The 278,702-nt window shown below is 40.3% G+C and overlaps 61 protein-coding genes and 2 non-coding genes across 68 annotated transcripts in view; 26 read left to right on the top strand and 37 right to left on the bottom strand.

Annotated features, from left to right (window-relative positions):
* Positions 1-619, top strand: part of MRL1_1 (Cation-independent mannose-6-phosphate receptor CI-MPR) — a 1,728-nt gene extending 1,109 nt beyond the window's left edge. Inside the window, exons 2-3 of one of the 2 annotated variants that reach the window (XM_007816678.2) lie at positions 1-194; positions 251-619. The exon at positions 1-194 is cut by the window's left edge and continues 335 nt beyond it. In XM_007816678.2, the coding sequence (XP_007814869.2) occupies positions 1-194; positions 251-397 (341 nt within the window). In that variant the 3' untranslated portion in view covers positions 398-619. The other variant, XM_066119134.1, reaches the window with a different exon arrangement.
* A 1,353-nt stretch (positions 620-1,972) lies between these two features.
* On the bottom strand, positions 1,973-4,658 carry J3458_006960 (uncharacterized protein). Its single transcript, XM_007816680.2, has 2 exons — positions 4,371-4,658; positions 1,973-4,303 (listed from the first exon to the last, which is right to left on the bottom strand). The coding sequence occupies exons 1-2, from the start codon at positions 4,644-4,646 to the stop codon at positions 3,344-3,346; spliced, it is 1,236 nt and encodes a 411-aa protein (XP_007814871.1). The 5' UTR covers positions 4,647-4,658; the 3' UTR covers positions 1,973-3,343.
* Positions 2,333-2,794, top strand: J3458_006961 (uncharacterized protein; the record flags this gene model as incomplete). Its single annotated transcript, XM_007816679.1, has 1 exon — positions 2,333-2,794. One exon carries the CDS (start codon positions 2,333-2,335, stop codon positions 2,792-2,794), a length of 462 nt encoding a protein of 153 aa, XP_007814870.1.
* A 2,995-nt stretch (positions 4,659-7,653) lies between the features above and the next one.
* On the top strand, positions 7,654-8,691 carry J3458_006959 (uncharacterized protein; the record flags this gene model as incomplete). The annotated part of the gene is made up of 3 exons (XM_066119133.1): positions 7,654-7,683; positions 7,732-8,463; positions 8,524-8,691. The coding sequence occupies 3 exons, from the start codon at positions 7,654-7,656 to the stop codon at positions 8,689-8,691; spliced, it is 930 nt and encodes a 309-aa protein (XP_065975769.1).
* On the bottom strand, positions 8,681-10,087 carry J3458_006958 (uncharacterized protein). The gene is made up of 2 exons (XM_066119132.1): positions 9,931-10,087; positions 8,681-9,832 (listed from the first exon to the last, which is right to left on the bottom strand). Exons 1-2 carry the CDS (start codon positions 10,060-10,062, stop codon positions 8,957-8,959), a joined length of 1,008 nt encoding a protein of 335 aa, XP_065975768.1. The 5' UTR covers positions 10,063-10,087; the 3' UTR covers positions 8,681-8,956.
* Positions 10,088-10,264: 177 nt separating this feature from the next.
* J3458_006957 (uncharacterized protein) lies at positions 10,265-11,555 on the bottom strand. The gene is made up of 2 exons (XM_007816682.2): positions 10,555-11,555; positions 10,265-10,504 (listed from the first exon to the last, which is right to left on the bottom strand). Exons 1-2 carry the CDS (start codon positions 11,446-11,448, stop codon positions 10,403-10,405), a joined length of 996 nt encoding a protein of 331 aa, XP_007814873.2. The 5' UTR covers positions 11,449-11,555; the 3' UTR covers positions 10,265-10,402.
* A 1,478-nt stretch (positions 11,556-13,033) lies between these two features.
* Positions 13,034-15,131, bottom strand: J3458_006956 (uncharacterized protein; the record flags this gene model as incomplete). The annotated part of the gene is made up of 5 exons (XM_066119131.1): positions 13,034-13,509; positions 13,579-13,745; positions 13,817-13,927; positions 13,987-14,840; positions 14,897-15,131. 5 exons carry the CDS (start codon positions 15,129-15,131, stop codon positions 13,305-13,307), a joined length of 1,572 nt encoding a protein of 523 aa, XP_065975767.1. The 3' UTR covers positions 13,034-13,304.
* Positions 15,132-57,806: 42,675 nt separating this feature from the next.
* Positions 57,807-59,328, bottom strand: J3458_006955 (uncharacterized protein; the record flags this gene model as incomplete). The annotated part of the gene is made up of 1 exon (XM_007810472.2): positions 57,807-59,328. Exon 1 carries the CDS (start codon positions 58,968-58,970, stop codon positions 57,807-57,809), a length of 1,164 nt encoding a protein of 387 aa, XP_007808663.2. The 5' UTR covers positions 58,971-59,328.
* A 1,144-nt stretch (positions 59,329-60,472) lies between these two features.
* On the bottom strand, positions 60,473-62,210 carry J3458_006954 (uncharacterized protein; the record flags this gene model as incomplete). The annotated part of the gene is made up of 1 exon (XM_007817978.2): positions 60,473-62,210. The coding sequence occupies exon 1, from the start codon at positions 61,748-61,750 to the stop codon at positions 60,473-60,475; it is 1,278 nt and encodes a 425-aa protein (XP_007816169.1). The 5' UTR covers positions 61,751-62,210.
* An 11,897-nt stretch (positions 62,211-74,107) lies between these two features.
* On the top strand, positions 74,108-75,796 carry J3458_006953 (uncharacterized protein; the record flags this gene model as incomplete). The annotated part of the gene is made up of 2 exons (XM_007817671.2): positions 74,108-74,278; positions 74,340-75,796. 2 exons carry the CDS (start codon positions 74,108-74,110, stop codon positions 75,261-75,263), a joined length of 1,095 nt encoding a protein of 364 aa, XP_007815862.2. The 3' UTR covers positions 75,264-75,796.
* Positions 75,797-76,923: 1,127 nt separating this feature from the next.
* Positions 76,924-77,673, top strand: J3458_006952 (uncharacterized protein; the record flags this gene model as incomplete). The annotated part of the gene is made up of 1 exon (XM_066119130.1): positions 76,924-77,673. One exon carries the CDS (start codon positions 76,924-76,926, stop codon positions 77,671-77,673), a length of 750 nt encoding a protein of 249 aa, XP_065975766.1.
* A 3,217-nt stretch (positions 77,674-80,890) lies between these two features.
* On the top strand, positions 80,891-83,723 carry J3458_006951 (uncharacterized protein; the record flags this gene model as incomplete). The annotated part of the gene is made up of 3 exons (XM_007817672.2): positions 80,891-81,016; positions 81,074-81,192; positions 81,251-83,723. 3 exons carry the CDS (start codon positions 80,891-80,893, stop codon positions 83,721-83,723), a joined length of 2,718 nt encoding a protein of 905 aa, XP_007815863.2.
* A 926-nt stretch (positions 83,724-84,649) lies between these two features.
* Positions 84,650-85,543, bottom strand: J3458_006950 (uncharacterized protein). Its single transcript, XM_007817673.2, has one exon. It carries the CDS (start codon positions 85,459-85,461, stop codon positions 84,814-84,816), a length of 648 nt encoding a protein of 215 aa, XP_007815864.2. The 5' UTR covers positions 85,462-85,543; the 3' UTR covers positions 84,650-84,813.
* A 1,493-nt stretch (positions 85,544-87,036) lies between these two features.
* Positions 87,037-88,863, bottom strand: J3458_006949 (uncharacterized protein; the record flags this gene model as incomplete). Its single annotated transcript, XM_007817674.2, has 1 exon — positions 87,037-88,863. One exon carries the CDS (start codon positions 88,861-88,863, stop codon positions 87,037-87,039), a length of 1,827 nt encoding a protein of 608 aa, XP_007815865.2.
* A 3,305-nt stretch (positions 88,864-92,168) lies between these two features.
* J3458_006948 (uncharacterized protein) lies at positions 92,169-92,701 on the top strand (the record flags this gene model as incomplete). The annotated part of the gene is made up of 2 exons (XM_066119129.1): positions 92,169-92,366; positions 92,516-92,701. The coding sequence occupies 2 exons, from the start codon at positions 92,169-92,171 to the stop codon at positions 92,699-92,701; spliced, it is 384 nt and encodes a 127-aa protein (XP_065975765.1).
* A 773-nt stretch (positions 92,702-93,474) lies between these two features.
* On the bottom strand, positions 93,475-93,930 carry J3458_006947 (uncharacterized protein; the record flags this gene model as incomplete). Its single annotated transcript, XM_066119128.1, has 1 exon — positions 93,475-93,930. One exon carries the CDS (start codon positions 93,928-93,930, stop codon positions 93,475-93,477), a length of 456 nt encoding a protein of 151 aa, XP_065975764.1.
* Positions 93,931-94,196: 266 nt separating this feature from the next.
* On the bottom strand, positions 94,197-94,661 carry J3458_006946 (uncharacterized protein; the record flags this gene model as incomplete). The annotated part of the gene is made up of 1 exon (XM_066119127.1): positions 94,197-94,661. One exon carries the CDS (start codon positions 94,659-94,661, stop codon positions 94,197-94,199), a length of 465 nt encoding a protein of 154 aa, XP_065975763.1.
* Positions 94,662-94,773: 112 nt separating this feature from the next.
* J3458_006945 (uncharacterized protein) lies at positions 94,774-96,320 on the bottom strand (the record flags this gene model as incomplete). Its single annotated transcript, XM_066119126.1, has 2 exons — positions 94,774-95,244; positions 95,481-96,320. The coding sequence occupies 2 exons, from the start codon at positions 96,318-96,320 to the stop codon at positions 94,774-94,776; spliced, it is 1,311 nt and encodes a 436-aa protein (XP_065975762.1).
* Positions 96,321-96,790: 470 nt separating this feature from the next.
* J3458_006944 (uncharacterized protein) lies at positions 96,791-99,085 on the bottom strand. Its single transcript, XM_007817677.2, has 2 exons — positions 98,218-99,085; positions 96,791-98,147 (listed from the first exon to the last, which is right to left on the bottom strand). Coding segments are annotated over exons 1-2 (1,080 nt in total). The 5' UTR covers positions 98,220-99,085; the 3' UTR covers positions 96,791-97,069.
* A 579-nt stretch (positions 99,086-99,664) lies between these two features.
* On the bottom strand, positions 99,665-100,727 carry J3458_006943 (uncharacterized protein; the record flags this gene model as incomplete). The annotated part of the gene is made up of 2 exons (XM_007817678.2): positions 99,665-100,196; positions 100,294-100,727. 2 exons carry the CDS (start codon positions 100,725-100,727, stop codon positions 99,665-99,667), a joined length of 966 nt encoding a protein of 321 aa, XP_007815869.2.
* A 696-nt stretch (positions 100,728-101,423) lies between these two features.
* On the bottom strand, positions 101,424-101,900 carry J3458_006942 (uncharacterized protein; the record flags this gene model as incomplete). Its single annotated transcript, XM_007817679.2, has 1 exon — positions 101,424-101,900. One exon carries the CDS (start codon positions 101,898-101,900, stop codon positions 101,424-101,426), a length of 477 nt encoding a protein of 158 aa, XP_007815870.1.
* Positions 101,901-102,180: 280 nt separating this feature from the next.
* Positions 102,181-105,763, bottom strand: J3458_006941 (uncharacterized protein). Its single transcript, XM_066119125.1, has 2 exons — positions 105,727-105,763; positions 102,181-105,654 (listed from the first exon to the last, which is right to left on the bottom strand). The coding sequence occupies exon 2, from the start codon at positions 105,497-105,499 to the stop codon at positions 103,157-103,159; it is 2,343 nt and encodes a 780-aa protein (XP_065975761.1). The 5' UTR covers positions 105,500-105,654; positions 105,727-105,763; the 3' UTR covers positions 102,181-103,156.
* A 3,801-nt stretch (positions 105,764-109,564) lies between these two features.
* On the bottom strand, positions 109,565-113,728 carry J3458_006940 (uncharacterized protein). The gene is made up of 2 exons (XM_007817681.2): positions 111,579-113,728; positions 109,565-111,514 (listed from the first exon to the last, which is right to left on the bottom strand). The coding sequence occupies exons 1-2, from the start codon at positions 112,682-112,684 to the stop codon at positions 110,539-110,541; spliced, it is 2,082 nt and encodes a 693-aa protein (XP_007815872.2). The 5' UTR covers positions 112,685-113,728; the 3' UTR covers positions 109,565-110,538.
* A 773-nt stretch (positions 113,729-114,501) lies between these two features.
* On the bottom strand, positions 114,502-115,156 carry J3458_006939 (uncharacterized protein; the record flags this gene model as incomplete). Its single annotated transcript, XM_007817682.2, has 1 exon — positions 114,502-115,156. The coding sequence occupies one exon, from the start codon at positions 115,154-115,156 to the stop codon at positions 114,656-114,658; it is 501 nt and encodes a 166-aa protein (XP_007815873.2). The 3' UTR covers positions 114,502-114,655.
* Positions 115,157-115,450: 294 nt separating this feature from the next.
* J3458_006938 (uncharacterized protein) lies at positions 115,451-115,663 on the bottom strand (the record flags this gene model as incomplete). The annotated part of the gene is made up of 1 exon (XM_066119124.1): positions 115,451-115,663. One exon carries the CDS (start codon positions 115,661-115,663, stop codon positions 115,451-115,453), a length of 213 nt encoding a protein of 70 aa, XP_065975760.1.
* A 1,055-nt stretch (positions 115,664-116,718) lies between these two features.
* On the top strand, positions 116,719-117,693 carry J3458_006937 (uncharacterized protein; the record flags this gene model as incomplete). The annotated part of the gene is made up of 1 exon (XM_066119123.1): positions 116,719-117,693. One exon carries the CDS (start codon positions 116,719-116,721, stop codon positions 117,691-117,693), a length of 975 nt encoding a protein of 324 aa, XP_065975759.1.
* Positions 117,694-117,707: 14 nt separating this feature from the next.
* On the top strand, positions 117,708-118,195 carry J3458_006936 (uncharacterized protein; the record flags this gene model as incomplete). Its single annotated transcript, XM_066119122.1, has 2 exons — positions 117,708-118,032; positions 118,083-118,195. 2 exons carry the CDS (start codon positions 117,708-117,710, stop codon positions 118,193-118,195), a joined length of 438 nt encoding a protein of 145 aa, XP_065975758.1.
* Positions 118,196-118,307: 112 nt separating this feature from the next.
* J3458_006935 (uncharacterized protein) lies at positions 118,308-119,131 on the top strand (the record flags this gene model as incomplete). Its single annotated transcript, XM_066119121.1, has 2 exons — positions 118,308-118,368; positions 118,425-119,131. Exon 2 carries the CDS (start codon positions 118,463-118,465, stop codon positions 119,129-119,131), a length of 669 nt encoding a protein of 222 aa, XP_065975757.1. The 5' UTR covers positions 118,308-118,368; positions 118,425-118,462.
* J3458_006934 (uncharacterized protein) lies at positions 118,985-121,565 on the top strand. The gene is made up of 2 exons (XM_066119120.1): positions 118,985-120,714; positions 120,787-121,565. The coding sequence occupies exons 1-2, from the start codon at positions 119,970-119,972 to the stop codon at positions 121,068-121,070; spliced, it is 1,029 nt and encodes a 342-aa protein (XP_065975756.1). The 5' UTR covers positions 118,985-119,969; the 3' UTR covers positions 121,071-121,565.
* A 273-nt stretch (positions 121,566-121,838) lies between these two features.
* On the bottom strand, positions 121,839-123,506 carry J3458_006933 (uncharacterized protein; the record flags this gene model as incomplete). Its single annotated transcript, XM_007817684.2, has 3 exons — positions 121,839-122,565; positions 122,624-123,225; positions 123,285-123,506. 3 exons carry the CDS (start codon positions 123,504-123,506, stop codon positions 121,839-121,841), a joined length of 1,551 nt encoding a protein of 516 aa, XP_007815875.2.
* Positions 123,507-128,861: 5,355 nt separating this feature from the next.
* On the bottom strand, positions 128,862-128,941 carry J3458_006932. The gene has a single exon. It is a non-coding gene; the product is annotated as a tRNA-Arg (tRNA).
* Positions 128,942-129,630: 689 nt separating this feature from the next.
* On the top strand, positions 129,631-132,861 carry LKH1_1 (serine threonine protein kinase CMGC group). The gene is made up of 6 exons (XM_066119119.1): positions 129,631-131,034; positions 131,182-131,257; positions 131,322-131,669; positions 131,721-132,183; positions 132,235-132,322; positions 132,389-132,861. The coding sequence occupies exons 1-6, from the start codon at positions 130,024-130,026 to the stop codon at positions 132,572-132,574; spliced, it is 2,172 nt and encodes a 723-aa protein (XP_065975755.1). The 5' UTR covers positions 129,631-130,023; the 3' UTR covers positions 132,575-132,861.
* A 1,253-nt stretch (positions 132,862-134,114) lies between these two features.
* On the bottom strand, positions 134,115-136,537 carry J3458_006930 (uncharacterized protein). 2 transcript variants are annotated; one of them, XM_007817948.2, is made up of 2 exons: positions 136,092-136,537; positions 134,115-136,027 (listed from the first exon to the last, which is right to left on the bottom strand). In XM_007817948.2, exons 1-2 carry the CDS (start codon positions 136,344-136,346, stop codon positions 134,738-134,740), a joined length of 1,545 nt encoding a protein of 514 aa, XP_007816139.1. In that variant the 5' UTR covers positions 136,347-136,537; the 3' UTR covers positions 134,115-134,737. The 2 variants fall into 2 exon arrangements, with proteins under 2 accessions (XP_007816139.1, XP_065975754.1); XM_066119118.1 differs by having other exon boundaries at positions 134,115-136,491.
* A 526-nt stretch (positions 136,538-137,063) lies between these two features.
* J3458_006929 (uncharacterized protein) lies at positions 137,064-137,834 on the top strand (the record flags this gene model as incomplete). Its single annotated transcript, XM_007817949.2, has 3 exons — positions 137,064-137,076; positions 137,138-137,380; positions 137,455-137,834. The coding sequence occupies 3 exons, from the start codon at positions 137,064-137,066 to the stop codon at positions 137,832-137,834; spliced, it is 636 nt and encodes a 211-aa protein (XP_007816140.2).
* A 52-nt stretch (positions 137,835-137,886) lies between these two features.
* Positions 137,887-141,512, bottom strand: J3458_006928 (uncharacterized protein). Its single transcript, XM_007817950.2, has one exon. The coding sequence runs from the start codon at positions 140,587-140,589 to the stop codon at positions 138,121-138,123; it is 2,469 nt and encodes an 822-aa protein (XP_007816141.2). The 5' UTR covers positions 140,590-141,512; the 3' UTR covers positions 137,887-138,120.
* J3458_006927 (uncharacterized protein) lies at positions 140,629-141,006 on the top strand (the record flags this gene model as incomplete). The annotated part of the gene is made up of 1 exon (XM_066119117.1): positions 140,629-141,006. One exon carries the CDS (start codon positions 140,629-140,631, stop codon positions 141,004-141,006), a length of 378 nt encoding a protein of 125 aa, XP_065975753.1.
* A 15,012-nt stretch (positions 141,513-156,524) lies between the features above and the next one.
* On the bottom strand, positions 156,525-159,343 carry DRS1_1 (nucleolar DEAD-box protein required for synthesis of 60S ribosomal subunit). The gene is made up of 2 exons (XM_007817951.2): positions 157,601-159,343; positions 156,525-157,540 (listed from the first exon to the last, which is right to left on the bottom strand). The coding sequence occupies exons 1-2, from the start codon at positions 159,206-159,208 to the stop codon at positions 156,806-156,808; spliced, it is 2,343 nt and encodes a 780-aa protein (XP_007816142.2). The 5' UTR covers positions 159,209-159,343; the 3' UTR covers positions 156,525-156,805.
* Positions 159,344-159,472: 129 nt separating this feature from the next.
* Positions 159,473-161,140, top strand: BIM1_1 (microtubule integrity protein mal3). 2 transcript variants are annotated; one of them, XM_007817952.2, is made up of 4 exons: positions 159,473-159,845; positions 159,917-159,988; positions 160,131-160,243; positions 160,333-161,140. In XM_007817952.2, exons 1-4 carry the CDS (start codon positions 159,832-159,834, stop codon positions 160,863-160,865), a joined length of 732 nt encoding a protein of 243 aa, XP_007816143.2. In that variant the 5' UTR covers positions 159,473-159,831; the 3' UTR covers positions 160,866-161,140. The 2 variants fall into 2 exon arrangements, with proteins under 2 accessions (XP_007816143.2, XP_065975752.1); XM_066119116.1 differs by having other exon boundaries at positions 159,917-160,243.
* Positions 161,141-161,879: 739 nt separating this feature from the next.
* On the top strand, positions 161,880-163,307 carry J3458_006924 (uncharacterized protein; the record flags this gene model as incomplete). Its single annotated transcript, XM_007817953.2, has 1 exon — positions 161,880-163,307. Exon 1 carries the CDS (start codon positions 162,207-162,209, stop codon positions 163,305-163,307), a length of 1,101 nt encoding a protein of 366 aa, XP_007816144.1. The 5' UTR covers positions 161,880-162,206.
* A 729-nt stretch (positions 163,308-164,036) lies between these two features.
* Positions 164,037-167,100, bottom strand: J3458_006923 (uncharacterized protein). Its single transcript, XM_066119115.1, has 2 exons — positions 165,042-167,100; positions 164,037-164,982 (listed from the first exon to the last, which is right to left on the bottom strand). Exon 2 carries the CDS (start codon positions 164,965-164,967, stop codon positions 164,536-164,538), a length of 432 nt encoding a protein of 143 aa, XP_065975751.1. The 5' UTR covers positions 164,968-164,982; positions 165,042-167,100; the 3' UTR covers positions 164,037-164,535.
* Positions 167,101-167,738: 638 nt separating this feature from the next.
* Positions 167,739-171,197, top strand: J3458_006922 (uncharacterized protein). Its single transcript, XM_007817043.2, has 2 exons — positions 167,739-168,165; positions 168,233-171,197. The coding sequence occupies exon 2, from the start codon at positions 168,377-168,379 to the stop codon at positions 170,432-170,434; it is 2,058 nt and encodes a 685-aa protein (XP_007815234.1). The 5' UTR covers positions 167,739-168,165; positions 168,233-168,376; the 3' UTR covers positions 170,435-171,197.
* A 170-nt stretch (positions 171,198-171,367) lies between these two features.
* Positions 171,368-171,459, top strand: J3458_006921. Its single transcript has one exon. It is a non-coding gene; the product is annotated as a tRNA-Gln (tRNA).
* A 1,040-nt stretch (positions 171,460-172,499) lies between these two features.
* J3458_006920 (uncharacterized protein) lies at positions 172,500-173,840 on the bottom strand (the record flags this gene model as incomplete). Its single annotated transcript, XM_007817044.2, has 1 exon — positions 172,500-173,840. The coding sequence occupies one exon, from the start codon at positions 173,838-173,840 to the stop codon at positions 172,500-172,502; it is 1,341 nt and encodes a 446-aa protein (XP_007815235.2).
* A 2,316-nt stretch (positions 173,841-176,156) lies between these two features.
* J3458_006919 (uncharacterized protein) lies at positions 176,157-176,432 on the bottom strand (the record flags this gene model as incomplete). The annotated part of the gene is made up of 1 exon (XM_007817045.1): positions 176,157-176,432. One exon carries the CDS (start codon positions 176,430-176,432, stop codon positions 176,157-176,159), a length of 276 nt encoding a protein of 91 aa, XP_007815236.1.
* Positions 176,433-202,018: 25,586 nt separating this feature from the next.
* On the bottom strand, positions 202,019-202,570 carry J3458_006918 (uncharacterized protein; the record flags this gene model as incomplete). The annotated part of the gene is made up of 1 exon (XM_066119114.1): positions 202,019-202,570. One exon carries the CDS (start codon positions 202,568-202,570, stop codon positions 202,019-202,021), a length of 552 nt encoding a protein of 183 aa, XP_065975750.1.
* A 280-nt stretch (positions 202,571-202,850) lies between these two features.
* Positions 202,851-203,003, bottom strand: J3458_006917 (uncharacterized protein; the record flags this gene model as incomplete). The annotated part of the gene is made up of 1 exon (XM_007817046.2): positions 202,851-203,003. One exon carries the CDS (start codon positions 203,001-203,003, stop codon positions 202,851-202,853), a length of 153 nt encoding a protein of 50 aa, XP_007815237.2.
* A 303-nt stretch (positions 203,004-203,306) lies between these two features.
* GAD2_1 (Glutamate decarboxylase 2) lies at positions 203,307-205,410 on the bottom strand. The gene has a single exon (XM_007817047.2). The coding sequence runs from the start codon at positions 205,189-205,191 to the stop codon at positions 203,602-203,604; it is 1,590 nt and encodes a 529-aa protein (XP_007815238.2). The 5' UTR covers positions 205,192-205,410; the 3' UTR covers positions 203,307-203,601.
* A 599-nt stretch (positions 205,411-206,009) lies between these two features.
* On the bottom strand, positions 206,010-222,983 carry J3458_006915 (Nonribosomal peptide synthetase). Its single transcript, XM_066119113.1, has 5 exons — positions 218,999-222,983; positions 214,810-218,933; positions 214,285-214,763; positions 209,643-214,214; positions 206,010-209,547 (listed from the first exon to the last, which is right to left on the bottom strand). Exons 2-5 carry the CDS (start codon positions 218,093-218,095, stop codon positions 206,128-206,130), a joined length of 11,757 nt encoding a protein of 3,918 aa, XP_065975749.1. The 5' UTR covers positions 218,096-218,933; positions 218,999-222,983; the 3' UTR covers positions 206,010-206,127.
* A 325-nt stretch (positions 222,984-223,308) lies between these two features.
* Positions 223,309-227,362, bottom strand: J3458_006914 (putative NRPS-like protein biosynthetic cluster; the record flags this gene model as incomplete). The annotated part of the gene is made up of 2 exons (XM_066119112.1): positions 223,309-225,920; positions 226,012-227,362. The coding sequence occupies 2 exons, from the start codon at positions 227,360-227,362 to the stop codon at positions 223,675-223,677; spliced, it is 3,597 nt and encodes a 1,198-aa protein (XP_065975748.1). The 3' UTR covers positions 223,309-223,674.
* Positions 227,363-227,372: 10 nt separating this feature from the next.
* On the bottom strand, positions 227,373-229,970 carry J3458_006913 (Nonribosomal peptide synthetase; the record flags this gene model as incomplete). The annotated part of the gene is made up of 1 exon (XM_066119111.1): positions 227,373-229,970. One exon carries the CDS (start codon positions 229,968-229,970, stop codon positions 227,373-227,375), a length of 2,598 nt encoding a protein of 865 aa, XP_065975747.1.
* A 124-nt stretch (positions 229,971-230,094) lies between these two features.
* J3458_006912 (Nonribosomal peptide synthetase) lies at positions 230,095-234,648 on the bottom strand (the record flags this gene model as incomplete). The annotated part of the gene is made up of 1 exon (XM_066119110.1): positions 230,095-234,648. One exon carries the CDS (start codon positions 234,646-234,648, stop codon positions 230,095-230,097), a length of 4,554 nt encoding a protein of 1,517 aa, XP_065975746.1.
* Positions 234,649-235,309: 661 nt separating this feature from the next.
* On the top strand, positions 235,310-236,817 carry J3458_006911 (uncharacterized protein). 2 transcript variants are annotated; one of them, XM_066119108.1, is made up of 3 exons: positions 235,310-236,104; positions 236,174-236,365; positions 236,447-236,817. In XM_066119108.1, exons 1-3 carry the CDS (start codon positions 235,511-235,513, stop codon positions 236,594-236,596), a joined length of 936 nt encoding a protein of 311 aa, XP_065975744.1. In that variant the 5' UTR covers positions 235,310-235,510; the 3' UTR covers positions 236,597-236,817. The 2 variants fall into 2 exon arrangements, with proteins under 2 accessions (XP_065975744.1, XP_065975745.1); XM_066119109.1 differs by having other exon boundaries at positions 236,174-236,817.
* A 687-nt stretch (positions 236,818-237,504) lies between these two features.
* On the top strand, positions 237,505-239,403 carry J3458_006910 (putative secondary metabolism biosynthetic enzyme; the record flags this gene model as incomplete). Its single annotated transcript, XM_007817050.2, has 1 exon — positions 237,505-239,403. The coding sequence occupies one exon, from the start codon at positions 237,505-237,507 to the stop codon at positions 238,792-238,794; it is 1,290 nt and encodes a 429-aa protein (XP_007815241.1). The 3' UTR covers positions 238,795-239,403.
* Positions 238,860-240,447, bottom strand: J3458_006909 (uncharacterized protein). The gene is made up of 3 exons (XM_066119107.1): positions 239,940-240,447; positions 239,707-239,871; positions 238,860-239,643 (listed from the first exon to the last, which is right to left on the bottom strand). Exons 1-3 carry the CDS (start codon positions 240,126-240,128, stop codon positions 238,993-238,995), a joined length of 1,005 nt encoding a protein of 334 aa, XP_065975743.1. The 5' UTR covers positions 240,129-240,447; the 3' UTR covers positions 238,860-238,992.
* Positions 240,448-241,666: 1,219 nt separating this feature from the next.
* On the bottom strand, positions 241,667-243,634 carry J3458_006908 (uncharacterized protein; the record flags this gene model as incomplete). Its single annotated transcript, XM_066119106.1, has 4 exons — positions 241,667-242,798; positions 242,873-243,005; positions 243,086-243,199; positions 243,283-243,634. The coding sequence occupies 4 exons, from the start codon at positions 243,632-243,634 to the stop codon at positions 241,823-241,825; spliced, it is 1,575 nt and encodes a 524-aa protein (XP_065975742.1). The 3' UTR covers positions 241,667-241,822.
* A 2,800-nt stretch (positions 243,635-246,434) lies between these two features.
* J3458_006907 (uncharacterized protein) lies at positions 246,435-250,229 on the top strand (the record flags this gene model as incomplete). Its single annotated transcript, XM_007817053.2, has 3 exons — positions 246,435-249,188; positions 249,266-249,451; positions 249,510-250,229. Exons 1-3 carry the CDS (start codon positions 248,619-248,621, stop codon positions 250,227-250,229), a joined length of 1,476 nt encoding a protein of 491 aa, XP_007815244.2. The 5' UTR covers positions 246,435-248,618.
* On the bottom strand, positions 249,896-253,447 carry AKR1_1 (palmitoyltransferase akr1). 2 transcript variants are annotated; one of them, XM_066119104.1, is made up of 5 exons: positions 252,841-253,447; positions 251,922-252,731; positions 251,518-251,864; positions 251,350-251,462; positions 249,896-251,295 (listed from the first exon to the last, which is right to left on the bottom strand). In XM_066119104.1, exons 1-5 carry the CDS (start codon positions 253,141-253,143, stop codon positions 250,667-250,669), a joined length of 2,202 nt encoding a protein of 733 aa, XP_065975740.1. In that variant the 5' UTR covers positions 253,144-253,447; the 3' UTR covers positions 249,896-250,666. The 2 variants fall into 2 exon arrangements, with proteins under 2 accessions (XP_065975740.1, XP_065975741.1); XM_066119105.1 differs by having other exon boundaries at positions 251,922-253,447.
* A 319-nt stretch (positions 253,448-253,766) lies between these two features.
* Positions 253,767-257,054, bottom strand: CYS4_1 (cystathionine beta-synthase). The gene is made up of 2 exons (XM_007817056.2): positions 256,669-257,054; positions 253,767-256,601 (listed from the first exon to the last, which is right to left on the bottom strand). Exons 1-2 carry the CDS (start codon positions 256,929-256,931, stop codon positions 255,311-255,313), a joined length of 1,554 nt encoding a protein of 517 aa, XP_007815247.1. The 5' UTR covers positions 256,932-257,054; the 3' UTR covers positions 253,767-255,310.
* On the top strand, positions 254,145-255,002 carry J3458_006904 (uncharacterized protein; the record flags this gene model as incomplete). Its single annotated transcript, XM_007817055.2, has 1 exon — positions 254,145-255,002. One exon carries the CDS (start codon positions 254,145-254,147, stop codon positions 255,000-255,002), a length of 858 nt encoding a protein of 285 aa, XP_007815246.2.
* Positions 257,055-257,728: 674 nt separating the features above from the next.
* GLN4_4 (Glutaminyl-tRNA synthetase) lies at positions 257,729-258,157 on the top strand (the record flags this gene model as incomplete). The annotated part of the gene is made up of 1 exon (XM_066119103.1): positions 257,729-258,157. The coding sequence occupies one exon, from the start codon at positions 257,729-257,731 to the stop codon at positions 258,155-258,157; it is 429 nt and encodes a 142-aa protein (XP_065975739.1).
* Positions 258,158-258,525: 368 nt separating this feature from the next.
* On the top strand, positions 258,526-259,953 carry GLN4_3 (Glutaminyl-tRNA synthetase; the record flags this gene model as incomplete). Its single annotated transcript, XM_066119102.1, has 3 exons — positions 258,526-258,829; positions 258,882-259,719; positions 259,818-259,953. 3 exons carry the CDS (start codon positions 258,526-258,528, stop codon positions 259,951-259,953), a joined length of 1,278 nt encoding a protein of 425 aa, XP_065975738.1.
* Positions 259,954-261,697: 1,744 nt separating this feature from the next.
* Positions 261,698-262,468, top strand: J3458_006900 (uncharacterized protein; the record flags this gene model as incomplete). The annotated part of the gene is made up of 1 exon (XM_066119101.1): positions 261,698-262,468. The coding sequence occupies one exon, from the start codon at positions 261,698-261,700 to the stop codon at positions 262,466-262,468; it is 771 nt and encodes a 256-aa protein (XP_065975737.1).
* Positions 262,469-262,821: 353 nt separating this feature from the next.
* On the top strand, positions 262,822-265,547 carry J3458_006899 (uncharacterized protein). Its single transcript, XM_007817058.2, has 2 exons — positions 262,822-263,221; positions 263,280-265,547. The coding sequence occupies exons 1-2, from the start codon at positions 262,860-262,862 to the stop codon at positions 264,358-264,360; spliced, it is 1,443 nt and encodes a 480-aa protein (XP_007815249.2). The 5' UTR covers positions 262,822-262,859; the 3' UTR covers positions 264,361-265,547.
* Positions 265,548-278,702: the final 13,155 nt, after the last annotated feature.

Below are 278,702 nucleotides of genomic sequence, written 5' to 3'. Positions count from 1 at the left end.
ACGCATGTGCGCATGCAGAGCCACACAAGCCAGGAAGTGTAGGCCCTGGCAGTGTGTTTGGCATCATTTTAGTTGTCGCTTTCCTTGTGTACGTCCTTGGTGGTGTATTTTATAATCGAACCATCTCCAACGCACGAGGATGGCGCCAATTGCCGAACTATAGTCTGTGGGCAGGTATTTGGAGTTTCTTTAGTGTGCGTATGCTTGGCAGACACCGCCTGGGGTGCACGACACTAACCACGATCCTTAGGATATGTTCGTTATTGTATTTTCCTTGTGCGCAAGGTGCCTTCCTGGCCGACGAGGCTACAGCCACCTGAGTTCGAGCCCACGAAATCGAAACTCTGACGCAGAAAATCGACTCATTGACCAGTTGGACGAGGAATGGGACGATTAACTGTTTCAAGTAAGAATTCTTCTTTGGGTCACATTTCTCGTATGTACTAGTGTAATCCTTCTTCTGTGACGGTGACGAAGCGCGTGATTTGTACCGTTTTCTGTCAGCATATTTGGCGTTTTTGGGAAGGCTTATGAAGAAAGACCTTTTTTTTTTCTATTTATTTGACGGTACTAAGCAGCGCAGATCTAAGAATACCAGATAAAATTTTGCAAAATTTCCTCCAAACATGTTAAGCCACGTTCTGCCCGGAGGCGTGACATGGCTGTTTTGCGAACGTAGTATCCTTCCCGTCATGTGCCTCGTCCTTGGAGCAAGGACACTGTCCCGTGAGAATATCGGCGATTGATGGAACCGAAACTGGTGCGAGCAGCATGCGAGATGCCGTTTGTGGCGTGGCATCGTGGCCTGCGCTCTGAACCCTAGCGGTACACCCATGCGCTTGACTGGTGGTAGCTGTTTCCTCGGTCCGTTTGTCTATGTGGCATTTAATGTCAGTATCCCTGCTCTCGATTAGAATGTTCTGGAGTCATACCATCATGTTGAACAATTCGATGTTTAGCTTTCGAGACGCCCTGGCTGTTGCGGCTCGACAGGGTCCTGTCGGAGCCCGAGCTGTTATCTCGGACACCATTCGATGGACGAATGGAGCCATAGCGATGCCGATGGTGTGACTTGTTATTTTTAACATGATTCTTTGGACGACGGGCATTACCGCGTTTTCGTTGGCGGATCTGACGACAGGTATCGCAGTAATATCGATGACAGATGTTCAGGTGTTCTTGTTGGTGAGCTGAAAGATGATAATCCGGGTGCTCTTGTTGTTGGCGAATTGTACAATAGGTATCCCTGGTTTGTTGACGGGGGGCTTCATTGCTTGTATTAAAATTTGAGGTCCAGCGTTGCGAATTCATCGCTGGACGATGTACAAGCGTGATTAGGTTTTGTCCACCGGAGGGATTCTGGTTTGCATGTGCATCCAGAGCATCGGCTTGCGCAAAGCTCTCTGCGGAAGCTTTGGCGTCCATTTTCGGCGACATATAATGGCCTTATCGGGCTGAATGGAAGCGGAGTCTGAAATATGCGACAATGTTGGAAGGAAAGGAATAACCATCCGGCTCCTTTTATACAAGTTTGCTCCGGTGGTGCCGTGCGTAGGTAAAGCTGGAAGGGCACCGGCTGTTCATTGAATGAACATGGCATTCGTTGGACATGTAGCCGCTCGACATCTGCCCAAGTCTTGAACACTTTGGAAACAGAAGCTGAAGGAGACAAAGGCCACGGGCGTTGTGTGGGCTTCACAGGGCTTGGCAAGAAGGCTGCAACAAAAACGAGGAGGACACGAGATCCATATCGCAGAACAAAATATACGTGTCGTGCTGGAGTGTCTTGTCTGTTCAAACACATACGATCCATTACACTTGAAATTCGCAATTAATCGGTTCTCTCCACCAAGGGCAGCATGCAGACTCACGCCGTCCTTCTTTGTGCGGTCTTGGAAATCGACGCAGAACCAGGGATATTCTGCGCATGGACGGGTTTTACTCAGTCACGTCGGACATGCCATGACAATCATGGGAACGGACCTTGTTCAGCAAGAGACTTCTACGGACTCCCGCTCGTTATTGAAGACCTGCCCGGCCTCTTAACAAAGCTGGCTTTTGTTCCACAGCAGCCACACTGCGTCAATGGCGGCCGCTGTCTTTGAGCGCAAGGTCTTTGTGTAAAACGCCTGTTCACTCTGAGTAGTCACCATCTATCTGAAAGGATTGCTGGAGCCGTAGAACCTGACTACTACATCACGCTGGACAATACTTAACCCCGGAAACGGGCCTGACGCAGTCATCACTCCCATTGATACTATCAAACACCAACCACCTCCCGCCATAGGTCAACAGCATACCCGGAACTAACAAGCTAGAGTCAACATCCAGCATGAGCGATAAAAAATCTCAATCACTCGTCCCCGTCATTGTTGGGGTTGCCAAGTTTGCTGCTGGTGTCTACGCTGATGTCAAAAAGACGAAAAATGGCGACAAAGCTTCCCAGCAAACCTCCAACATGAGCAGCAAAGACATGAAAGAAGCCATCCCCGCGGTTGTCGACGCCATAAACCAGTTTGCTGATGCCAAAACCAATAATGGCGATAAAACTACGAAACAAACCTCCACCAAGAGCAGCGACCACATGACAGAATTCATCTCATCGCTTGCCGCGGCTGCTACTACACTCTCTAGCACTGGGGCGGAAGACGGCGACAAAACTACCGAACGATCGGGATCGAGGCCGAAAACGGAGATGGTCAAGAAATCCATCAAGTTTGGGGCTAGAGTGGCCGGGATCTGGGCCGCACAGCAGAGTAATGCGTCGCAGGAAGCGTCCAAGAAAGCCAAGTGATTTGGTGACGACTCTGTCGAAAGCTGCTTCCGCCCGTTTGCGCAATGTCATTTGGTCATGCTGGCCCTGACAACAAGAGTCGTTGGCATTACTCCTTGGACGAATCAATCTACCTCCAAGCTGGCCGGTTTCGACGGGGGCTTTCACGGCATGAATCATCTTTCACGTTACCCATCTACCGTCTTCATGGTCTTGTCTGATCTGCTCTGTACTCTGGAAGTACGCGATTCGGCAGATTGATATGAATCTCGTTTACGCATGGCATTGTGCAAAAGGCGTCACTGGTTTCGCGGCCATGTTGAGTTTCAGGCTTTGGCTTTGCGAAAAGTCTTGTGTCGGAGGTTCCAAGCATACAGGATGAGAGAGTGCTTGCGCGTCTGCTTTCTTTTTCTCCACGTCTTGGCGGGTAAAATTTGTACTTGGAGTTGTACTATTTTAAAAGTCGTGTATATACTATCATGAGCCAATGTAAGGCTTCTCAATCGTTTGCTTCAATAGAATATCCGCTCGAGGACGGCTCGTAGACTCATACTCCCCGCGTGACAACAACTACCGTCGAACTAGACTGCCGAGTAGTTCATGTGCGTTGCCAAATCTAACGGCCTGGGACTTTTCTGTATCGCCAAAAACTTCCTCCACGCCTGCGTCCAAGGCAGATGATCCCGCGGCCGCGACGGCCCAAGGTGTAAAGGGAGTATCAGATCCCCACATGATATTCGTGTGATTGACCCATCGCAATAGAGAAGGAATTGCAAAGTTGACGGGCCACGGCCCTGCCAAGTCGAAATAGAAGCTCCTCGCGAGCGTTTCCTTCATCAACGATTGCGTCAGGTTAACGCCAGGGTACAACGTGGTGAAGGCAACTATGCGGTCAAGGGTAGGAATCAGACCGCCCCCAGCGTGTGGGATGATCCATTTGATGCGTGGGAATCGCCCTGGCACCTTTGAGTAGAATAGGTCGGCAAATGTGCGAGCCGAGTCGAACGGAAAGTCTAGCGTAGGCGCGGGAAGAATCCTATTTGGCACAGGCCTATTCAGCGCCTGCCATTCCTTTTGAGTGACGAGCGGAGCTTCGCCATTCGTATTAAATTGTACATGATTATGCTCGGTGCACGGCGTCGTAGGGTGCTCAAAGACTGTCACATTCAGCTCATCCAGCGCCTTGTAGACGGGACTAAGCCCCGGGTCACCGAGATACATGCCGTAGTAGTTGGACAAGAGGACGACGCCGTCCGGTTTTGGGTCGAGCTTGTGGAAGCAGTGCTGGATTTCGTCCAGGGCGGCCGGGATATCCGGAAGCGGAAGCGATGCGAAGAAGCCGAATCTATTGGGGTGTTGAGCCTTGAGGCGCGATGCGTATTCATTGACTCGGCGGGCTAGCCTCGTAGCATTGTGGGTTGCGATTTTCGAGGGCACGGTTAGATAGACTCCGGGACTCGAAATTGACAAGTAGGCCTTGGTGATGTTTTGCTCCTGCATAAAGTTCAAGTGTGTATCGGGATCCCAGGCCTAGATGGTGGAGGAGAGGGTGTTAGGGACGAAAGGCGTCTTGGTATTTGGGATGAGGGAAACGAACCGGTATGGCTGGCATGCCATCGGGACCGGGTATGTGCCCGGCATCTCGAAGCGCCTGGGCGTAGAAGTCGGGAATGAAATGAGCATGGACGTCTATCTTGCTCGTTGATGGACTGGAGACTGCCCCCAAGGAAGATGCAGCCAAGGAACAGGTTGCGAGTGCAGAGATCTTCATCACAGCCCACGGTGATGGGATTGACCCAAAGATGTGTGCGGGGTCAAGTTTGAAGGCCCCCAAATCTAAAGGATTCTTATCTGGCCCGATGTGTGATGCCATTGCAACCCTGTGCTGACTCATGTAAACACCACGTTGGCTCGGTGATCATCTAAGACATCAATGAATTCTCGCCTCCATATCAATAAACCAGGGTATGTGACGCGGCAAAATGCTCGAGCACCTGACCTCGTGGAAGACGGCGGTTTCTTACTAAACGCTGTCATTTGCGGACATCGAAAATGGCTCACGTCGAAAATGGTGTCTTTACTGTCGACCAAACAACAGGGTGAGATGTAGGCTCATGAATTATTGAACAGCACGGCCGTGACCCATGGAATAGACCTTGTAACCGCAGGAAACCTAAGTATGTATTCCACACCGCCAAGTGCTGTTATTCATGTGTTCGCCTTCGAGGAAACCATCCAAGGAGGCAACCATGGCACAGCCCCAGTTTCTTTACCACGACTGTATCTCAAAAACTAGAGCCTGACGGTTGAACAACTACTTCAAGTATTGAGGCCACCTTCTCAGCAATAATTTTAGAGTTGAAGTGAATTTGCACGACGGGACCAAGGTGGTTGGGACTTGCGACTGGATCCAAGGCGTGTCGTGCAAGATTCAGTCTCTTTCCCCCCTTAAAGGTATTCTAAAAAAGAAAGGAATTGTACCGGTACCACGCTTCTACCAAATCGGTACATCTTTGCGTAGACATGACGGAGATGGCATGTTCTGTTTGTGTGAATTGCCAGAAAAAGAACCGCCGCGTCTATATAGTGCGCCACCACGAACGCCGTTCCGTGGTAGAATTTTCTCGCAGACCGTTTCCCAGCCACGCCATTCGCTAAACATGGAAGCTTGCATGGTTCAAACAAGATTTCCGACGCGGGAAATCTGGGTCTCCAGGTAATTTCTGGATCAGAGAACCGTGCTCTGGGTAATTAAAGATTCCCGGACTAGCGGTTACCGTTTGGATTGGTCGCCCTATGTGCCAGGTCTAATGCAGCCCAACCCTTGTGGCATGACATAAAGACCCTTTTTAGATGCTGCATACATGCAATGTCTAACTTTGAAGCAATTCCCACAGTGTTGGTTCGGTCGTTTGCGGTTCGTTTTCGTCGTGTCTAATATCCTTGTCGAGCATATATTTCGGTTCTGGTCAGCCGTTCACGTATCTGATACGTGTAAAGAAGAACCCACAATGAAATCAGCGCGACCATGGTACCAAGATGAGAAGACATGACTGCGAATTGTTTGTCAGGAGACGTCATCGGCCCATTTGTCTGGCCATAGCTCCCTTCCCGGCAGCCCCTTGTACCACCACTGGAAAGAATGACTTGCATAGTGGCCATTTCGAAATCCACTTACCGCAGTTCCGGAATCCCTAAGTGGGAGGGAAATGTCCCGAGTGCCAAACAGGGATCATGGCCGTTGGCTGTGGTGCAACGCACAAGACGATTTCGGGCTTCATGGGTACGATTCGGTATCGCCACCCGCGAGACATGGTGTAACGAGGGAGACGCGATATCTTCCAATATGGAAAACGGATTTTAGAGAGCTTCTCTGTCAGAATATTTTGAGTTAATGTGTCACACTATCTGTCTGTTGTGTTCTGTGCAAGAGGAAAGACACGCACTCGCAATAAGTCTAGCTGTGAAACACCACAAAATGGTGATGGAAAAAGCGGCCAAGCAATTGACTATCCGGTTGGCTGGCATTGTATTCTCCTGTGCGAGCAAGGCAGGAGGGACCAGAAGCCGATACTCCAATTCGGCATGTAAAGTCCCTGATCAGTGCAATGAATTATATGAATGCTCTGAAAATGATTCATAGGAGGGTTTGTGTAATCAATTCGATATCGGGCCTGTAGAAGCCGTGGTAAGTACGTGGCTCGGGTTGTCTGTGGCAACTACGGTTTAGCTGGGTGGCATATCCCACGAGACAACTTTGCAACTTTGCTTGAAACATGATTTCCCCTATTTCATATAATACAAGAGGTCTAGCTCTGCGGAATATAGTCTATGTGATAACAGGTCCGCTACTATCATGCCTAAAATCGCACGAGGCGGCTGAGTGCAGGGCTGTACTAGCGGCAAGAAAAGTAAAACGTATTCAAGACAAGGTTAGTGGCACTACATGGATCCCATGCAGTTCACACTGAAATCGAACTGTGAACCCTCAGCTGCTATGATTCAATGAGTACCCTAGCCACCGGTGCATGCCAGGAACAGAGTCGGCAATCCATGGGTTACACAACTCAACCATCCCTTTGGGATCTTCGTGCCTCGGCCCCCCAGCATCTGCCCAAGCTTCTGGGGCTCAATGAATCAAAAAAGGCAAAGGTCTCACTTGGAAAAGCAGCAGAATGCTATATCAACCCAAATCACTCTATTGGCCTGGTGGAGAAGGCGAAAAACAGGAAACAGAGGGGGACCACGAGGAACGAAATGGTTCAACGCTGCATGAATAATACCGGAGCAAGTCAGACAACCGGTGAATGGAACAGCAGCAGCAATGCAGCTAATTGATATGAATATGACGGCTGGGAGCACAGGATGCACTTGAGGTCTAGGGCAGACTCACCCCTGCAGCTGCCAGCTGCCAGCTATACAAGTGAAAGTTCACTTTACTTTCTGCTCACTTTGCTTTCTGAACTTACTCTTATTTAAGCTCAGCCGCCCAGATCTTTCATCTATTTTATTTCTTTCACTCACTTAATGAACTCGCGGTGATTTTTTACTGTCTCGCTTATCACTTCCTCATACTCTTTCATCTTAATCTGGGTACGAGCTACGATTATTATAATGTACGTGTAGAGTTTCTTTATATTCCCCCGGCAAAATCATTCATGACGGCAGATCCAACAAATTTGACCCACGAAAACACTAAATTCCCTCCCATAACGGCTCGGTTTATCACGAGCACCTGTAGTTGTCTCAATATTGACTTTCCTAGCAGAAGCCTGAATCACCAGCACCAGCCTGAGCCTGCACATTCCCACATCGCGTCAAGACCTCGACAGTGGCAACCGACGTGTAAAGAGCTAGTTGCTTTCCCAAGCAATATTGACATGGACTATTATGAAGAGAACCCCAACCAAGTATGTCTCGACCTCCTTAGGTGTATTTCTAGCACTAATAGAATCTAGAGCTTCGACGAAGCCTTCTTTATCATGAACCAGGACAGGCTTCATTACGAGTCACTGAACAAAGACTCAAATCCAGAGGGAATGAACATGCACATGCCGCAGGTTCCTGGCCCTGTAACTAGTTACCAAAACGGGCTTCCATTTGCCTATCAACCCGGAGCCCTCCTTAGTCTCACTGACGGCACCTTTGTAAATTCTGAGGCCTACATATCCTCAATGCCATTCTTTTCCTACGGCTCAGACACAATTGATTCAAACTTCGGAATCCAAGCCCCAAGAGAATACCTGATGAGACCGAGTGTCGTCCCCAGGACAAACATGACCTATAATGCGGCTCCTAGCTTGTCTGGTTTGGGCACATATTCCACCGTCCCTAGTTACTTCAGAAGGCCCTCGTTGACGCCTATCTCAAGTACTGCAACTACATCTCTCGCGAGTCCAGGCATTCCTCCAGCCTCCCTCGCTACTCTCCTATCGCGTCAAAATCAACAAAATGAAGAGTCTCGCCCAGAGACCTTGACAGCCCCTTTACGGGCCACTAAGTCTTGTACCACTCGGCGGATCGAAGAAGATCGGGCCTTGTTGGAATACAGAGAGCAGGGGTTGAGTTATGCGGTCATCAAGAAAAAGCTAAGGTCGAACGTTGCCGAGTCAACTCTGCGTGGTAGACACAGACAGCTTACCTTGGCGCCGAAGGACCGGGAAAGGAAACCGTCATGGACTGATAATGATGTACGTCTTTTCCTTTCACCATGCTCTATACCTCGTCATATTCTAACATGCTGGTGCTAGGTCGGTCTTTTACTCAAGGCCGTCCCGCTTTACCGAAAACCTTCCGGCAAGTCCAAGGTCTTTTGGGAGCGCGTAGGACAATACATCCTGGATCATGGAGGCTCTCGAAAATTCTCAGGCAAGACTTGCCATGCGAAATATAGAGAGAAGACAGGGAGAGACTACTAGCAACGTAGCCAAGTACAGGAAGCGGTTTCTGGACGCTACGGGATAGAGGGGGATTTCTCTTATTACATGCTGGAGAATTGCTTTTTTATTCGGCTCACGGCTGGTTCTGTATACTCTCAGATGATACCGCCAGGAAGGCAAGGTATCAAGGACAATACCCATCATGTTATAACACTGGGGCTAAGAAACCCGCATAGCTAGCATGACACACGCTGATTTCACACTAGGCCCGTCTTACGCAGGTGTAAGATATAAGGCAGCAAATCTACAGCCTATTCGCACCCTCGTCTCCGTAGACATCTCTCGGGAGCCCAATCCCTCTCAGCACATCCGCCAAGCAGGCGGGATTCTCACGCAGCGCATCCCACTCGGCCTCGTTCTTGACAAGCGCCGTCCCAGCAAGCAGCGTCCCGTTCAGCGCAAGCCGGCCCATGTCCTCTCCATTTCTGCCGCGGACTGGTCCCCCCTCTGCCAACCTCGGACAAATGACGAGTCGACTCTTCGTCATGGCCATATTGTAGCTTATCTGGCTGGGTGCACCAGCGGTAACTTGTACCGCCGGTGCATGCGCCCCATTCCGCTCGCCAATGGCCTTGCAGGCCTGGCCGTACAAACGCAGATAGACGCTGTATACTTCGGCACCCGACATGCCTGGCGTGATGGGCTCTGAAAACACCACAAAAGGCGTTTCTTCGAGATGCTCTCCGTCCGCCAAGACGTTCCACGGGTGATGTCCGTTTTCTGACTCGAGCCCGTCTCTCATTCTGTCAATAGGGAGCAGTTGGATATGTCTATGGGGCTGGCTCGCACCCGAGTGCTCGCCGCAGTTGAAGAAGGCGAACAGCCCCCCGTCCTCGCCTTCATCCTCTGACTCAAACGCCTCCATGCATGCCAATGTAGCCTCTAGATCGGCCTCTTCCAACACATCAGTTTGTTGCTTGAATTCCTTGGTGGCAAGGATGAAATGCTCCGGTACTATGGCGAATTTATTTAGAACCAAGTAATGCGATGGGCCGACGTCAGCAATGTATAGTGCCGGCGGGGGGTTGGCAAACGGATCAAACGGCTTTTTAGGGGTTAATGACGCATCTTGGGGTGGCTTGGGCTTGTTGGCTAGTGCTGGTGAGAAGCGGAGTTGGAACTTGAGGCCCGTTCAACGTTAGCATTTCGCGAATACGGGCGTGGAGAAGCTGTTTGATGCTGAGGACGGGCATGGTGAAGAACGGGCGGGCGACTCACGGGGACTGAGTTGACGGGTAGGATGGTGACTTTGGTCGGGAAGTAATGCAGGTCTCCACCAGAGAGGGCCTTTGCAAACGTTGTTTTAATAAGTGACGGGAGGTTGGATGGCACGCCGAGTGCGCGGGCCATTGCGGTAAGGCGGAAATGAATGAATGGCGTATGAGCCGGAGGTGAGAATGAAGCTGGACATGATGATTTTAGGGCGGCGTTGTGTTGGTGGGGCTCGCACGTGTTTGGACTTGGTGTTGTTCGCATCACGATATCTTGGTACATGTATCAATTGATGCTTTAAAAAAATGCGGGGGGCGGGGGGGTTGAAACGTTCAACTGCTCATTACTTTGAGATGATTGTACATTATTATTCTACTTGGTCTTGGTCTAGGTCGTTGGTTGTGGTGCGCGTCCTCACCCGCAACGGGCTGCTTAGGCCACGGTTCATGCTCTTCATACAACAAGTCCATCCATCTCCTTATACTCCAGGCAATCCAATTACAGATCTCATAGCGGGTACAAACCGAGGAACAATATATACGAGATAAACTCCGACAAGGGCTGTCAGCAGTCCAGTAAGCTATCAGCAGTTAGCCTCATCCACCCAGTCTTGCAAAACCGTCCACGTACCTTCTCAAACCATGTGTGGAAATAAATTGCCGTCATCAACAGCATCCACAAATTCATGCCCACCACTCCAAGAGCCGTCTTCGTCCCAATTCCAAGGGCATATCCTCCTCCCTGTCCGGCGGCCGTTTCGGCCTCGATATTGGCGCTCTTCACCGCTCCATCAGGCAAGATGATGCATCTCTCCTCGGCTAGTCTGCTCTTCCATCTGCTTACAGCCCACCCAATCTCCTGAGCCAGGAAACACGTACCGAGCACTAGCAGAAATACATGTCCCGAGATGTCATGTCCACCGTTCCACTTCCCGCCGGCTGCCTTGCATGCCACGGCGGTGAAGGCCTCGCCCATATCAGAGCTGCCTTGTAGAACATCCCGTTCAGCCACGTCGCATTTTCCACCTGTCCATCTAAAGCCGCGATCAATCATAGGCGGGCCAAAGCACCACTGCGTGACCAGGAACCACCATGCCGTGACGGCCGCCCAGCGCAGCATTGCCCTTAGTCGTCGGGGCGTCATGTCCAGCCCGCCGGCACCACCACTGGGGTGCGTGAGCAGGAAGAAGTAGAATGCGAATGTAGTCCAACCCCAGCCGCGCTTAACAAAGACCACGTTAAAGATATTAGACTTGCGGGCAAAGTAGCTAGGCGCGGCGGAGGGGTCTTGCGAGTGCGACTGCGTTAAGGGGTCGTAGTGCGCGGAACGGGTTTCGGGAGACAGGACAGAGAATAAAGTGCCGAAGATGAGGACGAGAGGGAAAACGGCGAGTATGAGGCGCTCAGTCGGCGTTGGGAGCAGAGGTGGGTTGCGAGGCGGCGAGGAGTTCTGTGGTTGCCGCGTGGTTGGGCCCGTGGCGGTCGGTTCCATGGACGAGCCTGCGCTGCGTCGCGTCGTTACCATGATGATTGCAAAGGAGCGAGTGCGGGTTGGGAGAGAAAAACAAAGGTCAAAAGTTGGAGCGCAACTTCATGGCTTGAATGCAATCTCAGGTACGGCATTGATTTATGAGAGTGGAAAGCGGTGGAAGGCGCAAGATTGTTTAGAGCCGGTGACGTATTAGACGCCAGAACAAGGCCATTGGAAACTGTGGCGCAAGGCCAGGTTACGCCACAAATCACTCGCCACATTTGGAAGTCTGAAATTTGCACAAAATGTTGAACCTCGAACCACCACCGAGTCTGCACTGGTCACTGGCCACTCCGTCGATGCAACAGCCATCTATCCAGGGACCATCAAGGCCATCGTTGGCCCCTTGTGGTCGCCGTAGCGCGTTCATAGTTCAGATTTTAGTAACAACCATGTGTTTGGATTGAGCAGATCAGCCCCGCCATTAGACTTTAAAGCGTCATCACGTCGACAAGTTGCCACGGCTGCCTGACCCTACCTGTTGTGGTAGGAGGAGGCACAGAGCTCGTCATGACGGGTAGTTAAAAATCGCATCCGATACTTCCTACTCGGAATCTAGATGCCGTGGCGGCAACAAGTGGGGAAACTCGGCCGTGACGACATCATGGTGACAATGTCACCGCTGCAATTGTATGTCCCTTTTGTCGGTTCATTTTCGACGCCACAGGCTGTTCTCTGATGCGACAAGAGGTAAAAAGACCACAGCATACATACTCAGTACCATACAAAACAAAGCCCCTTTCCTCTGCTCCGACGGTGTACTGATGGTACCCTGTTACCGCCCTGAAGCGGCATGACGGCACGTGTATCAAGTTGTCAGCCGGCCGCCGTTGACAGATTCAAACCATGCCCTATCAAGGCTCCCCACGTGTCAAGGTCGCGGCCCGGTTGACAATGTCGACATGGAGACATGTGAATCACGGGCTAGATACCCTGCTAGCGTGCTGATGTGGAAACATTCAACGCCATGGCGGCATGGACATGTCCAACACAACAGTCGATATCTCTTGTTAGCCATTACCATGGTGTACACGAGGCAAAGGAATAAGACACCGCAAGGACAGTTCCTACTCGACGCATGTGAACCACGTCTGAAAGGTATGGTTAAAGTGGATTTAACAAAGCCTTCTTTCCTGTAGTCTTTCTACATACTCCGTAGAGCTCTCTGAGGGGTCTCGAATGCTGCGAGTGGCCTTGTTCAGCTGGTGCCCCCACTACTACCAGAAATAATATGACTGATCAGTTTATTACCCCGGACGCCCTCCATAAATGTAGTCCACTAAAACGTTGGGAACAAAGTACTCCGTACGTTGCCTGACTTCTGAATGTCGGATAATTCTAATGTAGTGGGCCTCGCTTCCACAAAGCATGATTTCACCTCTCACGCAGCATTAGAAGGCACCAAGTACCATGGTGCACATGTCGTACTCATGAGCCAATCTAAATGCCGTTATCTTTCTACTGGCCACAGGACTTCCGAGTATCTGGACTGGCATTGTGTCATGCACATCCAAGTCGGCCGGTCGCCTTGAGCACTGTAAAGCCCCTGACCCCCCTTTACTTCCCCCAGAGCTGGTCACCGCCTCTCCAGCCTTTGTCCCCGATGCTATTATTGTTCAATGGCACCATGAGGCTTTTCATTATCCATAACCTTCGGATATTCTCTGGATAGTAACCATAGCAAGCAGCAATCTCTTATCATAGACCCAGGTACAATCTCATGAGCAGTCCGAAGGCTGTACAGAATCTGACAAGCGTTCCACACAAGTCAGGACCATGTCAAGCACCTTTGCTGAGATTCTGTTCTTGCAATATATCTAAGCGCAATAAGAATCGCCCGCATCATCATCCTACTGAGCGGTTTCCGCCCTTACCTTACGCTTGATCTTGACAGTAATCTCCCCCCTTGGATTCTCCATATTCTTACACTTCCTTGGATAACCGACGGTACGAATGTGGTGAATGCGGACATGGTCTATTGTCGTGTCGTGGAGCTCCATGTTAAAGGTGCTAACAAGCGTTGCGATTGTTAAATAGATCTCTGTATACGCCATCCTGCAGAAACGCACATAAGCCAGACTACCTTTGAACAATTGTATAGGAGAATTAGTATACGACACTTACTGAAGGCCAATGCACTGCCTGCTGCCTTTTGTAAAGTTGACAAGATATTTGCCGAGTGGGAAGCCGTCTTTGGCTGCTTGTATCCATCGATCGGGATTGAAGGAGTGCGGGTTGGGGTAGATTGTGGGATCGGTATGTACAAAGTATGCCGACTGACTAACGGGGGTCTATGCTCGGCATCAGATACTGTTTGTTCTGGAATGATACAGAAATATAAACCAGCAAGTATGAGTCTTACGCCTGGTGGAATTGTAAACCCGCTGTACTGCAGCGATTCATGGACTGCAACGCGGGGAAGGCAGGCGACAAGGCCAAATGACAGGCGCAAACTCTCGTGGACAACACCGCTCTAAAGCATCGTAAACAAGAATCCTCGGCTCTGTATCGTGGAGCTGGCCCAAGGCTCACCAAGTATGGAAGTAGCTCGAGATCTGACGAGGAGTACCCACGGCCTGGAGTAAAGACCACGGAGCTCAATTCTTTGCGTATCTTGTCCACATGTGTTTCATCGTCTAGAAGATAGAACATGCCGACGCTGAGGGCTCTCGAAGTAGTTTCTGTACCGGCGAATACGATGACGCTTCCCTCGTCCAATAAACGATCAATCTCCCTCTCCGCAGCCGGGATCTTGCTATCCATAAGGGCCGACATGATGACCGAGCTTGACTTCGAGCCATCTTCTGTCCCGGAGGATGCAAGAATTTTACGCTTCATCTCTTCCCGCATGACAAGAAAATCCGCAAAAGGCGGCAATATCATGCGAATGACCCATATTGGCGTCATTTGCAACATGGGTAGCAGCCAGGGGACGAATCGAATGAGATTGGAAATGTGTACAACACCTAGTATAGCTTCAGTGACTGCATTCCTGTAGTCTGGAATATCAAGATAGTTGAAATGCTCTCCGTAGAAACGCTGCGTGATAATGTCTGCAGTCAGTGACGAAAAAGCTGAGTCGAGGGGCACCGTCGTTCCAGTTTCGAAGGCAGATTCGAGCCGTTGACAGAGTTTGGCAATACGCTCCCAGATCAGTGGCTCCATGGCGACAATGGCACGCTTGGAGAAGAAGGGGCTCAGGTAATTTCGTCGCGCGCGATGTTGGTGGTGATCGGCAGTTGCCAAAAGCGAAGACGGCACAGCAGCCATGGGGCCAACCGCAGAAACATCTTTGTTGACGATTCGGCCGCCCCCAGCGTAGATATTGTTGTAATAGTTGGAGTCGCGTATGTGCAGTTCGTTTGCGTTGATGCGAACTATTGGTCCTGAGCAAGTAGCTGTTAGTTTGTAGGACGGAGACGCTGGTTGGAGGGCTTTGTACCGTATTTGTCGTGCATCTTTCCGATTTCCCAGAGAAATTGGCCGTCTTGAACGACGTCGAACCAGAATTCATGGAACCTTCCCAGAACCGCCAACTTGGGGCCGGGAAAGTGCCTCAACGGGTGCAGGTACAAATTGTAAAGGCATATGCAAATGTACACCCACACGCTTATCCCTAGAACAGCCCAGAGTAGAGAGCTCAACTCCGTCTGTCCACTAGTAAATATACCCAGCATAGCGAGGATTGTTTCGCAAATCGCTTAGGGAGCCTGAAAAACTGAGCGGCAGATAGACATTTTTGCTGGGGAATTTGCCGGCTTTTGTAGTTTTTCAATTCATGCCTCATGATACATGTATGCAAAGCCAATGTTTCATTAAGCTAGGTGCCATTATGATGTAACATGCGAACTGCTGGCTGCCTTGATCTATTGCAGATGTGTGGAGGCAGCCCTGAAATCATGGCAGTCACCAGCGCCGACCAAGTAACAGGTTCCCATACATATCCATGCTCTCTCCCTGTTACAGAAGAGTGGTGACGTGGCATTTGTGGCTGGCCCTCTGGTTGGGTTGTAGTTTTCACAAGCTGGTACTCACAGGGATATTATTATCTCTTTTTTGCATGATTGATTGGTGACACATGGGGACGTAACCTTGTCAACTTGCTCATATCTCTTATAGCACTTAGGTCTACAACAGGGATATGCAATATAGTAGAGTGTCATGAAAAGGAATGATGTAATGATATTACACGAGGCTTGTGTCGACGTTGAATCGATCAGACACGGGAGTGTAAAATCAACTTAGTCCCGCCCTGGCCCGTTCTACGCCCATTTTGGTAGGGATGTTCCAGGGTCCAAAGACTGCACTTGTCTTAGTTTGTCTTGATCTTGCATACGGTGAGGAGTAGCCCGTACACCGCAACATGGCAAGAAATGTGATCAATCCCTTTGTGAATCAAGTTCTGCAGCAAAAGCAAAAACTTCTTTTCTAGCTGGCGTTGACTCACGCAACCATGACGCCTATCCTCCTGTCTGGCCATTATCATACAGCAGAAGCCATTCGATCTATTTTCCGTCCTACTTGACAGAAGACCTTCACAACTGCCTGTCCCCAAACCAAGTGTGTCTCTGTCCCGCGTAGATTGCGAGCCGCTCGATGGATTCCATCAGCCGACGCCCTCGACGACATGCTGCACGATAAGCGAACTGAGTTGGTAGCGTACGATTGGCATCTACGAATTGATTTAACTGTTGATTGGCCCTGATTGAATCAACATAGCCACCGATTTGGGTAAAGAGAAGATTGATTAGAGCAGTAAGGCAGCTAATGACAGTTAGCTAACATTTTCACTCTTCTTCCGATCTCTCTGCGACGAGAATCGTCTAGAGACCTTGCGTGACAAGGGCAGGATAACTGGGCTTGGAACAGAGGGTTCAAGTCAATCTTTATAATCGACTTTGAGACATTAAAGGTCCTTGATTTTCCGCGAGGCCTTGAGGGACTGAAGGTCTCTGTAAATACAAGAAATCGGCATGTATTTAAGGCCTAAGGTAGCCCTTACTTAGGTCCGACTTCGGGCCTCGTGATATCATCTCTCTTGTTGTGTAACCGTTGTTGGCCCAACGCCCTTTGTTGTGGCCTGATCGTGTGGCAGCTATAATCAAGACAATGCCTACCGGCTGATTATGACTCAGTCCTTAGAATTGCTGCAACGACAGGCATGGGGAAGAAACCGAAGATAGTGTCACAAGAAATGCAGACTTTTTGTTTTCTGGACAGAATCTTGTGGCCGAGACGGCATTCCTGGGAACAGATAACTGGTCACATTAAGTCTCAGGAGCGTGCGGTGTAGCGTCTTAAGTGCTTGCTTGTCATCGACTTGCGTTGAGCACTTATACGGCGGAGACCAGGTGGGACAGAAACAATCATTCAAAGCGCGATATTGTTGTCAGGGTATTCAAGATGATGTGGGACATAGATGCGAGGTACGTGAGAGGACACTAGGCGTAGTTGGGGAGATGCGGGATCAATCTTGACACGGACTCACCACAAGTATATGGGGCAGGAAAGGCACCGATCATATTAGTTTTCCGAGTCTGCACCGTGAACAGCCGTTGCTATAAAGGATGGTCATTCTCTTATGTGGCTGTAGCATTCAGTAGGTAGGCTATGAAAGGTTGTAGTTCTCTCAAAATTCGACTTATTGCATCCTCTTCCTTGCTCTGTTCGCTTACGGTTAGATAGCCGGGCAACATTACTGAAAAGTTTATTCTTTTGGATTCTCGCTTACCGTGATGTTGAACATTTGTCTCAATAAAAGCCCAAAAGCCCCGTAAGGAGATGGAGCCTGATTTAAAAATACAGACGGCCGCACTCCTTGCGGAGAACCTGATCACTCATATGAGTCTTCTTTTTCCTCTGGGAAAGCTCACTAGACTCCTGAAGCAGCGTAACAATCTCCTGATGTTCAGCCTTCGCCGCCCACGATAGAGGGGTATGACCATCACGGTCTTGCGAGCCAACGTCGGCGCCGAAGTCTAGAAGCAGTCAACAAGAAGCAGATCAACAACATCCTCGTGCCCTTTCTTGGCGGCCCAAGATAGCGGCGTCCGTCCGTTTTTAGTATCCTTTGTGTCAACATTGGCAAAATCTTCGAGCAGAAGCTCTATGACGGCCCCATGTCCCCTCTCAGCAGCCCATGATAGCGGTGTCCGACTGTCTTTGCTATCCTTCTCCTCGATATTGCGGTTCCCCTTAAGTTAAAGCCCAACTATAGTAAGATGGCCATAGTATGAAGCTAGCATAAGATCCGTCAAGCTCCCAGTGATTTCCGCAGGCATAGTTTGCCTGTAGATTTCAAACCATACGGCATTTGAATTCGAATCGTAAATTTTCAAAACAGAGGGTATAATTGCAGCGTCGTCGGAAATATTGGCTTCGCGAAGGTGAGATCCCCAATTTTTGGCTGAGTAGTTTAAGAAGTCGTACTTGGGGGTGGATTTGTCTGCTTCCTCAATGGCCTCTTTTGGAGGCGTAGCATCGGCATTAAGCAAGTTTAAATACAGCACGCAGGCCTCCGCCAGAGTAGCATGTGCTTGCCTGAGACTGATGGAATGGTAGTCTGGGCTTGTAACCGTTTCTCCGATCTGACGTACTAATGGTCTTGTTAAGGTTAATGACGAATCAGCGAGAAGGAACTCGCGAGCAGTCTCATGGCGGAAATAAATACTGCCCTCATAAATTAAGATGAATGGTCCACACATAGATTGAAGGTGTCTTCAAGTTCTCTTCGTCTTCCAAGTCAATATCGTGAAGAGACTTTACTGTATCATCTACTCTCATGGCAATATTCACCTCTGAGTGAATTAATGGCCGATTTGCTGCGAGGATAAGACTTAGAAATTTCCGAGCTGTTAGTTGTGCCTTGGCCTCAAGCAAATCAAAAATTTGTCCATGTATCCTTACAATCTTTGTTGGAAATGTTGCAAATCCAAACTCGATCCCCCTTGGTGAAATCTTCAAGTCTTATTTTTTTCAAATATTCAAACAAAAGGCGTAGCCAGGGCTGGAAACCATCATGTTTCCCCTGTATAATCCACTCTAGGCGACATTTAATATTAATCGAGAGGTCTTTTGTCTCTGATAGCTGTCCAACTCGGGCAGTAATAATATGGGTCACGTCGTCCATAATACCTCCACATGTGTCATCTTCGCGTATAGTGATATGTGAAGAATCTTGTCGTAGTTTTTCGTAGAAGGGAAACAGAATACTTTGATCAAGCCGACTCGTCAAGAAATATTTTAGCTTGTTGTAACCTATCCGATTGCTGGTAGCATGGCTGTGTATATTTTGTGCCAGGCTCCTCAAATCCGAGTTGCACATGCGTCCAGGGCATCTAGAACAAAGATTATAGGCCCAGCCTGAGAATGTTTTACAGCATTCCGAAGAATGCCCCAGAGATTCTGTAGAGTTAATTAACCCCTGCTTGTCTCTGCGAAATTGTAGCATAGCATAGTCAATGAGGGATGGATTTTGACAAAAGAGCTGATGAAGGAGGGCGCAAAGTGCCTGGCGAGCCTGATCCTGAATGTTTTCCTCAAAGAAAAAGTAACAGATGGTTGATGTTTTGGGTAGAACGTGGTCAACTACATATTTAGCCAGCACGGACTTTCCATAGCCAGGACCCGCCAAGACTAGCAGTATACCAGAGTCTCGTTTCAGCCACTTCTGGAAATAATCCTGTTGAACGAACCACTGACAGGTCTCTTCTAATGGGTCTTCGACGCGATTCTTGTAGCACTCGTACGCGGTGTTCTCGTTCTTTCCCGCAAGACGAAGTGATTCAAGACACTGTAATTCTTCAGAGGACCAACTCCGACAGGCTCCCCTCTGCTTCGCTCTATGCTGTGCCTGCGAGGCGCCTGCATCTGATTTTGCTGGATCTTCGGTGGCTATTGTACTTGCCTTGATTAATATGTGACAATATTACAAGACTCCCGAAGACTCACCTCTCAGAATATCGCTGTTTCTCTTCACAGACTTGACCGTAGCTATAGGTATTAGATCTATCGCATATGCCGCTGCTGTAATGGCGGCACAACGCCGCCAATCATCATTAATATGGGAGTCTGCATAATTATATGGCCCTGATCCTATAAACCGCGGCTGATTGTTAGCCGGCTAAAGAAGATACATTACGATAATAGGTGTTTTCCCTCGTATTAACTCTACTAGGTTTAGCTGATTAGTAGTATGATAATGTTTAGCACGTTTTCGCGAATTACTTTTAGCTCCTAGAATTAACTAAAAACTGTAAGGTAGTGTAACGGTGGCTTAGGTTCTAAGACATAATAGGTTTATTTCTTAGGAAGTAAGTTAAGTTAAATGTTATAAAGTAGCTCTTAAGTAGTATTATAATAAGGCTATTAAGAGTATAACTCTTAATAATAAGACTATTACTTAAATTAATTAATAAAGAATTAAATTATTTAATTATAATAGAATATTTTCTTCTTAAGTACCCGTTTATTTCTTTATTATAATCTTAGATTAATTAGCTTAACTATTAATCCCTTTAACTTCTTAGTTAATTAGCTTAATTATTAATTCTATTAAGTCTTATCTTAAATTATTAACTTAATACTTTAAGTCTTTAATCCCTCTTAAGTTACGTGCTTAGTTACATACCTTTTTTTTCCTTATTATACCTATAAATTATACCTATTTTAGCTAGTATAGTTTTATCTTATATCTTATATAATATAATTTATAATATTATACCTCTTCTTAATTAATCTTATTCTTAAGGCTATTAAAATAGGCTAATTAAAAGCTTAAGTAAATTTTCCTTTCTTTATTATTATATACTATTATATCTATTAATTATATTATTAAGTAAAGGTTAAGAACGCGTTCTTAAAAGTTTAAGTAATATAAGACTTTATTATATTTAATTCTTTTTAACTTTAAGGCTATAAAGAAGGCTTCTTATTCCTATTATAAGGAAAAGGGTATTATCTCTTATTAACTATCTTCTTTTAACTCTTCTTATTACGCTTAATATATAATAAATTATAAGTTCTATTATAACGTGTAAGGTATCTTATTAGCTTAGCTTTATTAAATAGCTAATTATTATATATATTTTAAAAGGGAGCTTAAGTCTATTAAAGAAGAGTATTATTTAATAGACATAAAGATAAAGCGTTTATAAAAATAAAAGAAATTATAATTTAAGAAAATAATACGTGTAATTACACGTGATATTAATAACGTTAAAAAGTTAAAACGTGTAAAACGTAAGAAAGCGAAATAACTTTAAAAGATTATAAGAGTTCTTTTTACTTCTTTTAAGAATTTAAATTTTACTTTAATTTATTTCTTAAATATTAAGTTTAATATTAAGTTATTTAATAGTATTTAAGAAATTAATTAAAATGCGTTTCTTAAAAATAAAACTATTTAAGTAACGTTAAGTAATTTATAAGATTTTTAATTAATTTCTAGGTATTTTTAAAGTTTAAATATCCCTTTTATTTAATAAAATAATAGTAATTCTTTATATTCTCTTATACTTTAAGTATTCGTTTAACTTTATATTTATTAATATCTTTTATTATAATATTTATAATAATTATAAATTTATTTAATACTTTCTTTAATAATAATATATAAAATATAAGGTAGATTTTCATTTTATTTAATAATAATAGTTTATAGTTAATATTTAAGATTTTTCATTTAATAAGAAATAGTTTAATCTTCTTTTAATTAAGTTTATTATTAGATTACTTAATTTTAATATTTTTATAAATAAGGTATACTTTATATCTCTTCTTTAGAATTAATACTAATAATCTCTTTTTATTCGCGTAATATTTTATTTAATTCTATAAAAATATTTATTTCTATTATAAGTATTTTTATATTTCTATTATAATTACTATATACGTTATAATTACTAGCGCGTTTATATTTTATATTACATATATCTTAATAATAGAGTTAAATCCGTAATTTACCTTAAATAATAATATCTTTATATTATTAATTTTAAAGCTATTATAAGCCTATTATACTAATAATAGCTATTCTACTTAATTATTCTATTAATAGTTAATATAGCTTTATAAATATTATTTAAGTATTTAATTTAAGATTTTTATTTATTTATTTAATTATAAGTGAAATACTATTAATAAGCTTTATTTAATCTTTATAGTTTTTATAAGGCATTTTTAAAAGTTTAAGGTAAATAATTTATTATAATCTAATATAAGCTTTATTAATAATTCGTATTATATAATAACTATTTTAAAGAATATATACGCTAAGTTCTTAATATTACTTAATTCTTTATATAAAATATAATAGGCGTATTTTATAAGTTTATTTATAATAATTAAAATATTATTATAAGTTACTTTTATTATAGGTTCTTTTAACTTTAATAGTTTAATAATAAAGTCTATTATAATAGTTTATTATACTCTTTTAGGTAATACTATTAGTTATAATTCTTCGTATAATACGTATTATATTAATTTTACTTTATTATACGTATTATATTTCTTAATAACTTCTTATATTATTTTTTTGCTTTTTAAAAAGTTATATAATCTTTTTAATTTACTAATTATTTTCCTTATACCTTAATATTCGTGTAATAAGTGCTTATATATTTCCTTAATAAGCTACTCTTAAAGTATACTAGAAATATACTATTATTTATTATATAAGAAGGTTTTACCTTTCTTAAATAAATACGTTTTTATTTCTTAATTATTTAAGTAATTATTATTCTTTATATATAATATAATTTATTATATTTATATTTTATTTAGCTTAACTTATTATATTATATTAATTTCTTAAATACTTAATATAAGGTTTTTATTCTTAATAACGTGTAATAAGAGTATATTATTTACTTACTTATTTAATTTTAAGTTCTCTCTTTAATTAAGCGCGTTTACTCTTTTATTTTTAAATTCTTTGTAGTATATAATTTTAAAGTTATAATTTATAAGCGTTTTATATGATTTAATTTATCGTTTATTTAAATCCTTTATAATTAAAAATAATATAAGATTCTTATAATTAATATAAACCTTAATTTAATACTTTACTCTTATAAAATAATATTTTTATTCTTTAAAGCACTTAATAATAACTATAAGTTTTTCATTATAAATTCTATAATTAAGTTTAAGTTTATAAAGTTTCTTTAAGAAAAATGTAATTAAGTGTAATTTTCCTTAATTATCTTATTATTTAAGCTATTTACCTAATATAAAGTTTAAGGTATTTATTTTAAGCTTATAAGGTTTATTTTAATTAAGTACTTTTAATATAGGTTCTAATATAATTAAATCTTTTATCTTTTAAAATATTATAACTTTTAGTTTATGTTATTAAAAGTTAACTTCTTTTTTTATTAGGTTTATAAGAGGTTATAAGATATCTTTATATTTATTTAAGAACTTATAATAAAAGTTTATAAATACTATAAATCCTTTAACTTCTTTTAAATTCTTTAATATAAGCTATTTCTTAATAGTTTTAATCTTATTTAAGCTTATTTATATTTCTTTATATATAAGTATATACCTTAAAAAGTATATAATATTCTAATAAAATTAATATTTTAAGGCTTTAATTAAAAGTTTATTATTCTATAGAGTTTATAGTACTTTATATACGTGTTATTTATATTCCTTAAGGGTATTTAAGTAAATAAGAATATTATTAAGGTATATAACTATAAATACTTTTAATTATTTTTATAAGATTATATTAATTATTCTTTAAAAGGTTATTAATACGTTAATAAGCCTAAAAGGTATTATTAAATATTTATAGTATTCTTTATTAGTTTAAAATACTATTATTTACTTATAGCCTTTCTTTATTCGTATAAGGTTATAAGCTTCTTTTAGGTTAAGTATAATAAACTATTTAGCTTTTTTAACTTTATCTTTAATTTCTATTATAAGCGGTAATAAATATTAATTCTTAATTATAATTTAATTTAAGTGTTAATAATTAATATATAATTATAATTTCCTATTTTTCTTTAATACCTATAGAATTAAGTATTTTATTAAAGACTTTAATAGTTTTATATATCCCTTTTATAATATATTCTTTAAATACTTCTTAAGCGCTTTATTTTACTTAAGGTTTTAGGGATAAATTTTATTAAACGTTAATTTAATATTAAGCTAAAGTTTAATCTTATAGTTTTAACGTAAATGCTTTAATAATCTTATTTTTAGCTCTTTATTAAATAGCTTACTATACTTTAAGTATTTCTTAGGAATCTTTATTATCTTAGCTTTTAGCTCTCTAGTAATTACATATATTTTTAAAGGCCTATTATAGTTTAATTAAGGTACCCTTTATAAGCTACTCTTAACTTTATAATTATATCTTAATAAATTCTATTAAAGTTAATTAGTTCTTTAATTAACTCGTAGATTACTTACTTATAATTAAGGTATTCTTAATATAATATTATGTTTTAAGATTACTATAATATTTAATATAATCTAGTATTTTATACCTTATATATTAATAAGAAGTTATATTACTTTCATATTAATTACTTTTTAACTATACTTTATTATAATTCCTTTTATAGTTATAAGTTAATAAGGCTTATCTTTAGGTATTTAAGGTAATTATAATCTATTAATAAGATTTAATAAGATAAAATTTTCTTATACTTTATTATTAATTATTACTTAAATCTTTTATTCTATTATAATTATATTACTTATAAGGTATATAGTGCTATTAATATTTATAGTATATAGAGACCTATTAAATCTCCGTTAAGAAATTAATTTTAATTATAATAATAGCTATTATTTCCTAATTTATTAATTCTATTCTTATATTATTCTTTAACGCGTTATTTTAGGCGCTATTATTAGCGGTTATCTTTTAACGTATTATTAAAGCTTTTTTAATAATTGCTTAATCTATTATTTATATTAATTAAACTTAAGTTAAGCGAGTTACTTATAGTTATATAATTCCCTTTCTCCTTATATTATAAGGTTATAATTTAAGTAATATATACGTTATTCTTAATATAATATAACTTTTTATTTAATATCTTTAAATTAATTTATCGTAATTTTAATTATATTATAAGGGTTCTCTTCCCTTATTATTCTTATAAAAACTATTTGCTTTCTTACTTATTATTAAGATACGTATAGTAATTATTATTATAATAAAAGGTTTAATTAAAAAGTCTATATTTAATTTTAAGTTTATCTTTTTTAATTAAATAATTCTCTTCCTTTTAAATTAGCTTTAATAGAGGTTTACTTTTTAATAAAAGCGTTTAATATTCCTAAAAGTTATTAGGTATTAATTAGGTTTTAAATTCCTAATCTTTATTTAAACTAATATTATTTATTAATGTAAGGTTTTCTTTTTTACTTATTATATTAAGATTTCATGTAAGTAAGTCTTTTTAGTTTATAATATAAAGCTTCTTACCTTTAAAAATTAGCTTTTATAGCTTCTTTAAGACTTTATATTTATTTATAAAGTGTTTAGTCTTATTATAATTATAATAAGTCTTTCTCTTTTTCTTATTTATAATATTAAGTTCTATAAGTTTAATATAATATTTATATATAATAAAGGTTTATTATAGTTTATTATTATTAGCTCTATTATACTTAATATAAAATTAATAATTCTTATTACCCTTTTCTTAACGTTATTTATATAAATAATTATTTACCTTAATAATTATTTTAATAAAGTTATTAAATAGCTTAAAATAATCTTCTTAATAAATATTATCCTTTACTTTTTCTTTAAGTTCTTAATAAAAAACTTTTATTTTAAGTTTAATATTTTAATTAAGTTTTATTATAATACGTTTAAATTCCTTAATATAATAAGTTATAAATTTAATTTACTTAAGTTAAGTAAGTTATTATATAGCTTTCTTATACTTATTAGAATTTTTAAATATAATAAGAAGTTATTCTTTAAAGGTTTTATAATTAAAGAAAATATAAATAACTTTTACTTTAACTTTAACGTTATACTTAAGATATATGTAAAGGGTTAGCTCTTATTATTCTATTACCTTTTTAATTAAGAGGTTATTAATATAAAGAATTTATAACTTAAGCGTCTTATAAATTTTCTTATTAACTTAAAGGTAAGCTTAAGCTTATATAAGAAAGTTTTTAATATTACTCTTATAATTATTATATAGTTTTAATTTAAGAAATTTTAGTATATTATAAGTATTTATAAGGGTTATAAGTATAATTTTATAAATTATTATAAGTTTCTCTTTTTACTTATTAAGCTTTTTATAAAGGTTATTTTATTATTTAAGAAGCTATTAATTTTATTTCTTTATTTTAATAATCTTATTATAAAGGTACTTTATTATCTTCTTAAAGTTAATAATCTTTTTACTTAAAGTAAATATCTTAAAAGTTATTATTACTTATAGTTTTAAGGTAACTTATTAAATAAAATTAATTAAAATATAATAATAGCTTAGATTTTAAGATATAATAGGTTTATTTCTTAAAAAGTAAGTTAAGTTAAATGCTATAAAGTAGCTCTTAAGTAGTATTATAATAAGGCTATTAAGAGTATAACTCTTAATAGTAAGACTATTACTTAAATTAATTAATAAAGAATTAAATTATTTAATTATAATAAAATATCTTCTCCTTAAGTACTTATTTATTTCTTTATTATAATTCTAGATTAATTAACTTAATTATTAATCTCTTTAACTCCTTAATTAATTAACTTAACTATTAATTCTATTAAGTTTTATTTTAAATTACTAACTTAACGCCTTAAGTCTTTAATCCCTTTTAAGCTACGTGCTTAATCACGTACCTCTCTTTTTCTTATCGTGCCTACAAGTCGTGCCTATCCTAGCCGGTGTGGTCCCGTCTTGTGTCTCGTGTAGTATTATTCGTAACAGGTAGTTAGGGGACCTCGCTTACCTGTAACGCGATTAACAACGTTACGTGAAACAGGGGCTTTAAGACTATATTCCCTATACCTTATATAATTAAAAAATAAAATAAGCTTTAATTATTATAATATAATTACCCTTACTTTAATTACTTAACTTTTAATCTCTCTTATAATCTTATAATTTTTAAAGCTTCTTAAAAAGTTACTTAATTAAAATAATAAGAATAAGTACTTAAAAAACCTTTATTTTATAAGTGCTTTTACCTTTAATAATAAAGAATTTAATAAAATTATTAAGTAATTAAGAGAATATAATAGCTTTAAGTAAAGGGAAAATACTTAAGTAATTAAATAAAGCTATTATAATTATTTAAAATTAAATCGCTTAATTAAAGAAGCTATAAAAGCTTTAAAAAAAGAAAAAAAAGCTATAAAAATTAATTCTTAAAATCGCTTACTTAATAATAAAAAAAAGGTATAACTTTTATAATTTAAAGAAAAGTAATAATTAAAAAGTATAGGTTAAAAATATTAACTTTCTTTATTATTTAATTGTAACGCGCACACGAAGTTACCTGTGAAGAGGGACCGAATCGGGTTCGCTTATATACTAAAACGAGGTATAAATCCCTATTAATTTTAGCTTAAATTCTATAAGTATTATCACGTGAGAAGCGGGTATAAATTAAGGCTAAAACCCTTAATAAATAAGTATAAAAGAATTAATTTAAATATTAAATAATTTAAATAAGTTTTAATCTTATATTATTAAAAGACTTAAGAATAAAGTTTTTCTTTAATTTCTTACTTAATTATTTTATATCTTAGATTTATTTTAATAATTCCTAAAACTTCTTTATATAATTACCTTTAAAAAGATAATAAGAACTTAAGATTAAAGTTATACGTTATATAATAATATATTAAAAGAAGAGATACTTATTATTCAGCCGAAGGCTGACTCTACATTAATCCATAAGTTTTCCGAATAATGAGGGTTTGGTGCAGGCTTGACAAATAAGTTTCTATTGGTCCAAATTTTGTATGGGAAATCGCGAAAGAAGGCTGGATTGGTTGGTGGCTCTAGAAAAGTGGGTAAAGGACAGCCACCGTCTGTCGGTGCTTCTTTGTTTACTTCTCTGTTTACAATCGTTTACAATCGTTTACAATCGTTTACAATCGCTAAATTTGCCCAGCGATCTGTTCGTTTGCTTGGCCAGCAGCCTTTCTTCCATTATTGAAACAGATGTACCGCATGGTTGGGTATGGATTATGATTCTAGGGGTAATATTAGTCCTAGATCTGAATTGGCAGTCCATTGCCCGTCTTGCGACCGAACAAAATCACCAAGTAATTTCGTTAGCAGGAGGAAATCTGCCAATCCAACTACAACCTGTCTGGAATGCCGGGACCACCGCAATTCCGAGGTAACTGACACCATTGATATACTATATATGCCTCCCTAACCTGATCAAGCGTGCCAGGTCCAAAGGTGCCGTCCTTGCATTGAGAAAGCTGGCTGTCCGTCCTACCTCAGCTGAGAGATCTGCCCCGAAAAGAACCGACAGAGACGCTGGCCTATCGCCTCCTAACCAGAGATCTGGAACCCAACCTACATCGCCAGAGAAGCTACGGCAACAACATACAGCTAGGAGTTTGTTCGGAGAGCCAGGCAGCCAGCCGCAGATAGTGCTGGGGACGCCGATCCCACCAACCCAAGCGAGCTCGCGGCTCTTCCGGGCTCTAGCTCCCTCACCGCCTGTGCCGCCCTCGACCGATCCTGTCGCCTCACATTCTGATCCATCTACTGTCCGAAGCAGCACGACTGGTGTGGACTACTCTTACCTGGCTGTTAGGTTCCACAAGGGCGGGAAGGACTCGCAAGATGATGCCTCCAAGGCCGGCGCCAGGGCCAAGCAGGCCACTATTCGGCGCGACCATCGTTCACGACGCCGTGCAGGGGAGGCTGTGTCACTAACTCCCACAATCTCTCAACTCGGCGTCTTTGAAGGTTCTGATGGTCCTGGAGAAGGTATCCTTGTGCTGTGGTCCCGGCAGTTTGTTCAAGCTAACCACGGAACGTAGCTGGGAGTCAAGATCGACTACAGGCAAATGAGCTCCCAGATGGGGATGGAATGACCAAGGAAGCGGATGACAGGGGACAGTTCTCTGAATCTGATGTTGACGTCGAGGACTATTTCAACTTGCTGCTTTCACCTGCTCGACCACGGAAGTACCTCGAACACCTAGGGGTAGAGTCTGATTCCGATCTAGGGGACGAAGACGGGAACGATAATAGCAATGCCTTGGACGAAAGCCCTCTTCGCTATTGCTCGCGGCAGCCTTCCAGAAAGTCAGGGCCTCGTCGCCGTGCTCGCCGTGGTCCTGCCCCTGGTACAGGAGGGCGGCCAAAAAAATCTCAAAGGCAAACTCGATCGTCGGGGCCGCCACGACGGTACCGGAGTCCAGTGATGATTCCACCTGAAGAATCGGCCGTATTTCACGCACAAGATCCGGTGTGGAATGGGGACCTGGACGCTTGCGCCTTGACCTGTCGTGATAAAGCAATCCTCCGTGAGTTCTGGACAAAGCTGGACAATGACCAAATGCAATTTTGTGGTCGATGTCAAGAGCGTTGGTTCCAGATGAAGATCGATTCTGATGGCATTTGTGCGCGTTGCTGTCGAAAGGATGATAAACGCGGCCCTGAAGAGCCGTACTTCTTCTCTGTGGACAACCAGTTGGATTTTGGCTCCGTACCGACTCAATTGCCTCAGCTTACACCTACTGAAGAGTCTTTAATAGGCCGTGTTCACGTCCACGTGAATATTATGCTTGTGCGGGGCCAGCAGTACAAATATCGGGGACATGTTGTTCACTTTCTCCGCGAGGTTGGCTTGGTGTACAACCAACTCCCGCTTTTGCCGCGGGAGTTGAACACTGTATTACTCCGTCCTTCCAATACGTCGTCCCATGCAAACCTTAGCCGGCAATTCACCCGCCAGTTCCGTGTACGCCGCCAGCCAGTTGCCATATGGCTTAACTACCTCCGGCGCCATCATCCTGGCTATCGATGCATCGTCATCGACGAAGAGCGGCTGAGTCAATTGCCTCAAGATGGCAATGTCCTGGACGACATCCCCCAGAGCCAGGTGGAGGCTGCCGAAGTTGGACCCGAGGAAGATGAGGAGGCAGAACCGGACCTGGAGGACGAGGCTGCGGTGCCGGACCTTTTGGCCAAGGACACGGAGCTCGATGCTCTGCGGTCTATTCTTGCCGGAGAACCAGAAGCTGAACCAAGGCTTTCCACAAGCTTCCAGGAGCAGGTGCAGCACGAGCTGCAGCTTCCGAATATACGGCGCACACCCATTAATGAGTTCAATCGCTCTCATGCCCTACTCTCCTTAGCTTTTCCCTGCCTCTTTCCTGACGGGAGAGCCGACTTTGTTGAGCCTCGGCTACGGTCAATCGACTACAAGGACTACATCGAGCACGCGATGCGCTGGCATGACGGGCGTTTTGCACGCCACCCGACCTTCCGCTTCGTCGCCTTCAATACTCTGATGCGGTCACAGGCCCGTGCACGGTCCAAATTCTTCGTGAAGCAACACGATGGTAGTCATGAACCGCTCACACGGGAGCAGCTTGTTCAGGCACTGGAGCACAGCGAGGACCCTGAGGCGCAGGTGCTAATCAACTCAATCACAAGACATGCGGTACCTATTCGCGGCACGCGCCCCTTCTGGAACAGGAAGAGGCAGGACCTCGAGGCCTATGCCTACAACCTTGGATGTCCTGGTGCATTCATCACATTCAGCCCGGCAGATTTACACTGGCGGAGTCTCTACCAGCACATGCCCCGATATGATGAATGGCTGGCTGCGTCCGAGTCCGAGAGGATGGGTCTCTCGCGCCAACTTTTGCGTCAGAATCCTCACATTGCTGCTTTCCATTTCTACCGCCGATACTGTTTCTTTCGAGATATCGTGTTAAGCAAGAAGTTCAACATTACGGATTACTGGGATCGGTATGAATGGCAAGGGCGTGGCAGTCCGCACAACCATGGCCTGTACTGGATGGAGAATTGCCCAAGAGTCGACATGGTGGATGAAGCCGCTCGTGATGTTTTTGCACGCACGTGGGGATTCCACATCACTGCCATTAATCCTGAGCCGACTAGGACTATGCCCCAGGGTGAGGGTAACCCCCTGAGCGTAGATCCACTGAGTACAGAACTGACATTCCTGCGTCTCTCACAAATCGTCAACCGCTGCCAGCGCCACAGATGCAATACCACATACTGCTTACGCGTAAGGAAGAGAACCGTTGATCTGGCGAGGGATATGGAAGGCGCTGCTGCAGATATCGAGGCGGCCAATGCGGCCAATCCAGAGCGGGAGTGTCGTTTTGACTTTCCTCGTGCCTTGCGGGAGCTGGCCGCAGTGATCAGGAAGGAAGGCAAGTCGTACTATGTCTTCGAGGCGGCGCGGAATGACAACCTCATGAATCACTTCAATCCCGCCATTATACTAGGCTGGCTAGCCAATATCGACATATCTCCTTGCACCAGCCTACAGGCGGTTATTACGTACGCTGCCAAGTATTGCAGCAAATCTGAGAAGAAGACTGAGCCTTACTGTAAGCTTGCAGACCAGGTTTTGCCGCACACGGCACACCTTCAGCCGCTATTATCCTTCTCCTCTCGCCTGATGAATAAGCTGATTGCCGAGAGAGATTACTCGGCGCAGGAGATTTCCCATCTTCTCCTTAACATTCCTCTGCAGGAAGGCACGCGGATGGTGGTCTCTGTCGACTGCCGTCCTTTGGAGCAACATGCACGTTCGTATCGCGTGGATGAAGATGTCAACGAGACCGTCGGCAGCTACAGGAGGTATCTCGAGAGAAATGACCAGCACGAGGATGCAACTTACCTCGAGTACCTGCAATCGTATAATCTCAAGACGTGGAGGAGACTCGCTGCCAACGCGAAGAAGAGAGTCCTGTCTTACTTTCCTCGATACAGGTCCGTGGAGGCATCTCCCCAGTTTGGTGACTTCTGCCGTGTTAAATTGATGATGGCTCATCCGCATCGCTCTCCAGAGGAGTTGCTCACCGTGGGCGGGCAGCGGTTCGATTCCTTCGCGGCTGCGTACAGGTTTTGCAGAGAGCAGCACCGTGACACCCATGCGGACGATCATTATGGGGAGCCAGATACAAATGAATTGAGGGCTGAGGACGACGAATTTGAGCTTGAGGTCCATGAAGAGCCCATTGTGGATGAAGACTGGCATGAACTCGCCCGCATGCTTCCCGACCGCCCGCTGGAGGAAGAGGATATCGACATGCTCGGCCGCCGAGACATCGACATCAATTATGATTGGACCCCTCACGTTGGACGGTATACTGATGACGGTATTCTCAAGGGCGACTACTGGAAGCAACGCAAGGCGGCAAACCGCCTTGACCTTGATGTGGATCATCAGCCCTTGGAAGCTCGAGATTCCCTAAACCGGGATCAGCGCTTAGTATACGATACCGTGATGGACCACTTCCTGAATCAGGAACCCTCTCAGTTGCTGCTCCATGTGGATGGTGGAGGTGGTACCGGGAAGTCATACCTCATTAATTTGCTCTCCGCGCACCTCCAAGCCGCTGCTGCCGGGAGAGGGACACCTGTTTGGCGTGCCGCGCCCACTGGCGTCGCGGGAAATCAGATATCGGGCACTACTTTGCACTCCCTGTTACACCTTCCAATCAACAAGGACTTCAAGCCCCTCTCGCCCACTGACATGGCCCAGCTCCAGAAGAAGCTGAAGGACATCAACTACCTGATCATCGATGAGAAGAGCATGCTGGGACTGCGACAGCTTTCTTGGATCGATGACCGCCTGCGCGAGGCGTTCCCGAGTAGGAATGAGGAGTTCTTTGGTAGTCTTAACATCCTTCTGGTTGGCGACTTCTTCCAGCTTCCACCCGTGCTACAGAAGCCGCTCTATTACGATAAAGAGGTGCAGGGAGTGGAGATCAAAGGCAGGAACGCATATAGACGCTTCGATAAATCAGTCTTCTTGAAGGTTGTCCAACGGCAACGGGGCGACGATCAGAAGGCGTTTCGCACAGCTCTCGAGGAATTGCGGCTCCTCCAACTGTCAGTCGAGTCCTGGAAACTCCTTTCCGGTCGAGTACAGGCGAAGCTAGATGATCTGGAGGTCGCCAGGTTCGCCAACGCCTTGCGAGTATACGCCACGAAAGATAGGGTGAACGAATATAACCACTACCACCTCGACCGCCTCGGCCGGCCAGTCATTCAGGTCAAGGCTAAGAATGTCGGCCTTGGCGCGGCTGCGGCGCCTGATGACAAGGCGGGCAACCTTGCGAAGCAGATCCCTATATGCATTGGCGCCCGTCTGATGCTGACATCTAACCTTTGGCAGCCAGTTGGTCTCTGCAACGGCGCTCGCGGTACCGTTTACGATATCGGCTGGGCACCGGGGGCTGACCCAGTCCAAGACCCTCCCTGTGTTATCATGATGGAGTTTGACAAGTACAGTGGACCTGTGTTCCTGACCACCGCTGATGGCAGAAAGATTGTCCCGATTCTCCCAGTAGACAGGGACTTCCTCATCGGAAGCACTCTCTGCACTCGCACGCAGTTTCCCCTGATCGTATGCTACGCCATTACGGTTCACAAGTCGCAGAGCATCACTGAAGATGTCATCGTGACAGATCTCTCCTGTCGGGACTTTCAGACTGGTTTAAGCTACGTAGCTGTCTCTCGCGTAAAAACGCTCCAGGGCTTGATGCTGGATGCGCCCTTTGATCGTGGTCACCTGTTTTACGAGTCTCCACCAGAGGGTATGAAGATGAAGATGAGGGATGAGCGGCATAGAAGACGACAGGTCCTTACACGGAATCCATATAGGTCAGACCACGGCTCTGCATAACTAGATAGCTAGCTAAATGTAATGGCTTAATAGTTGCTTGGCCCAAGGACTCCCAGCCTTCGGATGATCGTACCCCTTGCACCCACAGCTCTAACGTGCAAGGGGTGGCGTAGTATTTTATCTCTTATACGTAAATCTTTTACTCTTTTAACTCTTATTCAGTACTTTATTATTATTACGTAAGAAGCGTAATTAAAGAAGTACTTACGTAAACTTAAGTGAATTTAAAAACTTAAAGCTTAAGAGTAAGAGTTACTTTAAGACTTATTCTTAAATAATAAAAGAAGATTCTTAAAATAATAAGACTTCTTTTTCTTAAAAGAAAATTAAAGTTTAAAGATTTAAATTAAGAATCTCTTTAAGTTATCTCTTAATATAAATTAAAGAAAGAGAGATAATTAATTAAATAACCTTTAATATACTTTTAAGGGTATCTTAAGAAAATTTAAGAAGAATTACTTTTAAATCTTATATATAATTATATAAATAAAAAATAAATATTACTTTTAATAAAATTAATATATTAAGAAAGTAAAGGTATGTAATTTAAACGTGAATATTAATTAAAAACATTTAAAGTATAAACCTTAAATCTTATTTAAGATTCTATTAATTAAAATGTAATTATAATATAATAATTAAAAGGTATATATTAAAGGGAAGATTAATCTTCTTAAGACTTTTACGTATACTTAAACTTATTTAAAAAGTACTTCCCTTATATCTTAAAGGTATAATAAGTACTTAACTTCTTTATAAAACTTTACTCTTACCTTTAAAATTATATTAAAATATATACCTTAAGTATACTAGAAACTTAAAAGAAAATTATAGCTCTTGTTACTTATTTTTAGAATATTATAAAAGGTAAGCGAAATAATAAGTAGCCTTAAAATAAAAACCTAAATAAAAGGCTTTTTAAGGTATCTTAAAGAAACCTTAAAGACTCTTTTTTTAAGAGAGAAAGCAATTAAAAAAGGTTCTTAGAATTTAATTAAAAGCGCTTTTTACGCTAAAACTTATTTTAAAACAAAGATAAAAAGAAGGCTAATAATAGAGAGAAAAAGAATTTCACTTATTAAAAGTATAATAATAATAAATATCTTTAAAATAAATACCTTAAGAGAGAAAAGATTAATAATATAAAAACTTAAAAGAAGAAAAGGGAAAATAAGAAGAATACTATAAAAAAAGAGAATTAATTGTAAATAATACCCGATTTATAATTAATAAAGATTATATTTAAGTAAAAGCTAGCCTTATAATATAAGCTATAATTTAAGAATAAAAATTAATACTTATTAAAGTAACCTTAAATATTAAGGCTAAAGTAAACTTAATTAATATTACCTTAATATAACATATAAAATTATACCGCTTAAATAAGATTCTATTAAGCCTTTAAGTACCTAATAGAATTTATTTATAAAAGCTAAAAGTATAAAAGATACCTTTAGCTCTTATAAATTTATAAGGGAAATAAAGAGAGTTTACTTAAATCTATTATATAATATTAAATATAAGTAAGAATCTTCTTTTACTTAAAATACTAGCTCTTAAAAATAAGAATATTATTATAAACGTAAGGTTATAATAATAATAATATAATATAAAGAAGAGTAAATATAAGATAATTTTAATATATAAGTTTAAAAGAAAAGCGTAAAATTACGTATACGTTTTTATTATATTTAAAGTAAAAGAGATAGTATTACTATAAGAAAATAATATTAAACCCTTTTTAAAAGTAACGCTTTTACTATTAGTATTATAAGAATATATTAACGTTTTTAAAGATAAAAAGGTAAGAGAGCTATTATTATACCGCTTAATTAATTATATAATTAACCTAATAAAAGAAGAATTACCTTTATATAAACCTATATACTCGCTCTTATTAAAGAAGCTAGTAATATTATAAGATTATTTAAATAAAACCTTAAAGGTAAGCTAGATTTAATACTTTAAAAGCCTAATAAAGGTATTAATTTTATTTATATTAAAAAAGAATAAAACGCTTTACCTTTACGTAAACTATTAAGAATTAAATAAAGTTAATATTAAGAACTAATATTTACTTCCCTTAATTACTAAGATATTAGATTAAATATAAGAAGTTAAGGTATTCTTAAAATTAAATATTAAGAAAGCTTATTATTAAATTAAAATTAAGAAAAAGAATAAATAAAGAATTGCTTTTTAAATATAATATAGGTATTTTAAATACTTAATAATACCTTTTAAGCTAATAAATACACTTATTATATTTTAAAGTTATATAAATTAAGCGCTATAAGGCCTAAGTAATATTATTTATATTATATACCTTAATAATATCTTAGTATTCTTTAAGATAAAGGAGAAATATAAAAAACACCTAATATAAGTATTAAAATAAATAAGAAACGTAAGGTTATACATTAAATTATTTAAGTGTAATGTAACGGTGGCTTAGGTTCTAAGGCATAGTAGGTCTATTTCTTAGAAAGTAAGTTAGGTTAAATGCTATAAAGTAGCTTTTAAGTAGTATTATAATAAGGCTATTAAGAGTATAACTCTTAATAGTAAAACTATTACTTAGATTAATTAATAGAGAACTAGATTACCTAATTATAGGAATACTCCCTTCTTAAGTACTTATTTACCTCTTTATTATAGTCTTAAATTAATTAGCTTAACTATTAATCCCTTTAAACCTTAATTAACTAGCTTAAGGTTCGGTTAATTTAATTCTCCCTAGTTAATGTATTTAAATATTAACCTCTTTAATTGCCTCTTAGATTACGTAGCTAGTCACGTGCTCTTACCTTTTTCTTATACCTATAAGTCGTGCCTATTCTAGCTGGTGCGGTTCTGTCCCGTGTCTTATATAGTGTTATTCGTAATATTATACCCCTTCTTTATTAGTCTTATTCTTAAGGCTATTAAAATAGGCTAGCTTAAGTATTATACGTTTTCTTTCTTTTATTATTATATACTATTATATTAACTAATTGTATCTTAAAATAGTAGTTTAAAGCTTTATTTACTTTCTCTCTTTACTAGAATAACCTTTTTTCTATAATAATTAATAATTTATCTTTATCCTTTATAAAGGCTTATACTTATTACGCTCGTATAGGACTTTCTTAATATAAAGCCTTTATTTCTAATTTAAGTTATTATATAAAGTGTATAATAGATAAGTAAGGGAATTATAATATTATAGGGGTAACCTCTTAATAGCTTTATAGTATTATAAATTAATATTATAAGCTTAAGAGAGAGCTTAAAGAAGCTAAGAAGCGTGTTTTAGCTAAGAATTAAAAGGTCTTACGTTTACGAAAATAAAATAAATTATAATTTAAGAAAATAATACGTGTAATTACGCGTAATATTAATAACGTTAAAGAGTTAGAACGTATAGAATATAAGAAAGTGAAATAGCTTTAAAAGACTATAAGAGTTCTTTTTACTTCTTTTAAGAATTTAAATTCTATTTTAGTTTATTTCTTAAATATTAAATTTAATATTAAGTTATTAAATAATACTTAAAAGATTAATTAGAATGCGTTTCTTAGAAATAAAACTATTTAAGTAACGTTAAGTAGTTTATAAGATTTTTAGCTAGTTTTTAGGTGTTTTTAAAGTTTAAATATCCCTTTTATTTAATAAGATAATAATAATTCTTTATATCTCCTTATGCTTTAAGTATTCGTTTAACTTTATATTTATTAGTATCTTTTATTATAATGTTTATAGCGATTATAGATTTATCTAGTACTTTCTCTAGTAGTAATATATAAAATATAGAATAGATTCTTATTTTATTTAATAATAATAGTTTATAGTTAATATTTAAGATTTTTTATTTAATAAGAAATAGTTTAATTTTCTTTTAATTAAGTTTATTACTAGGTTACTTAGTTTTAATGTTTTTATAAATAAGGTATACTTTATATCCCTTCTTTAAGATTAGCGCTAGTAATCTCTTTTTATTCGCGTAGTATTTTATTTAGTTCTATAAAAATATCTATTTCTATTATAAGTGTTTTTATATTTCTATTATAATTACTATATACGTTATAGCTACTAGCGCGTTTACATTCTATATCGTATATATCTTAATAATAGGGTTAAATTCGTAATTTACCCTAAATAGTAATATCTTTATATTATTAATCTTAAAGCTATTATAAGCCTATTATACTAATAATAGCTACTCTACCTAATTATTCTATTAGTAGTTAATATAGCTTTACAAATATTATTCAAGTATTTAGTTTAAGATTTCTATTTATTTATTTAATTATAGGTGGAATGCTATTAATAAGCTTTATTTAATTTTTATGGTTTTTATAAGGTATTTTTAAAAGTTTAAGGTAAATAATTTATTATAATCTAATATAAGCTTTATTAGTAATCTATATTATATAGTAACTATTTTAAAGAATATATACGCTAAGTTCTTAGTATTACTTGATTCCTTATATAGAATATAATAGGCGTATTTTATAAGTTTATTTATAATAACTAGAATGCTATTATAAGCTACTCCTATTATAAGTTCTTTTAACTTTAATAGTTTAATAATAAAGTCTATTATAATAGTTTACTATGCTCTTTTAAGTAGTAATATTAGTTATAGTTCGCTATATAATGCGTGTTATATTACCTTTACCTTATTACACGTGTTGTATTTCTTAATAACTTCTTATATTATTTTTCTACTTTTTAAGAAGTTATACGATCTTCTTAGCCTATTAATCGTTTTCCTTACACCCTAATATCCGTGTAATAGGTACTTATATATTTCCTTAATAAGCTATTTTTAAAGTATACTAAGAATATACTACCATTTATTATATAAGAATGTCTTACCTTCCTTAAATAAATGCGTTTTCGTTTCTTAATTATCTAAATAGCTATTATTATTAATATATAATACGATTTAATATATTTATATTTTATTTAGCTTAACTTACTAGGTTATATTAATTTCTCGGGTATCTAGTATAAGGTTCTTATTCTTAGTAGCGTATAATAAGGGTATATTACTCACTTACTTATTTAATTTTAAGTTCTCTCTTTAGCTAAGTGCATTTACTCTTTTATTTTTAGATCCTTTATAGTATATAATTTTAAAGTTATAATCTATAAGGGTTTTATACTATTTAATCTATCGTTTATTTAAATTCTTTATAGTTAAAAACGATATAAGATTCTTATAATTAGTATAGACTTTAATTTAATACTTTACTTCTATAAGATAGTGTCTTTATTCTTTAAAGCACTTAATAATAGCTATAAGTTCTTTATTATAGATTCTATAATTAAGTTTAAGTTTATAGAGTTTCTTTAAGAAAAATATAACTAGGTGTAATCTTTCTTAATTATCTTATTATTTAAGCTATTTATTTAATATAAAGTCTAAGGCGTTTATTTTAAGCTTATAAGGTTTATTTTAATTAAGTGCTTTTAATATAGGTTCTAACGTAATTAAATCTTTTATCTTTTAAAATACCGTAACTTTTAGTCTATTCTATTAAAAGCTAACTTCTTTCTTTATTAGGTTTATAAGAGGTTATAAAATATCTTTATATTCGCTTAAGAACTTATAGTAAAAGTTTATAAATGCTATAAATTCTTTAACTTCTTTTAAATTCTTTAATATAAGCTATTTCTTAATAGTTTTAATTTTATTTAAGCTTATTTATATTTCTTTATATATAAGTACGTACCCTAAAAAGTGTATAGTATTCTAATAGAACTAGCATTTTAAGGCTTTAACTAAGAGTTTATTATTCTATAAAGTTTATAGTACCTTATATACATGTTATTTATATTTCTTAAGGGTATTTAAGTAAATAAGAATATCGTTAAGGTATATAACTATAAACACTCCTAGTTATTTTCGTAAGATTATATTAATTATTCTTTAAAAGGTTATTAATGCGTTAGTAAGCCTAAAAGGTATTACTAGATATTCGTAGTATTCTCTATTAGTTTAGAATACTATTATTTACTCGTAGCTTTCTTTTATTCGTATAAGGTTATAAGCTTCTTTTAAGTTAAGTGTAATAAACTATTTAGCTTTTTTAACTTTATCTTTAATTTCCGTTATAAGTGGTAATAGGTATTAATTCTTAATTGTAATCTTATTTAAGTATTAATAATTAATATATAGTTATAATTTCCCGTTTTTCTTTAATACCTATAGGATTAAATATTCTATTAAGAACTCTAATAGTCATATATATCTCTTTTATAACATGTTCTTTAAATACTCCTTAAGCGCCTTATCTTACTTAGGGTTCTAAGAATAAATCTTATTAAACGTTGGTTTAATACTAGGCTAGAGTTTAATCTCGTAGTCCTAGTATAAATGCTTTAGTAGTCCTATTTCTAGCTCTGTTAAACAGCTTACTATACTATAAGTATTTCTTAGAAATCTTTATTATCTTAGCTTTTAGCTCTCTAGCAATTACATATATTCTTAAAGGCCTATTATAGTTTAAATAAGGTACTCTTTATAGGCTACTCTTAGCTTTATAATTATATTCTAGTAAATTCTATTAAAGTTAGCTGGTTCTTTAATTAACTCGTAGATTACTCACTTATAATTAAAGTATCCCTAATATAATATCGTGTTTTAAAATTACTATAATATCTAATATAACTTAATATTTTATACCTTATATATTAACTAAAAGCTACGTAACTTTTATATTAACTACTTCTTAGCTATACTTTACCGTAGTTTCTTTTATAATTATAAGTTAATAGGGCTTATCTTTAAGTGTTTAAGGTAATTATAATCTATTAATAAGATTTAGCGAGATAAAATTTCCTTATACTCCGCTATTAATTATTACCTAAATCTTTCGTTCTATTATAATTATATTAATTATAAGGTGTGCTATATTACTAATATTTATAGTATATAAAGACCTATTAGATCTTTATTAAGAAATTAGTTTTAATTATAATAATAGCTATTATTTCCTAATTTATTAATTCTATTCTTATATTATTCTTTAACGCGTTATTCTAAGCGCTATTATTAGTAATTATCCTTTAACGTATTATTAGAGCTTTCTTAGTAACCGCTTAATCTACTATTTATATTAATTAAACTTAGGCTAAGTAAGTTACTTATAGTTATATAATTCCCTTTCTTCTTATATTATATTATTATAGCTTAGGTAATATATATATTATTCTTAGTATAATATAACTTTTCGTTTAACATCTTAAAATCGGTTTATTATAATTTTAGTTATATTATAAGAGTTATTCTCCTTCCCTTTTATTCTCGTAAAAACTATTTACTACCTTACTTACTATTAAGGTGCGTGTAATAATTATTATTATAATAAAAGGTTTAATTAAGGAGTTTATATTTAATTTTAGGTTTATTTTTCTTAGTTAAATAATTCTCTTTTTCTTAGATTCGTTTTAGTAAAGGTTTACTTTTAATAAGAGTATTTAGTATTTCTAAAAGTTATTAGATATTAGTTAGGTTTTAAATTCCTAATCTTTATTTAAACTAATATTATTTATTAATGTAAGGCTTCCTTTATTACTTATTATACTAAGATTTCACGTGAGTAAGTCTTTTTAGTTTATAATATAAAGCTTCTTACCTTTAGAAATTAGCTTTTATAGCTTTTTTAGGGCTTTACATTTATTTGTGAAGTATCTAGTCTTACTATAATTATAATAAGTCTTCTCTCTTTTCTTATTTATAACGTTAAGTTTTATAGGTTTAGCGTAGTACCTATATACTATTAATATTTAGCGTAACTTACTACTATTAGGTTTATTAAACCTAGTATATAATTTAAATTTCCTATAACTTTTTTCGTAATATTACTTATAAAGACAATTATTTACCTTAATAATTATTTTAATAAAGTTATTAAATAACTTAAAATAATCTTCTTAATAAATATTATTCTTTACTTCTTCTTTAAGTCCTTAATAAAAGACTTTTATTTTAAGTTTAGTATTTTAGTTAAGTTTTATTATAATACGTTTAAATTCCCTAGCGTAATAAGCTATAGATTTAGTCTACTTAAGTTAAGTAAGCTATTATATAGCTTTTTTATGCTTATTAGGGTTTTTAAATGTAATAAGAAGTTATTCTTTAAAGGTTTTATAATTAAAGAAAATGTAAATAACTTTTACTTTAGCTTTAACGCTATACTTAAGATATACGTGAAGGGTTAGCTCCTACTATTCTATTACCTTTTTAATTAAAAGGTTACTAATATAAAGAATATATAACTTAAGTATCGTATAAATTTTTTCGTTAACTTATAGGTAAGCTTAGGCTTATATAAGAAAGTTCCTTATATTACCCTTATAATTATCGTATAATTTAAACTTAAGAAATTTTAGTATATTATTATTATTAATAGAGAATATAAGTGTAAGATTTTAAACTACTATAAGTTTCTCTTCTTATACCTTAAGTTTTTCGTAGAGATTATTCTATTAATTAAAAAGCTATTAATTTTACTTCTTAAGCTTAATAATCTTATTATAAAGGTACTTTATTATCTCCTTAAGGTTAATAGTCTTTCCACTTAAAGTAAATATCTTAAAAGTTATTACTACTTAAAGTTTTAAGGTAACTTATTAAATAGAATTAATTAAAATGTAATAGTAGCTTAGGTTTTAAGGTATAATAGGTTTATTTCTTAGAAAGTAAGTTAGGTTAAATGCTATAAAGTAGCTTTTAAGTAGTATTATAATAAGGCTATTAAGAGTATAACTCTTAATAGTAAAACTATTACTTAAATTAATTAATAGAGAACTAGATTACTTAATTATAGGAATACTCCCTTTTTAAGTACTCGTTTACCTCTCTATTATAGTTCTAGATTAATTAGCTTAACTATTAATTCCTTTAAATCTTAATTAATTAGCTTAAGGTTCGGTTAGTTTAATTCTCCCTAATTAATATATTTAAATATTAACCTCTTTAATCGCCTCTTAGGTTACGTGGCTAGTCACGTGCCCTTACCTTCTTCTTATACCCACGGGTCGTGCCTGTTCTAGCCGGTGCGGTCCCGTCCCGTATCTTGTGCAGTGTCGTTCGTAACATGTAAATTCTTTTAACCTTAAGTGGAATTTCTAAAGTTTATTTTATTAATAAAAGAGATCTTTATAAATTCCACTTAAATTAAAACTATTATATCTTAGTTAAAACCTAAAAGTTATTATAATATATAAGTATTCTTAAGGTTTTATAACTTCTATTAACGCTTTATTAAAGTATACTCTTACGTAATAGCTTTATTAATAGCTTTATTAAAAGAGAGTAAAAATAAGCGAAAACTAAAAAGTATAAAACTTAATTAAGAAGAAATAAAAGCGTTTTACACCTTAAAGAATACCTTTATAAAAGCTTTACTATATAATATTTTAATTTTAATTAATAAACCTAAATTAAAATAAATATATTAATCTTTATAATTATAGTAATTTTATTATAATTTAAAGATAATAAAAAATAATATTTTATTGCCTTTTAATCGCGAAAATTATAAGATATAAAGACCTATTATAGCACGCTTAATTAGGAGATACTAGTAATTAAGAACGCATTTGAATATTAGTAATATTATATAAATAATGTAATAAAGCTAATTAAGGTCTTAATAAACTACTATAACCTATAAACGTTTATAAGTAATAAGTAATTAACTAAGAGATAATTCTAATAGTATTTATACTTAACCTCTTTTAACTTTATAATTAAGTATTAAGTAGAGAAAAGAAACCCTACTAATACGCTATTAAGGTAATTAAATTACGTAAAAAGATTACGTAAAGATTCTATAATTCTTAAAGGAATTTATATAAAAATAATACAAGTAAATAAAGCGCTTATTAGATTTATTTAAGTATAAAAATATAATTTATTATTTTTAAATAAAGCACTTAATTAAGAGAGACGTAATAAAAAGCCTTTACTAGAAGAAAATTCACGAGTCTTTATAAAATCTAGTAAGCGTAGCGAGACGCCTTTATAAGGGAATTCACCCCCCTTAAGCCGCCGATTTAACCTAGAACTAAGAGGTAGGTTATAACCAGAGCATTAATAAGAAAACTACATTTTTATTTTTTAAAAAAGCTTAAATAATTAATAACAAATCTAATAAAATACTTGAATTATAATAATAAATACATAAAATAGCTAATATTATAACCAATTAGCTTATATAAAAAGGTGGGTCCTTCTAGCTAATTATAAGCCTAAAAACTAGATTATGTAATTTTCTAAAAACACACTATACTACGTTACACTATAAAAACTACATTTTATAGTTTTTGAAGTTCTAGGCTTATAAGAGCTTATAAGGACCCACTTTCTTATGTCAGCTTATAGTTTAAAATTCATAGTATTTATCCGTAAAACTTATAATCTTATTAGTATTTTATTAGATTTAATATTATTTATTATATTAGAAACTATAAAAACTACAAAACTATAAAACTACACTACTTCTAATGCTCTGGTTATAACTACTCTCGCTTTAAGAGAAAATCTAGGATACCGTAGAACGAGAGAACCCTTACGAAACGAACGTAAATACGCCTCTAAGAGATATAATCTTAAATATATAAAAAAGAGATTCTTAAATAAAAGCTAAATGTATAAGAATTCGTTTTAATTAAGATTTAATTAATAAATAGCACTTAAATAATTAAAGAATCTTAATATATTTAATAACGTGTATAAGTTCTATTAAATAAGGCTATTATTTAAGAATTACTTAAGTTATACTATAATAACCTATTAATTAAGTACTTTAATATAAAAAGAATAATTAAGGTATTAAAAAGAAAATTCCATTAAATATATATAAATATAAATATAAAAGACTACGTAAAGTCTTATATAATATATTAAAGAATTATAATATAAAGGTATTAGTCTTATAGTAAACTAAAATCCCTATTAATTTCCTATAGCTTATAAGTTAAATTATTAATAGACTTTATAATAGAATTATTAAAGACCTAATATTATAAATAAAACGTTAATATTATTCTAGTAATAGTAAACTATTATATAAAGTACTTACTATTTTACCTAATATTAGATATAATTATAGCTAGTAAACTAATAATATTATTCTATAAATAGGTTAAATATACCTATAATATTCTTATTAAAATCGTGTTTAATAAAGAATCTTTATTTATTAATTATTTTTAATTAAACTTATATTATTTAATAAAGATTTAAAGATAACTCTTTACCGTATATTACCCTTAAATAAACGAATAAATAAAACGCGTTAATTAAATATTAGAATATTATCTTTAAGCCTTTATAATAAAGAATTAATTATATTAATTACTTTTATTACTTATAATATAATTCACGTGTAATAATACTATTAATTTAATAATTAATACCTTATTAAATTAACTTTTAATAGGGTTTAAGCCTTATATATATTATAATACTAAAGATAATATTATAAAAGAGAGAGTATTAAAAGTAAGAAATTAAGTTAAAAAAATGCTTTAAGTAAGATAAAAAATAAAAGAATATTAAAAGTAAGTAATAATATTTTAAGTAAAATATTATAATAATAAATATAAACTAATATAATTTTAAAATAAAAGTCTAATATTACTTTAAATTAAGAATATAAGATTTAAGTATAAATAAAATAAATTAATTTTAAAGTATATTAGCTCTTTTTGAATTCTTAATTAAGTTAAATAATAAGTATATTATTTAATACTTTTAATTTAATATAAGAAACTTTATAATATCTTTTACCTAAGCCTATTAGAATAATAATATTAATGTAAGAGTATTATAAACGAGTTAAAAATACTTTTAATATTAAAGCTAAAAGATAATAAGAATAAATAAAAGGTAAAAAGTATTAAGAACTATATTTAAAAGAGAGCTTAATTATATTACCTTATAAAGTAAAAGAGATAATTATATAAGTATAATTAATAGCTTAATAGTAAAGACCTTATAAGTACACTTAATATTATATATAATTATATTACGTTACTTTTAATTATAAAAAGAAATGAAATTATATAAGAACCTTAAAAGAGAGGTTAATCTAAAAAAGTATAAGAAATAAATGTTAATTAAATTAATTAAATAATATAAATAAGAAGTGCGGTATTAAAGCTTATCTCCCTTTAAAATAAGCTAAATATTCTAGGCTATATTAAACCTAAGATAAAGAAATTAAGTATTAAATAATTAAGCTTTAATATTAAAATTAATGCTCTTATAAGCCTTCTTTTTCTTAAAACCCTTAATAATATTATTTTATCTTAGCTTAATTAAAAACGTTTTTATAATCTATTAAGTTTTCTTAGTATCTTTTAACCTTTTTAAGCATAAAAATAAGCTATTATAAAAATCTATTAAAGTAATATATTAAGAGTAGTAATAAATATTCTTAAAAAGAAGATAAGAAATACGCTTAAAAGCGTATTTAAAATAATACTTAATACTTTAAAATAAGAAAGGTTAATAAGAAAATTCTAAAGAAATTAAATTTAAATCTTATACGTATAGTATTAATTAAAAGTAAAAATTACTTTTTTAATTTAAACTTAATTTTATTAACCTTCTTTATATAAATAAAAAGACTCTATAATTTAAGTTAAAAACGATTTTAAGAAAGTATAAACCTAAGAATTACCTATAATATTACTAACTTTTTACTTAAAAATAAGTTATAATTACTCTAATAAGCCTTTTAAGTTAATAAAAACTTAAATATAAGTTAAAGTAAAAGAGTAAAGATCTTTATATAAATATTATGATTATAATTAAAATTACCTATAGTTTATTCTTTTAAAAAGATAGCTTAAATAAACTTTAAGACTTAAATTAAATTAAATAAATCTCTAGCTATAAGGTCGCGTAATATTTATCTTTAATTAATAATAGAATTAAAAAGAAATTAAATCTAATACTTACGCGAATATAAAGACCTTCTTAAAAGATATAATAATTATAATTATTCTTAACCTCTTTAATAAAGTAAATATAACGTAACTTAATTTTAATTAAGAGAGTAAAGTTAAAATTAAAATTAATTTTAGGTAAATACTTACTTAAGTATTAAATTATATAATAGTAATATTATTAATTATTATTACGTATATTAGAATCTTTCTATTAAGCTTTAACGTAAGCTTAAATCTTTAATATTATATTATTACTTTTATAAGGTAAGCTAAACTTACCTCTTATTATTTAAGCTATTTAAGCTTAAGTAATAATATTAATAGGCGTAAAATTAAGTTAATATAAAGTCTTTTAAGTGAAAACCTATTTTAATTTAATATTAAATACTTTAATAATATCTCTTTTAAAGGCCTTATATTTAATTAAAGTTTTAAAGGGGTTATAAGTTAAGGTTTAACCTAATAAAACTATAAGTATAATAGTTAATAGCTTTAAAAATAATATAATATTTATAATAATTATAACGTTCTTTAAAGAATTACATTAAAATTAAAATCTAAGAGAATAATAATAAATTACTTATCTTATTTAATAGAATTATTTAAAAAGGTAATTTAATACTAGGTTAAACTTACCTTATTAGAAAAAATATACCTATAAAATAGGTAAGAAACGTTAATACGTATTATTATTAAATTAAACGCGCTTTTTTAAGTATAAGGGTATAAGAACGTAACTTACACTTAAATTAGCTATAATTTATAAGATAAAAGTTAAATGTAAAAGTACGTATTAAAGAAGGTAAAAAAGAGTGTAAAGAAAGCTAAGATAAAGTGCTATAAAAAGGCCCTTAATAATATACCGCGTTATATAAATTAAAATAGCTGTATTTAAATATAATAATTAAAAGGTAAGATAAAACGTAATTAAAAGTAATAAGAGTTAATATAAGAAATCTAATAATAATAATAATAATAAGATTTAAGCTAAAAATAGGTTAAAATTAATAAATATATACCTGTAATTCACGTTAAAGTTTTATTAATTATAATAAAATATATCTTAGCTTAATATACTTAAATAAACTATTATTAACCTAATAATAAAACAATTAATTAATTATAATATTAATATAACTTTAAGTTAAAAATATAACTTATAATATTAACGCTTTATTATACTAAAAGAAAATATAAATAGAATATTATATTAAGTATATATTTAAAATTTAAGCCTAATAAGTATTATTATAATCTATAAGTTAAGAAACGTATATAAATTATAAACGTGAGATTAAATAATAGTTAAGTATAATAAAAATATAAAATATACGAAAACTAAAAAAAGAATTTATACTTAAATAATAAGAAATAAAGCTATTAAAAGGAGAAAGAGAAGAGAGATAAAACTAAAATAAAAAAGAAAAAATAAGAGATAAAATTAAAAATTTATATTAAAGTGAACTTATAATTACCCTTACCTTAAATCTATAAGTTAACCTTTAAGGTAATTATATTTATTAAGATAAAGAAAAGAATCTACAAAGCTCTTTCTTAAAAAGTATTAAACTTAAATTAAAAGCTTTATTAAAAATAAAAATAAGTAAGAGTAACACGTATTAATAGGGTAAACGTTATAGTTAAGTAATTAAAAGTAATAATTATAACCTAATAGAATAAAGGTATAAAACCTTAAAAGAATGCCTTAAAATATAAGAATAAAAATAAAACTATAAGAATTTAAAGGGAATAATATTATTACTCTTTTTCCTACTAGATTTTAACGAGAATAATACACCTTTAAAACCCACTTATATTAATAATAATTAAGAACGATTATATTAAAAGAGAGAGATAATTATAACGCGTATATAAAGTTACCTATAAAGAGAGACTAAATCGAGTCCACTTATATATTAAAATAAGGTATAAATCCCTACTAATTCTAGTTCGAATTCTATAAGTATTATCACGTGAAAAGCGATTATAAATTAAAGCTAAAACCCTTAATAAATAAGTATAAAAGAATTAATTTAAATATTAAATAATTTAAATAAGTTTTAGTCTTATATTATTAAAAGACCTAAGAATAGAGTTCTTTTTTAATTCCTTACCTAATCGTTCTATATTCTAGGTTTATCCTAACATTAATAAACCCTTGAAAGTATAAGATTTAAATAAATAACTTAAATTATACTTTTAATAAAGTAAAATATAAGTATTATAAAAATTATTAAAAAATTCTTTTTACCTTAAATTATATAAACTTAAAATATAAGGTAAAATAAAATTAATACCTTAATAAATAACTAGTAAATAAAAAGAAAAACCTTAAGAATAATTAAAATATATTTTAAAATTAAACTCTTATACTTTTAAAGAATATAAAAAATTATAAGGCTTAAATAGCTATATAATTAAAATAAGTAAAGTAACGTGAAAATTAAAGCTTTATAAACTTTAATATTTACTTAAATTTATTAAAAAAATACTTAAAAAAAGCTAATAAAAAGTTATAAGTACTTACTCTTTTTATTAAGCTATAACTTAAACTTTAAGATTATATAAATTTAAATATTTTAATCTTTAAAAAAACTTAAAAGAAAGGAATTTAAATTACTTAATAATTCTAGAATATTATATTAAAGAGAAATAAGTAAAAGGTTAACTTATCTTAATTAAAAAGCTCTTTAAAGATACTTTAATAAAAAAGAAGTAACTTATTAAAAGCTTACCTTAATAATAAAAGATTCTTATAATTAAATTACCTTAATTAAAACCTAAAATTAATTAAGTAAGAAAAGCTATATTATTATAATTATAATAATAAGAATTACCTTTAACTTACTTATAATAAATTACTTAAAAGTAACTTAAATAATTAAAGAAACACTAAAAGGTTAAAGTAATTACTTTTACTTTAATTTTAAGTTAAAAAGTATTAATAAGCTAATACTTTAATATAAAGGTTATTATATATAAGTATAATACTATAAAAACTTATATTAATCTTAACAATTATATAATACTTAATCTTATTAATATTAACTTTATAAGATAATAAGAATTATATTAAGTAAAGGTAATAGCTTTTATTTTATCATTAATTAAAACCCTTATAATTCTTTAATATAATATATATAAAGTACTTATTTAAGCTATTAACTCTTATAAGTATAAACGTATCTTAAAGTTATTATATATTACTATTAAAAGAGATTTAAACTTAAAGGGAAATCTTATTTTAATAAGAATATATATATTAATTAAATAAAAGATATATATAATTATATATAATTAAAAATAATAATATAAGTTTTAAAGAGAAAGCTTTTTATTAAATAATCCCTATAAATTTATTAAGAAATACTAAAACGTAACTTAAATTTACGCTATTATTAGTATACTTAAAAAAGACTTTTTTATTTTAAGAGGTAAAAAGCTAATAAAAGAGTATAATTTTATAAATAATATTTTAATAAAGCTTTATAACTTTAAGAATATTATTATAAATAATTATTTTAAGACCTTATTATTATATAAGAATATTAATTATAATATTAATCTTTTACCTAATATTATATTATCTTATAAACTTATTTATATATTATTTTAAGTTAAGTTAAAGAAACTTTATTAATATATTAATAAAAACCTAATAAATAAACGAATAAAACCCTTAAAAAGCTTAATTAAGATATTAATTTTATTTATATTTAAGAAGAATAAAACCTTAAGATTATATATAAATTATAAGAGATTAAATAAGATAAATTAAAAGAATTATTATATATTACTCTTAATTTTAAAGTTACTTAATAAATATTAAAAGATTAAGTTCTTCTTAAAGATTAATATTAAGAATACCTATTATAAAATATAAATAAAAGAAAGAGATAAGTAAAAGATAGCCTTTTAAACCTATTATAAGTATTATAAATACTTAATTATACTCTTTAATCTTATAAACGCGCCTATTACTTTCTAAAATTATATTTATTAAGCCTTATAAAAGTTAATTAATATTATTTAAATAGTATATTTAAATAATATCTTAATCTTCTTAAAAATAAGAGAGAAATATACCTTTTATATTACTTAAATATTAAAATAAATAAGAGTAATTAAGCTATTTATAAAGCTATTTAAGTGTATCTTTTATTAAATTTTTATAGAATTTTTAAGGTTTATTTTATTAATTAATAGCCTTTTAATAAATTTAAAATAAGTATAAATTATTTAAGAATAAAAAGAATTAATTACGTATTAAAAGGTATAAGTATTTTTAGAATTCTATAACTTTTACTAATAATTTATATAAAGCTACTTTAAAATAATAGTACCTTTAAACGCTTTATTAAAGGGAAGTTAAAATAATAAGAGCTTGATTACTTAACCTTTATAAGTAAAGAATAATTAACGTTTAATTATTTAAAGAATACCTTTATAAGAGCCTCTTTTCTTTAATATTATAACTTAAGTAAGGTAATTTAAATTAAAATAAATGCATTTAACTTTATAATAATTAAAATTCTCTTATAATTAAATAATAAAAGGTAATATTATCTTATTATATTTTAGTCTTAAAAGTTTATTAATATAAAAAGAAATTATAAAATATTAAACTAAAAACTATTTATTATAATAGAATTATTTAAATATTAATAATATTATATTAAAAAGATAATAAATTTAATTAAGGTTCTATTAAACTAGTATAACCTTTAAATATTTATAAGGTAACTTAAGTTAAATAAGTATTAAGCTTATTAATATATATTCTTATTACCCTTTAACTTTATTATTAAGTATTAATTTAATAAAAGTAACCTAAGAAATATATTATTAAGGTAATTTAATTATAAAGATAAAGTTATATTTAATAAAAAGCTATTATTAAACTTATAAAAGAAGCTAATAATTACTTAAAAAAAAGTAAAGAATACTCTAAGAAACTTGAAAAATTATAATAAGAAATTAACGTTTAATTAAATATATAAAGCTTTAAAGCCTTTAAAAAAAAGGTATTTAACTTATATAAGTTAAGTAATTATTATAAGTTTAATAATTATTACTTATTTTATTAATAGATTTAAGAAGAAAGTAAGTATAATAAGTATAATTACGTAAAGTTAAGTAAAGTATATAATAAAATAATAGTTAATTTATAAGAATAAATTAATTATATTACTTAAAGACTCTTACTTTAAGCTTAAAGCTATAACTTAAATATATAAAAGTAATTTATTAATAAATTAATAGTAAAATAAGAAGAAAAGAAGAATTAAATAAGAGATAAAAGTAGCCTTTTATTATATAAGAATAAAGTAATTATACTTTAAGATTTAAAGATATATTAAAAGTTACTTAAGTTATATTATAATAATTTATTAATAGGTTACTTTAAAATAAAAAGAATCTTAAAATTATTATAATATAACTTTTATTAATTATATATATAAGGTAAAGTAAAAGATTATATTATAAGTTATATAATTTATTAAAAGGTAATAACTTAATAATATTACTTATATAATACGCTTAAATTATTATTAATTTTATAATAATTTTAAGTTAAAATATTAATAAACTTTATAATAAAGCTATTTAAGATAAAGTACCTTAAGTAAAGTATTAATATAATATTAATAATAATAGATTAATTTATCAAGTATTTCTTTTTTTTAATAATTAATACTATTATTTTATGTAGGGAAAAACCACACATAATATAAAGGATCGTAAAAAACTATTAAAATACCGGTTAAAATACTGTGAACATAATAGCTATAAGGGCTAAGAAGGTTAAGGTTCTATTTTTCTAGGAAGGCTTTAAAAAGCTAGTTATATAATTGTGTGGCACGTGACATGTCACGTGATACGGCACGTGACTAGAGGCTACGTTGCTAGCTAAATCGAGCTGCGATATACAGTTAAATTCCTCGCTGTAATATACGGCCGAATTTCTCCACACATTATTAATACTATAAAACTAACAAAACTCTTTTATTATAAGGTTAAACTTTAATTTAATATATTAAAAGATATTATCCTTAATAAAGAGCTAGTATTTATTAGTTAATTTTAATTAAACCTTTATTACTTATTTAAGATAAAAAGAAGGCTTTTAATAGCTTTTTACTTATAAATAAACGAGTAAATAAAAAGAATAAATTAAACTATAAAGTATTACTTACGTTATTTTATTATAAATAATTAACTAATATAAGTATAATTATTATTATAAGCTTAATTCGCTTATAATAATATAAAGAGTAATATAATAAGTTACTTACTTAATTATAATTTAATAAGATATAACTTAAAGTTTTACTTTTACCTTAAAATTAAAGCTTATTAAAAGAGAGCGCTTATTATAAAAGCTTATATAATTAAGCTTAAAAAAGTATAAAAATAACTTTAAATTAATTAATAAAAAGCTATAAAATTTTAAGTAAAGTATTATAATTAATAATATATACTCTTTACCTTATATAAGAGAAACTTAATAGGCTTAATTATAAAGAATATTAAATTTAAGGTAAGAAAATAAAAGCTTATTCTTTATTATATTAAACCTTTTTAAATTTTAAAAATTATTAAAAAATAAATATATTACTTAATATTATTAGAATAATATAATTACCTTTATAATATCTTTTATATTAGCCTATTAAAGCTATAAAAAAGGTAAGAAAATACTAATAAAAACTCGCTTTTAATATTAAATCTTAAAGAGAATAATAAAGAGTATAAAGTTAAAGAAGTTAAGAATTAAAGAGATTTTTAAGAAAATATTTATTATTTAATAAAGTAAAAGAAATAACTCTTTAAGTATAATTAATAAATAATTATTAAAGATATAATTAATATACTTAAAGCGATTATTATATTTTAATAAAATAAAAATAAATAAAAAGCTAATAAAACGTTATAAGAAAACTATAAGTAAAGAATTATTACGTGAAAATTAAATAATTATACTCTTATTATTATTAATTTTATTTATTTTAACTTTTAAGCTAATAAACTATTAAATAAAAATTAAATAAAATAGCGCTTAAAGCGTAAGAAAAATTAATAAAAAAGCACTTAAAGCGCCTTTTTTAAGTAAGTTATTATTAAATTTATTAATAATAATTACCTTTTTTATATTATTATAAAGATAATAAATTATTATTACTTAAGTAATATAATTTAAGTTTAATAAGCGTAAATATAAGACTTAAATTACTTTTTATTTATTAAAGACTTAATTATAATTTACTTAATAATAATTAATAAGTAAAATAATAAGAAGTTATTAATAAAAAAGTTTACTTATATTATTAAATTATAAAGAGAGAATTAAAATAATTAAAAACTACTTTTAAGCTATTATATATTAATAATAAATACTTTAAGTAAATTAAAAGAAGAGAATTAATTAATAAATATATTATAATAAATTAAGGAAAAACGCACTTATAAGCTCTTTATTATATTAGTTAGCTTATAGGTAATATAGTAAATAATTTTAATATAATTAAAGCTATAAATAATTTCTAGTAAAAGCTAGGTAAGGTATATATAAGTTACGTGTAAAAAAATATAACTAATATTATTATTATTATTATTATTCTTATCCTTTAAGATTAAGGTAATTATAAGCTATTAAAGATAGCTTAAAAGGCATAAAAGATTAATTATATCTTTAATTATAATAAGAATAAGCTATATAAACGTTAATAAAAATATAATAAAATTATAAGAAAACCCTTTAAAGTTATAAATTAATTAAATTATACGTATTAATACGTATAATACACTATTAATAGCACTTAAAAAGGCTAATATTTAAGCTTATATTATTATTAAAAGTATAAAAAATCTTAAGAAGTTTAAGCTTCTTTAAAAAGCTATAATAATAAGCATTTATTATTATACGTAAGTAATACATGTAAAAATAACGCTTAATATTAATATTTATTATTTTAATAATAAATAATAGGTAATTAACTTAATAAAATAAGGTTTCTTAAATAAAAAAAGAGAATTAAATAAGTAACGTAAAAAAGAATAAGGTAAGTAATAATATTTAAGAGAGAAATAATTCATAAAAGTATAAAGAGACTATATTAATTTATATATATAATTAATCGCGTAATAACGCGATTAACCTTAATTAAACGTTTAAATTATTATATATTAATTAATAATATACTATTATATAACTAATAAGCGAGTATTAAGGCTATTTAACGCTTAATTAAAGTAAGGGGAAAATAATTATAAGGTAATTAAAGGACTTTACTTACCTATAACACGATTAATAATATTACGTAAAATAAAAGCTTTAAAATTATATCCCTTATACCTTTTATAACTAAAAAATAGGATAAGCTTTAGTTATTATAATATAGCTACCCTTACTTTAGCTACCTAACTTCTAGTCTCTCTTATAATCTTATAATTTTACATAATTATATAGCCCTAATCCTATAAACCACGGCTAATTATTAGCCGGCTAAAGAAGATATATTACAATAATAGGTGTTTTCCCTTATTCAGCCGAAGGCTGACTCTACATTAATCCATAAGTTTTCCGAATAATGAGGGTTTGGTGCAGGCTTGACAAATAAGTTTCTATTGGTCCAAATTTTGTATGGGAAATCGCGAAAGAAGGCTGGATTGGTTGGTGGCTCTAGAAAAGTGGGTAAAGGACAGCCACCGTCTGTCGGTGCTTCTTTGTTTACTTCTCTGTTTACAATCGTTTACAATCGTTTACAATCGTTTACAATCGCTAAATTTGCCCAGCGATCTGTTCGTTTGCTTGGCCAGCAGCCTTTCTTCCATTATTGAAACAGATGTACCGCATGGTTGGGTATGGATTATGATTCTAGGGGTAATATTAGTCCTAGATCTGAATTGGCAGTCCATTGCCCGTCTTGCGACCGAACAAAATCACCAAGTAATTTCGTTAGCAGGAGGAAATCTGCCAATCCAACTACAACCTGTCTGGAATGCCGGGACCACCGCAATTCCGAGGTAACTGACACCATTGATATACTATATATGCCTCCCTAACCTGATCAAGCGTGCCAGGTCCAAAGGTGCCGTCCTTGCATTGAGAAAGCTGGCTGTCCGTCCTACCTCAGCTGAGAGATCTGCCCCGAAAAGAACCGACAGAGACGCTGGCCTATCGCCTCCTAACCAGAGATCTGGAACCCAACCTACATCGCCAGAGAAGCTACGGCAACAACATACAGCTAGGAGTTTGTTCGGAGAGCCAGGCAGCCAGCCGCAGATAGTGCTGGGGACGCCGATCCCACCAACCCAAGCGAGCTCGCGGCTCTTCCGGGCTCTAGCTCCCTCACCGCCTGTGCCGCCCTCGACCGATCCTGTCGCCTCACATTCTGATCCATCTACTGTCCGAAGCAGCACGACTGGTGTGGACTACTCTTACCTGGCTGTTAGGTTCCACAAGGGCGGGAAGGACTCGCAAGATGATGCCTCCAAGGCCGGCGCCAGGGCCAAGCAGGCCACTATTCGGCGCGACCATCGTTCACGACGCCGTGCAGGGGAGGCTGTGTCACTAACTCCCACAATCTCTCAACTCGGCGTCTTTGAAGGTTCTGATGGTCCTGGAGAAGGTATCCTTGTGCTGTGGTCCCGGCAGTTTGTTCAAGCTAACCACGGAACGTAGCTGGGAGTCAAGATCGACTACAGGCAAATGAGCTCCCAGATGGGGATGGAATGACCAAGGAAGCGGATGACAGGGGACAGTTCTCTGAATCTGATGTTGACGTCGAGGACTATTTCAACTTGCTGCTTTCACCTGCTCGACCACGGAAGTACCTCGAACACCTAGGGGTAGAGTCTGATTCCGATCTAGGGGACGAAGACGGGAACGATAATAGCAATGCCTTGGACGAAAGCCCTCTTCGCTATTGCTCGCGGCAGCCTTCCAGAAAGTCAGGGCCTCGTCGCCGTGCTCGCCGTGGTCCTGCCCCTGGTACAGGAGGGCGGCCAAAAAAATCTCAAAGGCAAACTCGATCGTCGGGGCCGCCACGACGGTACCGGAGTCCAGTGATGATTCCACCTGAAGAATCGGCCGTATTTCACGCACAAGATCCGGTGTGGAATGGGGACCTGGACGCTTGCGCCTTGACCTGTCGTGATAAAGCAATCCTCCGTGAGTTCTGGACAAAGCTGGACAATGACCAAATGCAATTTTGTGGTCGATGTCAAGAGCGTTGGTTCCAGATGAAGATCGATTCTGATGGCATTTGTGCGCGTTGCTGTCGAAAGGATGATAAACGCGGCCCTGAAGAGCCGTACTTCTTCTCTGTGGACAACCAGTTGGATTTTGGCTCCGTACCGACTCAATTGCCTCAGCTTACACCTACTGAAGAGTCTTTAATAGGCCGTGTTCACGTCCACGTGAATATTATGCTTGTGCGGGGCCAGCAGTACAAATATCGGGGACATGTTGTTCACTTTCTCCGCGAGGTTGGCTTGGTGTACAACCAACTCCCGCTTTTGCCGCGGGAGTTGAACACTGTATTACTCCGTCCTTCCAATACGTCGTCCCATGCAAACCTTAGCCGGCAATTCACCCGCCAGTTCCGTGTACGCCGCCAGCCAGTTGCCATATGGCTTAACTACCTCCGGCGCCATCATCCTGGCTATCGATGCATCGTCATCGACGAAGAGCGGCTGAGTCAATTGCCTCAAGATGGCAATGTCCTGGACGACATCCCCCAGAGCCAGGTGGAGGCTGCCGAAGTTGGACCCGAGGAAGATGAGGAGGCAGAACCGGACCTGGAGGACGAGGCTGCGGTGCCGGACCTTTTGGCCAAGGACACGGAGCTCGATGCTCTGCGGTCTATTCTTGCCGGAGAACCAGAAGCTGAACCAAGGCTTTCCACAAGCTTCCAGGAGCAGGTGCAGCACGAGCTGCAGCTTCCGAATATACGGCGCACACCCATTAATGAGTTCAATCGCTCTCATGCCCTACTCTCCTTAGCTTTTCCCTGCCTCTTTCCTGACGGGAGAGCCGACTTTGTTGAGCCTCGGCTACGGTCAATCGACTACAAGGACTACATCGAGCACGCGATGCGCTGGCATGACGGGCGTTTTGCACGCCACCCGACCTTCCGCTTCGTCGCCTTCAATACTCTGATGCGGTCACAGGCCCGTGCACGGTCCAAATTCTTCGTGAAGCAACACGATGGTAGTCATGAACCGCTCACACGGGAGCAGCTTGTATTAACTCTACTAGGTTTAGCTAATTAGTAGTATAATAATGTTTAGCACGTTTTCGTGAATTACTTTTAGCTTCTAGAATTAACTAAAAACTTTCTTTTATAAGTATTTACGTGGTCTCTATTAACGTAATACATTATAAATAAAGGGTTATAAATAATATAGGTTTTGTTTATAACTTAATGTGTAAATCTCTTATTAAAAATGGGTAAGCGCTATACTTATGCGTGTTATATAGTGTTTTCAGACGGCTGACCGTTAGCCGCGGTTTATAGGATTAGGGCCTACGTGCTACGAATGACTAAGCATGAAAAGTGGCTTATTAAGCCAGCAGCTTCCATTTCAAAACAAAGAATATTCTTCTCTGCTAACTTATCGCGAATAAAAGCATTCCTTACTACCTGGCTTGCTGAGGCAATCACCCCATAATGAACAGCCGGATCGTTTTCGAACGGAACCCGCTCATGTCGCAGCACAAGCTTCATCGGTTCGTTACCGCGGGACGTCTCACAGCTCGCTGTACCTGGAGGATGCGTGACTTCAGCTTGATACAGCCTGTCCGCGCTGGCATGTGGTCGCTTAAAGGTTTGTAATCTGGGGTTTCTGCTGAGGATATTGTTGATAGTTAATTGAAGTTGCTGGCCTGGAATCTCATACTGGAACTGGAGTCTGTCCACCGCATTTCGCAGAAAGATTGGCGGCGGATTTAAAAAGCCTGTTATGTGGAGGCTTCCATCTTGCATGGTCTTGCCCATATCGTACTGTAACACACCATGTTTGTCACCACGAGGGACACCAACAACAATATCGCCAAGGCGTATATCATGTTTCTGACTCGGCGCCCCGCCTCCAATGCCAACCATGAGACCGAACTGGATGTTGGGAAAGCTATATGAGAGATGTTGAGCGGCAATAGAGGCGGCATTTGAACATGCCTCAGGCATGACAACGATAACAACGTTGTGTTCTCCCACTCTGCCTAAGGTATATTCGAAATCTCTAATACCAGTCAAAGCTTCTGGCCCTACGTGCTCCTCATCGAAAAGTGGACGCGCGGCAAAATGCTCTATTCTCAGAGCGCAGATCCAGCCTACAGTGTAAGCTGTAGGGTCCAACTTTCGTTTCCGGGTGTTGACTGCCGGCGTCGGTGCATCTTTAAATCGTGCGCTCATCGCCTCCCGTTGACTCGAGACATCTCCATGTCCCGAAATTCTGTCACCAGTTCCTGGGCTCTTGTCGCCTTCATCCCTCGAAGTGCCACCTCCGAGTCCTGCGGCTCGTGTGACTCGGAAGCTCCGATGGCGCTGTAGACGTGAAGCCACTTGCGACCAGAGAAAGTACGTGGCCGTTAGCAGATGCAGAAGCACGCGAACAAACATGCTATATGCCGGACTATGCGACCGGGCCAGATTCGCAGCGAGGATCGGCCTTGGTAGCGATAAAGGCATTGCGAGGTGGTGGTGCCGTCTGGTCGGCAATTACGGACCGAGCTAAAGTGGATTCAGTTCTTAAGGCCGCAATATTAAGCAGCAGCAAGGAATGGTCGATGAGATGCTTGCTCCTGAGAAGCAAAGATAATTCTGCTCTGTATTACAGACCAAGCCGGTTGAGGTCTCTTTCGCGGGGTGTGACGAGGTTAAACCAGACAAGAGAACATTCGCCACACGGAAGCGACATATCCTGTCATGGGCCTGCCAGCTACACTACCAAAAGTGAAGGACTCTCCTGGTAGTGTATGCTCGCTATCGTGCCTCATATATCACATATCCCTCCGAAGACGGTCAATATATCCTGACACAGCCGGAACCGGCTGAATCAGCACAAAGGATGCATCGCGAGGGATCACAAAGAGGTTAGGAGGGCAGACCAGGCTCCTAGAGCGAAAGGCCAAGCCAGCTAGGACCCGGATGCCTCAGTTATCCAGGTCGGGTTACACACACCTAGAATATCGTATATATATACAGGTTAGAGGTCAGATCCCTAGATTGATTGAACCAAGGACCTCTGAGCCCAAAGATAATTATGAGATTAAATTTAAAGCTATTCACAAGCCCTACATGGATCGCTTGTCACTACATTAAAGCAAGTTGGCCACGCGTAGGTGGAGGGTGAAGCCACATGGCCAAGGCTGAGCTGACCAACGCATGTGCAGGGCCGAGCTTCAAGCGATCCAATGACCTCCATGGCCGTCAATTTGGTGTAATATTTACAGAGATGAATTTTAATTGTGGCTGCATAATTGCTCGGTTTACTCCCTAGCTACTACCAACCAGATCGGTGGGTAGTTTTTGCTGATAGATATCAGCACTAGAAGCCCATCGGAAACAAGTCCCAACAATTTGCCTACAGACGTCATTGCAGCCTTGAATACTCTGAAGGGAATGGATGATGCCTTGGTACCCAACCTGCCTGCGCGCGAGCGGGAGGGGGATCTACAGCAAAGTCCTGGTGCTGAAGAGCCTGCTAACGATGCTGATACAATCTTGATATGGTCCTATGCACTTCACTGTGTGTATGGAAAGGCTAGATGCAAAGGCAAGGGCTAGCGAGATCATACTGTGTTCAGAAGGTCTTGACTATGCTGAGAAATAGGCTGGAGGAAAAAGGTGCCGATGGGTTTTCATCCGCACGAGGCAGGGTCCTCATTACGCCACCACCCTCAACAGTCTGCAGACAGTTGGATAAACTATAAAAGGCAAGCGACAAAACCAGAGAGATTCATTTAGTAGCTTCATATACATTCATGTGCCGATACGCTAATCTCCGCTATATACGAGTCGGGAGACTTGATCCACTCCACCGGGCTTTCCTATTGATAAGACAAGGAAGGATTCATCAACTCCTCATTGACCGACCTTGAGTGAATACTGGCATCGTGACCAAGGCATCCATATATCAGACCAACACCAAATAAAGACCCAATTTTGTCAGTCCTTCACACTAGCTACAGTCAAAAGTCAGACATTTGGTTGAGTGGAAATGGATCACTGCACGTCGGGTCAATGTATGCCGAGAGAAACAGCGAAGAAATCGAGCCGTTGACAGCATCATAGTCAGTCGACGGTCCCATCATGCCGCCATCAGCGGCAAGCAGGTTTCTTGTATTGGCGGGAATAGTACTTGTGTCCTGCACAGGCCGTCCCTCGGGTCGGATCGTGCTGGTTTGCCTCGCCGCGACTTTGAGATGCCGATACGCTTCTTGAGCCAAGTGCCACTTTGTCCTCAGTATGTTGAGATTGCCAAGCGCAAGCACAACTCTGTTGAGATGATGGTCCGAGCATTCCGATGAATGGGCTTCGCTGGCGGCGAGTTGCACCAACCCGCAGAAAATTGTGCCAAAGACGACAAAAGGGCTGTAGCCCTGCGGGACGCAGTGCACGGACAGTAGGTTGGACAACTCCTTGGAGGCGCCAATGGTCTTGACATCGTGGACATTGCGTGTCAAGGACGGCGAGAGGCGGACCGGCGTCACGGGACAGATGGTCATGGATTGCTCTGGAAACCTGGGCCGGAGGTTGCTGCGAGGGAGGTGGAGGAGCATGGCTGCGTAGTGGATGATGAACTGCGCCTGGAACAACATTTCGTCGATGCCGCCGTAGATGTCCACAATGTCGATTTTCTGAGGAGGTAGTGGGTGTGCCCAGCTGACGAGCGTGTTGGCGATGGCTTGTAAGCGGTCTGGATGGGTCTCGGGGATGCTGTTGAGCACCAGCACGCGCGCGAGTATATGAAAGGCTTCGATACGATAGCTGAAGGAGGAGTATTGACAAGGCTCTGGTTCCTCGTCGTCGTCTGCAAACACCCTCGCTCTGAATGCGGCCAGGGACGTGGGCTGCGGGATGGCCTGGAGTGACGCGTATGTAGACTCCTCGCAGGGAAGTAGAACCTCGTTGGGAACATCGCTGCATCGGAAGTGAAATTTCTGCTGTAGTGTGCGCATGCAGATTTCCCAGATGAAGAGTTCCCACCAGGTCCGCCGCAGGCTCTCGGACTCGAATTCGTCGTTGTTGGCAAACAGAGTCGCAAAGTCCTTTTGGTACATGCCAATCTCTATCGCGATGGAAATCGCCTGGGCCAGAGATGTCTCGGCTCGCGGACGCTCGTTGCGAGCGCACAACATAATGGAATGAAGAAGCAGGGCCTGGACCATGCTGGATGACTTTTCCGCAGAGTTGGCGGACAGGGTAGAAGCTGTAGCGTCATAAAACTCATCGCCGGATAGCACCATGGAATAATGACTTCCTATGAATTTGACGACTTGCTGCAAATACGCAGGTTAATTCCGCCTCTCGTACTGACCTGGAGGTACAAGTATGGGATGTGCTTGATGAAGGTTCTCGTAGAAAAGGCGAACTAATCGAACCTCGGGAACATAAGGCTCGGGCTTTCTCTCGCGAGGCGTCGGCGCATTGCTTGACGGAGGAACATCATGTGTAGATGGTTGGGGGATTTCCCCTGGTCCAGTTGGGAGGTGGTGAGGGGGCCGGTGAGGCTCATGCAGTTGCAACTGCAGGCCCGGAGCTGTCTTTGTACTGCTGATGGTATCTTGGGCCTGGCCGTGACTATTCACGGCTTTTCGCTTTCCACCTCTGCGCGAGGGAAGATACGTGCATGAGGGTTGAGTAGTTGCGCAACGCGAGCAGCACGGTCTTTTTGCGTCACACTTGAGATGGTGACGTCGACACTCGGTACACGCGAGCGCGGAGGGGCGCATTTCCGCAAAGAAGGCTGGTTGTCAAGGCATTCAAGGCAATGAATGAATGTGTCAACATGGAGTGAGTGGTTCAATGTTGTCGGTTGTCGGTTGTCGGTGTGTCGGTCAGTGACTATCGTGGCGCTCGGCAACTCGGGAAGCCACGCGGTTGAGTGGAGTTGACATGATTGACGGGATGAGATTGTCCAATAGGGTGTCAGCATCTTCGGACAGTAAAACTCAATCGGGCGACCGAAATGCCGACGGATCGGCTCATCGGCGACTATTCAAGCATAGAACACAAGAATGCGCCACAGCCGGACTGCACTGGTACCGCGCGAATCGCAAGAATTATACAGACTCCGCTACGAAGCCAAACACTACATTTGAATTATGGCATTAACTTCCAACTCTCTTCTTAGGCGGCAGGTGATGCAATGCCTGCCGAGAGCCTCCCAGACGCTGCGCCCCCTTGCTGGCATCTCCAAATCTCAGAGCTTTCCACAATTCCGGTCAACATCAGGCTAGAAACATAACTTCATATGATTCGCTATCCTTCGAAAGATCTCAAGCACGCCGTTTTGCTGTGGCATCCAAAGGCACTCAGCACTGGGCCGAGTTGCGTCCCGCTGTCCCTACAGCTTCTTATCCAGCGCAGGTGCGACAATTTTCTGCTGCGCATCCTGCAGAGACTACGCCCACAACAGATCCGAGTTCTCGGCCTATTACTCATGATGTATTTGAAGAGAAAACAGGCACCTGGCAGTATGTAGTCGCTGATCCAAGCACTCTGACGGCTACTATTATCGATTCGGTGCTGGAGTACGACCCTCTAACACGAACCATGTCTACCCATTCAGCCGATAAGATACTTTCGTTGATCAAAACAATGGGCTACAGGGTGGATATTATTTTGGAGACGCATATCCATGCAGATCATTTGACAGCAGCCCGTTATCTCCAGACCTCTCTTCACAAAGAGCAGGGGTATCTGCCTCTAATCACTGTGGGCAAACGGATCGTACATATCCAAGAGCTATTCCGTCGAAAGTACGGTCTATCGGAGGAAGAAATCCAGGTGTTTTTGACAGATTCCTCGACGATGATGAAAAATTCCGCATTGGCGCCTTGGAGGCCCAAGCAATCCATCTTCCGGGCCACACGCTAGACCACATGGGATTCAAAATAGGAGGTAAGCGTCTACATCTCATGCTTTGAGCAGCTTTTGCTCAAAGAAGGCTTTTACTCACCATACACTACAAAGCCTCCGTGCAGAGTTGTACGTAGTAGGTAGTTGGGCATCCTTGGATATCTCACCACAAAAAATACTTGGCAAGTTCACCAGTTAATACAAATGTGTCTCCTTTTGAAAATGACCGTGCTGTGGATTGAAGCATTTAAACATTCCTGTAAGATGTTACCCAGCAGGAGTAGTGCTATCCAGGCAGCAACCAAAATCGTGCGCCCACACGCACACCGTCACCCACGTGGAGTAACAAGTGTATCGCATAAACACAAAAAAATAAAAGACATAAGCAATAGAATCTATATACAAGAGAGAAAATTATTGAAAAGAAAAAATTCTCTCCCTTCCCGTGAACTATTATGAACGTCAACTGGTAGAAGTCAGCCACCAGACGTGCCGAGTACGTCTGGTAGCACCAGCATTGACGTCAATGCTTGGTGGTGGAAATTTGCGCTGTAGATTGATTTGGTGGAGCACCGACTGCGCTGGCAAGTGCTGTCGCCTAGCAATGCTTTGCAGTGCCGCGTGGCTCCTTTTTCGTCTGGTGTCTGGTTACTAAATCTGGCCAGAGTAAGTTGTCCAGGTGTGTTGTAGCCACAGCCAGCCGGTGCATTTCAATGTAGAGCCGTGTACTAAGTAGATAGCTAGCAAATTGAGGGCAGCGCTACTATATCAGCCCATGCCCTGAAACCCTGAAATCGGACGAACCAGTCGACATTTGAAGCATGAGTACGGAGTACAGTGGGTTCGCAGTAATTCCGAAAAACGCCCACTTTTACACTAAAACTTACACTTTTTAAAAGCTTATAACTCTATTAAATAATACATTAAAAATATAAAATCCTTTATAAATATATAAATAAATAATTAATAATTATAAATTTTATTTTTATAATATTTTTAAAATTTTATTTCTTATTTTATTTAAGTTTAAAATAATTAAATACTCTTAAAATTTTAACTTATTTTTATTTTTAAATTTTACTTTTAATAAAATAATATAAAATATTTAAGTATTAAATTAATAAATAATGATTTTAAGATAAAAAAAACTTTTACTCTCGCTCTCGCACCGCGACGCTAGCTTAAAATCGCCTCTAAAATAAAAAATAACCTAAGATTTAAATTTCTTACACTTAATTACCTCTTATTATAATGCTATATTAAGGCTATAATAGGGGCGGTGTAAAGGATATAATGCTAATAGTAATAAATAAAGGAGAAAGGGGGCTTATATAAAGCTATTACCACTTAAACGTAAGTAAAGAATAGTTTATAAAATAGGTATTACGTAACCCTAAGTTAAATGTAATTTAAGATAAACTTAATAATAAAAAACGCGTTATTTATAATAAACTAGTTAATCTTATTCTAATAGCTTTACTAAAGCGTGTATAAAAACTATTTAAGAAGTATATTACCTAAAAAGTAATATAATACTATATTAAAGCTGTAGCTATTACTAATAACACCTTAATTATAAAAGCGTAGCTTTATAATACGATTATAGCTATAATATAAGAAGTACTTTACGATACTACCTAATAAAAAACCTAGGTAAGCGTTACAGCTAGCCTAGCTAAGGCGTAAACCTAAAAACCTCCCCTCTTAGCTATTCTTAACCGCTAGTATTATAAAATTATTATTAAAGGTATTATAATTATTAAAGCACTTTAAAACTAAACCGCTAAAGACACGGTAAAGGCCGTAAACTAAGCCCTAGAAAGCAACGCAGTAGTAGCCACGCGCAGGCTGCCTAGCGGAGACATAGTTATTACATTCTGTAAGATTATAAGAGGGACTAAAAGTTAGGTAGCTAAAGTAAGGGTAGCTGTATTATAATAACTAAAGCTTATTCTATTTTCTAGTTATATGAGATATAGGGGATATAGTCTTAAAGCCTTTATTTCACGTAACGTTATTAATCGCGTTATAAGTAAGCGGGGTTTTTTAACTACCTTATAATTATTTCCCCTTACTTTAACCGAGCGTTAAATAACCTTAATACTCGCTTATTAGCTATATAGTAGTATATTACCTATTAATACATAAATAATTTAAACGTTTAATTAAGGTTAATCGCGTTACCGCGTAATTAATTATATATATAAATTAATATAACCTCTTTATACTTTTATTAGTTATTCTCCTCTTAAATATTATTACTTACCTTATTCTTTCTTATACTACTTATTTAATCTCTTTTTTTCACCTAAGAAACCTTATTCTATTAAGTTAATTACTTATTATTTATTATTAAAATAATAAATATTAATATTAAGCGTTATTCTTATATATATTATTTACGTATAATAATAAACGCTTATTATTATAGCTTTTTAAAGAAGCTTAAACTTCTTAAGATTTCTTATACTTTTAATAGTAATATAAGCTTAAATATTAGCCTCTTTAAGCGCTATTAATAGTATATTACACGCGTTAACACGTGTAATTTAATTAATTTATAACTTTAAAGAGTTTTCTTATAGTTTTATTATATTTTTATTAACGTTTATATAGCTTATTCTTATTATAATTAAAGATATAATTAATCTCTTACGTCTCTTAGGTTACCTTTAATAGCTTATAATTACCTTAATTTTAAAGAATAAGAATAATAATAATAATAATATTAGTTATATTTTTTTACGCGTAACTTATATACGCTTTACTTAACTTTTATTAGAAATTATTTATAGCTTTAACCACGCTAAAGCTACCTATTATATTACTTATAAGCTAACTAATATAATAAAAAGCTTATAGGTACGCTTTTCTTTAATTTATTATAATATATTCGTTAATTAATCCTCTTCTTTTAAGTTACTTAAAGTGTTTACTATTAGTATATAATAGCTTAAAAGTAGCTTTTAATTACTTAAATTCCCTTTTTATAGTTTAATAATATAAGTAAACTTCTTTATTAATAACTTCTTATTATTTTACTTATTAATTATTATTAAGTAAATTATAATTAAGTTTTTACCAAATAAAAAGTAACTTAAGTCTTATATTTATACTCGTTTAACCTAGGTTATATTATTTAAGTAATAATAATTTATTACCTTTATAATAGTATAAAGAAGGTAATTATTATTAATAAATTTAATAATAATTTACTTAAAGAAGACGCTTTAAGTGCTTTTTTATTAGTTTTTCTTACGCTTTAAGCGCTATTTCACTTATTTTTTATTTAATAGTTTATTAGCTTAAAAGTTAAGATTAATAAAATTAATAATAATAAGAGTATAATCGTTTAATTTTCGCGTAATAATCTCTTACTTATAGTTTTCTTATAACGTTTTATTAGCTTTTTATTTATTCTTATTTTATTAAAACGTAATAATTACCTTAAGTACATTAATTATATCTTTAATAGCTACCTATTAATTATACTTAAAGAGCTATTTCTTTTACTTTATTAGGTAATAAGTATCTTTTTAAAACTCTCTTTAATTCTTAACTTCTTTAAATTTATACTCTTTATTATTCTCTTTAAGGTTAAGTATTAAAAGTAAGTTTTTATTAATATTTTCTTACCTTTTTTATAGCTTTAATAAGCTAATATAAAAGACGTTATAAAGGTAATTATATTATTCTAATAGTATTAAGTAATATACTTATTTTTTAATAGTTTTTAGAATTTAAAAGGGTTTAATATAATAAGAGATAAGCTTTTATTTTCTTATCTTAAATTTAATATTCTTTATAATTAAGCCTATTAAGTCTCTCTTATATAAGATAAAAAATATATATTATTAATTATAATACTTTACTTAAGATTTTATAGCTTTTTATTAGTTAATTTAAAGTTATTCTTATACTTTTTTAAGCTTAATTATATAGGTTTTTATAATAAGTACTCTCTTTTAATAAGTTTTAGCTTTAAGATAAAAGTAAAACTTTAGGTTATACTCTATTAAATTATAATTAAGTAAGTAATTTATTATATTACTCTTTATATTATTATAAGCTAATTAAGCTTATAATAATAATTACACTTATATTAATTAATTACTTATAATAAAATAATATAAATAATACTTTATAATTTAATTTATTCTTTTTATTTACTCGTTTATTTATAAGTAAAAAGCTATTAAAAGTCTTTTTTTTATCTTAAATAAATAATAAAGGTTTAATTAAAATTAACTAGTAAATACTAGCTCTTTATTAAAGATAATATCTTTTAATACGTTAAATTAAAGTTTAATCTTATAGTAAAAGAGTTTTATTAGTTTTATAGTATTAATAGTAGTATTAATTACTAGGAAAAGAGAATACTTAATAAATTAATTTATTATTATTAATATTATATTAATACTTTACTTAAGATTCTTTATTTTAAGTAACTTTATTATAAAGTCTATTAATATTTTAACTTAAAATTACTATAAAATTAATAGTAATTTAAGCGCGTTATATAAGTAATATTATTAGGTTATTACCTCTTAATAGATTATATAGCTTATAATATAATCTTTTACTTTACCTTATATATATAGCTAATAAAAGTTACGTTATAATAATTCTAAGATTCTTTTTATTTTAAAGTAATCTATTAATAAATTATTATAATATAGCTTAAGTAACTCTTAACGTATCTTTAAATCTTAAAGTATAATTACTTTATTTTTATATAATAAAAGATTACTTTTATCTCTTATTTAATTCTTCTTTTCTTCTTATTTTATTATTAACTTACTAGTAAATTACTTTTATATATTTAAGTTATAGCTTTAAGCTTAAAGTAAAAGTTCTTTAAGTAATATAGCTAATTTATTCTTATAAATTTATTATTATCTTATAATATACCTTACTTAACTTTACGTAATTATACTTATTATACTTACTTTCTTCTTAAATTTATTAATAGTATAAGTAATAATTATTAAACTTATAATAATTACTTAACTTATATAAGCTAAATACCTTTCTCTTAAAAGTTTTAAGGCTTTATACATTTAATTAAACGTTAGCTTTTTATTATAATTTTTATAGTTTCTTAGGGTATTCTTTACTTTTTCTTAAGTAATTATTAGCTTCTTTTATAAGTTTAATAATAACTCTTTATTAAATATAACTTTACCTTTATAATTAAGTTACCTTAATAGCCTATTTATTAGGTTACTTTTATTAGATTAATACTTAATAATAAAGTTAAAGGGTAATAAGAATATATATTAATAAGCTTAAAGCTTATTTAACTTAAGCTACCTTATAAATATTTAAAGGTTATAATAGTTTAATAAAATCTTAATTAAATTTATTACCTCTTTTATATAATATTACTAGTATTTAAATAATTCTATTATAGTAAATAATTCTTAGTTTAATATTCTATAATTTCTTTTTATATTAATAAACTTTTAAAATTAAAATATAATAAAGTAATATTACCTCTTATTATTTAATTATAAGAGAATTTTAATTATTATAAAGTTAAACGCGTTTATCTTAATTTAAATTACTTTACTTAAGTTATAATATTAAAGAAAAAAGGCCTTTAAAAAGGTATTTTTTAAGTAATTAAACGCTAATTATTCTTTACTTATAAAGGTTAAGTAATTAAGCTTTTTACTATTTTAACTCCCCTTTAATAAAGCGTTTAAGGGTATTATTATCTTAAAGTAGCTTTATATAAATTATTAATAAAAGTTATAAAACCCTAAAAATACTTATACCTTATAATATATAATTAATTCTTTTTATTCTTAAATAATTTATACTTATTTTAAATTTATTAAAAGGCTATTAATTAATAAGATAAACCCTAGAAATTCTATAAAGATTTAATAAAAGGTATACTTAAATAGCTTTATAAATAGCTTAGCTACTCTTATTTATTTTAATATTTAAGTAATATAAAAGGTATATTTCTCTTTTATTTTTAAGAAGATTAAAAAATTATTTAAATATACTATATAAATAATATTTACTAGCTCTTATAAGGCTTAATAAATATAGCTTTAAAAAGTAATAAGCACGTTTATTAGGTTAAAGGGTATAATTAAGTATTTATAGTACTTATAATAGATTTAAAAGGCTATCTTTTACTTATCTCTCTCTTTTATTTATATTTTATAATAGGTATTCTTAATATTAATCTTTAAGAAGAACTTAACCTTTTAATATCTATTAAGTAGCTTTAAAATTAAAGGTAATACGTAATAATTCTTTTAAGTTACCTTATTTAATCCCTTATAATTTATATATAACCTTAAAGTTTTATTCTTTTTAAGTATAAATAAAATTAATACCTTAATTAAGCTTTTTAAGGGTTTTATTTATTTATTTATTAGGTTTTTATTAATATACTAATAAAGCTTCTTTAACTTAGCTTAAAATAATAAGTAAATAAGTTTATAAGGTAACGTAATATTAGGTAAAAGCTTAATATTATAATTAATATTCTTATATAATAATAAGGTCTTAAAATAGCTATTTATAAAGATATTCTTAAAACTATAAAGCTTTATTAGAATATTATTTATAGAATTATACCCTTTTATTAGCTCTTTACCTCTTAAAGTAAGAAAGTCTTTCTTAAGTATACTAATAATAGCGTAAATTTAAGCTACGTTTTAGTATTTCTTAGTAAATTTATAGGGGTTATTTAATAAGAAGCTCTCTTTTTAAAACTTATATTATTATTCTTAGTTATATATAATTATATATATTTTTTATTTAATTAGGGTATATATCTCTATTAAAATAAGGTTTCCCTTTAAGTTTAAGTCTCTTTTAATAGTAATATATAATAGTTTTAAGGTATATTTACACTTATAAAAGTTAATAGCTTAAACGGGTACTTTATATATATTATATTAAAGAATTATAAGAGTTTTAATTAACTATAAAATAAAAGCTATTACCCTTACTTAACGTAGTTCTTATTATCTTATAAAGTTAATATTAATAAGGTTAAGTATTATATAACTATTAAAATTAATATAAGTTTTTATAGTATTACGCTTATATATAATAACCTTTATATTAAAGTATTAGCCTATTAATACTTTTTAGCTTAAAGTTAAAGTAAAAGTAATTACTTTAACCTTTAAGCGTATTCTTAATTATTTAAATTATTTTTTAATAGTTTATTATAAGTAAATTAAAGGTAATTCTTACTTTTATAATTATAATAATATAGCTTTTCTTATTTAATTAAGTTTAGGTTTTAATTATAATAATTTAATTATAAGAACCTTTTATTATTAAGGTAAGCCTTTAATAAGTTACTTCTTTCTTATTAAAGTATTTTTAAAGAGCTTTTTAATTAAGATAAGTTAATCTTTAACTTATTTCTCTTTAATATAATATTCTAGAATTATTAAGTAATTTAAATTACTTTTTTTAAGTTTTCTTAAAGATAAAGGTATATAAGTTTATATAATCTTAAAGTTTAAATTATAGTTTAATAAAAAGAGTAAGCGCTTATAACTTTTTATTAACTCTTTTTAAGTGTTTCTTTAATAAATTTAAGTAAATATTAAAGTTTATAAGGCTTTAATTTTTATGTTACTTTACTTATTTTAATTATATAATTATTTAAGCCTTATAATTTTCCACATTCTTTAAAAGTATAAGAGTTCAATTTTAAAACGTATTTTAATTATTTTTAAGATCTTTCTTTTAGTTTATTAATTATTTATTAAGATATTAATTTTATTTTACCTTATATTCTTAGTGTATATAATTTAAGGTAAAGAGAATTTTTTAATAATTCTTATAATACTTACGTTTTACTTTATTAAAAGTATAATTTAAGTTATTTATTTAAATCTTATACTTTTAAGGGTTTATTAAATAATAAAGGGAGTTAATATTCTTAACTTATACTTTTTAATTATTACTTCCCTTTAAATTATAAAAGTTATACCTTTTTTTTACTATTAAGTAAGTAGTTTTAAGGATTAATTTTTATAGCTTTTTTTTCTTTTCTTAAAGCTTTTATAGCTTCTTTAATTAAGCGATTTAATTTTAAAAAGCTATAATAGTTTTATTTAATTATTTAAGTGTTTTCCTTTACTTAAAACTATTATATTCTTTTAATCGCTTAATAATTCTATTAAGTTCTTTACTATTAAAGGTAAAAGCGCTTATAAAATAAGAGTTCTTTAAGTGCTTATCTTTATTATTTTAATTAAGTAACTTTTTAAGAAGCTTTAAAAGTTATAAGATTATAAGAGAGATTAAAAGTTAAGTAATTAAAGTAAAGGTAATTATATTATAATAATTAAAGCTTATCTTATTTTTTAATTATATAAGATATAGGGGATATAGTTTTAAAGCCCCCGTTCCACGTAACGTTATTAATCGCGTTACAAGTAGGCGGGGTTTCCCAACTACCTTACACATTCTAAGACGACGCCTCCTCCTTTAAGGAACGTACCTTAAGGGTAGCGTCAGGCATAACCATTTTAAAAACGATAAGCTTCTGCGAAATATTAATGGAAAGACATTAAGACTAGACTAGAGTTAGGTAAACGTATAAAGTAAAATAAACTAATATACGATTAAAAATAGTGAATAAGATAAGGGAGAGAGACGCTTAACGCTAGGCTAGTATTAGGTAAGAACTTACCTTAAATTAAAAAAAGCTTATAAAAGCTATAAAAGATAAGAAAAAGCTTAAAAAAATAACGCGTATTAGCTAAATTTACCTAAAAAACGCTTAAAAAATAAGCTAACGTAAAAATAGCTTTAATAAGCTTATAAAGAGAGCTAAAAGCTATTATAAGGCTAGCTTAATATTAAAGGCTATAAAAAGAGGTTATACGTATGAAAATTAAGGGTTTAAAGAAGAAAGAAAGAAAGGAAAATTAATAGCTTAATTTAAAGCTCTTATAAAGGCTATAATAGGCCTTAAACAGCTAATAATAGCTAGCTAAGCCTAGCTAGGTAGCTTTAAAAGTAAGGATAAAGTAAAGTTTACTATAACTAGAGCATTAATAAAAAAACTACACTACATGTAGTTTTTTAGTGTAGTTTTTAGTATAGTGTAGTTTTTATAGTTTTAGTGTAATTTAATTACACTATAATTACATTTATAGTGTAATGTGTAATTATAAAGGGAAATTTTAATTATAAATATAACGTTAATTATAAGACTTATAAGGTTATAATTATTATACTTGAATAAAGCTAATTTAACTCTTTATAATACATTAGTTTTTATACGTATAGCTTATAAATTAAGCGAGTTATAATAGGTTAAATCTTAGCTAAAAATTAAGATCTACTTTTTTAAAATAAGAGATTAAAAGCTTAATATCTCGCTTAATATTTATATTTAAAGGTTAATTTTTAAAGATTTAAAATCACGTGATTTTTAGCTTTATTTTAAAATATAATATGCTTATATAAGCTTTTTTTTTATAAAACCTTTTTTATAATAAAATTTAAAAATAAAAAAGTTAAGTAAGAAATATAAAATCTATTATAATATAGGAAATAATATATATAAAAAGAAAGTATAAAATATTATTTTATATGAAAAATTTTAAGATATTTAAATATATTATTTATAACTTTAATATATTTCTTATAACTTTAATATTTAATATTTTATATTTAAGTTATAGGGTAATATTATATATATTATTATTTTATAAGATATTTATATGTAAATAATAGGAATTTTTAACTTTATTATATTTAGAATATTTTACTTATAATAATAATATAGAATAATACTTGCTTACGTAATATAATTCCCTTATAATTCCCTTTTATTTTATTTTTATTTTATTTTTATTAGTTTTTAAATCCCTGTTTTTAGCTTATCTAAGCTAACTAATACCTGCTTATTAATACTAATTCTAGTAAGCAAATTTAGCTCTATTTTAGCTTACTAATTATATTAGCTAATAATAGCTTATAAATTAATTAATACTATATATTACACTAATTTTTAAAATGTAATGTAGTGTAGTTTTACTACACTACACTACACTACACTAAAATTCACTAAAAACTACAAAACTACACTACTTTTAATGCTCTAACTATAACATATTAATTACACTAAAAATATTTAAAACATAGCGTTATATTAGGCCTAAAATAATGTAATATAATATAACACTTAAAGAAAACTACGTAATAGCCTTAAACACTTAAATATTAGAATAGCTACTTAACTAGTATATTAAGGCTAACCTAAACTTAGCCTAAACCTCTACTATACACGCTCTAATAAACCGCTATTAGAATAACTAGCCTAATAGGCACCTTTAACCTATATAATCTAGAATACGCTTTATATAATTATAGGTTATAGCGGGGTAGGGATAACCTAAAATAAAAGTAAGGGGGTTTTTCTTTTTATATAAAGGGTTTTGAATTTTCCCACTTAAATTATATGTAAAAGTACTAGAATAGCTTATAATAGCTCTAGGGTACTTAAATAAATAAATAAATGATTTTAAGATTTATTTTACTTTTATATATTATTTAATATAAATTTTTAAAAAGTATAAGTTTATTTTTTAAGTGGATTTTTTTTTTGGAATTACTGGGACCGACTGTATGTACGGACACAGACGCTATGGTGGCTTGATGACTAATCGCTGCCGGAGCAGAACCAATCGCAGACACAACCGCGTAGCACTCGGCCTGGAAATGATTTCTTTACCTCTACAATGTTTTCCATCGATAAGCACCTCCCTCACTTCTCTGCACTGACATGGACTGCCATTTGGCGCTACACACTTGGCCGATGTGCTTTGATATGGAATTTCGCCTTGCGCATCTTAGTTGGAGAACATAAAGCACCGCCACTCGATGTTGAGGCCCAGCAGCAGCAATCCAAGGTCAGGGCCCTTTTTTTCTGGCGTAATCGCATGAGATTGACTTGCTAACACATACCGGCAGACAGCATGCATAGAACGTCCTCCATACCCACAGGAGCTTACTTATATCCCTATCCCGGGACCATGGCGACGCAAAGAGAAACCAAACTGGCCTGACTCGGTCTTCCAAATTCCCACCGAAGTGCCCGATGGCACCATATACTATGTCACAAAAGGGAGATGGATTGGCCAAGGGGGCACAGCACATATTGAACTCCTTCCATCGGGTGATATCGTCAAGTACCCCAAGTCAAACCCATACTGCCGAATAAACGAGCAAGAAAATCGCGATCGCATCATGTCCGAGGCCAAAGTCTACGAGCGGCTTCAAACTTCACTATACGTCCCTAAGCTTATAGACTGGGACCCGAGTTCGTGCTGTTTGACTTTAGAGTACTTGGAAAATGGAAGTCTCGACACGTACGTTGGCAAACGTGTTGAAAAAGCTACTTGCGGTAACGAAGTGATAAACCACATTCCTATCCAAGTTCGGCAACGGTGGGCGATTCAGGCAGCCAGGGCATTGGCAGATGTCCACGCAGCTCAAGTGATTCATTGCGATGTCACGCCACGCAATTTCTTGTTAAATGCAGACTTGGATCTTCGCATTTCCGACTTTGCTGGCTGCTCAATTGCTGGGTCTCCGCCCCTTGTCGCGCCCGGGCCAAGATATCTACCACCAGGTTGGAGTTGGAATCGAAAGGCAGTAGAAGCGGATGATATCTTCGCACTAGGCTCGGTCTTGTACTTTATTATTGTTGGTATAGAACCGTACGCAGACCTAGAGGAAGAAGAAGTGGAGGAGTTATTCCAGGGAGCAAAGTTCCCGCATGTGGACCAACTCTCATGTGGAGGGATTATTCAGGATTGCTGGCATGGTACCCTTTCCTCCACAAAGCTGGTAGTGGACGCCTTGAACAGCCTAGAGTGGGAGGCTAACACTTGAGCAAAAGAGCTAATTGTTTTGAACGAGTTTCCTCAAACTATGGATACGTCTGGTGTCTTGGATACATGATTTCCTTTGCAGTCGGGCATTTGTGTAAACCACGATCCCTATCTCTCGCTGCGTCATGAAGCTATTGCCCCGATGTACGTGGCCTCGTGGTGGTGCGGCATTCAACGAGTATTGCGATCGCAGTACCCCTCGTCCCTGTGTCTTGGACATAGACTTCTGCTCCTTGTTTGCCCAAGTTGTTCTTCCCTTGGATTGGGACAAGGAGTCAGGCTCCCTTCGAATTGCGGGCAGCCATCCGTCATGAGAGTTCTCGAAGTAGTGCTGCACGCCCACGGGCAGCCCGAGTAGCGCGTGGTGGAAATGAGCAATCGGCACATGTTTATGAATGGAAAGATGATATCTGGGTTGTTGTGATGCTTGGTTTATAGATGCAGAATTTTTCAAAGAAAATGCTGGAGTTGAAACACCAAGTCCCAATCCTTCGCGTCCAACTGCTTTTATACTTGACAGGACATCGACTTCTCAGTGCTTGCCCCGCGCAGCTGCCTGGATGATATCGGAAATATTGCATCAAAATCAAATGTGAAGTCTGGTTGGGCCAGACTCACCAGACCCACCCCACATTTGACGCAAGGTGCACGGGCGTGGGAGCCTACGAGGCGTGCAGCTGACAAGCTGGTGACCGCCAGTGGCATTAACTACTACATAAGTCCCTCTAGCTGCTTGTGATTCTCTACAAACAGTCCAGCAGCTCCCTGCTCTTTCGCTCTCTGGAAGGGTCCACTTCCTGGCAAACGGAGGAATAGGGCCACTGGCGGTCACCAGCTTGTCAGTACATGTATCAGAGTCGCCCCGATCGAGCTACCGGCAGAGCCAGACAACACAACGGTGGTTCGTTAAAGGATCCTCGCAAGTAGACGGTTGCAAATGACGTCACTCAGAGATGATGAGATGTCGACCTCTACAACCCTTCGATATCGGAACGCTCCCTCGAAACAAACGTCTGGAGTCTTTTTGTCCTTGGGGTTCGGTCCTGGTCGATTATCGCAGTTCGGCATTCACCGATTGACCATAAAAGTCCATAGCCCGAGTCGCCGAACAAGCAAATGTTGACAACAGCTCCAAAAGTGCGGGGATGGCCTAAACTATAAAGACATTATCTTTGCTTTTCCGGAACTCGTGGCAATTGGTTTTGCTTCTATTCTTGGTAGCAAGTTGGTGAATTTCGCAGTCTTGTCACGAAGATGTCTCAGTCGTCTCCGTCTCCACACGAGCTCACTCGGTTCGATCAACTCCGCCACCCGCATTGCACTCCCAACAGCTCACTACTCGTCCGCAGCCTCATCTCGGCACAAGGTGCTGGTCGTGGGTGCCGGCGCTGCAGGCCTGAGTGTCAGCCATCAGCTGCCACGGTCGGGCAGGTTCTCCAAAGACGATATTGCCGTTGTAGATCCTGCTGATTGGCATCATTATCAGCCCGGCTGGACGCTTGTTGGCGCCGGTCTAAAGGACAAAAATAAGCTCAAAATGCGGACCAAGGACCTTGTTGACGCCAAGCTCAAGTTCTGCAATAACAGCGTCGGCATCTTCACACCCCAGGATAATTCCGTCTACCGGAATCGTGAAATGCGCTGGCGCACCCCAGAAAGCCATGTGGCTTGCGCTGGACTACTGGAAGCGAGCCGGACTCTACCGACCTGGCTCTGAGAAGAATTCCAGCATCAAAGTCAGTTTTGCAACCGGTCTCCCCGTCATGTTTGGCGTCCCCAAATACAGTGCCACCCTGGATCAGTTGCGACGAGAGCGTGGCGTGGAGGGCTTATTCCAACGCGACTTGGTTTCCATTGACGGCAATCAAGCAACGTTTGTTCTTCCTGATGGCAAGCAAGTGACACGTCGATTCGACTTTCTCCATGTCGTACCCAAATTGGGGCCGCACGCCTTTGTTGCCAACAGCCCTCTTGCTGACGCAACAGGCTTTGTGGATGTGAATAGCAGCACTATGCGGCATCGAACATTCGGCAATGTCTGGTCCATTGGCGACGCGTCCAACCTCCCCACTTCCAAGACAGCCGCGGCTACTACTGCGCAAGCTCCCATTCTTGTTTCCAATTTACTCTGTGCGTTGGAGGGGGCCAAAATGAATGCTGTGTACGATTTCGTGCCCCCTCACAACCGAGTACGGCAAAGTTCTCCTCGCCGAGTTCAAGTATGGCGGAGAGCCAAAAGAAACCTTTGGAAAGCTGATCAATCAGGCTGTTCCCGGCCGAGGATTTTGTTATCTCAAGAAAAATTTCTTTCCCTGGGTGTACAAGAAGTTTATGGTCAAGGGAGCTTGGGGAGGTCCGAAGGGCTTCATCAGACAAAAATAGGGCTAGGGCGCTTCTGTGAACAGTATTAGGTGGCAGTGGAAAAGGGCAGGCATTATCCAAGATGTCTGGCACTGTGCGTATCTTCTGCGTAGGGTCACAATACGAAAGTCAAGGCTGGGGTAAAGCAGGAGAACTAGCTACGAGGTGGCTACTAGATTTAATCCGAAAGTCTACTTGGCAAGATCTCGATATTTTCTTCCTTCTATTCAAATTTCTCGCCGTTTGATGACAGTATATGGTAGCAATCACGTAATAATCTCTCTTGGGTTTCCAGGCTCGCAGGCTCACCGCTGCTTTGTATATATAAGGGTCATCTTGCCCCAGAGGCCTCAAGACAACCAATGACCTTTGATATTAAAGCGGATTATTAGCTCAACAAGAATATTGTCCAAGCCCTTAGGTATAAGGCCTTGTCAGAGTCCCAGAGGCCGGCGAAAGTAATTTGCGGAAACCGTCTGTACGACTACCACAGCCTCATCACAATCTTTGCCGGATCTGAATTTGGTATCTATTTTGCTGAGTTTGCGGCTCCTAGTGCCCGCTACAAAGACATCTCAACGAAGATGTCTCCCGTGTCCTTGGGCATGGAGTCTTTTTTGAGTACTCCATGATGTATGGGGCCGGCAATTCCTGAGCATCGGGTATCAAGTACGAATATAGCATCATAGCTTCGCTGCTAGTCGTATATGATGCGACCTTACAATGATGTCTGACCGGCCTTGGTATATACTGAGCAAACCCTCATGGAGGACGCCCTCGGAGCTTTTGACCCTTATGGTTGCCTCGAGCCTTGGGACTGTGCCGGTTGTAAAGCTTTTGCTTATAACGGGTGATATTGAAGTAGTTTTAATGGATGGAACCCGTAACCGCTTGGCGCTTTCATGGCTTTAGACCGGGATTGAATAATATTGCGAGGCTGCTAATTAAAAGTCTGAGTCTCCGGTCTCGGCAGATGGCCGAACTGCCTATCATTTTTGACGGGTGTAGGAAGTTACCAAGTTACCCCTGTGAGAGATATAGTCGAACACCCCTCTATCATATGCCGCCGCGAATGGCCACGTTTCTGTCGTCAATCGACCAGCAAAGGTCAAGAGCGCGCGTTGGATCTGAAGACAAAGTTGGAGGGACAACTATCTTATACCCTTTGTACCGGACAAGCGGCTGTGGCCAAGGGATGCATGAAGGAGGTCCTGGTCACCTGGTAGAGGAAATCAGGCAGGACCCAGACCCATTCTTGCCCGCAGTCCGGAAGGGCCACGAGCCAGTCGTCAAAGTTCTTCTCGAAAAGGTCCCCGACATCGATTCGAATAACGCCGTGTTCTTGACGGGATTTTACGGGTTGCCTGGGGAGGTCATCGGAGGAACCTGACGCTACTGGGTGAGAATGGCGCGACGTTCGGGACCGTCTGGAAGATGTGTTAGGTTAGCAAATACCATGAGATCATTAGAGAAGAGTGAAGAGTCTGAAACAGATGCAATGGGATGTTGGGGACACAATTACCGTCGGACTAGGATGAAGACATGGTGACAATAGATCCAACTGCAGATATTCAGGACACCCGCGGAGATGCACACTCGGCACCAACTTCTCCGTCACCGGGCTTACGCAATCACAGGGATTGGCGGTAGAGAAAGTGGTCTTGAACGTGGAACGAAAGGATCATATGCTGGGGTTATTATACAATGTTATATCCCAAGTCAGTAAACTCTATTCTCGTATATGGTGGGGTGGCTCGATTTTAATTTCGCGTGCCTGCAAGCGACCATTGCCAAGCGGCCCCTTTCTAGTAGAAGAAGGACTACTGACTCCACATGAAGTCGACGCAAACGTCTACAATGCTGTCGGAGCCGAAGGAGCACACTTGGAGCTTGGAGTCAGGGATATTCCGCCAAGGGCCGCTGTTGCTGCGTCTGATTTCTCCATGACTCCAACGGTCAAACCCGGTGGCCGCCGTGACAAATGCCATCTCCTGCGGCTGTTATATAACGGATTAATAATAGCTTAAACGACAACGTCAGCGCGAACAAACTGCGGCCGACATGGCGAAATATCTTGGCACCGGTCCTGAGCTTGCTTCACACAGAAAATTTCCAAAATGGTTTTAGTGTAGTTGTGGAATACTTTATATTCTATACAGGTATTCCATATGCATACAGATGGAAAGCTGGTGCATCCTCAATACAATAGCTGTACTAATGTGATGTAAAATATATGCACCCTGGATTGAAAGGCCAGCAGACTGTACAAGCGCGTTGGTCACCTTGAACTCGTACATTGTCATGAAACCAACTGGACTAGGCAAAAGGGAAATGCCGCACTTCCTCGAGTGCTTGCCTTTATTGGCTCCTAAAATCTCTGTCTTGTGTAAAACCTATCTCTTTTACCGTTGACATACATAAATGGAACTTTTAAACTGCGTCGGAGTATGCGGCATTTTTTATACACTGTTACAGTAGGTGAATGCCTATATAGACTTTTGAGACTACAGAAGCCTACATCGTGAGTGATTTAGTGTTTCTGCTTGTAAGCGTAACCTATACCAAGATTTTAAAATCTTGTCTAGAGTACAGAGGTATTAACCCTATAAATTACGGGTATTATATGTAAAATACATACTTCATTATTCGGGTTTTAAACTGTCATTATGTCAGACTTCAGGTAGCCACCTCGCTTGCATGGCCAGCTCGTTTATGGAGTCTGGTGCCCTATTGGAAATAATCTTAGTTATATTACACTAATAATAAGCCTATTTGCGCTTCCAGCTATAGGCAATAAGTATTTGCCCACCCCCACGTCGCTCCACGCCACCAATTAGGCGAATAGTTGAGGCCTCCTCCCACTGTAGCATTGCCAAGACAGCGGCTATACATACCTCACGCGCGGGCTGGGGGTAAGCCATAAATTTGCTCCCATGGGAGTCAATTCGTTTAAATCACAGGTTGAACTATAGCGCAGGGGCAACTGGTTACTGGATATCGCGGAAAGGATTCACGAGCGACATTTGTACCGGCCAAGACCTACATACAGGAGGGGCAGCATTAGCGATATCGGATAACCATTGCGTGATGATGATATAATTTTGTTTGCTGAGGCTAAACATCGATTGCTTTGTACGGACGTTGAACTTGACTATAAATACGGTTGTGTGCCAGTAGGCTTTTGCTAGACAGGCCTATCCTCTCGAGTCTGGCTTCCATCGGACAATTCTCTGGCTTTGCATCCTCCTTCGAGGCTTCTCTAGCATCATGAGTTTCCGAACTGCCGCTTTTCTCATCAGCCTCCTCGGCCTTCATGCCGGGCTGTCGGCTGCCGCTGGTGGCGCGGAGGGCGATGCAGGCCGCATGACGATCGGCTTTAGGTCCGTGGGCCAGGTAGGTCGACTTCAAGTACAGGTTTCACTCATCGGTCTGTTAGCTAACAAGAATTAGGAAGAGAAAGACCTCCTCACCAAGGCGGGCTCTCTCATCCAGAGCCGTAACACAGCTGCCACCCACCTTGGACAGGGAGTCTACATAGGCAATAGCCCAATAAAACGTGACGACGAAAGGTTTGTCGGCCCCCGTCTCTCCCGCTTGCCGTTGCACTATCACTCACGTCGGATCTAGTCTCTTTATCGTCACCGCTGACGAAGCCGCTTTCAAGGCCACGTCCAAGGTCTGGGTACCCAAGGATTACTGGACTCTGCCAGTAAAGGAAAATGACATTCTAGGGGAGAGAGAGGCTGCAATCTCCAGGGATCAGCTAGAGCACTATATTGAGGATCAAGGGCTTCACTCGACTCGTACCATAAGGCTGTCTAAGATAGAAGGGGCTGTGTCGGATGACATCCTGCAGTTGCTTATTCCCAACGAGATGATTTCTCACGACCAAGACGGAGTTCCCATCGAAACAGACGGCAAGCTAGATACCAAGGTTGAAGAACTGACCGGCTCTATGGCTTGGAACGTCGATTATGATGAATGGGAGGGAATACAAGGCAGTAAGGAGTATACGGAAGACACACTCCGCGCAAGGATCGCCTCCCTACTGGAAAAGGCAACCAAAGCCGTCACCGAGGCTGAAAAGCTCCTCGAATCGGATTCTCCCGCTGCGGCGGAGGCAATATCAGAGGCTGTCGCCACTGCAAAGAGATGCGCCGAAGGGGTTGGCCACTTTCACAGACATCGCCCCGACTGGGTTGACTTTGACGAGTTCAACACGGTGTATAAGCAATATTCTAATGCCCGCAAAGCCGAGGCCAAACTCCGCAAGTTGAAGCTAACCAAGGCTGTGGAGGCGCAAAAGAGCAGACTAACCCAGGCGGCGGAAAAGGTAAACGACGACGCAACGCGGGCTTCTGGGATTGCCGAGGCCGAGCAGGCCGCCGACGAGAGCAACAAACTGCTCAAAACGGCCGCGGAAGAGGTCGGGGGAGCTAAAATAGCCCATGAAAAGCTCGAATCCGTCCGGAAACAGCTGAATGGCGGAGATCAAAAGGAATTCATAGAGCTCCTGGCAAAGAACCCCCGAGCTGTATGGGCCACACTCCAGGAGTCCTTCACGAGCATGAACGGAAAAGAGGCAGCATCACTTGATGCCGCTATAATAGATGAGGCAGACATCACCCAAGCAGAATACTCCATCTTTCAGGAGGGCGTCGACGAGGCCAAGGCCATGGCTGCCGAGATTGGGGAGAGTGTGAGAGCACTCCAACTAGTCGTTGGAAATCCCAAAATCCTCTGCCGGCGGGGCGACGTGAACTGCGTCCACGTCTCATCAGAGGAGAATGGCCCGACAGCTGAGAAGCCCGTCAAGGCTGAGCCGGCCGACGAGGGCGAGCTAATTGCGATAGCCCAGCAGAGATCCAAAGAGAGCTTCGACAATCTCCTGACGGATTTCAACTATAAAAGCGTGGTAAAGCATGACCAGCTATATAAGGAGCTGAATGATCGACTACCAGAGTTTAATACCGTGTCCCGGACTGAGAGAATCGCTGGCTTATCCGCCAAGCTTGGAGAGGGTGCGCTGGCTGTTGCCGGACTCGCACTCTACGGCAAAGCCGTGGCGGATGTGTTCTCAAGCGACGCCAGCGTCTTGGACAAGGCCGCGGTAGTGACGTCCATTTTGCCCGGCGTCGGCTGCGCCGTACAGCTTGCCGATAGTGTGGAACACGGAAACGTTGACGTCGGCCATACCGCCTTGTGCTTTACCGAAGATGCCCTGCTGGTTTCTGGGTTCTGGGAAATCGCGCTGGTAATGCAGCTAACAGAGTCGCTTGTCAACTGGATAGAGGCGGGAAACGAACAAGACAAGCTGTTCAACACGGAAGTGCTTAGGAGCAAGGGGCTGGCCGGCTGGGAGGCAAACTTTGACAGGATGCTCCAGTACATTGGATCGGATGAGTTTGCTGCAAACACTACGACTCGATTCTCGTCATACCAGATCCTCGTTTTATACCAGGCGTCGCAGCTGACGGGCGACTTGCACGCTTCCCATAAAGCCATCTCAGGGAAATCCAGTAACGAGACCGACGAGATAGTGCCGCACATTGAGCCCGAACTTCGACGCCAAGTCTGCGCGGCCATGGCGCAAAGCAAGTATCAGCTCCGGCAGAATCTCGAGGCCGTAGCACTGCATCATGCGGCGAAATTCTCAGAGGAGTATAAAGACAAATTTCTGAAGGACTACCGCGAAGCTGCCACCAAGGCTATTCCCTTTCTTGGCATACCAATCTCCTTTGGGAGCGGAAATCTCGACGAGGTTCTCGAGGACGTCAGAAGATATCCTCTGCCTTTGCACGAAGAAAGGATTAAGAAAGCTATTAAAGAGGTGGTTGAGCGGCTGGACACTCCGGCACCCTGCAAGTGTCTGCAGGGCAGCAAACAGCGCCCCTGCGAGTTCGCAGACTGCAACACCCCAAAACCCCCTCGAGGAAAATTGGATGCGGCAGGGAGAACTTACGTGACCAACGTGCAGTCTATTGAGCATGGCAAGAGGATAGGCCTATGGGACGATTGCTTGGCCCTCTTCACAACATGCCCCTATCCTGGCTCGACAGGCGAGATTGGTAGACAAATATGGTGTACGCCCAGGTCTTGACGAGGAACTTGACGGTGAAAATAGCTTCAGAGGAGAGTTTACTGTGGGAATTCTCTTTTCCTTGTGAACACTTGTTCTATTCAAGTTGCAATCTACCTTGTTTGTGCCCCTGTGCAGGCATTACAATGGTTGAGTCGGGAAGTTGATAACGCAATGACTGGCTAGGCAGCATGGGATATAACAATAAATGCACGGTGGAGACGCAACTAGGATAATTATATAATTAAGTCTTCGTGTTACTTTCAACAGTTGTCGCACGTTATGAGCCTGTCCTTGCCCAAGCTGCGAAGATGTAGACTCGGGAAACACCGCCGAAGATGTGGTGCCACAAACTTACTCGGTCCTCCATACGCGACCGGCCTTGTCGACCTGCCAGCGGGTAGATGTACCGAGCCCGCAATCTGCGTTGCATTAGATCGCAGGAACGCCGGCTTCGCATGGTCCGCAAGAACTGCAACTTGAGCCAGATGTGCGGGGCATAATATTGCTAGCATTAGCAGGACTTTGTTACAGTTGAATTAGTCAATGTGCTTTTATAGACTATTTTTCCGTCGACGACTGGTCAGGGAGATCAGCTTGGCGGGACAACTCTGGGCAGGGCGCTGCTTACAAGTGTGAGAGCTGCGGGAACATAGCCAACGTAGATTCATGCTAGTACTTCAAAAGGACGTTTGAATGGGGGTGGAGTTTAGCAGTGCATTAGGATGGTGCTTATGGGGTCTGATCCCATAGGATGAGAGGATCGATCCCTAGGCTAACTATTGCCCCTTATGGATGATCTAGATCGCCTCTTGGAGACTTGAGTTGCTAAAGGGTCTCTGTGATAGTGTTGTTCTTGGCTACCATTCCTGCAATGTAACCTTGACGCACAAACAAAGAGAGTATCCGCAATGTATTATCTCACACGTGCCAGCACCAGATGAGAAGCCAGACTTTAGTTTTATTGATCATGTTGACGCTATAACCAGAATTATAACCAATAGTTGCCTAGAACTTTACCAAATGATACCCAACAGTCAGTTTTGTTCATTCTGGCGTAGCTGAAACGAAAAGCGAGACAAACTGCATAAAGGGCGCGTCCACGGGCGTATTAGAAGACATTCTTCAAAGCAGGCCGGTCCCCAACCCTCTCTTTCCAGGCCTTAATGTTGGAAAACTTGTCCAAATCCACCTTCAGCATGGCCAACCAGTGCATAAACGACCATATGTGCGTGTCAGCGAGGCAGTAGGTATCACCGAGGAGATAGTCCTTGCCCTTGAGCGCAGCATCTAGTATGCCCAGAGCATTGTCTACGCCCTTCTTGCCAGCTTCTCCATTAATCTTCCTAGCCTCAGCCTGAGCCTCAGTCTCTTCACCCTGCTTTTCGGAGTGGAGGAAAGAACCAAGTTTGGAAGCGTGTGCGGCGACGTTGACGTTCGACCATACGATCCATTTCATGGCCTCGCCACGCTTCACGCCGAGAGCCGGGTACAGCGACTTGTCGACGCCAAATGTTTCTCCTAGATACATGGTGATTGCGGCAGACTCCCAGATTGAAACCCCATCGTGGACTATGGCGGGGACGAGCCCGTTGGGGTTCACGTCTGACAAGTATTCAGGCGTGCGAGTCTCGCCTTTCTTGAATGAGAGCTCGATGCGCTCTGCTAGAGGTTCGGAAAGGCCATGTTCAAGCTCGGCCAAGACTGCAATAGTTACACCGGCTGTGGAGAAGGGAGCCAAGTAAAACTTGAGAACCATGGCGACTGCGATGGATTTGGCGTGCGACTGGTTGGTTAATACGTTGAGCAGAATCTCTTGGACTTGTGAGGAGAGAGTGGTAAGTCGAGGGGTGATAATCCGGGGAACAACAAGGTAGCAAGGACTCTAGTCGCTGGCTATTTATGTCCAGGCTTTTGGGGGGGCTATCCGCGTTATGCTGCTCAGCTCCGAGCATAGCCCCCGCAGCTGAGAGGCATTCACGCAAATTCACGGTGGCGTGAACGTCAGTAGCAAAGGGCTATGGGCACATACTGAAAGTCGGTTATTTTTCAGTATGAAATTCACACGTGGCGTTGCACGCTCTGCCATTGCTTAACGAATAATGTCACGCGATGGCAGCCACCTGGGCTAGATCATGCGAGGAGTTTTGTATTTGATCCAAACAAATCCTTTATGAAGCTACGAAAGAAAGAATCGGGACGCTCGGCTCCACACAACACTGGAATAATCCATACAGCTAGTACCCTGTTATCCCGCACGACAAATGAGTTTGTGGTCTCGCTCTGAAAAATGCGCCACTGGTAGCGCCATCTCAGTTCTTCAGAAAGAAACCACATGCCGTTGCGAATTAACATTGAAGCTTTATATTGAATGGAAGTTGCTGTTGAAATTCAAGTTCGCTTCAACCAGGCACCTAGCGGCAGACATTCAACCCGTGTGGCCATCGTCCAGCTGCCTGATTTCAACGTCTCTCACAGCTTTCCTATATTCAAACATATATCTCATCTATTTTTTGCATGGCGTTCCACCATTCGCAGCTGACATGAAGAATAACCAGACGGTTCTTTTGCGGTCGTCCGACAAAGTCTACACACGCTCAAACCAAATTGGAGAGCTAGACAGGAGGAATGCAGGGCCGTTCATTTATGCAACTTGACTCTGTCCTAACGCGCACGGCAGTAAAGAGCCCCGCGGACACTTTCTTAGACACACGGAGAAGAAACGCATGCGGCTATCGATAAGCTGTTGAAAGCGTGAGCCTGGCAGAATCAAGCCCCCATTCCGACGGGCCGATGGCCGGACCCGTGAGAGTGGAGACCGGGCCGAGCGGCCCCGTCACACCGCTCCGAATACCGTCCTTGATAGCTACTTGCTGGAGCCGCAGTTGCCGACCAACCACCGGAAAAAAAGTCGAATTCCATAATAAATCTGTCTTGAAAATCTCGTTTTTGTAGGGCGATCACAACTCAAATAAATTCAGATGCCTATGACCTTGTATAAGATGCAGATCTAACCCCGAAAGCCGTGGTGGTGCCCGGGCCCCAACAATTCTCATTTTGCCATTCCACTTGTTGTGGGCGAGGACGTGCCAAAATTTATCCTCCCACTGCCATCGTCCTGAAGACAGGCGCTGGAAAGTCTGCTAGAAGTTTGGCAAGAGAAAATAGCGTCCCTGCGCGTGTAATAGTGCCACACTGATCGTAAGGTCGTGTACCTATATAGCCGTTTCAGATACGACAAGCGTAGCATCAAGTTTTGTTCGTAATAGATCGATTATACCTTTGCATCTCCACTTAATAGTTCAGGATCGCGGCGTCTGACCGTCAAAATCTTTCACGTCATTGTAGCGCCTTTCTCAAGCAGCAGCTTAACCACGGCCGCGCGTCCTCCCCGAGTAGCCTCTAATAGCGGCGTCTTGTTATAATAATTTTTCGCCTCGATATTAGCGCCCTTCTCAAGTAGTAGCTTAACCACCGCCTCGTGTCCTTTCTCAGCGGCCCGCGATAGCGGCGTCTTGCTATTATAATCTTTCGCCTCGATATCAGCGCCCTTGTCTAGTAGTAGTTTAACCACGGCCGCGTGTCCTTCCTCAGCAGCCTGTAATAGCGGCGTCTCGCTGTAATAATTCTTCATCTCGATATTAGCGCCCTTTTCGAGCAGCAGTGCGGCCATGGCCTCGTGTCCGCTCTGAGCAGCCCATAATAGCGGCGTGCCGCTGCTTCCAGGTATCGCCTCGATATTCGCGCCTCTCTCGAGCAGAAGCGAGACGACGGCCTCGCGCCCTTCGTTGGCGGCCCACCATAGCGCCGTCCAGCCGTCATATTTCGCCTCGATATCGGCACCGTTCTTGAGCAGCATTAGAACCACAGCCGCGTGGCCGTGCTCTGCTGCAAGCATCAATGCTGTCCGTCCGACTTTATCCTTGACGTCGACCTTGGTGTCTGCTCGTGTAAGCAGCAGCCATACCTTCTCCTCAAGTCCTGCTCTTGCTGCATCGTGTAGGGCTGTCGGTTCTCCAAAACTCATCAATTTTGAGAGCGTTTGATCGTCGTAGATGCCATATTCTGCTTTTCTATCGCTTTTTCCGACGCTTTTGGATTTCCGTAGAGGCAACATATGCCCCCTTTGGATGCATAGCCGCTTCGTTGAAATCTGTGAGGGTCTAAATTTCCTCATGTCAAGCGGCTCGAGCTTTTCACTGTAGAGCCGTTCAAATCGCTCCATTGTCAAGGATATGTCTCTCACGTAGATGGAAATTGGCTTATCTTTGCCATTTTCTTCCGCACAATTCAGAATTGCCAGGCCTGGTCCTCGAGGTCCTATGCCTACAAAGCGTAGCTCTACATGAACCCCTAGACTACTCACAGTTGAGGGAGAATTAGAGGTGCCTAGTGTAACAATGTTCCTGGAATTCTCGAACGCAGCTGGAGAGACGGCCAGAAGTCCACCGGAAGTGTCACCATGTGTGGTCCGTATGATTTCTTCCTGGAGCCTGGCAAAAGCTCGTTGTCCTTCTCCGTAAAGTAATGGCATATTAATGCGAAATATTCCCATTAAGCAATAGGCAGTATCTTCGACCCTCGTTGTCTTCCTCTCCGCAGCCCATGACATTCTCTGTGCAATACTAGCTGTTTCAAGCTCGTCATCACCGGAAAGAATGCCGAACGGTATACCTGTGCGATGGGATATCTCCTGTTTTCGTGTTTTCTTGGTCCCTAGGTCGTCCCAGTTCTTGCTAAAGAAATAGACTTCAGCTGGTGCGAGCAGCTCTTGCAAGGTCCATCCTCTTTGAAACCACTCGCTTTCGCAGATCTCATCTACCGACCGGACATCAGCAAGATATGCATAGCACCTATCTGCTCTATAGTACCAAACGTACATAGAGTTGATTGCCTCCGACAGCTCGGCGCTGCTTGTCTTGTCAATGCAGCACGTGTCGATCCAAGCATACTCGAAACCGTCGGATTGTGCACGGAAGGCGAATCGCCGCACCTTGTCGTATCCCCCTTTCTTTACACCCTGTTTTATTAGCTCTCCGTTTTCCACATCCTGAAGGGAGAGTTCGCCTTCGCCCCATCTATGTGACAGAATGGCGTACTGAGGTATTCGGCCCTCCGCGAATTCTTCCAAATTAAGGGTGCTGGTGTTTAGCAGACGCATAGTTTAGGACAACCAAGGTTGGCTTGATTACTTCAGGAGGCAGTGTCATGAGAAAATGAAAGGCAAAATTGCAATATATAGATATCTTGGTCGACTAGAAGAATCTCTCTCGATTTCTTCACCGCCCCCTCCATACAAGCAGCAAGTCACGAGGACTTGGGCCCCAAGTGGTCAGCGGGATGTGCTCGCCTCGAGGCAGTGCCACTTCCACTGGCTGCATGTCGACGTTGCGTGACAGCCTCGCTTCGATGTTCTCAGCCAACCAGGAGCGAGTTTAAAGCATCATGCAGCCAGCCATGTGGATTCCAAGGAGTCATGACGAGAGCTGACATCTATGTCGCGTCGAGCACACTGGCGAACGATTACATAGCCTAATTCGAGCCGCTGGACTTAGAGTTGATGGTCGTGACTTGTGACAACAACCGTGGCTGTGCCTTTGGCCATGATGGCGTAAAGCTCGAGAGCGCGTCTGCCGCAAACGAGGATGCGAAGCCCCATCACTACATCCAAACAACACGGTTGTAAGCTTGAAGCGTTTGTATTGAAGAGCACGGCTGGATTTTCCGCTGCAAGTCGTTCAGAGAAGGTGTCAAAAGAAACAAAAGAGTATTAACTTTGCCTGCTAGTTTTGACTCAGGGTAAGGGTTAGGGCTATGATGGATGTATGTCCGCAAGGACAAACTAGTAAAGACTACTGAATCGGGCTCAGACATTGTTGGAACCATGTTGGACCTACCTTGCAGTGGCAGCCAGCACAACCAACGCTGAATTCCACGTTGTGAGCGTACACAAACACCTACAGAGGCGCGCGAACATGCCACAGATTGACACACTGTATACATAGATAGGAATCCCGACTACCAAGTGCCTATTTACGTGAGTAGGGATGATTCAAGCCCTCGCAGAATAAAGAGCACCCTCTATTTTCCGAGATAAACTTGCCATAACCTAGCTTGCAATCAATATCGATAACATAACAAACCCCCTTCCGTATCCATAACCTGCGAAACCAATATATCGTTAACGAGCCCACCGTACGGGAGCATTCTTTCGATTGTAGCATCCTTCTCTGTCGAGTTTGCTATATGATCGCCCCCATACTCGTATAGTCTCGTTTCTCTGCGCTCCTGCTGCCACTGCCACCACAGAGAATCCAGCTGCGCATGATGCAGGAAGAAAATGGGATCTGCTCAACGGACAATACGGCAGGCGGCATTAGAAACCATGGCACAAAATAACGAGCAAGGGGTACAAGAAAATACACAACTCACCATTCGGCGCCGTCAGGACTGCAAAGTCCCCGGCAATATACTAGTGTATTGCATTGTGTAAATGCCGCTCAACATGGCCGAGAAATTCGGTATAATTTGAGCTGCGTCTAACTCGGTCTATCCACTCGGGGCTAAACAAGTTACTTTGTAGGCTTGCCGCCGTCTCTACGTGGCGGAAGCCTCGCGAAATAGCATACAGAATATAGCTCTGGCTGTACCAAATCGGCCGAAGCTGCGCAAAGGACCCATCTGTCGCCCAGCGATAGAATCAGGTGTTTTCTCAGCTTCTGGTTCGCCGTCGCCGCCAAACCCAGTCTTGCTGTGCCAGATGGACGACTTTGCAAGGTCCATCCAATTTAAAGACCGATCCCAACACCTGTGTGTCGAAACGAGGCCAGGTAAGTCGACACTCGTGTAGGTCAAGAGATATACTCTAAGATGGCAAGGGAAAACGGAATTTGGGCCTTAGAACCATATTCTTCTCAGAGCGATGCTTCCCTAGATGGAAAGCGTGTGTCGATGCCAGGGCAAAAAGGCGGCGGACCGGTGACCTGCCATTACAGAAAGAGAGAGCTAATCAGTTGCAAGTGGAAATAAGGCCGAGTTTGGGATTCCAGAGAAATCTTGGACGATGCCAAGGGCACAAACTGAGTTGACCAATTCTTGCATGCAAGGCGGTAAAGTCATTATATAGCGTTCCAGTCTGCATCCATCGCGGAGGTACGTTTGCAAAGGCACTTGTCTGCGGCCACAAAGTTTGTCCCTTGCATGTCTGCGAGAGAGTTCCATTCTTGCCGTATAGGCGGACTGTCGCATCGGTTGTGTTGGGAACCCTTGTTTTGTAACTAAGTGCCAACGCTGCTCCAAACGTGACAAGTGGTACTAGTTGATATGGCGAGGAAAATGCTGATTCCTGAAATAAATTTCTCGGCTAAATGGCGAGGCTGGCTGTTCAGTCTCAAGCTTGTTAGTGAGAGTCTCAATAAATGTAACTAATTCGTCCTGTTGTATTCTTTGAGAGGTGTATTTGAGTCGTACCGACCACAACCCCCACACTGTACACTGTGAACTGAATCAGATTGTAACTTAGCTGATCTTCCGGGTTGAATTATTGACGCCTTTGCTGTTTCTTGCAACATCACTACAATCTGTACAGCGAAGCCTAGGGCTACGTCAATATGACTGGACCAAGGTTGGCGAAGACGAGACGGGTCGGTAACTCGGGAGGCATGCAGAGGAGTGCAGCTCGGCAATAATCCCAATCCTACTTTTGGAATTGTAAAAATCCCATACAAGATTACGTTATTCCAAAACAGGCACGAGCCCTCCGCCGCGCCCGTGCCTTGTCTAGTGCGGTCTGATTTGACAATTTCGGCGCAGATAGATTCATCTGGAATTGATCGGCCTGCAGAAGGCATAAATTTTCAAGTGTGTCTATTTGTTTCATGTCTTTCTATTGCCACCCTTGGCTGGCGTTTTCGTACATGTCCTCTTCGTTGCCCACCTCGAATATTGCACGATTGCATTCTCCTCATCTCGCTCGGTCGGCAACATCGCCAATATGGCTTTTCCAAAATGGCCGTTAGGGGAGGCTATGATGTACAGCAGAATCAGCGAATATGAACCATGCATGGTGTCTGCATCGGACACGTCTACAGTCACTCCAGCCACACAGCGTCTAAGTTGGAAGCTTTGGTCACTTGTCGTTATACAATCCACCATTTTCCTTGACTTGGGTGCATCTCTGCATGCGGCTGTGTCAGGGAAGCCTTCTGATCTCGCCTATGCGAGACAATTATCACCATACTGTGAGCAAACACCTCCAGTTCTTGGTTGGTTTGTTGCGTTTTTTCGCCATTGCTGATGCTGCTTCGCCAATTCCAAGCCCCATTCTTGGAGACAGGCATAGTCGAGTACAAAGAGTTCACAGAAGTTTTTACACCTATCGTCCCCATATATGGGATTACCGTTACTAGAGCTAGAGGAACGATGGGACAAACTATGGCGCCGTGCGTTGTCCAAGTACTCCCACCCATGCAGATTGAGTCTCCATCTCCGAAACATCGATTCAGGATTTTACTCACCATCACATCAGTCCCGACTATACGCTTCCCAGAAGATCACATGGCGGCATTGAGCAAGACACCACCCGAGAGATTTACTCACGTCGCGCCTCAATATGGAGAGGGCGTCTCGGGTGCTCTCAACGTGTTCCACCAGCTACACTGTCTTGTAAGCTCATGTCTGGCCGTCAATCAACCACTCCAGCAAGTGGCTAACAAGATTACACACAGAACCTTGTGCGACAATCCACGTAAAGACATGAATATGACTATAGCCATACGAGGGGTTTCAACCACTCGGAACCGTTCCCACGCCAGCACGCGGACCACTGCATCAAAATTTTGCGCAAGTCGCTCATGTGCGCCGCTGACGTTACCCCTATGGTGTATCTGCCTGATGAGAAAATCAAATCCGCTTACAAGGCGGACTTCAACATGCGAAGAAAGTGCAAGAATTTTGACAGGATTCAGCAGTGGGCTCGCGATCACGCCGCAGCTGCCTGAGCAGCGTGTGTAGTTTAAGATGGAACATCCAGGCACTTTGCGGCTCCTTGAGAAGTCTCAGCCTTGTTTTACTATGGGAAACATTAAGGGGTGGTGAAACAATACGGACAAACAATAGCTTGTACAATCCATTTAGTAAACTCAAGATCGACCAACCCCGGTCCTGGTTACCAACCCCGAAAATCAGATAGCATGCTTGTTCGAATTCCTTATTACTAAGTTTAAAAAAAAATTTAGACCTAGCTAAATGACTGTGCAAGCAGCACATCAGGTAAGGCCCAGTGACAGTAACACAATATGGCTGGCCGTACCCAAGACGGAGAACCGCAACAAATCACGTAATACACTACAATCGGCTCCTTTTATGACTACAATGGGGCCATTCATCGTGCTAGGGCCTCTGTAGATAAAGCAACGGCTCAGTTTTTCTAGCGTACCAGGCATGTCACTTTCAATGAGTCAAGTACTAGTCCACTTGGCCGGCCCAACTGGATGATTGTTGTTGGTCGTGGATTGGAGTCCAGGGGCCGCATTGACAGTTGGTGTCGACCTGAGCGAGCTCATGTTTCGACGCAGATACCGTTCACATCGCGACGGTTGGCCTTACGAGGGCCTACCTCTAGTTTGGCATGCCTGTTTCCCAACGAGGCAAATAGGTCGAACAAAAGTCCAAACTCTACATTTCAAGTGCGAGTCATTTTAGACTCTCTTGGTGACGCAGAGGAAGCTCAATAAGATAGTAACCGCTACCAATCCTTTGCATTGCCTTGGCATCAGTTACTGAAGAGCATGCCACCTCCGGTCCCGTGCAGGAGCTGTTGCGCCAAGTGGAAGGATACTAGGCGCAGGCGGACAGGTTGGTGTCGGAGTCTGGCTCGCCCACATTCAACCGTGATTGGCAGGATGTGTTCAAAGGCCGCATCAGAGTTCGGCTTTTTCTTGCTCCTAGTTGGCCCCCCATCTGTTACTTTGCTTTCATCGGTCATTTGATCCTCTTCTATCGGGAGCCCGAGCATTGAGGGACTGGACTGTTTTGTAGAGTTGTCAAGCTCGGGGATCATGGATTTGGAGATAGTAGACCTTGTATCCTTAGAGTCATCATTGGAGTTTCCCTCGCCAAACCGTCGTGAAAACTCCGAGACGTCTCTAAGCGTCTTCTTAGAAACGCTGGGTCTGATTTTCTTGAGCGACTTTGCAAAGTGCGACACTTTGAGCCGTAACTTGCTCATCTTTGCGCCGTTTGGCATCTGCTTCGCTTGTTCTGTAGCCCAGATTAACGCAGCTTCCGCGCAAAGACTACGCAAGTCCGAACCAGAGTACCCGTCGGTCTGCCTAGCCAGAGCATTAATGTCTACCAATGGATCCAGGTCCTCGTCCTTCAGAAATAGCCGAAGAACCTTGGATCGCTACTCCTCTCCGGGAAGCCCGAAGAAGATCTTCTGAGGCAGCCGGCGATAAAATGCTTCGTCTAGACCATGAGGACGATTTGTCGCAACTACCACAAAAGGAGCCGTGTCGCTCTTGGAGAGAGTCCGTCCATCTCTATGAGAAACTGAGTAAGGGCACTTCGGTACCAGCTCTTGTCCCTGGAAGAGCGACGGTAGAACAGTGAGTCCGCTTCGCCAATAAACAGCACGCAAGGGAACATTGCTTTGGAGAGTTTGAATGCTGCTTTACTAAGTCTCTCTTTTTCACTGACGTATTTGGATTGCACTGTTGCTGAGTCAATGGCAAGCATGCTTGCGCCGGAAGCCTTGGCAATAGCTCTGCAGAGATGCGTTTTGCCGGTTCCCGGAGGGCCGCAGAATAATGCTCCGCCGATACGAATATTCTTGAGAAGGGAGGTAGATGCGGCTTCTGGCTGGAAATTCGATAGCGAAACCAAGTGACGGACAGTCTCCTTTGCCTCCTCATCTACAATAACGTCGTCGTATGTGCAATCGATATCATCTAGAAGCATGCTCAGTACGGAGGGTCACAAGAGGCAAATTTAGGTAGAAATACCTGGGTTGATGATGCAGCTGATGAGTGACTTCTCCAATAGATCCGCGGCGCTCTTAACTCTACGCAGCTTATGGATCCAACCCAGCTTCTATCTTTGACGTGATTCCGTCCGTGTCCGATGTGATTTTGTCAGTAGTGCTCATCTCCCCAGAATCCTCCGGGGCTCCCTCATTTGACTCTTCTGTTGCTTTTGATTCTTGTGTTTCGCTTGACTCTTCTCTCTCATCTGGTTCTTCTGTCTTGCGGACTGTTTTCAAGAGGCCCAGACGCAACAGAACAATCCGAACGTCCTTAAGATCAATATGCGACGTTCCAAAGGCACGACCTGTTATCTGGGTCATGGCTCGTTGGAAGTCTCTTTCGGCCCATTGTGATGCTTCCACGAATTCATACTTTTCATCGTCGTCCAGATCCCAGGCTGAGTAGGGCTGGAACGTTTTGAGAACTTCAGGGACAAACAAGTGAGGAATGTGCCATCGCTGTAAGCGTCTCAGTCGCGTATTTATTATGCTCGTACAGTAGCTCCCGGTAAAAACTACCTTCACTTATAAGCAGAAAGTAGTCAGTGAAGATCGATGCGCTGTCCGCTGATAGCTTTCTGCCGACTTCAGGAAGTGAATCGTTCCCGGAGAAGGAAACTAGGAGGACAACTCCATGCCCAGAAAGCCGCTTATTTTGAATGCAATCACGAAATCTTTCTAGGATAATTGGCTCTTTTTTTTATTATTTCAGACGCATCTCGAAGATAGAGAAGAAGAGGAGGGGGCTCTTTCACGAGTGACTCAGGGCTGATGACAGCTGCGGCTTCTGGGCCGTTCTCTCTTACTATGTTTGATCGAGTTTTGGAAATCTGGGTGTCTAGGATCGCCGCGATGGCTTTTTCACTTCGATTCCAGGCATCTTTGGACGCATGCTGCTTAGATTGGATGCCGAAGTAGTGCACCGCCATTCCAACAAAGCAGTCTCGATTGGGTTCTTTCTTTGGCTGCGTTTCTGGTAATTTATTATCTGCAATTATCCGCTGCTCTTGATAATTGAACTGCCATCCCGAATCCTCCAATTCTTCCAAGTCTACAGACACGAGAGTTGCCTGGAGGTCTTTGGCTAGATATACGACGAAAGGCAAGTCGAGATCGCATAACGAGCAAAGAAGAACAGCTGCATGTGATGGGGACAGCTTCCCCCCCTTGTCGCGCATCATAAATACAGCAGTGACATCTCGCAGCTCGGAGAAGCTATCGTGCGAAATTTGGTGTCCGAGAATGTCGACTTCCTGGTCAAGTCTGCCTTTAGTTTCGCTAGCATTGTCTCCAGACCTGCCACTCGCGGCGTTTGGGGACTCTTGCTTGCACGTATCGGGTGTCTTTCCTAGTATATGCTCCAGGATTTTGCTATATGACGTTTTTGAAGACTCGAGCTCGTCAATTCCTTCATTGTTTTCCAAGGCATTGTTGGCGTTCCAGAATACCAGCCGACATGGGAGCGGGCGGTCATTGAGCTCTGCTGTGGTCTCAACGTTATTGGTCAAGAAGCAAGGTGGTAGAAGAAAGCCATTGTGACTCTCTCTCGACGTTTGCTTCTGGCTTGATGCTTGTTTCCTAGCGGGTGACGACATTATTTTGATCTGATGCATCCAGACACAGCGCAGATTCAGCCTCAGCAAACATCCGAGATGCTAGTAAGAAGACAAAACAGGGAGTTTTGATAATATTAAAACACGATAAGTTATGAAAGGAAGAGGGATCGAATTGACGCATATGTACGTACAGTATTGTGATGGCCGAGTAAGTGCTCAGATGCCTTCCAAGTTCCCACTTTGTTTCCCAAGTAACCACGACATCTGTACTGCACCACCATGATTGCATACTTTGAAGCCTTGTGAGTTGAATCTTGACTATAGATTATTGGAGAAAGTCCCAAACTGCAACGACTAGCTCAGATTTTAAGTCGGATGCTAATCTTTGCCTCACAATGCAAATAATAAGATTGCAAAGCCAGCGTCGCAGGCAAGGTCTTCATCCAACGTTAGACACCAAAACATGCATTGGTGTACATCGTTTCTCATGTAGATATAAACCATACGCTCGCCAGTATGCGATGTTTTAATAACTAGGTACTATAATACAATCATGACATATGCCTTTCATGGTTAAATCTCGTTATTTGCCCCCGTGTCGATATCAGAAAGTGCAAAGTACAGCTAAAAAGGGCCCAGTGCACGCCCAGCACACGCCCGTTTAATCGTGCCGTTGGTGCTGAGTGCTAGAGACGGTTGACGTAACTCGTGCAATGTTGAAGATGAGCAGAAACTAGAAGTATCTTGATCCGTGCCGGTGAAAATGAAAGCAAAAGAGCTGTTGTTGTTCAGTGAGACGCTTGCTGCCTGTCCTTGGAGCCAGTCGGACCAAGTCGTTCGACGCCAGCCCTGGGACTTTGGATGGCCGTTCCTTCTTCAAGATCCCAAGCCTCTACGGTGCCATTCATTCTTCCCAACAGAAGTACTTTGGTATCAGCAGAGAAGGCAGCAGCAGTGACTATGCTGGCAACACCGTCATTCTCGCGGTCTTCCCAAGCGATAAGTCCAGAGGCGACATCAACAACATCGAAGCCATTTTCAGTGCGATTTGCCATCCAGCGCAGATCGGGAGAGATGCAGAGGGGCCAGCCCTCTGTGGTGCGGGTGGCATTGAGGTTGTACGAAGTGAGGTGGTTGGCCTGTGGGAGCCAGACATGAACCATGGTTCCCCAAAGTGACACAATGGTCCGTCCATTGGGGCAAACGGCTAGGAGACGTGGGTTGGTTGATCCGCGACCCTCGATTTCGAGCTTCGTGATGGTCTTGGCAGTTCTGGGATCCGTGACGCGAACCGTGCCGTCGCGGGAGAGCGTAACAAGCTTGTGATCTGGCGTAAAGGCAGCGTGGGTAATCTTGTCTATGTGACTGACAACACTGCCGACTCTAGCACCTGTTCGTCCGTCCCACACTCCCATTCTTCCGTTGCATTCACCAGCCGCAACGGTGATGCCATCTCTGCTCCAGACGACAGGCTCAGAAACAGCCCCATTTAGTTCAACGATTGTCTTGCCTGTGGAAAAGTCCCGAACTAATACGGTGCTGGCATAGGGATATTCCACACCCTGGCCAACTTGCACAGTCCAATTCCGGATGGTTGCGACTCGGTTCTTAGCAGCCCCCGCGGGTGCAAGAGCAGCGTGAGAGCCGGTAACTTTGGTGTAGCCCTTCCGACTGAAGAGGTCAAAAAAGTCAACCCACGACTGACCGGTGCTTGGATTGGCATAGACGCGGAATGCGGACGCCAAAGAAGACGAAGTAGGCGACAAGCCCACAGAAGTAATCTCTGTCTTGGCAGAAACCCATTGGTAACGTCGTACAAGTGTTAGTTGTGAAAGGAGGGGCTCGGGTATTTCTGACGGAGAGAACCTGGGAATCATTAGCTTTTTTTGTGCACAAAAGAAATTCGAATTTTTCTGGATAGACGTGAGCGGCCTACATGATGTGAAATCTAAAAGAAGTCGTTTATGTAGATGACTCGCGAGCGTTCAGTACTCTTAAGCGATGAGTTTCCGAAGGGTGGTGCGTCAGCCACTACAAGACAAACGATGCGAACTCATTAGCAGAGTTCAAGAGTGCTCATGTGTGTCGATGGCTTTCGGGTTATATATATTGATTCGCCTAATGTTTGCGCTGATGATGATGTTTGCCCAAGAAAAGAACGGCGGAGTATTAGTGGGTGTAACGCATTCTTAAGTTCCCCAACACAACATGAAGCCTGAGCATCATCGTGATAAGCTTTCCCCAATTACGACATATTGTCAATCGTGGTTGTTTTTCGAGAAATGACAGACAAAGACATCGCGATATCGAAATGGAAAGAACTGGTCACTGCCCGGTATGCAGCCGCCGAGAGCCGAGTGACAAGTCGGCTATGAGCCGCATTGCTAATCAAACGACAACGGCCTCACTGACAAACTGACGCCAGGAAAACAAGACTATGACACGCTTGCCGCCAAAGAAAGAACTTGGTTGGGCCTTGGCCGAGACTTCAATTCGTACTGGGAGGGCTGAATTGTGGCTGACAGCGCTGAAGTACGGAGGACACTCTTGGCATGACGCTTAACAAAATGGGTAGCCGTTATGGTGTGCTGTTCTCATCACGCTGCACATCAATTAGCGTTTGTCAGACCTTGAGGGATTAGAAATATGCCAGGGCAACAAACTCTTCACAGCCCACAGCACCAACAGCTGTTAGTGAACGTGTAGGCAGGTACTTGCCCTTCCGAATTGAGCTCGCCGAAAGAACATATCGCCAATACTTCTACTGCGATTCCAGGAGTCTGGGTGCGACCGTACAATAGGATGCAGGACCTGGATTTGACAGGCCAGCTTCGCGGCAAAACGTGGTGCAGCTTCGGCGAGGCTTCTTCGGCGAGACCAATCAGGACTAGCGCCCTTGCAGCAACCGATTGCGGAGCTGTGGGGCACTGGTGATGGACGAGATTCAACGACGGAGTACGGAGTAGCACCAGCGAAAAGGCTGCAATGTTGGAAGCTGAATATGGAGAGAGAGTGGCTCCTGTTCATTGTTGTTCCACCCAATTCAATCTTCACCTGGCAGTGCGGACTAAGTTCTAGGGTGCAGAAAAGGATAGCACGAGAGTAGCAAATCGGCAACAACCAGTTGGCCTCCAGTCGCTCCTTCCCCAAACCGCCAACCGAGACATCAAGGTTCCCAATTGGCTGTTGCACGTACTTTAAATACCTAGTATGTACTCCGTACAAACGTTGCCCATCATCTTTCGCATCTTATCCAGACGACATCCTCAGTTGCCAAATGCCTCGTCATAACCCGTCATGCATGATCGATAGCGCACGCTGCTGTTCTTCAACTTGCCCATGGCCTGCTGCAGGCCCTCTCTTGAGATGGGAATCTCCTCCACTCATGATTTAATGCCCTTCTCCGCAGCAAGCTCGAACATTTCTAGCATCTCCCGGCGGCTTCCCAAGTGCGAGCTTCCAATGAAACAGCCATTCGAGATGAAATCGAAATTGTTCACCTTGATGCCTTCACCACCCGGCAGGCCTACAGAGTTCCATCGGCCGTGGACGTCGAGCAGGCTCAGGTACTCGCTGAGCTGGAAGCCGTCGAACGAGTTGGCCGTGTTGATGATGAGATCAAATGTCATCTTGTGCGGCTCGTTCCAGCCCTTCTCGCTCGTGGCCAGGAATCCATCAGCGCCCATCTTCTTGGCATCCGCCTCCTTGGCGCGTGAGCGGGATATGGCCCAGACTTCGGCTCCCAACGCCTTTGCGAACATGACGGCGAAGTGTCCAAGACCACCGATGCCAACGACACCGACCTTCTTACCCGGCCCAGCCCCGAATCGCTTTAGGGGGCTGTAAACCGTGATGCCGGCGCAGAGCATTGGCGCAGCCTCTGAGCTGGGGATGGCATCTGGGATGGGGTATACCCTATATAGCTGATGTTAGCATCCTCGCCCGCCCCGGTCGTCAGATTGACAGGCCGACCAGCTTCAAACAGCACAGATACGGGTTTCTTCCTTCTTACCAATATTCATGGATTCGGGTGTGGGATGAATACCCTCCCTGGGTCGTATAGCCGGTATCCAGGTAGGGTGCGCCATAGGCGTCAATCTGGTGCTTACAATACGTCTCATTGTCGTTCTTGCACTGTCGGCAATCCAAGCAAGAATACACCTGGGCACCGCAACCAACACGCTGCCCAACCTTGGCCAAGGTGACCTTGGGTCCAACACGCAAGACTTTGCCGACAACTTCGTGCCCGACAGCCAGCGGGTAAGGGCAGCCGCCCCAGTCGCCACTTATGGTGTGCATGTCACTGGCACAGACACCACAGCATTCGATCTTGATGTCGACGTCGTAGTCGCCAAAGGGACGCGGGGTCCAGGAGTTCTTCTCAAACTCGAGCCATTTCTCGGCGGATGGGGCTTGGAAGCCGCTGAACTTGTCGGGATACGACATTGTTTGTTTGCAACCAATACGAAGGTAAAGCTTAAAGTCGCGATATCAGCTTGACAGGAATGCCTTGCTCAGCAACGCTAGGAGGGTACGGGATTTAGATCTGATTCGGGGAGTAGGGAACGAAGCCAGGAGACACAAACGGCGGACGGTCCATATATTAAACCACGTTCAGTTCTTCAGAGCTGCCCCTCATCCTCCGAGGACACACTTGCACATAAGGGGCACATTATCCGTACCGTGGGGAACAACGAAGCCACCTCAGTTGCCATCAATTTCAGCCCAGATCCTATTGCCCCGAGATAAAAACCGGCGTTGCGGCACCGGCGCGGCCACGAGCCCGGTCGTCATGTCCAGCTAAGAAATGAAGGGCCTGCGCAGGCTCGGTGTTAAAACTCCCCGAACCTGGGGGACCTTCACCCCACCATGACGACTGGTGGCTTGATGATCCGTTTCAGAGCACCGATTCTTCCACCAACAAAAAGCGTCGGGTGGCAAACAGCAGCCAGCGCGAGTTGGACCTCCACGATATCAAGACCGGGTTCGGAAGAAACATGGCAGCATCACGGGTAGGAATTGAATTTTGATTTATTTATTCTTTACAAGGGCCCTCAGTCTTGTCGTTTAATTCGGCGTCGCTTGATAGCCCCAACCTATGTATGTACACTCCACATAGTGAATGCCATATCCGCGTAGCCCTCAATGTTGCCTTCTCTTTGAATCCCGCAACCCAACACCCGCAAGAAAACAGATCCTCAACGCAGCCCCGGCATACACCCACGGCACGTTGCCCCAGTCCCCGGCATTCCAGCCAAGCACATGGTAGTAGATGGCGGGACCCAGCGCCCTCATCGAATACAAATGGCCAAAATCCGCAATCAGCATCACGAGCAGGACGGTTCTCCAGACGCGCATGTCCCACGTCGACCGCAGCACAAGGGCCTCGTTGATGGCGAAGAACAGGTACATATTCGCCAGCTGGGACATGGCGACCGACGTGCCGAGCGGCACGGCTGACGCGTCCGGCGGGGCAGACGCGCCGTCGAGCAGCGCCAGGTAGTCACTTTGGCGGAAGTGGTTGAAGTAGGCGCCTGCCAGGGCCGAAACGGGCTCCAGCAGCAGGAAAAAGAAGCGGTAGACGAGGGGGAGGCGGAAGCCCTGGCGCTGGACGGCCATGACGGGTTGACTGGTGACTGGTGCTGGCAAGATGGGATTTCGCCCGCGGTGAGGGTAGTCAAGGTGGTCTGGTGCTGTACTCCGTATAACAGAGAGCAAATTTCTCAGGTTCAAATACACGTTGAGGCTAGGGTATGAGCTACCGGGTAGGTAGGTAGGCAGGGGTCTGGCGCGCCCCGATGCCCCAGCCCCAGCCCCACTTTTTGCTCCGAAGCAACAGCACCTGTGCGGCTGTGCCATACAAACTTGACCTCATCTAAATATTCACGCATCCAGGTCCCATGCACCAAACATCGCCCGCCAACTAAAGCAAGGACCACAGCCTAAAGGGGATCCAAAGGGGCCCAGGGGAGAGAAATACAAGGCCCAATCCCCTCCAACAACGTACGGTAGGTAGCCACATCCCAGTCCCAAGGCTCACCAGACACCGAGCACCATCACATTCTCTGTACGCAGCAAACAAGGCCATCCCATCGACGCCCAGCTGCAAAACACAGGAGCCTAGCTTTCAACACAGCCAAAGCAGCATTTTCTCTTGGTGCCATTCCTTCCTGAGAGCGTCCCTGCGCCAGCTTCAATCAAGAATAAATAGCACGAATCGGCCATATAGTCAAACCTCCACCAAACCGCCATCTTATGCTTGCTTCTCTCCGCGTCGAGCAAGGCGTCGTGATATACCTTTTCTTTGCTGCTTGTAGCCAAACAAATGAAAACCGACTCATTTCATGCCATGCCCGACGCATGGTGCACACGGACAACATCAATTTCCCCTGTCACTTGTTCGCTCAGTCGCACATCACACGTCACACAACACGCCGTGTCATCCAAGAGCTGATGTCATTCATGCTTGCCTAGCATTGATTCATTAAATCAACTACCTATATTGGAAAGCTACCTAGGTATATTGCAACAAACACATCGATATTCTGCTCGTCAATCTCCTGCCCCTGACGTGCGTCACTCGCAAGTGTCGCGCCACAGCACTGTTTGAATAGACAATCAAAACATGCCAAAAAGCTTCGTCACATCTCCAGCCCATATATATATTTATGTATTGCTCACTTATGTTCGGGAATCGAGGTCGCAATGACAAACACAGTCGTTGTCCGAACGACAATTGACAGATCGTCGCACGCCGGCGTCTCGTGCAACGTCTTCGTTGATGCTGCTGCATTTGCTATGCTAGCAGTCTTATCCTGGCCAAGACCATCTTCTCCGGGCCCTTGGCTTTCCGGTGGTAGCTTTTCGTCATCATCCTACGATGACTCAAAAGCAGCAATCGCGGCGCAAAAGTTATTGCGGTTGTCAGAGTCTTTGATCGCTGCTTGGCCATTCAAAGTCACCATAGAGATACTAGCCTTGGTGCTGATGCCGAACATGTGCACCTCGGAATTCTCAAGAGAGATCATGTTGTCTTGGCAGTTGTTGGCGGCCACACATTTCTGGGCGTAGTTATCGTAGAAGCTGTACAAGCCGCCGCCATACACAAAGGTGTTCGTAGAGTTCTGAGCTCGGAGACCCCATGTGCGGGCACACCTAGGACCGGTGCACGTGGAGAAGTCGGGGTCAGAGAACTGGCTGTTGACCTTGAATGGGACGCGGGCATCTGGGTTGCCCTGCATATATGCCGTCTCCGTTTGAATGAGTGACATGTAAACATTCTCAGCGTTGGTGAGCTGGTAGTTATAAAGCTGGTTGTGCTCAGAAGCCGTTCCCCACAGCCAGAGTCCCTTGGTGCTCTCGATGAGGACGCCGCGACCATTGTAAATGTTGATTTGGTTGTGGTCTGGCAGGTCAAGTTCATGATCGGCGACCCAGAACCAAGTGTTCTCGAAGTAGGCACTGGCACTCGGAGTAACGTGGACTAACATGAAGGAGCCAACACACTGGGGGTTGGGAGGAGCCTCTGTTTCGGGCTTTTTGCTGCACTTGTCGGACTGGAGCTTAGTGCCAGTGGCGCCTGCAACCCGGAAGTGTACATCCCAGAAACCGACAGATCCCTGACTTTCACCAGCAACATTGACCTCCATAAGAATAGCGCCAGGCTGGGGACCCTTGGTCGCAAACACGAGGTCCTGCATTTCGACGTTGCCAGTCTCACCGGGTTGACCGACCTGGAACACAGGCTTGGGCTTTGACTCATCGGCGAAGTTCTTGCAGCCACCAGCGAGAATTAGAGGCCAAGCCTCACCAACAATCTTGCAGTCCCTGGGCACCTTGACGGTGTCTGTAATGACGTAGACGCCATGGTCGATGTAAACAATCTCGCCCCGGCGAACGTTCTTGAAGACTTTCTGGAAGGCGGCGGTATCATCCGTCTTTCCATCACCTATGGCGCCTTGTGACTTTACAGAAATGAACTTGGACGCTGAAACGGTCTCATACTGAGGCTTGCTTTTTGTGACAATTTTGCTGGTGCTGTCGGTAAGAGCAGCAGGCTTAGGAACAGGAGCTCTCGCATCCTGTCCGGCCTTGCCAGTTGCGCCTACATATGATCGGCCCTGCGCCCAGGATTGGATGAGAGCATTGCCAGCAAGAATTGTCTGGTTCCTGTCATTCTGGACGGCAAAAGGGACACCTTTGGTCGTGTCAACATTGTCCAGGACAAGAGTACCGTTGGTGCCTGATTGGGTAGGTTCATAGGCGGTGATAATACCGACACGAGTGTTGGAGATGGTGCTGTCAGTAAGAAGAACGGAACCGACAGTCTGGACGCTACCTCCGTTGGCCATGTTGATACCGACGTCGCAACTGTCGATAGAGATGCCGTGCAAAGTCCAGACCCAGTTCCAATTCATGAAGATGGCAGTTTGGCAGTTGTTAAACTTGAGGTTGCGAGTGGTGAATTGCTGGTTGCCCAAAAAAGCGCCAAGACCACCGCCGTTGAAAGTCAAGTCGCTCATGAAACCGCCAGATCCATTTTCCATAAAGATACCTTGCTGCTTGTTCTTGGATGTCTTGTTCTGAACCATGTTGAACACAATGTTTTGCAACGACGTGGCCTGAGCAACTTGCCAATGGATACCCGTACCAGTCTCTTGGGGAAGACCAGTAAGATCAATCACGAAGTTTCGAATTTGACGAAAGAAGTTGTTTTGATTGGTATGCCAATTGGTGCCATCGCTGTTATAAGGATTCGAGTCGATAACGGCAATTCCCTCAAAGTCGGCCCTGGCCTTGAGAGTAGGCACGCTAACAGCATCACCAACAAGCTGGGTATAGTAATATTGGATGATGGGCTTTGACACAACATAGGTACCGGGAGGAAAATAGACGAGGGCGGGAGTTGTGGTGCTAGAATCGCACCCCTTACCACAGCGATTCCCGGCAGAGATGGCTTTATTGATGGCGTCGGTATCATCGGTGCTTCCATCACCCTTGGCGCCAAACACCTTGACGTTGCGAAAGACTTTGTAATCGTCGGCGGCAAAAGGCGCCTTGCCCTGTCGCGTTATGCCTGCCATCCACCAGCTTCCGTCTGTGGCAGGGTCGGTAGAGTTGGCCCGAACATTGGAGCCAGTTGATGGTGCCGCAAGCGAGGGCGAAGAGAAGAGTTGGAGCGTCAACAGGGACGCTGAGACGAATGTTGACAGTCCCATAATGAAATGGAATTAGCTGCCTCTTCGTTTGAAAGATGCGCGTGTCTGATAATCAACCGAGAGTTTCTGCGGAAAGGGAAGATTTAATAGTTAGTAATTATGCCGTGGAAAAGGTTGCGCGTAGAAGAGCTGATGATGCACGATAGAATCTTGTGCTGTTTGAGTTGTCAATTTTAAAGTAAGAGGTACTAGAAAGTCTGGACGTAGAGAAGAAAGGGCATGTGTACCAAATATACTTTGAGTGCAGTGGTAAACAAAGAAAAAATCGACAACGGGCCACCTAACGTTGAACCAGACAAAGTCATGAATACAACCGAGCCAAACAGACTATAGTGCAGAACGCCCCATTATATACGACTTCATGTCCAGAACACGCCATGGAGCCGGTTTGAAACGTCTGTCCAGGTATCAATTGAGACATCGTCATTAGGAGAAGAGGGGGGGGGGGGCAGCAAGATGCCGCTTGGCTTCATGTCAAGCATCTTGGGAGGAACTATGGATGCAACTTGGGAGTAAATCCGGCCCTATTGAGTGACCTAGCTCTTGCACGGGACTTGAGTGTATCACATGGTGGGCCATGCCAGTCCGGCGGAGCAAGACTTCCTGTGCAGGGGCAAGTCGGACTGGAGGTTCGTCCTGGCCGAACCAAAAGTACACAATTGCCAGTCGCGCGACGATGACAGACTTGTGCGAGGTCGTATTGAACAATAGGTGCGAGGGCATACAGGTTTTGGGGGCACCAGGGGGTCAGTGTATCAACATAAGGGTGTCAGATGAAGGCCAATCCATTCTCCACACAACACCATGGCAGTCACTTGCCCGCGACAAGGGGGAGAATCCGCGAAGCGCACATGCACCCGTCACGGCACTGCCAGACCATGAGTTGGTGCTTCGTTGTAATGGTCACCGAGGAGCAGGCGTCGACGGTGGAAAAGCTGCCAAGCTGGAATGAACTACCGCATCATCATGGTCTCCAAAATGCTTCAATGTTGTGCGGGTGAAAAGCAAAGCGTGGCGCAAGAGAATGTAAAGAACAACGGCGAGGTCCATCTGGTCCGAAGAGTCCAAAGGCGTCTGGTAGGAGATGTGATGTAGCAGAGCGCGGGGGGGGGAGAAGAAAAACGTACCGATGCAATGCGCGGCCGCGAAGTAGGAATTAAGGAGCGAGATGAGTCGTCGAAGGCCCGAATAGGGGCCAAGTAGACGTTGGGGATGAAGGAAATTCGGCTGTTGTAAAAGCAGAGTGCGGAGTGTAGAACAGAAATGAAAAAAAGAGGGCTGAGAGAGTGTGAGAGTAGCGAGTGCGTGTATTGAAGGAAAGTCGATGAAGTTGCGCCGCGGAAACCAGCTGGCAAAGGGAAGGAACCAACGGCGGTCTCTCTTATTATTATGTCTGGTGTAGCCTAAAAAAAAAACCGGCGGTTCCTGTGCTCGCATCTCATTCGTCCATGGCCAAGAAATGAAGCGTGTACATAATGCGAAAGTGCACGGAGTAATAGTCCATGGGTATTTTACGGGCAGGACTTCATATATATCAAGTATATAATAAGAGCGGCAAAGAACGCATGATTTTCAAACCCAGACTGTGCAGGGTTGCCTTGGCCAGGATGAAGGGCAGTCAACCAAGGGCTCATCAGTGCTCACCGGTATGCATTCTCGTGCTCACCAGTGCTCATCATTGCTGACCAGGGCTCCCACCAAGGGTCCTAAGCATGGACCAGACTCAATGCCGGATGGTCCCAGGCCTGGCCGCCTTGGCGGAGCCATACTCTCAGACAGGAGGTTGCCCGCGGGAAGTGGGGCTCTTGGGGACATTCTGGCATGGGTCTGTCAGGCACGGAGCGACACCATTGGCTGTTCCGACACCGAGGAATGGCTGTCGCTGAATTCAACTCTAACTCTCCAAAGATCCAGGAGCCTTGAGCCATTGGAGACTTTTGGGCATCGCCTTTGTTTGATTAAGCGCACATGCACTCGCTGTCCCGGATTGATTCCGTGGCCCAGGCAACTTGGGGTCCAGGAAGATGCTTTTTTCTTGGACTGTGGCGTGCGTGGCCATCCAATCAGTCCATCTCTCAAAAACCACGACGGGAAGGGTCCGCGTTCCAGGCATGAATTGATGGCTTGTGGCGTCGGCTGCATCTGCCAGCTGTGAGACTAGCAATTGGGCCAGGATATTTTGTATCATCGCAGCTTGCGCGGTGACACTGGGAGACCATGACAGGCGAAAACAAGCTCTCTGCTCGGTTGTCCCAGCATATATATGGAAGTATTCCCGAATTGCTCGTTTCGGTCCCCCTTTGGATCTGGTTTGGGGAGCGTTGAGTGGAAGACTCCGTGTATTTGATTTGTTGTACTAGAGGAGGCCAAGGGAGGGCCACCAACCCACGGCAAGGGTATTTCATTTCATGACGTGTACGGAGTACAGAGTATGTACCTAGGTATATAATTCTTCTCGAGGGCATTTTGCGCGTGATGCTGATGCCCGCACTGAGCGGAGAAGGCATACCAAAAATCAAGTCCACATAGGTACCTAGGTAGGTATGTATCAAAGATGCGCTCGACGTGGTATTACCACGGATTATGGAGTACGGAATACTCCGTGCATACGAAGTAATACTCCATCAATTCTTACATAATTATTTGAGAGCGCCACGGACGACTTGGCATGTGCAAAGGGAGAAGGCTCGTGCTACGTATTTCACCGGTAGAAACCGATGCGTTCCCGGGTCAAGATGGTGGATGAGCAAAAGACTAGACCCGGTATTTTCTCTACTCCCGCCCTCTGCGCTTTGTGCTGCACGGCGAGATGGAGCGTCCAGTCAGCAACCGTTCCAGTCACCCACCACACGAAGGAACAGCAGGCCACATACCCGCCGGTCCGGTGCCATTAGGCGCAAGCTTCTGCCGCCGCCATCTACACAATGCTGATCGAAGTGCTTTCTGCCGGGAGCCAGGAACCCCAATCGCCAATCGAAGCTAGACGACGATCCATCCCTCCCAGCTGTCGCTGGAATTGATAGCCGCTGATGCATAACAGAACAAGCATGTGCGTAGTCCTGGCATAAACACACATTTGCATCGCCACGTCTGCCCTGGAATCTAATCTATTTTCACCTGAACAGCTTGGACTGCAGAACTTCTTGGCTCCTAATTTCCTCCCGTCGTCTGCACACGAAAAAATAGCCCCTGACTCGCCACGACGATATGAGACGATCACAGCATGGCCGGGATTCCGCCTCGCTGCACGGCTTAGCACTGCAAGTATCTAACCATTCCCATACTCCGGCAAGTGCCAACCCAATACGGAGTATAAGTGAGTAGTGCTGTTTCCCACCGTGTCTGCCACTCGCGTGCCAACCCTCCTTGTCTGAGGCCTTGTTCAACTCGACAAAGGGAGTCGTGAGGATAGCAGGCGCACGCACGCACACAACGCACCCAGCAAGCGCCTGGGGAGCTTTGCGTGGTTTCGAAACGCCATTGTTTCGACCACTAGGCGCTTTGGGCCAACCAGCACTTCACCCCCTCGATCTCGCGAGGGGCGTGTGCATAATCTGCATCTCACCAGGGTTGGGGCTGCGGCTGCGCTCGCGCATTTGGCACAATAAATTTAAGTTGATGTGTACACATGTGCGTCACGGCCGACCAGGCTTCCAACACACGGCTCTTAATTGCTGCCCGACGCCTGCATCGCCGTCAGCTCAAATTCCTAGTGAACGTCGCGCCAGCGTCACATCTGCCCCGAGAGAGCCCCCGAATGCATTGCGCTCGCCACTAACTGAACGCCCAGGAGAGCTCCTCTAGTAGCCAGCCCCCAGGCAGTTGCAACTACACGTCAACTGCATCGACGTGTAAATTCCTCGGTGACATGGGTCACCAGGCGGGCGTCAACTTGGTCTGGTAGCATCTGCCCTGCGTTCCCCGCATCTGCGCAAATGCAACATGAAGCAACACGTGAATTCGGGCCAGGCGGGAGGCAATCTACAACTCTCCCCAGCATACTTAATAACGGGCCACGACGTAACGGCAGCAAACACAACCACTCATCATCATCATGACTCACCACTGCAATCAAGTACCTCCGTATGTACGGAGTATGCCCAACTACACCCATTCAGTCGTCTCCGTCAAAAGCCTTACAACCTGCCTACCTAGGTACCTAAGTAGGTACTTAGGTAGGTAGGCAGGTATGCACCGTGACAGTCAACCACCCCGAACCACCCCGTCACATACCAGTTGACCTCTCGAGATACTAGTGTAGGTCGTGGTACCTCGCCGATCAATATGCGCACTCCTCAGCAGCAATCACTTGACGCCCCCCCGCACAATCAAGAAAAAGAGAGCCACCTGAGGTTCCATTGCAGAAGCATAACCCCACACTCACACCTGCCAAAATCATGTGCAACACAAACTACCACCCCGAGCCACGCGAACACCATCACCTGCGCAGCCAGATGCATGACCAAGGGCAAAAAAACAACACCAACAAAAAGAATAAGCACCGCCGACCCAAAGAATCAAGTACCACTCCAGTCCGGGGAATCTCGGCCGCTGTGTGCCGTCTCACAATCTCAGCTCGTACAGGGCTGCTGACGAATGCATGATAATCTATTAGGTTGGACCTTTTCTGCGTTACCACGGTCTGAACCGCTAACCCGAATCTATGCTAAAAGTAGGACCAGAAAATTGGTGGGGGGAAACAAACTCCGTGGTGTCCAAGATGATGCCTAGAAAGGAAACCAAACCGCAGCTAATTGGGCTTGGTGCCGGCCTATCTCGCTAACAATATGCGATATTGATGTCCCCCTGAACGCCCCGATGCAATTTCAAATAGCAACAATATAACAAAACAAGGTTTACCAAGTCATTAGACTCGAGACAAAGACTTGATGCGACAAAGACGGCCCGTTTCGCTACGAGAAGCTCGTGCCGACAACACCCTATGGCTTGTGTCACACATAATACGCCGAAACGACTCCCTTTAACCGGCTTTTTGGCAACCTGTATGTCTGCCCCGAGATGGTAGGAACATGAAATAATTAGTCAGTGGCTTGTGCCGCACTGGTTTCCAGCTGCTGGATGCCATCGACTTCAGCACCAAAGTCCATAATGAGAATCTTGGGATCCTGGCCAGTGCTGACGATTCGGCGGTAGTCGCTCTTCGCGCTGAGCACCCAGCTAGAGTGCCAGCGGGGAAAGTCGAGCAGCTGGTTCCCCGTTTCCATATCCCACACTTTGATGTCGGAGTCGTAGCTGCCGCTGACAAGTCGGCCGCTCACGCTGTCTATGTGCAGGCTGCGCACCAAGTTCTCGTGCGCCTTCATTTCACGAACACACTCGCCCGTGTTGGCATCCCAAATGCGAATCACCTTGTCGTTTCCGGCGGATGCCACAAATCTGCCGTCCTCGGAAAACTGCGAGCAGGCTAGGCCCTTGGTATGGCCGACGAATTCGCGGATATTCTTGCCGGTATCAATGTTCCACAGCTTCACGCGAAAGTCCCCAGAGCAAGACACAATCGTGTTGCCGCGCATTTGCACGGCATTGACGGGGCCAGTGTGGCCGCGGAGCTGTCGAAGTAAAGCACCAGTTTCTCTGTCCCATACGCAGATGCTAATGTCCTTGCTGCACGTCACAATGTGCTTCTTGTCAAAAGCCAGGTCCAAAACAGCCGCCGTGTGATGTCGAAGTCGTCGAATTGGTCGGTACCCAGCCTTGACATCGTATACGATGCACGTAGAGTCTGATGAGCCAGTCACCAGGATCTCATCGTCATATTGCAAACACAAAATCGAGGCTTTGTGGTGCTCGGGGAAGGAAACTGTGTTTGGCAGTGACAAGGCGGTCTGCTCATTGTCGGATCCTGCCGCATAGTGGGTTGGGTTGCCTTCTTCGTCCGCCAGCAAATGGGGGCTATTAACGACCTCTGGGGGTCCAATAACCAGCTTACAATTCATCGTGTGCATGTCCCAGACTCGGATGGTCTTGTCCCGAGAGCCTGACACAATCTTGAATCTAGTATCCGGTTAGCAAACTATGTGCCTCAAGGAGAGGCAAAGGGGGGCAAGGATGAACGCACTCATCAAATTGCAGGCAATAGATACTATCAGTATGCCCATGCAAGTACACTGGACGGGCCTTGCCCTCCTTCCACCGCTGGCTCAGCTCCAGCTTGACCTTGTAAATCTGCTTCCAGTCATTCTCTGGGCGAACCTGGGGTACGCCCATGCCAGCACCTGGTTGCACAGGACGACTGGTAGCATAAGTACCCGTTATTTCTCTGAGGCAAGACTCGCGCCAGATGTGCTGGTTCGAAACAGTGTGATGCCACTGACGAGACACGGCACTCGCCTTGGCCAAGGCCGGAGCATCCAAGCAGGCTAAGATGTGAATAGCCAGCTCGGGGGGTAATTCGGAAACGAAATCGATACGGCTAATGCGAGAATCCTGTTCTAAAACGCTTTCCTGTTCGACGTTGTCCAGGTCCACGGATGGCCTGGTTACTGCAATGCCTATACCACTCTCGCGGTCATTTCCATCGTCGCTAGAGGGAGGGTTTAGCCCTCGTTGTCGGGCAAAGTACTCATTCTGCATAGCCGCCGATGCCTTGGCTGCCGCTCCCGTGTGATGAGGGATGACGGGTGGCTCATCGCCTAGCCCAGGGATGGGGACGTGCCTGTTGGGATCACGGTACAGGTCCAAATCGTAGAAAGAGCGAGAATGGCGAAAGTTTGCCGCTTGTCCCAGGCGGTTCCAGGGCCCGTGTGATGTCGTGGGTCGTTCATTTGAAGCGCCTTGTTCGTAGATTACATCTGCTGCGGCAACAGATGGCCGACGATGGACGATCCCTTTCAAAGACATGGATGCACGGCGAATGATGCCCTTGAGGCTTCCCGAAGCCCGTCTCTGCTTAACATGGGTCGGCCCGTGAAGATGTTCAGGTCCATCATGTGAGTCGTCAATAGCAGCGTCGTTCACATGGTGCGTTGGGTCGCGTATGTCGTCATGGCCGAAAAGCGAATGCTTGGGCCGCTTCCATGGCAGTGACATGCTTAGACTTCGAAATCGCTGGTCGGATTCTCCACGGCGGGCAGGCGCAATATGTCGAGGCTCGTAATCGTCATCAAACACGACGCTGTGGTGGGCCTGGGCCCATTCCATGACTGGAATCGACTTTCTGGCCATGTCGTTGGTGTCGTCGGCGAAACCTGTCTCAGTGTCTCCAACGGAAGAGGAGGGTGCCGGCCGGACAGATGAGCTAACAAACGGATAATACAAGAGCTGCAAATTACAGCAGGGTCAGCACCTCTGTTTCTATCAACTTGACGCCATGGTGGCCGAAGGCACGAGGTCTCTTAGAGCAGTCGAATGACCACACCATGATCAGGTGCAAGTGGCGTCGAGGGAGCGGCATATTCAACAGCAAAGGGCATACGAACCTGAACAATAAAACGAAAAATGAGACCCAAAAAAGAAAAAAAAAAGAAACAACTGAAGGAACTGTTGAGGAGTAGTCGCTCAGAACGCCAACGCAGATCAACGAACCGGACGTAAGGGGGGAGAATTCTCTAGTCGGTGGAGAGAGAGATAGAGAGCGACGAGGAGAGACAAGACAAAGAGGTGCAATCAGTCGGGCGCACAGTCCACGCCCACGTTTATCGTACAGCGACAGTGATGATGAGAGAGGAATGACGATTATATGACGTTTATTTCAAGGTTTCGGAGATTTTTATTATTGTGGTTGCAACATGAGCGAAATTGTAACGTGGTACGGGAAAGCCGTTAGGAGATAAAGTGCGAGCAGCGCTGGAATGCGGCAAAGTGCATGCGGCGGGCAAGACAATGGGCAAGGTGGTGCGGCCCGCGGGTGGGTTATTTTAAGCCGGAATCATGAGCTGCATCGGACACGGGGGTTGCAACGAAAGCCGGGTCGGGGAGAGGGGGTTGAGGCGTGGGCGATAAGCTGGTGGTGATGTCGTATACACGAGGATTCTTCGGAAGCCCAACTTGGGTCGTATCAGTGGATGGAATACAGGCGTCTGCGCAAGGGAGGGCTGTCGTCCAACGGAAGAACGAAGGGCGGGAAAGCGAAAGAAACAGCAGCAAGAGCAAGCTGGACTAGATGAACTGGAGGTGAAAGGGGTTAAATGGCGAGGTGTTGTGCGGGATGGCGAAAAGATGTGTTTATTGCACCGAGGATTGTTTGGCAAGGTTTTGCAACTAGGAGAGGCCGAGTTTCGAGCCGTCAAATCGGAGGGTCAGCAGAAAGGTGAAAGGACGAACAAAAGTGGGTCGGCGAGGGGGCCAGCGAGGGGGCCAGCGTAAGGGGACGGGCGGTGGCCAGCACGGCCAGGGATGAGGCAACAGCGATCCAGGTCTAAAAATTCAGTTGCCGCGACGCCGCGACGCCACGTGCAGCACTGACATCTGGAGTCAGGCGTTGAAATGCTGACCTGGAGTGTTCAAGCATTGAAGGTTCAAATGTTGGAGATTTTATTGTGGGCCTCGAGTCCCTTGCAATCAATCACAAGAACAATTAGCCTCCAGATGACCCTCCAACCCGCTCCCAACATCCCCAGATTGCTAGGTTCTTGAGATGGCTCTCGACCGGTTTATTTTTGGGTCCCAGATCTGGGTCCGGCTGGGTCTGGCTGGGTCTTGCCGTCTACCCATGATGAAATTCTCTCGACGTCTGGAGGTGACTCTGAACACCCCTCATACCAACCCGGTCTCCAAGCCGGCCAATTCAGCTCTGCTAACAAACCTTCGAGTGATGTCGAATGCCGCCTGCTCGACTTCGCCAGTTGATGTCAAACCTGACAAGCCACCGCCTGGCGCTGGGTGCGTGGATGCATGCCTGCATTAAAACACCACGCAAGACGTCTCAGGGACAGCAAGGCGCACTGCCGAATCCTCACGGCGCATTAATTAATGACTCGCGGCGTGTCTGGCTGCGTCTCTGAGTGAGAGTTTCTGTCTACTACTAGTTAGGTGCTAATATAATCCGCCCTCTAGTACAGATGACATCCGACACGCGCGATGCCGAAGTACTTTCCCACAGAAACGGGGTGCCGAGGTACCTGCGGCCACGCCGAGCGCCAAGTTCTACCGAGGCGTTAGATACGGCGCTATTTTGGTGTCGCCTTGCCCCATGTTCTAGTTGACACGATAGTCATCCAGTACTCGAACAACCTTGAGATAGAAATCCTCGTGTATACTTCCATCTCCCGTCGCTTCAACGCATATTCTCGCCGCCTCTCGGTAACCCTTGCCCATTCTCGATAACAGCTTAGGAACTTCGTGGCGGAGCAGATACTCACGGAAGCCATCAGTAGTATGGCTACCGTAGCCAGCCAAAACTGAAGCCATCTGCTGCATAGTTTCGACGCTTTCTTTGAGACCCAGTTCCAAGAGTACAACGCCAAGGCTATAGACATCGTGTCGATAGTCAAACGATGTTCTCGTCGCGGGGGTCGTATTGGTCCTCGAGTTTTGGGCTGGAAGCCCCTGGACTTCCGGATGTCGATACAGGTTGAATCGAAAGTCATCATCCACCCCTTCTGTTTGTCCAGCAGAGGACGCCTCCCTGGTGTACTCGAACCCGACAAGGGGTAGCTTGTCATATACAAACCGGTCTCCCTGCTTTGCAAAAAACATGATATTGTCGCTCCGGATACCCTTGTGCAGCCAGCCTGCTAGATGTAGAAACAAGACCGCTCTTCAGAGCGTCGTCGCTACTTGACACCATTCTCCTGCGTCTAAAGAATCGACACTGTCTTCGAGAATCGCAGAGAGTGTCGTGGACGTTTCACCGGGAACCTTGAATAACATTCCGTGCTCTAAATCACCAACCTGGCGGTACCTCTTGACCACGCCGATACAGTCCAACGTTCGAAGTTCGACTGGCTTGTATTCTGCTTTTAGTAACCTTGCGAGATTTTCGATCCGGTGCTAAAGCATGGCCTTGTACGTGAACAGTGAATGATTGGGCGGGCATTCCGATCCAATAACCTCTTTCCACTTCACCAACACGTCATGTCTGCCGTCCTTCTCGAAAGTGCCGAAGCTGCGACCGTCTTTTTCATCCCTCGCAGATGTATCGTGAAGATTGGCCTCGTCTTCAGTGACGTCCTCCCCTCCAAATACGGATTCTCGTGCATTCATCTCGACGATTGCCGATTTCAGTAGAGCGAGACCCCCCGTAATTCTGAGTTTGCGTCTAGCTGTACCGTGATCATTTGCAATTTCGCCAAGTTCATCGTTCTCAGGAGGCTGTTCAGCGCTAACTTGGCTGCAGGGTTGACCTTTGGCGGAGTGAAGAATCCCTCAAGGTCGTTGATAAACTTCTCCAGCCGATCGAGGGCTTTGAGAGGCTCGCCATCCTTGACTGCCCAGGACAGTTGCTCTTGCAAGTCGGAGTTTTCTTGGATACTTTGTATCTTGTCCGACAATGCCTGTCTTTCCCCCGAGTTGGGACTCGCCAAGTCTACCAGCCGCTCTATTGAAGACGTGGGCAGGACTGACGATTGCGCAGCTGCCTTGATCGCATTACTGCTCGACACTAGGCTGTCTAGTTGATCGATAAAGTGATGTATCAACACCACGTATTTGATCGCCGTGTCGCCATGGTTTTGAAAGCGCCGATCCTTGACGTGAAGCCCGGCTGGGCCGCGATCAATCCCCCAATCGATTCCCCAGCTCTTGAATCTTGCCAGCTGCAATTCTAATCTGGTCTGGAAGACAGCAGCGTCCTGACCAACCCCGCCAGCTCTGCGCTATAGCTGGATTGCTTTGACTGTTCCCTTAAACACCTGAGCAGGAAGGCTTGTAGCGCCGAGAGCAGTGCCAGCTACACCAACGGGGTCGACTTGCCATGCCATACTATCAGTGAACAGAAACGTTGTTTAGAAGGAACGAGGAGAGCGCAATCAACACATCCGACAGATGAAGTAGGGTGGCACTTGTACTCACTGTTCAATGAGGCGATGACGATGGCTCAGCTGAGGCGGAGCAAACGCACTATTGATTTCTGCATGTATTCGATCAATTTCCGTATCAGCCGCAGCCACCAGGTTTACATGCTTTGCAACAGCCACATGACCTTGAGCTTTTGCCTTCAAAAGCTGGTTCTGTTCCCTATCTCATGGCTAGTATTCAAACCGCTACCAAAATCATTCCTCACTAGTTGCCGTACCAACTTGGGACTCGGGTTGCTTGTCATGACATCCCAAGAGCTATCGCGCTCCAATGTGGGGTTTGCTCAATGGGAGCACGACATTCTATCCTTTTTATCGATCTTTGTACACACGCATCAGACACTAAGTATTGCGTTCCGATTACTGGGCACAGTTTTAGACGATCAGTCCTTCCACATGCCGGCTCCCGTCAACCAAGGTGGATACTTTGAGGTCTACATCCTACGTTCCAAGGACATTTTAGATGCGGACTTTCTGGGTTCAAAAGAGGACATTCCATCGAATTTACCTCAGACCGTGGCTGTTAAATGTCCCAAGATACGGGGCAAACTGAATGACAGACGGAACCAGAAACTTTGGACCTCCATGGCCATGGAGCTGCAGATTCTGAAACACGAACATGTAAAGGACCATGATAACATTATTACATTGCTGGGACTGAGTTGGAGATGTGTGCGGGGAACGTACATGCCTGCTTTTGTTCTTGAAGCCGCAAAGTCCGATTTGTACAGTATGATACAATCATCCCAGTTCGCCTTGAACAAGATGACCACGAGAAAAATTCTAGGGTTGGCAGTCGACATCTCATGCGGTCTCTCGGCATTGCACGACTTAGGCATCATTCACGGAGATATTAAGCCACAAAATGTCTTGATATTTGAGCATCGAAGGCTGGGGTTTATCGCCAAGATTACTGATTTCGGCTCTTCGTTACTCAAAACAGACATCAAGGAGCCCATCGTACTCCCGTATAACACCGATATTTGGCAAGCTCCTGAATGCCAAAACGCCCTCGATGGGTCCCAGCTTATCGAGGCAGACACCTTTTCCCCGGGTCTCGTTCTGTGTTACATGCTTAGCAGAGGCCTCATTCTACATGAACTTAAGGAGAGCGACGAAAAAGCTACTACAAACAGGCAGTCTGCTGTCAGCTATGACTTCTACGCCAAAGTTACCTTTCAGGCCCGGCCCTACATGAGACCTTTGGTTCCGCCCTAGAAATCGAGGAAGAGATGTTATACGGCCCTATGTCGTCTCGCAAGCCCGAGGGATGGCCCGATCCGAACGAAGAGGTGGACAAATTTGACAAAAGCGAAGGCTGCGTGTCGATCCGTAAACTGCAGCGAGCGGTTGCAAGAACTCTACTCCCATCGCTTTTCGAACCCTCCGTACGCCCCAGTTCCAAGAGCATCCATCTAAACATGAGGACGTGTTTCAGCTGGCTACTAGAACGAGACATGTTGTATCCGATTCTATCTCTCCACAACCCGTTTACCCCTGAGCGTATGGAAGCTGCAAAGCTCAACGACCGGGAGAGGGATGTGCTGCAAAACCCAGGTACGCCGCTTCAAATCGGTTGTAGAGCACTCGCTAATCAGGCGCATCAGGCGGCATTGCGGCAAAGGAGGACAAAGAAAGAGTCTGGATGTATGCTACTACAATAGAATGGCTTGAAAGGTCCATCAAAACTATACAAAAAATGGTGATCTTCCAAGTATAGACGACACCTCACAATCCGATGCCGTACATCGTATTGCAACTTCCCTTAAAGCTTGGTATGTTAGAAGTCACATTTCAGGATATTCATAGTCTGATGGCTCCCACAGGACGCAGAGCGAGGCTCCTCCTCGACAGAATATGCGCGAGATTCGCAATCCCTTTGCCGTTGTAGAGGTGAGCATCCTCCACCCCCTTTGTCTATTCCGCCAAGTCTATCAACATCTAAGAAGGCGGTTAGGCGGAAGCTTCTTTTGGCACTTTGCGCTGCATGCTAGCCTGTGTCTTGAGCCAAATCCTAGGTGAAATGCGGACTGTCGCGTGCAATGAAAGGGAGAGCGAGTCTCGTCGGGCAGAAGCAGCTTGGCAATGTTCCATTTTCCAGATCATGGCAGCACAGGTTGACCAAGTCAACAACCCCGATATTGGTCCTGCTCTCGAGTTAATGCTTTTGGCCGCAAATCTTGGAAACTGGAAGGCACAGAGTATATGTGGATGGCTTCACTCTGTTTTTGACAGGCCATTTCCCGTAAGTGAAGAACTCGAATTGGAATGGCTCCAAGATTCAGTTTGCAAGGGAAGCGCAACAGCCGGCCGACGGCTGGAATCTCTTGACCCAGAAGCCTATGCTATAGCAGTTGACGACCTCAAACGCTGCTGGGCAGGCATTGGAGTCGATTTGCCTGGTGACTGGCAAATTTACGACGATGTAGGTTTCCTTGGGCTTATTGAAGACCAACCTCGTCTGGTTGGCTACTATCTTCAGATTGCTGCGACATGCGGCCGTCTTTCTCTATTGCGCACCATTTTTAACAAGTATTCTAGTATTATCGACATCAATGGCCGGTATCCGGGTGATGAAACGCTCTTACTGAAGGCCTGCCGATCCGGTCATTTCGAAGTTGTACTCTGTCTTCTTGACCAAGATGCAGATGCATGAATCTGCAGCGAGGACGGAGCGACACCATTACACTTTTTGAGCGCCTTTGAAGAAGAGCAGATTCCCCTTATAGCAGACAGACTGATAGAAGCCAAAGCTAGCCTTACAGCCAGATCCAAAAATGCAGACTGTATAAACTAGCCGTCGACGCAACCTTTGGCATGGTGGATGGGACGCCGTTGACTTGGGCTGAGGCCGCCAACAACCAGGCAGCCACCCAGGCGCTCCTCGACCTTGGTTCAGATCCATTCGATATTGCTGGGAGGACAGCAGAATATGGGGACAGCTGGTCAAACAACGCTCACATATCTCCCGCTTGGACTGCGGCAGCGAGCTTCCAGTATGGACTATTGGAGATGTTGCTAGAGAGAGCCGGCGATTGTACCGAGCATTTGAATTACAATGAGCGCACTTTCGGTACCCAAGGTTCGAAAGACCCATTCAAAATCCTCGGCTGGATGGTGAATGGTTGCGAGGGCCACGGCATCCGCAGACTACTCCTACATGGGAAACGGTTCTGCCAGGCGTTCCAACGAACCTTTGATCTTATTTTGCAGTATGGAGCAGATCCATCCAACATCAGCGTGAAAGGTTTGCCAGTCATCCGACCAGCTATCCAATGGGGCCAACCTTATATCATCAACCACTTAATGACAACACGAGGAGGGATGTTCAAGCCTACCGCGGCAGATTGGTCCCATTGCGTGCTGATCGCACTTGCTCTGCAAGACAATTCCACGCTCGGCATCTTGCTCCATCACTCGCAGGCAGACGATCTTGACCCGGACCATTGGAACAAGTTCTTCGCCTCCACCAAGCCCTGCCAGACGACGGCGAGATGCTCGACCACTTCCGCAAATACCGCTATCCAAACCTCGACATGTTTCCTCACTACGGGAACGCACTTTTGGCAGGCAAATACAAAGTCGCCAAATGGCTCTACCAGACAGGCAAATGCGATCTAACAATAATGGAAGACGGCAAAACTCTCCTCGGACGACTCATCACGACCTCAAAGGTGTACCGAAACGCCAGTCTTCACATCGCCGCATTTCTCAGCTTAAATCCGCCCGATGAGGTGTATTACAATGTCATGGACCTGCTGGGCTCGCGCCTCACAGCCCTCCAAGCCGTGGTGTACATACAAGAGTACAGGCACGGCCACATGGCCACGACGGACATCCTCCAGGCCATTCTGCGCAAAAAGACGGACACAGACTATCTGAACCTTCGCGTGGAGGGCGGCCCCTGGCAAGGCAAGACAGCACTACACCTCGCCGTGGAGTCGTGCAACGTGGATGCGGTGCAGTACCTCATCGACGCCAAGGGGCGGCACTTGGACTTGTCGGCGCTTGACGGCGACAGGTTCAGCCTCATCGACCAGGCGGCGCTGCTAATGAAGAATCAGAAGAGCAACATGGATCTGTGGGAGGTGCCGAGCGAGAAGCGGCGCGACGTAGACCTGCGCCATTTTGAAAACACGGTGGTGATTATGAGGCTATTGTACCGAATCGAGGTGGACGAGCTGCATGTGATTCTGTATAGGGAAGAGGAGCAGCTTATTGTCCCGTGCAAGATACCAGGTGAGTGCAGACGGTTTGCGACAAGGGTGAAGGGGCTGTTTTGCGAAAAACTGACCATGTTTTTGTTGGCAGATCTGAAGAGGGCTATTGAAGGTGGGCAGTACAACTGTGACGACTGGCCAGAGAGCTCTGATCCAATGCGCCGCCAGAGCGGGATGATCTTCCAAGTGCTGAAGGACTACGGGTTGAAGATCGGCTTGAATGATTCTGTGTTTTGGTACACCGACAAAGTGAAGCCGGGGGCCGGCCATGATTCTGGTGGTGAGCAAAGTCTTGTCAGCGAGGCTGGTGACCAGAGAGATGGCCAAGAGGCATATTCCGAGTTTGTTAACTCGGTCAAGAAGCTGAAGCTGTAGGCTCGTGTCCCTTTTTTTTCTTACTTTTCGGGCAAAGCACGGAATCAGCATTCCGTGTCTCGTCACCTTTGTTGGCCCAAAAACGACACACTTGACAAGACGGTGTTCTTCGTAGCCGTGTACGCCATAGCAGCCCAAAGAAGCTCAGTATAACTAAGAAAGAGAAAAACTGCGTGGAAACCAAATTTTAAGTGGCGGCGAAGAGTGCTACTTTGAGCTTCAATATGTCGATCACGCCAACCTTGACAGAGTCGCTCGTTGCAAATTGGTGCCCGTGATCGACCACTGCCACCGCGTATGACCAAGTCCGAACCCAGCTCCTTCACTTTGCCTCTCTGTCTCCATCTCTCCTTCGCTCCATTGTGCAGCGCTCAGCTTGTCTGTCTACAAGTCCACGATGGGCTGTCCAATGACGAAGCAGCACCAGTCATGCTATAGAACACTACTACTTCTTGACTCGTCTTTCCCGACTAGAAAATCAACAAAGAGTTATATAGGCGGTGACATAGCTCCTGTATGGATCACAGTGGAGACCTAGGGCGCTGCCTCTCAATGCTTGCAGTCACATTTGCGGGCCGACAGGGAGGACGAGGCCTTCTCATAACTGAAATCAGGAGTAAAACTGTGTCCCGCATCGCATTCAAATATACTATACTACAAGAAATAACTATGGTGCTTAAAATGAGCTGTGTTGCTCGTATGACAGGCCAAGGTCAGTCGGCGCAGCCGTGCGAGTGCCGCCCGTCCCAAGATGTAGATGTATCTCATCTACTTGCGAGCAATGTGGACCAAACCGGAGAAATCTGGTTCCCCCGCATCATCCCGCCGGGCAATGTGAACCAGCCCGGACTCGTCTGCCTCACCCTCGGTCCCCTCGCGCCGGGCAATGTGCACCAGACCGGACTCGTCGGCTTCGGCCTCTGGCTCAGCACGGGCACCGATGCGATGGATTTCAAGGCCAGAAGTGTCAGCACCATAGACCTGATTAATAATTTCCCAGACTTGTGGGTCAATACCTCCGGGAGCTGGGTCGTTGCCGCCGGGGAAGCCTGGGTTATTGCCGCCGGGGGAGCCTGGGTTATTGCCGCCGGGGGAGCCTGGGTTATTGCCGCCGGGGGAGCCTGGGTTATTGCCGCCGGGGAAGCCTGGGTTATTGCCGCCGGGGAAGCCTGGGTTATTGCCTCCGGGGAAGCCGTTGCCCCCGGGAAAGTCTTGACCATCGTCTCCGGGTAAGGGCGTAGGCTGAGAAGGACGCTGCGGGTTTTGGCCAGGACGGTCGGAGCCGGGGCCGGGATTGGAGCCGGGATTGGGGCCGGGCTGAGTGGGTCTCCCGGGCTTCCCCGGGCGGCCTGTATTGTCACCGCCATCCCCTCCGTTCCCGAATGGAGGGCGATTATTGTCACCCACAGGGGCTTTTTGGGCGTTCACACGAGCAAATGCCATTCGACGCATCCGTTGAAATTGATCTTGACTGAATGAATACTGCTTGTTTGGCCTACAAGGCGTCAAGTTAGTCGTACACTTTGAACACTCTCAGGTGAGGGGAAACATACATCGACACAGGTTCCATAACGTTTCCGGTGCTACCGCCGCCTTGACGTCTAGAGAACCCCCCCTGAAAACCGCCGCCTACATGATTCTCGCCAAGCCAGTGGCCGGTCTCATGTATAGTTGTGATGAGCGCTCCGCTTAGGTGGGCATCGCCGCCACCGAGGCCCTGGCGACTGAAGAGTCGACTGAATGGCCCTCCAGGCCGTCCACTACCTCCTGCATTTCCTGTATTTCCTCCTGGACGACCATTGCCGCCGTTGTCGGCGTTGCCGCCGTTGCCACCATTGTCCTTGGGCAGAGTGTCCATGGCGACGACGCATCCGTCCGCGCCGCCGATACCCGCGGCAATGTCCATTCCGGGTTGCGGCACGACGCACATGCCCTTGACTCCTGCGCCCTGGTTTGTCGGCACATAGACAACATTGAGAGTGCTCGTATTGCCTTGATGGACCTGGGACTTCAACTGGTCCATGGACCTGTTATCAGTCACGCCGGCAGTGCAGCGTGGATCATTGATACGCGAAACGTTTTGCAGGTTAAACCTGATTTTGCCACCTGCGAAGAGCTCGTTCATGTCTTCAACGGTCTTTTCAGCGACCGAGTCCTATGGGCAGCCTGTCAGCATCGGGATTCTGTTTGTTCAAGTCTGGACAGAAAGCTTACCGGAGGGCATTCCCCTCCCTGGCCGCAGCAGAAATGCAAAACACAGCCCAAGTTGATCTCCTGTCCATCATCTGGCTGGTTGCTCTGCCGTGTAAATAGCTCGCGCTCCTCCGGGCTGATACTCCGGGTAGCACAATGATGCTCAACGCCCCTTATCTCCATAGGACCAGCTACGGAAACCGAGGCCATCAGGCCAGAGACGAGAAGGGGCAGCATCACCATGATGATAGACTTGGAAAAGGAATGTATTGAAAAAAAAAAAAAAAGTCCTAGAAAGTAGGAGGCGGCAGCCCAGTTCACGCCAAATCAAAGTTGAAAAAAAGGAGAGAAAAGAACGGAGTTTGAGAAGGAATGAGTCTCTTGGGCCTGCTTGTCTAAAGACGGAACAAACCATTGACAGGACGAGGGAAGGGCTCCTTAAATATACACAAAATCATCATGGCAATAGACCTAGTTGCCCTAACCTTGTCTGTCGTGCAAAGGGTTCATCCATGCTTCGCATTTCCAAGCGTGACATTGTCGGATGCACTAGCTTCATGAGAGCATAGTTGCTTGAGTCTCCGGCTCGTCAGGCTGATTATCGCCCATGGAGTCTAAAGAAGAGCCACAAAACTCAGCTGATTAGGCCCGTCGCCGCAGTTCACACGTATCATGAATAACCAACCCTGTCAGGAGTTACCGACACGGAAGTGGATTACTTGCAAATCATTTGTTTGTTTGTGTGGGCGAGAGAGGCTAGCGTGATCTACCCAGGGGTCCGCGGCATTATCCAACAGTCCTTGACACAATAGTCATGCCGCATATTATGATACGGAGGAGAATGGTACAGCATCCCAGGCAATAATACGGAGCTAAACGTACGCAGCTGACCCTAACCCTAACTCGCGCCCTGGGAACTGACTAATGAAACTAAGATTAAGGTCAAGACGTGGATCAAAAGTGGGACCAGCATCGATCGAAGATTGCTTCAAATGTTCTTTTTGCAATGAGAGCAGTCATTGTGTTCTCTGCGCCGTCGTGCTTGGCGGGTTTGGCAGTTGCAAGGAAGCATTGATCCTCTTTGCTCGAGGCGCGCGGCGTGAGCTTCCCCGACTGCCACCGAGTACGCGCCGCCATGAGCAAGCGTGATCAAGGCGCAGCCCGCCGTCGGGGTTTGTTGATCAAGGTCATGCGAGCCGCTGGCCGAGTCACGACGAACGATACGGCATAAGGCTTGATCCCTACGAAAACAGAGACGGGAGAGCCGGCGCGGATCCCGAATACGTATATTTGAAACACCAGACGACACCGATTTGGCAAAGCGATGGAGTTGCATGAACAAACCCCCAACCCCACCCGGGTGGCTGAAACAGCAAGAGTATCCATAAGCTGAAAGGAGAGAGAGAAGATGCTAAGGTAAGCGAGGGCCGTGAAGATATAATATGAGGTGCGAGTATTTGCTTAATCTTATGAACAAATAATTATAACTGCTCCTTTCCTCTTGTAAATTTATGTAAATTTATATTTATTACTTTTTAAAACCTACGAATCAATTACTTATACTAGGTACTCGTAGAGTTTTTACACCCTATTACTTGGCAGTATTACCAACTCTCGACTCGACTTGTGCCCACTCCACGTTTTCCGTTTGGCCAGAGGATAGTCTACATCCACCGCCACCCAAACAAATTCGCTGGCTTGATTCGAGCCACCAACGTTCCGCTTTCTTGTGAGATCAAAGACTTCATCCACAGGAGTAACTTGTAAGCCAGGAGTACTGGCACTCGTAGTAAGCTCCTTGGCCTTGTCCGGGTCGTTGGGGAAGAACTCGTCCCAAGAATTATCTACAATGTCGGCAACTCTGACGGCCAGATGAAATTGCTAGCCCTTCGACCTGTCCAGAAAAGTCTCCTTCTTTCGACAAACATCGTCCAATATGGGCGCCGCTTTTTGTGCTTGAAGCATCCTCCCACAAAGTTGTGCCAGAGTCAAGGGGCCTGAGAAATTTATAGGGTTGATCCAGTTCCATCTCCTGAAGACTTGAACCGTTTGCGACGGGCAAGCTGGAGTGTACGGTGTCGGTATGAGTCCCGATCTTTGCCGCCATATACCCAGTGTTTTAATCAACGGCGGACGACGAAACGAGGTCAGTGTCAACATGAGCATCAGCAGCAAAGCCGGAACTTCCTTTCGATGTAGAGCTCAACCTGAGCCAGTACTCTCCAGATATAGGTGAAAGGCCACAATTCACATCGCTACAAACAACGTGCTATTGGATGGAAGAATCGGCGATGGCAGCTCCCTCTGAAGCCCCTGCTTTGAGTACAACTCTGGCATTATGTTGCGGTAATGCCCTTGTCCCCAAATCTTCATCGCCTGAAGACCACTGAGATGGTGCACCCACAGCAGTTAACGGGACGAAGGCCGAAGCCTTGCATGCATGACTTGCATTTTCGCATGTTGGAGGAGGCGGAATAATTCTATGCATGTTAGCTACCAAGTGTAAAACAAGCACCCCAAAAGCCCACTAGCCTCTATACAACTTACTTTAGGTCGGTCGGTCTTTTTCAGATTGCCCTGTTTTTGTCCTTTCTTATCACTTCATGGCAAACTCATCGGGGATGCCGTGGCACAGAATCTCGGTAGGGGTATTCATCTTCTTCTCCATAATGCGGTCATACTTCTGTTTCGTCGTAGCAGCCTTCAAACCCTGCCAGGGGAGCGAGCCGCGGCAGAAGTAGAGCATGACGTAGCCGAGAGCTTCCAGATCATCACGGCGGGGCTATTCAATACCTAAATGAGTGTTGGTGGAAGCATATCAGGCAGTGCCAGTCATGCTCTTATTCTCGCGATAAGGAATGTGGACATGAGCCTTGGGCTCCCGGTACTTCTTGGTAAGGCCGAAATTCATAACGTTGACTTGGTTGCCACGCTTGCCGATGCCCATGACGAAATTGTCTGTCTTGATATCACGGTGGATGAAAGACCTCGCGTGAATGTACTCGATTCGGGAGATGAGCTGATCGGCGAGGAGAAGGAGGGGTCTTCAGCGAGAACTTTCTTAGCATGGTAGTCACGCTCGGCACCGAACCAACGGACAAGCGGGATACCGACACCGCCAGGCAGAGACTTGTAAACGCGGGCTTCGTACTTAAGCTGGGGGTGCTTGGCCTGGACGGATTCAAGCTTGATGGTAATCTCTTGTCCGGATACAAGACCCTGATGCCAACGAGCGAGTTGTCCTAGGGGTAGGCAAAGCGGGCGAGAATAACTACTTAAGTTTATACATATGTCAAGTAGACTACTAAGCCTGCTTTATTACACCCTTTGGGGACCTGCTGGGGGCCGCTTGCGGCGAGCTCTGGCCTGCCATCGCCTTTACTATGGCTGCTATTACTAGTTGTGACCGCTATTATTAGTGGCGTTTTTATATTAATTAATTATCAAAGAGTATTTTTTTCCTAAATTAATTAAATGCTTAAGAATACTTTTATTATATAATAAATTAAAGACGTAAAGTGTTAAGGTATTAAGGGGGTAATACTAGTATATTTAATTATTAGGTAAAAGATATTTATTTAAGTTATTCTCTATTATTATTATTATTATTATTAAGTACCCTAGAGCTATTATAAGCTATTCTAGTACTTTTACATGTAATTTAAGTGTTATATAAAAAGAAAAACCCTCTTACTTTTATTTTAAGTTATTCTTCTTTATTATAATCTGTAATTATATAAAGCGTATTTTAAATTATATAAGTTAAAGGTACCTATTAAACTAGCTATTTTAATAGTAGTTTATTAAAGCGTGTGTAATAATAAGTTTAAGCTAAGTTTAGGTTAGCCTTAGCCCTTAATACGCTAGTTAGGTGTTTATTCTAGTATTTAAGCATTTAAGGCTATCACGTAATTTTCTTTAAGCGTTATATTATATCATACTATTCTAGGCTTAGCGTTAAGCCGTGTCTTAGATACTTCTAGCGTAGTTAGTGTGTTATAGACTATAGTAAACTTTACTTTTTCCTCACTTCTAGGGCTACCTAGCTGGGTAGTTATTCTTAGAGTATTAACAAGAAAACTACATTTTCATTTTTTAAAAAAGCTTAAATAATTAATAATAAATCTAATAAAATACTTAAATTATAATAATAAATACATAAATTAGCTAATATTATAACTAATTAGCTTATATAAAAAAGTGGGTTCTTCTGGCTTATTATAAGCTTAAAAACTAGATTATGTAATTTTCTAAAAACACACTATATGTTATGGGCTCGAGCTGGCAGCTCGGGCCTAGGCCGGACCCGATGCGGAGGCAGCTCGGACCCAACCCGGATAATCTACGGGCTAGGTAGGGATATAAAGGGGGGTAAGAAGGGGGAAACCTTTCTTTCTCTTTCTCTTTCTTCTTAAGTTTATTCTTACTTTCTAAAGACGCATACCTACAGTAGTATAGTATGGCCAGTCCCCAACACTATACTATACTATACTATAAAAACTATATTTTATAGTTTTTAAAGTTCTAGGCTTATAAGAGCTTATAAGGACCCACTTTTTTATGTTAGCTTATAGTATAAAGTTCATACTATTTATCTGTAAAACTTATAATCTTATAAGTATTTTATTAGATTTAATATTATTTATTATATTAGAAACTATAAAAACTATAAAACTATAAAACTATACTACTTCTAATGCTCTGGTTCAACTTATTCTCTATTTATATATACGAGTATTATAATATAATATATATAGTATTTTTAATTAATTAATTAAGCTATTTCTCTTATAATAGGTTCTATTAATTAAATGCTAGGTAATTAATTATAATTTATATATTATATATAAGCTATGTTTTACACGTAATTTATATTTATAATAATAATTCTAGTAATCTTTCTCTTTAAAGGAAAATATAACGTATAACGTTAATTAATTAAAGAGGCTTAAAAGCGTAATAAAATTTAAAATAAATATAAGTAAAGTTAAAAGAGAGTAATTAAGTAAGTTAAGTTACTATATAGTAGCCCTTAATACAACTAATAGGATATGAAATAGTAAAGATAATACTATAAATAATAGTAATTAAATCTTTTATAAATATAAAAGGTATAATACTATCTCTTTCTTATAATTCTTACTTATTTATAAGGCTTTTTCTTAACACGTTATTAAAATATATAATCGCTTAAGTTATTCTATTATTATTATTAAGTACACTAGAGCTTTTAAAGCTATTCTAGTATGTTAACCCTTATTTCAAGTAAAAAAACCCTTAAAAAAAGAAAAATCTACTAGTATTTATAAAGTCTTTTTTACCTTATACTACGTTATATATAAGGCGTATTTCTTCTCGTATAAGTTATAAGTATTAATTATTTACTTTTACTTTATTTTTAACCTATTATCTTAATTTTTTATAATATATTATATTATAGTTATAATACGTGTTAGCTTAATTTTCTTTTACCTTAAAGCTTTAAGCCTATTAACTAATCTTTAAGGTAAGCTTAGCTTAATTTTACCCCTAAAAATTACGTGCTTAAGCACGGGTTAACCTCTTCTTTTTTAGGTAATTAAGCCGAAAAATTAGGGGTGTCTTTAGCCGGGTTTAAACCAGCTCCCTGCTAGACTAAGATAGGTCTCTATAGCGCTTAACCACTACGCTATAAAGGCTAAGTTATTCTATTACTTAATTTACTAGGGTAACGCGTTACACTTAAATTTATATAAAAGCTAGTAAAAAGAATTACCTTATATAATTTAAATAGATTTTAATATACTTGAAATAATTAATTACGCGTAAATATTAAGCTATTTAAGTTATTATATTTACTTATTATAAAACGTTTAAAATAAACGTTTACTTTTAATTTAAGTTAAAGAGAAATTAAAATTTAAAACGCTTAAATAATTATTATATAATTAAGTAATTTAATTAATAATTAAAGTATAATTATTTAAAACTAAGAATGTAAATATATAGTTTATAATAAGAAATCGTATTAAACGTATAATTTTAAGAATAAATTACGCTAATAAAAGCGTTAAAGATATAAATAATAAATAAGTAATAAATAAGAAAAATACTTTTAATTCTAATAAATTAATTATAGTTTTAATACACGATTTTTTTTAAGTAAACGTATAATTATTACTAGTTATAATATATTATAAATATTCCTTATTAAGCTAAGCTAATTAGGGCCTGTAGGCAACTAGATATATGGACAGTGTCACGTGACACTCCTCCCACCGAGTTAAGTTACCGCGGGAGTCTAACGCTGGTGTCCATCGCCCAGCTAGCAGCCATTAGTTGATTCAGTAGCTAACTTCTACAGTTCCAGACGCCGTTACTACTTACTGCACCGGCACCAGAACACCAGCTTCTGCGCACCTTGCGATGAACCGGAAGTGCGAAACCACGCCACGTGCATCCCCCTCACCTCATAACCAGTCAGCAGTTTGCCTGAACCAGTGTGCCCTCCCAAGGGCTTGACTGGCCGCCTCCAATTGCCGTCAGATTCTCGCACGTGACGACCTTTCTTGCGTCTGGCTCTCCAGGCTGTTCAGTCGGCCGCTACTGAATTGCCCTCACCTCGCATTCTTCTCTCTTTGCCGTCTCGACCACAAACAGAAAGCACTCCCACGTTCTTCCTGGCCTTCGTCGTGCATCGACTTCAACTCCGCGCGACGATTTCGATTGCTCCAAAACAACCACGCATTCCCCCGGTTGCTGGGGCACGCACCCGAAAGGCATGTCGACGCCCACGACGGCCGTGGTCACCTTCCCTCACTACCACGACGCTCACGCTCACGCCCACGGCAACCACTCGCACCATCACAGCTGGCAGGGTCACCACTCGTCGTTCACAACAACAAATTATCGCTCCACAGCTGCCAATTCTTTGCTACACCAGTGCAACTCGTCCGTGCCTGAATCATCATCTTCATCGAGTACGGCACGCCTCCGGCCCTTCTACCAGTCCGGAAGCTGTATGACCGGCTACCCTTCATCGGATGGCATAACCCAAAACCATCCGCCCCAATCAGCGCCGGCGCCCCCTCCTCACGGCGGCCACTACATACATCGCAGCCATATTGAACCGTCCACTCCAACGACACCGAGATTTCGTACCGATCATAATTATTCATCCACATCCGCCATGGCCAGTGCAACGGCTACCACTACTGCCACGGCTGCTGCCAGACATGGGATTGCTGACCATCTCTCACGGAAACGCCGCCGCGAACCCGACTGGAATACTTTTTATCAAAATGGCCTTCCCAAGGAAATCATCGTCATTGACGATAGCCCTGACCCAGAGGCCTCTACTGACCGAAAATTGACATCATCAGGTACAGGTGGCCATACTTCTGCGTGTGCCATATCACATGAGACGAATTTTACCACCAGTCACCTTGTAAAGCGAAGACGGCGGGATGACGCTGCTCCCGGCTATCACATACAATATGTGGGCTCTCGCACAAACACACCAAGGCAAAATGCAACGCTCAACGACTCTACTCTCTCCAGTGATCGCACTAACTCGGTTCACAATACTACGGCACCGACCTCTCTTACATCCAGCATCCACTACGAAGACGCACCCGCTCCTTTGAAGCGGAAACGGACTACCCGCCGACAAGCTGCCAATGAGGCAAAACGTCGGGTCATTGATGTCCTCGGTGGCCCATGCCTCACGTACAAGCCACCTCCATTTCCCCCCAAAAAGGTCGCCGAAGTCCACGTCCGAGTCGTACATGACGTGAGTATCTCCATACTTGTGTCTTTTCCTCACCTCATCCCGGCTGTTCCTCTCACTTGGTTCCCGTGTATCTGCACCTCGCAAGTGTAGCGGAATATTATTGTCTTTGTTGAATGTGACGCTAATTAATGCCTCTTGGCGAACTAGCACTACTCAAAAAGGAAAGCCGATGATGACGACGGCCACTACATAGTCGTTCCTGGTGCGGAGCTTACGGAAAACTGCACGTTGAATTCTTAGGCCATCTTGCTATTATTACTGAATAACCTTAGCTGACGATGACTTAGATAAAATAACTCGCCTTCTTGGCCAAGGAACTTTTGGTAAAGTAGTCCAGGCGCACGACCGGAAGCGAAATGAGGCTGTTGCCGTTAAAATCATTCGATCTGTACAAAAATACCGTGATGCATCAAGGATTGAACTCCGAGTACTAGCTACTCTTAAGGCTAATGATAACGAAAATAAATATCGGTGCATACATCTGAGGGACACCTTTGACTACCAGGGTCATATTTGCATTGTTATGGACCTGCTAGGCCAGAGCGTCTTTGACTTCTTAAAAGGCAATGGCTTTGTGCCCTTTCCCAACAGCCAAATTCAAAACTTCGCTCGCCAATTATTTACCAGTGTAGCCTGTGAGTACAGCTCTTGCCCGTTTACTCTGTTCGCCCACTAACTTTTTCCAGTTCTACATGACCTAAATTTGATACATACCGATCTCAAGCCGGAGAACATCCTCCTAAGAGACGACAAGTATCAGGCATTTACTTATAACCGGAAAATCCCCTCATCTTTAACCACTATTAACCGGCAGGCCTCGCAACGGCGAGTGTTATTAAACACCGAAATTCGGTTGATTGACTTTGGATCTGCGACGTTCCAGGATGAATATCATTCCTCCGTGGTATCAACTAGACATTATCGAGCTCCAGAAATTATCCTAGGCTTAGGATGGTCATTCCCTTGTGATATGTGGAGTATTGGCTGTATCCTAGTGGAGTTCTTTACTGGCGATGCATTATTCCAAACACACGATAATCTCGAACATCTGGCGATGATGCAGGCCGTCATTGGCTCGAGGATAGACAGCCATCTTGTGCAGACCGTGAACAAGATGTCTACAAGGAGCGGTGGGAATCCTGCATCCAAGTACGTTAACGCGCCCACATGTTATTGTTCAATCTGTATTAATATGAATAGATACTTTAAACGCCTCAAGCTAGACTATCCCACCTTAGAAACGACACGAGGATCTAGGAGATTTGTTAAGTCTATGAAACGCCTCGAGGTATGTATCTCGCATTCTCGCATTCCCACTAACACCTGATCCACAGACCGCTAACTATTCTCCAAGGACATTATCCCATCAAATAATCAATTTTTCAAACATTTCCTCGATTTACTTCGGAAGATCTTTCTGTACGATCCCGCACAACGCATTACTGCTAAACAGGCTTTGAACCATCCGTGGTTTAAAGAAATCCCTCAACCGGACGACGGCACTGAAGCGGCCAAGATTCGTGAACGACAACATGGCTGACTTCCCTCCATTTGGGTCTGTCACCTCCTACCTTCCCTTCAATATAATAGCTATATATATGAGCATGATTATCGGAGTTAACGGATCTCTTTTATTTTGTTTAATAGTAGTTATAGGAAAGGGTAGTACGTTTTTAAACTTTATAGCCGAGTCTTTTTTGTGTGACTAGGATATAACGGATAGCATAAGTCGGAAGCAAGAGTTTCTTTTTTTACTATAAGGCCCCGGTGTTTAGTATACTATCCTTTATTATTAGGTGCTAATATCTTACTAGAAGGCTAACGAACTGGTTATAAATAACGAATGAAAATGGTGTCTTTAAGTAATAAGCTTAATTTCTAAAGATAATTTACGGTATCTTAAAGGAACTATTATTAAAATACTATTACTTATTCTTAATAATAATATAGTAGTCTAATTGTAAAACTTTATAAACTAATATACGCGAGTATACTAGAGTTAAATAGTTAAATTTCTCTCTAAATACTTATTTATCTTATATAATTTACTTATATAATATTATTAAGACCTAGAAAAGGTATATAATAAAGGATAAAATAAAAGAGTATATATTTCTTATTCTTTTAAAAAGTTTAGCTGAGAATTCTACCTTTATATATAGCTAAAATATTAGAAATATTAAAGAATTAATTCTTAGTTCTTTAACTTTATTTTATTAGTCTTATAAGAGTATTCTAATTGTATTTTAATTATATAATACTCTATAACTTCTTAAATATAAAAGATAATACTTTATAACCTCTTATAATACTTACTATAATATAAGATATAAAGCTCTTATATCTCTTTATAATAGTTATTAAAATATAGGATATAAAGCCTTATAACCCTTAAAATATAAGGGTTTTTAATGCTAAGCTTCTTAAAAGCCTATTATATTATATGGAGCTTTAAATGTATTATATTTTTTATATTTTTACTATACTATATTATATTATATTATATTATATTATATTATAATATATTATAAGATAAAAATACCTATAAATGTATCATAAGGCTATAAAATATCTAATATTATAAATAAATGCTTATATAAGCATATTATATATTAAAATACTACATGTAGAAGTACTAGAATAGCTTATAATAGCTCTAGGGTACTCAATAAATAAATAAATAAATATATATATATTAAAATAAAGCTTAAAATCACGTGATTCCAAATCTTTAAAAATTAACTTTAAAATATTAATACTAAGCGAGATATTAAGGTTATATCTTATAATAAAAAGTAAGTAAAGTAAAGCGAACGTTTAATCGCTTATAACTTTTAATATAATCACTTATAATAATAAAAAGTAGTACCTTTTCAAGAGTTAATTTAGCTTATTATAATTATATAAGATATAAGGCTTATAATTAGCCTTATAATTTTAATTAAAAAAAAGAAGAGTCTTTTTTACTTAAAATATATTTATAGGTATTTTAATTATATATTATATTATATTTAAGTATAATATATGAAAATATAATATAATATAAAATACAATTGTATTCACTATATTCGTAAGAGCTCTAGACACCAGACAGCGCCCTCCGTTTTCTCGATGCCCGTCGCAGTGTGCGAGATACGGCCTTGGCGATCAGGAGATGCGGCGATCAGCTTGACATGGGCAGTGCTCCGTACTCCCCAATGTTTTACGCGAGGCCACCTTCTTGGAAGAACAGCATGTCACCCGCCCCGTGGTCAGCAGAGAATGTAGGTGGGTATCTGGGAGTTGGGGCGGGTTGGTGCTTCTGAATTGTAGACGACTACCAGTCATATATGCCTTGTGCCACGACGCTCTGACTGTTCTACAATCACGCCAACTACTACGTTTTATGATGGACTTTGGCTTTCTTTAATATTGGAAAGCGTGACTTTAAAAAAAAAAGAAGAAGAAGAAGAAATCAAAGGCACCTGATATCTGATACCATGGTTCTGCTACCGACATAACAAACAACTCCTTGGACTCGAGTTGTATGCCGCGTTTCGCACATCATGACCATATATATTCTTATCCCAACAGTACATTTTCAAGCAAAATGTTGCCCAGGCTCCAAAACCCAGCAACTTTCCCCAAGAGCAAAAGTCATGTCTGCCAAGCCTCAACTACAGAGAATTTGACGTTCGGTGCTCACAGCAACTTCCTTGCCCCCTTAGAAACTCTTCCCGGCGTCCCTGTTCTCGTAGCCCTCGACGCCATTCAGGACCTTCCTCTCCCTCTCGACAAAGGCCTTGGGCAAGTCGATGCCGACGCCCAGAAAGACAAAGACGGCCCACTTCCAGCGGAAGGGGTTAATGGTGACGCAAAAGACGAACCACCACACCAGCTCGAGGTAGGTGAAGAAGTCAAAGGCGCCGGTCGGGCTGGAGCGCTTGAGCAGGCGCGTCATGTCGATCCAGCGGCGCATCCAAAAGGGGCTGGGCCGGGTGAGCGGGTCGACGAGGAACATGAGCAGGATGCGCGTGTAGATGCCAATGTGCCAGTTGCCGACGGAGCCAATGGCCGAGACGTAGGTGCAGTTGATGGCCGACACGGACGGGTGCGGCGGCGGGAAGGTCTGGAGATACCAGTTGGGCGGCGGGTAGGGGTCGGCGAAGCAGTCGTCGGGCAAGAAGGACAGCGACGGGCGCTTGAAGCCCGTGGCCATGACGATCATGTCGGCGTCGACGACCTCGACGTGGCCCGGGCCGCCCTTGGGGACGCCCCTCGCGCGCCGGTTCACGCGCACGCCGCGCTCGACGACGGCCTCGATGTCGCCGCGGACCCAGGCGGCCTTGCCGTCGCGCAGCTTGGCCATGATGTCCGAGTTGACCATGGGCGTGTCCATGAAGAGGCCATTGCCGGGCGCGGGCGCAATGTCCTCGAGGTCGCGGTAGAAGAGCTTGCGCAGCAGGAACTCGGGGACGAAGGAGAGGAGCGTCTCCTGGCCAAGGATGTTCAAGGACAGCAGGGTGTCGACGACAATGTTGCGCGGGATGATCCATTTCTCGGAGCGCGACACAATCGTCACCTTGGCGGCGTCGGCCTTGGCCGCGAACTCGAGCGCCTCGATGGCCGACGCGCCGCCCCCGATGATGGCCAGCTTCTTGCCCTTGGCGTCCTTGCCCGTCAGCTGGCTGGAGTGGTAGACGTCGCCCTTGAACGAGTCCAGCCCGGGCAGGTTGGGCATCTTGACGTCGCCGCAGGTGCCGACGGCGGCGACCAGGCCGTCGAAGCGGCCGTTGGAAGGGTTGTTGATGATCCAGCGGGCCTTGTCGTCCTGGTACGCCTTGTCGACCCTGAAGTTGAACACGGTCTTGTTCTGGAGGTTGTACCTGCGCCAGAGCTGCGTGACCTGCTGGACGATTTGCTTGCGGTCGGGATATCCGCGCTCCCACTTGACCGAGGGGTGGAATCGGTACATGACGGAGTGGATTTGGAGCGCCGACGTGTCGTTGACTCTCTGCCACGACGTTAGCCACGCATGGTCAGCCGCAAGGCAAAAGGGCAAAAGGAGAACAACATACGCTCCAAATCCCACCCAGCTGCTCCTCGGGCCCGGCTTCGAAAATGGTCACGTCGAAGCCGTGGCCGACGCAGTGGGCGGCGGCCGTGATGCCCGTGATGCCGGCGCCCACGACGGCAATCTTGGGCCGGGACAGCTCAGCATCCGCCCGGGGCGGGCTGGGCGACAGCGCGTAGTTGATGAGCCATTGGATGATTTGGTAGACGAAGAGGAGCGGGTTGAGGAGCGGGTTGGCGAGCTGCGACCTGGACGCCATGGTGTTTTCTGCAAAAAAAAAAACAAAAAAAATCACGAGGTCAATGTTGTGATATCATGGGGATGCGAGAAAAAAGAAAAGGGTCTGAACGAAAAAAAACACCTTCACATGCCCATAAATACCAAAACATGTGAGCCCCCGTCTCTCTCGTATCTGCGCCATCATGGCATCCATTGGATTGTTGGGCAATGCAAGCCCGGCGCAAGTGTCTGCTTGTAGCAAAGGTGAGAAAGTGATGACGTCAAAGTGACCAGATGGGTCCAGTTTCACATGCAATTTCCGTCTCTCCCGCTTCTCTCTGCCTCCGACTTCTCTCAGATGGCAGCGCCATTCATCCCCAGTAACCAACAAGACGTCAACCTGGAAAGCGGAGATGCGCGGCAATGGCTTGTGCTTGGATCGACCATCGTCGATTACGGCTACGACGGGCCGGATGCCCAGGTCGACAACGGGCCCGTTGTGACGTCGCGTCTCGCATCCGTCCAAGACTCAGTTTCGATATGAAGTGAGAGGGGTTTTTCTATTTTTAACCCTGCGTCTGCCTTTTTGACTTGCTTCTTTGCAAAAGACTAATTCAAAAACCACACTCTCGACTTTGGAACTGGACTCTCACTCTCGTTGAAGCTCAGTTGTCCATTCTCCTCTCCAACCTCACCTCCTTGAGCCATCGTCAGATCCATCACCAACACATCACCAACAGCCTAGACCCCCTTTAAAATGGAACACCCAGGTACTCTATCTCCCCTTCCTCCCTCCCAAGCTCTCAACCCGCCGCTGACAGAGCCTCTCAGCCCAAGAAATCGCCTCCGTCATCACCAGCCTCACCACCGGCTCCCCCCAGCAGCAGCAGGACACGCTCGCCGAATACTTCTCCCCCAACGCCTCCTTCTCCCACCCCTTCTGCCACGTACCGTCCTTCAGCAAGGGCGCCGTCCCCTTGGCCCGCAACACCGACTCCCTCTGGGTCATCCTGTGCATCTACCGCTGGTACCGGACCCTGAGTCCCAACATTGACATCACCGTCGACTCGGCAGGTAAGCCAAGCCCAGCAGCCAGACCAAAACGCACCTCTCCTCCAAGTCTTGACACTCTCTTCCAAACCTGCCAGTGTTTGACCAGCGCACCAACACGCTCTACGTCAATATCCACCAGACCTTTGCCGTCTGGTTCATCCCCTTTTACTCGGCGCGCGTGCGCCTCCTCACCGTCCTGACCCTCGAGCAGCGCACCTCGTCCTCGTCCTCGGCCGCCGCCTCCCGCGCCGCCCTCTCCGGCCCCGGCCAGGAACGCGCCAAGTACTACATCTCCGCTCAGGAGGATCTGTACCAGATGAACGACTGCGTGCAGTTCCTGGTGCCCCGTGTCGGCCCCTGGCTCTGGCTGCTGTGGCAGCTGTTCAGCACGTCGCTGTGCGTGCTGGGCGCCCTCGTGCTTCTGCCCGTGTATTACCTCCTGAACGGGGGCAAGACGGCGAAAAAGGTGGCCTAGTTGGGAATCCTGCTTGTCGTGCTTTTGCTGGCGTTGATGGCGCTGGGGGGGGCCCGCGGTCCAGACTGTATGCATAAACATGTAGTCTTTTTAAATGAGAGTGAATGCCAATCAAAGTGACAACAGCATCAAAGTACTACGAATCTCAATGATATTAGCCTACGGGATAAATACCTACCTCTCAAAAAAAAATTAGCCAGTTTGTTTCCCGCCAAATCTACTTGAAAACATAGTCTATTAAAAAGTTCAAACGCTATGCTAGCCGAAATCGTCCATCGTATATAAATCACCTCCCCTGCCTTCTCTTCATGTCCTCCTGCGCCGACGTCACGATGCCCACCGCCTCGGCAACCACGTCGTGACCTGTGCGCCAAGTATACAGCGCAACACCGTGGTGGTCCAGCTGCTCTTGGGCGCGGGCCAGCCTTCTCCTCCACAGTTCGAGCTTCTTGTTCACGCCTTGGGCGCCCAGGGTCGGCGAACCAGACGGCGTTGTCGATCCTGACCGCGATCCTGAGCGGTAGTAGCTGAATCCAAACGACGGCGGGGGTGCAGCAGCAGCCGACGGCGGCAGGGGCTCAAAGTCGACGTCTGCATTGGATGATGACGCCCCCTTGCCAAAGAGACGCGGACTGATGCTCTTGAGTCCGGATCGACGTCTGGGCAGCGGAGGAGGGACAGGGTCCTGTTCCGGTGACGCAGGTGTTGCCGAGTCCTTCGTCGTCTGGGCACCGCCGTCTTGACCTGCACTGGGTATGGTCGTGAGAGGCTGAAGGCCAGCCGCCCCGAGGCCCTGCGGTCGCTTCGGTTTGGGCGGCGGCATGTCGGCTTTGGCGGTAACATTTGACACGTTGGCGTGCGCCGGTGCGCTTCGCAGTGCAGCCGGCTTTGCTGGTCGAGGAGGCGGCGGCGTTCGTCCGGCAAGCGCGTTTGTAGCAGCACCGGCGAGCCGAGTTGAGTTGACCGTCTTTACTTGCGCAAGCGCCGCGGCTTCATCCAGCTTCACCTCTTCGGGCTCGTCAGAAAAGTCAATCAGCGTGCCCATGACAGGTCCCGAAGCTGCCTTTGTTTCACCCACGGCACCCGGCGCCGAATTCTGTCGGCTTGCCGACTTGACGCTCCCCGGCCGACCGTCATCTAGCGTCATGCTCGATACTTTACGATGAGTAAAGTCAAACGCAGCATCAAAGTATCCGGCTGCCTCTGGTGTGGTCACGTCTCGGATGAATATGGCCAGGACACGGCCGGGGTTGGCCAGGGCCAGTTCTGTGTACACTTCAAGGTCCGCCTCGCCACTGTCGCCGACCAGAAGGAACTTTCGATGCGGGAAGTCCTTGACGATGCGGTTCAGGGTTGACTTTTTTCGCTCTGCCACCGGTTCAAATATCCCCTGCAGCATTCCACTATACTGCTTCAGGTGGAGGGATCCCGGGGGCAGGCCAGCAATCTTGAAGAAACTAGCCAAGACAGGGAACAGCTGCCATGGGCTGTTGGAGCAATAGTGCATGCTCACGCCAAGCCTATGCATATCTGTATACCACTCTCGCACCCCCTCGACGGTCATGTCGTTGAGATCTCGCACAAATGTGTTGCGGAAGATTTCCCGAGCGCCGGCTGAAATATTGGAGCGCTTGATTGTATCGTCAATGTCGCTGATCAAGCTGATGCCTGCCGATTCCGTGATTTTGACTTCTTGCGTGGTGGACAATTTCTCGTTTGCGAGCACTCTGACATGCGTGGGAATAAACTCCAGGGCGACTCGAATATTGAAGTGGCCGGCATCGTCTGTCAAGATGGTCTTGGATTGGGACTTGGTATCATTATAGAAGAAAATAGTGATGGGCATGGATACCAGAGGGTTTGTCAGGAACGGAGCCACGCGGGCCATCAGGTTGGCATTTGCCACAGCCAGATCCGCATCGGTCAGCTCGCCCAGACCAGACGGCTGTCGAGCCGGCATGCTTGGGCTTGGTGGTGCAGAATCAGGCGTGTGGCTGCCACGTCGTCCGAGACGAGAAGCCGATTCAACACCTAGTGTGTTGGGATCCTGCGACGGTTCGCTGTAGCCTCCTGCGTAGGCGACTCGTTTCTCCTCCTGTCCGCGCTTCTCAATCATGGCCGCCTTCTGTGCAATTTTTTCCTGGTCGTGGATTTCAGCGTGTATTTGATGCTGCGTCTTGGGTTCGCCAGTAGCCGATCCGTATCCTTGATCCGTCTTGGGGGCCGATATTCCGCTCAACTGGCGGGCCAAGCCGATAAGAATGCGATTCCTCCTTGTCATGGGACCAACATGTGGTGAGTATATCCACCCTCTAACATCCACGTCGACAACCGCTTTCTCATCCTCGTGCTTCTCCCACTCTTGCCGCCACCACTCTTCATTCCGTGCTTCGGGCTGGTCCGCCGGCTGATTCTGCGCCATTCGTGTCCAATCTCGCTTGATGTGTCTCTTGGCGTATGACGGAAACAACACCATCTGCTCATTACCTTGCGAGGCAATGGCAACATCGGGGAATGCGCCAGGAATGTGAGTGCTCTGGTCCATTGCAAAGTCGTCGATGCCTCTGCCTCTCGATTGCACATACGAATCCCGCAGATCCGTGACAGCTTGCTGTCCGCTGCGGTAAAGGTTTCCTGCCATGGCCGCGAGTTTCCTCCGCCTGTAGCCTCTTTCCCCTCTCTCCCCAGCATCCTGCGATGCATCACTTGTGCCGGGGCCACACCCGCTGGCCGTCAGCCCCGCGAAGGAGGGCATCTTGTTCGAATTTAGGGACCTCGGCGTTGTAGCCTTGACATGTTTGGAGGGCAGCCGCAGTCGTCTCCGCGGGCTGCTTGCGAGACCAGTAGCACGAGGGGCCGAACGAGAGTCTCGAGCACCGAGCAGAATCCTCCGGCTCTGCCTCGCGACCAGGTCCAAAACGCGACCCTTGTTCGCGCGTTGAACTTGGCGACGGACCAAGTAACGGTAAATGCGGGATTGAAGCTTGAGCTTGACAAGTGGAAGCGTGTCAAGATGGAAATCAAGCAAGCGTTCGCGGTACCGATCTCGGACAGCCTGCGGGAACAGATATCGAAGAAGGCTCTGGCTATGGTGGGGATGCGGGCGAAGACGGCCAAAGAAGAAGAATCGAAACGGCGCCAGTTTGCTTCAACTATGTGCGTCAATGGCTAATTCTCTTCCTTTTTATGTTTTCCTGAAATGGTTTGAACCCTTGGTATCTGGTCGGTTATATAGCTTATTGATACAGGGTCATTTATACAAGCCGGTCTTCCTGTTGGCTGAGTGGCAAAAGCGTGTCAAATGCTCAAGTTGGTGCACATGCATGTCCCGTCCTCAAGCACCCGTTGCTTGGCCCGGCAGTCCCCAGACGAACCCCGTCTAGACAGGGGCTGCAGCTGGCTTCAACGGCAATGAGATGGGATAATAGGGCTGCCGGCTCGTGCATGGGGCATCAGAGAGATGGGCAGTGATGAGAGCACCTGACTCTCGTGAAGTGCGTGTGGCCACGGCACGGCGGTTTGATGCGGTGCGTGGTCTGTTGCATGCGCGAGTGTCTGGTCCAGCCAGTCCCCGGAGTGTAACGCAATGACAGGATGGCCAGGTGTGATGGCGTGGGGTAAAGTGTGTGTGACTGCGATGGCAGAAGCTGGCCAAAGACAGTGAGGAGCCCAGTCTCGTGACTGCGTTTGCTGGATGAGAAGTGAGAGTGAGAGTGAGAGTGAGTGGATGCTCGAGTCCAACTCGCCTCAAGCTCCACTTGGGACAGCCGAGGGAGCCACACATAGGGAACCATCCGTGGCTGGGCCAACCAAATACAGTCACCAGTGGTGCTGATGTAATCGGCTCATCAACCACCTCAAACTTCACACATCTACCCGTTGGCAACTAAGTGGGCTAGCCACTTAGTTGGCCATAAAATTCCGGGACAGCCACAAAACACCGGGACAGTCCCCACCTAGACCTTTACATGTAAATTGCCTATACGGGTATAAAAGCATGATTTTTTTTATGTTACGTAGCTTTATAAAGGTAAATATATTTAATTTTAGCTATTAAAAGGCCTTTAAGTATATATACATTTAATAAAAATGTAAAAAACAGCGGATTTAAGCCCTTTTAAGCTATAAAGAGGTTAGTTAAGTTAGGCTTAGCTATAAAAGCTACCTATAGGTGCCCGTAATATTTAATAAGCTTTCATAGAAATAACTAGAGATTCTATTTATTTATAGCTGCTTTATTAGCTTAATACTCTTTAATATACTATTAAATTTAATTATAAGGCCTTATATAGGCTTCTTTAATTAATACGTGCTATTAAGGGCACGGTAAGCCTAGTAATAATAATTATAGTAGCTAATTAAGCTTAATAAGGGTATTTTTAGCGTATTAAGTAGCTTCTTAAGCGATTTAAGTGTTAAATTTATTATAAATATTATTATTATTATTATTATTAAAGGCTTTAAGATTAAATTAAACGGTATTATTACTATTAAAATATTCTAAAAAGATTTAGTCTATTATTAATAGAATTAAGCGATCTTATTATTATTAAGCTTTTTAAATAGCTTCTTAAACCTTAAAAAGGTATTATATATTAATTATAAAGCTATCTTCCTTATAATTTAATAATTTAAGAAAGGTTTTATTTTAAGCCTTTAAAGATAGGTATTTAAGCTAATAGTTAGTATATTAAAGCTATTACTTAAAGGTTAAGGTCTTCTCGCGCTTATTAATAGTATGTTTTTTATTAAGCTATTATTTATCTTTAACCTTCTTTATCTCTTATCTTAATATTAATTAAGTAAGCTATAATTAACGCTAGCTTTTCTTCTTTATTTCTACTATAATAGTTTTAGCTTATTATTTTTAGATATCTTTAAGGCTAACGCTTATAATAAATTAACCTAAAGATTTAACTTATTTTCTATAATAGTAATAATTTATAAGGTATTTAATACGTTTATTTTTATTATAAATAAAGCTTTTTACTTATAATTCTAGTATATAAGCCTTAATTATAACCTAGCTAGCTTATTAAAGCCTCTTATAAGTTCAGGATAATAAAACATTAATATACTAATTCTAAATTAATTATATAATATTAATAGTTATTTAAAATTATTATTCGTTTAGTAATAAGCTTAATAGGGTAGAATTTATTAAGTCTTAAAGTTTCTATTACTTTTAAAGGATTTTAACGATAATAGGCTTAAGGTTTAAAGGAAAAATACTACTTTTTATAAAGCTTAATATAATATTATACTTTAAGAAGCCTTTTATAAATATCTTATTAAAAGCTACGATAAATACCTAGTAAGAAAAGGCTAGATTTCCTTATAATAATAATAATTAAATTGCTTTTTAATAGGTATCTTTTATAGGCTAGAAAACGCTTATATTTAATAGTTAAATAATATATATTAAAAGTAGCGGGAATATAATAAGAATAATATTAAATAAGATATAATATTTAATAAAATTAAGCTAAATATACCCTATAAAGCTATTAATAACTAATAGTTAATATATCCTTTATTTATAAGCTTAAGAAAGCTTTTCGTAATAAATTTAAGGCCTTATAGGGTTATAAAGCTACTTATTATAATTAAACTATTATAATAGAGTTATTTCGCTTTATTAAGCCTTTATTAAATACTTCTATAAGCTCCTATTAAATTTATATATTTAATCGTATATAATATTACTATTATTAAAGCTTAATTCGGATTTCGCGAAGCGAATATTACTATCCCCTTTAATTTCGGCCTAAGACTTAGTTAAAAAGGTCTTAAATACTAGCTAAGAAGAAATTTAATTACTAATAGTGTTAATAGAGCTTATAAGGGTAGCTAACTCTTTATTTACTAGATCTAGAACTTTCTTATAATGTCTTCTAGTTATAGTAATTATAATAATATAAACCTATAAGCTACTTATAAAGGTAGCTAATTTAAAGGCCACTTTTATTCTTATTTTAAATCTCTAATAAACTAATATTATATTCATTTATTATATTATAAAGGTAATAGAAGAAGCTATTAATAATTTTAGTATTAGCTATTTTAAATAACCTTTTAGCCTTATTAATAGCTTTAATTAAGGTCTTTAAGAGCTTTAAATAGGTTATAATTTATTTAGAATATTATATCTTAAATAATAAAAGGCTTAAAGGGTCTTACTATTTTTATAAAGTATTTATAGTATCTTTAATTTATTATTTTATAACTAAAAAACTATCTCTTTATATTTAAATAATATACGTAATAAGAGCTTTATCTTTATTATTATTAATAGCTTATAAATAATTAGAAACCGCTTGTAACGGTGGCTTAGGTTCTAAGGTATAGTAGGTCTATTTCTTAGGAAGTAAGTTAGGTTAAATGCTATAAAGTAGCTTTTAAGTAATATTATAATAAGGCCGTTAAGAGTATAACTCTTAATAGTAAAACTATTACTTAAATTAATTAATAAAGAATTAAACTATTTAATTATAGGAATACTTTCTCCTTAAGTATTTGTTTATCTCTTTATTATAATTCTAGATTAATTAGCTTAACTATTAATCCCTTTAAACCTTAATTAACTAACTTAAGGTTTAATTGGTTTAATACTCTTTAATTAATGTGTTTAAATATTAACCTCTTTAATTACCTCTTAGGTTACGTAGCTAATTACGTGCCCTTACCTTCTTCTTATACCTATAAGTTATACTTATCCTAGCTAATATAATCCCGTCTTATATCTTATATAGTATTATTTATAATATTATACCTCTTCTTTATTAGTCTTATTCTTAAGGCTATTAAAATAGGCTAGCTTAAGTGTTATACGTTTTCTTTCTTTTATTATTATATACTATTATATTAATTAATTGTATCTTAAAATAGCGGTTTAAAGCTTTATTTACTTCTTCTCTTTATTAAAATAACCTTCTTTTTATAATAATTAATAATTCGTCTTTATTCTTTATAAAGGCTTATACTTATTATACTTATATAAGACTTCCCTAATATAAAGCCTTTATTTTTAATTTAAGTTATTATATAAAGTGTATAGTAGATAAGTAAGGGAATTATAATATTATAAGGGTAACCCCTTAATAGCTTTATAGTATTATAAATTAATATTATAAGCTTAAAAGAGAGCTTAAAGAAGCTAAGAAGCGTGCCTTAACTAAGAATTAAAAGGTCTTACGTTTATAAAAATAAAAGAAATTATAGTTTAAGAAAATAATACGTGTAATTACGCGTAGTATTAATAACGTTAAAGAGTTAAAACGTGTAAAACGTAAGAAAGTAAAATAGCTTTAAAAGATTATAGGGGTTCTTCTTACTTCTTTTAAGAATTTAGATTCTATTTTAGTTTATTTCTTAGATATTAAATTTAATATTAAGTTATTAAATGATACTTGAGAGATTAATTAGAATACGTTTCTTAGAAATAAAACTATTCAAGTAATATTAAGTAATTCGTGAGATTTTTAGCTAGTTTTTAGGTGTTTTTAGAGTTTAAATATCCCTTTTATTTAATAAGATAATAACGATTCTTTATATCTTCTCGTGCTTTAAGTATTCGTTTAACTTTATATTTATTAGTATCTTCTATTATAATATTTATAGTAATTATAGATTTATCTAATACTTTCTTTAATAGTAATATATAAAATATAAGATAAATTCTTATTTTATTTAATAATAATAGTTTATAGTTAATATTTAAGATTTTTCGTTTAATAAGAAATAATTTAATTTTCTTTTAGTTGAGTTTATTATTAGGTTACTTAATTTTAATGTTTTTATAAATAAGGTATACTTTATATCTCTTCTTTAGGATTAGCGCTAATAATCTCTTTTTATTCGCGTAGTATTTCATTTAATCCTATAAAAATATCTATTTCTATTATAAGTATTTTTATATTTCTATTATAATTACTATATACGCTATAACTACTAGCGCGTTTATATTTTATATTACATATATTTTAATAATAGGGCTAAATTCGTAATTTACCCTAAATAGTAATATTTTTATATTATTAATCTTAGAGCTATTATAAGCCTATTATACTAGTAGTAGCTATTTTACCTAATTATTCTATTAGTAGTTAACAGACCTCTAAATGTATTGTATTTTTTGTATTTTTTACTATGCTGTATTGTATTGTATTGTATTGTAATATAATACAATACAATACATAAATGAAATACCTATAAATGTATTATTAGGATATATAATAATAAATTTGCAAAAATATATAATAATAATAGATTTTTTTCTCGTTATAATGATATAAAAATTATACTTAAAAGTCTACGTATTAATGAAATATTTTACTTTAAAAATAGAATAAATATAAAATATTATATAACTTTTTATATAAAATAAATAAAAAAATAAGGTTTTTTTTAAGCTTTATAAAGACGTTATATTATATAAATTAAGTAAATATTTTTTAAATAATTTTTTTTACTTATATTATATATAAAAAACTAAAAAAATATATAATATATATTAATTATTTTAAAAATAATATTAAATAATAAATAAAAATATATATATAATATAAGATAATTATATAATAATATATTCTTAATAATATATATTTTTTTTATTTTTCTCTTATTTATTACTAATTTAAATTATTTATTATACTTTATATTTTAAATATTTTTATTAATATAATATAAATTATATATAAATTATATATTATAAAATTCTTTAGCTTTTTTTATATTTATTCATACATTTTATAATTATAAAATATTTACATATACTTATATATATTATAACATATATATATATATACATTAAAAATAAATTCTATGACTTTTATTATACTATATATTTCATCTATTATAACTCTACGAAAAAAACGAATTTTATTATAAAATTAGTATCATTTAAAAGCTTATAATCTTAGCTATTTAAAAATATTATTTTTATTTACTTTTAATTAATAATTATAGAGATATTATATGCGGTATCTAGTGGTGTTAAGAAAGTGGAGTATTTAAGTTACCCCGCTTTAGGAACAACGCCACATTCTATAAACTAGAATATCTCTACTAATAATAGACTAAAATAGATAAAAATAGAACTAATTGATAGCTCTTAAAAAGCTCTATCTTTACATACTAGATGCATCTTTATACGTCTAATATTCCTAAAGTTATATTAACTTAAAGTTTAAAAATGTAAATACTTCTTGTAGTATACATATATATATTTCAGGTGAAAAAACGCCTTAACGTAACACAATAGAAAGCCCTCTATGCATTGTAATCACACCGGTATATTCTACTATTTCACAATAGTTGTATTTTGTCTTGCAAATTTTTCACCGATTTCTGTACGAATATGCACGTTTTAGGGGTAAGTTAGGCATCAAAAAAATGCCTGAAATTTAAGGTTTTCATGACATCTTTCATTGTATCTAAACTCTATATATTAACTGTGTTATCCCTCTTTGAAGTTTAGAATTCTCTTTTTTTACACCAACACTTAAACACCTATAACTTAACTAATATCTTACTTTTAATAAAACTTTTTTTTTCACTAGATAACCCTACTTTTAGGGTATATAGTGACTACTTTTTTTACCTTAAAACCCTATCTTATTTGTCATTAAAAATGGCTGAAAATCCCTTTAATTCTGAACCCGATTTATCTACGAATAATAACTCTACTACGAGTCTTTTAACGCTAAATCGATATTAAAATGACCCTGAAAATGATAAGGGCTATTAATTTAGTTCAAAATCATATATCTTTCAACATAATCTCTTTGATTTTCGATTATCAGAGATTAATTTTAATAAAGAAAGACTAATTCATTGTTTTTACACTTAACCAGACTGTTTATTTACTTTTTATAGTAAATCAAAGCGTTTTCAGTCTTCTAATGGTGTTACACACTATAAAAAAAAACATTCTTCTATTGCAACCTTAAAAAACGAAGAAAATTCTAAATTAACGTGTAAGTTATTATCTTTAAACTATTCTTTTAACATATTAATATAATATTATAATATTTTAAAGATATTAATTACTAATTTATTAATATATAGTGCCTATTACTACGGAATCACCTTTATTATCCGAAATATCAGCTCAATCTAGTATATCTAGCAGTAAAAGAGGTAATAAAAGACCTAGAAATAATACTATTATTAGTGAATTTTCTAAGGATACTGCTCTTATGCTAGCTATTGAGTTTATGCTTTAAAATAACCTATCTTTTACTACTATTACTAGTAAAAGCTTTAAAAAGCTAATAAGCTATTATAATAAGTAAGTTTATAATATTATATTATATATTTAATAATATAATATATATTTAATAATATAATATATATTTAATAATATAATATATATTTAATAATATTAACTTATTTTAGTTAAGATACGAGCTTTTTTCACTATTAAAATATACTTTCTCATATAGATATTTTATATCTAAAAATAAAGAAGAATATAATTAATATAATTCAAAATCAAGTTAATAAATTAGGTTATATATCTATTTAACTTAATATTTAGACTTCTATTAATTCTAAATCTTATTTAGGAGTTATAGCTAATTGGCTAAACTCTGAATTTAATTTAGAATACTATTTAATTGGTTAGTTTATTATTTTTATTATATATTATATTATTATTTAACTTTTTAAACTAATTATATTTAGGATTTAAATATTTACCTAATACTCACACTAGAAGTTCTATTAATCTTTGTTTTAATCAATTATTATTAGAATATAATATAAAACCAGAAAAAATATTAAGGTAAGTTAATTATAAGGTTATTTTATGATACTTTATGATATTTTATGATATTTTATTAACTTATTTTAAATTATAGTTTTACTAGAGATAACGGCTCTAATAATAACACTTTTCTTACCTCTTTTTTAAACTTTTATACGGAAAAAAACCTAAAACCTTTCGATATTCGTTGTACAGCTCATATTTTAAATATTATTGCTAAAGATATTATATCTACGTTTATTACCGAATCAACAACATCCGAAAATATCGAAAAATACAAAAATAGCGAGCTTTTATACTTTTCAACAGAAGAATTTAACCAATTATCTTCTGAAAAACAAAAACAATTTTCTAATTTACTTCCAGGTATTTTAAGTTTTTTTTCATTATATTTATATATATTTTAAGCTAATTATTATATAGGAATTATTGGAAAAGTTAAAAAAGTAGCAATTCTTCTTAAAAATAACCAACAACTTTATTCTCAATAGATTAAAGCTTTAAAAGAAGCTAAATCTAAGGGCTTTATAGCTAAAAATAATAATATTATAAAAATACTATTAGGTAAGTTATATAATATATTTAATAGCTTTTATTTCTATTAAAACCTTAAAAATCTATTTAAAACTATTAATAATTATTACTAACTATTTTTACTTAACTTAGCAAACGTAACATAATGGAATTCAACTTTTAGAATGATAAATACGACTATTATGCTTAAAAAAGCTATTATATTATTACAAAACGTTACAAATATAGCAGCTTTTAAAGATGCTAATTTAACAACGCAAGAATAGCTTGATTTAGAGACTTTATCAAGCATTTTAGAGGTTTTTAATGAGCCTACAAAGAAATTACAAAGCCAGGCTTATAATACTATAAGCTTAGTATCTTTTTATATCTTTAAAATATACTTTCTTCTTGAAAATATATTAAAAGATCAAGAAAGTTAGCTTAAAAACGTAAGTTTTTTATATTTTTAAACTTTTTATATTAAAATAATAACTATTTTAACTTATTTATAGAAAACCGCTTATAATCCGTTAGCTAGAGCTTTTATTTCAGCTTTAAATATAGGTTTAAAGAAACTAAATTACTATTTTCCAAAAGATATTAATAGTAATTATAGTTTTTGGAAGCCTTATTTATTTGCTGCTATATTAGACCCTAGATTTAATATTAAAACGGTTAAAACTCGATTTAATATAAATTCAACTACTTTACATTTATTATTAAATGATTTAAAAACAGAATATTAAGAGTAAGTATAAATAATTATTAAGAATAACCTTTTTTTTAATATTTTATAACTAATTATATCTTAGAATATATGAATTATATATAAAAGACCCTAAAAATAAGCTTATTCCAAATATAGAAATAGAAGAAGATTCTTCTTCTAGTTCTAATTTAAATAATCGAGTAATAATCGATTTACAATAACCAGCTAAGAAATTAACATCTTATAAAGATCCTAGGCCTAAATTAAAGCCTAGTTTATTTGATAACTTATTTCCTAAGCAAAAAAATAAAGCTATTAAAGAAACTAGAAAAAACGAGATTTCTAGTTATTATAAGCTTAATTTAGAAGATAATGAGGTATTTTTAACATTTATAAGCTTAATTATATAAAAATAAACACTAACTTTTAATAGGAAGATATATTTATTTGGTGGGCTAATTCTATTAAAGCTTTTCCGATTCTTTTAATAATAGCACGAAAATATTTAGCTATTCCAGCTACTTTAGGAGCTATAGAAGGGAATTTTAACCAAGGAGGTAACGTGATTAGTAAGCGAAGAACCTCTTTAATGCATTCTAATATTTGAAAAATTTTATTATTAAAAAACTAGGCTAAAAATAAGGAAAAACGAGTTAAAACAAAGAAATATTATAATTTATTCTCTTATTCTAGCTTAGATTCAGAAAAATCTAAATCAGATGAAAATTCAGCTTTTTCTGGTAGTAATAAAGCTATTTCTAAAGTTAAATTTATAAATAGTACTAAAAATAGGGAAGAAGAGGAAGATAGTGATATTTATGATGTATAATAGCTTTATATTAGTATAAAATAAAGCTTTTAATATTTTTTTTGAATTTTATAATAATAAGAAGAACTTTAGCTTTATAAAGATATTTATATTAATATTATAAGTTATATATTTAAAAAGTTACTTGCATTTATATTTTTTTAAATTTAATATTTACTCTTAAGTCTTTTCATAATATATTTATAGATATATTATTAAGAATTAATTATATAAAAAATAGTATTATATTAATATAATTTTAAGGTTTATAATAATATATTATTTACTATTATATTTTTAATAATTATTAAGATATTAAATAATAAAGCTTAAAAATTTAAGTTTAATACTATATAAATTAAGAAAAAAGGACTTAAAAATAATAATAATTAAGTAATATAACTAATTAACGCTTTAATAGCTTTAAAGTATTTAATTTTATAAAATTTATATATTTAAAGTTTAAACTTTATATTTTAAATTTTTAATAATATATTTTAAATAATAAAAATATAAATAACTCTCTTATTATATAACTTATAATAATATAAATTAATGCATTTTAAAGGACTAAAATAGCTCTATTTAATAATATAAAAATATTTCTTATAAGCCTTATAATTAGCCTTATATATACAAGTAAAAAATTTACTAGCGTTTTTCCCTAATAATACATTTATAGGTATTTTAAGAATGTAATGTATTATATTTAAATACAATACACGAAAATACAATACAATACAAAATACAATACACAATACACTTGTATTTACTATATCCGTAAGAGCTCTGGTAGTTAATATAGCTTCACAGATATTATTTGAGTATTTAATTTAAGATTTCTGTTTATTTATTTAATTATAAGTGAAATACTATTAATAAGCTTTATTTAATCTTTATAGTTTCTATAAGGCATTTTTAAAAGTTTAAGGTAAATAATTTATTGTAATCTAATATAAGCTTTATTAGTAATTTATATTATATAATAATTATTTTAAAGAATATATATATTAAGTTCTTAATATTACTTAATTCCTTATATAAAATATAGTAGGCGTATTTTATAAGTTTATTTATAATAATTAAAATGCTATTATAAGTTACTTCTATTATAGGTTCTTTTAACTTTAATAGTTTAATAATAAAGTTTATTATAATAGTTTACTATACTCTTTTAGGTGGTAATATTAGTTGTAATTCTTCGTATAATACGTGTCGCGTTAATTTTACTTTATTATACGTGTTATATTTCTTAATAACTTCTTATATTATTTTTTTACTTTCTAAAAAGTTATACGATCTTCTTAGCCTACTAATCGTTTTCCTTATACCCTAATATTCGTGTAATAGGTGCTTATATATTTCCTTAATAAGCTATTCTTAAAGTGTACTAGGAATATACTATTATTTATTATATAAGAAGGTTTTACCTTTCTTAAATAAATACGTTTTTATTTTTTAATTATTTAAATAGCTGTTATTATTAATATATAATACGATTTAATATATTTATATTTTATTTAGCTTAACTTACTAGATTATATTAATTTCTTAGGTGCCTAGTATAAGATTCTTATTCTTAATAGCGTGTAGTAAGGGTATATTACTTACTTACTTATTTAATTTTAAGTTCTCTTTTTAGCTAAGCGCGTTTACTCTTTTATTTTTAAATTCTTTATAATATATAGTTTTAAAGTTATAATTTATAAGAGTTTTATACTATTTAATCTATTATTTATTTAAATTCTTTATAGTTAAGAATAATATAAGATTCTTATAGTTAATATAAACCTTAATTTAATACTTTACTCTTATAAGATAGTATCTTTATTCTTTAAAGCACTTAATAATAGCTATAAGTTCTTTATTATAAATTCTATAATTAAGTTTAGGTTTATAAAGTTTCTTTAAGAAGAATATAATTAAGTGTAATCTTTTTTAATTATCTTATTATTTAAGCTATTCGCCTAGTATAAAGTTTAAGGCGTTTATTTTAAGCTTATAAGGTTTATTTTAATTAAATGCTTTTAATATAGGTTCTAATGTAATTAAATCTTTTATCTTTTAGAATACTATAGCTTTTAGTTTATTCTATTAAAAGCTAACTTCTTTTTTATTAGGTTTATAAGAGGTTATAAAATATCTTTATATTCGCTTAAGAACTTATAGTAAAAGTTTATAAATACTATAAATCCTTTGACTTCTTTTAAATTCTTTAATATAAGCTATTTCTTAATAGTTTTAATTTTATTTAAGCTTATTTATATTTCTTTATATATAAGCACGTACCCTAAAAAGTGTATAGTATTCTAGTAGAACTAGTATTTTAAGGCTTTAATTAAGGGTTTATTATTCTATAAAGTTTATAATATCTTATATATATATTATTTGTGTTTCTTAAGGGTATTTAAATAAATAAGAATATTATTAAGGTATATAACTATAAATACTTTTAGTTATTTTCGTAAAATTATATTAATTATTCTTTAAAAGGTTATTAGTACGTTAATAAGCTTAAAAGGTATTATTAAATATTCGTAGTATTCTTTATTAGTTTAAAATACTATTATTTACTTATAGCCTTCTTTTATTCGTATAAGGTTATAGGCTTCTTTTAAGTTAAGTATAGTAAACTATTTAGCTTTTTTAACTTTATCTTTAATTTTCGTTATAAGCGGTAATAGGTATTAATTCTTAATTATAATCTTATTTAAGTGTTAGTAATTAATATATAATTATAGTTTCCTATTCTTCTTTAATACTTATAGAATTAGGTATTTTATTAGAGACTTTAATAGTTATATATATCCCTTTTATAGTATATCCTTTAAATACTTCTTAAGCGCCTTATTTTACTTAAAGTTCTAAGAATAAATTTTATTAAACGTTAATTTAATACTAGGTTAAAGTTTAATCTTATAATCCTAGCGTAAATACTCTAATAGTCCTATTTTTAGCTCTTTATTAAATAGCTTATTATACTTTAAGTATTTCTTAGGAATCTCTATTATCTTAGCTTTTAGCTCTCTAGTAATTACATATATTTTTAGAGGCCTATTATAGTTTAAATAAGGTGCTCTTTATAGGCTACTCTTAGCTTTATAATTATATTCTAGTAAATCCTATTAAAGTTAGCTAGTTCTTTAATTAACTTATAAATTACTTACTTATAATTAGGGTATCCCTAATATAATATTATATTTTAAGATTACTATAATATTTAGTGTAACTTAGTATTTTATACCTTATATATTAACTAAAAGCTACGTAACTTTTATATTAATTACTTCTTAATTATACTTTATTATAATTCCTTTTATAATTATAAGTTAATAGGGCTTATCTTTAGGTGTTTAAGGTAATTATAATTTATTAATGAGATTTAGCGAGATAAAATTTCCTTATACTCTACTATTAATTATTACCTAAATCTTTCGTTCTATTATAATTATATTAATTATAAGGTATATTATACTACTAATATTTATAGTATATAAAGACCTATTAGATCTCCGTTAAGGAATTAGTTTTAATTATAATAATAGCTATTATTTTTTAATTTATTAATTCTATTCTTATATTATTCTTTAACGCGTTATTTTAAGCGTTATTATTAGTAGTTATCTTTTAACGTATTATTAAAGCTTTCTTAGTAATCGCTTAATCTACTATTTATATTAATTAAACTTAAGTTAAGCGAGTTACTTATAATTATATAATTCTCTTTCTTCTTATATTATAAGGTTATAGCTTAAGTAATATATACGTTATTCTTAGTATAATATAATTTTTCGTTTAATATCTTAGAATTAGTTTATTATAATTTTAGTTATATTATAAGGGTTATTCTCCTTCCCTTTTATTCTCGTAGAAATTATTTATTACCTTACTTATTATTAAGGTACGTGTAATAATTATTATTATAATAGAAGGTTTAATTAAGGAGTTTATATTTAACTTTAAGTTTATCTTTCTTAATTAAATAACTTTCTTCTTTTTAAATTAATTCTAGTAAAGGTTCGCTTTTTAGTAAGAGCGTTTAGTATTCCTAAAAGTTATTAGGTATTAGTTAGGTTTTAAATTCTTAATTTTTATTTAAACTAGTATTATTTATTAACGTATAATTTTCTTTATTACTTATTATACTAAGATTTCACGTAGGTAAGTCTTCTTAATTTATAGTATAAAGCTTTTTACCTTTAAGGATTAGCTTTTATAGCTTTTTTAGGGCTTTATATTTATTCGTAAAGTATTTAATCTTACTATAATTATAATAAGTCTTTCTCTTTTCCTTATTTATAGCGTTAAGTTCTATAGGTTTAGCGTAATACTTATATACTATTAATATTTAACGTGGCTTACTATTATTAGGTTTATTAAACCTAATATATAATTTAAATTTCCTATAACTTTTTTTATAATATTACTTATATAAACGGTTATTTACCTTAATAATTATTTTAATAAAGTTATTAAATAACTTAAAATAATCTTCTTAATAAATATTATTCTTTACTTCTTCTTTAAGTCCTTAATAAAAGACTTTTATTTTAGGTTTAGTATTCTAGTTAAGTTTTACTATAATACGTTTAAATTCCCTAGTATAATAAGCTATAAATTTAATTTACTTAAGTTAAGTAAGTTATTATATAGCTTTCTTATACTTATTAGAATTTTTAAATATAATAAGAAGTTATTTCTTAAAGGTTTTATAATTAAAGAAGATATAAATAACTTTTACTTTAGCTTTAGCGCTATACTTAAGATATACGTGAAAGGTTAGCTTCTATTATTCTATTACTTTTTTAGTTAAGAGATTACTAATATAAAGAATCTATAACTTAAGTATTATATAGATTTTTTTATTAACTCGTAGGTAAGCTTAAGCTTATATAAGAAAGTTTCTTATATTACCCTTATAATTATTATATAATTTAAGCTTAGGGAATTTTAGTATATTATTATTATTAATAAAGAATATAAGTATAAGATTTTAAACTACTATAAGTTTCTCTTCTTATACCTTAAGTTTTTCGTAAAGATTATTCTATTAATTAAGAAGCTATTAATTCTACTTCTTAAGCTTAATAATCTTATTATAAAGGTACTTTATTATTAACCTTAAGATTAATAGTCTTTTCGCTTAAAGTAAATATCTTAGAAGTTATTATTACTTAAAGTTTTAAGGTAACTTACTAAATAGAATTAATTAAAATATAATAGTAGCTTAGGTTTTAAGGTATAATAGGTTTATTTCTTAAAAAGTAAGTTAAGTTAAATGCTATAAAGTAGCTTTTAAGTAATATTATAATAAAGCTATTAAAAGTATAACTCTTAATAGTAAAACTATTACTTAAATTAATTAATAAAGAACTAAATTATTTAATTATAGGAATACTTTCTTCTTAAGTATTTATTTATCTTTTGATTATAATTCTAAATTAATTAGCTTAACTATTAATCCCTTTAAACCTTAATTAACTAACTTAAGGTTTAGTTAATTTAATTCTCCTTAATTAATATATTTAAACATTAACCTCTTTAATCGCCTCTTAGGTCACGTAGCTAGTCACGTGCCCCTACCTTCTTCTTATACCCACAGGTTATGCCTGTCCTAGCCGGTGCGGTCCCGTCCCGTGTCTTATGTAGTGTCGTTTGTAACACCGCTTAAGAAGGTATAAAAAGAGTATTAATAGCTTATTAAATAAATAATTTACTAACTTTAAAGCGTTTAATAGCTTCTTATATAAATATTTAAGGTTATTATTATAGTATTATTATTATATAATAAAGCTACTTAAGCGCTCTTAATTATATTATTAAATTAATAGCTTTTATTATTAAAAGCGAAAAGCCGCTCTTAAATAGGTTAAGTATAATAAAAAAGAGCGATTTTAAACGGTTATACATTAGTTAATAATCGTGTTTAGTAGGTAAATTAATAGTGAAAAGAATAAAAGTGGGTGACAGCTGTCCCGGTGTTTTATGGCTGTCCCATATTTTTGTGGCTGACTAAGTGAATCGTCCACTTAGTCGCTGACGGGTAACTTAATTAGTCAAATCCATCCACCCTCTCACCATTCCCCATGGAAACCATGCCGTGTGCATTATATAACTACAATACATGAATACGACTGCCATTTTGATTACCGAGTCTGCTTCTTTCTACTCTACCGCTTGCCTTTGCCTTTACCCTTTGCCTTTGCCTTCACCTTCGCCTTCGCCTTCGCCTTCGCCTGCCCAGGGCCCTTGCCTTTGTGCGCCTCTGCATCCCCTTTGCCCTTCTTCCATAATCTCCCCTCTGATCGCGCGGCTTTGGCGTCAAGCGTCTTCTTGTCTTTGTTGCTCAACTTTCCGCTGCCCTTTTTCTTGAGTGACTCGCGCAGACCATTCAGTTCGTCCTTGCCAGCTTGTTTGGCCTTCTTCTTGTCGTGCTCCGTCTCAAACCAAGTCCTCTTGGGTCTTGACTTGATCTCCGCCTCGTGTTCAATCAAATTTTCGCCCTTCTTCACTTGCATCTCTGCTTGTGCCAGTTGCCTCTCCTCCTTTTCTTCCTGCATAATTTCGTCAATCTCGTCTTCCATGCCATCGATTTCTTCCTGTAGCTTGTCTGCATCTGCGGGGGCAATGATTCTGCTCGTAATCTTTGCGCCTTGTGCCTTTCCAGCCTTGACGGCAGCCTTGACAACTTTGCGATCGCCCTCGGCTGCCAGAGTCACAGCTGTGCCCTTTCGCCCCGCGCGAGCCGTACGGCCGACACGATGAACGTAAATTTCGAGGGATTGAGGTGCTTCGTAGTTGATGACTGTGTCGACGCCTTTGATATCCAAACCACGCGAAGCAAGATCTGTGGCCAGCAGATACGACACTTTACCATCTCTGAATGCTTCAACACTGGAAATACGCTGTAGAGTAGCCAGTTAATATCCTAAACATCGTGTACTGTTGAAAAGGCTACCACTAACCTGCGATTGGTTCATGCTACCATGTAATTCGGCGCATGATAGCCCCAGCAGACCAAAAATGATGCGCGCTCTGTGAGCTTCCTTCTTCTGGCGGAAGAAAATGATGACCCTCTCGTGGTAGAAAGTCTTACAAAGATATGCAAGATATCCCATCCTCTTGTCCTCTCTCCCTGGTCGTAGTCGAACAAACTCTTGTACCAATGTGGTTACAGTCTTCTTTTGTGAATCAACCATGAGCCGCACTGGTTTGTTGAGCCCAGCCCGAATGAGACGATCAACAGTTGAGGTCATAGTGGCCGAGAACAACATGGTCTGTCTTGATTTCGGTAATGTTGTGAGAATCTCGTTCAGTTCGTCGGCGAATCCATCCTCCAGCATGCGATCAGCTTCATCCAGAACCAAGATTTCGACAGTGTCGACGTTGAAACTGGCCGAGTTCCTCATATGATCAATAAATCTTCCCGGTGTGGCAACAATGATATCAGGCCGCAGACGAAGCTCGACCTCTTGTGCCTTTAGGCTGAGACCACCGACAGCCAAGGAGAATTTGATATCAGTATAGCGAGCCAGCTTTGTGCCCACATCGTGACACTGCATTGCCAACTCACGGGTGGGGGTGAGAACGACAACACGAGTGGTCGGGATTTTTTTAGGGCGGAACAGTAATCGCTCCAGGATAGGAACGAAAAAGGCACCAGTTTTGCCGGAACCAGTAACGGCACCACCGACAAGATCCTTTCCCATGAGAGCGATAGGGATGGTTTTGGCCTGGATAGGCGTGGGCTTGGTGAAACCAACAGCGGCGAGGCCACGAAGGATCGGTCGAGACAATGACATGCCTTGGAAGGAAGAGAGGTCCACTATCTTGTCCGACTTTTGCCGTTCTTCGGGAGCAAAGAATTCGTCTCGTTTTGCTTGCTCCTCAGCATCTTCTTCATCATCAGTGGCATCAGAGGCGTCATCATCGGGGTGGGGCTCTGGCGTAGCCACCGAGTCGTCGTCTGAAGCGGCACCATCGTCATGGTCGTCTTGATCAGCATCAGACTTGTCTGAGGCATCTACATCGCCACCTCCGTGTACTTCTTCCTCGTTCTCTTCGACCTCGGAGTCTGCATTCATGCCAAAGGCATCGTCGGCCAGCACCTCATCATCGCCGTCGTCCAGGGCCATCTCCAAGTTATTTTCGGTTTCGGCTTCCTCGTCGGGATTTTCCAAAGTCTCACCAGCCTTCCCGTTCTTCTTTTCTCTTCGTCGCCGAATAATCTCTTCCAGGTCAACACCCTTCTTCTCGGTCATCCCCTTTTTAGCACCCTCAAATCCCCAGCCTTCGAATTCCTCATCGCCAAACTCCCCAGCGTCGTCTGCGACGAACTCAAAGTCAGAGTTCATGGCGCCATCGTCGTCATCCTTGGGGCCCCAGATGCCCTGAGGCTCCTCTTCGTCAGATGCGTCATCGTCTTTGCTAGCCTTTTTCGACTTTTTGCTGGTTTTGGCCTTCTTTTTGGGTGGACGAACGGGGGCTTCTTCCTCTTGGAAGGGATCCTCGTCGTTGTCGGAAAGCGTCGTGATGAAATCGTCCTCGACTGGCTTTCTTTTCTGCGGCGCCATTTTAATAATCCCAGCAACTCCTATACAAGGGTATATAGGGGATATCGGGAGGGGAGTAGTTGTTCAGAGCTACAGGTCCGAACTACCTTTGGCTTTGTCTCCTCTGGCGGGAAGCAAAAATTCCCTAACGGCTGGTCCTGGGGCCGTGGAACCGTGGGTGGTCCGCTCATGGTTTTCTGCCGGGTTGAGCTTTGAAAATTTTGGCGGTGAGGGGAGGATTGCCCAGTTGAGCAGCTAGGCTAGTTGCTCTCGGGGCTCTCAGGAACAAAAGGCGATGAGCGGCACCCGTTGTTTTCCCGACCGCCAACAGTTCTCTTTGTCTGATGCTCAGGGTCCACGGTTGATTGGACGACGCTTGTCTGTTCCAGACTGACAACTTTTAGTAAACGATTTAATTTCTCCAGCTCCCCTCTATCGCTGCCTTGTGCATATTGCCTTCCCCGGCACAACAGCATCTTCTTCGTCTATTTATTTATTTATTTTTTTGATCTGCCTCGATACCCGCTGCTTCTCCCGATCTGCGGCTTGCCTGTTGCCACCGAACTGCGCAAGTTCCCAAAGTTTCTCATTGACGGAAGCCTCGCACAAGCACGCCCGTACCGCCAAACAAACAGACAGTCGACATGGGTGAATCCAGGTTGGTAGAAGCGCGCGCCGGATCCCGCAGCACGTACGGGCAGCCACTCACTAACCGCATGATACAATCAGACAAGAGCTTATCCAATGGCTCAATAGCCTTCTCCAGCTCAACATAACCAAGGTCGAGCAATGTGGCACTGGGTGAGTCCCAACGGCTCGATGGATGTTACCCCTCCCCCACTCCATGATGCAAACACCATGGAGACGCACGACGATGCCAGCAAACCGAACACCATGCGGATCAGAACGAAAAACGGTCTAACCAGAATTTCTGTGCCGATAGTGCTGCTCTGTGTCAGGTTTTCGACAGCATATATATGGACGTGCCCATGTCCAAGGTCAAGTTCAATGCCAATGGCGAATGGGCGTATGTGCAGAATTTTAAAGTGTTGCAAAGTATGAATACCATCCCGAGTCCCTTCCCCGCACAATAGTGCCGGGCATACATCGGTTCTCAGATTACATGTGTTGACGAACCGGATCAGATTTATTTGCCAAGCACCAAATCGACAAGCCGATCCCCGTCGAGGCACTCATCAAGTGCAAGATGCAGGATAATTTGGAGTTTCTGCAGTGGACCAAGAAATTCTGGGATCTAAACTTCCCCGACCACGACTACGATGCCGTTTCACGGAGAAAGGGAGGGGCTCTCCCCAGCAGTAACTCTTCGGCAACCAGAGCTCCCGCCTCAGCTGGCGCTGCCCGACGAGGCGGTGCTGCTGCTGCTGCCCCACGGGTTGCTAAGGCTGCAGGTGCTGGCCCTAACGCGGTGGCTCTGCAGGCAGAGAATACAACGCTCAAGGAGACTGTCACAGGCCTTGAGCGGGAGCGAGATTTTTACTTTAGCAAGCTTCGAGATATTGAGCTCCTGATTCAGCAGGCTGTTGAGGAGGACCCTGAGATCGAGAAGGCCGAGGATGGTCTGGTTAAGCAGATCCAGCTTATTCTGTACTCCACGGAAGAAGGGTTTGAAATTCCTGAAGAGGGCGAGCCGCTTGATGACCAGGAGACATTCTGAGCGCTGCTAGATATCGCATGTTCATGATATATGGAGGGAGGCTTGGGTGGACACGGGGAGGAGTGGCACTCAGGGTTGTGGACTCGGATGAATGGGACGGAGCGGGAAAATGGCGATGCGGTTCTGCGGCGGTTACATACATGACGCTTTATGACTGGTATTGATGAGTCAACGAAGGGGGCTGGATTCGCGATAGACCTTCCTTCTCTAGAAGATGTTATCAGACTGCCCAAATAGATCAAAGCAATGAATGATGTTGGACAGGTAATGAGCAGAGTTGGAAATTGGGTGTTAGTGTACAAAGCACGCGGTGACTGTACTGGCTTGTTCGCGTCGTAAGCTCTCATGAAGTGACGTGGGGCGCCAGTCTGGGCCTGATGGTATAGGGTACGGGCAAAGGTTAAAATTGGTGTCAGAACTCCGTGGATCCCAGTTTGGCCACGGTGAGGGCTATAATAAAAGGAGCGATGTCTTGTTGCTTTGGAGTATTTCTCAGAGTGATGCAGAGCCGCATCCTGCTGAATACTCTGTTTGGTAGACTGAATAGGGTTGGTGAAATTAAAGTCGTGCGCGACGACCTCACGGTCTCACCAACCAGCATAGAGCAGTTATGAGACTTACCAACTGCGGAGTATATGCCGAATGAAAAAAAAAAAAAAAAAAAAAAAAAGGGACAAGTGACGGAAACCAAGTCTACCTCCAGCTAGCTATGATTTATTTACATATTTCTCATTAGACTTGTCTTCGCATCCTCTGTTTTCGGCTGCCCACGATGTCCCGATCACGTAGGCCTGTGTCGCATGCCCAAGTCATTCAAAGCAGTAGGCGGAGAACAGCAATGATGACCTTTGCTCGACCTGTCATGGCCATCCAATGGTGGCTAGCTTATAACCCCACATCAGCCGCTCCAGAAGGCAGAACCAGCCAACCGGATGTCAGAGTTCGAAGTTGAACTACGCAGTGGGCCTCTTGGGGGTTGCCATCTTCAAGTCTGGTCGAAGTGTTTGCATCATCGCCGCGCACTCGATTTCACCAGCTTTATGACATCAGAACGATATCTTGCCAGGCAGCGGGATTCGAGCCTTTTACGGAGTACCTTTTTGTTCCGAATCTAGATCGAGTACTCCGGACTGCGAGTCCGCATATTCTATCTGTCGAATTGTTTGACCCGTACAGAGTGCTGACGATCAAACCATCAACATTCTTTGCCGTCTTGACACTGACTCACCCGACAACAAACCCCCTTCGGCACTACGCAATCTTTCTCAACCTTTGTCACGGCAATTCATAGAATAGAATTGCATCACGGGAGAAGATCCAACAAATACACAGATTGCGGCCATGGCCCCGCCACCCGAGATTGCCATCCCATCCACGAGTGTCTCTAAAGACGTCGGTTCCAAACCATACACCCTGTACAACATCACGCTCCGCTTACCCCTACGGTCGTTTGTCGTCCAAAAGCGTTACTCGGACTTTGCAAGACTTCACAACACGCTCGTCCAACAAGTCGGCGTGCCGCCGCCAGAGCCCCTTCCTGGCAAGCACTGGCTCAAATCAACCGTGCGATCACCAGAGCTCACGAGGAACCGACAAATTGCCCTGGAGAAATATCTACGGACGATTGCAGAGACGCCGGACCGGCGATGGAGGGACACCTCTGCCTGGCGGGCGTTTCTGAACCTGCCCAGCACCAGCACCACCAGCTCGGCGGTGTCGGCTTCGGGAATGGTCAGGCCGTCCGCCACGGGAGCAGCTGATCCCCAGACATGGCTGGACATGCACAGAGAGCTGAAGCAGAACCTGAATGAGGCAAGGCAGTGTCTATCACGGAGAGACGCGGCATCAGACAGCGGCAACAGCACAGCAGCAGCAGAAGCGGGCACAGCAGCGAGCAAGGTGCTCTTCAAAGCCGGCATTCTCGTCACCAGCTTATCAGATGGCCTCCGCAAGATCCAAGAGTCCAACAGGCTGGGCGAAGGCGAGCTCCGCCGCCGCCGAGATCTCGTATCCAACGCACGCATGGAGCGCGACGCCCTCGAGAAACTATCCACCGCCCTCTTCACCGCATCGGCATCGGGCAGCAACCCTCGTAGTGGTAGCAATAACAACGTCAACACGGCCGCCGCCGACGAAAAATCAGGCCTCCTCAAGACCGCTCGCCCGACGACCGGCCGCGTCCTCGGCGCACCGCTCCCAGAGACGGCGCAAACCAGGGAACTCGACAACGAGGGGATTCTCCAGTTGCAGAAACAGGAAATGGCATCGCAGGACCAAGCCATCGATCAGCTCGCCGATATTATACGGCGCCAAAAGGCCCTGGGCATCCAGATGAAGAGCGAGGTCGATGCGCAGACTGAGATGCTGGCCGCGCTGAACGGTGATGTGGACAGGGTGAATGACAAGCTGGGCGTGGCCCATAACCGGATCAAGAAGCTGTGACTAGTCTTTATGATGGTGGTGGTGAGGATTATCATGAGGACGCTAGAATCCCTCGTGTGGATGGTGTGGATGGGCAGGAGGGTTTCCGAGGGGCTCGGATGGCTTGTCGACGTGTTGCTGCACATTTTGGGGCTAGGCTAGGTGGGTTAGTGAGATGCGTGCTGTTTCTATATCCCGGCGTTCTCCTTTTTTTTTTTTTTTTTTTTTTTTTTTTTTTTTTTTTTTTTTTTTTTTTTTTTTTTTTTTTTTGGTTCCCTCGATTTATGGGCGAGCGCTTGCGTCCTGCCATGGTAAGCGATGGGTTTGCCACGCCGTGCTTGGGACAGATTCAATCATTTGGGTAGGTAGCATGACGGCAGAGTAGCAACATGAATATCATTTATCTGGTTAAGGAGGTCTGCAAATTCAAAGTAGTGAATAGCTGGCTAACTAGGCGACGCGGTTGGGGGAACGCTACTGGCATATGGACAGGTGATTAAATTTGTACTCCAAGGGTACCCTTCCGCGTGGCCGCTCTTGAGAATTAGACAAAATTGTTGTAGGCTTGTAGCGGTATGTATAGTAAGTCTTGGACGACAAGTCATGGCGACCATTGGGCGGTCGGGTGGTATGTAGGACTGAATGATGCCTACTGGCATTCTGGGTCCCGATGAATTTGACATTATACTTGGTGTAGATTGCGGATCTCATTTAAGTCCAACGTTGTGTGTGCCCTGAAGCAGCCAACATCTGCTTTGAGGATATAAGTCATGAGGTTCCCATCTGTTGGAGGCCGCCACTTTTGGCAGTTCAACAATTCCCATGCACCCTGATATCTTCTTACGTACTCCTCACAGCTTGATATGCATGCATCATAAATGTCTTCCGTATCATAGGTACTCTTGGAGAAAATAGAAAACCATTTGTCTAGTGGATTTCTAACAGATCATGTCCAACTCACGCGTTACAGTTCGTTTTCGGAATCGATTCGTATGTGTGATCAAGAAAGGCTCACAATGAATCTTTAGAATGTATTCATCACATAACGCTGATCAAAGAGATTGGGAATACGGCTGCCGAGTGTCTCCCAGTCAATGTAATCCAAACCAGATATAGTAAAGGCGTAGTCCCAGTACTCCGGGTACCACCCAGCATACTCCCAATCCAGGATGGCGACAATGCGACCGTCACGTACATGATATTTCGTGCGGCAAGATCGCCGTGCGTAAGGAAACTTTTGTAGTTAGAACTACCAAGCTTGGTCGTAATCTGGTGCCACTACATCGACTCTGAGTCCAACCGATGCGGCGGTCGAACAAGCCATTCTTGCAAACGGCCCACCAGAACGCATCACGAAGCTGGCGATTATAACACCTTGGTGGTCGAGGCGACCAATAAAGTTGCCGGGTATGGCACGCATCTGCGAGATGTACCCTCTAAGCTGATCCATATATTCCATGGCGATGCGGTCCCAGTCGCTGCAAATCACCTCGGGCACAGGAATTGAGCCCATGCCGGTTTTACGTTTGGTGTAACTATTTCGTGATGGCTGTTCCTTGGCGCACCACGTAGCGATCGCCGAATTGAGAGATGATCTCCCCGTCCGCGGGCGGGGGGAGGAGTCTCCGTAGAGCGCCAGGATACGCTCCCGCTCCATTCTTTCAGCCATCATGGTCGCCATGCTATGGCGCCCAAACTGGTCTGGTGGTTAATTGAGCTCTCTGCGACGGATGCCGGGGTGTCTGCGGAACTCACCCTTGAGCGAATTGACTTTTGCGGCGGGAGTAGAGGACTAATCAATTGCTCAGGCCCGAAAGACTGGAAATGACTTGGTTGATTGATGGATGTTCACGGTAATGGACAGTTGACCACAACAACAGCTTCTTGTCCGTTGAGCTGCTGGATATTCCATGTGGCAACATGTTAGCGTCTCCAACCTCTTGTAGACCAGTACTGATTTTTGGTAGACAGAAGTCTCGAATTCTTTGTCCTTGGCCTCGATATCATTTCGGCCGGGTTTCTTCTTATTTGCGTTCAATCTTTTAGTCTTGTCTTTGTCAAAGCCGTTCTTTGCCGCCCATACGCGATACAAGGCCTGTACCCTGTACCTCGTCTAGCACCGTGGACCTCTACAATGCCGTCAGTGAATTTTTTCGATACCCAATTTTTTTTCTGACTTTGGTTTCTTTGATTCCTTAGAAGCCTCTCAACCAGCATCCTAGCCTGAATGATTGTCTTGTGTATAACTCTTTCTACAGCTTCCAAGCCTCCGAAAGTTTAAGAGCCTTGCCATTTTGTGAATTGGACCAGAATGTTAAACATGACTAAGCTGAGGACTGCCAACCAAATCGGAACCAGAGGCAACTCTACTGGCATTTCGCAGAAAAGATCAACCAAAAGAGATGCCGATACCTGCATGTCGAAACTGTGCGGGCGAGCCCATTGCCTGGCCATGGCAGCGCAACGCCTTCAACCACCCAGGCACTCGGCTAAAGTGTCTGGTCTTGTGAGTTGATGTTTCCAAAAGCCGTTGAGCGTTACATGGCCATGTGGGTTGTGTGCGGCAGCTAGACGTTTAGCGCCAAAAGCTTGGGATACATAATTATACACCTTCGTATTTGTGCTACACAAATCAATCTAGAAGACTTGACGAGACAAAAAATAATCAAAATGCAAAACCTGTCCTTTGGCATATGTGGCAAGAAGCCATCTACCGACGTGAGCTAGCCGAACTTGTTTCGTCGAAGCGCATTGTTGGCACTACGTAACTCAGGTATCCATCCACCTCGATACGGGATCATGTTACGTCACCTGACCGACGCGTCGTGGCGCTCGTTGCTGGGCAACGGATAAATTTGCCGTTGGGCCGTGGGGTGGGTGACACAATTACAATGAGGGCCCTGATGCAATGCAGGCCGGCTGGGCAATATTTGGGCCCTGTCGTTACATCTCAATCAATCCTGCAATAGCCCGGTGCAGGAGGATAGGAGCTTGTTTAGATTCTACGTTGTACGGTTCTACACTGTCATTACGAATTGCTAGAGCTAGATGATTTGGTTGGGTGGCTTTTCGTTTCCCCCTTTCTTTCCTTCCTATTGTTCTGGGACGGTGGCTCCGACTAGTTGTTGCACCGTGCCCTTTGGTCTGCCCTGTGCGCATGACTTTTATCTGCAAAATATTAATATCCATGCATGATTACGGAGTATTAGGGAGTAGGGAGTAGGCTATGGCGGAGCCAAAGCGAATCTCGTGACAAGCGCCTTTGACCGCCAGGGCTGGCATTCCGCATCACTTCGCCGGGAGAAGCGGAAGCGCCGCGGCGGAGGCAAGAGGTGAGAGGTGATGGCTCTGACTGGTAAGAAGAAGCGTCAACTGGTGCAAGGTGATGACGAATTTGGGATGCGTCTCGCAGAACAGGCAGCTCTCTGCAAGTCTGGACCATGGCGAAGGAGTCTATCTATGCCTTTCGTAATACTCGGCATCTCGGTAGGGTGGTCCGTAATATCGACCTGGTCGTTTTGACTCGTCAACCCCTATTGCAATATTGTAGAAGGGTCTGGTCTGGTCGATCCATGGGCCTTTGATGGTCCCAGGAAAAAGTCTGCAGCATGTCCAACAGGGGCACATGTTGAATGGACCAGACATCAATGCGCTTTGTTGCTGGTGACGAACCGGAGACACGGTCGATATTCATCAATGCAAACCAACGACGACGGGAGAGTCTGCAGCTCTGCAGGTCTGCGTGTTTTGTCTGGCGTGTTCCGGACCATTAAATCATCCATGGCCCGTGTCGATGCTCCAATGAATGTTCCGTGTCAGGGATGCAGATGGTGAAGCGCTGAGAGGTTTCTGCCACGTTGCACGACCCCGCTGCCCACCTTGCTGCCCGGGTTGCTTGTGATTTTGGTGAAAAAAGAGTCATGGGAAGGGCTTGGTGACCTAGTCTGCCTTTATGTAATTTGCATGTCCCCCGCCTCTTACTTCTTTCTTTTCGGTGTTTGCCTCGCGATTGTTTCTTGAAGGCAGCCATCTGGAAGCTGACATCTGGAGCTGCGGCAAGACTTGGCGGTGTCGGTGTCCGTTGCGGCAGCTTTTGATGCTTAGCGGCATGCGGGACCAACCGCAGCGATGGTTAGTGGCTGGCTGACGGCGTCCACAGCACCTAGGCACCCACTACGCCCAGTACGGAGTACACCCACCAGACTCACCTCCAGTGCTGCATCCACCGCACTACACCCTCTTGAGCAGTCTGGTGCTGGGCCTCAGCATACACCCGCCGCTGTTGCGTCCACTCGAGCCCCTGCCTGCCCCGCCTCATCACCAGAACTCAATCAATAAGCGCTGGAGCCCAGGGACTTAAGCTGCCAAGTGTGTCCCAAGGTGCCGTGCCAAGTGCCAAGTGCCTGTCCGCCCACCCGCCCGTCCACTGAGCAGGAAACATTGAAGAGCACAGGACACTGGGACCCCGACTCGCCACCAAAGATGGCAGGGCTCCTGGGTAACTACGACTTGACTGGACCCCGAGCTCTCAACGTAAACAATGCGACAAGATCCACAGACCCAAGTGAGCCAGTCAACCCAAGCCAAAGCTCAGAGCTGCAGAACCACGGGTTCGCAGCCAGCCTCGGGCAATTTTATCTTCACCTTGCATCGACATTTGCCTCTCCTAATCGTCTGCAGTGCAGTGATACCCCAGTTGGTTGTTTTGGTCCTCTTGAAGCTGTTCCCTTCCAGCATTGCGAGCGGCTTGCATCTTCGTTTCTCGGCCTTATCATTTGCATCATTTGTTTTGGAGCTCGGCGTTTGTTTGCTTTCTCGCTTTCTGTTGGCCCTGATTTCCACGTTGAGTGAGGTGCAACTGCAACAAGCCTGCCAGACGGTTCGCTATTCCCGATATTTCTAGTAATACGTCCTTGTCTTATTTCAACAGTTGCTAATTTTGATAGAACTTTTTTCCATCCAAAAAAAAGAGTCTCATGTTCGCTGCGAGATCGGTATAGTCGAAAACCACCAATCATTCGTCTGCTGGCACCTCATCGAATACGTATATTAGTCGGCAACCTGCGAACCTTCAGAAGTGAGTGACGAATATGAGTGCACCACCTCCGCCTCCGCCGCATGGCGAGGTGCCGAGGTCGTCTGGCCTGCCGCCAGGCAAGTATGATATATTTGTTATACCGGAGCATTCGGCGGGCGCTGGTTTCCTGTATCTGCCGTCGTTAAAACCTAGCGTCAACAGCTTCTTCGCAGGCTTTGCCTCAGCTCTAATATTAGTGGCTTTGTTCCAAAGCATGGCGCCGGCCTTTCGTACGTGGTGGGAGACTTTCCAAGGCTTGGGCAACATGGGTATAACACTTCTGATGCTCGGTGTTGGATTTGGTGCTTGGGCATTGGGACGGACGCAAAAGGACACACCGGGCTCAAACTACCATTATCAAAGTTCGTACAGCAGCGGAGGAAGCGCACCGGGTACCGCACCAGGTGGTTTCGGATCCTCAACTCCGGGCGCATCTCCCAACGGAGGAGCTCATGCCAGGGGACATGGAGGAGCACCACCCCCTCCGCCGCCTCATGGCAGTCCCCCTCCACCACCCGCCGGAGGAGGAGGAGGACCATCACCGCAATCACGAGCGCAGTCACCGCCGCCTCGTCCAGAGCCAGAGAAGCCGAAAACGTCATGGCAACGACCACCGCCTCAGCCCGATCCGCCCCAGCCCAGCACTCCCCAACCTAGCACGCCCAAGCCGAGCTCGCCCAAGCCCAGCTCGCCTAAGCCGCAGACACCAAAAGGTACTTGGGAAAAGGCTCGTGAGGAGACGAGAAAGAAAGAAGAAGAACGAAAAGCAAAGGAAGCAGAACAAAAGCGCCGAGAAGAAGCTGCAAGACGACTTGCTGAACTTAGGGCAAAGGAAGCGAGGGAGAGACAAGAGCGGGAGAAGGAAAGAGAACGAAAGGAAAAAGAGATCAAGGATAAAAAGCTCAAGGAAGAAGCTGAACAGCGGCGCAAGGAACTTGTCGAAAGACTAAAGAGAGAAAGGGAAGAAAAGGAAAAGGCAAAGGAAAAGGAAAAAGAAAAGGAGCTCGGGACAGAAAAAGAGGAGCAAAAGAAGAAAGAGGCTAGCGCCACGGAAGGAGGTATGCGGGTAGCAAGCACATATGCCTTCTCAGGAGTTGGAGAGAAGACGAACATGTGGCCGAATGGCAGGCCACCTGTTCCACCGCAAACCAACAATCCACCCAGCCCCGAAAAGAAGCCCCCGGCTCCGACAGCGAGGACATATGTCAGTACTCCCGAGGATGATGCGTATTCGTACCGGCCGTACGATCAACCAAACAGAAAGAATCGGAGACCGTCCCTCTCCTCCTTTGCCGGCTCCGATGCGTCGTGGGCGCAGTCTCACACGACCGCCCGGACCTCGCCACCGCCGTCAGTTCGTGGTCCGTATTCAACCAAGGACCCTGACAAGATTGTCATTCAGGCTGTGTATCTCTTCATGAGCCAATACTCCAAGACACCAGCTAGTCAACTTGTCTCTGGCGTAGGATCCGTCACGGATGGCCTCATCCTGCGGATCACGACTGAAGGTCTCTTCATCGACGACGACGTCCGTGGCGTTCCCCAACGTGAGTGGGACGTCAAGGCATGGACTCTCAAACTTGTCGAGGTATGGTGCCCCCCGCACTGCTTGAAATTGTCTGCTTCTGCTACTTCCAACACCACGTCCGGACCCAAGAGCGCCCCCCATTTGCTTTATAAGATGGCAACAGCCCGAAGAAACGCAGACCGCGACAGTCAAAAGGTGTTGAACGGTGATGAAGCCGATGCCTATCTTACTGAGATGCTGCGTGCCTGCAAGGATTGCTGCCGTCTTGGTTTGTGCGAGCGTACATTTAAGAATACTAACATTCCGTCTTCGACCGGTCAGACTGGAGTTTGGAAGTCAAAGGGCTTGCACGTCCTCCGTGCCAGCGTACGTGACCAAGAAGGAAAGAGATATGTGTTTGTCATGAACGAGACAGAAAGCTGGAAGCTTGCGTTTGGGCTGCAACGTCTGCGCGGCGGTACGCAGGTTCGACATCTGGGTGTAGCTGGAATGACGCCGTCCGAAGCCAGAGGCACATTGGAGATGTTGGGATGGTCGGGTTGAGCATGATGATGGTTTGTAGCTGTCGTGAATATGGATTGGACTTTGTGGACTGTGAAACGCCGCATTCAGGCCTAGATGCGCTTGAATGCACCGTCGACAAGAAGAGACGTCAGGCAAGATACCCAGCAGAGGTCGCTATTTATGAGCGTTTCCATGCACACCCGAAGTGAGAGCGACCCGCATGCCGAGCGAACATGTCAACAACAGGGCCTTGGTGATGAATGGGGCACTCTACCGAAGCTTGGAATGGAGTGCGGGGCGACGGATCACGATGAAATTGGGTACTACTAGTTATGTGCGTGAGAAGAGAGAGAGAGAGAGAGAGAAAAAGGGGAGAGGCCACGCAATTTGAAGTTTTGCAGAACTGGCATTGGATGATGGGGATTTTGTCTTATTTGTTTGTTCGAGTTGAGCATTCCAGCCAAGGTTGCGCATACCCATATTGCCAATGGGATGCAATCCGCAAAGCTGAGGGAGCGAATTTTTTTTTGACGAGGCTCGATACCTCATGAAGACATATGAGAAGATGCATACCAACCATGTCTAGATATGCCTAAGCATATGTTACATCCTTTTTAATAAGTTACATGACAAATTTTTGCTACACCATGGACGTTATGGAGCGCATAATCAGCCCTCATGGGCGCGTAATCAACCGTAATCGCCCGTCATGCAGCGCGTAACTAGGACTCGGAAATTGGACTGATTTGATTAGACACGATTCGCATCCACGCTTGCGCAATACGCATCTTGATGCACATCATCGTTCACCATGCATGATGGACCGCAAAGTTCAAGTTTGGGGCTGTGCACTTTGCCTCCAGTCTGTACCCGACGTTATTTGCACTAGCCGGCCCGTTTGACCGGTTTTTTTTGTGGCTAAATCAGGGTATATAGTACGTAATAAAATCGCAGAGTACAACAATCACCATTGGTCCGGTGGTGTAAAGGCTAGCATTCTAGACTTTGACTTCGGCATTGGCTCATTTAATCTGGCGATCCGGGTTCGAATCCCGGCCGGACCTAATCGATTCATTTTTTTTGGTTCCCTACCTTAACCCACTACCTACCGGTTGCGAAATTTTTTTACCTGGTCTTCGTGAAATGCTTGACGTTCCTTTTTTCTTACTACCACTAGCAATGGAAGATGCTTCTTTCTGGTGACTGGCTCGAGTTTACCGGTCGCATTGGTGCGGGAGTGGCTAGGGTTAGGGTTACAACTGGCTGACTTGCGCCAATCGTCGCCAAGTGTACGTCTTACCGCAAGATGATTCGGGGTGTCTGTGTGGAGTAGGGGTATTGGAAAGCGACTCTGTACAGGAGTGTGTATTCAAGTGATTCTGTATGTTTCTTAGGCCCTTGCTTTATTGCAGGAAAGCGGAGCTCTTGGTCGATGCGAAGAAACATGCTTGGCGGCGAGGGGTATTTTTGAGTCTACTTTATAACAAGTACAACTGGCTTTGCATGAACACTTGTATTTAATCTTGTTTAAGCGACGGGCCTAACTTGGCGCAACGTGGTTTTTTCCAGGGAAAGGCTATGATGGATGGTTTGATACTTTGTCAAGAGATTTTGCGAAATCGGCCTGGTAATGCCATGTAGCGCATCTGGATCACATGGGGCAACGTGTAAGATGATTGGTTCCTAATGGAGAGACAGATACTGGAATGTAGTACTCACTCTCTGGCTTAGCCAGTTACATGTTTGAACTTTCGGCCGCCAAGACGTTTCAGCTCGGTAGTCTGGCTGTCATACGGCAAAAGGGCACACTTACATGCCGCATATTAGGAAGATGCGGCCAAAAAGACGCTATTATTGTATCTATTTGGTCATGGATTAACGGCCCAATAAATCGGGTAGTGTACACTATTTGTGAAGTTGATAAAGTGTAACAAGCTTCACTCATTATTGGAGAACTTCGGCGCGCAGACGTTCACAGTAACAAAATGACTTCTTTTCATCAACGGTGTGCAGAAATTACAGAAAGTGTTAATATCTCTCTACGATATAAAATGTCTCGCCCGGGAGAACAATAAAACTTCAAACGAACCGTCCTGCTATGACATTAAAGAAGGGGACCAATAGGCCGTCCAACCAGTGCCAATAGCGCGTCCAGGATGGCCGTAGGGAAAATCTCCACGGCCTTGAGGTCGAATAATGAGGAAACCACGTTACTAGTAGAGCAGCCGGTGGGTTGGGGCTTCCCATCAACAAGGCTGATCAACCAGGACAGAGCCTTCGCAGCACCAGTAGTCAATAGCGTGCCATGAAGGGAAACCCAGTCTCTCTCGTACTGGACCGATCCGCCATTGGCGCAGTAAAACTTGACCAACTCGTCCGTACTAGCCACGGGACTAATCTCGTCATGAACTGGCTTGTATACGTAAAGGGGCATCTTGGGCGTGCTCTTTCCCAGCGCGATGTCGTTGAAAATGCTGGCAAGCGCGCCGGATGTAAGCACAGACGGGTCCTTGAGCATGGAGACGACGTCTTCAAACGGGAACTCCTCGAGGTCAGCCACTAGACACTGCTTCTTGACCTTCTCAAAGGCCGGTCTGTGCTGCGGTAGAACTCGTTCTTGAATAATGTCCTTGAGCTCGGGATACTCGCCCGACAAGCCTAGAAAGCCTGACGGCAACAAACCCGCAGCGTAGCCCCTGTTGACGGCTTTGATAACGGGGGGAATACTCGGCACCGTACCGCCAAGCGCGGCTCCGACGATGTTGAGCTCCGGTGCGTACGACGCATGGAGCTCAGCTGCCCACCCGGTTGCAACGCTGCCCCCAGAATACCCCCATAGGGCGACTGTGGCATTCTGGTGAACTCCCGTGAAAGCGGTCGACTTGGTTACAGCCCGGATACTATCCAGCACTGCGTGTGCAGCAAGTTTGTTGGCAAGGAAGGCAGAGTGCGGACCCAAGTAGTCGGGCAAAACAACCACCCAGCCCTTGTCCAAGAGAGTCGCAATTAGGAACAGTTCGGCTTGGGTTGTGAATGTCCCAAAGGCTACACCAGACTTGGACCCCAGTTGGAGAGCGTACGATGGCGCACAGTCAATAAAGGCCGCGTCCACAATGGACTGATAGGACAGTACTTTGTTGAAGTCTGCATTGTGGGGGATCAAGACGGTGGTGACTGTTGCGGTTGAGCGGTTGAAGCTGTTGGTTGTCTTGTACATGATTTGATGGGCGTCTTTGAGATTGACCGACTTGATCCCAAAAGAGGCAATAGGAGCCGGAGGCTTCCGACTCTTCAAGATGGAACCAGGCTCAATGGCGTCGAGATCTTTGGGCACTTGATACCATGGATCTTGGCTCGGAGGCAAGAGCCCTGCTCTCTCTGCTAAAGGCACTGCGGTGACATAGGCCAAGGTAGCAAGGAGCGAGAAACACCGCGCGACGAGCATTGTGGCGATATGGCCTGGAGGCTCTTGGGACTATGGGGGACGATACAAACAGATGAAGAATGACGAAGAGGGTTGAGGGAAAGGGACGAGTTAAATAGTGAAAGCATGGCCAGCAATGCTAGTTTGAGTCGGACATTTATCCCAGCGCGAAGGTGAGGACTCTGTCCCGAAAAGCAAGCACAGACTGAACCATCTTCACAGGTACTTTCGTTTATACTTCACCGGCTACGTTGCAGTAGAAAAGCAGGTAATACTTGATGTCTCCGAGAAATTCTTATGCAGGCGGTTTGTTAGGCTCAGTTGTCGTCGGATGCTTGTCTGGGGTTATCACGCCCGAAGATGGTTTCCCGGCACCTCTTTCGGGTAGGTCCGTGAGATGATCTCAACATGACCCTTGTCAATAAGTGCCCAGATTTCGTATTATGAAAGAAAAAATTGCCGGAGAAGGCCCAGATAATGCTATCCCGATGACTAGCAAGTTTCCATGCACTGGCGGTGTGGTTGTTAAATCCGAATGCTAGAGAGTCCCGGCACCGGGGTAGGAAGCCTATAATCATGGATTCAATTCAGACATGTGAAATCGACAACCATGTACATGGCGGCCCTGCGGCTCCGGCCGAGATTAGCCTGGCCCAAAAGGATATTAGGAGCATGCGCAAAGCGGTTCCCCTTCATGGACCCTTGTCTTGAGGGAAACTCTACTCCGAACTGGTCAGTTCTGCTAGTGGCCGACTCGGTCTCTTTTAACAGGATGAAGGCATCGAAAACACCGAACTTTGTGGTGCTCTAATGCGGCGCAAAGAAAACTGACACTAGACATTTACACGCAGCATCGTCTTTTGAGAGACGGAGCGCCGGATACTGTGGCCATGTAAAGCCTGATGCCTCGCTCGCGCGTCATTGCCTCGAATCCTCCGGATACCGGGAACACAATCTCACCATGCAGCGTGCTATTTTGCGGCGCGGCGGAACTGGGGACGGGAAGATCGACATTAAAATTAAAAAAAGGAGTCTGTACCACTGGAGACGTGGGACCGAGGAAGTTTCTACCCTTTGTGGAGTTGTTGTGACCGTAAAGGCTCCAGGGCTAGTCAATCGCTTGATTACGCGTTACAATCATGGCATGTTTAAGGACAAGTAGACGCATCTTTTTGTTTGTCACCTGCTGGATGGTGTTGTATTGCCTCGCCCCCCCGGCTGGCAAGGGTAGGAATCAGCTAAATGGAGCTACATGTACCAATTACCGTGTGCCGCGGCCGATAAAGCCTCAGTTGTGTGTATAATTCAATATAAGTGAGTAGCTAGAGTGGCCTGTTCTAGCCGTCATGGTCGCACGGTGTTCAGATGGACCAGGACAGCTTGCGACCGTTATACTGCCGTTAGCTCAGTATGCCCAGCCCTGTGGAATGTATTTCGTAACTACATAGGGCGGCCAACCTAAAGTACGGGGTTAAATTGCTCCTGGTTACACAGCATTCGAGCACGAGCGGCATTGAGTGTTGGGGCCTGCTGAGGAGCCGGTCGCATTTGGTGGACCAAGACGAGAATATAAGAAAGTTGCAGGGTTCTAGGCAGCTGAAGTCCGGATGTAACGCCATGTCGGTAGCTTCGGCAAAGGCATTGTGAGCGACGTATCGCAAAGCTGTGACTGTTTTAGAGGACAGCCTCCTATACTCGGCGTGGAATAACTTGCTTTATAGTATGAGCGGCTTCATGTGAAATAGAACCGGCTGAAGCGTTCCTTTCTGTTTCCACCTAGCCGCTGTCAGGCTCTGTCAATCTCTTTTGGTACTTATTTTTGGCCTCATCATCGCCCTTGACGACCAAGTTCTGCTCAATCTTGCCACATCTGCGAAATCCCCTAGACCTCCAACACTAGTCCTTGCAAACGGAGCCCTCCGCTGGCAAGTCTGCCATAAAAACCATGAGCCTCGTCTCATCAGGAAAATCTCTGACAAAGTTGACGACCAAGCGATCGTTAGTAGACGGGTCTACCAAAGGCGCGAATCCCGACGCTGGAAGAGCACCAAAAATGCCAATCACGTCAAAGGAACACCATACGCTGAGTCTTTTCCCGTCGATAAAAAGTTGATGCTCTGTTGGAATGCAACTCAATCCAGCAACCCCAATGATGAAGCCTTCGTCATCTAGCTTAAAATGGCCCCTGCGCTAAAGAGGCTCTATACCGGTCCTGATGTCGTCTATATTTCTACAAGTCTCTTGGCTGCCATGTTCTAATTTTACACGTTCTGTGGTACGCAGCAGAATGTGAAGAGCAGACTTTCCGACCGTTGCCTCTATTCCTATTATCGCAACTTAAAACGGACAGCCCCGAAGAGCAGCTAGTTTCTGCTTCTCATTTCGAAGATCATGACGGCAGTTTTTGTGTCCTTGCGCTGCAACGGGTATACCGGTGACTTCAAAGTCGTTGATGAGGAGCGTCGGAGAAGTATAATCTTCCACAAGCTCCTCGACCGTTGCGTCTGAGCGTGTTTTTGCCAAACTATCGTTAAGCGTGTTGCGGACCTTGGCCACCAACGGGCAGTCAGGAATGGACAGCAGTTGCACCTTGACGGGACTCTGTTGACTCATGGTCGTAGTGGATATTAATTATAAAAAAGGTGCTGTGTAGGATGAAGCTAAGATGGCGACAGGATTGTTGATTTCTTGCTTAGAACAGAGACTAACGTGTCTTCAAGTCCCGGCTTGAACAAGCGTGGCCTGGCTTCAGCTACAACCCCAACCTGTCCAGAGCATAAGCATAACGGGGGCAACGCAAGCGTTCGTCAGCACTCTTACCCGCCTGCTACTGGGCAACAAAGTAAACTCTGAGGTAATTGATGCCTGGTACGTTGTGCGGTGCGGGCCGTCGCATCATTCTCCTGATCCGAAAGATCCGAAAGGCTACTGTCGTCACCGCTGGGGCCCTCCAAGGCAGACACTCAAGGATACCCTTGCTGCAAATGTACCCGTTGGCAACTAAGTGGGCTAGCCACTTAGTTGGCCATAAAATTCCGGGACAGCCACAAAACACTGGGATAGTCCCCACCTAGACCTTTACATGTAAATTGCTTATACAGGTATAAAAGCATGATTTTTTTTATGTTACGTAGCTTTATAAAGGTAAATATATTTAATTTTAGCTATTAAAAGGCTTTTAAGTGTATATATATTTAATGAAAATGTAAAAAACAGTGGATTTAAGCTCTTTTAGGCTATAAAGAGATTAATTAGGTTAGGCTTAGCTATAAATATAAGGTGGTTAGGGGACCCCCGTCTACCTATAACGCGATTAATAACGTTACGTGGAACGGGGGCTTTAGAACTATATCCCTTATACCTTATATAATTAAAAAAAGAATAAGCTTTAATTATTATAATATAATTACTCTTACTTTAATTACTTAACTTTTAATTTCTCTTATAATCTTATAATTTTTAAAGCTTCTTAAAAAGTTACTTAATTAAAATAATAGAGATAAGCACTTAAAGAACTTTTATTTTATAAGTGCTTTTACCTTTAATAATAAAAAACTAAATAAAATTATTAAGTAATTAAAAGAATATAATAGCTTTAAGTAAAGAGAAAATACTTAAGTAATTAAATAAAGCTATTATAACTCTTTAAAATTAAATTACTTAATTAAAAAAGTTATAAAAGCTTTAAGAAAAGAAAAAGAAGCTATAAAAATTAATTCTTTAAACTACTTACTTAATAATAAAAAAGAGGTATAACTCTTATAATTTAAAGAGAAGTAATAATTAAAAAGTATAAGTTAAGAATATTAACTCTCTTTATTATTTAATAAACCTTTAAAAGTATAAGATTTAAATAAATAACTTAAATTATACTTTTAATAAAGTAAAATATAAGTATTATAAGAATTATTAAAAAATTCTTTTTACCTTAAATTATATAAACTTAAAATATAAAGTAAAATAAAATTTATACCTTAATAAATAATTAATAAATTAAAAGAAAAACCTTAAAAATAATTAAAATACGTTTTAAAATTAAACTTTAATACTTTTAAAAAACGTAAAAAATTATAAGGCTTAAATAATTATATAATTAAAATAAGTAAAGTAACGTGAAAATTAAAGCCTTATAAACTTTAATATTTACTTAAATTTATTAAAGAAACACTTAAAAAAAGCTAATAAAAAGTTATAAGTACTTACCCTTTTTATTAAGCTATAACTTAAACTTTAAGATTATATAAACTTATATACTTTAATCTTTAAAAAAACTTAAGAGAAAGTAATTTAAATTACCTAGTAATTTTAGGATATTATATTAGGGAGAAATAAGTAAAAGGCTAACTTATCTTTAAACCTCTAAATGTATTATATTTTTTATAGTTTTTACTATATCTTATTATATTATATTATATTATAATATATTATAATACATTACAAGATAAGAATACCTATAAATGTATTATAAGGCTATAAAATATCTAATATTATAAATAAATGCTTATATAAGCATATTATATATTATAATAAAGCTAAAAATCACGTGATTTTAAATCTTTAAAAATTAACCTTAAAATATGGATATTAAGCGAGATATTAAGCTTTAAAGTTATATCTTAAAATAAAAAGTAAGTAAAGCGGGGCGAATTTTCAATTGCTTATAACTTTTTGATATAATAACTTATAATAGTAAAAAGTAGGTTAATTTAAAGAGCTATTTTAGCTCTTTTTAATGATATAAAATTTTCCCTTCTAACCCTTATAAATAGCCTTATAATTCTAAGTTAAAAAAATAAGGGTCTTTTTTACTTAAAATACATTTATAGATATTTTAGTAATGTAATATAATGTATTTAAATATAATACACGAAAATACAATATATTATAAAATATAATATATAATACACTTGTATTTACTATATTTATAAGAGCTCTACTTATCTTAACTAAGAAGCTCTTTAAAGACACCCTAATAAGAAAGAAGTAACTTATTAGGAGCTTACCTTAATAATAAGAGGTTCTTATAATTAAATTACCTTAATTAAAACCTAAACTTAATTAAGTAAGAAAAGCTACGTTATTATAATTATAATAATAAGAATTACCTTTAACTTACTTATAATAAACTATTTAAAAGTAACTTAAATAATTAAGAAAACACTTAAAGATTAAAGTAATTACTTTTACTTTAACTTTAAGCTAAAACGTATTAATAAGCTAATACTTTAATATAAAGATTATTATATATAAGTATAATACTATAAAAACCTATATTAATTTTAATAAATATATAATACTTAATTTTATTAATATTAACTTTATAAGATAATAAGAACTACGTTAAGTAAAGGTAATAGCTCTTATTTTATAATTAATTAAAACTCTTATACTTCCCTAATATAATATATATAAAGTACCTATTTAAGCTATTAACTCTTATAAGTATAAATATACCTTAAAGCTATTATATATTACTATTAAAAAGAACTTAAACTTAAAGGAAAACTTTATTTTAATAGGAATATATATATTAATTAAATAAAAGATATATATAATTATATATAGCTAAAAATAATAATATAAGTTATAAAGAGAGAGCTTTTTATTAAATAATCCCTATAAATTTATTAAGAAATACTAGAACGTAGCTTAAATTTACGCTATTATTAGTATATTTAAGAAAGACTTTCTTATCTTAAAGAGTAAAGAGCTAATAAAAGGGTATAATTTTATAAATAATATTCTAATAAAGCTTTATAGCTTTAAGAATATCTTTATAATTAATTATTTTAAGATTTTATTATTATATAAGAAGATTAATTATAATATTAACCTTTTACTTAATATTATATTATCTGATAACCTTATTTACCTATTATTTTAAGTTAAGTTAAAGAAACTTTATTAATATATTAATAAAAACCTAATAAATAAATAAATAAAACCCTTAAAAAGCTTAATTAAAGCATTAATTTTATTTATATTTAAGAAGAATAAAACTTTTAGATTATATATAAATTATAAGAGATTAAATAAAGTAACTTAAAAGAATTATTATATATTACTTTTAATTTTAAAGTTACTTAATAAATATTAAGAGATTAAGTTCTTCTTAAAGATTAATATTAAGAATATTTATTATAAAATATAAATAAAAGAGAGAGATAAGTAAAAGATAGCCTTTTAAATTTATTATAAGTATTATAAATACTTAATTATACTCTTTAATCTTATAAATACACCTATTACTTTCTAGAATTATATTTATTAAGCCTTATAAAAGCTAATTAATATTATTTATATAATATATTTAAATAATATTTTAATCTTCTTAAAAATAAGAGAGAAATATATCTCTTATATTACTTAAATCTTAAAATAAATAAGAGTAATTAAGCTATTTATAAAGCTATTTAAGTATATTTTTTATTAGACTTTTATAGAATTTTTAAAGTTTATTTTATTAATTAATAGCCTTTTAATAGATTTAAAATAAGTATAAATTATTTAAGAATAAAAGAAATTAATTATATATTATAAGATATAAGTATTTTTAAAATTCTATAACTTTTATTAATAATTTATATAAAGCTACTTTAAAATAATAGTACCTTTAAATACCTTATTAAAGAGAAGCTAAAATAATAAAAAGCTTAATTACTTAACCTTTATAAGTAAAGAATAATTAATATTTAATCGTTTAAAGAATACCTTTATAAGAGTCTCTTTTCTTTAATATTATAATTTAAGTAAAGTAATTTAAATTAAAATAAACGCGTTTAACTTTATAATAATTAAAATTCTCTTATAATTAAATAATAAGAGGTAATATTATCTTATTATATTTTAATCTTAAAAGTTTATTAATATAAAAAGAAATTATAAAATATTAAACTAAAAACTAATTATTATAATAAAATTATTTAAATACTAGTAATATTATATAAAAGAAATAATAAATTTAATTAAGGTTTTATTAGATTATTATAACCTTTAAGTATTTATAAGATAACTTAAGTTAAATAAGTATTAAGCTTATTAGTATATATTATTATTACCCTTTAACTTTATTATTAAGTATTAATTTAATAAGAGTAATTTAATAAATAAGCTATTAAAGTAATTTAATTATAAAGGTAAAGTTATATTTAATAAAGAGTTATTATTAAACTTATAAAAGAAGCTAATAATTACTTAAAAAAAAGTAAAGAATACTTTAAAAGACTATAAAAATTATAATAAAAAGTTAACGTTTAATTAAATATATAAAGCTTTAAAGCTTTTAAGAGAAAGGTATTTAACTTATATAAGCTAAGTAATTATTATAAGTCTAGTAATTATTACTTATTTTATTAATAAATTTAAGAAGAAAGTAAGTGTAATAAGTATAATTATATAAAGTTAAGTAAAATATATTATAAAGTAATAATTAATTTATAAGAATAAATTAATTATATTACTTAAAGAACTCTTACTTTAAGCTTAAAGCTATAACTTAAATATATAAAAGTAATTTACTAGTAAATTAATAGTAAAATAAAGAGAAAAGAAAAATTAAATAAAAGATAAAAGTAGCCTTTTATTATATAAGAATAAAGTAATTATACTCTAAGATTTAAAGATATATTAAGAGTTACTTAAGTTATATTATAATAATTTATTAATAAGTTACTTTAAAATAAAAAGAATCTTAAAATTATTATAGTGTAACTTTTATTAGCTATATATATAAGATAAAGTAAAAGATTATATTATAAGCTATATAATCTATTAAGAGATAATAACCTAATAATATTACTTATATAATACGCTTAAATTACTATTAATTCTATAATAACCTTAAATTAAAATATTAATAGACTTTATAATAAAGTTATTTAAGATAAAGTATCTTAAGTAAAGCATTAATATAATACTAATAATAATAAATTAATTTATTAAGTATTCTCTTTTTTTAATAATTAATACTATTATTAATATTATAAAACTAATAGAACTCTTTTATTATAAGGTTAAACTTTAATTTAATATATTAAAAGATATTATCTTTAATAAAAAGCCAATATTTATTAGTTAATTTTAATTAAATCTTTATTATTTATTTAAAATAAAAAAAAGGCTTTTAATAGCTTTTTACTTATAAATAAATAAGTAAATAAAAGAATAAATTAAACTATAAAGTATTACTTATATTATTTTATTATAAGTAATTAATTAATATAAGTATAATTATTTTTATAAGCTTATTTCACTTATAATAACGTAAAGAGTAATATAATAAATTACTTACTTAATTATAATTTAATAGGGTATAACTTAAAGTTTTACTTTTATCTTAAAGCTAAAACTTATTAAAAGAGAGTACTTATTATAAAAACTTATATAATTAAGCTTAAAAAAGTATAAAAATAACTTTAAATTAATTAATAAAAAGCTATAAAATTTTAAGTAAAGTATTATAATTAATAATATATATCTTTTATCTTATATAAGAGAGACTTAATAGGCTTAATTATAAAGAATATTAAATTTAAGATACGAAAATAAAAGCTTATCCAGAGCATTGGAAGTAGTGTAGTTTTGTAGTTTTTAGTGAATTTTAGTGTAGTGTAGTGTAGTGTAGTTTTACTACACTACATTACATTTTAAAAATTAGTGTAATGTGTAGTGTTAATTAATTTATAAGCTATTATTAGCTAATATAATTAATAAGCTAAAATAGAGCTACATTTGCTTACTAATATTAATATTAGTAAGCAGGGATTAGCTAGCTTAAATAAGCTAAAAACAGGGATTAAAAAACTAATAAAAATAAAATAAAAATAAAATAAAAGGGAATTATAAGGGAATTATATTAAGTAAGCAAGTATTATTTTATATTATTATTATAAGTAAAATATATTTAATATAATAAATTTAAAAATTTCTATTATTTATATATAAATATCTTATAAAATAATAATATTTATAATATTACCCTATAACTTAAATATAAAATATTAAATATTAAAGTTATAAGAAATATATTAAAGTTATAAATAATATATTTAAATACCTTAAAAATTTTCATATAAAATAATATTTTATACTTTCTTTTTATATATATTATTTCTTATATTATAATAGATTTTATATTTCTTACTTAATTTTTTTATTTTTAAATTTTATTATAAAAAAGTTTTACTAAAAAAAAGCTTATATAAGCATATTATATATGAAAATAAAGCTAAAAATCACGTGATTTTAAATCTTTAAAAATGAACCTTAAATTATGGATATTAAGCGAGATATTAAGCTTTTAGTCTCTTATTTTAAAAAAGTAGATCTTAATTTTTAGCTAAGATTTAACCTATTATAACTCGCTTAATTTATAAGCTATACGTATAAAAAGTAGTGCATTATAAAGAGCTAAATTAGCTCTATTGAGGTATAATAATTATAACCTTATAAGTCCTATAATTAACGTTATATTTGTAATTAAAAATTTCTCTCTATAATTACACATTACACTACAAATGTAATTGTAGTGTAGTTAAACTACACTAAAACTACAAAAACTACACTACACTAAAAACTACACTAAAGAACTACATGTAGTGTAGTTTTTTTGTTAATGCTCTGAGCTTATCTCTTATTATATTAAACCCTTTTAAATTTTAAAAACTATTAAAAAATAAATATATTACTTAATATTATTAGAATAATATAATTACCTTTATAATATCTTTTATATTAGCTTATTAAAGTTATAAAAAAGATAAGAAAATACTAATAAAAACTTACTTTTAATATTAAATTTTAAAGAGAATAATAAAGAGTATAAAGTTAAAGAAGTTAAAAATTAAAGAGATTTTTAAGAAAATACCTATTATTTAATAAAGTAAAAGAGATAGCTCTTTAAGTATAATTAATAAGTAATTATCAAAGATATAATTAATATACTTAAGGTAATTATTACGTTTTAATAAAATAAGAATAAATAAAAAGCTAATAAAATATTATAAGAAAACTATAAGTAAAAGACTATTATACGAAAATTAAATAATTATACTCTTATTATTATTATATTAATTTTATTTATCTTACCTTTTAAGCTAATAAACTATTAAATAAAAAATAAATAAAATAGCGCTTAAAGCGTAAGAAGAATTAATAAAAAAGCATTTAAAGCGCTTTCTTTAAGTAGTTTATTAGCTTAAACGCAATACACATACACACACCTATAACTCTATACGTGGTATTATAATCTAGTTACTTTTTAATTCCTATAACTTACTTTTTAAGGATAATAAGGTCCTTAAATAAGTAATAAATTAATTTGAATAGAGTAATTAAATACTTTTAAAATACTAGTAATTTTAATTACACGTATTATAGGTTATAGCTTATTATAAGTGCTAATAAGTACTTAAATAACTTAAATAATTTAACTATATAATATAAGCTTATATAAGGCTAATTAAAAGACTTAGTAAAATATTAATAAAAGACCTTATAAAACTAATTATAAAGGCGAAACTTATTAAATTAAAGACTTATACGTATACTTATTCTCTTATATTAATAATATAATTATAATTAAATATATTATTTAACTTTCTTTAACTTATAAGTATAAATACTATTATATAAATTCTCTTTAAATAAGTAAAGCTTATTACTTTTATAAGTTAATAATAAGTAATAATAATTAAGTAAATTTATTATATAATCTTTTAACCTATAAATTAATTATTTAATTATAGTTTTAACTCTCTTATCTTTTTACTTAACTTTAAAGTCTTTAATATTATTAGCTTAATCTTCTTCTCTTTTTTTTTTATAATATTAAAACGTTTTAGTCTTTTAAAAGCTCTTATAAAGTAACGTTTTATAAATTTAATAATTACCTCTTAAAATAATTAATGGTATTTAATAATATTATATTAAAACTCTTTTTATATTAATTCTTTTAAAATTAAGTTTATAAAGCTTATACCTATAAATAATTTATTATATATTAATTATTCTTATATATACTCTTATAAAAGATTTATTATATTATATATAATCTCTTAAGTTAAAGAAAGATAATAATACTTTACTTAATTTATAAGAGCTTTACTTTAATTAAAGGTTATTATATTTAAAATTACCTCTTAAATATTTTCTTTATAATTAAAGTATTTATTTTTTATAATTAATAATATAATATTAATTTTTACTTTTTTCTTAGCCTTTTTAATTTCTTTAAAGTCTTTTAAGTAATTAAAGAGTTATTTAATAGTTAAAAGCTAATTTAATATTATTATTTTCTCTTCTTTAATAAAGCTTTTATAAAATAATAAGAAAGAAAAAGATAAATTAATATTAAATAATAAAAGTTAATTTATTAATTTTCTTAATATTAATCTTAAAGGCTTTAAAGTTATAAAACCTTAAATATTATTCTCTTTATTATTACTCTTTTAATTAAAGTTATTAAAACTTTATTATTAAGATATCTTTTTTAAGCCTAATATAATAACGTTTTTCTTTACCTTTCTTAAGACTTTTATAAAATTAGTAACTTTCTTATTTATTTAATCTCTTATAATCTTAAAGTATTTAATAGTTATATTAACCTTACACTTAATAATTAATTATTATAAGTTATTATAAGTAATTAAGTATTCCCTTAAAATTCTAAGCTATATTTTTTTTATATAATATTATATTTTAAATATAATTATATTCTTATTAGCTATAATTTATTTAATTAATCTTAAATAATTATATTATTATTAATTAATATAAGTATTTCTTAAAATAAAGCTTTTAATTAATATAATAGTATTTTTCTTTATTATAAGTATATATAATTTACCTTTACTTTTATAAAGACTTTAATCTAAGAATTTAAGGTTATTATTTTTCTCTCTTATTACTTTAAGATATACTTTAAGCTTATTTATAATTATATCTTATAAAATTTATAAAATTTTATTTACTCTTTTATTATTTATAATATAGCTTTTCTTTAATAAATATAATTAATCTCTTAAGTATAACTTATAATTACTTTTAATTAAGGTTTTCTCTTTAAGTATTATTATTTCTTAGGTATAAATATACTTTAATTTAACTTATTTTTTTATTATTCTATTTAAGTAATAGCTTATAAGTTCTTTAAAGTAATTAATTAAAAATATTAAGTATATATAATTATATTTTTAGTTTTTAATTTATAATATATATAATATTAGAATATAATTAAACTTATAAGAGTAATTTTATTAGGATAAACCTAGGATATAGGACGATTAGGTAAGGAATTAGAAAAGAACTCTATTCTTAGGTCTTCTAATAATATAAGACTAAAACTTATTTAAATTATTTAATATTTAAATTAATTCTTTTATACTTATTTATTAAGGGTTTTAGCCTTAATTTATACTCGCTTTTTACGTAATAATACTTATAGAATTTAAACTAGAATTAGTAGGGATTTATACTCTATTTTAAGATATAAGCGAACCTAATTTAATCTCTCTTTATAAGTAACTTCTTATACGTAATACTTAATTTAGTCTCTCTTTATAGGTAACTTTATATACGCGTTATAATTATTCCTCTCTTTTAATATAATTATCCCTAATTATTATTAATATAAGTAAGCTTTAAAGGTATATTATTCTCGTTAAAACCTAGTAAAAAAAAGAGTAATAATACTATTCCCTTTAAGTTCTTATAGTTTTATTTTTATCCTTATATTTTAAGGTATTATTTTAAGGTCTTATACCTTTATCTTATTAGGTTATAATTATTACCCTTAATCGCTTAACTATAACGTTTACCTTACTAATACATGTTACTCTTACTTATTTTCGTTCTTAATAAAGCTTTTAATTAAGGTCTAGTATTTTTAAGAAAGAGCTTTATAGGTTCTTTTCTTTATCTTAATAAGCGTAATTATCTTAAGAGTTAACTTATAAATTTAAGGTAAGAGTAATTATAAGTTTATTCTAGTATAAATTTTTAATTTTATCCCTTATTTTTTTCTTTTTTATTTTAGCCTTATCTCTCTTCTCTTTCTTCTTTAATAGCTTTATTTCTTATTATTTAAGTATAAATCCCTTTTTTAGCTCCTATATATTCTATATTCTTATTATACTTAGCTACCGCTTAATATTTCTACGATTCGTGTATATTTCCTAGCTTATAGATTATTAGACCTCTAAATGTATTGTATTTTTTGTATTTTTTACTATACTATATTATATTATATTATATTATAATATAATATAATATAATATATAAATAAAATACCTATAAATATATTATTAGAATATTTAATAATAAATTTTAAAAAATATATAATAATAATAGATTTTTTTCTTATTATAATAATATAAAAATTATACTTAAAAGTTTACGTATTAATGAAATATTTTACTTTAAAAATAAAATAAATATAAAATATTATATAACTTTTTATATAAAATAAATTAAAGAATAAGGTTTTTTTTAAGCTTTATAAAGACGTTATATTATATAAATTAAGTAAATATTTTTTAAATTATTTGTTTTACTTATATTATATATAAAAAACTAAAAATATATAATATATATTAATTATTTTAAAAATATTATTAAATAATAAATAAAAATATATATATAATATAAGATACTTTTATAATAATATATCCTTAATAATATATATTCTTTTTATTTTCCTTTATTTATTACTAATTTAAATTATTTATTATATTTTATATTTTAAATATTTTTACTAATATAATATAAATTATATATAAATTATATATTATAAAATTCTTTAGCTTTTTTTATATTTATTCATATATTTTATAATTATAAAATATTTATATATACTTATATATATTATAATATATATATATATATACATTAAAAATAAATTCTATAACTTTTATTATATTATATATTTAATCTATTATAACTCTATAAAAAAACGAATTTTATTATAAAATTAATATTATTTAAAAGCTTATAATCTTAGCTATCTAAAAATATTATTTTTATCTATTTTTAATTAATAATTATAAAGATATTATATATAGTATTTAATAGTATGAAGAAAGTAAAGTATTTAAGTTACCTTACTTTAGAAAAAACGCTATATTCTATAAACTAGAATATCTTTACTAATAATAGACTAAAATAGATAAAAATAGAACTAATTAATAGCTCTTAAAAAGTTTTATCTTTATATATTAAATATATCTTTATACGTTTAATATTCTTAAAGTTATATTAACTTAAAGTTTAAGAATATAAATACTTCTTATAGTATATATATATATATTTTAGGTGAAAAAACGCTTTAACGTAATATAATAAAAAGCCCTTTATATATTAGAATTATATTAGGATATTTTATCATTTTATAATATTATATTTTATCTTATAAATTTTTCACTAATTTCTATACGAATATACACGTTTTAAGGGTAAGTTAAGTATTAAAAAAATACCTGAAATTTAAGGTTTTTATCATATCTTTTATTATATTTAAACTTTATATATTAACTATATTATCCCTCTTTAAAGTTTAAAATTCTCTTTTTTTATATTAATACTTAAATACTTATAACTTAATTAATATCTTACTTTTAATAAAACTTTTTTTTTCACTAAATAACTCTACTTTTAAGGTATATAATAACTACTTTTTTTACCTTAAAACTCTATCTTATTTATTATTAAAAATAGCTGAAAATCCCTTTAATTTTAAACTTAATTTATTTATAAATAATAACTCTATTACGAGTCTTTTAACGCTAAATTAATATTAAAATAACCCTAAAAATAATAAAAGCTATTAATTTAATTTAAAATTATATATCTTTTAATATAATCTCTTTAATTTTTAATTATTAGTGATTAATTTTAATAAAGATTAATTTATTATTTTTACACTTAATTAGACTATTTATTTACTTTTTATAGTAAAGTAAAGCGTTTTTAGTCTTTTAATAGTATTATATACTATAAAAAAAATATTCTTTTATTATAACCTTAAAAAACAAAGAAAATTCTAAATTAACGTGTAAGTTATTATCTTTAAACTATTCTTTTAATATATTAATATAATATTATAATATTTTAAAGATATTAATTACTAATTTATTAATATATAGTACCTATTATTACGAAATTACCTTTATTATCCGAAATATTAGCTTAATTTAGTATATCTAGTAGTAAAAGAGGTAATAAAAGACCTAAAAATAATACTTTTATTAGTAAATTTTCTAAGGATACTACTTTTATGCTAGCTATTAAGTTTATGCTTTAAAATAACCTATCTTTTATTACTATTACTAGTAAAAGCTTTAAAAAGCTAATAAGCTATTATAGTAAGTAAGTTTATAATATTATATTATATATTTAATAATATTATATTATATATTTAATAATATTATATTATATATTTAATAATATTATATTATATATTTAATAATATTATATTATATATTTAATAATATTATATTACATATTTAATAATATTATATTATATATTTAATAATATTATATTATATATTTAATAATATTATATTATATATTTAATAATATAATATATATTTAATAACATTAACTTATTTTAGTTAAGATATAAGCTTTTTTCACTATTAAAATATACTTTCTTATATAGATATTTTATATTTAAAAATAAAGAAGAATATAATTAATATAATTTAAAATCAACTTAATAAATTAGGTTATATATTTATTTAACTTAATATTTAAACTTCTATTAATTTTAAATCTTATTTAAAAGTTATAGCTAATTAGCCAAACTTTAAATTTAATTTAAAATACTATTTAATTAATTAATTTATTATTTTTATTATATACTATATTATTATTTAACTTTTTAAATTAATTATATTTAGGATTTAAATATTTACCTAATACTTACACTAAAAGTTCTATTAATTTTTATTTTAATTAATTATTATTACAATATAATATAAAACTAAAAAAAATATTAAGGTAAGTTAATTATAAGGTTATTTTATAATATTTTATGATATTTTATAATATTTTATTAACTTATTTTAAATTATAGTTTTACTAAAGATAATAGCTCTAATAATAATACTTTTCTTACCTCTTTTTTAAACTTTTATACGAAAAAAAACCTAAAACCTTTTAATATTCATTATATAGCTTATATTTTAAATATTATTATTAAAGTTATAATATTTGCGTTTATTATTAAATTAATAACATTTAAAAATATTAAAAAATATAAAAATAATAAGCTCTTATACTTTTTAATTAAAGAATTTAATTAATTATCTTTTAAAAAATAAAAATAATTTTCTAATTTACTTTTAAGTATTTTAAGTTTTTTTTTATTATATTTATATATATTTTAAGTTAATTGTTATATAAAAATTATTAAAAAAGTTAAAAAAATAGTGATTCTTCTTAAAAATAACTAATAACTTTATTCTTAATAGATTAAAGCTTTAAAAGAAGTTAAATCTAAGAGCTTTATAGTTAAAAATAATAATATTATAAAAATACTATTAGGTAAGTTATAACTTATATAATATATTTAATAGCTTTTATTTCTTTTATTAAGACCTTAAAAATCTATTTAAAACTATTAATAATTATTATTAACTATTTTTACTTAACTTAATAAATGTAATAAAATAGAATTTAACTTTTAGAATAATAAATACGATTATTATACTTAAAAAAGCTCTTATATTATTATAAAACGTTATAAATATAATAGCTTTTAAAGATACTAATTTAATAATATAAGAATAGCTTAATTTAAAGACTTTATTAAGTATTTTAAAGGTTTTTAATAAGCCTATAAAGAAATTATAAAGCTAAGCTTATAATACTATAAGCTTAATATCTTTTTATATCTTTAAAATATACTTTCTTCTTAAAAATATATTAAAAGATTAAGAAAGTTAGCTTAAAAACGTAAGTTCTTATATTTTTAAACTTTTTATATTAAGCTTTTTATATTAAAATAAATTATAACAACTATTTTAACTTATTTATAGAAAAACGCTTATAATCTATTAGCTAAAGCTTTTATTTTAGCTTTAAATATAGGTTTAAAGAAACTAAATTACTATTTTCTAAAAAATATTAATAGTAATTATAGTTTTTAAAAGCCTTATTTATTTACTATTATATTAAACCTTAAATTTAATATTAAAATAAATAAAACTTAATTTAATATAAAAATAAATAAAACTTAATTTAATATAAATTTAATTACTTTATATTTATTATTAAATAATTTAAAAATAAAATCTTAAGAGTAAGTATAAGAATAACTTTTTTTTTAATATTTTATAATTAATTATATCTTAGAACATATAAATTATATATAAAAGACCCTAAAAATAAGCTTATTTTAAATATAAAAATAAAAGAAGATTCTTCTTTTAATTTTAATTTAAATAATTAAGTAATAATTAATTTAAAATAATTAGCTAAGAAATTAATATCTTATAAAGATTTTAAGCTTAAATTAAAGCCTAGTTTATTTAATAACTTATTTTTTAAGTAAAAAAATAAAGCTATTAAAGAAACTAAAAAAAACGAGATTTCTACTTATTATAAGCTTAATTTAAAAGATAATAAGGTATTTTTAACTTTTATTATAATAACCTTAACTTTATAAGCTTAATTATATTAAAAGAATACTAACTTTTAATAAAAAGATATATTTATTTAATAGACTAATTCTATTAAAGCTTTTTTAATTCTTTTAATAATAGCAAGAAAATATTTAGCTATTTTAGCTACTTTAAGAGCTATAAAAGAGAATTTTAATTAAGAAGATAACGTAATTAATAAGCGAAGAATCTCTTTAATATATTTTAATATTTAAAAAATTTTATTATTAAAAAACTAGGCTAAAAATAAGGAAAAATAAGTTAAAATAAAGAAATATAATAATTTATTCTCTTATTTTAGCTTAAATTTAAAAAAATTTAAATTAAATGAAAATTCAGCTTTTTCTAGTAGTAATAAAGCTATTTTTAAAGTTAAATTTATAAATAATACTACAAATAAGGAAAAAGAGAAAGATAATAATATTTATAATATATAATAGCTTTATATTAGTATAAAATAAAGCTTTTAATATTTTTTTTAAATTTTATAATAGTAAGAAGAACTTTAGCTTTATAAAAATATTTATATTAATATTATAAGTTATATATTTAAAAAGTTACTTGCATTTATATTTTTTTAAATTTAATATTTACTCTTAAGTCTTTTCATAATATATTTATAGATATATTATTAAGAATTAATTATATAAAAAATAGTATTATATTAATATAATTTTAAGGTTTATAATAATATCTTATTTACTATTATATTTTTAATAATTATTAAGATATTAAATAATAAAGCTTAAAAATTTAAGTTTAATACTATATAAATTAAGAAAAAAGGACTTAAAAATAATAATAATTAAGTAATATAATTAATTAACGCTTTAATAGCTTTAAAGTATTTAATTTTATAAAATTTATATATTTAAAGTTTAAACTTTATATTTTAAATTTTTAATAATATATTTTAAATAATAAAAATATAAATAACTCTCTTATTATATAACTTATAATAATATAAATTAATGCATTTTAAAGGATCAAAATAGCTCTATTTAATTATATAAAAATATTTCTTATAAGCCTTATAATTAGCCTTATATATATAAGTAAAAAATTTACTAGTATTTTTCCCTAATAATACATTCATAGGTATTTTAAGAATGTAATGTATTATATTTAAATATAATACACGAAAATACAATACAATATAAAATATAATATATAATACACTTGTATTTACTATATTTGTAAGAGCTCTAATTATACGTAAGTAATACATGTAAAAATAACGCTTAATATTAATATTTATTATTTTAATAGTAAATAATAAGTAATTAGCTTAATAAAATAAGGTTTCTTAGGTGAAAAAAGAGAATTAAATAAGTAATATAAAAAAGAATAAGATAAGTAATAATATTTAAGAGAGAAATAACTAGTAAAAGTATAAAGAGATTATATTAATTTATATATATAATTAATTATATAATAACGCGATTAACTTTAATTAAACGTTTAAATTATTTATGTATTAATTAATAATATACTATTATATAGCTAATAAGCGAGTATTAAGGCCGTTTAGCACCTAATTAAAGTAAGAGAGAATAGTTATAAGGTAGTTAAGAGACTCTTACCTATTTATAACGCGATTAATAACGTTACGTAAAATAAAAGCTTTAGGACTATATTCTCTATACCTCGTATAACTAAAAAAAGGATAAGCTTTAGTTATTATAATATAATTACCCCTACTTTAGCTACCTAACTTCTAGTCCCTCTTATAATCTTATAATAAAAGCTACTTATAAGCGCTGGTAATATTTAATAAGCTTTTATAGAAATAACTAAAAATCCTATTTATTTATAATTGCTTTATTAGCTTAATACTCTTTAATATACTATTAAATTTAATTATAAGGCCTTATATAAGCTTCTTTAATTAATGCGTACTATTAAAAGTATAATAAGCCTAATAGTAATAATTATAGTAATTAATTAGGCTTAAAAAGGGTATTTTTAGTGTATTAAGTAGCTTCTTAAGCGATTTAAGTGTTAAATTTATCGTGAATATTATTATTATTATTATTATCAAAGGCTTTAAGGTTAAATTAAATAATATTATTATTAAGATATTTTAAAAAGATTTAATCTATTATTAATAAAATTAAGCGATCTTATTATTATTAAGCTTTTTAAATAGCTTCTTAAACCTTAAAAAGGTGTTATATATTAATTATAAAGTTATCTTCCTTATAATTTAGTAATTTAAGAAAGGTTTTATTTTAAGCTTTTAAAGACAGGTATTTAAGCTAATAATTAATGTATTAAAGCTATTACTTAAAGGTTAAGGTCTTCTTACGCCTACTAATAGTATGTTTTTTATTAAGCTATTATTCATTCTTAACCTTTTTTATCTCTTATTTTAATATTAATTAAGTAAGCTATAATTAACACTAGCTTTTCTTCTTTATTTTTATTATAATAGTTTTAGCTTATTATTTTTAAATATCTTCAAGGCTAACGCTTATAATAAATTAACCTAAAGATTTAACTTATTTTTTATAGTAATAATAATTTATAAGGCGTTTAATACGTTTATTTCTATTATAAATAAAGCTTTTCACTTATAATTCTAGTATATAAGCTTTAATTATAACCAGAGTATTAATAAGAAAACTATATTTTCAATTTTCAAAAAAGCTTAAATAATTAATAATAAATCTAATAAAATACTTGAATTATAATAATAAATACATAAATTAGCTAATATTATAACCAATTAGCTCACATAAAAAAGTGGGTCCTTCTAGCTTATTATAAGCTTAAAAACTAGATTATGTAATTTTCTAAAAACACACTATACTACACTATACTATAAAAACTATAAGATGTAGTTTTTTAAGTTTTAAGCTTATAATCCTATATAAGAACCCACTTTTTTAATATTAGCTTATAATATAGAATTTATACTAGTTATTCGTAAAACTTATAATTCTATAAGTATTTTCTTAGATTTAATATAATTTTTTATATTCGAAACTATAAAAACTATAAAACTATAAAACTACACTACAGTTAATGCTCTAATTATAACCTAGCTAGCTTATTAAAGCCTCTTATAAGTTAAAGATAATAAAATATTAATATAATAGTTTTAAATTAATCGTATAATATTAATAGTTATTTAAAATTATTATTCGTTTAATAATAAGCTTAATAAAATAGAATTTATTAAGTCTTAAAGTTTCTATTACTTTTAAAGAATTTTAATAATAATAAGCTTAAGGTTTAAAGGGAAAATATTACTTTTTATAAAGCTTAATATAATATTATACTTTAAGAAGCCTTTTACAAATATCTTATTAAAAGCTATAATAAATACCTAATAAGAAAAGGCTAGATTTCCTTATAATAATAATAATTAAATTACTTTTTAATAGGCATCTTTTATAAGCTAAAAAACACTTACATTTAACGGTTAAATAATATGTGTTAAATGTAATAGAAATATAATAAGAATAATATTAAATAAAATATAATATTTAATAAAATTAAGTTAAGTATACCCTATAAAGCTATTAATAATTAATAATTAATATATTCTTTATTTATAAGCTTAAGAAAGCTTTTCGTAATAAATCTAAGGCCTTATAGGGTTATAAAGCTACTTATTATAATTAAACTATTATAATAAAGTTATTTCACTTTATTAAGCCTTTATTAAATACTTTTATAAGCTTCTATTAAATTCGTGTATTTAATTATATATAATATTACTATTATTAAAGCTTAATTTAAATTTTACGAAGCGAATATTACTATTTTCTTTAATTTTAGCCTAAGACTTAATTAAAAAGGTCTTAAATATTAGCTAAGAAGAAACTTAATTACTAATAGCATTAATAGAGCTTATAAGGGTAACTAACTCTTTATTTAATAAATGTAAAACTTTCTTACAATATCTTTTAATTATAGTAATTATAATAATATAAACCTACTTATAAAGGTAGCTAATTTAAAGGCCGCTTTTATTCTTATTTTAAATCTTTAATAAACTAATATTATATTTATTTATTATATTACAAAGGTAATAAAAGAAGCTATTAATAATTTTAGTATTAGCTATTTTAAATAACCTTTTAGCCTTATTAATAGCTTTAATTAAGGTTTTTAAGAGCTTTAAATAGGTTATAATTTATTTAAAATATTATATCTTAAATAATAAAAGACTTAAAGGGTTTTATTATCTTTATAAAGTATTTATAATATCTTTAATTTATTATTTTATAACTAAAAAACTATCTCTTTACATTTAAATAACGTATATAATAAGAGCTTTATCTTTATTATTATTAATAGCTTATAAATAACTAAGAATCGCTTAAAAATGTATAAAAAAAGTATTAATAGCTTATTAAATAAATAATTTATTAACTTTAAAGCATTTAATAGCTTCTTATATAAATATTTAAGGTTATTATTATAGTATTATTATTATATAATAAGATTACTTAAGCGCTTTTAATTATATTTTTAAATTAATAGCCTTTATTATTAAAGGTAAAAAGTTATCTTTAAATAAGTTAAGTATAATAAAAAAGAGCGATTTTAAACGGTTATATATTAATTAATAATTATATTTAATAGGTAAATTAATAGTAAAAAGAATAAAAGTAAGTAATAATTATCCTAGTATTTTATAACTATCCCATATTTTTATAGCTAATTAAGTGGATCGTCCACTTAGTCGCTAACGGGTAGGCAGGACTAAGGTTATTTAGGAAACAGTTTAGCGGGTACTTATACTTATGCACTATCTAATCGGAAAGCCACAAGCCAGCCCGATCCGACCCGGGCGGCCTTTCGATACGGCCCGATCGATGTGAGTTATACGCGGCCCTGCCCTTACGTTATTCTAGTAGATTCGCCGTAGAAATTTTATGAGTGTACAAAGAAAAAGTTGGTGTTAGAAAAGAAGTAAAAGACTTGATACAGCTTCAGCCGGAATCTTACACTCAGTTCGAATGTATGCTGGTTAGGATACATGGGATATTTTTCTTCAATACTAGCACGGAAGACTCCTAAATGCAATTTAGGCGTGTAATTTTCAGTATCTGTAGAGTTTTCAGGGCATAAAAAAGAATTACCAATCTTCTTCTGTGTTAAACTAGTTACCGTAACGGAACTGTATAAGAGTAGGAAACGTGGTATAGTATTAAATTTCTCGTATTATACTTAACATTAATTTATAATTTACATGTTTATTTATTTATAAATGTTAATTATAAAAGTGTAAAAGTTAATTAAAGCATTTATATTCTTAAAAAAGAATTTAATAATAAAACTCATATAAAATATCGTAATAATAAAGAGTTAAAAAATACTATTTTAAACGTGCGTTAAATTAAGGTTATTATAAGTTATATTTAAGCTAAAAGAGTATTATTAAAACTATAGTATTAAGACCTTTTTAGTATAAGCTATATAATTAAGCTTATCTTAGCTAGTTAAAGCCTTTAAGGTATTTAAAATTAAGCGTGAGAATTAAATATACTTAACTTAAAGCCCTTCTTATAATTAACTAATATCTATTAAAAGTAAAATAAAGTTATTAATACTTAAGTAAGTATATTTAAGTTTAAAATTAATTAAGTAACGTTTTATAAAGAGAGAAGTTACCTTAAGCTTTATAAATTACTTAACCTTAATAAAAAATCTAAGTAACTCTTATCTCTCTTTATTTCTTAAATATATTTAATTAAGTATACTTAAATTATAGCTAGAAATATAAGTAACTTTAATATAACGTTTCTTATATAAAGCGTTAACTTTTTATACTTAGATGGGTAACTATTAAAATATTTATACTTAAGTTAATAAACCGTTTTTAAGCTACTTACTATATACTTTAAAGATATTTTATTAAAAATAAAGAAGAGCTTTAATTTATTACCCCTATTATTCGATTAAAAATAATTAATTACTATATATAAGTTTAATAAGGCTTCAGGTAATAATTATACTAATAACTAATAGTTAGTTATAATAGCTTAACCTATTAATTTTCTAATAAATAATTACTATTAATATTACTAAAAGAGACTATAATAAGTATTATATTACTAGACTAAGTAATTCTATTTAAAATCTACTAGTTATTACCTCTTTATATTTAATTTAAGAGATTTAAGTTAATAAGGTAAATATATCTTTTAATCTTTATTCTTATTTCAAGCTATTATATTTACCTAGAATTTATATAAACTTCTTAATATTTTTATTAGACTTAACTTATAGGATTAAGTACTATTAAAAGCTACTTTTTTAAATACCTATTAGAATTATTAGCTTATTTATAAATTTATAATAATAGTATTATTAAAAGAATTCTTTTAGTTTTTACCTATTATAAGATTATAGGTATGTAAGCCTTTCTTTTTATTCTATATATATTTTTAATTATATAAGTTACTTACACTTATATAAATCTAGTATTTTATTTCTATTAATATAATTAAAGGTTTAAGTTAATTCTTTATTATAAAAAAGACTTAAGAGAATAAGTATATTAGTTTTAAAAATTACTTTACTTTTACTATAAATACTTTAAATACCTTTATATTATAAGTTTTATTACGTTTTATAAAACCTATTCTTTAGACTCTTATTTAATAAAATATCTTAGGTAAAAAACTTAAGAAAAATCCTTAAATTACTCTTAATATTACTTTAATATAAGTTTTTAAAGCGTATTATTATAATTATAGTAATAACTTAATAGTTAATATTAGCTTATATTTATATATAAGCGTATAAAGGTCTTATATTTTTAGGGTTTTATATTTATTATATTTAATAACTTTTATTTAGAATATATATTAAAATTACGCGGGTAAGAAATTATAAAAGCTTAACTAATAAATATACTATATTATAGCTTATAAGACACTAATAAATTTAAACTTTAAAGAGTCTTATCTTTTAATTATTAAAGTTAATAGTATAATCTTAGATAAGTGTATTAATACGCTTAATAATAGCGAGTTAAAAACTCTAATTTATAATATATAGAAAGTCTAGCCGAGTTACAGGTAATACTAAAGTAACGGAACTATATAAGAGTAGAAAACGTGGTATAGTATTAAATTTCTCGTATTATACTTAACATTAATTTATAATTTATATGTTTATTTATTTATAAATGTTAGCTATAAAAGTGTAAAAGCTAATTAAAGCATTTATATTTTTAAAAAAGAATTTAATAATAAAACTTACATAAAATATTATAATAATAAAGAGTTAAAAAATACTATTTTAAACGTGCGTTAAATTAAGGTTATTATAAGCTATATTTAAGCTAAAAGAGTATTATTAAAACTATAATATTAAAACCTTTCTAATATAAGTTATATAATTAAGCTTATTTTAGCTAGCTAAAGCCTTTAAAGCATTTAAAATTAAGCGTAAGAATTAAATATACTTAACTTAAAGCCCTTCTTATAACTAACTAATATCTATTAAAAGTAAGATAAAGTTATTAATACTTAAGTAAGTATATTTAAGTTTAAAACTAATTAAGTAATATCTTATAAAGAGAGAAGTTACCTTAAGCTTTATAAATTACTTAATCTTAATAAAAAATCTTAATAACTCTTATCTCTCTTTATTTCTTAGGTATACTTAACTAAGTATACTTAAATTATAGCTAAAAATATAAGTAACTTTAATATAATATTTCTTATATAAAGTATTAACTTTTTATATTTAAATAAGTAATTATTAAAATATTTATACTTAAGTTAATAGATCGTTTTTAAGCTACTTATTATATACTTTAAAGATATTTTATTAAAAAGAAGAGCTTTAATTTATTACCCTTATTATTTAATTAAAAACAGCTAATTACTATATATAAGTCTAATAAGGCTTTAGGTAATAGCTATATTAATAACTAATAGTTAATTATAATAGCTTAACCTATTAATTTTCTAATAAATAATTACCACTAATATTACTAAAAGAGACTATAATAAATATTATATTACTAAATTAAGTTACTTTATTTAAAATTTATTAGTTATTATCTCTTTACGTTTAACCTAAAAGATTTAAGTTAATAAGGTAAATACGTCTTTTAATCTTTATTCTTATTTTAAGCTATTATATTTGCTTAGAATTTATATGAACTTCTTAATATTTTTATTAGATTTAACTTATAAGATTAAGTGCTATTAAAAGTTACTTTTTTAAATACCTATTAGAATTATTAGCTTATTTATAAATCTATAATAGTAGTATTATTAAAAGAATTCTTTTAATTCTTACCTATTATAAGATTATAGGTATATAAGCCTTTCTTTTTATCTTATATATATTTTTAATTATATAAGTTACTTACACTTATATAAATCTAGTATTTTATTTCTATTAATATAATTAAAGGTTTAAGTTAGCCCTTTATTATAAAGAAAACTTAAGAGAATAAGTATATTAGTTTTAAAAATTACTTTACTTTTATTATAAATACTTTAAATACCTTTATATTATAAGTCTTATTACGTTTTATAAAACCTATTCTTTAAACCTTTATTAAGTAAAATATCTTAAGTAAAAGACTTAAGAAAAATTCTTAAATTACTCTTAATATTACTTTAATATAAGTTCTTAAAGCGTATTATTATAATTATAGTAATAACTTAGCGATTAATACTAGCTTATATTTATATTTAAGCGTATAAGAGTCTTATATTTTTAGGGTTTTATATTTATTATATTTAATAACTTTTATTTAAAATATATATTAAGATTACGTAAGTAAGAAATTATAAAAGCTTAACTAATAAATATACTATATTATAGCTTATAAAGCGCTAATAAATTTAAACTTTAAAGAGTCTTATCTCTTAATTATTAAAGTTAATAGTATAATCTTTAGTAAGTGTATTAATACGCTTAGTAATAGTAAGTTAAAAACTTTAATTTATAACATGTAGAAAGTCTAGCCGAGTTACGGGTAATACTAAAGGAGGTCGCACCAGCCATTACCAGCGCACTCGGCAAGGCATGTTATGACCACAGAATTAACGCAGGGTTAAATTACGATAAAGATTAGGGAGATTTGGTTAGGACATTTATAAACGAGGAAGAGTTAAATAACATTCTCAAAGCCGGCGCATTGCCACCTGTTTCACATTACAGCGGGCATTAAGTCGTATTCACCCTCGGGGATTTAAATCTGCGAAATGTTATAGTGTAAAATGGAAAGCTCCCAGGTATTATTGATTGGGAAACTCTGGATGGAACCCGGGATATTAGGATTACACCAAGGCCCATTATATCACAAAGCTCAATCGGCGGTGGCTGAAGATGATGGACAAGGTTTTGACCGTTATGGAGGTTATGGCGCCGAGATGGGTACCGAATATCAGCTCTGGCATTACTGTTTCTGAACCCGGTATTTGATAGAAACACCTGCGGCTAGCTGTATTTACTACTTTCAGAGACCGGAAGCTGCCACTCTCGGCACTGTGTTCCATGATAGACATACTCTTGCTTCATCAACGGCTGTCCGTAATGTCTGTGACCATCAGCAACTTCCATGACCTCAAATGGACTGTCCTAGTCAGATCTCTCATGTTCTGGGTGGCTCTTATACACAAGGGTCGTATTCTCCATTTCGCCGCAACCTGGACATATCTGTCGCGGTACTCCAAAACTGCATAGGCGTGGCTTGTTACTATGGGTGTTTTTTTCTGCTAATAATACAATACAGTATTCAGACTCGTGTTCCCCAAGCTATATGGGGAGTGTGCCTTGACCTCTGTGGTAGTAATGAGTACGTTTGCTCGTGAAATTCCACTAGTCTGCAGCTGGTTAGCTAACATTTATAGATGGAAACCAAAAGAGACGGCAAAATATGTGCCCTTTTTCCAAGCATTCATAGACTACCGCATGGGTCAGCGCAAGCGAATGCCGTTTGGGCCCGACAACATGCTGGAGTTTAGAGTTTGACCTCAATTTCCCCTACGACGTGTATCTTGACATTGTTGACGGGCCGGATTTTGATGGATTGCACAGTTTCACCTCCGAAAAGATCTTTTTGATGACTCTGCGGTCGCGGTGCTTGCCAATAGCTACAGGGCATGATCGAGCGGTTCGCTCAGCATCCGGAGCTCACTATAGGGGAGGTAGACTTGAGCATCTAGATTCTTCATGTTCTATTGCCGCCACAAGAGACGCGAGATTTGGGTAGAGTTGGAAGCGGGCTTGATCCTTGGATTGGGCTGTCTAGGGCGTTGATTGGAACCTCGATGTAGATTCACTAGCAAAGCGCCTTGTTCCGCCAACGCCTTGTATTTTTAATTCGGCACTTATGAAACTCGGGCTAGGTACTTGTCGTCAGAACCAGTCATGTTTAAACAACAATACCGCAGAGTAAAACATATTCAGGGCAAAGAAGACCATTTGATCTATACTTGTTACCTCACAATGAAGGCTTCCCCGTGTTTCTACTCATGCTCAGAACCATAGCAACATGGTTGCTCAAGGCGACCAGTTCGCCATCAGCGTCCCGAATAATGATATCCAGATTTATCATTGCTGATTTGCTTCGAGGTGATGCGCATATTGAGCCACTTGGCACCCTGCTTGGGCAAAGCCGTCTTGTTTTCCAGATTCATCACCACCGTCGAAAACCACATGTCTGCCCGGTCCTTGTTCTTTGTCTGAAGGTCGGCCTGACGGCCGGCGGTCTCCTTTGTCTCGTCGACAACCGGGGATCATGGCACGTAACTCTGGGGAAATTGGAAAAAGGTGTAGATTGTAGGGGAAAGAGTCGACGACATAGGGCATTGTAGCTTGCGTAATGAGCTCGCCGCTGGAAAGGCATAACCACACGTCCATGACCCCGGGTGTAAGTGGCCCTTTGCGAGAAACGAAAAATCGCCAGTTGTTTAGCGAGGACATCATCTTGGTTAATGGCTTAGGTACTTTGGATTCCTCCCAAATCTCATCGCCATCAGTTTTCTCAAGGGCTTGTAGGTCTGGTTGGGTCGGAATAGAGTCAACGGCGGTAGACTCATAGCCTGTTGGACGGGTGATGCCGGCAAAGGTGCGCAAATTAATTTGGGTAGTATAGGCCACCATGATACGGCGAGTCACGCCAGGAGTAACCCAAGGTGCCTGGGTAAGCAAGCCATCGCCCTGCCAGAGTGTCAAGTGGAGGGTAGAAACTTGCCTGCCAAGCTTCACGTCCTAGATAGTAATGATTGCCATGCCTGGCGACGTGCGGTTTACGTACTCGACGTGCGTCGTCAACGTGTCTGTCTGCTCTCCAAGAGCAAGATGAGTGCCCGCAGCGGCCAGCATGCACGACGCAGTATATCCTCCATTAGGGACTGTGCCGTATGTCCATATTGGTCACCTGTTAGCCGAGAAAACAAGGGCCAGGTCGGTGCCAACGAATGGATGTACCAGCACCGATGCTAAAAGCCGCATTCAGATTGGCCTTGTAGTTGTGCGAATCAAGCTTGTCGACCTTGATAGCGTCGGCAAACGAAGGGCGCTCCTCGTTGGCCATTGTACGTGTGTTGGAAAAGGTATTCGGATTTGATACATATAGGGTGAGCCTGTTGGACAACGAAGCAAAGCCAAGGAAGCAATGTGTTGGGGACCTTATGCTTTATGTACGTATTGCGCTGGGCGGGAATTGGTGTGGGTAGCATTGGCTGGATCATGACTTGTTGGTTGCCTGCTCGTACACATTTCCGGAATGTTAAAAAATGGCATAGCCTAGGCAAAACGGCAAGGGTCGTAGGAGGAAGCGGAGAACAATCGAAATGGGATCATGTTGCAGTAGTCTTTCACATGGGCATCAGCAGCGCTCCGTACTATATTTTATTTCCCTTCCCGCAACCTGGTCTGGAATCAGCTCATTAAATTTTCGAATCATGTCAACTCATCGTCATCCTATCAAGCACATCAATGGAGCTGCCGCATCGGTTTCGCTCTAAGCGGCTTAGAAATGGCGGCCACTGTTGTATGCTCCTTTGTAACGCCGGCTCTGAATCAACTTTGATCTCTGAACACCGACAAGTCGTTTGACCACTTAATACGGCTGAATGATATCGAGTTTGTGTATAGTTCTAGACTGGACAGGAAGAATCTAAGGCCCAACTCTAACCACATGCAGAGACCTTGTTCTCGTCCACACCACGAACACCTTGCCCAACATCATATAGAGCCTTGAAAAGTCCATCCACAGTTCCCTCGAGTGTCTGACAGTTCACCACGACTCTGAACAGGTAGCCCTTGGGGCCAGGCGCAAAGTCAACCATGAAGCCTCGAACCACCAATTTCTGCACCATTTCCCTTGTGCGCGTCGTGTTCTCTTCGGCATTGTCCGGGGCCCGGCCACCAGGCGCATGGTAAAAACAAACCTGCAAACACGGCGGCGGGTTGGTCGAGACGAGCTCAAAGCTAGGCGACTTGTCCACCAAGGTGGTCAGGCGCTGTGCCATGTCAAAGGCATGATCAATGCCTTGCTCGAAGCCATGGGAGCCGTAGTAGACCCAGGCAAGAGCAAGCTTCAAGCTGTCGCCCCTTCGCCCGCACTGCAATGTCAAGTCTGCCAGGTCCCAAACGTCGTCGTCGCTCTCCTGGCCGTGAAAGAGATACCCGGCGCGCAGGGAGTTGGCGGCGTGAAACCTACGCACATCGTTTGTCAACAGGAACGAGCACGTCATGGGCACATTGAGCATCTTTTGCGGGTTGATGGTGACGGAGTCGGCCAGCTCGGAGCCATCCAGCTTGTGTCCATGCTTGGCCGAGAAGCATACGGAGCCGCCCCAGGAACCGTCTACGTGCAGCCACATGCCGAACTCGTCGCACACGGCCTTGATCTCGCGGAGCGGGTCGTACGCTCCTAGAACCGTGGTTCCGGCAGTCGCGTTGACGTACAGCGGCGTTCTGCCTTGGGCCTGGGATTCAAGTACAAGAGACCGCAGGGCCGCGGGAATCATGCGTCCGACCTTGTCCACCGGCACGCAGACGACGCTCGACACGCCCATGCCGCAGGTCACCGCGGCCTTCTCGACCGAGAAGTGGCCCTGTGCGCTTGTGAAGATGGCAAATCGGTATCCCTGGCAACCTAGCAGCTTCGTGTCGGGGTACAGGACGCCCCGAGCCGTCACGAGCGACGTCAGGTTCGAAGCGCTGCCGCCCTGGCAGGTGATTCCGCCGGCGTGAGGGCCCTTGAAGCCGAAATAAGACGCCAGAGCGCGCGCCGTGACCTTTTCCACGACCGTCAGAGAGGGGGAAACACGGTAGACGTGGACGTTGGTGTTGAGCGCAGCCAGAACCATTTCCGATACCACACCCACGGCGTTTGTACTGGCTGTCAGCTTGTCCAGGAATCCTTGGTCCCACGTATTAACGCTGTACCGCAGGACATCCTGAATAGTCTTCATGAGGCCGTCCTTGCCTTGTCCCTTATTCTGCGGTAACGAGAACCCGAGACACTCTACGAGCTCGGAGGGGGAGTGCGGCTCGACGAGTGCGTTCCGCCGACAGCCATTGGAATCTCGCTGAGGCCGACCGGTTGCTTTGGTGTGTGTCGCTTCATCTGCTGCCCTGATGTAGGGGATGATGAGGGATTTCACAGCGTCGATCAAGTCGTCCGTCTCTTCTGCGCGCTGCGGAGTCTTCTCCGGGGTCGATGAGCCATTGAGTAGGCCGTTTTCGCCATTCCTATGCCCGTTGGCAGGCATGGCTTGTAAATTCCAAGTCGTGGTAGGACCGAGAAATGATTATGCTCCAGTCATTGGGACTTCGCAAGATGCGAAATGTAGCCTTGGCGTATGCGAATCTCCTTTATAAGCGATCCCTCCGAACATTTACCCCTCTTCAACCGCTTTAAGACTATTCGGGATCGACTAACCAACCGCATGGTTTAATTTAAGACTTTTCTTAACAGCCCGCAGGTTGAGCCTGACCCGTGGCAGGGATCTCTCTGCCGTGTCTGAGTGTGACCCTTGGTGGTTACGTAGTTATGGGGTATATCATTGGATAAGCTTTGGAACGTTCTCAGATTGTGGCGCTTTTTGCAGAGCTGAGACTTACCAGAATAATGTCTTTTTCATCCGTACGGAGTAGACAACATTGAATGTCTTGCCGCGGAAATAGAAGAGGGGGTGTGAGGTATTTTTGTGTATTTTTTTCCAGTCTCAGAAAAAAATGTGACAGATCCTCTTCAGGGGTACATTATCAGCTCTTCCGACATCTGCCCCTGCATTTGCTTCAAAAAACAAGACAACAAAAAGGCTTTTGGAACCGACTCGCCTCAATGCAGTCATCACCTTAGCCCAAACTCCATACTTTTCGCCTTTTTCACTACACTGCAAGAGGGGTACGGTATTCTTGGATAATTGGTGACCCTCACGTTCATGGGTATCAGGGGATAAGATAGTTGGTTTTACAAAGATAGTTGAAAAAATGGGATACTGTTGTACGTATAGCAATGCAGTCTGGATAAAACACCTTTCTTACAGGTAAGTGACAAAATATGTACAACTCTAGAAAGTTATATACCCATACGAAAAAAGAACACAACAAATAAAAAGAAATCACTAAATAATTGTAAACCATTCGACTCCATTTCTTCCCTTATGCCATAACAAAATTCTACTCACATTGTATGACAGACGTTAAACATGGACCCAATCATCATTGCTGTCCTCGACAGGCACGTACATGCCTTCTCTGCAAATTGCCAACATGGCAGACATCTCTTCCATCAACCGATTGATTTGAGCTTGCGACGCAACCTCGCTGCGAGAGAAAATGTTGATGCTCAGCCGATCTTCTTCTGCTATGGTCGACACCCAGACATTCATTGCAGGTAGGGAAAGGGGTGACCACGCGTCAATCCGGCATGATAGCTCGTTGGACTCCAGCGCGCTTTGACCCTGGGAGAACCGGTGGTGGACTATGGACCCAAAGTCGGTGTTCGCCGGCCATGAAGTGCTATTCTTGACAATTTCATCTAGTCCCGTCGTTTCAAATGGCATCGTTTCCACATGCTGCGCCTGAACTTGCTTCAGTAGCTCTCTGATTGTCTGTCCCGGGTGTATTTGAACTCGCACAGGTGTCATGTTGATGCAGGGCCCTATGACATCTTCCAGTTCGAGGACGCCCGTGTTGCGACCACTAACTAGCTGACCAAAGACAAGATCGGATAGCCGCAGTAGTTTCGACTGCACTAAAGCCCAAGCTGTCTTGACTACGGTGGCCAACGTGATTCCCCGAGGGGTGGTTGGCAAAGGTACATTTGCTATCGATTCGACTAGGACTGATGGTCTGGAATCATTCAATGCCCCTGTTGCTGCTGGCTGATCAAGTAATGAAGTCATGGATGAACCATCAAGTAGAGACCTCCAAAAGGCGAATGTCGCTGAGGTCTGGCTCCGGTTACAATGCCGTACATATGTTGCAAAGTCTGCGGAGACGGGGATGGATTTTTGATGGTACAAATCAAGAAGGTTCGCCATCAACCTGGGGATGGATAGTCCATCATACTGAGCGTGCGATAGACGCATTATGAGAATATGACGTTCGTCACTGCCTCTCACAAGTGTCAGGGCCAGTGGCACCGATCCGTATAGAGTTTGTGAGGGGAAATCTTGACGACTGTATTCTTCGACGAATGGCCTCAAGTCCTTCTGAAAGGCGTTGCATTCGATAATGTCCAGAGATAGTGTGCGTAGGATAACTTGCAGGATTTGGCCTGCACGCGGGATAAATACTGTTCTGAGAATCGAGTGTTTCTCGACTAGTTCTGAGCAGGCTTGCTTCAGTCGAGCTGTGTCCAGCGGTCCTGCTAGCTCCAAGAACCAGTATTTCTGTGGCCGACTTGCAGAAAAGCCTTGAACAATTGTTGCAGGAATGACGTCGACCACATCATCCTCGCGGAAGGGCAGGTCTTTCCAATGCAAATCTCTCAACGATTCGTGATCGGTGTTGTTGGAAGGGTCCGCGACGTACGATGTCAAAGCCGACACGGATGTGGACTGTTGGACTTCTCTCGCAAGATCTGCTAGTACTGGCAAGGTGAATATTTGCCTTACAGTAACTGAGAGGCCCTCATGACGTGCAAGGGATACTAGCTGCATAGCCGTGATTGAGTCACCGCCCATCTGGAAAAAGTCGCCGTCGATGTCGACGACATCTGGCCTAATCTCTAGCACGCGGGCAACGATCAATTGTATTCTGCGCTCAGTCTTGGTCAATGGTCGCTGGGAGGTATGCTGAACACCAGAGCCCCCGTCAGCCCACGAGATCTTCGTTGCTTGGCCACGCAGTTTGGGCCGATCAATCTTGCCCGACCTAGTCAATGGAATATGATTGACAGCAAAAAAAGTGACCGGAACCATGTGCCGAGGCACATTCTGAACGAGACGCGATTCTGCAATGTGGACGTCTGTGACAAACTCTTGGCTGGATTCAAGAATTGAGAATTCTTCCCCTGTGAAATCCAGTGCCCGTCGTCTTATAAATGCTGTCAATACCTTCTGAGATGCGCCATCTGGTCGTTGGAGCATTTCTACAGCCACATCTTGAGATCCCGGGAAGAAACGGCGTAGGTGGGATTCGATTTCCTCCAGTTCGACGCGCTGGCCGTGGATCTTAACCTGGCTGTCACGGCGTCCAACGTATTTTAGGGAGCCGTCGGGAAGATACTGAACGAGATCTCCGGTCCTGTATACGTGTCGTGGATAGGCGTCATGGCTTCTGAAAGACTGAAGCCATGGGGGTCGTTCGACAAAGGCCCGGTGAGTTTGTTCTTCATTATGCAGATACCCGCGACCGACGATGGGACCTTCGACAACCAACTCTCCAACAACACCAATGGGAAGTAGTCGAGCGGGATTATTTCTGTCGGTGACCCAACAGGTTGCACCACTTGCGTATCCAATGCTTGAAGGCCTTGATGCCACCTGATCGTTGACGACACAGTCTACAGAACACTCAGCTGGCCCGTATGCATTGATGAGATGAACTGAATGTCCCCATGTCTTGATGTTCTCTGCCTTGATAGCCTCACCGCTTAAGACCAAGATCTTGATCCCTTCTACTTGCGACGGGTGCAGAATCTGCGCGACGGATGGCGTAATGTGCATCCAGTTTGCGTCCAGTGTTTGCACCGCGTGGGGAATATTATTTATTCGCTCAATTTCGGAGGGAACACATATGCACCCGCCCGCTATGAAGGTCGTCAAGTAGTCGCTAATGCTCACATCAAACGCGTGCGAAGCAAATTGAAATACTCGAGATTCGTTCGTAACTCTCAGTCGTTTTTGGAGCGATAGGCCACTTGTTGCATAGCTTGAGTGCTCGATAACCGCGCCTTTGGGTTTACCGGTCGAGCCGGAGGTAAAGACACAATAGAGGGCATGACGAGGGAGGACATTATGTTGAAGGGACCATGTCTTTAGATTTGACTTCCATTGCGCAGCTTCGCTCTCGGAGACAATAACCATCCGCTCAGTGAGCGGCGCAGCTTTCCTATAGGTGGAGGATGAGGATATGACAAGAGGGCAGCGTGAAGTCTCGCATATTTCACGCAAACGGGCTTCTGGATAGGAATCATCTAGCAAAATAAATGCTCCGCCGGCTCTCATGACCGCACACATCGCCACAGAGACCCATTTCGACTTCTCAAAGAGTAGTGGCACAAAGACATCAGGTCCAACTCCGAGCATCTGAAGCTGTATGGCCAGCTCCTCAGAGAGCTGGCCAAGATCCTGGTAGTTGAAGTTGCCATCCCATGCGCAGACGGCTGGTGCCTCAGGATGAACCCGGCATTGATCAAGAATCAGGTCATGGACACATACTTCTTCTGTCTGCGGCAATTGCGCGTTCCAAGAGTGAATAATGTTGAGCTCCTCCTGACTAACTAGGTCGATGTCGCCGACGGTTATGGAGGGACCATCGGTGATACTCGAAATGGTCTGCACTAAACTATCACAGAGTCTGGATCCTTGTTCGGGAGAGAGGAAGTTGTCCCAGAAACTGAGGGAGAGGCTGACGTTATCGCTGCTAGCATTCACATTGATGACCAATCCGTACTAGATTGCATGTTAGCTTATGGTATCTTCTTTGCTTTGTTACATATACTCTGCGGTGTCCCGGTGGGTGTTCAATAGGCATAAAGAATCCGTACCTCTGTTGGATCTTCTCCTCCGACCGTCTCTATCAAGGCTAGCGCGTGTTTGTCATGTACCTGGTCCCCGGTTTGTTCTTGTATTGGAAAAGCTGCCTGATAAGAGATGATGGAATTGAAGAGTGGCTCTCTGTTGAGGCCCAAGTCATGCTGGATTTCAGCCAGCGAGCACTGTTGGTGGTCGAGACTGCGAATAAAGTCGCTTTCGTTTCTCTGTAGAATTGACAGCATTTGGCGGTTGCTGTCCAGCTGTAGGCGACACACTAGCATATTAATAAACAGGCCAACCGCATTCTCAATACCGTAGAGCGGAATATCTCGCCCAGATGTTAAGTAGCCAAAGCAAACATCGTCTGTGCCGGTGTAGCAGCGTAAGACCAGGGCCCATGCTACCTGTATCACGTTGGATAACGTGAATCCGTATGTCTTGCAGAAAGCTCTGATGAGCTGTGCGTCAATATAGCGAGTCACAAAATGCAATTTGCCCTCAGAAGAATCATTTAAGATAGGGAATAGGGTTGGGTTGACGTCACTGAGATATTCCCCCCAATAGTCAGCAATCTGCTGGCGAGGAACAGATGTCAAGTAAGAAATATAGTCTTTGTATGGCATAACCGGCGAGTCAATAAACTTTCCGCCTATCAGACTGTTCAGCTCTGTGCCAAGGATACTAATGGAGATACCGTCGACTAGGGCATGGCTAATAGCGAATTCACAGAGAATCTCTGCACCACATGTTCGCTTGATAATGAATTGCCAGGGCAAAGTTCCTGGGGGCTCCATTGGAGAATCGATACCATCCGAAACGATGACTTTGCCGGCTCCGTGATCAATGACCAATTGATCGTGTAGCCTGTCGCGGGAAGTACTCTCAGTGATAATGGTACGGAGTACCGAGTGTCTCATCACGACCTGGGCCCACGCCTGTTGAATTTGACTGATAGAGATGGGTAGGCCCGAGTCTGGAGTCGATACCTTCCAGACCGTTCTGGTAGTGTACAATGCATTGTTTCTCCCCTGGCTTAATAGTATTCCTTGTTGTACGGGCGAGCAAGGATAGACTCCCTGCACCGAGGCTGGGTCAATGTCGTTGTGACAAGGATTCTGAGAAGGTTGAGAAATTTCAGGGCCGGCCAGTGACAGCTGGGGGAAGTTGCTAAAGGCATAGTGACAAGAAGCATCAGACAGCTCCTCGGCCGCGCTTTCAAGGAGAATCCGACAGGAAGAAACCCAATTCTGGATGGACGCTTGGCGCAGGGAATGCTTGTTATACGTGAAATCGAACTCCAAAGTATCCCCAGAGACCCAAATCTCGATGTCGAATATCTCGCCCCTTGGCATCCGCGGATCCACCCCAGCCGGTATGTCCGAAATATCAGATGTGACTTGGAGGATCGTATCTTTGCTCTCCAGACTCTGATAACTTCCATGGTAATTCATAAGAATCTCCTTCGGCTCTCTGAAAATAAGCCGTTTACTTCCCTCGGGATGCAAATACCGGGCAGTGAAGTAGCTCCAACCGTTGGCTTGTGTCTGGCGTATAATGTCCTTTGTAAGTTGCGCCACGTCCATAAAGCTCGAGTCCGCCTTGGCGCGAATAAGGGCAGGCCAGATAGTTGTGAACCAACCCACAGTTCCCGAGACATCCACGGAGCTGTTCCAAGGTTCTCTTCCGTGACCTTCCTGGTATATAATTGGGGGTGGACGATCTGGGAACGACTTGACAAATGAAAGGAGAATTGCAGCGTGCAGAAGCTCAACGGGTTTGGTTTGTAGTACTTCATTTGCGGGCCCAAGTAGCAGCTTTGTGACATGTGCATTGATGTTGAATTTGATAGACATCACGTCGGCATAGATGTTCGAACACTTGGGCACCCCCCAATATTCTTCAACATTAAGCTCAAAATCCGGTATATTCGCCAGCAATGGAAGTGTCTGTGACGGGATGAGATGCTTTTTTGCGTATTCGCCTTGTAAATGGCACCAGACCTGGAAGGGCAAGGAGCATAGAGGTGGCAAGGACTCTCCTCCGAGTAGCATCTCAAGATCGTTCAAAATGATCCTCCACGAGACAAGGTCAATGACGAGATGATGCGCAGCGAGGAAGAGATACTGATCGTCACCAACAGTTACGTGGTCTGCCACTAACAAGGGGCCTTGCATGAAGTCAAGAGCCGCCTGGCTTTCCACGAAACACTTCTTGGTCGTCTCCGCAACAGAGAGTGTTAGGTTGCGATAACGATATGAATCCTCAATATCATCAGTGACCAACTGTACCCAAACTCCAGCTTCTTTCCTGAATCGGGCGCGGAGCATTGTGTGTCTTTTTACTATTGTCGCAATAGCAGTCTCAATGGATTCCCTTGGTTGTCTGAGCTTGACTAAGAAGCTCTGACTGAAGTTGTTTAGGCCCTCTGGGTTTCGATCAAAAAACGCCTGTTGAATGGGGGAAAGGTCGAATACCGTTCCCACAGTTTCCTTACTCTCTGCTGCTGTCGCCTTGGCTGACTGAATATGGGAGGCCAATCGTCGAATACTTTTGTGACGGAAAATATCCGCAACAGTTACCGCCATTCCGTGCTGGCGACACTGAGAAACAAGGGTCATGGCACTGATAGAGTCTCCTCCGAGGCGGAAGAAGTTATCGTCCACGCCTACATTACTAGGAGCCTTGTTGAGCACACGGGCAACACAAGCTTGCAATGATCTCTCGAGTTCACTGGCTGGAATTCTTCCTTCGTCGCCAAGCGGGGAATAATTGACATATGCATCGATTTGCTTTAGTGAGAGATTTGAGGCGGCCTCCCGGAGAAGTTTCCGGTTCACCTTGCCAGCTACACTGAGCGGAATCCTTTCCACAGGAAGGAATGCTGCAGGAACCATGGAAGGGGGTAATATCTCCGCGAGCTGGGCTTGCGCCGCGAGAATTGCCATCTGGAAAGCAACCAAAGGTCCAGCAAAAACAACATTGTCTGGACCACCAATGACTGAGCTGAAAGAGTGACTGATGAATGCGGCCAATATTGGTTTCGCATTCCCTTTATCAGGTCGGATCACATCAACAACCACGTCCCTGTCCTGGGGGAAGTATTGACGGATATGAAAGGCAATTTCTTCGAGCTCTAGCCGCTGACCTTGGAGCTTCGCTTGAGCGTCCTTGTGTCCCATATACAGGATCGATCCATCGGACTGGTATCGAGCCAGGTCACCCGTCTTGTATAGCTGACTAAAGACACTTGGTTTGAGATGTTGCAACCAGATTGGAGTCTTGGTAAAAAAGGTATTATTTTGCTCCTGGCCTCCAAGATTGCCACGGCCGAGAATAGGGCCTTGAAGAAGAAGCTCTCCAATGGCACCCGGAGGGAGGAGTCTTTGGTGATTTGAAGGATCTACAATCCAACACACCACACCCGTTCCGACGCCGGTATCACGCGGGTCTGATGTGTTCAGAGTGTTGGACCGGATAGTACCACGAACTAGAAACCCAGTAGGGCTATAGCCTTGAACCAACCGCACAAAGCCCTGCCACCTTGTCACGTCCCAGGAAGTCGTGGGCTCGCCCCCAAGATAAACTGTCTTCAGGGATGGGACACGCGAAGGGTTGATACGCCGGGCCACTGAGGGAGTGAGATTTACCCAGTTAGCATTCAGATCACAAATCGCCTTTTCAACGTCCCCCAGCTGAGATGCAGATGGGATACACACACAGCCGCCTTGTGTGAGTGCCATCAAATAGTCACCAATGCTTGTGTCAGATGCAAATGAGGCAACTTGTAACATCCGAGTGTTGCTGTCTATCCCCAAAGGCCCCTTGTTCGTTTCCACAGCCGAACAAAACGAGGCATGTTCAAAAATGAGCCCATTCAGCTTACCGCTAGACTCAGGGGTGAAGACGGCGGACAGAGCATTTTGAGGCTTCGCAACAGACGGCAGTACTACGACAGACGGCCAGAGGTACTCAGCTTCTCTGTCCACTACAACAAGATCAACTGGAAGATGACGCAGTATTTCTTTATTGGCCATCGAGCTGAGGACCATCTTGACCTTGGCGTCTGCACACACTTGCTCCAGGCGGCTTACAGAGCTAGTCGGGTCCAGGAGAACGAATGCAGCACCAGATTTCATCACCGCAAGAATCGAAACAACAACCCACATGGACCTTTCAAACAGCAGTGGGATAAATGTTTCTGCTTGAACTCCCAAGTCTACGAGTTGAGCGGCAAGTCTGGATGAAAGGCGATCCAAATCTTGATATGAGAGGTCGCCGTCCCAAGAGTGGACTGCCATGGAGGAGGGACTGCATTGGAAATGTCGCTCAATGAGGTCATGCACGCAGGAGTTGAGGGCTATGGGAATCTCGTGCCACTTATGGATCTGGAGCTGATCCTCAGAGCTCAACAGACTCACCTGTCCAACTTTGACGTTGGGATAGGTCGCGATGCTAATTACCGCCTCTTTCATTGTGCGAAGGATCTGACCGGCTTGCTCTGCTGATAGGTGCTCGTCCTTCCAGTAATTCAGCGAAAGGGAAACCCCTTGCCTGTCTACGAGGGCGTGTATAGTGATGTCATACTAGATGAATATGAATAAACGTTAGAATCAAGTAAGGGGGGAAGAAAGCATAGAGATTCCGATATTGTACCTCTGTTCGGTCCTCTCCATTTACTACCGAGAACTCGAAAGATGCACCGGATGAGTCGTAGTCTGAAGTCCTGTTCTGCACAGACATGCTGGAGTTGAACAGTTCCGCTGCACCTATGGACATGGCGTGGAATATCTCTGCGAGGGAACAGTTTTGATACTTCAGGTTGTCAACGTTATCATCTTGATTAACCCGCAACACACCGAGCAGAGGCATATCTGGATCCAGTGGCATGTGACTGATCAAAACGTTGATGAAAGGACCGACAGCTCCTTCAATGTTTGACACGGGGACGTCACGACCAGACGTGACGTACGCAAAACAGACGGATTTGGATGTGGTATAGCACTGCAGAATAAGAGCCCAAGCTACCTGAAGGATGTTGGAGATGGTAAATCCATATTGCCTGCAGAACTGGTAGATGATAGAGGCGTCCTCGATCTCCAGCTCGACAGAGCGCAAGCTCTCGCTTGTTGTTACTGGTAGAAGGTGGCCTACTATGGCTGCTGATCCTAGGGAACATACACGGTGATATGGTGGAGAGCTTCTTCTTCCAGTAATCAATGACAGTGTCCACCGGGGTGGATTGTAGGTACCTGATATAGTCGCCGTAGGGCGGCCCGGCGCCTGCAGAGAGCATCTCGTCATATGCTAACTGCACTTCCCGTGTCAGAACAGCCATGGATGTTCCATCAATCAAGGCGTGGCTGACTTTCAAGTCGCAAAATGTGTCACCCCTCTTGCTCTGGCATAAAACGAGGTGCCACAGAGCATTCTGATCTCGAGTTGCACGATAATCATGGACCAATTCCATCACGTCTTCGTCGTCATACTGCAAGGTGGTGATGTTGTCCGGCAATGAGACCATGACTGCTTGATTATAGTATTCCATATGCGAACTGCTCTGGACAAAGACCGTTCGGAAAACGGGGTGTCGGCCAAGAACCCTTTCCCATGCTTCTCGGAGCCGGCTCAGGTCAATCAGGTTCTTTCCAGCGACTTGAAGTTTCCAAGTAAAGCGAGGACTGTAGAGATCATCGTTCTTGGATTTGCTGAGCAGGATACCACGTTGAATAGGAGAGCATGGGTATGCATCCTCGATGATGGCACTGTTTTCTCCCTCTTCCGGACCAATTTGATCCCGGGCCCTGGCGATAAATGCGTCGAGATCTTCGTAGGTTATTTTGAGTAGGGGAAAATCGCTTAGTGTATAGCCCGGGGGTGCGTGACTTAAATCAATAACCGCCCTGGTGATCGACTTTTGATACTCATCAACCCAGACTTTCAGTAGATCTTGGTGTTTCATCCGCTGATTGAAGGTGAAATGCGTCACCAACTCCCCTTGGACAATGACGGCTGAGATATTAATGAGTGCAAAGCGTGGTGCTTCTATAGCTCTATCGATTGCTGGATACTCTGCATATGGCGATCTAATAATTTGTAAGATCGAGTTGTTATCCTCGGACTGCTTTTTTACCCCCTCGAAGTTGAAGATGATTTCGAACGGCCCTGGTGATATGCACTCCAAGCCAGGCGAATCTTTGGAGCACGAACCAAGACGGGCCCAGTCATTTGGAGTAGCAGAGCGGTGGGCATCTTTTGTGCGACGTACCATCTCTACCAGATTCTTACAATTGTCGACATTGACTGGGGTGGGATGGATTGTAGCAAACAACCCGACCGTATGTGAAGTATCAATGGATCCATCTGCAGGCTCACGGCTGTAACCTTCATTGTACATTACAGGAGGGTTCCGCTCCACGAAGGCCTGAAGGAAAGAATAGATCAATGCCGCATGTAAGATCTCGGCTGGCTGCGTCTGAAATGCCCGGTTGGCACGGCCCAGAAGAAGATTTGTGGTGGAATGGTCAATCGTAAATGTGGTGGTGTTGGAGTGTTTGACCTGATTTGGACGTCCTACCATACCCCAAAACTCAAGTGGATAGACCATGGGCACTTGGCTCCCTGAGTAAGGAAGGAGTTTATTTTTGGAGAGAAAATCCCTAGGAATGGAACCTGTCTGCAGACTGCACCAAGCCTGGTATGACGTTGATGCCGGAGCCGATGCAGAGACCGGGTTCTTCTGGCTTAATATAGTCTTCAGATCACCAAGTATAATGTCCCACGAAGCCAGGTCAGCGACGAGACGATGGACAACAAGAATGAGATGATCGTCTTTCTGTCCGCTTAGTTGCACATGATCTGCAGCTAGAAGAGGACCATGCTGAATACTAATACACTCTTGGGCACTTTGCAGCGCCTGAGTGATTTCACTCTCCCCAGAAATGGTCGAGTGCTGAAATCGGTACGACCCTTCAGTTTGGGATGTGATGCGCTGCATCCAGGAGCCGTCACAATCCTGGCTGAACCGAGCACGAAGCATGGAATGACGCTCGACAATGGTCTTGATGGCCCGTCGCAGACGCTCAGCCCCAATTAGAGGAATCTTCATGACGCTACAGTAATTGAAGTCATCAAAACCATGTGGAGAAAATTGGAAGAAGAGTTGCTGGCTTGAAGACAAGGGGAATGGTTCATCGATCTTTTCAACAGCCAGCGCAATAGCACTATTTTTTTCGTTTCGAGCATGACTGGCAATTCCGACAAGGGTGCGATGCCGAAATACATCTTCCATGTCAATAGAAATACCGATACGGCGACATTGGAAAACCAGCTGCATGGCAGAAATGGAATCCCCGCCCAGGTGGAAAAAGTCATCATTAGTTCCGATCATCTCCGTGGCCAAGTTCAGCACCTTGGCCCAGAGTAGATGTAACTTCTGTTCCATTTCGGTTGCGGGAGTCTGCTTGACTGACGCACCCGCGTGCATATATGTTTCTAGCTCACTCCGTGTCAGCGCCGCTGCTTTTCGTTTCAGCATACGACGATCTGTCTTGCAAGAACTAGTCAGAGGGACAAAGTTCAGAGGCAGAAAGATCGTGGGCACCATGTGCTTAGGCAGCTGGTTTTGCAGCCGGGCTTGAGTGAGGGCCACCTGTGCAGAAAATGTTGTACTTGGAGGAGAAAAGAAATCGGCGTCACTGTCAGTGTCGTTGTTGTCATTTAGACTCGCGGACTTGATAAAGGCGACCAAAAATGAACGAGGGGTTTCTGATTCCAACGCGAGAACATCCACTACGACACGTTCCGCACCGTCGAAGCTATTGGATATATGATGCTCAACCTCACCAGGCTCAATGCGTTGGCCCCTAAGTTTGACTTGGGTGTCCTTGCGCCGGAAGAAACGGATGGACCCGTCTGGGCAATAATGAACCAAATCCCCCGTCTTATAGAGTCGCACAGTCTGGTTGTTACGGAACTTTTCTGCCCATGCTGGGTTTTCAATAAACGCTGCTGACGTCTTTAGAGGGTCATTCAAATAACCGCGGCCAAGAATTGGGCCTTCGATGAGCAGTTCCCCAATGGCCCCTACCGCTACCAGCTTGTTGTGATCGTCTGGATCAACAATCCAACAAATACAGCCGCTCTCACGACCAATGTTCCTTGGATCAGATGATAGGTCTGGGTTGACCAGAGCCAGGACCGAACACTCCGTCGGACCAAATGTCTCCCGAAGTGATACCCGGCCCCGCCACATCTTTATATCATCGTATGATGGGGTTTCACCAATGAGAATTATGGTTCGTAGCGATGGGACCTTGGTAGGCTCGAGCAGACGAATGACCGGCGGCGTTGTTTGAATCCAGGTAGCGCCGTATTGTTGAATAGCCTCTGCTAGCGCGTTCACTCGTTGAGATTCCGAAGGTATGCAGACGCAACCACCTGCCATGAACGTTGCCAGCTGGTCCATGATGCTCACGTCCCAGGTGTAGGCGGAAAATTGGAGCACGCGAGTAGAACTATTAATGGATAAGGATTGATGCTGGGCTATCGCACTGGTACAAAAGGAAGAATGATCAATAACAACGCCTTTGGGTTTCCCAGTTGAACCAGATGTGAAAACCGCATACGCTGCATGTGCAGGCTTGGCTTGCGATGATCGTATGGGCTCCGATGGGGGCACGACCCACGACTCATTCTTCGCCGTCGCCAATCATGATCATCTCTCTGACCAGCGACGACGCATCATCAGCGGTTCTAGAGGAGATCATGATTTGACAACCTAGATCAGAACAAATGGTCTGCTTATGGGCTAGGGGGAGAGAAGGATTAAGGAGGGTAAAAGCACCGCCAGCACGGAGAACGGCAAGCATGGCCACAGATGTCCACCTAGATTTCTCACAGTGTATGGTCACATACGTCTCCGGTTCAACACCACGGAGGGTCAAAACTCGAGATAGGCTGAGTGACAGCTGATCTAGCTCCGCGTAAGAGAAATCACCATCCCATGCACAAACAGCCTGAGCTGAAGGGGTAGACAGGAAGAATGGCTCGATGGCTTCATGTATGCACTCCTGTCGCGTCTCGGGGAGAACCTCGTTCCGCAACTGTAACCAGTGGAGATGATCGTCGCTTAGGAGATCGACATCCCGGACTTTTGCATTCGTCAAGGCTACCGAACTCAGAAGGGCTCTTTCAAAGGCAGCTGCGAGATCATGGACCTGGCTTGTTGTGAATGAGTGTTCGTAATACCACAGGGCATATTCCATATCGTCCTTGGATACAGAAACGTTCAACGTAAGGTCATACTGCAGTATATATTAGCGACGCTTTATGTGAATGTAATGCAAAACGTGGAGATGGAAAAACCTACCTCTGTCGGGTCGTCACTGTCGACTGTACGCATGGAAAGCCCAGAAGTATGATTGACTTGTTGTTGCTCGGGTCTGCTCTGGACTGAGACCACCGTATTGAACAAGCCACGACCAGAAATTCCCAATGAATGATATATCTCGACTAGCGAGGTGTGCTGATGACCCAGCCCTTGTAGGAAATCCGAGTGAATGGACTGGACCAAATCCCTAATGGCGTTGCCGCCGTCCAAGTGCATCTTGCTTACAAGGATATTGATGAAAGGCCCGATAGCCTTGTCTATTCCAGCAATGGGCATATTTCGACCGGTGGCCAGATAGCCAAAGCATACAGCATCAGATGCGGTGTAAGCCCTCAGAACCAAACCCCAAGCCAGCTGAACCAGACTAAACAGGGTGACCCCATTCTCTCCACAGAACACTTGCAGTGGGCGAAGATCGTCAAGCTTCCGGGTGACATACGACACTGAACCCGGATAATTGGGATCTTGAGAATGGTGCAGAGTGGGAAGGGTACAGTGGTCTGACCCCTCAAGATACGTGGCCCAGAACTGCGTGGCTGCTCCACTGGGAAGACCCTGAACATAAGAAATATAGTCTTTTAGAGTTGCCACGGGCTCGGAGACAACTTGGTCTTCATAAGCACGAGACAGTTGCTGTTCAAGCAAACTCGTTGAAACCCCATCCACCAGAGCGTGAAGAATGCGAAGCTCACACAAGAGCGCAATACCTGCACGAGTTACAATGAGTTGCCACGGGCGGGATGCTGTGACACCACCGAGCCCTTGAGGAGCCGGAGAGTTTTTACTATCAGGATCGACAAGAAGGACATCGCCGGCTGAGTGTCTCAGCACCACTTGGTCCCAGAGCTGACCCGAATGGCTCTCCACGAAGATGGTGCGGAGAATGGGATTGTGATCGACAACCTTTTGCCATGAGCGTATGAAGCGGTCAATGTCGATGCCTTCCATACTTTCAACCTCCCATGTAGTGCTGGTAATGTACTGTGCTGAGTCCTTGGCTTGACTGAGAAGCATGCCTAGTTGAATGCTCGAACAGGAGTAGGCGTCCTCGATCGCTGTTATATCGCGTACTCCTGTCACGGCGGCAACCGTATCGACCAGATATGCCAGATCGTCGTAGCCGATCTGTAGAAGAGGGAAGTCGGCAAGCGTAAATTGCCTCTGGATTGGCTGAAGCGTCACACTGGCCTCGCACAAGGCAGCCTCAAAGGATGAACCCCACTGCCGCATGCGATCCCGGGGAATAGCTTGGTGATAGGAGATTTCCACCTGCAGCTGTCCACGATTGACTACAGCTGAGACGTCAAATAATTCAAATCGAGTGGCAGTAGCTGCTACGTCAAATCGCGTATACTGAGTCTCAGCCATGTGGAATAGTCCCTGTCGCTGTTCCAACTGTTGGAATGATCCAGCATAGTTGAAAACTATCTCAAGGGGCACCTCCAGTGGCAATTGATTGCGTCCTGCTGGATGTAGGAATCGTGATGCAAAATAAGCCCATCCGTTATTACGGACTTGTCGTCGCCCATCTTTGGTTCGTTTCACCACCTCGATAAGACTATGCGTCGGTTGCACCGTGATTAGGGTAGGCCATATGGTGGTAAACCATCCTACGGTTCGGGACAAATCGATGGACGTATCCCATACTTCTCTTCCATGGCCCTCGCTATGGAGGATTGGCGCATCTCGATCTGGGAACTGTTTCATAAACGAGAAGACGAGCGCAGCCTGAATGATTTCCACGGGTCTCGTCCGCAAGGCATCATTAGCGTCACCCAGAAGACTCTCGGTCACTTCTGCACCCAAAGTGAAGCCGATAGAGACAACATCCGAATAGGTGTTAGATCGGCTTGTCAAGCCCCAGTAGTCCATACATGTAGAAATTGTCGAAAGCGGGACATGGTTCTCTGTAGGTGTCGGATAAACTCTCTGAGGGGGCAGTTGTTCCCGGACATGCTGAGCCTGGAGATGGCACCACGACTGAAAGGATAATGATGACTCGACGTTGCGACGACCACGAGCGTTAGAGGCGAAAGACGCTTCAAGGAACTCCTCCAGGTCGCTGAGGATAATTCGCCACGAGACGTGGTCTACCACGAGATGATGCGCCACTAGGAGAATGTATTGCCCCTGACCATGGACTTGATAGAGGTCAACTGCCAGCAAAGGTCCACTCACGATATTCAGGCTATGCTGGGTCTTCCATGCATGGGGCTCAATGGACGTAACATCAGCCACCTCGTGCGATTTGAATAAATAGGACGAGAACGACTCCGGCTTGGAAGTTACGCTCTGCGTCCACCGACCCTGTGCATCTTGACTAAACCGGGCTCGTAGCATCACGTGATGTCGGACTACCTCGCGGACAGCGTGCTCCAAGTCTTCCACAGAAACGTTTCTTGCGAGAGACAGGAAGAAGCTTTGATTATAGTGATTATAAGACTCCTGCGGCACGACTTCGAAAAACATCTCTTGTATCGGAGACAATGCAAACGACGCATCTAGCTCCTCAGGTTGCGGCAGGAGCTGGGGTGTGGTATTTTTGGCACGCGACGCCAGTTTCTCAATCGTGCTCTGGGTCAAGACATCCTCAACAGACATGGCAATCTGAAGCGCACTTGCACGCGCTACGAGCGACATGGCACTGATGGAATCACCGCCCAACGCGAGAAAGCTATCGTCGATGCTGACCTCGCCAAGAGGTAGGTTCAAGACCTTGGCACATAGCATCCCTAGAGCACGTTGCATTTCTGTTTCCGGTGCTCGTTTGGTTCTGCGAGGGTTTGAGAAGGCCTTAATGTCCTTTCGATTCAAATTCCTCCCAAGATTCTGCAGCATGCCACGGTTCACCTTCCCCGATAGCGACAGTGCAATGCGATTCACAGGCAGGAAAAGAGTGGGAATCATATAGGTCGGAATCATGTCGCGCAGTTTGGACTCGGTCCTCTGCACATCGGCAAGGAACGAGGCTGTTGCTGGGAGTATGCTCATCTCCATCGACGGTGAGTGGCCGTCGGGGAGTTTCTGCAAAGGAGGAACTTCCAAGAAAGCTGCAAGAATGGACTTGCCCTGTTGTTCATTTGGATGAAGAACCTCCGCTGCAACGTTGGTCGCCTGGGGGAACAAGCGATGCACATGGTGCTCGACTTCGCCTAATTCAATTCGCTGACCGTGAACTTTTACCTGGAGATCTTTGCGGCCGATGTATTTCAGGTCCCCGGTAGGTAGTAGCTGCACAAGGTCGCCAGTTTTGTACACTCGATCTTCTTCGCCGCGAACTCGCTGGAGCCATCGCATCGATGGAACGAAGACGGATGCTGTCAGTTCCGGGGCATTGAGGTATCCTCGTCCAACAATTGGTCCCTCGATAACTAGCTCACCTATTGCGCCGATAGGGACCAGTTGCTCGTCATCAGCAGGATCTACAACCCAACAAACGCCTCCCATATCCTTACCGAGCACTTGAGGAGGCCGATCTAGGCTCACCGGGTTTCGCCCAGTTGCGGCACAGGAGCACTCCGCAGGCCCGTACAGATTAATGAGACGGACTTTGTCTTGCCATTTCTCAACATCCGCTTGAGTCATGGCCTCACCGCTCATGACGAGGATCTGTAGACTGGATACATCGCCTACATCAAGCATTCTAGCCACAGAGGGAGTCAATTCTGCAAAGGTTGCGCGCGACTCCCTCAAAGCAGCCGGGAGGTTGTTCTTGACACGCTCGCTGTGTGGAATAAAGATGGAGCCTCCATGCATTCAAAGGAAGCAGATGATCGGTGATACTGACATCGAATGCATAGGATGCGAATTGGAAGACCCGTGTGCTTTGGTCCATACCGATGAGCCGCCCAACCGCCAGGCTGCTGGTACAGAAGGAGGAATGCTCGATAAGGATGCATTTTGGTGTACCAGTAGATCCACTGGTGAAGACGCAGTAGGCAATTTGCCTGGGATCAGAAGCCGGAACAGGGAGGGCCACTCCATTAGGCAAACCAGAGGAGGCAAGATTTTGCCGCGAGCACACTACTATCTGTGCATCTGGGGCCAGTGTAGATGCTAGATCCGCGTGTTTCGCTGATACTACAACAATTTTTGTCTCAACAGCTTCGCAGAGGGATTTCAGGCGGGCGGCTGGCTGTGAAGAGTCCAGCAGAAGAAACGCACAGCCAGCCCGCATCACACCAAGCAGCGCAATCGCTGTGTTCATGGACTTCTCTGATAAGATAGGGACAATCATCTCCGGCTTCACTTGGGCTGAGGAGAGTAGGTGCGCCGATAGGCTGGAGGAAGACAAGTCCAGCTCGCGGTACGTTAGTGTCCCATCCCAGGCGTCCACGGCGATTGCGTCCGGCGTACTCTTGCTGTAAAACAAAATTAAATCGTGCACGCAAGCCGGAACACGTGGTGGGATATGGGTGTTCCGCTCTAGGAGAGATTGCATGCCCTGTGGACTAATCTCCTTCAGATCCCTCACAAACATAGCGTTATCCATGATTCGGGAAATGGCATGAGACAGCTGAAACATCATCATTTGCATGACGGCGGGCTCGGTAATGTGGCTGTCAAACGCGACGCGGAACTTGACTGAAGAGGAAGCCAAGTCGCACGTGAGGTTGATGGCATATGAGGAGAATGCTTTCTCGTCATGAGCATACTCATAGGCCACAGAGAAGTCTGATGATTCGGTACGTTTCTTCATTCATCCACTGAATCACAAGCAAACTCTGGAATTGGCAAGCTAACGCCGCCTCAGGGCTCAGGGAGCGGATGGATTGGAGTCCGGCCTGCTCGAATCGTATCATTTGGGTTCCACGTGTGCGGATGTCTTCCAGTGCATCTTTGATACGCATATTGGGGTCGACGTGAACGCGGATGGGCACTGTGGCAATAGTTGGGCCTGTCATGTTCTCAATGCCTGGGACTGGAGCGCTGCGTCCAGCGACAGTGGTGCCAAAAACCACCTCGTCCGAGCTGCTGTAGCTAGAGATCACTGCTGCCCAAGCTAGGCGCACAATTGTGGAAATGGTGAAGTCCGAAGACAGCCCACGGAGCGCGAGTGTGTGCTCGAGGAAGCTATCTATGGATGGAACATAGTGAGCTGACGGCAGCGGCGGGAACTGTCCGCAGGAAAGGCCCTCAAATTCGTTTCTCCAAAACTCGGAGCTAGCAACATCATCAGCGCGGCAAATGTAGTCCACGAACCCATTGAACGGACGAGGAGATAACATCTGGCCTAGGTAGGCTGTTTGCAGATCCTGGACAAGCGTAGAGATGGACCATCCGTCGTATAAAGCGTGATGCAGCGTCACCACCAGACACCACCCGCCCTGCTTGGAATCCTGCACAATGGCAGCTCTGGCTAGAGGACCTCCCATGCGTATAGCTATAGAGGCTCCCACTTTGAAATACTCATCTAGATTAGCTGCCTCGTGCCACTCAACCTCAGAATCCAATACGGCCTGGTATAATTGTCCATCGGCATCTTGGACGATTCGAGTGCGTAGAATGACATTAGCCTTTGCGGTCGACTCCCAAGCCCTCTTCATGCTATCGAGGTCGACATCGGACGGCAGTCGTATAGGAAAATAGCCTTGGTACGCCCCTTGTTGTTTCAAGCTTAACGCCAGCAACCCAGCTTGGAGGGCGGTTGCGGGATAGATATCTTGAATCCGATCGGTGGATATAGAACAAGAGCTGGCTACCAGAGAACAGAGTCGGGCTGTTTCCGCCTCATTTGGCAGAAGGAGAAACGGTGGAATTGGTCGCGCTGTCAAGTCGCCTTCACTGCGATGCATCGTTCCAGCCAACGCTGCGAGGGTCGGCTCGCTGAAGATATCTACCACCTGTACAGTCCAACCGGCCTGACGAGCATCCCCAACAAAGCGGATAGCCGAGATCGAGTCTCCTCCATGTTCGAAGAAGGTATCATTCATTCCGATATCCTCGACCGGCACCTTCAACACACGAGCAGAAATAGATTGGACAAGACGCTCCGTCTCAGTGGTCGGGGCTCGTTTAGCTTTGCTTGCCGCCATGTAGCGTCTTTTTTCTCCTCTTGAAAGACGCGACGCAGCTTGGCGCACAGTTTTTCTCTCCGTTTTACCAGACGCTGACAGAGGGATCTTCACCATGGGAATAAAAATTGCCGGCACCATGGCAGGTGGAAGCTTCTTGCGCAGTTGAGTGACCACCGCCTGCACTTTGGCTCGGAACATATCACTAGGTTGATTGAAGAGGCCATGTGCAGAAGTTTCTCCCCGAAGATCATGATACTCGCTGGGAATTTCGATGAATGCCATCAAGGCAGGTCTTTCGTCATCACTAACTGGAACAATCAGGTCCACCATCAGACGCGTCGCCTCTGCAAAACACTCCTTCAAATAATGCTCAATTTCTCCTAGCTCAAGTCTTTGTCCTCTCACTTTCACTTGGGTGTCTTTGCGGCCGACATAGCGCATTGACCCGTTTTTCTGGTGATATTGAACCAGATCTCCCGTTTTGTACAACCTCCGTGGACCAGGTTGGAGTGGAAAGCGGCGAACCCACGCGGGGTCCTGGATAAAGGCAGCAGAAGTTTTCTGTTCATCATTCAAATAGCCCCGACTTAAGATCGCGCCCTCGACTGCAAGTTCACCAACTGTACCAATTGGAGCCAGCTTATCATGGTCGTCCTGGTCCACGATCCAGCCAGCACTACCGGTAGCATAGCCAATGTTGGAGTGATCTGTCGTGCTCGTGATGGAGGCATTGACGAAGCAGTCAACAGAACATTCCGCAGGTCCATATGCGTTGATCAGCTTCACTGCGTCAGCCCAGGTGGCCACCAGACCTGCGGTCATGGGCTCTCCGCTGAGCACCAGAGTACGCAGTCCAGGAACATCTTCTGGCCTCAGCAGCTCGGCTAGTGATGGGAGTGATATGCACGTAGTTGGCTTGGAGCCCTTTTACAGCCAATGCAAGGTTATTTTCCCGCTGCGAGGCCTGCGGAATACAGATACAACCCCCGGCAAGCAAAGTCGCTAGATGGTCAGAGACGCTCACGTCGAAGGCATAAGAAGCCACCTGGAGAGCCCGTGTGTTCCTGTCGATACCCATGGGACCTATGAGGGCTTGCATGCTCGTGAGACATGCCGCGTGCTCAATGACAACGCCCTTTGGGGTACCGGTGGTGCCGCTGGTGAAGACTGCATACACCCTGTTGTTCGGTTGGACACCAGACGTCCTCCACACTTTAGGTTTTGTTGATTTTTTATCCGTCTCCTCTTGCCATTCATTGTTATCCAGAAGAATAACCGTTGAGGCAATGTCGAACGCAGCAGACGAGAGTGAAGTGGACGTAAGTAAAACAGGGGCATCCAGCTGACTATGAATGAGTTTTAGACGACCCAAGGGTTGTGCAGGATCCATCAACACAAATGCACCGCCAGCAAGCATGATCGCGAGCATGGCAATAGGGGTCCACTTGCACTTTTCCAGGAACACAGGGATAAGTACTTCTGGCCCTACCCCTCGCTGGACTAATACCTCGGCGAGCTGAGAGGATAAGCTGTCTAGCTCGCTATAAGACAGGTTACCATCCCATGAACAGACAGCAGGTTCTTGCGGCCGACTCTTGAAATAACCGCCTATCACCTCGTGCACCAGGCCCTCAACCTGGGGAGGGATATTCTGGTTCCAGGCCTGAAGCTGCTGTATTGTCTCCGGCCCGACCAGGTCAATATCAGAAACATTTAAGGAATGCTTTTCCACTAGCTGAAGGATCGCTTGTCCCAGATGATAGCACAATGTTTCCGTCTCTGCTTTACTCAGCACTTTTGAATCAAAGGATGCTTGGATCAAAATATGGTCTCCGTTGAGATTGCATAGCAGGGTCAATGGATACGTGTTAATGGCGGCAATATTTTCCGTGAATCGCTGAACCTCATGCATAAGTTTTGGCTGGTAAAAGCTTTGCTGTTGTTGAATGACGAGGAGATTCCGGAACTGACACGCGGCCGCGGCACCTGCTCCTAGAGCCTTGATGTTGTGTAGACCAGTCGCCTCATAAGGAATCATGTCAATTGTTCGAGCCTGCACATTCTCCAATGAGTCCAGCACAGATTCTGCGGGATTAATATGCACTCGGAATGGGACTGTCGCCATCGTAGGGCCTGTCATCTGCTCAATGTCCGCGACAGGCGCGCTACGCCCGGCAACGGTCGCCCCAAAGACAACATCACGCGAATCTGTGTGCTTGGATAATACCATAGCCCAGGCCAGGCGGACTATGGTAGAAAGGGTAAACTTGGAGCCTATAGACGGAGTCTTCAGCCTGTGCTCTACAAGCTGCAGAGCAGTCGCCATGGTAGCACGGCTAAGCTGAACCGGGGCAGTGGGAAACACGGCGCAGTTCAAGGTCTGTGAACTGAGACCGCCAAAAGCTGTTACGAGCTGATATATCCATACGACTCAGATATTCAACAAAGCCGGTGAACGGGCGCGGCTTCAAAGTCTGACCAGCATAGGCCGACTCTAATTGCTCCAGAAGAAGCGTCATTGACCAGCCATCATACACGGCGTGGTGAATAGTGAGGACCAAAAAGGTTTCAGACTCTCCTGAGACTATGACACATTGAAGCAGCGGTGCTCCTAGTGCGATCCTGGCCTCTTTTGTGGCCTTCATGGTCTCCTCGAGACCTGAGGACTCTATCACGCAGGTAGGGCCATGCTTTAAGACAACCTGGAACGTGCGAGCGGACTGTGACTGGATAATTCGTGTCCGCAGGATGGGGTTGGCGGCAACGACCGTGTCCCATGCGGCCGCAAGACGAGGAACATCGACACCGGGATCGATTCGGTGCTGGTACTGGGCTACATATGAGCCTTGATGTTTGATAGTAAGACTCACAAGACCCTCCTGAAGCGCAGTGCACGGATAAATGTCCTCTACTTCATCGGAGGATACCTGGCACTCGTTCGTCGCCATCTCTATGAGCGCTTGGGCCTTCTCCTCGGATGGTATTAGACTGAATGGAGTAGGATTTTGGACGAATGATAGATCACGGCGCTGCAATCCTTCGGCCAAACGTTGTAGGCTGGGCCTGCTGAATATGTCGGAGACCACCAGACTATAGCCTGCTGCGCGGGTAAGGCCCACGATTCTCATGGCCGTGATGGAATCGCCGCCGAGCTGAAAGAGATTGTCACTAGTTCCCACACTTTCCGTCGGTAGGTCAAGCGCCGTAGCCCAGAGAATCTGCATGAGCTTCTCATTTGGCGTTGTAGGCTGCATCTTTCCGCTTCCTCCCTTGGCATCCACCAGCATCTCGAGGTCGATGCGAGAGAGCCGCGACGCAGCTACTCGAATTAAGCGACGGTCAGTTTTTCCTGACTTGGTTCTCGGAATCATCGAAATCTGAATCATGAATTGAGGAATCATGTGGTTGGGGATGGAAAAAGGTAGCTTCGTTTGGATGTCTTGAGACAGCAAGCGGAAGCTGTCGCTCGCTGGCATCAAGAGTGACCCCGGCTGGATATTCTGGCTTATATCCGCCTCATTGCAGAGGAAGGCAATCAAAATACCAGATCTGACTTGATCAGTCGGATGGATAACATCAACCACGACATTGTATCCCAGAGGCAGATAACGCCGAAAAAGAAATTCGGCCTCTTCCAGTTCAATTCTATGACCACGAAGCTTGATTTGGCTGTCTTTGCGACCCAGATATCGCAGAGAACCATCCGAATTATAATGCACCAAGTCACCAGTTCGATATAACCGACAACCCTTGTAAGAAGAAGACGTGGGTAACCAGGATGGTCGAGCAGAAACGAAGGAAGTCTTGGTGGCATCAGGCCGACGAAAGTATTCGCGAGCTACAACAGGTCCTTCGAATATGAGCTCTCCTATTGCGCCAATAGGCATGGGTCGATTAATGTTGGATGGATCAACGACCCAGCCAGAACCTCCAAGGGGCCATCCAATTGTGCCCATGGTCCATCGACCAGCCTCTACCGGTTGTACAGTGCAAATAGTACACTCAGTAGGCCCATAAGCGTTGATAAATTCGACTTTGCTGCACCAAGTATCCGCGATATCTTGGGGCAGGTTCTCTCCGGTCAGGATCATGGTGCGCACGCCGGGAAAGTCTTTGGGCTGGAAAAGACGAACGAAAGACGGGGTTAGGGCTACCCAGTTGACTTTTGCATCTGATATAAATGTCGCCAGCTCATTCATTCTTGCCATTTGGGAAGGGATGCAGACACACCCCCCCGAGGTCAGTACCGCAAAGATTTCCCAAACACTAACGTCAAAAGTGTACGAGGCGAATTGCAGCGCTCGGGTCTCACCATTGATGCTTAATCTGCGACTCTGCTCACGTATGCTCGTGGAAAGCCCATCGTGTTGAAGGATGATGCCCTTGGGACGACCAGTGCTGCCGGATGTGTATAGGATGTATGCGCCGTTGCTCGGTCGCACCGGCGAAGATGGATCCGGGAGTTGCGCGGCGGAGTGCGCAAAGGTGTCTGAAGAAATGACAATTTTCCTCGCAGAGGATTGAAAGTCAATATTGGCCGTTGTTGATGAGACGATGATGATCTCTGGCGTGGCCTCCTCAAGCATGGCCTGAATACGCTCGACGGGAGCGCTAGGGTCTAACGGCACACATATACCTCCTGCCCTTAGGACAGCCAGCTTAGAAACAGGCACCCAGGCGGACCTTTCAAGGCAAATCGGCACAGGCATCTCCGGTCCGACTCCCTGGTCTATTAGACACGTAGCCAGCGCGGAGGAATGATCCCACAACTGTTGGTATGTGAAGCTTCCATCCCATGCGTCTATCGCCAGCCGGTCCGGATGTGCAATGCATTCCTCCCTGACCATATCATGGATACAGGCGCTCACTGTAGCAGCTGGGGGCTCGTTCCAATCCATAATCTGAACCAGGTCCGCGGCGCTCACCAAGTTCATCTCGGACACATTCACATCCGGCCGGGTTGTGATCTCTTCGAGTACGGCGCTGAAAGTGCGTTTTATGCTGCGAGCCAACTCAGGCGGAATCTTATTTCCCCAATAGGTCAACGAGACAGCCGCATCATTGCGGCCAGCCCTGACATTCAAGACTATGTCGAACTAGTGTGATTCGGTCAGCTCTCGTCTCTGTCGAGTTATTAATACAGCTCACCTCGGTAGGTTGTTGATCAAGGATCTCGATAAACTCTATGGTTGCACTGGTATCAATGGGCAGCAGCTTTTGGTACGTGATGATGGTGTTGAACATGGGTGTGCCAGAATGGCCCAGGGCACGATATATCGCGGCTAGAGAGCAGTGCTGGTTGGGAATACTTTGCATATACCGGTCCCGGCATTCGTGTAAATGCTTCCGGACGCTTAGGTCACCTTGGAGATCAATTCTCACAATCAACATATTGATAAGAGGGCCTACCATGTCCTCTGCCCCATCAATCGGAACGTCTCGTCCGGATGTTAAATACCCAAAGGCAACCGTCTCATTGCCCGTGTAGCATTGAAGCACAATGGCCCATGCCAGCTGAACCACATTGAAGAGTGTGATGCCCTCTTCCCTGCAGAAAGAAAACAGCTGGTGCGCATCCTCGATGACAATGTCAAGATCTACGAGCTTCTCAACTGCCGGAGTGAGCTGCGAACTCGGAAACGCAGGAAAGTGGCACGGCTCGGTCCCCTCGAGGTAACCCTTCCAATATTCTAGCACAGGATTCCGAGAGACCTGGTTCAGATAACCGACATATTGGCTATACAAGGGAGGGGCCCTATGCGGTTGTTCCGCATCATACGCACGTTGAACGTCCCGGATCAACAATTGCATTGACTCCCCATCCATGAGGGCGTGGCTTATCTGAATCTCGCATGTCACACTACCGTCACTTAGAGGTCTAAGGGTGAGACTCCAAGGAAGTAATGTGCGCCTTTTCAAGCCACCGGGAGCCTCATTTGTTGTGACTTGGATTTGCTCCAGTGCATTCAAGGGCAGGATTTTGACTGGAAGGGGCGGATGCATCAACAGAACTTGGTAGTGGGAACCATCTTGGCTCTGCACAAATAGAGTCCGGAGTATAGAGTGGCTCATGGCCACCTGCTGCCATGCCTCCTGAAGTCTGTGCAGTACGACTACAGATCCATCGCGGGAGCGTGCCTCCCATGAGGTACGGGACCAGTAGGCCTGAGGGTCCCGAGCCTGACTTAATAACATTCCCTGCTGAATGAAAGAGGCCGGGTAGATGTCTGCAATGTCGGATAGACTAAGAATATCTTGCTGAGCTAAGATATCCAAGATCAGCGTCTCCAGCTCTGCCGGAGTAATGGACAGCTGGGAGAAGTCATCAAGCATAGGCCGAAACGTGAGGTTTTCCAATCGTGGCAGCAGCTCATCCAAGGTATCTTGTGAGCGCTGGAACCATTGACTGATGGCGTCTTGGTGCATCATATTCTCCCGATAAACCAGGGAAAATGCGAGTGAGCTACCGGATTGCAACAGATTAAGCTCAAAGAGAGCTGGTTTCCGAGCTTGATGCGATTCACAACCACTTACAGGAGATGATACCTCTTGCAAAAACAGTTCCCCCACCTCAGATCCCGAACTGAGGGCTTGATGTTCCTTCTCCTGCTTCCAATGAAAAATTGCCTCCATCGGAAATACGTGTCCAGAATGGATTGAATGTTCTTTGCGCGCTTTGCGATGAGCGTGCTTTGCTCGGCGCACCACATCCACCACATCCCCATCCTGACCCGGTTGCAACATGATGGGCGTGTAGGTGGTAAACTGACCGACAACTTGAGAAGCACCTGCTGTCCGTCCATCGCGTTCGATGAAAATTTGTAGACCGTCTCGCCCCGGGAAGCTGGCCCTGAAGGCATGCAAAAAAACGCCCAGGAGTATCTCTGGCGGCTCTGCGCGAAGGGCATGCTCTCCCCTCTGTAACAACAAGGCGGTTCTGGAGGCATCCAAAATGAACTCAGTTGAGATGGTCCTGCTACTCTTCGTACTGCTGGGATCGACTAATCCCCAAAAGTTGGACAAGGTCCATTCAGCGGACTGTCCGTTGAGTTGTCCGTTTATATGGGGTCTAATAGCCTCACACCACGACTGGAACGATGCTGTTGCGACGGACGAAGAAAGTTCACCGCCGGTAAAACAGCTGCTGAGCTCGTTGAGAATGATCTGCCATGAAGGGACGTCAACAACGATCTGTGGTGCTACTAAGAGTAGATGCTGGCTATCATCGCTCTGTGTGGTGATTAAATCAGCCAAAAGAAGTGGTCCAGTTTCCAGGTTGAGACGCTCCGGGCGAGGATCCAGTGTTGCAACAGCAGCAGCAGCAGAGGTTTGAATATGGGAACATTGATACGAGCCCCGGATCAAAGATGTCACTGTCTGCATCAACTGGCCGTCTTCTCCAGTGGTAAACCTCATGGACAAGCTAGGCTGGCGATGGATGACAGACTGTATCGCGGATTCCAACTCTATCAGACTGATCGGCCTTGCTAATTGCAGGAATAGGGATCGACTGGGAACTTGGAGACTGTGAGACTCCCGGCTGGGAAAGCTCTTCTGCTGGAGCAGCATGTGCTGTACTGGGGAGAGGGGGAATGGCAGGGCCGTGGAGGGGGCCTGGGAATCCACCTGCGTGAGGATTCTAGCGTTCAATTCAGCAATTGTAGGGTACTGGAAAATCTCCTGGGTCGTAATAGACAGACCCCGGCGGCGACAATGGGCGCTGAGCTGCATGGCCGAGATGGAGTCGCCTCCTCTACGGAAAAAGGAATCATGCGGAGCGAGCTCCTCAGCTTGTACTCCTAGAATATGGGCAAATGAGCCTTGGAGGATCCTTTCGATGTCTGTTTTCGGAGAATAATGCCTGCTTTTCTGGTGTAACATGTACGCCTCAATACCGGCCCATGGCCGTGCGGCGGTTTCTTCTCGGAGCCGTCTACGATCTGTCTTGCCTGATATCGACAGGGGAACATAGTTCAGCGCGACAAAGGCCCCGGGAACCATGTATGCGGGCACTCGCCCTTTCAGTTCCATCTCTACCTTCTCCATTTGAAGGCGGAAGACGTCTGTTGGTGTGGCAAACAACTCAGTGGCCGGGGATTCCTCGTCGACCACAGCATCCCGGAGTCGCACGAATGCTACGAGGACGGCCTGTGTGCCGACGCCGCGGTGCACCTGGACCACGTCTACAACCACCTGGTGGCGCTGATGGAGCAGGTCTCCGATATGCCATTCGACTTCGCCCAGCTCAATGCGCTGGCCGCGAACCTTGGCCTGGGTGTCCTTCCGGCCCAGGCACCGAAGAGATCCATCGGGTTGATATTGCGCCAGGTCGCCCGTCTTGTATAGGCGAATATGACGGGATTCCTCGCCTCGGAACTGGTGCAGCCACGCCGGGCCAAGAACAAAGGAGGCCGCCGTCAGCTCCTTGTTGCTCAGATAGCCGCGTCCTATACCGGCGCCCTCCAACACCAGCTCTCCGGCTTGGCCGATTGGAAGCAGAGTGTGGTGGTCGGCCGGGTCCACAATCCACGCGACACATCCGGCCGCGAAGCCGATGTTGTGCGGATGTCCGTCGCGGCGCACCGGAGAGCAAATCACCGAGTACACGGAGCACTCGGCGGTGCCGTATGCATTGACCAGCAATACCCGGTCGGCCCATTTCTCCAGGTCGCTTTGCAGCATGGGCTCACCGGCGAATTCTAGTGCTCGCAGGGCCGGCAGCGCGTCGGCATCGAGGAGGCGTGCCACCGAGGGCGTCAGACTGGCGAGGTTGGCCCCGAGCTGGGTCATGGCGGCGGCAATGTCGTTTTTCGCCTGGGCTGGAGACGGAATGCATACGCACCCGCCGTAGATCCACGTCCGGAGGAAGTCCATGATTGTCGGGTCGAATGCATAAGAAGCAAATTGAAAGGCCCTTGTCCGGCAGCTCATGGCCAGGGCTCGCCCCGATGCCTGGGCCGCAGCGCATAGGGAGGCATGTTCGTTCACCGCGCCTTTAGGCTTGCCCGTAGACCCGGAAGTAAACACGGCGTATAACGCACTGGTTCCCGTCACGGGCGATGCTCTCCAGGACTCATTGTTGTCCCGAGGCCATTGCTGCGACTGCGTCTCTCCAACCAAGATGACGGGGGACTCGTCTACCAGCTGTTGCGCCTTATCCCGGAGCTCACAGGCAGCCAACACAATCGTCGCATGCGCCTCTTCACAGATCTCGCGCAGACGCGGCAAGGGGTGCGAGTCATCCAACAGCACAAAGGCCGCTCCGGCTCTAACAACAGCAAGAATAGCCACGGCGGTCCATTTCGATTTTTGGAAGTACAGGGGAACAAACGTCTCACAGCCAACTCCTCGGGCCATCAACTCGTCGGCAAGACCCGAGGACAGCTGGTCCAGGTCACGGTAGGTCAGACTACCATCCCAAGAGCACACGCTGGGGGCAGACGGTTGACCGTCGAAATGCGCCTGGATTAGGTCGTGCACGCGCAGAGTGTCGTCCCTGGCGACACCTTTGCCATTCCATTGTTGGAGTTGCTTGATGTCATTGGTATCAGCACTGGCAGCATGGCCATCTGCCATGTCTCCATTGGTGGCCTGCTGCGGGCTGGAGCCCATTTCGATGTTTTTGGTGATGAAATGTTTCTTTGATTCTGTCTCTTTGTGTATGATTTGCCTAGCATATGTGCGCATGTATGCGTCTATCTCTAACTCTATCAAGTGTGGTTAGAGAGGGGATGCAGTTCAGCGTTGTCACAGGTAAGTGATCCTGCCCAATGGTTTTGCCCACCTTGGTATATGGAGTGAAAGCAGAAGGAGCAGCAAAAGTACCTTGTGAGAAACGGAGAGTAGAATACTCCTTTTTCTTCCCCTCTGCTCTTTGCCGGGATCTTTCCCGGTGTGTGAATGCACCTCTGAATGAAGCTCTCAATACGCGGGCCAAGCAATGTAGTTTGGTCCTGCATCATGCAGGGCATGCAGTCTGCGGTCCCGATCACGCAAAATGTACAACAGAGAAACTTACTATGTAGATGCCTTTTTTGTTTTGACTAGTTTCACATGCACGTATCCCATGTTACGTTTGTATATACAAAAGGCCATTTGTAACCAAGCGAGTGTCAGATGCATCTAGGGCGTGCTATGATGAGATATACCAGGCGGGTTTGTATTCACCACTGCTTTCTGATACGAGTAGTAATACCTGAGACTCTCATCACTTTACTCCATCCATATATGATTATTTTCTCTTAAATACAGTAACTGACACTAAGTATGTGTGCTAGCAAGAGGGTGCAGACGTAGAGATTCAGTGTAACCCTACACGTGCTATCATAGGGTACGTAGGTACTTACAACCTCAACTATACATTCAGGTCCCGAAAAATCAAGAAATGGCTCAGGCTCCTCAGTTGAACACCGCAAAATTCTCACTTCTACCGTAAATTCTTCCTTCTAACGACTTGAATCCGGGCCCCCTCATCATGGCACGACGCGTTCCTCTCGATCTTCCAGAGGAAGCAATCCGAGTGATTAAGGAGGACGGAGGAGTCATTCTCACTGCCTTCACTTCAGCCAGCCAAGTCAAGCAAGTGAACCAAGATGTCAACGAAACTATGGCGAGAAGAAAAAGTGATGAGGTACATTCTCCCCTCTTCCTCGCCACGCCCGTCGCCAGCAAGGCTAATCACGTCCCCCGCCCTTCACAGGCATTCAAAGCCCTTTACAATGGACGGATCTACTGCGGTCTTCTGTACGGCCTCAGTGAGACGGCACGAGAAGAATGGGCTTTGAACCCCGACATGCAATCGATTGTCAATCACTTTCTCCGGACAGTGAACCCTCCCGAGGTGGACAAGAATAGTATGCGGGCGCGCAGCACTAATGCCATTCTGTCTCAAGCCAACAGCATCCTTACCCTGCCAGGCGGCGCCGGACAGGCCCTGCACCGTGACGACAGCATATGGCAAAAAGTACATCGCAGCCAGGAGGAGTCGGGCTATTGCTTGGGATCGGATCTGGGGATTGCGTTATTGGTGCCAGGGGTTCAGACAACTCGTGCGAATGGAGCCACGTTGGTAAGCCTCTTCTCACCGGTATTTTCTCGACCAATGAAAAAAAATCACTCATTGAAAGCAATCCTATAGTTTGTGCCCGGATCCCATCTCTGGGGTGATGCGCGCGAAGCCACCGATGACCAAGTCCGGGCCGTGGAGATGCAGCCGGGGGAGGCTTTTCTTTTTCTAGGCTCAGCGCTCCACGGAGGAGGGGCCAATTCCACTCAGACTCCCAGACTGCTGCATGCTATTTTTTTCTGCCGCTCGTGGGTTCGCCCAGAGGTAGGCTCTTTTTTTTTTTTTTTCCCCGACTCAACTGAGCTTTCCCTCATGCGTGTCACTCTGCCGCTGACTAGGGTGTAGGCGAATGAGTTTGCATGGTGGACTGAGAAGGAGGTGGAGAAATGGTCGGTCGATGCGCAAAAGCTGGCGGGCTACGTTACGGATAAAATGCTGGGGATTTGCGATGATGGGGATCCCATCGATGCGCTGCGCCGTCACCGGTCAACATGAGGAGATGGGACGGGTGGAGTCATGACCGGGGACCTCGGCAACTAGCGCGCGGGACGGCTCGGTGGCCGACAAGCCCCGCTCTTCCCACGCCCATCCATCTCATCGTTGATTGCACGGCCATGATGAGGCTTGTGGTGCAGATTCTGTCACACAAGGCATTGATAGGATGCAAAATAGGCTGTTCCCCCCAAGTCTGAAATGTATTCTATTATCTGTTCCGAACATTTCTTGTCGCACTTTTGTCTTTTTCCATAATTCGGTGTAAGCAATAGACGCCCTTGTGCATGTAGGGCCAAGTGGGGCGCTGCAGAATCCACTCATGCATCAAGACCCTAATATGTACTAGAGTATGCAGCCAACACAATAGGGACGACATGTTACCAAGTAGCTTTAAGCTCGGGACTATCATGCAGATTCAAAACACCAGACAAGTTGCAACCTGATATTACGTCCTATCGTGTCTGTTGAAATTCATGTCTTGGACTAGGCAGACCAGCCGCCCCCTCCAAGCTAATTTTACCCCGCTTTCTCATCCTTTCATCGCACCAGGAGTCCAGGACGCTTTGGAATGCGGCGCCACAGACAAGGTCTTGACGCATGTATAAGTTACCATGTTAAAACGTGAAGAATCAGGTGGCCACACTTCACATCCACGGATGGATGTGTAAGAGACCTGGATGCAGACTTTGGACTGCGACATACATGGTAGCTGACAATGACTATAAGAAGCGAATCTTGTGCTAATACCGGTTTGTTATTCTCGGAGAAGAAGCGGGAAAAAAATCAAATTTTCCTACAAGAGATTATCCATCTGACTGTCATATTCAATACATACATAGTGGGTATCACTTATTCCTCTTGGCCAGGTAGGGAATAAGTAAATAATTAGGAGTAGATTTTCTTCCATCATGCTCTCTCGTCGGGCCCGAGAACAAATTCCCCCGTCGGCGCTCAATGTGATGTGGGAAGTGATGAAAGACCCTTGGGATGCGTACGATAACCCCAATGGATACGTGAATGTGGGCGTAGCCGAGAATCACTTGATGCAAGCCGAGCTGGAGGACTATCTCTCCCAGCACATTAACATGCGTGGCTCCGTGTTGACCTACCAGGATGGCCCCATGGGCAGTCCCCGATTGCGAAGCGCGTTGGCGCGCTTTCTCGACCGGCAGCTTCACCCGCATCATCCCTTGGATGCCTCCCAAATCATTGTCACCAACGGCGTGTCCAATGCCCTCGAGCACACCTCGTGGGCGTTTGCCAACCCTGGAGACGCCTTCATTCTTGGCCGGCCGTACTATGGAGCAGTCAACCTGGCGCTCCGGCCGCAGGTGCTTACCCTGCCCGTCACCTTTGGCGAAGTCGATCCGTTGAGCTTGGAGGCCATCCGGTGCTATGAGGAAACCATTCTCGCCGCCAGGGAACAAGGCACGGCTGTCAAGGGATTGCTGCTGTGCTCACCACATAATCCGCTGGGCCAGTGCTACTCGCCTGAAGTCCTTGAGGCTTTCCTGAAGTTGTGCAACAAGTACCAAGTTCATCTCGTCTGCGACGAAATCTACGCCCTGTCCGTCTGGAGCGACCCCCCTTTCACCTCGGTCCTCGCCCTCGACCTTGAAGAGTTCATCGATCCGGGGCTGGTGCACGTTCTCTGGGGAATCTCCAAGGACTTTGGCGCCAACGGCTGGCGTCTGGGATGCATCATCTCCCTTTCCAACCGGGCGTTCCACACGGCGCTGAATTCCGTCGCCATCTACTCGTACGTGTCGTCCATTACAGACCACATCGTGACGCAAATGATCGAGGACGACGGATTTGTCAGTGCCTACCTCACTGAAAATCGGCGCCGTCTAGCGTCCATGTACGCCTTTGCCACCGATTTCTTGCGGCGCCATGCCATCCCCTTCACGCCGGGCGTCCACGCTGCGTTTTTCCTATGGGTTGATCTAGGCCAGGCGTATCGCAACCGGCATCCGGACAGGGCGTCCAACCAAGACGTCATCGAGGAACTGAAGCAGGCTTTGTGGGCGCATAAAGTCTACTTGGCATGGGGAGGCAACTTTGACAGCGAGTCGCCGGGTATGTTTCGCATTGTGTTTGCACATCCTCGAGCATATCTGGAGGAAGCTTTGCGTCGGATCAACCAGGCACTGGAGCGGGGAGTTCACGCCGCGACCTGGGCAAATCCACTTTTGTAACCGTTAGGAATATATACGAACATATATACAAGAGACAGATGCGCCGAATGGACCGAGGTAGCTGTCGCGGCTTTGTTTATTTGGCAAGTGAACGGATACTATTACTCATCCCTTTCTGGTCCTCAGTCCCCCCTTTTTTGTTTTACTTGCTTAGAAATCGCATAACGAGCAATACTCTTGTATTCCGTGATTTGTATCCTAGTATGTCAAAGTGAGTTTCTCTTGATTATATTCCCAAGCAGTGATGTTGCTATATTTGGATTTTACTCCCTCTGGTAGAAGCTCAGGTAGAGCACCTACAACTTGTGACCGATTGGGCTTCCCAAAATACGCCACCGAGTATCTGTCCTCGATCCAGCCATCACCCGACCCTGGAGGGAGGACTACGCGATGGCTCGTGGCGCGGAACTTGTCGTTGGACCAACGCTGGAGGCAATCACCGATATTGACAATCATCTCCGACCTGTTCACAAAGGGAATGGGAAAGTAATCTCCCGGGACATCCTGGTCTTCTATCTCTAGGCCGCCGACGGAGTCCTGGAAGAGCAATGTGACTGTGCCAAAGTCTGTATGCTCAGATATCCTCTTTGCGCCCTTGCGCAGGATGGCAGCTTCGCACCCGGGGTAGTGATTCAAGCGTACTTCTGAAGTGTTCTGGTCACATATATCTCGAAAGAACCCCGGGTCAAGGCCAAGACCAAGTGCTAAAGCTTGGAGAATCTCTTGATGGATTTTGTGGCAGCGCTCGTACAAACCTTCCATGAATGCCCGGAAATTTGGAAGATCATCTTCGTCTGGCCACCTATTCGGATACAGTTCATCGTGTACGGGGCCTTGGTCAAACGATTCCTGCAGAAACCATGTCAGCCCAACATTGCTCGCAAGGGGCACAAGGTAGATTAGAAGGGATACCTTCACGTCATAAACCTCGGCAGCATTTCGGCTGCCCTTTTCGTAGTCCTTGACCTTGGACAACTTCTCCTGCCCGATGTAGCTGTAGCCGCGATGGGGATTTGGACCATATGGGTGCGCCGCTTTCGTCTTCGCGGCGAGGGGGAGTGAGAAAAACCTCTTATTCTAGAGTATGCATACGATGGACCAGTCAGCATCTTCCATGTATGGATTTGTGATTGGATGTTGTTTACCCATTCAAACACTTCATAGAGCTCTTTCTCACTAATCCCGTGGTTCACGAGCTTTACGAATCCCACAGTGCTGAGGCACTCAATGAGCTCTCGGCAAAACTTGCTCTGTTTGTTGGAATCGCCATGCAGAAAGTCGGCAAAGTCCAACGTGCGGACGGTTCGACGGGAATTGGGGAGGAAATCGCCCATTTTTTTTTTCTAGCACTCTTAGTCTGCATAAGCGGGAGGGGAGAGATGGCTTGCAAAGACGGCAGACCAATTTGCGCCGCCGAGGTTCATCGCCTAACAAGAATATCATGATAAATAAGTCATACTTCGTACATGTGAGGTGAATGGGCGGAACTGGCAGGGAGCTCAGGGCCGGAGGAATCTCCGATAACAAGCAGTTTTGCGCAAACGTACACCTGCCAATGCATGTTCCGAAGCATGCAGTGTTGTTGCCGATGCAGGACAAAAGTACATGCAGAGTCGTCACGTTTGATGCTGCGTGTGTGTGAGTGGGCGTTGCGTCTTTGCAACGTCGGTGACCTTGGCGCCATTCGCCATCTCAGTAGTTAGTTAACCTTTACTTCATATCGTGGTATGCATATATTGACGCCCTGACCAGTAGTAGCATGGGCCAATAGCAACATTGAAGTCATGATGCAATTGCTACATGCACCCACGTGGTGGAGCTAGTAAAGACGCAACGGGTTAAAGCGGGACAGCATGCGGGGTCCAACGGTCAACATACAGTCGGTCCCGGTAATTCCGAAAAACGCCCACTTTTACACTAAAACTTACACTTTTTAAAAACTTATATTAAGTTATATATATAAATGAGATTATTTAAAAAATCAATTTTAAATAAAAGATTACTTAAAAATTACTTATATAATTTTTTTATATTTTTTATAGTTTTATTTAAGAAATTATATTAAAATAAAATTAAATTAATAGATTTTTTAAGAAATTTATATGTAAATTAATAAAACTTATTTTTAAACTTAAATAATTTAATAAAAAAAATAATAAGATTTATATAAAAATCATATATATAATTTTTAAGTAATTAATTATTTATATATTTAAAAATTATATTTTAATATATTTTTTAAAAAAATTATATGTTTTTAAAAAGTATAAGTTTTAGTGTAAAAGTGGGCGTTTTTCGGAATTACTGCGAACCCACTGTACTAATTCATAATTCAGGGACTGCCTTCGGCCCACCGTCCAAGGGCCTTAGAATTTCATATTGATAGTTGTTGAACTCGGTAAGCCCTGAGCGACCAAGTGGACGAGCGCAACTCATTGGCTGGCCCTTAGTTGCCAACGCGTAGGCAGACATCTGCCATCCTGTCGACCAAATGGTGTCGTGGCCATGGCACGGCGGTTTTCACATGGCGCATTGTCTCAGGCCTCTGTACGGGCCAGCAGATGCGCTTTCCCAGATAAGGCAGTCACTCGTTGATCGGAACTTGGCCGAGTACAGAAAGTCTCACCGTCCCTCAATTGAATCGCTACTTCATCACACTCGATTGCGGTGGCATGAAGCGAATAACTGATGCTTATTGAAATTGATCTGATGATGACTGGGAGGTTTATTGGTGTCTCGCACGTAGTTCAATCTAAATTCATTTTCTATGTCAAATCTTGCATAACTAGTGCAAAGTTTAAATGATATTGTGTAATCATCATCATCATCTGTAGTGTCACCCATCACAGTCGTAGCAAGGTTCGTTACACGCGTCCCAGCTATTCAGGTCTAATCAGGACACCCGGGGCGGTGGCCACATCCCTGAATTTGAAGAGAGCAATATGATTCTAACTTTGCTCTATCCTTGCAACAAAGAGTCCCTCACCAGCCCATCTCCGCTTGTAGATACAACATCACATTATGCTTTCTATCTATACCCGCGCAACGGTATCGTTGAATACAGGGAGACAAGCAAGACGAAACCAGTAGCGAAGAAGAGAAGGCCAGGCGGCAATCCTCCGTCGCTTTTCAAGATCAGAAGGAAAATGCCTCCCCACAGCGGAGTGCCGACGATAGCTGCCAATGACTGCATGGTGCGGATGCTCATGTAGAGGCTTTCAAGCGTCTCGGTGTCGGATAAGGCACTGGTGGCGAACGACCGCAATGAATCGGCCAGGCCAACGCCGAGGGCAGAGACGGCCACCCCCAGAGCATAAGTGCCAATAGACGGCGCCAAGGACATGACCAGGGCGCCAAACGCACAAAATACCAAGCTGGCTGTGATGACCCAAAGGTCTGTGTTCTGTTTGCTACGCAAGCGTGGTCGCAGCAGTCGTTGCGAAACGGTGGGCAGAGAAAACAGGACAACGGCAGAGATGATCTGTTCCATGGAAGTGATTTTGTCCACGTCGGCCAGGCTCGTATGAAAAGTGCTCGAGGCCCATTGCTGGGATGTGCCCGAAACAGTCCCGGCCAAGGTGTAGGTGAAAAATATGCTCATGACTCTTAGGGTGAGAGGATTTTGGAGCGCCTGCACGACGAACTGTATGGAGAGCAGCAGATCAACCGTGGCAGCACGAAGGACGGTCTGCCATAAGGGGGGAGGACGTTGCGAGGCGATGCGGCCATCTTGCTCTCCATTGAGAAGCGAAGTGGCTGGTGATGACACCTGTGAGGCGGATGAACGGGGACTGTCCTCACCATCCAAGACGTTTTCTTCTTCGGAACAGAGAGATTTGTGATGATTTGGAAGCAGGCAGATCAATAGGATGACCAGGGCGCAAATGCAGATGACTATCGAGCACAGCAGCCAGATATGCTGCCTGAGAAGCAGAGCGCCGATAAAAGTCCCGACAGACATCATGCCAATCAGAATGGCGCTCAGAACATTAAAAGCACCCGTTCTAGCGGCACAAGACATGTCAGTTCACATCAGTGGCCGGCCGGCACACAGGGAGCAGAAAGAAGCCGTGCTTACAGTCTGTCTTCTGGGACGCTCTCCGCCATGTACATCCACAGCAAGACCTCTCGTACTGGCATCCCGCCTCCCACCAGCTCAAGAACCCACAGCAAAAGCACCCAGCGGACGTCGGTGAAGGTATAGAAGTAAACTTGGGCATCGGGTGTGTCAGTTCGCCAAAGCATATACACCCGGATTCGGGCTGGACCGCAAGAATGAGAATTTACTCACCCACGGCCGTGAATAATATCATACGCAACATGTAGCTCGCCGCGTTGATGAGAAGGACAGTCCTCTTTCCGACGGTCAACGCCAAGCGGGCAAATACCGGTGTGGCCAGGAAGCCTAGGAAGATGCTAGTTAACTGGCGAGGATCAGGTATACTTGACGAGAAATAATAATAATATTAGGAAAGTTAGATGTCGTACTGGCTATCAAGAGCGTAAAGTTGAGCGTGCTGGACAAGAAGGCGACCTGTGATTGCAGGTCCTCTGTTTTGCACATGTCCTCGGGCACACTACCGTCCGGGCGGATGACGGCGGGGTCACTGATGGCATAGAAGCTTCGACATAGAGCTTGTTCGATCAGAAAAGTCTGCGCGGACTTGGCCAGAGCATAGCCGAAGCCATCGACGGTCATGACCGTCATGGCCTTCCACTGCGTTGATCTAGACATGAGGTCGGCGGTGAGGATGCGTATGCGCATGCGGATACGAGTCGAGGATGGAAGTTGGACCTGTACATGGCGGAGGATTCTTGTAGCCATTGTATGTTCCGGCATGATGCAAAGCGGTGGGGGCTCAGCTGATGACAAGGCTCACCTGGTCGCATGTGGTTGAAGGGAATCAGTCACGAGTGCCAGAGTCTCGGACAGATACTACGCAGATGTACGGAGTAGTTTGCAACAAGATATGTCCAGTGAAAACGGCGGAATGGGCTTCTTTTGTGCATATTTTGGGGCACCTGATATCCCAGGAGCGTTTACGGAGTGTAGTGAAGGGTCTGAATGAGTCTGGTTAGATTTCACCATCTCCCGTGGTGAGACATGGTCGGGTTATCTGTTGGGACGACAACGCGTATTGGTCGCCTGGAGGCTGCAAGGCTGCATTTCAGTGCTTCACAGCCCCCAATCTTTCGCGAATTCGATTCATGGCAGCAGCACCGAGCATGGTGAAAAAGTCTGGTTTGCGATTGTTCCATGAGCTATATTTGGCGAGTTTTTGAATCTTACAGAAAAAGCTTATCGGTTCATGGCACGTCCACCTCAATGGTGCCATCAGCCCTCGAGCAGTTCTGGCTTACTAGGCGTTGCAAGGGTGTGATCTAGAAAGCTGACATGAAGATATCTGTCGGAGACTACTCAAAGCCCAGCTTACTACTACGGCCCAGGTAGGCCAACCCTAACCCTCATTCAACGCCAATTTACTAACGATAAGCTTAATCTTAATTGAGGTCCACTTATAAGTCTCGTCAAGACTCTATACCCTGGTTGGTATATGGACTCTATTTATCCAAACCTCATTAGTTAATTGTAATGGCCAGATTAGGCTGCTCACAATGGTTGGGCCACGTTAAATGGGCGAGAATAAGGAATCCATGGCAATACCTGGGGAACGCCATATGCCTTGAGCTCTTGCTTTCGTTCAGGAAATGTATCCTTCTCCTTATGTTTATCCTGACATATCTCAGGCCCATAAACAACTCTGAAGCCTGGAACATTATGTTATTACCTCCTTTGAACCTACACATCCATTTACTCCATTAACCACTCGGTTCGTGTGCATGTACTTACAGAGCATGTGCCTCTGTGGTTCAGCTAGTTCACCAATGTTATGGGAACAGTATCGGCTATAATTGAAGTGAATATATGCAAAGAATTATTATAGTACAGCAGCTCCTTAGTCCATAATGTTTGGGAAAGATCAAGTAAAGCATCATAATTTAAGGCGAAAGTCCTTTGTAGAGGCCCAGGCGAGGGAATCTACGACTGCCCTCCAAGCCAACTGGCTAAAAGGTTTAGGATATAGTTCCAAGAGGCGATTTCATTTAATGGACTTGGTATGAGAACGGCGGTGGCCTGTTGAAGTGGCTCCTCACATTCTTCCCTGGAAAGACTTTGGTGGAAATCTGAGCTATAGTTGCCTAGCTACTATTATTGAAGAAATCCCAACTAAGCCAGAGGCAAAAATTGTAGATCCTTACGAGTTATTACCATAGCTGCTAAAATATTACATATTTTTTCCAACAACTATATAATCTTCCCACAATCGCCAGCCCATGAATACCCTGCCCTCATGGATAATCTCTTCGTAACGCTCCCCTTGTGAAACTTATACATAGGCATTGTACTGCGGCAGCGGGAACAATAAGGGCTTCCTATCCCACAGCGAATCGACAACTGCATCTATATTATAAAATCAGTGACCAAGTCTAATTTTCTTGGCCCTAGTTCTCCCAACATCCCGTCTCCGTGCCAAACCAGTAGCGCGAATTGCGCCCCGTACCACATCTGTTAGGCCCATGGTGCTTCCTGCCATACTCTCGGTATATTCTGTGCTCTTCGTTGGTGAACATCTCACACGCTGTGATGAGAGTGAGCCCAGTTGCTATCGCTAGAATAGTTGCCACATGCTGAAGAGTGCAGAATGGAAAGTGCAAAATGGCAGTCATGGTATGATCGAACGTATACAAGTGAAGAGATTGGGTGCTTTTGGCATGTAAGCCCGAACGCACCTGATGGTGTCTCAGCCAAGTCCAGCTGTCGTATTCCACGCCTTGCAGCTCCATGCGTAAAAAATACGTCCCACGGTTTTCCGCACTTGTCTTCGCTTTTGCAGATGCCGTACCACCATAACAAAGTGATGCTTAGAATAGTCTGGCCCAATCCTCGCACCTTTCCGTCTTCCGGCCTTTACATATATACTATCAGCTGATCCTATCTTTCCACCAAGCCGTAGCTTACGTGCTCCATTAGCTGTCTCAAAAACTCAGCGCCCGCGCTGTTGTTGGCCGTCTGTTCTACCACTTCCACCGTACGCTGAATTTTACAGAGTGAACCTTCTTCCCCATGTTGAACCATTTCCCCGCCATTTCCTGACTGTCCTGACGTTTTTCGTGTTCCTTCGTTGTGGCCGGATCTGTCTCATCTGGTAACCCCCCCCCGAGTCTCTGTTTAGTCCGGACCAGCTCTGTCTTTTCAACGAGCCTCTAGTAAGCCGGCCCAGGTTATATGCAAAGTTGGGATCTAGGGCTGTATCTTCTTCAACCGTTTAATTTAGTCTATTAACTACCTAATTTATCTGCCGGAGCGTGAATGGTGTTGAATATATTTATGACGGCCCCAGGGAAGTAGCAGCGGCAGATATGGTGTCCTCTTCGTATGCCGGACTTGCACAATGGCCAGGACCCTACCTGGATTACATGGCGAGATTCCTCAATTTCTGATTGCAGACCGAATAGTGCCGCCTCTTGCGGCTCGCATTCGGACTTGTTTAATGATACTAACGAGCACGACCTTGGTCATCTTAACAAGACCGTCGCGGACGATGAGGCCTTGACAATAAGAATGATGTCAGCGGCCACTGCATTCATGACAAGGGCGAAAGTCAGCTATGTATATACTATATCGGATACGGTAGCTTATAGAAACGCAACTCTCGAAGAGCATCGACTACTAGACCTTATGCAACCACAGCTAGAAACCCCAATCATGCTTCTACACAGCCCCTTAGAATCGACCACGTCCCTAAAGAGCCTGTCCCCTGAGAGGTTCTAGTTGCTCTCCCGTGTGCATGAGAGTCAGGTATTGTCTGGTTATGTCCAATAAGGCACAAACTCTGCCCATGGTAGAAGTCTCCTGCTGTACTCTTCGCTGTCACAAATCTTCACCACCGCCCTTCCATCCTCACAGCCACATCACCATTGGCGACACCATCTCTTCTTGTTAGCTTAAAGTCGAACAATTTAGCGACCTGCATGCACATCGTATCGCTCGACTGCTATAAGTATCCGATACAATGCCTGATACCGGCTACTTGGAAGCCGGCAGGCTGATCAAGTGCAGCGCCATCACCAACTCTACGGCTTGATTCTCCGCAGTTGAGCGTGCAGGGAGGTATGCAATTTCTTCATAAGCCAGATGAGTCTGAGATATCTTCCTCACACTAAGAATGCCCTGCTTCGGCTCTCTAGTAGGTGTCTACAGTAACGATCCGCATGCAGAGGGGGTCGGTAGGGTTTAATATCCCATGGCAGACGACGTGCGTACCAGTGGGTTGTTCGATACGATCCAAAGCGCTCGCAACATCGGGTTGCTCGAGAAATTCCACAGCAATAGAATCCCCTAAAGTTTCTATAGCCGCCGCCTTCTCTTTGCCTACTCACCGCAAGCTGCCTGCATCCGGAGTGGTAGCCATCGGGACAACGAGCAGCTTGCCGCAGTTGGCGCTTGGCAGTAGCGGCGGGAGCGCGTCCCCTGGCGTACCCAAGGGCCTTTATAGAAGAACTCTGTGGTGAGACTTGCCCAGCATCATGTGCGTTCCGTTGGTCCAACTGATCCGTTGACTGCAGTATGGAATGGGAATGAGCTGGCAAGGCCAGTTCCACTCCATCAAACTCCTGGAAGCCGAGTCATATTTCGCTGTGACTTGTATTGAGCCTCTTCAAGAAAAAAAGAACCGAACATGAGATTTTTATTTATTTTTAGCGACGTCTTTCGAGGGCGTTGCGTGAGGTTTTCGTTCTAGTCAGCTCATTGCGCAGCAGGCATTGACTTGATCAAGTTGAATTGCACTGTTTCCGGCCCTTGAAATAATGATGGCCTCTCTTCTGAGGCTAGTGATGCTGACAACAATGATATTGTCATTTTCTGAAGCCTTCTTTGTTTGTGTTGAACTACCAAAAGTAGAGGACCTCCATCAGATCCAGATCCATCATGCCTCATATCCCTTGTAACAATTTGAGCCTTCTGAAACTCGTGGAACCTTGGGAGCTTTCGAATACTCTCAGTGCAATTCTCGACATCGTTGTTAGCCTGTGGTCGTCGAACACAGCCTGCCTTATTTTCTAGTCCATGCAATTATCGTCGGACCCTTTCACCTCTGCTCGGAGACCTCTCGTATTGTATTTAGCGGGCAAGATTAGCAGCTTTTCATTCAGCAGCGCCGCCTCCATCCGTCCCATCAACAGCCATCCTTTCTGGCATTCGCTCATATCAGCATTAAAGGATATTTCCAAAACTGTTTGCATAAGCTAAGAGGTTGGGATGATCGTCAGGTATAAGCTCAAGCGCTTGTTGAAAAAATTGAAATGCCTCTTCAAGATCGCTAATCTTTCCTATTTATTCATATTGAGTGCCCGTTAAAATCTCTGTATAATTAGTTCTCGACGCAAAATTTTGCTTCCTGCCTTCGTTTCTTAGCGAGCTCGTTTCTCGGCGCTAATAGCTTCTTTAAGATCGCCCAGCTGACCCGACCGCTGGAACGGATCGAAGGCCAGACTGGCGTAACAGGTACAAAGCGCCGCTGGTGTGTCTTGGCCATCCCTCCATCGCCTGGTGTCGTCCATGTTCTCCCGCCACCTGTCAACAGCACCATTCATGTAGCAAAGGCGACAAACACAGCCATTCCTGCAACCCGGGCTTCAATAACAGGCGCGAGTACTGTGGAAACTCAAGAATTCCACAGGACCTTACCGACCAATTCCAAAGTGGCAGTTTGAGTCCCAGCCTGCCCCATTCGGCATAGCCGGTGCCGTACTTGTAGATCATGTCGATTTGCGGCGCGCGCTGTCTCGGGCAAAAGTCGACGATGATCACCACGGCGCCCGATGACAAAAAAAGACCACGCGGCGTCTACACAAACAAGAAGAAGCCCACTGGAACCCGTATATATCTGACACCATCTGCGTTGAACAGCCGTCCCCAGTATGCTGTCCTTTGGACCTCACCACCAGCCTGGCGCCCCAAGTGTCCTCGTACACAATGCAGCCGATGGATCGTTAGTGCCGCTGCAGATCCGCTCAAACGAGAAGGTCAACGGTCAACTCCGGATGCAACTCTAGCACGGATCACGGCAAAGACGGGACTTGTGCCGTATAAAGATGCGGTTTCGCAACGCCCCAAGCCATATCCGCCGTGTGTTGAACGCTTCTTGAACCAGTCACGCAGAGCCATGTCTCTCAAAACACTGCTGCTCCTTGCGGCCGCGCATCTCGCGCTGGCCGATTCCTCTCACGCCCTCTTCTACAAGGTTGTCGACCGGGAAACAGCCCAGCGAATAGCCTCAATCAAGGGCCTTGCCGCAGCGGGCAACGACACGCCCGTGTTCAATGACCAGGTACGTCTGCCCCAACCGCCACGGGCAAAAAATACAAAAAAGCTCACAGCTGTTAAAAAAAAAAAAAAAAAAATCAGGGCTTCTGGTTCTCCCACTTCACCGTCGGGGCGAGTTCGGACCTCGAAATCCTCATCGACACCGGCTCGTCGGACGCCATTCTCAACCCGGGCATCTACAAGCCCTCGCCGGGGTCCGTCAACGCCAACCGCCGCTTCAGAATCTCCTACGCCACCACCAACCCGGACGGATCGGGCACTCTGACCGTAAGTGAAAACCGCTCGCAACCGCTAACATCACGGGGCGCTAAGACACAAACGCCAGGCATCCGGCAACGTCTACCAAGACGTCATCACCCAGCTCGCGGCCAACCTCAGCGTGGCCAAGCAAACCCTGGGCGACATCCAAGACCCAACTTCGCCGCCGACGTTCCCGCGCGACGGCCTCATCGGCTACGCCAGCCAGCAGGGCAGCGCGCTCCGCGGCTCCCCCTTCATCAACAGCCTCTGCGACCAGGGCGCGCTGTCGGCGTGCCGGTTCGGGCTCGCGCTGAGGCCCGACAAGACCGGGGCCTTGTACTACGGCACGGTGGCGGCCGACGCCTTCACGGGGCCGCTGACCACGGTCCCATTGACGCAGGGCGAGTGGGCGGTGCAGGGCGACGTGACGGTCGACGGGCGGCCGGTGCAGCGCGGCGCCAGCATCATCACCGACTCCGGAACGACCGTCGTCTTCGGCCCCACGCGCCACGTCGCCGCCGTCTTCGCCCAGGCCGGCGTCCAGGCCGTGCCCACGAGCAGCGGCATCGCGGGCTACTACAACTGCAGCGCCGCGCCGGCCATGGGCTTCTCGTTTGGCGGCGCCAACTTTGACATTCTGCCCGAGGCGCTGGCGTTTGCCCGCAGCGGCGACAACTGCACCGCCGCGGTGCACGGGTCCGACGCCTTTGGGGACAATTGGCTTGTCGGCCAGGCGTTTTTCCAGGGGCGCTACATCGACCACAACGTCGACGACGGGACCATGGGGTTTGCCGACCTGAAGTGACGAATTCGTGAGGTGGCTCCGGGGTGGAGAGTACATGCTGATGGGGTGTGCGCGTACGTTACATGGTATGCCTAGTATATATTCCTTAGATTTGTTTGTACGTATCAAGCATGAAAAATTACTCACTCCTGTTGCCGGTAATCACACTGTGCGAGTTTTCGAAGCTGACGCGGCAGTTCACACGCCGTCACAGCATGCTGACAACTGACAACTCATCCATACACAATACTCTATTACAACCTCGCCGAGGTCCCTGGTCATGAATCATAGCTCGCACCTTCGTGCGAAGCATCCAAGAACGCACACCCAACGTGACACGCGTGCACCCTTCTAATGGCCACCTGCTCAGCCCCCACCCCCCAATGCAAACACAAAATGAGACATCTACCGTGCGCCGAAAAAAGGTGTATGCATCAACTTCTCCCCAGATCCGTTGTCTATACCTCCTCCGTCTGGACGGACTCGTATCCTCCACGCGTCCTCATGCCCGTGAGACTCATTAGTGTAGGGCTCTCGTACATGGCCGTATAGTCTACTTTGCCACCTCCGAGGACAGCCGTTCCGTTCTCTCTCTGGCCAAAGACTGGAGCCGGATCGCACCAAAAGTCCTTACAGTTGGAGACACAACCCCGGCTGTAGGGGTTCTTCTTCTTTCGCCTGCTGTGACCAGTGGCAGCGCCACGGCCGGTAATCGTCTCGATAAAGGGGTCGACACCGAGAATGCGGCTCCATTGCTTGAGCATGCCCCCCTTGTGTCTACTTCCGTGGCCGCTGGGCGACGTGGTGGATGTCGCGGCTGCTGCGAGCGATGGGTCCAGAGGCGTGCCGGTCGAGGTAAGCGCCGTAGTCGCCTCGCGAGTGTGGATCCCCGTCATGTTTTCAAACGTGGTCATGGCCCGGGACACTTGAACGAGCTGGGTGAACACCAGCATGGTCACCCATATGAGCTGCAAGCTGACCCAGACAGACAAGAGTAAAGTGTAGGCGTCCGAGTTGATGAGCCGGCAGAGGCCGGCGCCAAGGACATTGCAAGACGCGGAAGCGTCTGTAGAAATGACACCAAAATCTAGAGCAAGTTAGCAATATTTTACGCGACTCCAACTAAAAAAAATGAACTCACAATAATACACTAGCCAGTCATAGGCAAGAATGCCAAAGGTGAGATTAACAAGGTACAAGAAAAAGTGTCTATGGTTGTTGATGCCAACGCAATTGTACACCCAGGGACAGTGACTACATTCACCTTGTTAGTGGAAACTTCCATCAAAGCATCATTTGCCGTACGTACTGGTCATGCTTTGCTACACAACGCTGACAGCGCCTGCAATGTTTGCTTCGGAGCGGTGTACGGATCATGCAAGTAACACAAAAATTGGCCTCGTCATACTTCCAGCTAGCCAGAAGCTCGTCAATGACAGCCCTCTGCTCTGCGATGCCATTCAACTTTGGCACGAATCCAGGATCATATCGCATGCTCGCTGCGTAGAAGAATGTGGTCAAACCGAAAAGAACGCCAAATACAAGATTCAGAATCATGTGCGAGCTCTCGCCGCGAATCGTGCTCCACACTACAGTGCTGAGCCAGTTCACCCCGACGAGGAAGAGGGAGCCCGCAAAAATGCCAGCCATCCAGGGCTAGAGAGACATCAGTTAACAGACGGGGTAAGAACCCAGCACGGGTCCGAAACTCACCGTTTTGTGAAAGTGTCGCATGTCAGATGGAGCATATTCCAAAACCTGCGTCGCGCACCAATAAGCGCAATACACAACCCCGGCCGCCAACGGAAGACCCAAGAATACGGGCGCATATGAAAGAACAATGAGCACACCCCAAATCATGAGCCACGGCCAGAAGAAGAGAAACTTGGATGTGAAAGCCCTCTTATCCTTTAGAAAATAATTGGCACCAGGCCACGGAGGAATCACTGGATTGCCCTCGCGGTCGTAGCCGCATTCCCTCAAGGCTCGATGCCACGCAGGCTGTGTATTCAGCTCGGTAGCCGTCACCGAAGGCGTCTTGCCGCTCTCAGTCTTTGCAAACCGGTCGGCGCCATACTCGATAAGCTTCTGGATACATCCCGGATTGCCCTTGACCAAAGCCCAGTGGAGAGCTGTGAATCCCTGCTCGTCTGCCGCGTGGACGCTGGCGCCCCAGCGCAAGAAGACGTCTACGCACGAGGGGAAGCCCTTGTACGCTGCCCACATGAGCGAAGTGTGCCCAAAGGTATCGAGGACGTCGACGGGGATGCCCTGGTGCAAGAGCAGCATAATCAGCAGGGTATTACCGTTAAAGGTGGAGATGTGAAGAGTATTGTAGCCTTGAGCATCGGTGATGAGAGGGTCGGCGCCGTGCTGGAGGAGCAGATTGACGGTATAGTAATGGCATCGTTGGGCTGCCCACTGGAGAGGCGTAGCAACAGACTCGCCACCTTTGCGGTTGATTTCGGCGCCGTGTTCGATAAGGAACTTGCACATGGCATACTGGTTGTTTATAGCGGCCCACTGGAATTGTCAGCGTCAGATTTTCATCTTCCAGATTTCGGGTTGGAATTTGACAACACATCGTTGGGACGGGACCCGGGGGTGGTTGGTTGCCGGCTGGTCTGCTTACATGTAGGGGCGTGATGCCCTCGTCGTCACTGTATGTGGCATCGAATTCTCCCGACTCAAATAGCTTCTCCATGGCAACAATGTCGCCTATTCGCGCCAGCTGCATGATATCCTTCTCGGGGCTGATGGCGACAGTAGCATCATCGTCGCCAGCCTGGCCTTCAGCGGCGAGGCTGCCCATCTCCATTTCGTTGTTGAGCTTCGGAGATGCAACCGAAGACTTGGTAGCAAACTGTATGGGGGGCGCAACGGCACCACTCGCGGATGCAGCGGATTTGCTTCTCAGTTTAGCAGGACTGTTCATGTAACGACAGAAGCAGCAGGCCGCCGCAGCGCCCAGAAGGCCTGGTTGAAAGGGGGAGCCAAACGATGGATTCGGTGTCGAGATGTATGCTGAAGCTCGGGGGATGCGCCTCAAAGCGTCGTGGCTGACAAAACCCGAGAGCAAGAATTCTCGAGGCTGGTTGTGCCGGGGGGGCAGCTGCTTGAGTGCTGTGGGATTAAGGTTGGAGCAGAAACAAAATCATCAGAACACAACGGCCGCACACAGGGTAAGCATTGCAAAAGGGATAGAAAATTTGAGCACTGGTGCAGGATTTCTTTGTATCTGGGCGGCGTGATCTGCATGAGATGGAAATTATCCCGGACGGGGACGAGGGAACCGGCGGACCCGCTGGCCACTCAGGAGCCAATGCTCAGGGCTGAACGAGGCTGAGCATGGCGGCCGCGCAGGGGTCAATGGACATTGCTCTCTCAGCGATTTGATCTGGACAAGTCACCATTTGGACTAGGCACAGTATGTGACAAGTTTCAGCAGGCGCATATCAATTTTTTTTTTATTTCCATTCACGCAATCATCTTATATATCTCCTCCCAAATGGTAATTACCAACACAAATGCTGCGCCTGGTCTCTTTCTTCGTCCCTTTCACGTTCTGAGACCCGCCTGCGGCAATGACATGACGAAGCCCCCAGCGCGGCTCCAGCGTGGCTTGCCAGGGGACCGCAGCTGGGGCCCTCTCTCTATGTGGCTGGTGACCCCTTCGCCCTGTGGCGTGAACTTTCTGCCAACATTGAAGTCTAGTCGCAATTGAACCCGCACAACACCACATCTGCATGGTTCGATAAAAGTTGCGAGCCAAGCCATCAAACCACCCTCGCACGGGGTCCAAACCTTCAACACACGGTACGGAGTACATGCTGCGCATATACGCCACGCCAACCTCTCCTCCGCAGCTATAACCCCGAGCTTCCTGCTCGCTCCTCCCTCCTCTCCTCCCACATCGCCCTCATCACCACCGTCACCATGCCGACAGCCACGCAAATCGTCGAGGCGCTCCTCACGCCGTCCATCCCCGTCATCCTCCTCGGGTTCCTCATCATGATCGGCGGCCCGATCCTGCTGCACTTCATCCTCGCCTCATCCGCCACATACACCATCGCCCCGACCGTCCTCCTCGTCGGGCCCGAAAACGCCGGCAAGACGTCCCTCCTCACCCTCCTCGAGCGCGGCACCAAGCCCGCCGACACGCACACCACGCAGCGCACGCAGTCCGTCGAACTAAACGCCACCACCGACGCCAAGACCAAGGGCTCCTTCAGGAACCACGACGACTCGTCGGGCACGTATACCAAGTTCCTGCTCATCGACACCCCGGGCCACGGCAAGCTCCGCAACGTAGCCATGGCCAAGCTGGCCGACGCCGAGAAGTTAAAGGCCGTAGTGTTCATGGTCGACGCCGCAGCGCTGGGCGAGCAGGAGACTCTTGCCCCTACTGCTGCGTACCTATACGACGTGCTGCTGTATCTGCAGCGCAAGGCGGGCGACACGGGGAAGAACAAGGCCGCGATCCCGGTTTTGATTGCTGCCAACAAGATGGACTTGTTCACGGCGCTACCGGCCAACCTGGTCAAGAGTCAGCTGGAGAATGAACTGACGCGAATTCGGGCCTCGAAGAGCAAGGGACTCTTGGATTCGGGAGTTGGTGTCGACGAGATTGGGTCAGAGGAGCAGGATTCTTGGCTGGGAGAGTATGGCTCGGAAAAGTTTTCGTTTCAGCAGATGGGCGAGTTTGATATTGACGTCGAGGTTGTCCCTGGGAGTGTTACTACGAAGGAGGCAGATGTTGACAAGTGGTGGTGGTGGATGGCGCAGCGCGTATAAATATTTTCTACCTGACCAAACTATTGACGCGGGCAAAGGCATACTTCACTATACTACTATTAATCTCAAACATTACCTCGTTCATCCAAAGCCACGAGGCACACCATCACATCCGTGTTTGTAACCAAATGCATTTATATAAAGTGTCTAAATCATCTGTGTAGATGTTGAGTCTACCACCCATACCCAGTTGATCATCCAACCAAATCCTCATTTCATGCATACAGTCGCAAATAAAACGCTCGATCATGCCATCATATGAAAATCCAAAAAAAAAGAAAAAAAGAAAAAAAATTAATGCCCGCATCTTATTTCTCGTTGACCATCCAAGTCAGCAAATCAACCTTTGTAACAACACCAATAGGCTTGGACAATGATCCCTTCTCGTCACTGCGTGCTGTCACAACTGCCGCGCTGTTCCACTCAAAGAACTTGCTGAGGGTAGATAGTGGCGTATCCAGGGTGATTTCGACAAACTTTCGCTTGGGGCCAGTGGTCTTGGCTATGGAAGCGCTCCGTCGGGGATCGGTGACGATCTCATCGAGACGACTAAAGTTGAACATGACGTCCTTGACGGGGCTCTGGGGCGTGGCACGGCCACGAGAGATGTATGACAGCAGGTTGCCGAGGGTGACAAGACCAACAAGCTTGGAGGTGGCAGACAGCACTGGAAGCTGATCGAAGCCCTTGTCACGCATAGTCTCAATGGCTTCGGAGCATGGAGCAGTATCGACGACAGAGGTGACAGGCTTCAGTCGGAGAGAAGCAATGGTAGCACCGGCGTAGGGATCGGAAGTATCGCCGCCAGTGGCCTTTTTGGCGAGGGACGTTTCAGCGCTGCCGGTGGACAGGAGACCGTTGGCGGCGAGCCAGTCGTCGTCAGCAAACTTGGACAAGTAGCTGCGGATGCTATCGGGCAACACGACAACCACAACATCACCCTTCTTGAAGCCATAGTCCTTGACAGCCCTGAGCATGGCAGCCATGGCCGATCCAGAAGAACCGCCGACAAGAAGACCTTCTTCGGCAATCAAGCGTCTCGCAAGCACAAACGACTCCTCGTCGTCCGTCTTGTACCACTTATCAACAATCTCACGGTCCAACACATCAGGGACGAAGTCGTATCCGATACCCTCCACTTTGTACGGCTTATTAATATGCTCCTGGTTTAGAGATTCCGGCAGAGCAAGAATACTACCATGAGGATCGGCAGCAATAACCTTGACGTCCTTGCTGTGCTTCTTCAAGCCGCGGGCAATACCTGTAATGGTGCCGCCAGTACCAGCACCAGCAACAACAGCAGTAATCTTGCCACCCGTCTGTTCCCATATCTCCTCGGCGGTACCGTGCTCGTGGGCAAGCGGGTTATCGGCATTACCGTACTGGTCGAGAATATGGGCGTTGGGAATTTCCTTTTGAAGACGGCGTGCGACTCCAATGTGCGATTCGGGAGCGTCCCAGGCGGCCTGGGTGGGAGTACGGATGATGGTTGCGCCGAGGGCTCGAAGCACAGAAACCTTTTCGGCCGACATTTTCTCGGGCATGGTGATGATGGTTTTGTAGCCTTTGATGGCACCAACGAGGGCCAGACCAATGCCGCTGTGGCGACATGTTAGTCTCATTCACAACATATTGTGGGAAACAGGGGCGAGAAAGAAGCACATACGTGTTACCGCTGGTGGGCTCAATCAAAGTATCGCCCGGCTTTATCCTGCCACTCTTCTCGGCCTCCTCCACCATTCGCAAGGCAATTCTGTCCTTGACACTACCGCCGGCATTGAACAGCTCCGTCTTTGCGTAGACGTCGCATTCGACGCCGAGCGACTGCGGCACCTTGTTGAGTCGGACTAGGGGAGTGTTGCCGATCAGCTCGGTGGCGGAGAGGACAGTGGCAGGCTTGCGCCCAACATGAGGCACTCCGCTAGCCATGGCGAAGAATGATGAATGCAGTTCTGGAGAAGGAATAGAAGGGTTATTGTGACGGAGAGGAGGAGGAGGGGAAAGAGTAGAGAAGAGGTATCCACCTGGATTCTGGAAGAGATGCAAAGAAAGGGCGGACGCAGGTGGCGTGGCACAAATGACCAAGAAGTGGCATGCATTTAACTTCGACGACCTTTTTTTTCTCTTGCGGCTGCCCCGCGGCGGGGGCCCTAGGCCGAAACGGGTAGATGGCCGATAGCCGATGATGGTTGGTGCCGAAGGTATCCGCTGGCCGCACCACAGGTAACGGGCGGCATAAAAACGTATGCAGAGTACATAAAATGCATGCTGTACCAATGCGCAACTCTACGGCAGATCAGTTTGATGAGACCTTTGCCTTGGATGCTGAAGTCCCTACGGTCTGGCACATGGACCTGCACTACTGCAATCGGATAATTAGCCCACATTCGCGGTCCAGCAACATCGCGATTCAAGTTTGAGCTGCAGTGACTGCTTCCACGTCTTTACCATCCCCATGCAAAAACGAATAGTGTTTGTTTGGTCATAACTTGATTCCAGAAATTGAACCCAGACATTGAACAGGGGAGAGTGACATCGGTTGCCCTGTGCGAATTTGAAAGGTCCTGTGGTTACGTGACTCAGCACTACTGTTGGTGGGAGTCATACTTCCCTTCCCCAAGTCCACCGGCTTCACTCCACATCAAGGCTCCTTTGAACTCTCTCGAGAAGCTCTTCCGACCATTTCGCTCCAAACTGACTTGTTCTCTGTAAAAGACTACGACGAAATGGCAGGCCAGACTCCAAAACACGCCACCGAAGCTCTGGCTCAGCTTCAGCTTGATGAAGAAACAGGCGAAATGGTGTCTAAACGGGAACTGAAGAAACGACAACAAAAACGGGCAAGGAAGGCCGCAACTGCCACCACGCGAGCTGAGAAAGAAAATACTACACTGAAACAAAAACTTCCACCGGAAGAGAAGACGGATGACACACAAATCGATCCCGATGCCATGTTCAAGCGGGGCTTTCTCGCAGATGTGTACAACGAATTCCCAGCCAAGCACGTTGTCACACGTTTTCCGCCCGAACCAAACGGATTTCTGCATCTCGGCCATGCGAAAGCCATCGCACTTGACTTTGGCTTCGCCCGATATCACGGCGGTAAAACGGTGAGTCATGCAGCCTCAGATGAACATCTCACGGTCCAGAGCTAACCTAGAACCCAAGATTCTTAGGCAAGACACTTACATAGCTGCATAACCAAGGACTGTAACTAATTCTTTTCCATTCAAGGTTCGACGATACAAATCCAGACGCTGAGGAGAAAGGGTTTGTTGATGCTATCAAAGAGACAATACGTTGGCTGGGTTATACTCCACATGCCATCACATACTCGAGCGACAACTTTCAAAAGCTTTACGACTATGCAGAACAACTAATAGAGTTTGGAAAGGCGTACGTTTGCCACTGCAACGACTCTGAGATAAAGCGGCAACGGGGTGGACATGAAGGCAAAGAAGGACCGAGGTACAGATGTGACCACTCCGAACAAGATGCGTCGACAAACTTGGCCAAGTTCCGCATGATGCGCGACGGCAAATATGAGCCCCAATCCGCCTTTCTACGCATGAAGCAAGACATTTCAAATCCAAATCCACAGATGTGGGATCTCGCAGCATACCGCATCCCAAAGGACCAAACTCCGCACCATAGAACTGGGAATGAATGGAACATCTACCCAACCTATGACTTTGCACACTGTTTATGTGACAGCTTGGAAGGGGTGACTCACAGCCTCTGCACATCGGAATTTGTATTGTCACGGGAGAGCTATGAATGGCTTAACAAGAGCCTCAAAGTTTATGAACCCATGCAAAGGGAATTTGGTATGCAATGCCGCCGTTTATTGCTCCTAGGTTTCAAATTGACATAACGTAGGCCGACTCAATTTAAACGGTACCATCATGAGCAAGCGGGGGTTGTCGGCGCTTGTCGAAGACAAAATCGTCCGAGGCTGGGATGATCCTCGTCTCTACACTCTGGTCGCCCTGCGCCGACGTGGTATTCCACCTGGTGCGATTCTATCCTTCATCAATGAACTTGGAGTCACAACTTCGAGAAGTTTCATCGAAGTGAACCGTTTCGAGCAATCCGTTCGAAAGTATCTGGAAACAACGGTGCCTCGTCTGATGCTTGTCCTGGATCCCGTGGCTATGGTGATCGAGGACCTAATTGATCCTGGAATCTCTGAACGCCACATTCCATCTCCCACGACGGGGATGAATGGCTACACCCAGCGTCTGACACAATCAATCTATATAGAGCGGTCCAATTTCCGAGAGGCTGACAGTAAGGGCTACTTCCGTCTAGCACCTGGGAAGACAGTCGGGCTCATCCAATCGCCATATCCAGTGAAGGTCGTAGGCTTTTCCAAGAGCCCGACCACAGGCATGGTCACAGAGATCCGAGCTGTACTCGACAAGGACTGCAAAAAACCCAAGGCGTATATCCACTGGGTGCCGGAAGGATCCAGAGTTGTAGAAGTGCGTGTGCACTCTCCCCTCTTCAAGTCGGATAATCCGATACAAGCCGAAGGCGGGTTTAGGAACGATATACGTCCTGATAGCGAGACGATTTGTCATGATGCTTTGATTTCGAGCGGGTTCGAGGAGGTGCGCAAGACCGCTCCCTGGCCCAAGGTTGCTGACAACAATGAGGGAAATGCTCCGGAAAGCGTCAGGTTTCAGGCTATGCGCAGTGGTTATTTTGTAGGTTTGTAGGTCTACACTCCTCATTCGTCATGAAAATCTGCGTGTCTTTGAAGGTATCATGCATTTCATTCAGTTCGTTTCTAACAGTGCTTGCTATGCTCAGACCGTCGACCCTGATACCACTGATGATCATGTGGTTCTTAACCGCATTGTTTCGCTTAAAGAAGACAGCGGCAAGAATTGAGCAGGGGAGAGTAAAGGCAAACAAGAATAAGCTTATACATTTGAGCATAGTTTGATCCTTTACTTATTACTAGCCACTTTGGGATCCGTTTCGTCTAAACGGTGATGGGACTTCTTTTTTTCCTTTTGGCGCTCATCTACGTTTTTTGGGAAATATCCAGTATAGACCCATTTTTAAGTGTAATCAACTGAGCTTTTCGTCTCATCACCAACACTTCAGCTGGCCAGGCATGCACCATTGTATTGTAGTAGCCTTGTTTAAAATAGGGAATGTCTGGTAAAAAATGGCCTGGTAAGTTGGGAACTGGGCAAATCAGCAGCTTGGTTCGCAAAAAGGGTCTAGCTGATTATCTTCACACCTTTATTTTCCATAGTCCCGGGGCGGTGAAGTCGTTTAACGTTCGAGTCTTACTTGTACTGAAAGTAATTGAGAGCACGATGCAAGTGAAAGCCAAATAATGGAAGCTGGTGAAGTCGGTTCGCAATGATGGAATCTGTGGGCTTCAAGATTGAGCAAAGAGCTTCAGCAACTGTCACGAATGGGTATTAGGTCTGATTCTGGAGCAATAGAGCCACAAGATCAATCAATGGCGGCTCTTGGCCGACTGTCCCAATATGTAGCATGTGAATGTGCGCCGTTGGCTCTTAACAATAACTCAGTCCGATAATATCTAACAGAAACCTCTTCGTTTCCTATATTTAAAATTTCTTTCAGAATCTTCTCCATAGTTCGTTTAATTTACTTGACTTACGTTTCAAGTTTCTTGAAGTGTTAGTTTCTCGCCTTCACGTCTAAGAGCAATGTAGCTCACATTTCGTTCAGTTCTGATTCACTCAAGGAGATCTTGTCCATGTCTCCACATTTGTTAGCCAGGAAAATTCGCATCACAATAAACAAACGACGACAAAAGAACAAGGGGAGGCAAACGCACCTACGTATCCATGTATTTGGTTGAAACATATACCCAGCTATCTCTCTCTGTATTCTAACATTCTATAATACATTAGCGCTTACTTGGTGCAAAAAAAAATATACCTTGCAGTACATGCTAGGTGGCATAATTTCAGTTTCCACCGAGTTCTGCTAGGACTTCCTTTCTTTCTTCATCCCCATCCCTCTTGCAGAAAGTTGCTGCAATCAGTAGCGTTCTTTCTCGTCGCTGGCGCTCTTTTTCTTTCAAATCAACAACCGTCTGTTATTTACTCTTGGGAGTCCTATATTTTGCACAGCTTATCTGCGGCACTGTACCTGATATCCTAGAATACCTTCGTGTTCGAAACATTTGCCATCCCACGTTCAGAACGAGCGGCTTGGCATTCTCTGGCATCGAACTATGAAGCGGCTCGTCAAAGGAGATTGCGCGATACTAATTGGCGGTATCGAAGGCTCCATTTTCGCAGGAAAGGAACTCGGAATCTCAGATATCAGCGGCCATTTAATCGCTAAAAACACACTTGATAAATCCGCTTAGTTGGCTTTTGATATCCATTTTCCATTCGGTGAAGATAATGAAGAAAGTGGATTTGGAATGTGTTATACCTGTGAGTGTCCTTCATAATACTTTCCTCTTATTTGGCCGAGACTAAGTATATATCATGTACAGGGTCCGATTCGCAAGGAAAACGGTGCCAGCTAAAACGGATGCCATCACGATAAAGTTTCCTCGAAATAATGTCGTTCGTGTCATACGACCTGCAGATGCTTTAATCCGGAGCCGTTTTCCAGATGGGAAGCGACGACTTTCCCTTGTTAACATCCTCTTGAAGGATAAAGCTCAAGTTATCGTTGAAGGTTATGGCATGCCTTACGCCAACCAAGGACATATTGCCGAAAAGTGGCTGCATGAGAATATGCCCATTATCCATGACGTAACTATGATGGGACTGCTGGAGCAAAGGAGCTACGCCTTTGTCGTTTCGTTGGAGCACGATAAACTCAGTGAAGACTGGAACTTTGACCGCCTTCCAGCGCCTTTCAGCTACCCATATAGCACGAATCATACTTGGAATTCACAGAGTGAATACTCCGCAATGCTGAGGAATAATAAAGGTCATCAGTTCTTCCCTCGCACATCCTTCGACAACATCAACGAGTTGCTCGCGGTTCTGTCGCAATCGCAGGTCCAAGACGTTATGTGGGTGGAAGCAGAGGCTCAAAAGATGCGCAATACAAAACTCTCAGCCTACTTCACTCCCACAACTGGTGAAGAGGAAGAGAAGACCGAGGTATATTACGAAATACTTGCCCTTCCTCCAGAGTACCGAACCACTTTCGAGAGCGCCTGGCGTCGCCTCGCCAAGGAAGGGACACTTAAGATTTTACTTCACAGCTCCTGTCAAGACTCGGCCGGCTATGGGAATGCTTTTATCGTAGATACACCATCCGCCAAATATGACTTAGAGGAGCATCTAACCGAAGACCATGAGTTGGTCCTGACTCCTATGCGTTCGACGGCCCCATATAAATACAGGATAAATGGCCCAGACTTCAAGGTCTGCGGGTTTAAAGGTCGTTCCACTGCTAATAACGCCTTAAATATATCTAAGGGTAATGGAATTGTATTTCTCTAGATTTTTACACGAACCTCTGGGACTTTAAGCGGAAAATCAACGAAGGGCCTCATCTCTTAAGGCGTTTTACAGAGCCATTTAACCTCGCTATCTTAGGTCTGACAAGAAATATGCGCGAAACAGATCCGGCAGCATTTCAAGCAATCGTTAACCACGGTAAACGCCGTATGCGTTATCAGATGGATTTAGTCCTGGATACTGGCTTCTATAATACCTGGGAAGTTAAGCCCGCGTTAGCAGGCGGTAAAGGCGATCGATTTGCAGTCACATGACAGTTGGACACGTGCCCCTCTAAGCCAATCACAGTTGAACAGCGATGGCGTCCTTTTCCGCACTTCATTCAGATGGGACAGACTTTCCACTCTCCTTTGCAATTAACACCTTCGCGGCAATGCTGTTAAGACTGTATCGCTTTATATTGACAAAATGCAAATTACTAGCCCAGCGGCTCTTCATTCTTTGGGGGGCCATTCTTCAGCCTAACGCCCGCTTCCCCTTGTCACCCGACGAGATCGACGACCAATGTCAGGAATTCATTGACTCGATCGATGAAGATGCAGTCTGTGCACTGGCTTCTCGCTATAACAACCAAAAGCCATGCCGTATCGCCTCCCGTCCTGCCAGCGGTAGTTTTAACGCTTGTTTTTTCGTTGAATTTTTCACAGAGAACAAAACGTGGGTCGTGAGGATTCCCATTGAGCCAGCTATAAAGGATACATGGTCCAAGGTTCAGAGCGAGGTGGCTACAATGCAGTAAGCTGAAATGAAGTGCTAGTTTCCTGTCTTGCACGCCGCTGACGAATATTCATAGATACGTACAACGTCACACAAGCATCCCCATTCCTCGCATCTATGCACATGGGCGAAATGCCAAATTAATCAAGAACAGCGCCGTAACGCAAGCATTCCTGATTCTTGAATATATTCCCGGCCGCTCTCTCGAGATTCAAGATCTCATCGATAGCGCTGAAATGCGCCGGAAGAGCTTCTACGCAGAACTCATCAAAGTCCTTAGCGAATTGCGAAAGTTAGAGTTCCCAATAGCAGGGTCATTAATGCCAGATCCAAAAGGCGGCCCAGAACCTGTTGTTAGCAATACGCTGTCTATGGCTTTAAATGAGCTGGAGGTTAGCAGCCCAAGTCAGGTAGTCCGATCAAACTTTACATCGACGACCCATTTTGTCCATCACCAGTTCGACATATTGATGGAAACATATCGGTTGCCAGCAGTGTCATTGTCCCGTGAGACTGCAGAGCTTGAAACCTTCGCATTGGATAGTCTCGGACAACATATTCACCAATTTTTTGGTGACAAACACAATGATAGCCCGTACCTTCTTGCCCATGCAGATCTACGATGCTCTAACATTATCATTGACGATGAGCTTCACATCCAAGCCGTCATCGACTGGGACTGGGCAAATGTCGTCCCTAGAAAGCTATTCACACTACCGCCATGGATCACTGGTCATGACCTTGATGCGATAGCATACGTTCCGCATCGCATGATCATGACAGACTTTTCCGATGTTCTGCGAGCGAAGCAGAAGGATTCCGGTTATTGCAGAGAGGCTCTGGAAGAGCTAAATATTCAAGAGAATTTGGCACTTCCCTTGGCACAAATCTTGCGACATCCATCATGTCTTATTCGCGTCTATTACAAGTTCATATTTCCCAAACTTTTTAGGGACTCTCGCAGCGCAATAATTTCGAGCTATTTTCAACGCAACAAGACGAAAGCGATGAGCGTGCGGCAGCGGCTGTATGAGTCCGTGCAATACACCAAGTACCTACGGGAGAAGGGCGTGCTGCGTCCTGATAAGAACATCACCTCGACAACAAATGATATTGAAGCTTGGCTTGCTAAGGCGCGCGCTATCAAGCAGCAATAGGAATTCAGCCCAGCTACTAGTTGAGCCGAGTTTCCAACCCTTCAATATCAGAATAGCTGTAGCCACCGCTTTACCCGGGACGAGCCAGACAACCACATCATAATGGTCTGGATAGCCGTGATATTGCATCATACCTCGGTGATCATTGTCACAGGCAAGTATTCTCAACTTCACAGAATTGCAGCCAGCATGGCTCCATACAAATTCGCTGGTACGCATATGAATGTCCAGGGTAAAGAACGTGACAACGCGTTTGTACAGGCTGGCTGCACGCTCGCTAAGCCTCCCAGCGCGAAACCTACTCTCGCTCACGTCCGTAAGCTGACTAGGAAATACCTTTAAAGATAAGCCTCAGGCATGGTGGCAGGATCACGGTGGATCAGCCCCCTTGTTTAAGACGAAAACTGGGGATTGATGAGGTCTTCATGAAAACTGACGTCCCTCTGATAGTGAAATCATGTCGCATCACTGACCGCTATTACATGCTTGCAAACTGGGTTAGGTCGAGTTAACTAGCTCCATGTCTCGGTCTATTAGCACCGTCTCCGAAATGCTAGCCATCTCATGCAGGTCTCAGAACGTGGCTCGCTCGCGATGGTGATTGGTCGATGTCACTGCAACCTGGGGAGTCAATTAGGCTGCATTGGACAGTGAGCTCACACCCTTATCAGAGTTTTTTTCACCTCCCCCAAGCCAAAGCTCAGCTTCTTTCACCGACGATGTCCATACGTTTACTACAGCAGCTTATCTCCAATGGCAATAAGATTAAAGAGGACGTCTGGTGCTACAGTAGCCCAAATCTTACCATGATAAAATACTCAAAATTACCGCTAAGCTCAAGACACAGCTTAAAGTTTAAAACTGTCACACGGATTAGGTCAAGCGAGGATCAGAAGCCCTTTGTTCACAATAGGATCCCGAGAACTATGGGGCGCACTAGGCACGGGCCGTTCCTTTTATAAGATGGCCCCCCCCTTCACCTCACGGCTTGGGGAAACTAAGGACCTTTGACATCCTACAAGATTATCATTAAATTGAGCCATTTTGCTTTAAGCCCTCTATTAAGCCCTTGTCACAAAAAACGTCCTGTGGTTAACAGCCAATTATTATAATAATACCCAAGCAATAAACCACTCTCGAATCAATAAGCTATAGGGGTGAAACATTTTATTAACTTTATATTTGGGCCGCTATCACGGGCTAAAAATAAGTAAATGTAACTGCGAAGTTTGGATTGCACGTCGCTTAAACCTTGCGGACTATTATACACAGTTCAAGAGATATCCGAAATTGACCCGGAAGGATGTAATGTTCTCATTGCCAAGCGTCCAAGCTTCGCAAAGATTCATAGCCTTGACTACCTTCTGTGTCGAGACGACATCAACAGGGTTGTTCATAGCAATTTTACACCTGATGACGATGATGAATTTAAGGCATTTCTTCTTTGTAAGTAACCAACTCCCCGCGTGAGCACACGCAGTTAAAAGAATAGCACATATCAATTTTAGACTTGCTTATTGCAAAGGTTTTGAAAATCACAGCGGCAGTTCTATGGCTACGATATCCCATTTCCCACAATGCGGTAGCGGCTACATGGAGGAGCCTCAGTTGATATCTCCCCAACCTGACTCCGACAGCAGCCAGCCTAGAAAGCGACAACGGGTCGAACAGAGTGGAAAGGAGACAAGGGACCCGGGCCAAGCAGGATGACGTATGCATCCCCGTTACAGCGGCAGATATATCCTATCTACAGAAATCCAATATGTGTATTCAAACGCTCCATTCAGCCATGTTTCCCTATTGGACGCCCGGCTGTCTCAGGCCGTCCAAGGAAGCCGTTAGTTGCAGCTGGAAAGGCAATTAGGAGACCCGACAACGAATTATATAAATACATTGGTCCCCAAAGACCCGACCCAAGACATATCCGTCACTCTGTGGGTCGGGCAAGGAGAAGGTCTTTAGATGAACAGCGCTTTTAATCTCGAATTCAAGTGGATATCGTCACCTGTCACACGGATTAGGTCAAGCAAGGATTAAAAGCCCTTTATTACACAAAGAGATTACGAGAACTATAAGGCATATTAGGCACGGGCCGTTTCTTTTATGTATATAAGATAATCTCCTCTTACCTTTTAGCTTAAAGAAACTATAAACCTTTAATATCCTATAAGATTATTATTAAATTAAGCCCTTTTACTTTAAGCCCTTTATTAAGCTCTTATTATAAATAATCTTATACCCTTAAAGATAAGCCTTTTATTTATAGTTACTTAACTTACTTTATAATATCTCTTAACCTTTTACTATTAATTTCTCTCTTATAAGTAAGGCCTTAAAGAAAGCCTTATAAAAATTATTATTAAAAGAAGGATTATTATTCTTATCCTTAAAACGCTTTAATATTATAAAAGCTTTTACCTAATTATTTTATACCCTTTAAAAAGTTTATAATAGTTTATCTTATAAAAGTATAAGTATTTATTACTTCTTAAATTACTTCTTTACTTTCTTTTTAATTAATACTATTATTAATTAAGATACCTATTATACTTTTAGTAATAATAATAAGAATTATAACTTTAAGTTAAGGGATTATTACTTTATACCTTTTAAATCTACTTAATTATTATTATTAAAGGCACTTAACTTACTTATATTATTCTTCTTTTAAAATAAAGAAAAACACTTTACTTTAAAATCTTAAGCTAAGCTTTACCTTAAAGTTATAGTATTTATTAACCTAAATTAAATAATTATTTATAACCCTTTTAGCTTTAAGGTAATTATAAGGGAAGCCTTTAACTTAACCTAAAATACTAAACTAATTAATTAATCTATAATAATATATAATAATATTATTAGCTTAAACGTTTAATTAACTTAAGCTTATAAAGCTTTACGCTTATAAGCCTAGTATATTAAAGCTTTTAACTATTATAACCTCTTAATTATTTAACGCTATTACTAAGAGGTTTACAGTAAATATTAAGAGGTTATTACCCTTATAAGGTAAGGTATTATAGCGGGAAGAGATAAATTTACTTAGTTTTAATATGCTATAAAGAATACTACTAATTTACTAGTAATATATACGGTTAAATTACTAAGTATATATAAAATAATACTAATAAAAAAACTATAATTATTAGGATATAAGAAGTGTAAGCCTAGAATTTAATAGGAGTCTAGATACTTTATTAAGAATTAGTAAGAACTTAATATAATATTAAAGGTTAAGCTATAAATAAAGACTAAGTTATTACTAACCTTTTAGCTTAATAATACGTTAACTCTTAAGACCTTAACGTTTATATTTAAGTATAACTTTAAGATATTTATATTTTAGCTAAATTTATTATTAAAAATACTCTTAAAAAGTTTAAGATAGGTTAATCTATTAATATTAAAAGAACGCTAGGTAAAATTAAGCGAAAAGCAGCCTTAAACCGCCTAATTTAATCGCTTATTACTATTATTTTATAAAGTATTAAAAGAAGTGCTTTTATCTCGCCTTATTATAATAAGAATATGCTTTATATAATATATATAAGAAATTTACGGGATAATTAACGTTACTTTTATTTCTTAAGACCTTTAATTTATAGGGCCCCTTTAAACCCTAGCTATTTAAGCGACTCATTTAGTAGTAAAGATAATCGTTAAAATAAAAGGCTTAATAGACCCCCTTTAAGTCCTTTAAGGCCCTTAAACTTAAGCTTAAAACCCTTTAATTAACTTAAATAAATAAACTCTTTAGCTTATCTTATTAATTAAACTTATATTATAAAGAGAGATAACTTATTAAAGATCTTTAAGCTAGCTCCCTTTAACGAAAGATCTCCTATAAAGTTTCGCTTTTAATAGATTAATATTATTATATATATTAACTCTTATACGCGTAGCTTACTTTGTAATTAACTTAAAATTAATTAAGTAGAATTATTATTAGCTAATAAAGCAAAGATCTAGTATTAATAAAAAGCCTAATAATTATAAAGTCTTTAAGTAATAGACTATTAAAACGCGTATATTACTATTATTTAAAAGAGATTTAAAGACGTCTTAAAAGTAGCTAATAACCTTAAGAAGCTTTTAAAGATTAAATACTCTAGGGATATCTTATAGTTTCTTATAAATATAATAGACTTAAATAAAATAGTCTATTAAACTAGCTTTACTCTTTAAACGTATATTATTAAGGTATTACTAGATAAAATAATTAAGTTAGTTTACTTAAAAAGAGGTAATATATTACTCTTAAACGAAAAATACTTTAATACTATTATTAAAGTAAACTAGGTTTACGAAAATATATTAATAAATCTTAACCTAATTAAATTTACGGGAAAAGGCACGCTTAATTTAACTTAAAAGCCCTTAAAATTAAGCTAATTTAAAACTAATAGCTTATAAAAACCTTTAAGCCTATTAAAGGAATTCTTAAAGAATTAAACTAAGAATAATAAGCCTAGTAAAGAAAAGAGATAAAAGTTCCCTTAAAAAGCCCTTAAAGGGATTAATAAGACTCTTATTAAGAAAAGAAAAAAGACTAATAACTACTACTAGTATTATAAACGAGATAATTACTCTTTTATCTAATATTATACTAGTAAAGATAAAGAAGGTAATACCTTACTACTAGCCTCTTTTAAGATCGCTAATATTATAGAATCTAGTAATAATAAACGAAAATCTAGTAAAGAGAAATTAAAGCTACTACTAGTAAAATAGCCTAAGATTAGTATAATCTTAGAAGATCTAATAGAATGTAATTATATATTACCCTTTAACTTTAATTTAAATTGTTAAAAGACCTTTATAAGTTATTCTATAAAAAAAGGTCTTTACCTTAAAACGAACCTAATATAGCTTTATATTTAAAGAAGCTTTAACCTAATAAACCTTAAATTAAGCTATAATTAATAATTTCTATAACTTTAATTAAGTAAGGGAAAGAAACGCTAATTAAAGTTCTCCTTAATATTAGTAGCTTCTTACCTATTATATCTTTAATGTTAGCTTAAAAATTAGGGATTTTAATTTATAAGTAACCTTAAAAGAAGACCTTATACGGGTTTAATAATAAGCCTAATAACTCTAATAGCTACTATTATATAAGCCCTATTATTCTAAGGTATTAAGAAGATTACTTTATAAGTGTAAACTTTAAGTTAAAAGCTATAGGGCTTAACTATAATATTATTCTTTTCTATTAGTAAATAAAGTAATACTAGCTAATAAACCTTTAAGATAATAACTTAAATAAGATAAAGTTTACCTTAAAGTTTTATAGGAAGAACTACGTAAGCTTAGATTTACTAAGACTTACGTAAATAAAAAATCGCGTTATAATAGTAAAATTAATAGTATAAGTAGCTTTAAATATAGTATTTAAGGAATTTAAGGAGTTTATTCCTATTATATTAGCTAAAGTAGCTCTTTACTTTTTAAACTATTAATTATAGAATTATTAAATTAAATTAATAGAAGGGAAATCTCTACTATAAGAACCTCTTTTTATTATATTTACCTAAAAACTTAAAGCCCTTTATTTTTAATTAAATAAAATACTTAAATCTAGCTAAATTAAAAAATCTAAAGTATCTTTTAACGCCTCTTTAATATTTATAGATAAGAAAGACCTAAAAGACTTACTTTAATTAGTTATTAACTATAAAGGTTTAAATAAAGTTATAATGCTTATTAGGTACCTAATACCACTTATTTATAAGCTTTAAGATCGCTTATAAGAAGCTATAGTTTTCTTAAAAATTAACCTTAAACCTAAATTTAACCTTATACGTATAATAAAAGGCTACGAATAAAAGACGGCCTTTAAGTGTAAATATAGCCTCTTTAAATATACGGTAATACTATTAGGTCTTATTAACGCCTTTACTACCTTTTAGGCGATAATAAATAGTATTTTCTAAGATTTAATTAACGCTAGTATTTTAGTATACCTAAATAATATTCTTATTTATATAAGCTTTATTAAAGAATATAATACTATAATTAAAGAGGTACTTACTTGTCTCTTCTAATATAATCTAATAGTAGCCCCCCTAAAAATACTATTAAAGAGTATTAAAAGTGGAATTTCTTAGCTATATTATCTCTATAAAGGGTATCTTAATATCTAAGAAAAAGGTTAAATGTATTCGCGTATAAGAAACGCTTAAGAACGTTAAGAACGTTTAGAAATTTATAGGATTTATTAATTTTTACTAATAATTTATTAAGGGGTTTTTAAAAATTATTAAACCTCTTATAAACGTTTTAAAACCTTAAGCCTAAATAATAGAGATATAAAACGCCTTTAACTAGCTTAAAGTAGCCTTTTATATAGCCTTAATTTTAACTTATTTTAACCTAGTTTTACCTTCTTAGGTTAAAGTAAATACCTTAGACTTTACCCTAAGCGTAATACTCTCTTAAAAAGGTTTTAATAGAAAGTAGTATCTTATAGTATTTTATTTAAGAAAGCTATTACTAGTAAAGATAAACTATAAGATACACGATAAAGAGCTTTTAATTATAGTAGACTTATTTAAACGCTAGCATTAATACTTAAAGGGTATTATATATTATATTAAGCTTTACTTTAATTACTAAAACCTTAGCTACTTTATAATAGTTAAAGTCCTTAATCGCTATTAAGCCTAATAGGCCTAAGAGCTAATAGAATTCTAGTTTATTATTAATTATTAGTTAGAGAAGTCTAATAATAAAGTAAATATTCTTTCTTAACTCCCTTAATATAAGCTAAATAAGGGAGAAGGTAAAGACTAGCTAATATTAATAGTCTTATAAAAGAAACACTTTTATTCTCTCTTAATAACCCTATTAATATTAAATTAAATTTATAGCCTAATAATAAAGGGTTAAAACCTAGACTTCCTTTAATAGCTCTAAGCGTTAATAAAGGATAACTTTATCTATTAAGAAGAATTAAAAAAGCTATTAAAAATAATAATAATTAAGGATAATCTCTTATATAAAAAAGGTTATCTTTAGGTTTTAAAAGCTATTTAAAAGGAAATTCTAGAGTTAAAATATAACTTTAAGGTAATAGGCTACTTTAATATAAATAAAATAATAGAGTTAATTATAAGATACTTTTAATAGCTAAATATAAAGATAACGGTTAGAAACTATATACGTAATTACCTTAAATACTAAAGAAATAAGAACCTATAATACGTAACCTTTAAACTTCTCTAGCTATTAGAACTCTATTACTAGCCTTAATATTTAGTAGTAATAGACTTTATTATAAACCTACTCTTATTAAATAAATATAACTTAATTTAGGTTATAATAAACCCCTTTACTAAAATAGCTTACTTTATACCTCTTTTAGTAGAAGAAAAGAAGATAAAAAACCTAATTTATATCTTTACTTAGGTATATTAGAAGTATTATAGGGTGTCTTAAGACATTATATTAGATAAAGATTCGCGATTTATTATACACTTATAAACTAACTTTCTTAAGCTTATAAGAATTAAGAGTTAAATAAGTATTACCTTTTATTTGTAAATAAACGAATAAATAAAGTATACGAATTAAACCCTTAAAGTATACCTTTAAGCCTTTATAAACTACGAAATATTAAACTAAAAAGGCCTTCTTTTAATAGTAGAATGTTACGAACGACACTGCATAAGACACGGGACGGGACCGTACCGGCTAGAATAGGCACGACTTATAGGCATAAGAAGAAGGTAAGGGCACGTGACTAGCTACGTGACCTAAGAGGCGATTAAAGAGGTTAATGTTTAAATATATTAACTAAGAAGAATTAAACTAATTAAACCTTAAGTTAATTAATTAAGGTTTAAAGAGATTAATAATTAAGCTAATTAATTTAAGACTATAATAAAGAGATAAACGAGTACTTAAGGAGAAGGTATTCCTATAGTTAAATAGTTTAGATCTCTATTAATTAATCTAAGTAATAGTTTTACTATTAAGAGTTATACTCTTAATAGCCTTATTATAATATTACTTAAAAAGCTACTTTATAGCATTTAACCTAACTTACTTTCTAAGAAATAAAGCTATTATACCTTAGAATTTAAGCTACTATTACATTTTAATTAATCTTATTTAATAAGTTACCTTAAAACTTTAAGTAGTAATAACTTCTAAGATATTTACTTTAAGCGGAAAGACTATTAACTATAAGAAGATAATAAAGTATCTTTATAATAAGATTATTAAGCTTAAGAAGTAGAATTAATAGCTTCTTAATTAATAGAATAATCTCTATAAGAAACTTAAGGTATAAGAAGAGAAACTTATAGTAGTTTAAAATCTTACACCTATATTCTTTATTAATAATAATAATATACTAAAATTCCCTAAGCTTAAATTATACGATAGTTATAAGGGTAATATAAGAAACTTTCTTATATAAGCTTAAGCTTATCTATAAGTTAACGAAAAAATCTACATAATATTTAAGTTATAAATTCTTTATATTAGTAACCTTTTAACTAGAAAAGTAATAGAGTAGTAGAAGCTAACCCTTCACGTATATCTTAAATATAACGTTAAAGCTAAAGTAAAAGTTATTTATATCTTCTTTAATTATAAAACCTTTAAAGAATAACTTCTTATTACATTTAAAAATTCTAATAAGTATAAGAAAGCTATACGATAACTTACTTAACTTAAGTAAACCGAATTTATAGCTTATTATATTTAGACCTCTAAATGTATTGTATTTTTTGTAGTTTTTACTATACTATATTGTATTGTATTGTATTGTAATATATTACAATACATTACAGGATACGAATACCTATAAATGTATTATAAGGCTATAAAATATCTAATATTATAAATAAATGCTTATATAAGCATATTATATATTAAAATAAAGCTAAAAATCACGTGATTTTAGATCTTTAAAAATTAACCTTAAAATGTGGATATTAAGCGAGATATTAAGCTTTAAAGTTATGTCTTAAAATAAAAAGTAAGTAAAGCGGGGCGAATTTTCAATTGCTTATAACTTTTTGAGATAATAACTTATAGTAATAAAAAGTGGAGCATTTTAAAGAGCTAATTTAGCTCTTTTTAATGATATAAAATTTTCCCTTATAACCCTTATAATTAGCCTTATAATCTTTAGTTTAAGAAAACAGGGGTTTTTTTTTACTTATAATACATTTATAGGTATTTTAGTTATGTAATGTAATGTATTTAAATACAATACACGAAAATACAATACAATACAAAATACAATACACAATACACTTGTATTTACTATATTTATAAGAGCTCTAATTATATTAGGGAGTTTAAACGTATTATAATAAAACTTAACTAGAATACTAAACCTAAAATAAAAGTTTTCTATTAAGAACTTAAAGAAGAAGTAAAGGATAATATTTATTAAGAAGATTATTCTAAGTTATTTAATAACTTTATTAAAATAGTTATTAAGGCAAATAATCGTTTATATAAGTAATATTATAAAAAAAGTTACAAGAAATTTAAATTATATGCTAGGTTTAATAAATTTAATAGTAATAAGCTACGCTAAATATTAATAGTATATAGGTACTATACTAGACCTATAGAACTTAACGCTATAAATAAGGAAAGGGGGAAGACTTATTATAATTATAGTAAGACTAGACACTTTATAAATAAATATAAAGCCTTAAAGAAGCTATAAAAGCTAATTTCTAAAGGTAAAAAGCTTTATACTATAAACTAAGAAAACTTACTTACGTGAAATCTTAGTGTAATAAGTAATAAAGAAAGCTTTACGTTAGTAAATAATATTAATTTAAATAAAGATTAGGAATTTAAAACCTAACTAATACCTAATAACTTTTAGGAATATTAAATACCCTTACTAAAAAGTAAACCTTTACTAGAATAAATCTAAGAAGAAGAGAATTATTTAATTAAGAAAAACGAACCTAAAATTAAATATAAACTTCTTAATTAAACCTTCTATTATAATAATAATTATTATACGCACCTTAATAGTAAGTAAAATAGCGAATAGTTTCTATAAGAATAAAAGGGAAGAAGAATAACTCTTATAATATAACTAAAATTACAATAAACTAATTTAAAGATATTAAACGAAAAGTTATACTATACTAAGAATAACGTATATACTATTTAAGCTATAACCTTATAATATAAGAAGAAAGGGAACTATATAATTATAAGTAACTTACTTAGCTTAAGTTTAATTAATATAAATAATAGGTTAAGCGATTATTAAGAAAACTTTAATAATACGTTAAAAGATAACCGCTAATAATAGCGCTTAAAATAACGCGTTAAAGAATAATATAAGAATAGGATTAATAAATTAGAAAATAATAGCTGTTATTATAATTAAAACCGATTTCTTAACGAAGATCTAATAGGTCTTTATATACTATAAATATTAATAGTATAGTATACCTTATAATTAATATAACTATAATAGAATAAAGGATTTAAGTAATAATTAATAATAGAGTATAAGGAAATTTTATCTTACTAAATCTTATTAATAGATTATAATTACCTTAAACACTTAAAGATAAGCCCTATTAACTTATAATTATAAAAGAAACTATAATAAAGTATAGCTAAGAAGTAATTAATATAAAAGTAATATAACTTCTTATTAATATATAAGGCATAAAATACCAAGTTATATTAAATATTATAGTAATTTTAAAACATGATATTATATTAGGGATACCCTAATTATAAGTAAGTAATCTATAAGTTAATTAAAGAATCGACTAACTTTAATAGAATTTACTAAAATACAATTATAAAGCTAAGAGTAGCTTATAAAGGGCACCTTAATTAAACTATAGTAGGCCTTTAAAAATATATGTAATTACTAGAGAGCTAAAAGCTAAGATAATAAAGATTTCTAAGAAATACTTAAAGTATAGTAAGCTATTTAGTAAAGAGCTAAAAATAGGACTACTAGAGTATTTACGCTAGAATTATAAGATTAAACTTTAGCCTAGTATTAAACTAACGTTTAATAAAATTTATTCTTAGAACCTTAAGTAAAATAAAGCACTTAAAAAGTATTTAAAGAATATACTATAAAAGGGATATATAAGACTATTAGAGTCCCTAGTAGAATACTTAATTCTATAGGTATTAAAGAAGAACGGGAAACTATAATTATATATTAATTACTAACACTTAAATAAGATTATAATTAAGAATTAATACCCGTTATTACTTATAACAGAAATTAAAGATAAGGTTAGAAAAGCTAAATAGTTTACTATACTTAACTTAAAAGAAGCCTATAACCTTATACGAATAAAAGAAGGCTACGAGTAAATAATAGTATTTTAAACTAATAGAGAATACTATAAATATCTAGTAATACCTTTTAAGCTTATTAACGCACTAGTAATCTTTTAAAGAATAATTAATATAATCTTACGAAAATAACTAAAAGTATTTATAGTTATATACCTTAATAATATCCTTATTTATTTAAATACCCTTAAGAAACATAAATAATATATATATAAGATACTATAAACTTTATAGGATAATAAACTCTTAATTAAAGCCTTAAAATACTAGTTCTACTAGAATACTATACACTTTTTAGGGTACGTGCTTATATATAAAGAAATATAAATAAGCTTAAATAAGATTAAAACTATTAAGAAATAGCTTATATTAAAGAATTTAAAAGAAGTTAAAGGATTTATAGTATTTATAAACTTTTACTATAAGTTCTTAAGCGAATATAAAGATATTTTATAACCTCTTATAAACCTAATAAAGAAAGAAGTTAGCTTTTAATAGAATAAACTAAAAGCTATAGTATTCTAAAAAATAAAAGATTTAGTTACGTTAAAACCTATATTAAAAGCACTTAATTAAAATAAACCTTATAAGCTTAAAACGAACGCCTTAAACTTTATACTAGGTAAATAGCTTAAATAATAAGATAATTAAGAAAGATTACACCTAGTTATATTCTTCTTAAAGAAACTTTATAGACTTAAACTTAATTATAGGATTTATAATAAAGAACTTATAGCTATTATTAAGTGCTTTAAAGAATAAAGATACTATTTTATAGGAGTAAAGTATTAAATTAAGGTTTATATTAACTATAAGAATCTTATATCGTTTTTAATTATAAAGAATTTAAATAAACGATAGATTAAATAGTATAAAACCCTTATAAATTATAACTTTAAGATTATATACTATAAAGGATTTAAAAATAAAAGAGTAAACGCGCTTAGTTAAAGAGAGAACTTAAAATCGAATAAGTAAGTAAGTAATACACTCTTATTACACGCTATTAAGAATAAGAACCTTATACTAAGCACCTAAGAAATTAATATAACCTAGTAAGTTAAGCTAGATAAAATATAAATATAATAAATTATATTATATATTAAGAATAATAATTACTTAAATAATTAGGAAACGAAAACGCATTTATTTAAGAAAGGTAAAACCTTCTTATATAATAAATGGTAGTATATTTCTAGTATACTTTAAGAATAGCTTATTAAGGAAATATATAAGTACCTATTACACGAATATTAGAGTGTAAGAAAAACGATTAATAGGCTAAGAAGATTATATAACTTTTTAGAAAGCAAAAAAATAATATAAGAAGTTATTAAAAAATGTAACACGTATAATAAAGTAAAATTAACGCGATACGTACTATATAGAGAATTACAATTAATATTACTACCTAAAAGAGTATAATAAACTATTATAATAAACTTTATTATTAAACTATTAAAGTTAAAAGAACCTATAATAAAAGTAGCTTATAATAGTATTTTAATTATTATGAATTAACTTATAAAATACGCCTACTATATTCTATATAAGAAATTAAGTAATACTAAGAACTTAGCGTATATATTCTTTAAAATAATTATCGTATAGCATAAATTACTAATAAAGCTTATATTAAATTACAATAAATTATTCACCTTAAACTTTTAAAAATACCTTATAAAAACTATAAAGATTAAATAAAGCTTATTAATAGTATTTCACCTATAATTAAATAGATAAATAGAAATCTTAAACTAAATACTCGAATAATATCTGCGAAGCTATATTAATTATTAATAGAATAATTAGGTAAAATAGCTACCACTAGTATAATAGGCTTATAATAGCTTTAAGATTAATAATATAAAGATATTATTATTTAAGGTAAATTACGGATTTAACCCTATTATTAAAACATATGTAACATAGAATATAAACGTACTAGTAGCTATAGTGTATGTAATAACTATAATAAAAATATAAAAACACTTATAATAGAAATAAATATTTTTATAAAACTAAATAAAATACTACGCGAATAAAAAGAGATTACTAGTATTAATTCTAAAGAAGAGATATAAAGTATACCTTATTTATAAAAACATTAAAACTAAGTAACCTAATAATAAACTTAACTAAAAGAAGATTAAACTATTCCTTATTAAATAAAAAATCTTAAATATTAACTATAAACTATTATTACTAAATAAAATAAGAATTTATCCTATATTTTATATATTACTATTAGAAAAAGCATTAAATAAATCTATAATTACTATAAATATTATAATAAAAGATACTAATAAATATAAAGTTAAACGAATACTTAAAGCATAAAGAGGTATAAAGAATTATTATTATCTCGTTAAATAAAAGGGATATTTAAACTCTAAAAATACCTAAAAACTAATTAAAAATCTTACGAATTACTTAACGTTACTTAAATAGTTTTATTTCTAAGAAACGTATCCTAATTAATCTTCTAAGCACCGCCTAATAACTTAATATTAAATTTAATATTTAAGGAATAAACTAAAATAGAATTTAGATTCTTAAAAGAAGTAAAAAGAACTCTTATAGTCTTTTAAAGCTATTCCGCTTTCTTATATTTTACACGTTTTAACTCTTTAATATTATTAATGCCACGTGTAATTACACGTATTATTTTTCTAAACTATAATTTCTTTTCTTTTTATAAACGTAAGACCTTTTAATTCTTAGCTAGGGCACGCTTCTTAGCTTCTTTAAGCTCCCTTTTAAGCTTATAATATTAATTCGCGATACTATAAAGCTATTAAGGGGTTACCCTTATAATATTATAATTCTCTTACTTATCTATTATACACTTTATATAATAACTTAAATTAAAAATAAAGGCTTTATATTAGGAAAATCTTATATAAGTATAGTAAGTATAAGCCTTTATAAGGGATAAAGATAAATTATTAATTATTATAAAAAGAAGGTTATTCTAATAAAGAGAAGAAGTAAATAAAGCTTTAAACTATTATTTTAAGACACAA

Source organism: Metarhizium acridum, assembly GCF_019434415.1.
Source record: "Metarhizium acridum strain ARSEF 324 chromosome Unknown scaffold_72, whole genome shotgun sequence".
NCBI lineage: Eukaryota > Fungi > Ascomycota > Sordariomycetes > Hypocreales > Clavicipitaceae > Metarhizium > Metarhizium acridum.
Note: the sequence above shows the minus strand (reverse complement) of the source record. Positions and strands in the feature narration are given on the sequence as shown.

Coding starts and splice junctions, on each gene's coding strand:
- J3458_006960 (XM_007816680.2), bottom strand. CDS start 4,646: ATGGCATCACACATCGGGCCAGATAAGAATCCTTTAGATTTGGGGGCC. Junction 4,304..4,370: donor ATGGCATGCCAGCCATACCG/GTTCGTTTCCCT, acceptor TCCACCATCTAG/GCCTGGGATCCCGATACACA.
- J3458_006958 (XM_066119132.1), bottom strand. CDS start 10,062: ATGGCCCGCGCACTCGGCGTGCCATCCAACCTCCCGTCACTTATTAAA. Junction 9,833..9,930: donor TACCCGTCAACTCAGTCCCC/GTGAGTCGCCCG, acceptor ACGGGCCTCAAG/TTCCAACTCCGCTTCTCACC.
- J3458_006957 (XM_007816682.2), bottom strand. CDS start 11,448: ATGGTAACGACGCGACGCAGCGCAGGCTCGTCCATGGAACCGACCGCC. Junction 10,505..10,554: donor TCCACACATGGTTTGAGAAG/GTACGTGGACGG, acceptor AACTGCTGATAG/CTTACTGGACTGCTGACAGC.
- J3458_006950 (XM_007817673.2), bottom strand. CDS start 85,461: ATGGTTCTCAAGTTTTACTTGGCTCCCTTCTCCACAGCCGGTGTAACT.
- J3458_006941 (XM_066119125.1), bottom strand. CDS start 105,499: ATGGGACTGTCAACATTCGTCTCAGCGTCCCTGTTGACGCTCCAACTC.
- J3458_006940 (XM_007817681.2), bottom strand. CDS start 112,684: ATGGCCAGAAAGTCGATTCCAGTCATGGAATGGGCCCAGGCCCACCAC. Junction 111,515..111,578: donor TATTGCCTGCAATTTGATGA/GTGCGTTCATCC, acceptor ACCGGATACTAG/ATTCAAGATTGTGTCAGGCT.
- J3458_006934 (XM_066119120.1), top strand. CDS start 119,970: ATGCTCGACCACTTCCGCAAATACCGCTATCCAAACCTCGACATGTTT. Junction 120,715..120,786: donor TGTCCCGTGCAAGATACCAG/GTGAGTGCAGAC, acceptor TTTTGTTGGCAG/ATCTGAAGAGGGCTATTGAA.
- LKH1_1 (XM_066119119.1), top strand. CDS start 130,024: ATGTCGACGCCCACGACGGCCGTGGTCACCTTCCCTCACTACCACGAC. Junction 131,035..131,181: donor ACGTCCGAGTCGTACATGAC/GTGAGTATCTCC, acceptor TTGGCGAACTAG/CACTACTCAAAAAGGAAAGC. Junction 132,323..132,388: donor AGTCTATGAAACGCCTCGAG/GTATGTATCTCG, acceptor CTATTCTCCAAG/GACATTATCCCATCAAATAA.
- J3458_006930 (XM_007817948.2), bottom strand. CDS start 136,346: ATGGCGTCCAGGTCGCAGCTCGCCAACCCGCTCCTCAACCCGCTCCTC. Junction 136,028..136,091: donor AGCTGGGTGGGATTTGGAGC/GTATGTTGTTCT, acceptor ACGTCGTGGCAG/AGAGTCAACGACACGTCGGC.
- J3458_006928 (XM_007817950.2), bottom strand. CDS start 140,589: ATGCCCTCCTTCGCGGGGCTGACGGCCAGCGGGTGTGGCCCCGGCACA.
- DRS1_1 (XM_007817951.2), bottom strand. CDS start 159,208: ATGGCGCCGCAGAAAAGAAAGCCAGTCGAGGACGATTTCATCACGACG. Junction 157,541..157,600: donor GTAGCATGAACCAATCGCAG/GTTAGTGGTAGC, acceptor GCTACTCTACAG/CGTATTTCCAGTGTTGAAGC.
- BIM1_1 (XM_007817952.2), top strand. Junction 159,989..160,130: donor GTCGAGCAATGTGGCACTGG/GTGAGTCCCAAC, acceptor CTGTGCCGATAG/TGCTGCTCTGTGTCAGGTTT. Junction 160,244..160,332: donor GAATTTTAAAGTGTTGCAAA/GTATGAATACCA, acceptor GAACCGGATCAG/ATTTATTTGCCAAGCACCAA.
- J3458_006923 (XM_066119115.1), bottom strand. CDS start 164,967: ATGGCGACCATGATGGCTGAAAGAATGGAGCGGGAGCGTATCCTGGCG.
- J3458_006922 (XM_007817043.2), top strand. CDS start 168,377: ATGAGTGCACCACCTCCGCCTCCGCCGCATGGCGAGGTGCCGAGGTCG.
- GAD2_1 (XM_007817047.2), bottom strand. CDS start 205,191: ATGCCTGCCAACGGGCATAGGAATGGCGAAAACGGCCTACTCAATGGC.
- J3458_006915 (XM_066119113.1), bottom strand. CDS start 218,095: ATGGACCAGCTGGCAACGTTCATGGCAGGTGGTTGCGTCTGCATACCT. Junction 214,215..214,284: donor ATGGAGAGGACCGAACAGAG/GTACAATATCGG, acceptor ATATTCATCTAG/TATGACATCACTATACACGC. Junction 209,548..209,642: donor GAGGAGAAGATCCAACAGAG/GTACGGATTCTT, acceptor CATGCAATCTAG/TACGGATTGGTCATCAATGT.
- J3458_006911 (XM_066119108.1), top strand. CDS start 235,511: ATGGCACGACGCGTTCCTCTCGATCTTCCAGAGGAAGCAATCCGAGTG. Junction 236,105..236,173: donor GTGCGAATGGAGCCACGTTG/GTAAGCCTCTTC, acceptor GCAATCCTATAG/TTTGTGCCCGGATCCCATCT. Junction 236,366..236,446: donor GCTCGTGGGTTCGCCCAGAG/GTAGGCTCTTTT, acceptor ACTAGGGTGTAG/GCGAATGAGTTTGCATGGTG.
- J3458_006909 (XM_066119107.1), bottom strand. CDS start 240,128: ATGGGCGATTTCCTCCCCAATTCCCGTCGAACCGTCCGCACGTTGGAC. Junction 239,872..239,939: donor TCTATGAAGTGTTTGAATGG/GTAAACAACATC, acceptor TGCATACTCTAG/AATAAGAGGTTTTTCTCACT. Junction 239,644..239,706: donor CCGAGGTTTATGACGTGAAG/GTATCCCTTCTA, acceptor TGGTTTCTGCAG/GAATCGTTTGACCAAGGCCC.
- AKR1_1 (XM_066119104.1), bottom strand. CDS start 253,143: ATGAACAGTCCTGCTAAACTGAGAAGCAAATCCGCTGCATCCGCGAGT. Junction 252,732..252,840: donor AGGGCATCACGCCCCTACAT/GTAAGCAGACCA, acceptor TGACAATTCCAG/TGGGCCGCTATAAACAACCA. Junction 251,296..251,349: donor TGACTGGCTAGTGTATTATT/GTGAGTTCATTT, acceptor AACTTGCTCTAG/ATTTTGGTGTCATTTCTACA.
- CYS4_1 (XM_007817056.2), bottom strand. CDS start 256,931: ATGGCTAGCGGAGTGCCTCATGTTGGGCGCAAGCCTGCCACTGTCCTC. Junction 256,602..256,668: donor GAGCCCACCAGCGGTAACAC/GTATGTGCTTCT, acceptor ATGTCGCCACAG/CGGCATTGGTCTGGCCCTCG.
- J3458_006899 (XM_007817058.2), top strand. CDS start 262,860: ATGCTGTTAAGACTGTATCGCTTTATATTGACAAAATGCAAATTACTA. Junction 263,222..263,279: donor AGCGAGGTGGCTACAATGCA/GTAAGCTGAAAT, acceptor GAATATTCATAG/ATACGTACAACGTCACACAA.